The 288,358-nt window shown below is 42.6% G+C and overlaps 1 protein-coding gene and 1 long non-coding RNA gene across 6 annotated transcripts; one reads left to right on the top strand and one right to left on the bottom strand.

The window, feature by feature from the left end:
* Positions 1 to 65,902: 65,902 nt before the first annotated feature.
* On the top strand, positions 65,903 to 238,861 carry Arid5b (AT-rich interaction domain 5B). Of its 4 annotated transcripts, none has more exons than XM_005070801.4 (10): positions 65,903 to 65,998; positions 66,435 to 66,689; positions 95,110 to 95,335; positions 149,446 to 149,676; positions 195,947 to 196,059; positions 201,900 to 202,104; positions 204,047 to 204,099; positions 212,480 to 212,577; positions 228,745 to 228,943; positions 232,755 to 238,861. In XM_005070801.4, exons 1-10 carry the CDS (start codon positions 65,978 to 65,980, stop codon positions 234,921 to 234,923), a joined length of 3,570 nt encoding a protein of 1,189 aa, XP_005070858.1. In that variant the 5' UTR covers positions 65,903 to 65,977; the 3' UTR covers positions 234,924 to 238,861. The 4 variants fall into 4 exon arrangements, with proteins under 4 accessions (XP_005070858.1, XP_040588413.1, XP_040588414.1 ...); XM_040732479.1 differs by having other exon boundaries at positions 204,071 to 204,099; XM_040732480.1 differs by lacking the exons at positions 65,903 to 65,998; positions 66,435 to 66,689 and adding an exon at positions 67,521 to 67,776.
* On the bottom strand, positions 79,000 to 134,882 carry LOC121134353. 2 transcript variants are annotated; one of them, XR_005871445.1, is made up of 6 exons: positions 134,757 to 134,882; positions 133,636 to 134,186; positions 98,851 to 98,913; positions 85,074 to 85,259; positions 81,900 to 81,940; positions 79,000 to 79,569 (listed from the first exon to the last, which is right to left on the bottom strand). It is a non-coding gene; the product is annotated as an uncharacterized LOC121134353 (long non-coding RNA). The 2 variants fall into 2 exon arrangements; XR_005871446.1 differs by lacking the exons at positions 79,000 to 79,569; positions 81,900 to 81,940; positions 85,074 to 85,259 and adding an exon at positions 95,226 to 95,346 and having other exon boundaries at positions 134,757 to 134,867.
* Positions 238,862 to 288,358: the final 49,497 nt, after the last annotated feature.

The raw sequence follows: 288,358 nt of genomic DNA on the forward strand, positions 1-288,358 counted from the left end.
AATATCTGGTTGGTGATACTTAATAAGTAGCCAGAGTAGCAAAGTTCCAAACTTTTTTTTTTTTTTTTTTTTTTTTGCCTAAACAAGGCCAAAGGAATATTAAAGTTTCACTAGGGAAGAAATATGGCCGCTGCCAGGAACTGATTAGTCATAAAACCCGAGGCATCCCGGCGTCCATCATCGCCTTGCCTTTAATGACTGAACTAGAAGAAGAGACATCAGCTTTCAAAAGAAGGTTATAAAAACTCTGTGCACAGATGAGGCCTCCAAATATTTTGATAGAACCCGAAAATATATATACATATATAGAAAAATCATTGAGACAAATCACAAAACATATGTTGTTATGTTTTGCTCTAAAAACCATGAAGTTTACCCAGAACCCTATTATGGTAACTGCTCCGCTTTTCATGCATTCCTAAATTACCATGTAATCTAAAACCTTGTTTTCAGCTGCCCTATATTGGAAAGTCCCTTAAAAAATAAGCAGGGCCGATGGCAGGCTCACATTCACAAGGAAACCTGCCTGTGCTGCCGTAAATGAAAGTGGTATTTATCAGGAAGGCTCCTTTAAGACAACCACCACCTTAGTTACCCAGGGACTCTACATGTTCAGGAAATGCCCGAAAGCAGAAATTGTGTTTTAGGCTCTCTGCATTTTCAAACACATGGATAGTTGGTGTAAAAAATATATTCTTTTCCTGCAGGGACGTGGCTGTAATTAGTGTGTGCCAAAAGTCTCTCTCGCTGAGATTTCATTGTCTTATCTCCTTGCAGCATCTTAATGCGATTTTATTTTACTTTGTCAAAGTCCTATTAACATAAATGTGTTCTCCATAGCAAACAGAGTTCTTTTTTATGCAAAACAGGATTCAGCTGACTCTAATAAAACAGCTTGCAGTCTATTAGACTACAACAGTAATGTGCTTATTTTGTTTGTCAAATCAAGACCACGTCACAAGGCTCTAGACAGAGATTTGTCTTGTTTTCCAGAATAATTGCTAGGGTGGGGCTACGTTATGATCTGTAAATGAATAGTATCGCTTAGAACAAACACTTCATATATCTTTTATCTTCCCCTGCACACAGTTCTGAGTTTTCTTTGAAATCCTTGTTCTACTTTTCCACATAAGTCATCAGAATGTTTCCAAAGAATTTTAACTGCCAGATTAATTATATCTTACAAACAAAGATAGATTGCTTACATTCTTTATTCAGAATCCCTGCCAGTATGGAGCAACTGGCAACAAATTAATCTCTTTTGCAACCCTACAAAATGTTTTGCTATGAAAAGGCCTGGAAGGTAAATGGATCCTTTAAAAGAAAAGAGAGAGAGAGAGAGAGAGAGAGAGAGAGAGAGAGAGAGAGAGAGAGAGAGAGAGAGAGAGAGAGAGAGAGAGAAAAACCAGGTTGCTCATTCTGAAATGCAATCTGTAAGCAAAGAACAGAGGATTAAATGAATTTGACTGCCCCCAACCTTTTTCTTTCTTTCTTTCTTCCTTTCTTCCTTTCTTCCTTTCTTTCTTCCTTCCTTCCTTCCTTTCTTTCATTTTTCCTTGTGCTTTTCTTTTTAGCATCTAGGTTATAGCCCTCTGTTAATGTACTCAGTTAATTAAGTATTGCTGTGACCCGGTGGCAATTTCTGAAATCCAGGGAATTTTCCTTCTTTAAGGTCTGCCTCCCCCACAGGGCTGGGTGTGATCTGTTTGGGTCTATGTGTGTCAGCTATGCTTCCCTTAAAAGCTTCTAGAATGTTTTAATGAATTTATCAACCCAAAAATATTACAAACATTTCATTTCCTTTGCCACACATTCTCTCTCTCTCTCTCTCTCTCTCTCTCTCTCTCTCTCTCTCTCTCTCTCTCTCTCTCTCTGACACACACACACATACACACACACACACACACACACACACACACACACACAAAAGCCTGCCTTCATTGCAAATTCTTGCCAGTATGAATCACCCTAAGTAATATTTGCTTTAACTTTAGTGTGGTTCGACAAACAACCTTTATATGGCTGGACTTCAAAGGGAGGAGGAATGAAGGTTAGAAATGTGATAGGCATAATCTATTATTAGGCATGAAACATTAAACCCCTTTTAGCTATAACTCTAAAACCTGCATAATCTAGGTTTCTAACTGCCCTGCATATTTATTGTGCTTTCGCTTATACAGGCATTTATCTCCGAGTGTTTGCGAGAGAAATACTTTCCACTGTACCATGTGCCACGATATTTGGCTTAATTTTTCCTAATATTTAATTTAGAAGCAGGGGGAAATGGTAATATTATAACAGGATTCTCGTGTGTCCTGGCCAAAATACTTAGTGTTCCTCCTCGAGGAAAATTAATCTGTTACCAGTTCCCTGACCTGCAAGTCAGGTTTCAGTAAAATAGGCACCCAGGGAGGAGGGCAGAGGAAGGGGGTAAGCAGGGAGGCTGGGTAGCTAGGAGATAAGATCTCTTTCTTTGACTAAGTGGGGGTGGTATGGGGAGCTGAGAAGAACGTCTCAACCCAGCCATGCCATCCCATGACACAAAATAAGCTGAAAGCCTATCTCAGTGTTAGAAGGCATTTATTAGCTCCACCCATAATGACATTTGCTGCAGCAACAGTAATTGTTAAAAATATGTCCTGCAATTATTTCTTTAATGGTGGTGGCGTGGGGGGAGGGGAGGAGGGAGTGGCGCGGGGGGGGGGGGGCGCTTGTGGTCAACAGGGGGGAGGGGAGCCCCCCTGCAGTCAATAGAAACTCAGTCTCCTTTTTACTCTTTTTATTTCTCACCTTCACATACGTTTGTACTGCTTTAATAAACATATCTAATGTTATGAAGTAAGTCAGATAGCAGGAAAGCTTGTAGCACAAGAGAACACAGGCAGTGTCGGAGGATGTATGCATAGGCAGAAACAAAAACATCATCGGTAACATTTTGTTCTTGATTAAATTTGCGCTCCCTAATACAGTAGATTAAAAATAAGTCCAACTGTTAAACGCATTAGTGTTCAGCCACGGTCCTGGTGCCAGAAAAACAGATACTACTCCAGACTCAGCCTCTCTCTGCGAGACTTGAGGAGCCAGGGGAAATCTGACCCCCCCCTGGAAACCTGAGCCCCAAAGTCCATCCATGACCCTGCAGTTTGGAGATTCCTTATTTTCGTCTGGTGATGAAATCCCAGAACCGTCTTAATATTTTCTCACACTGGGTCAAAACTCAGCATCTCTCAGCAAGGCTGTAAGAAAATATGAGTTAGGAAAATGGAGAAAGAATTGCTAATGGCAACAATCAGGGCACTCAGACAGGAACATTAAGTTGTAGTCTATTGAACAGGTATTTGGAAACTTGCATCTTTTAGAAAGAGTCGTAAGCCATACCTTCCCCCCCCACCCACCCACCCAAGAATTTTAATGGGCAGCCAGATGGCTCCACAGATAAGAGTGCATACTGTTTCTACAGAGGGCCCAAGCTTGGTTCCCAGAACCTACACCAGGGCCCTCACAACCACCTGGAATTCTAGCTCCAGGGAATCTGATGCCCTCTTCGGGACACCACAGGCACCTGCACTCATGCACACACCTACACATACATACATAAAATTAAAAATGAAGAAGGCACATTCACACCATAAGGACATTTGCTCAACTATGTTCATGGCAACTTTACTCCTAATGGTCAGATCTCAGAAACAATCTAGATGCCCCTCAACTGAAGAATGGATAGAGAAAATGTGGTATATTTACACAATGACATACTACTTAGCAGTGAGAAACAATGACATCCTAAAATTCACAGGCAAATAGGCAGAACTAGAAAAACAATCAGGAGTGAGGTAACCCAAAACCAGAAAGACAAATACAATATGTACTCACTCATAAGTGGATACCAGGAATAAAGCAAAAGATACCCAGCCTACATTCTACAACCCCAGAGAAGTTAGAACCCTCTTCCAGAAACAGATGGAAGAAGATGCAAAAATCCACAACTAACCAATGGGCCAAGATCCTGGAGTACAATTGAAGTGAGGGAAGAGCAATAATATGAATAAAGGAGTCAAGACCGTGATGGAGAAACCCACAGAATCAGCTGACCCGAGCTAGTGAGAGATCACTGACTCACGTCTGACAAATAGGGGACCTGTATAAGACCAGACTAGACTCCCTTAATATAGATGACAATGGTGCGACAGGGACAATATATGAAGCCACTGACAGTGGGTCCAAGATCTAAAACTAATGTACAAACTGACTTAGTGGAGCCCATTCTATATGGAGAAATACCTTGCTCAGCCTAGACACAGAGGTGTGGGGGGTGAAGAGGTGCCTGCCTCTATAAGATGATGGGGCAGACTTAGTAGGCTTCCTAGGAGAGGCCCGTACCCTCTCCCAGGAGCAGATGGGAGGTGGGGGCGGGGAGGAAAGTGGGGGAAGTGGAAGGAGAGGAAGGAGGGGAACTGGGATTGGACTGTAAAAATAAATTAATAAAAATACTTTAAAAAATGAAATTAATCTCTTGCTTACAAAAATACCTATCTAGCTGAGACAAATATCAGAATGACTCCTCAGCTGTCCCAGCTGACACCCCAGAGATCATGGCCAACTGTTGTCTAATTTGGATGGTGCTCCATGAAGTTGGAAAGAGAACTTGGCCAAGGTCATGCTGGACTGCCCCAACCTTGCTGGACATAGAATGCAAACACTGACTTCCCCAGGCTTGTCTGTTGCTGTGGAAGCACATGACCCCTTGAATTTATTCAAAAACAAAAGAGAGAACCCAAGTTCAATTATATCAGGTGGCTTACAACTACCTGTAACTCCAGCTCCTCTGTGGGCACCTGTGCTATTGTGTGTGTGTATGTGTGTGTGAGAGAGAGAGAGGAATGAGAAGGAAAGGAATACACATTTTTTAAAAAATATTTTAAAAAGAAAACTAAACTAATATGTTGAAAACTAATACTTTTTTGACGTAATTATAAAATGCTTTTTGCCTAAACTTGAGTTATTCCCCTCTGGGTGTTTTCTTCTAGTATGTATCTATGTTGTAACAAAAATACCAACTCTCAGCCCTCATTCCCTTCTTCCCACAGATCGTCTCCTCCCCACCCCCATCCCACCACCCCCCTAGCATATTTTTCTGGTCTTTGGTCATTCTAGTTTAATAGATTACCTGTTGCTGACACTTCATTTCACACAGACATGGCATTTTCTGCTTTGACATGCTTTGTGGGAGCAAAGGGGGATGGGGTTGCAACATCTGTAAATATACAAAGTAATAACTCCCCAAAAGCAATGCAGATAGCTGCAGATATTGCCAGGAAAAAAAAAAGAAGAAGAAGAACAGTTAATTGAAACTATTTGGGGCATGTAGTATTGAACAATGAGACGGTTTCCGAGCAACACATATCTAAACGGGGCTTGCCAAAGACCTGCATACATTTAATTTGTTCTACAAATTTGGTTAACCCAATAAAGTGTAAACATCAAACATTGGTCGTAGAAAGCATTAAACATTAACCAACTGAAACCTTAAAGACTTAGGCAGAACATTAAAATTAGAGGCAAAGATGGGCTGGGCAACTCTGGGAAATTAGGTTAAGAATCCAAAAGGGAATGTTTGTGGCTGGGTTTTTAAAAAAAATACAGTAAAAACTATTTTGAGATTGGTAATCATTTGTCTCCATGGACAGGCTATTTTCCCCTTGGGATCATATTTTTAAAATCAAGCAAACATACCAAAGTCAATTTGATTTTCTGATTGTTCTCCAGGATGAAATGTATTACCACCCAAATGAACCCTGAAAAAGGGTATTTTGATTACTCTTCCCAGATCCATGAACCCTGGAATGGAACTCCGCCTTTATTCAGTGTGTGTGTGTGTGTGTGTGTGTGTGTGTGTGTGTGTGTGTGTGTTTATGAATGTTCCATGTTGCTTAGCCTAAAGCTCAAACCCTGTTAAGGTTCAGTAAACCTTTGTTGAACAACAGAATGAAAATGCATTCCAAAGAAATAAGGGTGACTCTCAGGCTCACCTACCTACATGTGTTCTCTACCTGAGGAAAACGGGCTTCTCAAGTAGAGCAATAGATGCTCAAGTCTGAAAGAGAAAAGAAAATAATATCATGTTCAAGTCATTATGTCCTACTGGCTCATGGCCCAGTGAGCCCCCATAAGTAAATCTCTACAAAGCAGAAACTCTGGAGAATCTTTAGTACATTTTCTCTTCCATATGTGCTAAAGTTGTCGGACAACAACCTCAGAGAGCTACACACTGAGCACACACATATGCATATGCACCCACATTCACACACACGTGCACACTGCACACACATATGCATATGCACACGCACACAAGTACACACATGCACACATGCATACACACTCATACTTGAAGCTCTAAGCACATACCACCAGGAGTCACATTTAAGAAGCACTTTACGCAGGGCAGTGGTGTCGCACGCCTTTAATCCCAGCACTCGGGAGGCAGAGATAGGCAGATCTCTGTGAGTTCGAGGCCAGGCTGGACCGACAGCCTCCAAAACAATACAGAGAAACCCTGTCTCGTAAAACCAAAAAAAAAAAAAAAAAAAAAGCACTTTACATTTTACACAGTCTTTTCATGTTCATTATCTTATTTTTGAACATAAAAACCAGTGTAGAGGTGTCCTCCAGCTCCACACATACACCCAAGTCTGTTTGTGTTTGGCTTATACACTGTGAAATGACCCAAAGACCTACAAAGGCTATCCACGGGAGCCCATAGAGAAACTGACTTAAACCAATGGTAGACAGAGAGGCCAGGAGAGAAAGTGATCATCAGAGGCGTGGCCAAGAGGGTCCTGCAGGCTTGTGTGCAGATTGCAGTGTCTATAAACCAAGAGCAGGGGCTGGAGAGGTTAAGAGCACTGACTGCTCTTCCAGAGGTCCTGAGTTCAATTCCCAGCAACCACATAGTGGCTCACAACCATCTACAATTCAATCTGGTGCTCTTTTCTGGCATGTAGGCAGAACACTGTATATGAAATAAATAAATAAATCTTTAAAAAAAACAAGAGCAGATTGTAAAGAAGGAGCTATGGACTCGCTGTGGTGGCATCTACAAGGGTGCTGGCTGGAGAGGATTGGCAAGCAGGGCCTTTTTACACACATCAGGGAAATAAAAGCCTAATTTGGAGGGGGGTGCTGATAATCAGAGTATCTCACCACTAACTACCTGCTGGGCAGAGTAGAGGGTATAAAGATAAATGCCCTTCTTTTATGTCTACTTCACTGAGAATGAATTTGAGGCTTAAAAAAAAAAAAAAAAAGGAATGTATTAGCCCAAGCTACAAAAACCAGAAGCCCAGGTTTATCTGATGCCCCAGTATTTTAAATCTATACCCAATATTCATTTCCTACCACACCACAACTCCTGTAGGCCACCCAAAGTATAACTATAATAGAGACTAGGGATGCAACTCGATAGATAGCGTTCTGACCTCCCAAGCATGAGGCCCTGGGTTCCAGTCTCATTATTTTATAAACAAGGCATACAGGTGCACACCTTTAACCCTAGCACTCAAGAGAGTAGGCAAGAAGGTCAAAAGTTCAGGCCTCATCAAGTTCAAGGCCAGCTTGGGATGCAGGAGACCCTGTCTCAAACACAAACCCATGCACACAATAAAAATAAAATCTAATGTATAAGATGTTTCAAACCTTAAGCATCTATAAGGAAAAATATTTTACAACCAACTATTGCCAGTCCATGGATTTACCACTGTAATCGTGAATATGCTATGTAAAAGAAGACAAAACCACGGTCATTAACTTTCCAAATCTCTCATCCTAAGGTATTTCTACATTTCCAGAAGAATTCAGCCAAGTCAACAAGAATAAATGTAAGTAATTAGTGTAACTTTTTTTTCTCAGCATAACCTTTCCCTTCATTACATCTCAATGAGCTTGTTTTAAATCAAGGGAACTAAGAATCAAGTCATAATTGCTAACTTACTATTCCCTTATTGAGCAGCCGAATGCCTCACCTAAGCTAAGTATGGCATTCACTCCCAGATCTTTCTAGTCTTTAGAAGATGCAAAGCACGAGCTCAGATGATAGCAAAAGCTTCTCAAGATCAAGATAAAGCACAGGGCTCCTGTGCTCACACAAGTTCTTGAATCTTTGTGACTACTCACTTCCGCTTACGCAAACCCTGTCACGTGGGACAGACTCACTCTTTTCGATATTGTAAGCAGCATTTTTTTAAAAAAAAAAATGCACTTCAGCAAACTTAGTTCCTAGGAATTCTTGAAAACATACTTAGATTTTAAAATAAAAGGCAGCTCTCCCAAATGAGCTTGGTTGTGATAGAATAGGATTTAAAAGTTGGATATATAATTGCACAAGGCATATGATTTCAATTTCTTAAGTATGTTTTTAAAAATTCCTCGAAAGTGTAAGTTGGTAAAATTTTATTTTGAGTAAATAGAACATTTTTACAGACAAATCCATTACTTCATGAGTTCATAGCCTCTGTAATAGTTAGCATGAGGAAAGTTTCAGAAAAGAGTACATCAGATGTCAAATGTGATCTCTATTATTTTTTGACTGTCTAAAAGCAGTAAGAGTTATGTGTATTATCTGGGGAAAATGAATATTCATGTTTTTTCATTCATCATGGATTAGGAATAGGGCGGCGTTTGCTCTGGCTATTGTCTAGCTAACATTCTCAGCAAGCTGTTGCTATGGCTGGTATTTTGTTCTATTTATAAATCAGGAAGTCGGGTTCAGAGAAATTAAGCGGCACTTCCAGGGTCATAGGACCAAAGAATATCCAAAGCAGGATTTCAGCCCTTTCTAACTCTAAATTGAGAATCTCATGCTGTATCCCAACCCATGATACAGATTATTTGGGTGGACATCCAGGCAGGTCTCTGTAACAAGTAACATTTGTTCTTTTTTTTTACAGGGTACTAGAAAAATAATAGCATTTCCCTTCCCTAAATAAAAACTCTAGTAGGTGACTCTGTGTTGGAGGAGTGAGGTTCAGGGTGGGGGGGAGTACTGGGATGATCTGTAAGGGGAGAAGGGTTGAGCTCCCTAGAGATGGGATGGGAGGCTGGGTCTCCAGAGAACTTTCCACAAGACCCTTAGCCCAGGAATTTTGATCAAAGCCTGCTCCAACTTAGCTCAAGATGACTATGGTTGCCTGGCAGTTGTCGCACCCCAGCAATGGGGAGGCAGAGGCAGGTGGATCTCTGTGAGTTCAAAGCCAGCCTGGTCTACAGAGCGAGTTCCAGGACAGCCTCCAAAGCTACAGAGAAACCCTGTCTTGAAAAACCAAAAAAACAAAACAAAACAACAACAACAACAACAAAAAACAAACAAACAGATGACTATGGTGGCTTTTCTTTGGCATGTGGGTGCCTAGATTTCTCAAAGCACAACTTGAAAGCCTCCGGTGTGAAGATTCAGACTCACAGAAGTGTGTTTTGCTTAGTCAGGGCAGGGTTCAGATTCAGCAGTAAAGAGTCTCCTCTAACACACACAGGTCCTGCTTCACCGAGGCCTCTGCCACACTGAACCCACTGGCAATACACTAGGGCAGGGCTTCTCAACCTGTGGGTCGCAACCCTTTCACAGGGGAGGCAGCATATCAGCTGTCCTGCATATCAGATAATCACAGTGCAATTCATAACAGGAGCAAAATTACAGTTATGGAGTAGCAACAGGAATAGTTTTATGGTTGCGCGCGCGGGGGGGGGGGTCATCACAACATGAGGAACTGTATTCACGAGTCGCAGCCGTGGGAAGGTCGAGAATCGATGCACTAAGGAATTCATCCACCCTGGCAGAAACAGAATGGGCCACAGAGTGGGATGAGTAGGGACTGAGGACTTAGCTCGGGGAATGGGGGTAGCGGGGAAGAGGTAAAGTGCTTGTCTTGCAAGTACGAAGACCTAGCTGAGTTCAAGTTTCAGAACCGACACTAAAAACGCTAGGTGTGATAGGCACGCATTTGTGTTCCCAACACGGAGGGGGCAGAGATGAGAGAGTGGCCGCCAGCCTAGCCTACTTGGCAAGCTGCAGGCCAGTGTCTCACAAATGGGGTGAGGGAATGGGGCCGTACCTGAAGAAGCTTAACCCCTAACCATTGCATTCATGAGCGCACACACAAACGGGGTGGGTACTCTGCCAGTCCGCTGGTGGTACTACCTTCCAAGGCAGCCACTGGAGGAACAGGGCTGCCCTTCCGAGTGGGAGTTGCTGACTGCCCAGCAGAAGGACCCCAGATTCCACAGAGCAGCTCCGGTTATGCCAGGCGCCCCTATTCCGACAGGAGCCATTTTTTTCCCCCTCCAGCTTTGGCCTCTGTCACGGGCTCCACTTCAATCATTAGTGATGAAAAGAAAATATGGGCAAGCGCCAAGAAATGTCTCTTTCCTTGAAAACATGCGGATGTCGTTGCTTGTGCTGGGCCACAAAGTGGCGAGGCCATTCCCCGAAGCCGGCTCTGCTTCCAAGCTCATTAAATTTTGGAATGAGGTTCGTCTTTTGTGTGCATGTGTGTTTCCAAGCTGTTCTGTGACGCATTGTCAGGAACGCAGGTACCAGGCCTCTGGAACTGCAGCTTTCAACAGCTGCTTTTACACTTCCCTTTCACACAATTAAACACCCTACGGTACTTAACAGAGCAATAACTAGCACACCAATAAAGCAATAAATAATTGTGCTCCGGCAAACTCTGGGGCCTAACCAGCAACTATAAGCAATAGTTTTGCTTTGGCAATGAGCTTAGTAAATAGGCAAGCAGAAGTTAGTCGAGGCCTGGAGACAATCTACTAGACTCCCAGGCTGTGACTGGGGGCCCTATCTCTGAGTGACTTAACACCCAGCCCAGAGAGCAACCACAGCAGTGGGAAGCCCCACCCCCAGCAACTAGTTTAAAATGCTAAAGGGGTGAAAGAGTCCAGCTGTGAGGCAGAGGGCTGCCTGCTGAGACATGGAGTAAGGACCTGCAGAAAGCTGGAAGCTGGATTCGGATAGGGCTGGACCTAGGGCTCCTCCCCCATGTGTGTGAGAAAGACATCCACAGATAGGATGGGAGAAGTCCGGCCTTTGAGTTTCTTACCAAACAGGATGCTCTATAAGGATGCTGATGCTAGACCTCCAGTCCTGTAGGCCAAGACCAGCCCTGGACTGAGGAAGTTATCTGGGGAAATGCTAAGAACCCTTGAATGCTCTACAGTGACCTCTCTCTGTCTCATAGCTTACCTGGATCCCACAAATCTGTCTGTGGAAGCAGAGTGCAGTAACCTGCATTGCTTGTGTGTGTGTGTGTGTGTGTGTGTGTGTGTGTGTGTGTGTGTGTATCGATAGCCCCCTATTCTTGCAAAGGACTCAGGTTCCGTTCCCAGCACCTACATGGCCATCAGTAAACCCAGTTCCAGGGAATCGTATGCCTTTTTCTGAACTCCACAGGCAATAGGCATGTACATGGTTCACACACACACACACACACACACACACACACACACACACACACGTTCAGTCAAAACATACATATAAAACGGAATTTAAATATCTAAGAAAAGGAAAATAGTGAAATCACACCCCCAGCTACCTCTCCCTTGGTTTCCACAGTAGTCAACTCGTGGTCAATCTTCTTGTATCTGTCTTTATCCTCAATATCCAGATTCTTTAGAGCAAATCCCAGACATCAAAACATCTTAACTGTGAATGTTGTCACTGTCTGCATGTATCTCTACATGTAGCAAAATTACAGTTATGAAGTAGCAACAAAATAATTTTATGCTTGGCGATACCACAACATGAGGAACTGTATTAAAGGGTCACAGCATTAGGAAGGTTGAGGACCACTGCCCTACAATATTGTCTCTAAGTATTAACTTGCTTAAAATGTTAACGTGAATTTTGTTATTTAATGTTATTAAATACAGTTTTAACATTTCCCCAGGCACCTTGCTTTTTTTTTTAATTGCCTGGATTCAAGTTAGGACCAAAATGAGTTCCATATATCAAAGTCACGTCTCTTAAACCTGCTTAAATCTAAACGCTTTCTCTTATCATGCCCCATGTTGTGTAGATTCTGCATTTTGCTGCCATCCCCGTGGTATCACTGAATGTGTTTGTGACCCATATGTTCCCTATAATATGGTAGGTAGAGTCAGAGGCTTGCTCAAAGATGGCTTTATTTATTCATTTTTATTGCTTAACCATAGTATTTTAAAAGGCTGGGGTGCTAGCTGGTCTTATGTCAACTTGGCATACAACTAGAATTATCCAAAAGGAGAGAAAATAATTGAGAAAATGTCTCCATAAGATCCAGCTGTAAGGCATTTCTTAATGAGTGACTGATGAGGGAGGACCCATCCCATTGCATATGGTTCCATCCCTGCGCTGATGGTCCTGAGTTCTATGAGAAGGCAGGTTGAGCAAGCCAGGAGGAGCAAGTCAATAAGCAATACCCCTCCATGGTCTCTGAATCAGCTCCTGCCCCCAGGTCCCTCCATTGATTGAGTTCCTGTCCTGACTTCCTTTGATAGTGAACAGTGATATGGAAGTGTAAGCCAAATAAACTTTTTCCTCCCCAACTTGTTTTTGGTCATGGTGTTTCATTGAAGAACTAGTAACTCTATCTAAGACAGCTGATAATGCTGTTCTCTTTGTGATTTTTTTATTTTGGTTTTTTGAGACAGGGTTTCTCTGTGGCTTTGGAGGCTGTCCTGGAACTCGCTTGGTAGTCCAGGCTGGTCTCGAACTCACAGAGATCCACCTGCCTCTGCCTCCTGAGTGCTGGGATTAAAGGCGTGCGCCACCAACGCCCGGCCTCTTTGTGATCTTAATAGCCTCGTGTGGTCCTTACCTGGATCATACACATTGCTATGAGTTCCTGAGATGGTTTGTAAGCCATTAGGAAGACCCCAGGATCATCCCATGAGATCCCCTTTCAATTGGTTGTATTCTAATTCTAATAACTCCACCAGCTGGAAAAATTATATGATGAAAATTCATCATCAGTGCTCTGGTTACCCTAAGGTACAAGAAAAGCAGGATAAATTACCTACTCCTTCATCGCTTTTCAAAATGAGTTGGTTGTCATCTTATTTGGAGTTTCTATTGCTGTGAGAAAACAATATAACCAAAAGCAACCTGGAAAAATGGGTTAAGTTTACAGCAGTAGTCCTTCACCAAGGGAAATCAGGGCAGGAATGCAAACCAGGAGCCTGGAGGTAGACAGTAGGTAGAGACCATGGAGGAACACTGCTAACCAGCTTGCCCCTCATGCTTTTGTTGGACTGCCTTCTTATACATCCCGGTAGACTAGTACAAGGGTAGTAGTAGCATACACAGTGAGCTGGGCCCTTTCATGTTGATCATTAATCAAGAAATTGCACCATGGGCTTGTTCACAGGCCAGTCTGGTGCAAGTTATTTATCAGTTGAGGCTTCCTCTTCCAAAATGACCTAGCTGGTGTCATATTGACTGGGCAGTACGGTCCTATAGCATCATGGAAAGATTTTTTTTAAAGAATTGTTTTGAACTCATGAATTTATACCCAACTTAATGCATTTTAATGTGTTGGAATTAATGTTCTTGATTCTCTCAGAATAGAAGGTAGATTAGATGATAGATAAATAAATATATGATAGATAGATCAGAATGAAGATAGATAGATAGATAGATAGATAGATAGATAGATAGATAGATGGACAGACGGATAGATGGATAGATGGATGGATATGTCTATGTAGACATCATCTTTGTCCAGTGGGACCTGGTTCAGTTGATGCCTGGTCCTCCTCATTATATGGTACTTGTCATTCTTGGTAACTCTCCCCAGTATGTGAAGCTGTTCTTATTTCCTTGGTCATTTACTACCCCAAATCTGATGTCAGGACATTTCTAAAGAGTTCTGGCTTATTTTGTGAGCAATTGTATTTAAGAATCACATTCTGCAGCTCCAATTTTATCTATGGCATTTGTCAAGCTTTGGCACAAGAGTCACACTGAATAAAAGGTTTGCATTCTAAAATACGCCTTTGAAAGTCACATATTTTAAGTTTGCTGACAAATACCTGAGAAAAAGAACTGCAAGTAAGAATGATTGCTTTGGCTTTGGTTTCAGGGCTTATGAGCCAGGGTTGACTAACTCCATTGTTTCTCAGTCTGTGATACGGAAGAACATCATGGCAGAGGGCGTGCCAGGGTGGAGCTGAGCTACAGATCCTGGGGAATAGGCATATACCTCCAAGGCATATCCCCTGGTGACCTACTTCCTTCAACAGGGCTCTGTCTTAATAGACAAGTGAGAATAAGAAAATACAAATACACAATGAACACACACATAAATACAAAACCTCTCTGTTAAGGAATTACAAATGAAAACACTGATGAGATAGGTACTAGTTTTCAGCCTTCAATATGGCAAATTTTTAAATTTAGAATTATACACCAGATGGTGCCAGGGGGAACAGAAATCAGGAACTCTCATGGCCTGATGTCAGGGATGTTAATTGTCCCAACTCTAAAGATTTCTAATGTGTTGAGACTTGGCTTTGTAATCTCACTTCTTCTGGAAATCCAGCACACAGAAATGAAAGAAAATTTTACACACACACACACACACACACACACACACTAAATTTGTGCTACATTGTTTTCAAATATGAAACAAGCAATAATTTAGATGTCCACTGGTAAAGCACTGGCTAAATAAGCTGTGATACACTCTGTGGAACATGATGCAGAATTTTAAATGTTGTAAACATCTTCCTCTTATGTAAAAATATATTTTGCATATCCATTTCTTCAGACTTAAATAATTATGAAATTCTCTTGTAAATGTGCATATTCATGATAGTAGAGACATGGTAGATGGCAATGATGATGATGCAGATGATAGCAATTTAAAAAGATTGTGAAAGTTAGATAGATGACTAATAAATTATAGATAAATGACAGACAAAGGGATGGGAGAGAGAGTATACAGGCAATAAAGAAGCAATAGGTATATTATAGAAGATAGGCAGACAGATAGAGATAGATAATAGGTAGATGGATAAATAGAGAGATAGATGGATAGATAATAGAAGTTAGATAGATGATAAATGTATGATAGGTAGATGATGAAATGTTATGTGATATAGACAGATGGAAATGTACACGATAGATAGAGATAGATGGATGGATAGATAGATAAATAGATAGATAAATAAATAGATAGACTTTAAATAACACAGCAAAAACCTTAGTAGACAGGATGCCACCATCACTTTTTACTTTAATGCTTATTGTTTTATAACTGCCCACAAAAACTGGTGACTATATGAATATTTTAACTCCTTTTCTCTGGAAAAAAAGTGGGGACAGAAAAGAAGCCCTGGAATGTTATCACAGGCTGAGACAATATCATTTACCAAAGAATCTGCCATGAATGAATCAAAGTCCGTCCTAAACCCATCACGAGCCTATGTGGGAGAGGACTGTACTCAGGAATAGTAGGTTGACCTCACCCATGCAATTGGTACCTAGTTTCCACACGCTCCAAGTCTATGAGGTCAGTGAGCATCCCCCAGGGTACCTCCTCCTTTGTACTGAAGTGCCTGTCTGTACCATTACTCATCTCTCTTCCGGTCTCCCGGAACCTTCTCCCAACAAAACTGATGTCTCTGGCAACTGGAGCCGCCCGCAGCAGAGAATGTGTTTCTGGGTGCCATTGCTAAGCTGTAACAGTACAAATCATTCCTGGCCTCCCATGACTCTTCCCAACTCACAGTCATTGATAATCCATGGTCTAGTCAAATGAACTCTTCACCAAAAGGCTGAGGCAACTGTTGAGAAGAATGTGAAATGCAATCAGAAGCACAGGCAGGCCAGTGAGCAGCATTAAACGTAAAGTCCTCCACTAATTGCATAGCAGCCTGATCTCTGAGACACCTCGCTAATCATCAGCCTTCCTTGACCACTCACAGGTCACACGGTTCATCAAACCCTAGAAACTCGGACCCAGGTTCCACATGGGAAGCCGCATCATTCAGGTCCACGAAAGCATTCCTGAATGTTGTCAATCCTCCCCAAATTCCATCATTTCCTCCTCACCATTCCCAAGACTGTCCCTCCTCGGGTATTTCCTTCACTGTGTGATTTGTGTCATCGTTGCTTTGCCAGGCATCTCTTTGAGTTCCAGCCCCGTGGCCAAACAGCTAGAAAGAATCAGTCACTTGTCTGATGTCAATCTATTTCCTGTCACCGTATCCCATAAACTGCTTCCATCTATCAAGGGAAGGCCATGAGTCCCCTGCTCTCAGTTCATGGTTCCTCCTGTGGTCTCTGTCCCTGAGCCTTCCTTCTAGAGTTCTGAAGCCCTGAGTCATTTAGGATCTGGAAGGAAATTACAGATCATAGACTAATCTGTATTTACTTACCACCCTTACTGTACACCTGAAAAATATCGTTAAGCTGAGAGTTGTGGCTTCTGCTTATAATCGCAGCACTGGTAAACTGAGGTGGGCCAATCAGCTGTATAGTACGTGTGATTGATGCTTATGACTTAGATGCATCCTGGAGTAGTGTGGTATTTAATCTTGAGTTTTCAACTTAATTGGATTTGAAAAGAGCAGAGAGATCAGCATCTGGGCATGTTCCAGAAGTATTAACTGAGTGAGAAGACCCTCTCTCAGAGTGGGAAGAACCTTCCACTGACAGCCCAAATATTGGAAGGAGGAAGGGAAAAGCTGTTGCCTTTTGCCTGCCTGATTTCACCCCTTGCTGGTAAGACTATCCACACTGATGCTGCTACCATCCTTCACCGAGAGCAGAACCCAGTTTCTCCAGTTTTCCAGCATGGATGGACCACCAGTGCCGTCCATAAATCCTCAAGGACTTCATTACCAGAGTCCACTGAGGCATCCAGTCTCACAGCCTGAGCAGCTACCAAGTCCTAAGCCTCTCCAGCATAAATAGCTGTTGTTGACCTACTCAGCCAGGCTAATTAATCTCCCTTGAATATGTATTCTTTCTATCTGTTCTGTTTCTCTAGAGAACTCAGTCTGATGTAAGAGGTAAGGGACAAAAACACAGAGATGGTCTAGGCATGTGTTTTACGCCACCATGTAAATTCAGCTCTGTCTCTAGTGGATGTTCAGTGTTGGTAGTGAAAGTGGTTGTGAGAGCTGACATTGCCAGTTCCATCAAGCCTCAGCACACCTCCAACTTGCTTTTTTTTTTTTTTTTTTTTTTGGTTTTTCGAGACAGGGTTTCTCTGTATTATTTTGGAGCCTGTCCTGGAACTCGATCGGTAGACCAGGCTTGGTTTCGAACTCACAGAGATCCACTCGCCTCTGCCTCCCGAGTGCTGGGACTAAAGGCAGGCGCCACCACTGCCCGGCTTTTTTTTTTTAAAGAAGCCGTTTCTGAATTCACCACCAAGCCAATACTTACTTCCCACCTACAAACGTTCTTTTGAGCTCTTCAGTCCTTTACAGTGATGTGGCTTGGAGTAAAGTTACAACTTCCTGAAATGACCCTTCCTACTGACAATCTTTAAACAGCAGATCCCTTTGTAACCCTGTCCCCGTTAATCGAGGTTGTCAACTGGAATGGACTTAGAATCACTTTATGAAACACATCTCTAGGAATGACTGTGTGAGTTCATCTCCAGAGACATTTAACTGGGGTGGGAAGATTTGCCTTGAACGCAGCTGGGTACCAGGCTGAATCAAAAGGAGGAAGTGAGCTGAGCAGTAGCGGTTCATCTCTCTCTGCTTGCTGAGTATAGATACAATGTGAGCAGTTGCCTCGTGGCTCCTTCTACTGTCCAGTGGGTTGTACTCCTTCTACTGTCCAGTGGGTTGTACGCAAACAAAACCTTCCTTACTGAGTTGCTTTGGTCAGTTGTTTGGTCACAGTAACAGGGAATGTAACTAGTATAATGCCCTTCTCAAACATCACCTTCTGCAGCTTTCCCTGTAACACCTTTTTGCTTTGTCTAGCATAAATTTGCTTACATTGATTGGTGTGTGTGTGTGTGTGTGTGTGTGTGTGTGTGTGTGTGTGTGTGTTTAACATTTTGGCCTCTTCTGCTTTGCTTCAAACTCCTTAGGCAAGAATCCACATCTCATTCTTTCTTTACACTCAAGGTATAGTGGTTGGCCTACAGACACTGAAAGAAAATGAGCCTGGGGATGTGGGCTAGTGGGTTCAATCCTGAGCATGCCATAAACCAATCTTGGTAGGTAGTGTGTGCCTGTAATCCCAGAACTTAAGAAATAGAGGCAGAAGTTTCAGGCGTTCGAGGTCATTCTCAACTACATAGCAAATTTGAGACCTTGTCTGAAAAAGAGGAATGAAAGAAGAAAGCAAATAAAGTATAAAGGAAAGGGAGGAAGGAAGCAGAAAGAGAGGTAGGTGAGGGAAAGAGAGGAGGGAAGGAGGGAGGGAGGAAAAAAAGTGTCAGAGTAGATACTTACATGCCTGAAAAAATTCTCCATTTTCCTTCATATTTTCTTTTCCTGTTGATCTTATTTATAATGTCTCTGTAGTTTCTACTTTTAAGTTTCACACACAGCCTGAACATGTTAGGATTAAAAGCATTTATAATTACCAGATACCATCAGAGTGAGATGTCACACATAATGAAATGTTCAAAATTTTCAGCAATATTTCCTAATTTTAATTAATTTTTGACGACCTTTTCAAAGAGCACCGTAGATGTCCCTACTTTCTTATACCGAGTAGAAGGTTATCACGTGCTGTTTTCTTGATGAGTTAGGCAATTTTGTGCACACCAATTATTGTGTTCTAATATCATATAATGAAGCCCCTGGGGAGGCAGTAAGACAAGCAGAGTTGTTGGCCTCAACACTCAGACTCCTGAAGTTTTCTGGTTTTGAGCATTTTGGTCTTGGGTTAGAGCGCTGTGCTTCCCCATTCCAAGTTTAATTGTCATTTTGTTACCATCATAAAATGAGGCCTGGCTCTCCTTGTTCATGTTAAGCTTTCAGTATATGGCTGTTGAATTTAAGGAACTGGTTAAAAGTCAGGGCTTTGTGATAGCTGCTCCGCTGCCGCTCTTCAAGTAAAAGGAGTGTTACCAACACGACTACAGCAAGCTTCAGAAGAACCAGCCACAGAACAAGGGAAATACTGGAGGAGCTTGGGTGTCCAGGCTTGTGAGGCAAGACGCTTCAGAAGCCCGGAAAAGGCAGCTGCTTTGTATGGCATTGCAATGAGCAAACCAGGCAGAACTAGACAGCCAACTCATAATTCGCTCACATTCCCTGCTACCTCTCATGCCCACTTCTTGACCACCCCTAAGCCTCAAATGGTGGAAGACATCACTAAGACGTCATGTCTACCACAAAAGGCCTCCACCCCAGTTCTTGTGAACTTCAGTCAGAAAGCCAGTGCTGATCAGCTGAAGAATGACATTAGCAAACACAAAATATCATCCCGGGCACAGGCTTCACTTTAGGAAGACAATCTTCAGCACTACACAGGACATTCAGCTAATGGTCAATCTACCAGGTTCTACCTGGACGCCCAAACCAATTTCTGTTTATTGGGTGATTGCTAGGCATTGACCAAGTATTTTGTTTTTATCCTGTTGAGGGTCTATCTATTAGTGTGCTTTCTGTTGCTGTGATAGCGACTTGGAGAGGGAAGGGTTTATTTGGCTTGCTGGTTACAGTCCATCATCCAGGAATATCATGTCAGAAACTCACACAGAGACTGTGGAGGAACACTGCATACTGGCTTGCTCCCTGATTCCTGTTCAGCTAAAATAGTCTTGACCCATCTTCATAGGGATGGCACCACCCACGGTGGACTGCACACCCTACACCAATTAACAAACAAATGCCCCACAGACATGCCCATAGGCCAATCTGATGGAAGCAATTTTTCAGCTCAGCGTCCCTCTTCCCAGGTGTGCCAGGTAGACCACCAAGATTAGCCATCACAGTTCAGAATCACCCAGTGACACAACAACATCATTTTCCCTACTTTGAAGAGGGGGGGAGCAATATCTAGAGGTGTTTTATAATTTCCAAACCTCAAGGAGCTAATAAATAGTAGCATTGAGAGTAAATCTTAGAGCCTGCCTGGCCCACGCTCCATAATCTCAATGCTGAACTCTCCTTTGCTGGGGTGGGGTGGGGGTTGCTTCCCAGCACTGAATATACTCTATCACAGATTGAGCACCCACTTGGCAGGGATGTTATAGAAAGGATTGAAGTATCAGATGGAGCTAAACCAAAAGACCATTTAAATCCCTGGCAATTCTGACAGCCTTGTATTTCCATGTGTTCTTTGAAAATAGAATTGCATAGATGAGGCAAATCTCATGACTCTCAAATGTCAGTAGACAAATTTGGAGGTTTCTGTGTGTTCGTAGTTTTGGGATAATACACACAAGGGTATTATTGGTGATGTTTGTCTGAGAGGAACCATTGTATTGAATTTGTTTACCAGAGAAATATGATGAGTTTAAAGAGGTAATTAGCTAGAAGCTGGAGAGAGCTAAGCGGTCTCGAGAGCTGGCAAGGTTGAGGTGGAAAGTGTCTACTGTCACATGGCTTCATGCTTGGCCTTGGGGATGGAGAAGTGGTGCCCGCACACCTGGCCCCACCCCCTGAAGCCCCACCCTGCTCAAGACAAATTGTTCTCTATCGGGATAGCTCAAAGGAGGAAGAAGGACTCAAATGATTCCTGAGCCTTTGAAAATGCCCAGGGTATATCTCCCATCTCATCTACATGGTCTCTCACCATCTACATGAATTCACAACCTTCATCTCCTGCAGGTCTCAGTTGTTTGGCCTGAACCCTATCTCCCACGGCCACATATCTGAGCTGTTTGCTCTCAGAAGGCCTTGGATGCCATACCTCATGGTCCAGGGCAACAGATGAATTTAACTCAACCATGTTCCTGTTGTGTTTCAGCAATAAAGAGAGTACTAGGCTGAATGCATTTTTTGTGGATTTTCCTGTTTTCTGTTAATCTGAGAAAAGAATGGGCAAGAATAATAGTTACTAAGAGAAATAATAGCTCTTGTCTACTAAGGACCAAAGATGGAGTAGGCACTATGTTAAGAACTTTTGCATTTGCAAGGTGGTACATGCCTTTAATCCCAGCACTCAGGAGACAGAGAGAGTGGGATCTCTAAGTTCAAGGCCAGTTCTGATCTACAAAAATGAGTTCCAGGCCAGCCAGAACTACACAGGGAAAAACTCTCTCTCAAAAAAAAAACACCACCAATAATAATAATAATAATAATAATAATATAACTTTCACATTAATTCATATTTCCTATCCTTTTCAAATATAAATAACCTTACATCATTTTCAATTACCCCTTTCCTTTTAAATACAATGATCCTGAGGGTCCTGAAAAGTGGCCTGAGACTTGGTGAAAGTTACATTTCTAGCACACACTGTAACTGAGTTTCAAAACGTTAAACCAAAGCTTACCATCTCCCAAGGCTAAGGTCTTTATCTGTGCATCACATGTGACCAATCAGAGAGCGTGCCTTCCTGCCCTGACATTCTTACCAGAATTTCCACAGTAACCATTAACAGGAAGAAGGCTGCAGACTCACAGCCATGGCTTTCTCCCTGTTTACTCCTCCACTTACCAGACAGCACATGAGCTCACTTTTCTCTCCCAGTCATGTCACAAATATTTACTGAGCGAATAGTAAATAGCAGACATTCTGGAAGATGAGCATTGGCAGGGCAGATGAGAGCCGGGCTCTTATGCCCTACAGAAGAAAGATAATAATAAGAAAGCAAATATTTAGGAATGCTTTTAGGGAGTGCTTTGAAAAAATTAGAATAAAATATGGATAAGGATTGGGGTTTCAAAGTGTACACAAGAGTTTGTTTTCATTTGTGTATGGTGAGACCTGCAAATCAGCAGGTGGCCGGCAATGACAAAAATGTTTATTGTTCACAGTGTCCAGGAAGAAAAGCTCGTGCACCATGATAGACCATGCAGTGGGGGGGGGTGAGACACACCATTGATCTTGGATACAGACAGTGAGGACAAAGCCTTTGTCGTGGTTTTTATGGGAAGAACCAGCTAGGCATAACAAACAAGTAAGTAGAAATCTGGTGAAATGGGAGCCATACAGTAAGGGTATGTACCAATGTTACAGTACCTAGTCCTGGGGTGGTCTAGTGAGGAAGAATGGTGTTTCCGTCTACAGGAGCCCTACTCCAGGGTGCAGGGGTGGGGATGGACCAGGCCACAGCTCATTGCCTGTCAAGGTTATGCTACTTCGAGAATACAATGAACCCTGGGAAGTACCTCTTGGTTTTGTAGGGTCCCAAGGTGTAAAAGCATCTGTAAGTGTAGAAAAATAATAGAATGATTAATATCATGGGGGTTAGGAAAGGGACAGTGACTCTGTAGAGTGAGGAAAAAAGGAAACTGGAATTTAGCCAAGACCTGTTGGAAGTGAGGTCTGGGTTAAAGTTGATGTTTATGCAGCAGCCAGAGGGCCAACATGGGCAGAGTGGAGGGATTCAGGAAGATGGGTGTGGAGAGCAGGTCCCCTGGAGATGATGCTAGAGAGTAAGGCTGTCTTCTGAACTACTACAGAACCTGGCTGTCTGGCTAAAGGTTAGCATGTTAATTATCCTAGAAAACACCAAAATCTACAGAAATAGAGACATTATTTAAAAAAAAAACTTCCATACTTTTATCAGCCAACAGTGCCAACTGTCAACTCAGATGACCTCATGTCACCTAAACCCAAGTCTCCAAGACCCCTAGTTCCCACCAGCTACACTGTCCCTTCTAGCTTTCCCCCTTTCCCATGTGTTCTGCTGCTCCAATGAAGCCTTTTAAAGCCATCCCATTTCTCCAACAAGCTCCTGTTAATTATTCAAAACTCCTATCAGGAGCCTGCAGCTTCTCCTAGCTGCCTCCCGACTCAGGCCTCTGAGCCTGTCATCAACCACCTCATGTTGTTGTTGAATTGCCACATACCACTGCCCCTAGGTAATGGTCAGAAAGCCCGTCACAAAGCTGGCTGACTTGAATCTCACCATCCCAAGCCTTTTACCCATCTGGCTTCTCATGGTTCCTGAAGAAATAGTGAGTGGACTCAAACTAATCTATTCCAAGCAAACAAGGCTCTTTGTGTGCCTAATCTCAGAACTCATTCTAATTTGACTCTGTTTCATTGGAGATTGACGCAGGTGGTTGCCAGATTATGATCATTTACTGAACATACAAGCTGGTGACTTCAAATACACAGCCTAATCTACCTTTCTACCTCCCGGCTGGAGCAGGCACAGTGCTTGTTTCCATCCAGCCTTCACTCTTTCTTCATCGCCTAAGCTTGGTGAAATTTTCTCTACAGAGCCATCTGCCCGCCCCTACCCCACCCCCCCAAAAAAACTGAGCAATATAGGAGGAGGGAGGCAGGAAGACACACCCAGGAATACAGTTGTCACAGGACAAACCTAAAGCCAGATAGCTTATTGAGTCCCTTGGACACAATCATTGCTTCAGGGAGTTTGGAACATGAGCCAACCAGAGACAAACAAACAAACAATTGAATAACTCAGAGCTGGGCTAGAAAGGCAGAAAATGTGCTGATGTAACCAAGGTAGCCATCTTGTTCCATGTGGTCATCACAGAAAACCAATGCAGAAGTAGAAGCCAGGGAGAGGCAGCAGTAGGAAGCCATGTTTACAATCTAGACTTGTCATTTACATGAGTGAATCAACATCCTTTTTTTTTGTTTTTGAGATCAGGGTACCTATAGCTTGCAAAGCAAAAGCCCTCCTCCACACGCCTATAAAGAAATTGCAACTGGAAATAATTATTACGAATTGAAGCTAAAAAGCATCACTTTAAATAAATTATAGCTAATAAAGAATGTGACTATGTTTTGAATTTGCAATTTTCTAAGTGTTCTTTTTTGGTCACAAAATTTTAAGACCTGTCACAATACAGAGAAAGGAAGACACACATATACACACTCATGCACACATGCATACACACATGTATTCACAAATATGTATGCATACACACACATATATGTGCACACATAATATACCATCTCTATACTTTAATATGAAGTTGTAAATGGTGGTCTTCCTCACATAGGGCATAAGTCCGTGGGTCTTTTGTGGTTTGTGGGAGCCAGCTTATGGATGGCTGATACCAAGGACTCTGATGAACTCTATGCAACCCAGGACACCGCCTTAGACCTGCATAACTATGATGAAGCTGAATTTACAAATCAGATGCTAAGAGACTAACAGAAGCAGAACACACAGCAACATACCATGATAAATATGGATGGTTTGTTTCTGGAATTTTCCATTTAATATTTTCAGATCACCGTTTGACTGAGGGTAGCTGAAACCATGGAAAACTGGAAGCACAGATGACAGGGATTTCAAATACAAGTACAAAGCAAAGTACTTTGTATTCATCATATTTTATTGAGTAGGAATATCCTTCTGATGAAGAGATGCTGTTGTGAGCCTTCTACAAAGTGAACAATATTAATTTTTAAATTGTATTTATTTTTATGTATGTATATGTGTGTGGGAGGGGGTGTCGAGTATAGGTGCCATTGGAGGCCAAAACAGGGCATGAGTTCCCCTGCAGCTGGACTTCCAGGTGGGTGTGAGATTGCAACATGGGTGCTGAAAACTGGAAACCTCTGGAAGAACTGTAAGTGTTTTAGACCAATGAGCAATCTCTCCAACCTCTCTATTTCTAAAGGAAATTAATGCTTTAATCTTAAATAAGACACTCATCAGCCCAGATTGCTTAAAAATAAGTTGTGCTTAAAATCCGAAGGAGAGAGATGCTGTGCAGAAACTCACAGTCGTATAGGAAAACTTGGTACATCTCCTACTGGAACAATTAATGCATTTACCAAGTATTTGTCTAAAAAAATTTATTCTGTGCCCTTACAAAACTCCAGGAAGTATTCTTAGTCCTTGGAATATGACATGAGGCTTAGACAAATTAGCCTGGTCTCTCAATAGTGTGACCTCTTGCAGTTTGGACACAAAATTGTCTTCCTTCATGCTGTGCTAGCAATTGGGAGCACAGAAGTAAATAAAACTGTCAATCCTGCCCTTACAGGTCTGGGCCAAGGACAATGTGGCTAATCTTTTTGACTGTTGAATTCCATTACCAGAAGAAAAAAAATGAGTACCCATCCCTAATAAATGTGGAATTCTTATTTATAATTTTTATACTGTCCCTATTTTCAAGTATGTATTATACAAAGCATACAGAAAAAATGAAGAAGAAATTTTTCAAAAAGCCATTGTGAGTACATGTGATTAAATGTCATCCAAACTTAGACACCTTATTTGCTCTCCACCTTATTTCTCAAGACAGAGTCTCTCACTGAACCCGGGTCACTAACTGGCTCCATTGACAGGTCAGTGAGTTCAGGGTATCCACCTGCCTCTAGTCCCTCCCTCTTCACCGTGGTTACAAATGTGTATAACCACACTTGCTTTCTATGCTGATGCTGGGTATCCAGTCTCAAGATAATACGTGGTGCAACAATCCCAAAGGCTATATTTAATATTAGATCTCTGAGTACTGTTGGCACAGCCATCTCGCAAGACCAGGGCTAGGCTTCCAAAGGACAGGCAGAGGCTTAACTTAGTCACATCAGACATCTTCAAAAAATGAAGATGTCCAGGAGCTGAAGAGATGGCTAAGCAACTAAGAGCATTGGTTGCTCTTCCAGGGGGCCCGGGTTCAGTTTCCAGCACCTACGCGGCAGCTCACAACTGTCTGTAACTCCAGTTCCAGAAGATCCTAGACCCTCTTGTGATCTTCCTGGGCACAAGCATCCAGGTTGGTACAAACAAATCACCCAAAACAGTAAGATACAATAATACAAAATCCAATAAAATGTAAAATCACAGCTTTAAACAACATAAATTTGCTCTCTGATGCAAGAGCAAAGTTGATGATGTCACAGCAAATGCCTACCCAATTTGTGGACACTTAAAACCACTTGAATTCAAGGCAACCAAGGTCAAGCCAACCATATAGCTGATTGAATTTTTGCTTTTCAACCATAGTCTCTCGCACTGAGTAGGCACACAGTATTCCTCACAAACTATCTTAACTTGAACACTAAAAATAGCTAGTTCATTGGCCAGTGCTGGAATGTAGTGAGAAGCAGAATTGCCTCCAACCCAGTTTCTCCAGAATCGCAGCACCTGGGCGAGGCTGGCTGCATACTCCAGTCAGGCCTTCGATTACACGACATCAACATTCCCGTCAGCTGTCTTCAAGACTAAATTGTGCAGCTCACAAAACACCAGAAATTGATGTTTCGTTAAACCAATCTCTACTTGTATTTCTGCAAATCCATTCCATCTACATTTATTGAGTGTCAACCATGAACAAGATACATTAAATAGGATTTTATTTTATTTTATTTGCCAAATGACCTGAGCCAATTCGTGTGTGTGTGTGTGTGTGTGTGTGTGTGTGTAAAAGACCCAGCTATATAAAACATCCTCAGTTAAAGCAAATTATCTTATAGCAAATGATTGCTAAGTAAAGTTTGTGTGCCCCTGTCCCAGCATGGTTGTGAGGACACATTAGCAATCCATAGCACGCCTCATTCCCTGCTACACTAACGAAAAATGATGGCTTGTCTCTCCAAAACTAAACCAATTATTCTTGGTTTTGTTGAGTGGAAATTTAGCTTGTATTTAGTGACAGAATAACTAAATAAGGCTTATTTGGAAACCAAGTGTCAGTGTAGACCCCGTGTCACTCAGCTGACAGGAAGTGCAACCCAGGTAGCTTATTTGATAAAACAGGGCTATTTTAGCTTTGAAAAACAACAACAACAACAAACAAACCAAATCTTCACTCTTGCGATTTCTTAGCAAGCCAACCACGTGTCCTCACCTCTATCTCTCTTTTCTTAGCTTCCATATTTAAACATCATACAGCATTTTCCATAACCAGCAGCATCCGCTCTAAGCTAGTACATACATAAACGCCTGCCTGATTGAATATCACCATCTCAAATTGCTACCTTAATCACATTTTTTCAGGCTGTGTGAACAAAATAATGTTTCTTTAATTACGCGAACTCTTTATTTTTTGATATTTTAATGACATTTTGGAAGACAGAGTGGCTGCTTCCCCTGGATCGGGTGGTATTAATCAGGTGTGACAGCTAGTTATTTGATACATTTCAAATCCCACTTGTATTTGCACACGAGTAAGCTAGGACTGGAATTCTCAGTCCCGGGTCTGTAATGTCGCTTGTGTTTCTTGCCCATAATGAGCAAAATAATTGAACCAAATTAGCACTATCTATAATTCAGTTCTGGCTTAGAGGCATCATTTTATTTAAAAAAAAACCAATGAAATAAAAAAGCAGCCTCCCCTAGGATTCACGTTAATAAATAAAAGTCTGAGGTCTAGATTCTAGACATTGGGTTTGCCCAAGATGTTATTTTCCCTGGGGCTACACCCTGTTGCTGGGCTGTAAATAAGGTGCATTCATTTCTTCATGGACCCCAGGTTTGGCAAGAGGAAACTTATCTGACGTCAGTGGAGACGTCTTCACCTGGGTCAGGGCAGCTGGGACTATTTAGTGCATGTTAGGTGCTGTTTGGGGATATGGGAGTGTCAGCAGCCGGTGTGATATGGGCACATACTTGTCCTAAGCTCTGTAATTGTTCATTTGTTGGTCCCTCTGGCATGCCAAGGAAAGACCCCAGAGAGCAGGCCTTTGTCACCTCTCTCCTCAGATGTTGCAGCATGTTCACCCACAGAGTAAAAAATCCCCACCCAGAAGTCACAGCACTGCCGAGTGGATTTTTGTTGTTGTTTGTTTGTTTGTGGAACTCAGAGTATAAGCGCCACCCCATTCTTTCATACTACAGACAAAGATGGCAAGGCCTAGAGACCCAACTGAAGTCACAAAGCAAACAGGCTCAAGCTCCCTTTTCCTTCCCTCACTGGCTTTCTGCCTCCCATGCTGGCCTTAGCTGAGTTCTACGCAGTCAGTAATAAGTGTGCTATAAAGCAGCATGTCCTAAATTTTGTGTGCTGCAACTTAACATGAGTTCAGAAACTCTCCATGAGTACAGTGCCAAGGGGATGCTGGCTTCCCAGTTTATGCAATATCCTCTGGGCAGAGAGGTTGGAGAGGCGTGTAATATATCCTGTGGCTCCGAATCTGCCTAACAGAATTCCATACCTGACTCTGTTAGTTTCTGGAAACACTACCAAACACATCTAGCCTGTGGCCCATGGGTGGTGTGCATCCCAAGACAACTGTTTACATGGCCCAAACACATTTGTAGATAGCAATGTCATGTTGTGATGTTAAAAGCCACAGTTCTCAACCTGTGGGTCGTGACTCCTTGGGGGGGGGTCACATATAGGTATCCTACATATCAGATGTTTACATTACCATTCATAACATTAACAAAAATGGAGTTATGAAGTAGCAACAAAATAATGTTATGACTGGGGATCACCACCACATGAGGAACTACATTAAAGGGTCACAGCATTAGAAAGGTTGAGAGCAACTGGCCAAAAGTTTAGACTGTGAGTCTAGGCTAAGACTAGCACTAGAGTCCATGGGTGAAGACAGCAGAGAGTAAGGAGACAGAACCAACAGCCTGGCCTATAGTAGTGGCTTTACTTCATTGTTACTTCCTGGGAGCAAAAGGCCATCACAAGCTTGTCAGAATTTTTGAATATTTGAAAGAAAGTCTTCGCATGCTAGGTTTTAATTTTGAGGTAAAAAAAAAACAAAAGACAGGCAAGTCATTGGATGAACGAAGAAATGGCTGGTGAATGAACAGATGATGGGTACAGAGATGATACAGATAAATAGACAGATGACATAGACAATAGATGATTGGATAAGTGTAAAGAGAAGCCTTTTTCTTTGAGAGAAACCTTCCCACCAGCCTGGTTCTAGAGCCGCATCAGTCCCAAATAAACACTCAGGAGGCTATATTAATTATGAAGCTGTTGGCCTTTGCTTGTTTCTTACTGGCTAGCTCTGACTTAAGTATTTATCCCATAATTGCTAATCTAAGCATTTCTCTTACCGGAGAAGATTCCGGGCTTCTTATCCCTATGGCGGTTACATCTTGACTCCCTGTGTTTCTACTACCCAGAGTCCTCCTGGACTCCTAGTCCCACCTATCTTGCTTCCCTATTGGCCAACAGTGTTTTATTGACAAAAGACTTCCCCAACAGATGAGTGATAGGTAACAGAAGATATATAGATGATAAATAGTAGATGGGTGGATGAAAGGCAGACAGATAGATAGACAGGCAGGCAGACAGACAGACAGGTGATAGTTAGATGATAGTTGTGGTGATATGTCTCATTCACTGAGGTTGGAAGTGGCTTGAAAGGTTTTAAGGTGCTGTGTAGGACACCCAAGGGCTGGCATCTCTACAGTTTGCTTTTCCCCAAACACATCCTCACTCTGTCTTCCCATGGACTGTTAAGTGTTACCATGATACTTTTTTTTTTACCATAAAAGGAAGAGGTTTCAAATCATTTAACAAACCACTCCTGTGCTTGGCCAGATAGATTTAGCTTAACCAGGAACAACCTGTTCTGATGTTTGATCAACATAGCAGTAAATGTCACCAAGTCCCTCTGATGGGGGAAGTCCTTCTGTGTATGTGCTTATCTTATTGGTTGTTGAATAGGGAAGCAAGATAGGTGGGACTAGGAGTTGAGAAGAATTCTGGGAAAGAGAGGCACAGGCAGTCACGATGTAGGACACAGAAGATATCCGGAACCTTTCTCTGGTAAGAGACATGGAAATACACAGATTACCAATTATGGGTTAAATATTTAAGTCAGAGCTAGCCAATAAGAAATCAAAGCAAACAGCCAACAGCTTTATAATTAATATAGCATCCTGTGTGTTATTTGGGAGCTGAAACTGTGATAGGGGCCAGACAGTACATGTTACATCTCCAAATCCCACCAGTCTCTAGTGTCACTATGGCCACCATGCCATGTTGCAACAAGAGAAAGAAAGCACCCATGCAAAGGGATTTTCCGCTATGGAAAGACCAGACTTGTGCCCTAGGCCTCAATGGGCCTACACCATCATTCCCACCATAGCTTCCACCTGTTGAATGGGACGTCAAGAAGATGAAAGCCCAGGCTATGGGCTCCAATTGGCCCAGTTTGAACCCAGTCTTGGTTCCATGAAGCCTGAGGATCTGACTCATGGTGTATGTGCCTTCCGCGGTGGCTGTGATAGTTGATACTGATGGTCAATTTGGCAGTGAATAGAACCACTTAGGAGACAAGGTGTTATGAAGCATTACTTTAAGGTGTGTTACACTTGTTTATGCCAAGGAACATTTGTTTAATGATGCAAAGATGTGTGGCATTTGTTTAACTCTGCGAAGCTGTGTTACTTTGACTGTCTAAAACCCCTGATTAGTCGAATAAAGAGCTGAATGGCCAATAGCTAGGTAGGAGAAAGGATAGGCAGGGCTGGCAGGCAGAGAGAATTAAAAACAAGGAGAAATCTTGGAAGAGAAGAGCAGGGAATGAGAAAAGGAGGAGAGGAGGATATCAGTGGCCAACTACCCACATACACTGCAAACCACAGAGTAAGAAGTAAAGAAGGTGTGCAGAAACAGAGAAAGATAAAAGCCCAGAGGCAAAAGGTAGATGGGAAATTTTAAAGTAAGAAAAGCTGGCTAGGGGCTGGAGGGATGGCTCAGTGGTTAAGAGCACTAGCTGCTCTTTCAGAGCTCTTGGGTTCAATTCCCCAGACCCACATGGCTACTCACACCTGTTTATAACTCCAGATCCAGGGGACACAATACCCTCATACAAACATACATGCAGGCAAAACATCAATGCACACAAAATACAAATAAATTATTAAAAAAAAAGAAAACTGGCTAGAAACAATCCAAGCTCAAGCCGGGCATTCATAAATAATAATAAGTCTCCGTGTGATTTATTTGGGAACTGGGTGGCAGGCCCCCAAAGAGTAAAAGAGCTTAAAGAAAGAGAGAGATAAAGAAAGAAAGAAGGAAGGAAGAAAGGAAGGAAAGAAAGAAAGACAATAGCCAGGCATTGATGGTGCATGCCTTTAATCCCAGCACTCGGGAGGCAGAGGCAGGAGGATCTCTGTGATTTCAAAGCCAGTCTGGTCTACAGAGTGAGCTCCAGGACAGGCTCCAAAGCTATACAGAGAAACCCTGTCTCAAAAAAACAAAAAAGAAAAGAAAAGAAAAAAGGAAGGAAGGGAGGGAGGAAGGAAGGAAGGAAGAAAGGAAGGAAGGACAAAACCCAACAACAAGAAGTCTATGTGTGTATCTGTGAAGGAATTTATAAATTGGGTTGATCGGGATGGGAAGACCCACCCTAAATGTGGATAGCACCATTCCAAGGGCTGGGGCTAATGCCGAGGGAATCTCACAGCATTCAGTGGTACCAGATGTCCTGGTGCCATCGAGGCCTCCTCCAACACCCTCCAGCACCACCGTTCTGCCATCCAGGTCACTTATGACAGACGGAAAGATTTGGACTTGGAGAGCTAGGATGACCTAGCTGGGTTCCTCTGTCTGGGTCACCTCAGTATGTCACTTAACTGAAAATAAGGATAATGGTCTCTATCGCCTACATTTTCTTTAGGGATTCGCAGGAACTATAGTATATGAGATGAGGTGTGCAAAGTGCCTGCCATGCATTAGGCACTCAGTAAATTTCAATTTCTGAAGCCATTTGTCGTTGTTTCATGTTTTTTCTTTTGAGACAAGATCTTATGTACTCCCAGAATGGCCTCAAATTTGATATGTAGCCAAGGATGGCCTCCACCTCCTCACAATGCTGGGATTATAGGCATGTACCACCATGCCTTGTTTATCCCATACTGGGATCAAATCCAGGACTTTGTATGTGCTGGGCAAACATTCTACAACTGACTTACATCTTTGGACACTTCTAAATCTTCGCTTTATGACTAAAGTAATTCTGGCAGCTTTTTCCTGTGGTGAAACATAAATAAATGGACAGTATTAAACCTACAAACATCCCTGCTCCAAACATTGGGGAAAGAAATGGTACTTTGTAAAGAAGACAAAAGCTGTACCACAGAATATGGTATAAGAGAAGGCACCCAGCAGCTAGAGCCAACAACTGAAATATTTAGGAATAAACACAGACCATTCCCTATCATTAATCGTATAGCAAATTTGGGGAAAGTGAGGTTTAAACATGTTAATTCACTTGCTCAAAATCATTTTTCTTTTCTTTAAAAATTTTTATTTTAATTCATGTGTATGAATGTTTTCCCTACTTGTATATCTGTCTACCACATGCATTCCACAGAGCCCAGAAGGGGGTTGTCACATACTCTGGAGTAGCAGAAGGCTGTGAACCATCCTGTGGGTGCTAGGAACTGAACCTGGATCCTCTGGAAGAGCCGTCCATGCTCTTAACCATTAAGCCATCTCTCCAGCTCCCGAAACAGCTTTCAACCAAGGCACAGGATTCTTACTTTCCTGTAATGTATGCTGCTACGAGTCATCCCCGTGGTGGTGGTTTCTTCGTTTGCAATGTTCAGCCCGTGAGAAGAATTCCTATTCTCTTTCTTTACCATCCCAGTCTTTACTGTAACTAGACAGGCTGCAGACCAATGGAAATGAAGCATACAGACAGAGGCTTGGGGTCAAACATGCTGTTCTGGGGAGATCACATTAAAGGGACGTCCTATTTGGGAACCTGCCCCTTTCTCCTTTCAAGCCAGCCTTCGGGGACAGTTGAGTAGTCTCCCTCTTGGATCTAAACTATTTTCAAGCGGCTCGGATTTCCAGGATGGGAAGCTCCTTTGACAGAGATCAAGTTCAGCTTTGATCATGAAGCCATTTCCCACTTCCCTGTGAATTTTGACCAAAGCAGGGAAACTGAGCCAGGACATACCCATCAACCCTGGGTGGATGCTGCAGATCAAGGAAAGAGACAGACAGCGGGGAACAGCAGGGTCCCTGGGCACCACAGGAACACTCCCTGTTAGCCCCAAAACCCAGGAGGAAGAGAGGCGCTTTAAATAGATATAGAACACCGTGTTTCCCCCTTTCTCCCTCTCCATGTGCTCCCAGATAAACACACGAGGTTCGGGGCTGATTAAAAGGGTTAGTTTCATTCCAAGCATAAAAAAATGGCTTAGAAGAATTGGGTTTGCTGTCTTCTCATTTTCCTGACCACAAATACTTTTTATTGTAAGCCTCAAAAAAAATCAAGGGTTATTTAATAAATTAACACTTCGGCCGAGTTGGGTCCCTGAGTCACCCTGTGCTCAGTTACTGGTCCCGTTTACTGAGTTTGGCAGTTAGTCTCACCTCAATTCTCCTCACTCAACAGGCTTTTTTTTCACTATGGCTGTGTTTTATGGTTTGACAATACTTCACCAATTGCTATATTGTAATATTTCTGCCCTGCTCCTACCCCCCACCCCAGTAATCCTTCATGAGGAAGAGAGACGAAGTCTGGAATGCAGTGAAGTCAGTGCCGAAGACTTTATGGCGTTTTACAAATTTCTCTTGGCCCCAGGAACGGCAAAATAATCGTACAAAGAAACCAAGCCCTTTGCCTGCAGGACAATACATGGATTTTTATTAAAAGAGGAATTTAAATGCCTCCTGAGCACAGACTGTTTTAACTAGAAAGACTTAGAAAATTAATTTCTGCCTATAATCTCTTATAGATAATACTATAAAAATAGTTCCTTTTTAAGTAGCATATTTCATGCAAATATCAAAAAGCCTTTTATCTGTGTTCAAGATTTCTTGTTCTATTTCTGTCCCCTGTTTCTTTCTCTTAGCTGAAGATCAGGCTTTTGAGCCCCACGCTTGTTGCTAAGGGGCAGAGCCCAGAGGCAGTAGGAGGGTTGGCCCCAGGCATTATACCAGCAGAGAAACTGAGGGGTAAGCCTAGGTTCCTACTATGTGCTGGGCACTGTGTTGATGCTAGGGTAGGATGCAGTAGATTCCCAAGGCAAACAGGGCAGAATTCCAGCCACACATACCAGGAAGTTGTATTTCGGAGTCAGAGCTTGAGCCGGGCATAGAGAGAGGAAGAAGAAGGAAAAGAGAACTCTTTCAAGAGATACTCTCCAAACTCCTCACCCATAGTCCCCTTTTCAAGATGTCTGAATAGCCTAATACACCCATGATATTATTTACTTAATACTTTCATTTGATAATGAAGTTACTTTGCTTTACTTTAGTCTCATTCTAAACAGTAATGTGGTTAAAAAAAATCAATGATGAATGTTCAAGCCTTATTTCTCTCCAAGCCGCATTCAAGAAGGCATAGAGCTATTAACATAAAGAAATGTTCATCTAGAGAGTCTGAAAAACTAATTCAGCTGTCCCACCAGGAAATCCCACTACACACTTAGGGAACCACTGGCTTAACACAGAAAAGATCGAAAGGGGAATGGGGCCATGGCTAGGAGAAGTGACACTATAGAGAGAAGTTTACAAGCTCAGTGTTTATTGTTGGGGAAGGAGCCATCCGGTGCATTTCTGTATCCAAGGAAGTTCTCCTAGGGATGCTTTTTGCTAACATACTGTTAGGTCTGAAATCGATTTGATTTGATATTTGCTGCACTAGGAATCCAACCCAAGACACTCTGCATGCTAGGTAACTGCCTTACCACTGAGCTACAACCCTGTCTCGGGTTGCTAGGTCTCAATAGATCTGTCCAAAGCCATTATAATCACTGGAACACCCATCCAAACACACACTTGGTCAATACTGTCCATTTGAGCTCTGACTGAGAAGAAAACTCCGTATTCAGTGTTACATTCAACTACCATCTAAATGGTAAATCTATTGCTGATTCCATTAGTCCACTTAGGATGCAATAACAAAACCATAGACTGAGTACCACAAAACAACAGAATTTATTTCATGCAGTGCTTGTAGTTTAGAGGTCTAAAGTCAAGATACCAGTAGACTTCCTAGGAAGGTGCACTTTCTACTGTAAGATGTTACATTCTTCTCGGGTACAAGATGTTAGGTTCTCACCACATCCTCACCTGGTATCTGTTGTTCCCTAATTCCACCAGAAAGTGCCACAGTCCTACCACCCATTCTCCTCCACAGGGCCCCATCTCCTGGCACCATCACCTTAGAGCACGGGATGAATTGGAAAGAAATACAAACACGGAGTTTGTAGAACCCACAAAAGAGTGGGAGCAGATAAAGGACACCAGGAAAAGTATGGAATGTACCATGGAAATGTCTATCCTGCCCAGCCACTGACTAGAAGCTAGACTTGGGGTGAGTTACCTAATTCTGACAGATCACAACTTCTGTGTCTATGAAAAATGAAGATGAAATGGGATGACACATTCTAAAATTTTTCTTCAGGCAAGGAAGGGACAGGGAGACAAGCTGTCTAGTGAGTATAAAAGCATACTCTCTACCATGTGATTTAAGTGTACATCTAATAGTAATCACGCATCAATCAGAAATGACAAAAGAGGCAGGCAGATCTATGTGAGTTCAAGGCCAGCCTGGTCTACAGAGTGAGTTCCAGCACAGTCCAAAGCTACAGACAAACCCTGTCTGGAAAAACAAAACAAAACAAAACAAACAAAAAAGAAATGACAAAATTAAAGGAACGAGAACTATAAAGTTAGCATCAAAAGATCCATGAGATAGCTTTTAAATGTTCTAGTATTTCAATATACCCTTGGGTGTGCATGTCCACTTATGTAATTATTCAGAAAGGTTATATTTATGAAAATATATTACGTTAAAGTATAAAATACTACATGAAAATCTGAGAACTTTGCTGGAGCTGCCTCAAGTATGGTTTAAGAATTTTATTTATTTATTTTGTTATTTGTCATTTATATGTATGTATGTGTCTGCCTGTGTGTATGCCACATGTGTGTAAGTGCCCTCAGAGGCTGGAAGAGAAAGCTGGATTCCCTAGGGTTAGAGTTACAAGCAATTGCGAGCCACTCAGTGTGGGTGCTGGGAACTGAACTCTGGTCCTCAGAAAGGAAAACAAGCTCTCTTAACCCTGAACCTTCAAGAACGTTATCATTTTGCAGCTACTGAGCGCAGAGTAAATCCCAGCAGGGTCATTTCCTAGCTGCATAGCTTAGCTCACTTAGAGCCTCTCTCTACGCCTCTCTATAATTTCCAGGAAAAAAAAATGAAGACTTAATAATAGTTTAACATGGATATGGACCTCAAAGGTTGGCTTAGTTGCTTTTGTTCAGCAAATTTGCAACAAGTAGTATTTATTGACTTTGGGATGGTCAGGAGATGGGGAATATGTCCGCCTTTCAGGAACGGATCTCTATCTGTTCACCGGAAGTGTGAGTACACGGTGACACTCAGCGGGTGCCTGTGGCTCCCCTTCCAAGTCAGACCCTGTAAACCACAAAGATACCCTCACCACTAGGCTGCCCCACCAAGGCCCGACCACCTCTGGGCAGCTTGTAATGAAGGCAGGAAGGATAGAAGTCTGCCTCCCACCTGGCATTTCTAAATAGAAGCTAATGGTCCAAGCAGTTTTTTTCTTACACAGAACAAATGTGCCTTAAATATCCCTGGGCCATGCATCTAGTCCTGCCACTTCCAATTTTCCCCTCACAGCTACATGGGAAAATTTTAAGCCCTCTTCAATTTGGCTTGCTTTTATTTGTATTCAGACTAAGATAGAGTGTGTGCCAGGGGACAACTTGACCATTAAAAAAATTCTATTTGACTACATATATTTTTTATCAATTTGGAAAAGCAATCAAAGAAGACATTTTCACTTAAAAGCTTGGAAATAAAGCTGATATCATCTGGTTGGAGGGAAGCTGGGAAAATCACTAGAGAGGGAGAAAAACCTTTTGTGTATCCAATTTCGCATGACTGTTGTCATGTACAGGATGTATATTCAAATGTGTTTGCATATTTCTAAATTGATCATACGTCAAAATTAGAGCCATATTGTTCCCCTTACATTGAAATTGTTTATATAGAAAATATTGTGCCAAATGGTCCCTGCCTCCTCCCCCTAGCTGTGGCTGATTGCAGATCGAGATAAAGGCACCCGTGTCTACAAACACAACAAAAAGTCTATATGCATGTCAGAAATCAAAAAAAAAAAAAGGTGTGATTTTAAGACAAACTCCTTTATCTGCACTCTGCCACCAGTGGAGAAAGAAAGAAAGGTTGCTGGGGTTTATGCAAATTCAGAGATAGCAAGAAGCACATACTTACACATTGGTAGACTGAAAATTAGGGGCTGGTGAGATAGCAGGAGAATTCAATTTGATGTGGTTCAAAACAGTCCATCGATGCTGTTTTATACCCATGTGACAGAGTGAATTAGAGTCATTTTACAAGAGACAGATACGGCCCACTAAGGGGATCCATTTCCTAGTTTACTATGGGAAACGGTAATTTAAAGCTGGCTGCTTGGTGCTTGGGTTATTTCTAGCAGAGTAGAGTCGATTTCAATAAATTCAGCTGAATTTTCCCTTCCCTACACTTGGTCATTTAAAAAAAATTTATTGTTCATTTGTTTCATGTTTTTGTTTTTCCTCTTCTTGCTCAAAACCTGGGTCCCACTATGAAGTGGTGTAAGCGATAATTTGACAATAACCCTGTAAATCCAGGCCATGTTGTTTGGACAACGTAATAGTAGATTTGGTGGAGCTTAAAGGAGTTTTAGAGATTACTGTATCCTGGGGACTTCAAACACCAAATATTTTGTTAATGAAATCATACATAGAACTCTAAGATGTGAATTAGGGTTGAACGGTGTTTTACTAGTAGCCACCAGTCAAAGATTGCAGAGCAAAGAAAAACAGATGAGAGCAGTTGTAAAAGCTGAAGAGTACAAGAAAGGCAGGCATGGAGAGGAGGGGAATGACTTCAGGCTGAGCCAATGTGGAAAATGTTTGTGACACTGATGTCTGCATACAGTTTAAATATTCTTTCCTTTCCCCCTTCTTCATCTAAGATCCCAATGAAAACCATGACGCTTAGCCAGCACTACCTAAAGCAGGAATTTTCACCTGTGGGTCGAGAGCCCTTTCGGATAGACCAACCCTTTCATAGGGGGTCACCTAAGACCATCAGAAACCATGTTATTTACGTTACGATTAGGAACTGTAGCAAAGTCACAGTTATGAAGTGGCAATGGAAATAATGTTATGGGTAGGGGTGGTGGTAAGGAACTGTATTAAGGGTTCCAAGCATTACGAAGGGTGAGAACCACTGTTCTGAAAAGAAGGCAGAAGGGAATTTGAAGTCAGGATTTGCTCAAGACATCAGCTTCATGAATGGGAAAGAGCCCATCTCTTCATCACTGGGAAGATCTCAATTCTCCAGTTCTCCCTGGCTTTAAAGGCCGCTGGGAAAACCTGAAGCCAGAGAGAGCTTTGTCCTTTTGCCATGTCATAAACACCTGTCACATGGCTGTTGTAAAGAAGCCTGGTGTCCTCTCCTACCCTAGATTTGGGGTCACTGCATGAGGGTAGAACAGGAAAGTGAGGTTCCTAGCTGCTACCCACTTCCTTTTTTCTCCCTCCCAGAGCTCATTTTAACTTGTGAAAGGGCCCCACAACCAAATAGCTACCTGAAGGCTCGTATACTTCTAAAACAAGTTTTGAGAGAAAAGTGACAAATCTTCATTTTCTCAACTGTAAAATGTTCATAAAGGTATGTGTTCCTTCTGCCACCTGGGGATTGCAGTCGAGGTACAGGTGAGATGGATTCCAGTGTGGAGAGGTGCCTGAGGTATTCTCCACACCATTATCTTCATGAGTAATTAGCCTATTAAAAATGAGCACCAAGAACTGTACCTCAAAATCGCAACATGGACAGGACAAATCCTTAGCCATCCTGGAGGTTAAGATTGCATTACTTCAGACTGAAAGTAGTACGGGTGTCTTTAAATTGAAGCCTTGGAAAATGAAGTCATGGGAATCCAGACATGGTAATTCAAAATTGATCTCTTAGAAGAGCACACTAAGCTAAAATATACATTGTATTAATTATGGAATATGGACTCCGATATCAATAAGATTTCTTGGGGACTGTGGAAATGTTTTTCTCGGAACTTTTAAAAAGAGATTTTCAGGATCAAAGAGACAACCCAGGGGTAAAGGTGTTTGCTGCCAAGCCTGATGAACTAATGAGCTGAGACACACGGATGAGTAGAAAGAAGCGTCTCCCATAAGCTGTCCTCTGACACACACACACACACACACACACACACACACACACACACACACACACGGGTTCTCACACAGCAGCACACAGGATAACATACGCAATAACACACGCACAGAAATACACTCACACAGATAATCACACACACACATGGAGTAACACACATGGTAACACACACACTCACAAACACTCATATGTACATTCACACACTCCCTCACGGATACCCACATTATAACACACACACACATAGAGTAACACACACTTGCCTCCCCCCACATAAATAAGCATAATCATTTCTTATAATTTCCAAAGAACCTTCTTCCTGTAAATAAGTGATAATAAAGCAATTCTGAATTATTCTAATCTCTTTGTTATGCAAGTCCCATAAGGGCCCTTCACGAAGATTTTGTTAACTGAGTTTTCTTAATTAAAAATGCACTTGCTTAAAATACTCTATAATTTAACTTTACATGGTGAAAAAAATTACCTTTCATTGAGAGCGCACAGATGTCAGGACACTGTTTTCAACATGCTCACACACATCATCTCCTTTATCTTGAGGACAAATCCATCATGCAGCACAGGGACAATTATTTCCCTTTGCCCCCAGGACAGCCAGCCTCCTTTAGTGACTCCTTCCTTCAGGGTCTTAAAACGATAAGGTGATAATGCAGAAATATAAACCAAGACGATTCAATTCTAAGCCCTTTCTATTAGCCATGTTGTTAATGTATCTCTTAATTGGACTATTTTGATTCAAAGCGTGTAAGGAAGAGTTTGGTAAAGTTGAACACCTGAACTATTAGCCTTTTACCAATTTCACCGTGATTAAAAAAAAAAAAAAGAACCTCCAACAAAAATCAAGTTCTTGAAGAAAGGGTTATTTTAGCTAACAGTTCCTGAGGGGATCTAGTCCTTCACATGAGGAAGGCTTGGCTACAATCATGGAAGCTGACTAATCCCATCTCAGCCACAATCACAAGAAGTAGATCCAGGCTATATAACCTCCAGACCCACCCCACCCTCAGTGATAAAATTCCTCCAAAGCCTCTACCTACTAAAGGTTCCATACGCTTCCATCAGTGCCGCGCACTGAGGATCGAGTATTCATATACATGGGCCTATGGGGACATTCCCATTCAAACCACCACAGAAGATGAAGCAGAAACGGAAACTGAGAAGCACCTGGTTTTCGGCCCTTTCTCCTAACCATGTTTCTAATTTAGACATTTTAACTTGGAGAGTGCACAAAAGGGGAGATTTTAATAAAAATGCATTCTCATTGTTTTGATTATGTGCTCATGGTGGCTGGGGGTGGAGGCAGGATGAGTGTGATGTCCATGGAGGCCTGTGCAGCTGGAGTTACAGGCTGCATGTGGGTGCTGGGATCTAAATGTGGGTCCTCTGCAAGAGCAGCAAGTGCTCCTAACCACTGAGCCATCCCTCCAGCACCCACAGATTGGTTTCATAAAGTTAAACACCTGACCTATACGCCACTTCTACCATTTCTCCAACTTAACAATGCCAGAATTCTCTTATTCCCCTTCCATGGATACAACATCAGCAACACTGGGTCTCTGCATCTTTCTATTTTTTATTTTTATTTGTATGCGCACATGCATGCATGTGTGTGTGTGTGTGCGTGTGTGTGTGTGTGTGTGTGTGTGTGTGTATAACACATGTGATGGGGGGACTGCTGATGAAATTGACATCACCCTTCACCTTACTATGTTTATACAGACACCCATCGTAGTGCCAGGCTTTTACATGGGTGCTGGGGACCCCAATCGGGAATTCATAGCAGCAGGCATTGAACCCACTGAACCATCTCCCCAAGCCCTCAATCTCTTTTACAGATCCCATCACACACCCAGTTACATCCGGTAGGCGGAGCCTCCCACTACAGGGCCGTCATCCTCTATCACATTCCTATTTAGTATTTCACTTGCTGAAGCAGCTCCATCTGGGGACGGAGCTAAATCTCCATCTCCGGGCACAGTTCAATGCTCACACTCCCAACCTCAAGCTAGGCTCAACGCCATAGGTTCTTTTCTGCAGCTAAGCATGTTAAAATGGAGGTCCATATTTGCTATCAGCTGACACGTCATAAGGATGGCAGCCGCCCTTGACAGACCCTTTATTGTAAGTCCATTCAGAGCAGCTGGGTGCGGTGTCACATCTTCTGCAGGGTGTCAACTGAATCTGACCTACGATGACTTCCAAGTCTTTTCACTGTCGGGTAGTTGATTAAGTTTAATAAAGGGCCCGTGTGCAGTCACTAAACCATCTAGTCAGTGGATGACAGGCCTGGGAAGATTAACCCATCTGCTGTCTTCCTTTTGGATCTCTACTGGATCTCCCAACAGCAGCTGGGGTGAGAGGGTAAGGGATAAGCAGCCCATGTTAGTCTCCCTTCGTCCATTCTAGAAAGGAAAGAGAAGCCGTTAAGAGAGGGCAGTGCTGTGTGTCACAATAATGCCAGCTCGAGAAGGAACTCTCCCCAAATTCAGGAATGCGAAACCCAATCCTCAGCCAATTTTCTCCCCAAAGAGAGACACGGTGGAACATAAGCTTCCAGCAAGAATTGGATTTTTTCCTTACAACGTCAACAATTATTTGACTATTAAAGAAAAAAGATATCTGGGCTGGAAGATAACAGAGGGCACATCTGATGGGGATTGGGAGGAAGGGGGCAGTGTCCAGGTAATAGAGAAATTGTTCAGGATAATTTGCATGTGAAAACATAAGACCTTATAGCTCTGCCAGCATCAACAGGGCAGAAGACAATCACTTGCAGAAATGAGACAGCCGACAACAGGGCGGACCAGCAGCTTAATTTAGGTGCACACTTGTTCTGGCTTTGGGGGTTGGTTTATTTTCTAATCAAGGCAGGAGCAGAAAATCTGTGAACTAATACGAATCCTCTTCCTTGTCTACGTCACACAGGTGACACTGAATGTTAGCTGAGGAGCGGGAGAGCCACCACTCAGCTCCAGGCACGACTGTTAACTTCCTGTTTCTTCCCAGTGTGGCCGGAAGTGATTGAAGAGCTATTTAGCCAGATACAGACAGCTTCAAGGGCTCACACCAGCTCACTGCTGTCCAAGTCTGACAGGGAAGGATTGGTTTTTCCCTATTCAGACTCAATCCCCAACACTAGGACCATGACTACATAGTAGGCCGTTCAGGACTTGTGACAGTAACGAGTGAAGAAACAGCTACCCATCTACCATGCATCCTCAAAGATAGATGAATAGCAAACAGGAAGGGAAGACAATTTGTTCCTAGCAAGTCAAGGACCTCCTACTAGGTCCTACATTTTAAATGTCCCACTTCCTCTCTGTAAATGCCAAAGTCCACAGTTGGATCTGGTATCTGGGGTCAAAAGTATCTCCAGGATCAGGGATCAGTTAAGACCACCCTCTCTCCAGATGCCCTCATTGTTTTAGTTCTGGACTCCTCACAGCCATCCTTCCTTAATATCAGCTACCTGACCAGGGAAATGGATGATGCTTAATTAACTTCTAAACTGGCCTTTCTCTTGCTCTGAAACTGCAGGAGCTGCTGACAAATGGTGTGGATTCGCTAATAGGCTTTTAATAAATGTGAGTGCTTGGTCAGACTGAGTTGTGATTCTGAAGTTTTATTTCCTAATATCATGGAAGCGTTAGTGCTCAGTTTCCTCAACAGTCAGTGAAGAAAGGATAAAAGTGGACTGTGTACTGCCAGCTGGCCTGGCTTTGAACTGAAGGACTTGGATGCCATTTCAGCAGTTGCTTCTCAGGGACGCCCAGATATAAGCATTGAGTGACTATAAACTGACAATTTTATCATTGCCATTCTTCTAGTCAATGGAGTGGATAATACAAGTTGTAAGATGGTACATTTTCCCCAGGGGATTCAATAAAGCTATTTTTACTTTGAATGGAAAATAAATACACCCTATAAATGTTGTTTATCTTTTCTGAGCACTGCTTGCTATTTCTCAAATTCTGTGAATCTGTGTTTTGTATGTCTTTCTCCACCCAGAATAAAAATAGTTCCAGACCAAAGGTATCCTACAAATACCATATGAGTGAGAAGAATAAAACTGAAATTGCCTACAAGCGCCATAAATGTTTCCAAATACAATTAAATCTGGGCTTCGTGGTAGCTCTATGAATTAGACAAAATGAACCTAAAGCTTGTAACAACAGGACCAAGAAACCAAGCTCAATGTAGTCTAACTTAACTCCCAAACTCTCCCTATCACACCTCCCTGCCTCCTTGAAAAGTCTGTTTCTTAAACTATGACACTGTGGTTAGAAGTAAGCACTGCGTTAAATATGCCTCCATCACTGTTGTGAATAAACAGGGCTACTCTTGTTCCTGGGTGAGCTTCTTTCAGGCATAGATAAGTATGTGTTCACTTATCATGTTTATCTTTAATGACTTTTTATCTGTGTGTGTGTGTGTTTGAGACAGGGTCTCAGGTCATCCAGGCTGGACTTAAAGCCACTGAAGTAGGTCCACAGTCAAGGATGAGCCTGAACTCCCAATCCTCCTGACTCCACTCAAGAGGTGCTGAGATTATAGGTTATTAAGTGCCGGGGATGGGACCCAGGGTCTTGTGCATGCTAGCTAGGCAAGCACTGGCTATACCAACTAAGCCACATCCCCAGTTCTTTCAATGTTTTCTTTGTTGAATTTGACAAAGAAGAAAGTGTAAGAAAATGTAACATGAGTGTGTGGACCACGGCTGTAATCTCAAAACTTGAGAGACTGAGACAAGAGGCTTGTCATGAGTGTAAGGCCAGTCTAGGCTCCAAACAACAATAACAATGACAATTTTAAAAGCACTTTGTTTCCATCGTACTTTTATGATTACATTCTTTCTATTGAACAGGAATTTTTTTCCGTGTTCAAACTCATTCAGAAATTGTGTGTGTGTGTGTGTGTACACGCACGTGCCATGGCACAAGTGTGCACATGCCTGTGTGTCCATGTAGAGGATAGTGGTCAATATCACTATCTCCCTCAATCTCTCTCTATCTTACTTTTTGAGACAGGGTCTGTCATGGAGCCAGGAGCTCACCAATTTGGTGAGAGCAGATGGGCAGCAAGCTCCAAGGACCCTCTTGTCTCTGCTTCCCCAGCAGTGGGGTTACTTGAGATCCAAACTTAGGTCCTTGTGAATGCTTGCACGCTAAATGCTCTACCGAATGAGCCATCTAGCCAGCCCCCATGAACAAGGTGAACATCAGCCACAAGACATGCCAACATCTGAAAGTGCAAGAACACCAGGCTGAATGAGGACGGACCTGATCAGAGTTCTCAACAGGGGCTTCCTTCATCCCCATGTTAAGATCCACCCCAGGCATAGCCATTTTGCAGAGAGAGGAAGCTGAATATGGAAAAGGCCCAGAAACAAGGGGAAGTCAAAGAAATGTGTTGACCACACAGACAAGTTCTTCTTTTTATGTCTTCTCCATGTGTTTTCCTCAATATACCCCCATCCTATTCCTGTCGCAAGAGTTCATCCCACCCACACCTCTATTTCCCCAGCACATAGCTCATGATTTTCACACTCATCTTAATTAGTCACTCACACATCTAGCTCTTCTCTTTAGCTCCAACGTTGCCCAATCAAGTAATAATAATAATACTAACTTCTCAGAAGCAAAAGAAATAAGCAAAAATCTCTTAAAGGAATACCATAATGAGCATAGAATAGAAAACCCCAAGTGTTTAGAAAGACAACTACAGCTTTGCTATATTTAAATGTTCCAGTGTTAGCAATAAATTCTTAATAGCTTGAAATCTAATTTTTTTCCTCTGTAGGTTTTTTCTTGACTACTTGGCAAACATTGGCTTTCTTCTTTTACTCTTTCTTTTCTGCCTCTCCTACCCCAGTGTACAACTGGCAATTTGGATAAATGAGTCCTTAATTGTGAACCGTTACAATAAAAATATCAGCCCTGTACTGGGAATAACCCCTCAAAGGAATAAAAGATGTGGATTGTTATGGACTATTTGCGAGCAGATGAGCTCTCCACCCTGCTAAGAAAGAGACTTAGAACAATCAGAAAACAGAGACAGAAAGTCTAGGAGGGTGGTTGGTCCGTTTAAAACCCTTAATAATTCAGAAGACACAACTGTGCTTAACTTTTATACTGACCACATATCACTCATTTCATAATTATTGCAAAATTGAAAATGTTTGATAAATGTACCACAATTTCTCCCCACCCACCCCCATGGCAGACATGACTAATCAATCATGGAACTCTAACATACTAAACATTTTTAGAAACACTGATGTTTTATTCTCATAAATGGAAGTACCATCAGTGTCTCCTAACATCTCCTTGTTTGTCTCCCCGAAGGACAAAAGAGACAGAATCTTATTGGCAAGGCCTAGAGAGATTACTCGGGTTAAGGGTACTTACTGGCTGCTCTTCCAAAGGTCCCTAGTTCAATTCCCAGCAACCACATGGTGACTCACAACCATCTATAATAGGATCTGATGCCCTCTTCTGACATGCAAAGCACTTATACAAAAATATAAATAAATACAATTTTTAAAAATTAAAAAATAATTGTATTGGTGAGCTTTGAAAGGGAAGCTACCCACGAGATTTTTGTGTCTTCCTTCTGGGAGAGGGCACACCATCTTATAGACCATGTGCTTCTAATTGTTCCCAATGCCTATGGGTTTTTCAGTGAATTTCCTCCCTGCCTTATAGGAAGAGCAGCAATAGGATGCTATCTGGAGACTCAGTGTGGTTCTCAGAATGGCAGAATTAAGAATGAGGAAGTCTGCCTATGTTGCAAACAGATCCACACTCTAACAATACAATTGCAATGTCTTTATCTCTGTTACTTCCTTTCTCAAATGGATTCAGATCTTGGAACAAAAAAGAGGAAGGTGTTTTGAAGTCCCTAAAAGCAATTCCCCATAGCAATTAATTAGGGTTTTTAGGAAACCATGAGCAATATAATATATTTCTAGCACTATAATATGACTGTTTATAGCTAAAAAGTTCTGTGTGGTCAATGTTGTTTAGGGTGATCTGATGACCAGACCCTGCTTAAGAAAAGACCTAAGACTACAAAGATCACAAGTTTTGCCTTAAAGTGCAGACATGATTTGTCATGGGCAACTTATCCAGTGAGTAAATCTCACATTCAAGTCTCCTTGTAGATACATATTCCTGGTAGAGATGTAAATTGATGCCATCTTTTGTGGGGCTAATTTGGCAGTACATAGCCATATTATAAATTGCTTACATGTTATTATTGAAATTCCACTTCGGTGGCTCTATCTCACAGACAATGTTCGCACAAAGATAAATGCCCAAGTTCACTGTACCTATTTCAATGATGGAAAAATTGGCACTCTCTAAACCCAGGCCATAGAAAGCTGGTGTATAAATAGCTGTGAGTATTACAACTTGGATCCTAGTGGTTTGTGTTTTGAATAAAAAGTATTTTATTATGTCTTAGTCGGAGAGATGGGGATAAAAGGAGAAGGAATATCTACCTAGGATTCTTCATTTCTTCCATTTCAAATGCTAAGTAAATCCATTGTAATTTTGTAACTAGTAACCAATAAAACGAACACTGCGGTCATGACATTAATTAGCAGTAAATTTTTCTTAGATGCTGCTCTAATATCATTTAGAGTGTTCCCATCACTGAGTCTGGAAACTGAACAGATAATACAAAGGGTGACAGCTAAACCTAGAACTGGTACCCAGGTAATAGTAGTCTGGAGAAAGACTTGTACCATCCCTGGGCATGTTCTATAAACCACTACATCCTAATACAATACAGCTTGACAGGGTGGAAGATGTCTATGACTGAGGAAATCAGTCTCCTTGAATATACATACATACGTGTGTGTGTGTGTGTGTGTGTGTGTGTGTGTGTGTGTGTGTGTGTATTTGGGGAGACCTCTGCATGAGGGCTAGAAGGGTCACATCTCCTAGAACTGGAGTTACAAATGGTTGTGAGCCGTAATGTGGGTACTGAGAACTGAACCCAGGTCCTCTATAAGAGCAGCCAGTGTTCTTAACTGCTGAGCCATCTCTCCAGCCTCCAGTGCCCTAAATTCTAAGGTGAGAGATGAACATCATTCAAGATTTCAACAATTCAGAGCATCCAGGCCCATCATGAACAGAGACTTTCTGCATTCAAGTTTTACTTCCAGGTCACTGGCCTCAAGAACCGTAAAGCTTCCTAGCAGGGCCTTCTGAAGTAGGCTGTTGGTATTCTAAAGGCCTAGTGAGCAGCAGCTTCCACTTTGTCTAACTCAGATTTATTTGACCATTTTTTCTTCCTGAGAAGCCTGTTCTACATATAAAATTTCAGACAGCGCCTTCGAAGGAAAAAAAAAAAAGGACACCTTTAGTTTTCTTTTTAAAAAAGTCATTCTATTCATTTCTTGTTATTGTTGTCGCACGTGTATGTGGTTTGTGAGGAACTGCGTGTGTAGCAGTCAGAGGACAACTCCGTGGTGTTGGTTCTGTCCTTCCACCTTTCCTGTAGTTTCTACGCACCGATCTCATTCCACAGATTGACCTCGGAGCTTCTGTGGCAAGTGATTTCCCCACTGAGCCATCTCACTGGCTCTCCAAGTTGCATGTTTCAGCAACATTAATGTCCTCCCAAGACTGCACATGAGCTGTCCTCCTTACCCTACAGCTCTCTCGGCTGTTTGGGCTTCTCCCCACTGGATGATGCGTCTGTGAAGAGGCAGAGTCATTGATTACAACGGAGTCTTAGGAAGGGCGACCTCCTCTCCCCACTCTGCCCCTGTCTCTGTCACTGCCTTCTCCTCTGCACAGAGGGCTGGGCCTGTGTCGGTTTTGTTACATTTTGTTTTTAATAACACCAAACAATGCCTTAGCTTTACCCGGTGCTTTTGACTATCGTAGACTCGCACCCGCCTATTGCTCTCATAGTACTTCTAAAAAAATGCCATCCGTCCCATCCACCTATGAGGAAACGGAGGCTCTTAGAAGTAATTGACATTATTTCTCATTTGAGAACTAGTCAAGACGCTAACCAAGTCTAACCATTTTTCGGCTTGCAGCAAGTTCTTGGCAGGGAACTTTTCGATCCATAGAAAGCCTGGTGGACTGAAGGTGCAGTATTTGTTTATGCTATAACAAATAAAGCTTGCCCAAAGATCAGAGTTCAGAGCTAAACCACTAGTTAGCCATAGAAAGTGGTGGCACACACCTTTAATCCCAGTACTGGGGAGACACAGGCAGATGGATCTCTGTGAGTTCAAGGCCACCCAGGGATACATAAGAGTGAATCTGTCTCAAAGAAACAGAGCCAAGCAGTGGTGGCTCACACATTTAATCCCAGCACTAGGAAGGTGGAGACAGGAGTGATATGGCTGGGCAGAGAAAGGAATTTAAGGCAGGGGAAGACAGGAGCTCAGGATTCAGTCTGAGGTTTCACAGAGACGGCATTCAGTCTGAGGATTTGTGGAGACCAGATCTCGCCCACTTTGGTCTGAGGATTCGGTAGAGGTAAAAGTTCTCTCTAGTGGCAGGTTCCTTTACTTCTCTCATCTTTCAGCATTTACCCTGATATCTGACTCCAGGCTTTTATTATTAAGACCACTTAGAATTGGAGCAATAGTGCAGTCTGGTAGCTGATACCTCCTTTGAGTCACTGGGCTTCCTGCTATTGGAATAAGCCAGTCCATACTCTTGGTGGCCATTGCTGTCCTATCCCTGTGGTTCTTTAGTAGATGTAGCTGTGAGCCATTGGAAAGCCCCAGCCAAGGAAAGAGAATACAAGCTTCCCCTGGACTTCTTGGTAGACCGAGAGCCCTGCTGGCTGGCAGCAACAGAGAATTCTTTATAAAAGATGAGGACTTGGAGCTGCTTTCCATGAACGAAGAGGAGGGGAGGGGAGAGTAGAGGCATTTATTTAATGGAACAGAAATGTCACAGTGGAAAGGCAATCACTAAGGTTTTCCCATACTTCCAAAACTCTGCTGACCAGCTTCTTAGAGACCCTCCGGGAGAGCATGTGCACAGCAGTGGGTATTCTCTGCTGGAAATGCTGCAGGCTAGGCAGAGACGCAAGAGTTAGGGTACTGCACAGGGGTCCTCTGTAGCCCGCTCACTGACCACTGACCCCCTGCTTGTCCTCAGGCTGGGTCACTTATCCACTGACCCATTCTTCTCACTTAATGCAATTGATGTCATTCTCATGCTAAGTGCTCTGCAAATTCAACTGAAAGGCTTGCCTTGCCATGCCTCCAGTTACCCTACTGCCCCTCTCAGGACCCTGTTATAAGAAGTTCTAGCCCTCTCTCAGCACTTTGGACTTTTGTGTCTGTGTTTCCCAGATTGTAAAGGATGGAGCAAAGCCACGTGCCAAAGTTGGAAAACCCCAAGATCGCAGAGATCAGTGATTATAGAGACAAATCTGGGAAAGGGATGGAGGAGAGGTGATCCAAACAAAATTCCCAAATTACCAAAATTCAATTGAATTAACTACTTTGAGGCACCTCCTCAGATAAATATCCCCTTGTATTCCATCCAATTAAAAACAAATCAAAACAGTAAAGTGCTTTTCTCTGGCAGAGAAGTTAACTGCCCTGGCAGACATGACAGTTATTTACCCATCCAGGTTTCTTGGGTATCCCATCTATATAAGGGATGATTTTATTTTTATTCAGATAAACTGATGCTCTGTGTTGGGGTAACCAGTAAATGTGCCTTCCCCCAGGAACCAGTGGCTTAACACCCCAGGGTCAACTTTATTCTTTTATCTCTAAATCCTACAAATTATTCACATCCACTTAGAAGCTGCCTCCTCAGTGAACCTGGGCAAGTTATTCAGTCTCTTTGTGCTTCGGTTTCTTCAAGGATAAAAAGCATGACTGAGGGAGGTTCATATCCAAAGGGCTGTAAGGATGAAAAGAAATAACTCAAAGCATTTAGCAGTTCTCCTTGCCCACGACGAGTGTTCTGTAAATGTTAGCTATTAATTTGGCTTTGAACTTTACTCCTGATAGACTCATTGCACACATGCAGAAAGTTTTCTAATGGTTGAGGCAGGGAGGCCCAAGCATTGTTTACATTCTTTATACATGCCATAAGCAATGGATTGTGGGAGGAGGGGGGCAGCTGAAGGCTACCGAAAAACACAGAACTTTGTAATCACGTTGCTTATACTGTCAAAATTTATATTTTGAGTTTTTAAAATTTCCCTTTTAAACTTGAAATTGTTGTAAACATCTGTCCATGTCAATAACTGTGTTTCTATAACATTCTTAATACCTGTGAACATTTCCTTGTTCAAGTGATACTGTGATCTATTTAGCCAATTCTTAATTATTCATATTAATTATTCATGTTAAATTTTCATGCTTTTTGATATTCTTTTCTTGCACTTCAAAGTGTTCTATAAATTTTGTACACCTTTTTTTGAGAACTCAACCAACTTTTTCCTAAGAATAACTTTATAGAAATGAAATTTTTGACTCTGATGGTCTACTGTATCAAAGAAACCCCTTGTAAGTCTGTGTAGCCAAGTTGGGCTTCAGAGGTACTGTGTAAATTGGCAGTCCCACCAGCTGAGCAAATTCCATTTTCTCACTTCCACCCCAACCCTGACTGCTATTGAAAATCTTTGCCACGTTGATAGGTTATTAATGTAATTTCATATTTTAATTTAAATTTTTTATCAGACAGAGGGATGGAAATTTTAATACATTCATTCATCAAGTGTGTGAATTTTTTTTTCTTTTATAACATCCAAGACGATGTCATCAAGGAGATGCTAAAGGGTGTTGTTAAGAACATAGACTGAGCGCCGGGCGTTGGTGGCACACGCCTTTAATCCCAGCACTCGGGAGGCAGAGGCAGGCGGATCACTGTGAGTTCGAGACCAGCCTGGTCTACCAAGTGAGTTCCAGGACAGCCTCCAAAGCCACAGGGAAACCCTGTCTCGAAAAACCAAAAAAAAAAAAAAAGAACATAGACTGAGGGGCTGAGGAGCTAGCTCGGTAGGTAAGAGCACTTGCTGCTCAAGTATAAGGACCTGAGTTCTAATCCCAGCACTTACTGAAAAAGACATGCTGTATGGAGCAGAGACAGAAACATGGCTGGAGTTTTCTGGTAGCAGCTAGCTCTAGGTTCAGTGAGAGACCCTATCTCAAGGGAATAAAGCAGATAGTGACACAGCCAGACATCTGATGCTGTCCTTTGGCCTCTGCACACATATGTGTATCCTTAGGCATACATATATGAAAACAACACACACACACACACACACACACACACGCGGCAATAACATAAACTCAAGACTAACCACCCATCCTCAATCTATACCATGCCCTATTGAAGTGGGGCCAATACCAGTATTCTTCACAGAGAGGTAGAGGAGAGCACTGGGAACAGTAAATTGCTGTTACTGTTTGTGTGTGCTTTCCTTGCTGAGCTTTTTCAGGCGGGTGTGCTACAGAGTACAAAGTGAAGACCATCCAGAAGTAGCAGCACACACAGCGCAGGAAGGGCTGTGAGCCAGCAGGATAGCGAGCCTCCCCATGTCTTCGTGTGTGTTGTAGATTTAAGGAAGACGGTGGCTCTGTCCTTGATAAAACCCATTTTAAGTTTTGGCAAGGTGACAACGTGACATGTTTTCTGTCTACACACGATGCTGTCCCACAGCCTACCTGTTGTTCCATCTTTTACCTAACAATATACATTGAGCAGGCATGATAAAAGGTCATTATTTTGCTCCCAGAATTCCATGGGCCTAGGCTTCTGGATTCTCAGATGCTCCTTTACTCCACAGCATTGGGAAGATCTTGAAGCCCAAGACTGGGCTCTCCTGCTAGTTACAATTTCGATGACAATGGCTAGAACAGTGGTTCTCAACCTTCCTAAAGCAGCTACCCTTTAATACAGTTGTGGTGACCCCCAACTATAAAATTATTTCACTGCTACAACATGACTATAATTTTGTTACTGTTAGGAATTGAAATGTAAATATATAATATTCAGGAAAGCTGATATGTGACACCTGTGGGGGTTGTGACCCACAGGTTGAGAACCACTAGGCTAGGACCATACACAGGAGTCATTCACAGGGCCTCAAAGGAAAGTTCAGAGCACAGGACTCAATCCCTGTTTCACTCCTGTCAAGATAAATCCAAGAAGTTTGCTAACTTCAGAGTGTACAGATCTACGTCCTCTTTTAGCAACATTCAAATAGAATCCCTGGGTTGAAGGAGACAGTTAATGATGGAGAAGCCATGATTACTTGAGCCTATTCTGTTCACACACACACTGTCAAAAAGGGCTTGAAAGGAGGAACCCATAGCATAAATTTGAAGACCATTTGTCTAATGGGATAAGCATCCTCTCACTCTCCTAGACAACCCCAAAGCTTTCTTCGGAGTCCCTCACCTCCAATAACTGCTGCAGCTCCACGAAGTGTCCCCATCTCAGTTCCCTCATATGTAGAATGAAAGACACTGTTCCGAAACACATTCCGGAATAAACTTAACACTTCTATATTGTATACCTATATATTGACACAATATTGTTGAGACAGGACAATAAATGATCACCACCTCCATAATCAATATGATTGGAAAGCAAAGTCAAAGCCCCAGCCAGGGCTGGAGAGGTAGACCAGCTGGTAAAGTGCCTGTCTTGCAAACATGAGGACCTGGATTCAATCCCCAAAATTCACATTTAAAAAAAAAGCAGGAGGTTACAGCATGTGATTGTAGTTCCAGTGCTAGGGAGGCAAAGGGGGTAGTCCCCAGCCAGCCCAGTTTATTTGGCAAATTCCAGGCCAATAAAAGGTCCTGTCTTGCCGGGCGGTGGTGGCGCACGCCTTTAATCCCAGCACTTGGGAGGCAGAGGCAGGCGGATCTCTGTGAGTTCGAGGCCAGGCTGGACCGATAGCCTCCAAAACAATACAGAGAAACCCTGTCTCGAAAAACAAAAAAGAAAAAAAAAGGTCCTGTCTTAAAAAAAATAGATGGTAAAGTAGACTTGTCTCTGACCTCTACTCATACATGCACAAATGCATGTGCATCTAAACACACACACACACACACACACACACACACACACACACACCAAGAGGGCACACTCAGCCAGGAACAAGATACAACTCAGGACATTTCACTCCCACACTTTGACAGGTCATATACACCAAAATGGAGGCTGCTTCAAAACTCAGAAGTGTGGACACTAATTCAGATAAAGTGTAGACAGAGAGTTAGATAAAGCATGAACACTAACTTAGGTAGAGTGTGGACACTGATTCGGGTAAAGCATGGACATTAACTTGGGTAAATTGTGGACTTAATTTAGGTACGAAGGATGTAAGAAGAAGCTTCTCTATTTTACAAATTGTAACTTTCTGGCATTTAAACTTTAAAATATCAAGATGGGCTTCACCCTTGCCTTTTCTGGCTTTAGTCCAGTCTCTACATGGCACCCAGTCTTCAGTGACTTGACCACAGATGGGTGACACCCCTGCAGGGGATCCAAGAGGAGCCTATTTGCAGCCCACATTAAGCCTTCCTAGTCTAGACGAACTGTTTCCAAAGCAGGGTGCATTATTATTCAACATTCCGAAACAAGTCAGATTGTGCACATATATAAACAAATACATTTGCTTTAGCCTTATAGATTTGTCTGTGATTAATAGCTTTGAGCATATTAATATATGTGATGTATGTGCAACAGATTAGTGCAATAGCAAATATTAACTTGTAAATGAATATCTATTTATCCGACATGCATTCTAAATCAAGGGTCTAGGAAGAGACATAGATGCTTCAAAGGCTTGACCCTAAATATTTCATTAGGGAAATAGCTATTTCTACAAAGTAGGCATTGCTTGAATTATGACGTTCTGTGCACTGACTTCTACATTATTATGCACCTTTCATTTGTGCTCTGTGTCTTGTCACCCGGAGTAGGTTACAGATGTCTTAAAGACAGCCCCTGCTTCTTGCTTTGTCCTCTTTCTCAGCAGGGCGCTAGGACCCATCAACCTCTGCCACTTGCTAGCTATTGAACTTTGATGAAGCCTCAGTCTTCCCTCAAGAATATCGAGGGGTGCCATGTTCACAGCATTGGCATGGATAAAATTCGAGACGGTTGTGCTGAGTGACTAAAAATACATTCGGGGCTCAGTGAACTGGAGTTACATTTATCACTCATTGCATTAAATTCCCCATAGTCTGTATATGGGATGCCAGGTTCCGTGTTAGGAAGCAAAAAGGATAGATGTGGCTCCTCCTTGACAAATGTAGAGGATAGCATCAACAGTGAGCAGATAATTAAACATGCAGTCAAGTGCCACATAGTAAAGGATCTGGGTGGGGTATGAAAAGGTTCTACCAGGATACAGCTAAAAGAGCGATCAATATTTAGTACTCCCTCCTATTTTGAAGTATGAGAAGTTTTCTGTAGGCAAAGAAGAGTCATAGGCAGAACAGTCCAGGCAAATACACACAATGCTGTGGTCTGGGAATCCACATATTTTCCAGAGGTTGTGGGGCCAAGATAACAATCACCGCAACACCGAGACACCATTTGCTTCTCTTAACTGTGTATCTGTCACAAAACTACAATGGGGTTTCCCAGCAACCTTGTGACCTGTGATGAACTGAAATAGTATTTTTTTCCATCACCGTTCATCATTTTTGAAATGACAACTATTCTCATTAAAAATATTCTCTCAATGAATTTATTACTTTCAAATAAGTTACTGAAGAAATAATTGTAGCTATTTCCACTTTAATTTCTAAGACTATATATATAGCTATGTCTATTTACATAGATGTTCACATTTAGATGCATTTAGACATCTCCACCATAAACAAAGATTCTGATATCCCCAGGAATTGTCAAAAGCGAAAATAGATCCCGAGACCGTCAATATAAAGACATAAAGTTGCATGGTGTGCTCAAGGTATAAATGAATAAATGAATGCCTGCAGTTAGCTGGCTCCATTCCTTTTGGAAGTAGACAGAACATAAATTATAAATACACACATTGCATATTTCATATACAATGAATCTGATTATCATATCCCCTCAGCTATGAACACCAGATAAAATATGTCTAAATTCTTAAAGAGTTAACCTGAATTTATTAGTGATTTCAAGAAAGGATGAGAGAGCAGATTTAGTTAATCCAGTGAAAGTCATCGCATATAAATTTGGGAACGAAAATATTCCCTAGGCTGAGGTCATGTGTTTAATTTTAGCAAGTAGGGTGAGTGTGTTTGGGGAGGTATTTATACCATGCAGTGGACTGAGCTAGGGATGGGTTTGACAGGGAAAACAACGGTAGGGCCTTTATTATTTTCCGTGCAAAAAAAAAATGAACTATTAATGTGATGTTCTGGTTGCGAATTTAAACTCTCCAAAAATCTGGAAATTCAAAGTCATGGTACCCATAGCAACCATAACTCTGCCCCCTTGCATGCCCAGTGAGGAGTATTTTGTATCGAGGTACATGCTGTGAAATCTATGCCTAAATGTGCTATATAGCAGAGTTACAGTTGCTGTGGGAACTGTAAGTTTGAATTGCCTGCCTTTTGTGTCATTAAACTTTCAGCTGAAGCATTGCATTAAAGGAGATTTTTTTTCTCCTCCACTGCCTTCCCTCATTTAAAAAAATTGATTGGAAATGTAAAAAAAATAAGATATAAATGGTATTAGATTCAAATGGCAGGGAGATGCATGGCTGTTTCCCAGATATATGGGCTGATATGGCCATTTCCATTTTGTAACTTGCAACAATTCATAAAATAATCCTCTATTTATATAGCAGCTTTCATTCTGAGGGGGCCCTTCACACACGTAGTAACTGAACCACATTGGGCAAGAAAACTCAATAAATATTTAACAATACCCAACAAAATTATACAGTGTGTTAGGACAAACACAGTGGAGGAAAGACACTGTCATCCACTGGGTGGAACAAACCCAAGTTCTCTGTTCCTACGTTGGTAGTGGTATAAGCAAGGTCCCTGGTATCAGTCAGCAAGCTGCATCTATTAGAACTATGGCTATTTAACCACCTCTGTCTATCAAGAAGATTTTCCTAGAGGTCACCTGGCTGAGTCTGCTCTTCCTAGCCTAGGAATCCTTGAACAGGGAGCAAAGACAAGGGGGGACAACCAGTCTCCATCATAGTTATGCGCCATGCCACAGTGGCACAGAAACAACCTTCAACATCACATAAGTAAACAAGCGGGTGCCTCCCAATCAAGCTTCTTTCTGGACACTAAAATTGGAATTTCATATCACTATCACGTGTCCCATACTATTATTCTCCAAATGAACCTTGAACCATTTAAAATTGTAAACTATATTTGTAGTCTGTGGACAGGTGATGGCATACAGAAAGATGATTGCACTGGGATCTGAAACAGCATGTCTTATTCAAGGTCATGTTTAGGAAGCGGTAGGCCTCTAAGCACTTAATAAAGCACATACTATATGCATGTCTAGATGTCTATGTGTGTGTGTGTGTCTATATCCAATTATATGGGAGATATAAGTTTGTTATACGCTGTTGTGATTTGAATGTAAAATGTCCCTCATGGGCTCAGGTGTTTGAATACTTGGTCCCCATCTGGGAAGGTTGTGAGATCTTTAGGAGAGGGATCCTCCCTAGAAGAAATGAGTCACCGTGGGTGGGCCTTGAAGTTTACCAGCCCAGCCCTGGTCTTTGCTTTCCGTCTGCAGAAGTAATGTGATCAGTAGTCTTATACCCCTGCCTCTTTGCCTTTGCAGTCATGATGAAGCACATCCCTTCAAATTGAAAGACAAGATGCTGCTGCTGCTGCTGCTGATGATGATGATGATGATGACAATGACGACGATGGGAAGGCCTTCATCCCTAAAATGTTTTTGTCAGACAACTTATTACATCAATGGGGAAACTATAGTCTCAAAATGAAAAAATGAATGCCAGTTGACATTTTCATTTCTCCCAAAGAGTAAAACAGAAGTTAAAAAGAAGAAAAACATACATAAGGATGCATCCCTGAATTTCATTCTTTCTTTAATAAAACAAGCAACTTCTTGCTGATATTAAATGATGAGCTTCAAATATTACCTCAGTGTTTGTGCTAGTCACAAAATAATTGGAAACTGATTTTAGCATACTTTTAAGTTTAAATTGTGGATTAGTCAAGGGTCTCAAGGGGAAGAGAACCAATAAAGTGTGTGTGTGTGTGTGTGTGTGTGTGTGTGTGTGTGTGCCTGCGCGCATGCGCGAGAAGTTTTATTATAAAGCACTGGTATGCACGATTGCTAATGGATGCTAAGAAGTCCTGAGAGCGGAAGTGGAAAAGCAGAAACCCCAGGAAAGCTGGTGTGTACTTCCAAAATCCAAAGATCTGTAGACCAGGGGAATCACTCTGAAGGCCAAGACCGAATTCCAAGCTCAAGTTGGGTGGGGGTGACCCCTTCCTTAAGCTGCTTGTGCCATTTTTACTATGTTGATACTACATATCCAAGAACATGGGAGATCTTTCCTTTTCTGGTGTCTTCTTCAACCTCTTTCTTTAAAGACACAAAGTTCTTGCAATACAGGCCTTTCACTTGTTTGGTTAGCATTACCCCAGGGTATTTTATGTTGTTTGTGGCTATTGTAAAGGGCAATTGTAAAGTTTCTCTGATTTCTTTCTCAGCCCTTTTATTGTCTGTATATAGTAGGGCTACTGATTTTCTTGAGTTGACCTGATATCCTGCCACTTTGCTGAAGCTATTTATCAGCAGTAGGAGTTCCCTGGTAGAATTTTTTGGGTCACTTATGTAAACTATCATATCATCTTCAAATAGTGAAAGTTTGGCCTCTTCCTTTCCAATTTGTATCCCCTTGATTTCTTTTTGTTGTCATATTGCTCTAGCTAGAAGCAGAGGCAGACACCCACAGATAAATACTGAACTGAACTCCTAGAATCCAGTGACAGAAAGGGAGAACTGATGAGCAAAGGGTTTAAGACAGGGCTGGTTTATCCCACAGAAACAGTAGACTTAATTAAGGGGAGAGCTCTTGGGCCCCAGATTGATGGCTGGAAAGCATGGGACTGATCCAGACCCCCTGAATGTGGGTGTCAGTGAGGAAGCCTAGGTAAAAAATGAGGCCTTGGGTAGTGTTTATCCCAGGCATACAAATGGACTTTGGCTGCCCATCCCACAATAAGGGATGCTCTCTCAACCTGGACTCTTGGGGGAAGGCCTAGGCTCTTCCCTGTATGAAATGACAGACTCTGGAGATCCTCCATAGAGGGCCTCACTCTCCCTGGGGATCGGTGTGGAGACTGGGTGGGGAACTGGGGGGGTTGGTAGGGGACAGGGGAGGAGGGGAGGGAGAGGGAGCTAGGATTGACTTGTGAAGCAAACTTGTTTCTAACTTAAATTTAAAAAGAGGAAAAAAAAAAGAATCCATATGGAAATTAATCCATGGATGGAATCAAGGACTAATCACTCCCCCCAAGTGCCATCAACCGGCAGCCAAGCATGCTTTTGAGCGATAGTTCAGAGTCAGACCATAGTTCTCCCTTACGTCTAACCTATCAATAAGCAGTAAGTCATATCCTGATTTATAACCTTTATTGAGTTCCATAGTATAAATGCTATCATTCTTTGGTGTTTCAAAGCCACCACTGTCATGCATTAGTAAGGATGTTGTAAAACAGCATTGGGAAGAGGAAAATATGAGATAGAGTTAACTTCAAGAGTACAGAAGACAGTAAAGTGCAGCAAAAAAAAAATCACAATGACCTTTGAGTATGTTTCATTATTTATTAATATAACTTAGTGAATTGTGAATTTATGTAAGCTGAGGCTTAATAAGGGATGTGTTTAATAGCCTGCTTACAAAATTCCCCCAAAATGTAATTATCCACTCTGAGTCCTGGTGGGATTTAGTTCCAGTACACCATTAAAGTGGTATCACATGGGTGAAGAGTTGGCTCAGTGGATGAAGGGCTTGGAACACAGACGTAAGTACTGGAGTTCAAAGCCCAGCACCTATGAAAATGCCAGACAGGCACGGCACTAATTCCAATACTCTGGAGGAAAAGGCAGGGTACTGGAGCAGGGGCTGATAAACTGTCAAAGTAGACTAGCCAGAACTGGAATTAACAAGTTTCAAGTTCATCAAGAGACCTTGACTCGTTAATAAAGAGGAAAGGGATGGAGGAAGACACCTATTGTGAGCTTGGGCTTCCATATATACATGCATCAGCGCGCGCGCGCACGCGCACATGCTCCTGCATGTATGTGCTCATATACATGGGGACATATACACATAAACATATATACAAGCCACAAACATATATACAAAATAATAAAATAATTTTTTTTAATTTAAAGAATGCCATTGTGTCATTCTCAGAAGACTCATCTGGTCCCAGTTTTCTTTGTGGAAGCCTACCCAGTTTAATTTTGATCAAAAGTCATTGACAGCAAGGATTGGAACAACCTCCAGGCTCTTCTTGGCCTCTTTCTGTCCTTAGTGATGAGCTCTGTAGATGGGAGTTTCTCTCCTGTCCATCCCACAGCTGTTTAGTCCCAAATAAACACACAGAGGCTTATATTAATTATAAACTGTTTGACCCATGGCTCAAGCTCCTTATTGACTAGCTTTCTCTTAGCCCATTTCTATTAATCTGTGTATCTCCACGTGGTCTTGGCCTCCCAGAGAATGCCCAGACCTCTTCCTACCTCACAACTACGTTCTTTTTCTTGCATTCATCTTCTTAGCTTCCTCCTAGTCTGATAGCCTTGCCTGTATATCCTGCCTGGCTACATCCTACCTGTCCATTGGCTGAGACAACTTTATTTAATAACCAATAAGAGAAACATATATTCACAGCCTACAGAAGGACATCCCCCATCAGAGCCCCATTTACATACCTCAGCTTCCAAAGAGAAGCCATAGAGTTGCCAGTCTGTGACCCTATAGATTGTGGGTGGGTACTGGCACTCCCATGGGTTTGGTTGACAACTCAACATGGGTGAACACTGTGCACAGATGATCAGTCCTGATAATTGGGCCACAATTATCTAAGAGACTTAGGCAAAGTCAGAATTAGGCTTTACTTATGGCACATAATTACAACAATGGACACAGAGTCACAGAAAACCGGTGAAGAATCATTCCTCGACTTTTAGTGTGGTGATTCATCTACCAAACTCACTCTGCTTCTACAGAAAAGGTTGCTTAATGCTTGTCAAATTAATTCAAGTTGCCAAATTCAAGGCATCATGAATTTTCCCTTGAAACAACACAGAGGAAACGTCTGCAGGTGATGTAGAGTCCCATCAACCAGTGGAACAAAGACGCTGTGTGTATTTAAACATATATAAACAAATACATGCACTGATAACCTCAGATGCCCGGCGTTTCTGTTTTCAGTGTAATCTAAGATAAATGTTCCAGGAATTAAAAAAAGAAAAAGAAAAAAATCTACCTTGGGAGACAGAGGCAGACAGATCTCCGGAGTTCCAGGACAGTGAAGCTAGGTGGGTCACAGATGAACCTGAAGAACCAGGAGCCTGTGGGTTACCACTAACCTTTCTGGCAGCAACTTGCTTTTGAGATGGAATGGTATGACATCTCAGAACAAAAGGATATTATGAGTAAGTTAAAAGTCACATATGTTATATGCATCCAGAGTTATATATGTCATATGCATCCAAAGTCATCATATATATTATATGCATCCAGAGTCATACATGTTATGTGCATCTGTGCAGAGCAGGCAATGTTTTAAAAAAGAAGTTTGGTGTTTCTTTGCTAAGTAAGTCATAAATGTCAGGGTCATTTAAAGGTGATGGGTGGTTAAAATTAAGAAGTGTTTGAGTGATTAAAGTAAGTTAGGACTCAAGTTTAACTTACAAAAAAACAAGCAAACAAAAAAGACAGACTCGGCATTCATACCGTGACTGGAAATGATTTGCACGTTTTTTTAACCCAGTTTCCCTGAAAATACGAGATTCATCTGAGCTAAGAAGGGACCTTGGGGCCTTCCATGTGCACAAAGAATAACATGTGATCTTTGCCCAAGTGTGCCTTTCTCCAAGTTTCGCGCGCCATTCCTGGGTCCCATTCGAAATCTATTCAGAACCGTCTCCCCAAGCTGGTTCAGGGCTGACATCCACCCCCACCCCAGTCCTGAAGACCCTTGGTGTAGCTAGGAATCCCAAATTTAAGGTGTAGCTCAACCTTTGACCACTAGAGGTCTCTGGGAAAGCATTGACCCGTATAACCCTGTTTATCATCCTAACCGTAGACTTGTTGCACAGCCGGGCGAGCCCGCTCTGCTGGAGGCCGCCTTCTGAAGATCGCCAACCAGCCTTGGCTCGTCGTGGCGCCAGCCTTGAAGGGGGATGGGCCAGGCGGTGGCTGACCATCACACGGGGCTGGCTTTTAAAGTCACGATTCAATCCACACAGTCAAGGGGTTACCTCTCGATCCCCACTTCTTGGCCAAGCAAGTAAGGGGAGAGCCCCAGGTGGGCAGCTGGAGCCCTTCTGACTGTCACCCTGCCCTGGACTAGCCAAGGTCCGAGGGTTCAGAGTCACCTGCTTTGCCCCACGTCCCATTCTTTTGTAGTGTTCCTACCACTTCCCTTTTTTGCCCAAACCTTGCCCTATGGAAGGACATTAGGATTCCATTCACCGCCCGCCTCTGTTTTCATCCGCGTAGGATTTTTCTAGAAAAAATAGTATCGTCTAGCCGTAAGAGAAAAGAAAGGGGGAAGGGAGGCGGGGAGGGGGGAGCCAGAAAGGAAATAGCCAGGTTGAGTTCCCAGTTTTTATCAAGCAATTCGCTCACCAATGAAAGCAAGCTGCAGTGGCAGATTCGAGCCACATGCGGTAGTGTGTAGCAATTAGTAGATAAAATGCTGACTAAAGGGCTAAAACATGAAGTATTATTGTAGCCAAGGTCAAAAATGCTTCAGTTGCCTTTTGCAATTTGGGGGAGGGGAGGCCCAGGGGTGAGTAGAGAGATTGGCAGTTTCGTAATGGACGCCTTCTTTCTTCAAACTGTACTTTTTTTTATGACCCTGTTTATTATAGCCCGAGCTGCCTAATTATGTCACTGCTGGGTTTTGCAGCTAACTTAATCCTCCTGATCCTTTATGGAACGATTCACACACACTGAATAATGTGTCTCTGTCCCCGGACCCCTTGAGGCCCAGGGAATGATTTTTTTTAAATTTTTTAAACCTTTTAAATATATCAGGTAACTTAGTTGAATTGGGAGCTCATAAAGCTGCAGAAATATAGATGTGTGGGTGGAGGGTACCATATTTCAGTACAAGGAAAAAAAAAAGCAGAAATAGTGGCTCATGTAAACATATACTGCTCCGCCCTTCTCTTAATGCCCAGTCAGTCCCCAGCTCCAAGCCTTTTTACAGATAAAATAAAGCAGTTGCTTTCATGATTATAACTGTCTTGAATGGATTGTCTTCTCACAACATTCAATCTGTTTATGAGTGTTTACCTTACATTAGCCCAGGGACCCTGCACAGCAGGAGTTTGCCTCTATTCCCCTGGGTGTCCGTGTCTCTAGTCTTACATCTGCTTTGTGATTGATGGAGCTTGAATCCACGTTATTACTCTCTCACAAGCAGAAATCAAACAGGCTATTAACTACATTACTTCAAAGAACTGTTTCAATACAATCTCCTTATCTTAATTGAAACTTTCTTTGTATGGATAGTTGCTCCACAGATAATTTACAGGTGTCTATCAAACATCACATTAAAGAGGTAAAGCAGAGATGGGGGGGCACTATGACTGTGATCTGTAATTTTAAAAGCCCTTCTTGGTATTGGATAGAGCATTGACTTAGTAGATTTATTATGTTCATGGGATTGGGGCTCATGGTGCTGGAGATAGGTAGAGAGATTCACTTTTGAGATTTAGCATGGATCTGATTATAAAAATGCAAATATTCAGTAATATTTGGAGCTGGGTTTGGGAAACCTTACCAGGGAGAAGAAGCAGTTGCAGCCTGGTGTACTGCTCACCTTCAAGAGACATAGAAGGGTTCTAATTAGGTGAAGTCATTTACAGACACTTAGAGACTTACGCAGTACCAAAGACTACCCAAGTTGCTCAAATGCTGTGGAAAGCTGTGTTTTTAAGAGAGGTTTAATACACAAGCCAGGGATGCCCTCAGGCACTGAGTCGAGGTTTCCTGCATAAATGCAGCCGCCTTGGTCAGGCAGGAAACTGACTCACAGTTGATCTCAAAGAAAATCTTGTCAAAATACAGCAACTCAAGTTTTTTAATATATCATCTCTTGAATTGGATGTATATATTTACACTAACAGGACAGAGGCTAACAGAACCCCCGAGGCATCTCATGAATATTTTTTAAATATGTAAAACGCCCTTCAGTCAAGTCCATTCATATGTTAAAAATGAACAAAATGGGCTATTCTAATCAAACGTCTGCAGTGTGCACCATAAAGTTAAAAAGAGAGGTCGAGAGGGTTGTAATTTCTCTCTCTAACCCATGTTTATGAGATGTTAAGATCAGATGAAATTTCAAGGAAGATAATTAAGGAGTGATGTGCAAGTCATAATTTGGCTAATGCAAAAGATGGGAGACTCTAAATTGGTACACTGTCCTCCCCCACGGTGCAGAGTTGGGATATTACTTTAAATTATTAAAATAGCTTTTCGACAGCTTCCAGAATACGGGCTTTTTGGCATGGGCTTTTATTACTTATTGTAATTGGAGGATCTGCCATTTTCTTTCGTTTATCTCTGTGTGTATAGAAACAAGATAGATCCTGCCTTTTTTATGACTTCTCCATGTTCTGAATCAAAAATGTGGTTTAGATAATGTTAAGTGCCCTAATTCTTACTGCAGCGGAGGCAGACGTTATGGAAAAAAAAAAAGCGTCAAAACACACAGGGTCCTTCCACCGCCAGATCACGGAAGACGAGGCGTTTGTGCTCTGCTGGGTGTATTAACTTCAGCCATGTGAATATAATTTTCATTAAAGTAATCCTGTCTCAACTCGATGCTGCGAGTAGAGGTGAAACGTTGCGAAAGCGTTAAAAATAGCTTGCTAGTAATTTCAACATCCTGTAATTTTATCGCGGATCGAGTTTCAACTGTCGTACTATACAAACCTTATCCCCCATATAGTACATGTTTACTTTTTTAGCCTGCCAGACCCACTCTGGAAAGATTGGTGCCAATATAATAAAATCGCTGGGGGGCGGGGGCGTGGGGGGTGCTGGAAAGAGTGGGAGGAGAGCCGGGAAGGGGTGGGGGAAGCGAGTACACCATTTTACATCAACGCTGCGAAAATGCAAGCAAGCCAGGCGGAGGACCGGCAGCTGGGTCGCAGCGAGCGAGGGCTTTGCAGTCTCTGCCTGCTCCTTGTTCTGTCGCTCTTAAGTTTCTCTGTTTGCATAATAGCCGTGCATGCAAACCGCTCAATGCTCCAGGGCTCCAGAACAATAAATATACACATTTAAAACCTTTATTGTCTTACGCTGCGTACACCCCCCTCCCGCCCTCGTTTTCAACAGCTTAATTTCTGATGATATTTAACTAGTTTGCAAATGGATTATTTTTCCAGTTTCAAACTATTACGGAAGAAGCTCCCCCTCCCGATTTTTTTTGGGGGGGCATGGGAAGGACTGGGGGTGGGGTAGGAGTCGGTATATTATTCCTGTAGCGCCGGGTTATATAAACACATTATCATTTGAGAGAGCCCTTGGCGTCCATCAGTATTGTAAACACGTACGAGTGTATATACTTCAAAATTAAAGAATGCACACGCAGAACCCGGAGCCCGAATTCATATTCCGAGCAGACTCGCGGCTCGCATGTATTGATTTATCATGCACGGTTTATTGTTCCTCTCCCTAAATGCAGTTGCTGTCCGTTCAATATTGTTGCAAAATCACGAGACGTGTGTGCACTGCTCACTTGTCTATCTGCTCTTCTTCTTCCTTTTTTTTCCTGCTGAATATTTTTTTTTTGCGAAGCGAACAAATGCATTAATATTTATATGTTTATATAATCGATAACCCACTTTTCCCTTCCGTGTAAATAGGCATCAGAAGATAATTTAACAGATTAGTTCTCTCAAACATGGCAGTGAGGAAGCGTAATTTAACTATCAAACAAATCTACATGTCTAATAACAGCAAATCTGCTAAGGAGCATTAGAAAGAGGAGCGGCGCCCCGGAATCTCTGCAGGAAATGTTCTTTATATTAGACATATACAAGCAGGTCCTGTCAGATACACAACGCAGCTCGAGAGCCTTGGTCAGCTTCAAAAATCTCAGCTGACATTACCCACAGAAATGAGCATCTGGAAGAAAAAGACACATTCATTACTTGGTTTTAGGGTGGATTTTAATTTTTTTTAAGTCTTTCTAACTGGTTTTTGCCTTGATCAATTTGTTTCCCGCCGAGGTCGGACATAGCCCTTCTCTCTATTTCGATTTTGATCAACCCATCTTTGGCAGCAAACCCACATCTTTTTGACAAGAGCTGAAAATTGAGTCGTCGGAGAAATATTAGGATATATTTTCAATCATTTTGGTGGTGAGGGGGAGGCAAGAGCTTAGTTTTATATTGAGGCATCACGCCAGCTGCAGGCAGAGAATGCTTTACCCTGCCAGGACCTGATGCAATCCATTCAAGCCAACAAGTTTGGAGAGAATGTTGAGTTCAATCAATTCAGAACGTCGAGATGGAGCCCAACTCACTCCAGGTATTTCGCTCTCCTCCGCTCCTGCGGTCCCGGCGCCCCCCGGCACCCCCCAGCCCCCCAGCTCACCCACCCCCACACACACACCCACACCCCCCACAAACTTTTCACCAAACTTTTACCCTCTACATCCCCCCAAAATCATTTTTATTGTTTTTAAAAAAATCCCTGCGCTGATCATACCTACATAATGCAATTTTATGGCCTCACATGGGGAGCCGGGGAGGGGTGGTGGTGGAGACCCGGAGGGCTTTTTTTTTTTTTAAGGGACGCAAAAAATTAATGGGGTTTGTAATATTTTTTCACCCAGCGTTCTATCTGTGGGCCGGTCGGTATTGAGAGTCTGGGTGTCTTGTGTGTGACTGTGCCTGGGAATAGATATTTGTGCTTGATGGCTATATTATTTACGTGGTGCTTTTTTTCTCTCCCCCCCCCGCAGTGGGTCGGCTCACCGTGTGGATTGCACGGACCTTATATTTTCTATAAGGCTTTTCAATTCCACCTTGAAGGCAAACCAAGAATCTTGTCCCTTGGCGACTTTTTCTTTGTAAGATGTACGCCAAAGGATCCGATTTGCATAGCGGAGCTCCAGCTGTTGTGGGAAGAAAGGACCAGCCGGCAACTTTTATCCAGCTCGAAACTTTATTTCCTTCCCGAAGACACTCCCCAGGGCAGAAATAGCGACCATGGCGAGGTGGTAAACCTATCTCTCTCTCTCTCTTCCTTCTTTATTATCCACCCCCCCCTCCAGTAATGCGTATTATAAGGCAAGCTTGAAAATACTGTATTCAGTTCTGCGGCGAGCCAGGATCCGCTCGTTTTTTAAAGGGGTAGCGCCACTAACTGGGGCTGGAGTATTTTACCATTGTCAGAGTTTGGCTGTCAGCTTTACAAAGACCGTCCAACTGCTGATTTTAGTCAAGATCAAATAACTTGTCGTGAAGGGTTTTGTTCCAGGGTGTGTGTGTGTGTGTGTTGGTTTTACCACCTCCGCTTGGAGATTAATATCCCATGCTTTAATATATACATATATATATATATTTTCTTTTTTGCCTTTTTAAAAATTCTTTACCTTCGTGCCTGGCTCCTAAGCTGTCTGGATTTCTTTTGGTGGGTTTTGATATTGTTCAGGGTTTTTTTTTTCTTCTTTTAAGTATTTGATATGTTTAAGAGGGCGGAAATTACGAAACGGAGGCAGAATGAGATCAAAAGCGATTGAGTTGGCAAAGGCGTGTTGACTGGAGTGATAAATGACAGGTACTGGGATAATACATTCAAATAACTTGCGCATCTGCCCGGGCGGATTTCAAAGCGGTCGTGTAACCGGCACAAACACGTTCGGCATTAAGAACTATCTCGCGCCCACTCCCCCCTCCTCCCGGAACCATTTGATGTTCTGGTTTCCAGTGACTCCACGCGAAGTGGACGTCTTCCAGTGGGGTGTGGGGCCGGGTGCAGGGGCCTCTGCGGTGCGGTGCGGGGCTGCGCGCGGGGTGGGCGCGGAGTGAACCCGGCGCCGCCACCGGGCCTCTGTCACTGCGGGTGTGACCGCAGCTGTACGGGCTCCCCGGGTCCGAGGGTCGAGCTCGGTGACGCGGTCTTTACCCCCTCCCACACACACCCCCGGGAACTATTTTGGGGAGTCTGCGCCCAGGGCGCGGCGGGAGGGAGGACCACGGCCCCCCCTGGCAAGGCTTTGTGTCTCCCGAGACAGAGGCAGGGTGATCAAACTGAGACTTTTGAGGGCAGCTAGCTCGACTTCAGGCTCGCGAGCTTTCGAGGTAGGTCTGTTGTTAAATGAATGGTTCGGTGCTGAACTCCTCCGGGGCCCTGGAGCTGCCAGCCCGGGCAGAAATTCCTGGAGCTGATGGAGTTGATTGCACTTTTGGCCTCGCTAGCTCACTCCCTCTCCCCCGGATCGAATTACCCCTCAGTGGTCCGCGGCCGGTTAATTAAGGGAGTTCGTCAGAACCTCGGCCCAGGAATCTGCCTTTTCGGAAATAAGCTCCGCCCTCCTCCCAGCACACACCCCTCCCCCGCCCTCCCCACAGCCCTGGGTGTAAGCATTTGGTTTCCCGGCTCCTCCTGCAGCCTGACTAAGGTGGTGTGTGGATGCAGAGTGGGACCCCTGCAGCCCACCAACAGGTTGAGCGCCTTCCCCCCCGGGCTCAGGCCCCTCCCCCGACCCAACTTTCCTGCGCAGCTGTCTTCCTTCTCCCTCCCCCTTCCTGATTTCTTATTATTTGCTTTTCAAATTTATTACTTCAACATGGCCTGTGATCTGGAGAAGGGAAGGATTAAATATCCAGAAAAAGAGCTGGTGCCTAACAGACTTCGGACTAAACCCAGGAGGAAATCATTCAGTGTTTTATGGGATATTTGTGGTCACTCTTTTTTTTTTTTTTAATTGAAATTGGAATATTTGTTTAAAAGACCCGGAGTTGACCCCACTAGGTCCTGTTTAATTTCTGTTGACCTAACTAAATGGCGAATTCTGGTTTAAGAATAAAAGCCACAGACGATCCCATCTGTCTGTCAGAACTGTTGACAATGAATAGATACGTTTTTAAACACACGATCTCTTTTTAATTGTTCCTTATGGGGAGTTGTAATGATCTAGGCATTTCGTATCTACTGTATGAGCCATACCTCAGAAAATTAATCTTGCCATTTAAAAGTAAACTCTAGGGGGTTTGTGGAGAGAGGGCGGCTCTATTTATAATCCTCAGCTGCTTATACATAGTCTAATATTATGCATGATTTGTTTTTTAATGCTAACACGGCTGGTAATTAGCTGTATGATTATACTTGTATATTTCATTAGGACTTTGGCTGATGTCATTGTGAGTTATTCAGCCATATTAAAACAATTTTCAATTGAGATAATGACACGCCTCAAAATTATGCAAATGGAAGCTGCATTGTGCAAAATAATTATGACAAATGGAAAGCAGGTAGAAAGTTTCCCAGTGCTGGATCGGCTTTCCACCCCGGTGATGTCATTTCCCCCCTGGCCTAAGTCAGACGTTAGCAGAACAGCAGCAGCCAGGCTCCTGGGGAGAAGAGTCAGAGACCAGCATTTACTGCAGGCGCCTAGAGGGGGCAACAGGGCCTCTCATTAAGAAATTTGCTTTGTTTTCGCCTACTCCATTAACTTGTTTATATACATTGAAATGGTTTTTATTATTGATTTTAAATAGTTTTGAAGGATGCCTTTGCCGTTGGTAACTGCAGGGGAATGTTTTCTTGGTGTTCAAGAACATTTAATCAGCCAGCAGAGTTTATTTTAAGTAACCAAATGGAGGTTAATAATTTCTTGACTGAGCTGACATCAGCAACTATCTCAAAAGGACAACTAGGACTCGGTCTTCTCTGTTGAAAAGAGTCATTCTGCCTTTTTTTTTCTTTCTGATTTCTTGAAATGTGAAGACGTCAGTTCTAAAAGCAGGAACATGATCATTGTGCAAGTTTAGAAATAGCGTCCCTGTGTGGTTCACTGTGATTTGCAGAAGATTTTTTTCTTTTTAATTCCACACGGATCTTTGCAATTGCTGCAGGATCCTGGATGATACAGGACTATGCTTACCCATTTTATAGATGGGGACAGGGACACACCAAGATCATGTGGTCTGTAAAATGTAGCCAGTGTCACCCAGTCCTTCCTAAACTTTAAGCTTGCCTCTTCCAGTAGAATCTATTTGTGAAACAAGAAAATACAGCATAGTAGATTCGAGAAGCATGTACCAATAAGAGCAGTACCTTGTTCATTTTAAAACAGAGACTACTCAGTCAGCTCTCTAAGGTCAGATCTTCAGGTTTAAAAATATTTTATTCTATGTGGTTTAGGTAATCCTAACCAATGCTATATAGCAATATGTTTTCATAGTTATTAATAATTAGCTATCGATTGGTTTCCAGGGTGATGGTAACAACACACATGTATATTACTGCCGTCAGACATTTCCAGTGCTGGTAGCTTGCAAGGAGGAAAGGCATTTGAAAAGGAGGTACTTTTGAGTTGGGAACAAGGATCAGTGGATAAAGCAGTTACTGGGCAAGTATGAGGACCTGAGTTCGAATGTCCAGACCCCATGTAAACTGGAAGCAATAATCCCGAGGTCTTCTGTGGTGAGAGAGGACACAGCAGTAAGCAACAAAACAGAGCCTGTCTCACATGAGGTAGAAGTTGGGGACTTACACATGAAGTTGTCTCTTGACCTCTGCAAGCATACTATGTCATACTAGTGCCCTGCACACATGAATGCATATACATCACACACACACACACACACACACACACACACACACACACACAAAGAAGAGGCACATTTCCATTCTGCAACTTTAACCCAAATAACCATAAGTATCCTGGCCTCAACTTCTCCCACAAAATGGGAATAACAGCAAGAACAACTGAATTATTTGGGGCATTAAGAGATATTATACAGGGAAATGCTTTGGATATTACAAAATACTTAAAATGAAAGGACATAGGATAAGAATATTGTAAACGTTCTGTAAACAATAACAAATCATATTAACTTAGGAGCTTATGTGGATTCTTGAACCTAATCATGATGCTGTCTTAAATCAGCATGAGAGTAAACAGTAGGGCCGTGTGCCAGGAGGTAGAGGCTTTGGTAATCACCCACAATTGCCACATATAGCCAGTAGCTTTTCAGAGGAGGACAGGGTAAAGTAGGTGGGTAATTGGTTCTGTTACTGGGCAATTTCTGATCATGTTCATTCTCAAATTGCCAACTACTTAATCTATTGGCAGTTGACTTTCAAAATGAATGCATGTGCAGACTTGGGTTTTACGTGAAGGTTTGTTGATGGCCTGGAACTAGGAATGGGGAAGGTTAAGCTAATGATGTCATTGAGTCAAGACCAAGCATGCCTGGGTGTTTTAGACTCTAGCTTGCATTCAGGATTTGTAACAGTATTTAGTTGTCACCATCTAGGATAAACCATAAGTGGTGATCCACTTAGAAATTGCTTCAAAGGCACATATTCTACTGAAAGCAGATTAGAATAGTTGCAGTTGAATCCAAGACTTTGAAGTGTAAACATTTTCAACAGTCTCACTTAGTGATATAATTTTGGGCAATTTCTCAAACATTCTGTACCTCAGTATCTTCATCTGTAAATGGGCATGCAGCATTTACTCCTAAGATTGGTTTAAGGGCTACATGAGCTACTACATGAAAAGTGCATGCAACCCAAGTTGATGCACAATAGATAGATCAATGGCTGGCTGTGATTATTATCATTAATATTGCTGTTGCTTTTCTCGTCGTAATTTGAGGCAAAACTGGGGCCTTTTCTCTGAAAGATAGCAACTCCTGCATCACTTTGCTAAAATCCCTGATGATTCTGGTTCTGTCCACTCAAGCTCTCTTTCCTCTCTGAGTTGGGTTTGGCTGTGTCATCAGAACAGAAAGCTTCTTAAGAATTTGTATTTTGCTACTGAAGAATGTTGCTAACTGGACCAACCACATTTTTCAAAAGATTACCTGATTTGATCATATCTTGGGTTAAGCAGATGCATTGTGGAATCTAGATGGTTCTGGCTTGGACTTGTCCTTGTTTTGTTATAGCCCTCAGCCTTAGTCTGTGTCTGTAAGCTGATTTTCAGAGAGTTCAGAGTTTTGTTGACTGTTGACTGATATTGCTGTCCTTGAATGATATTCTGCCTTAACTGAGCCTCATTTTCTTGATCTGTACAATAGAACTGGTGATCTATATTCTACTGAGGAAACCAGAGATGGTGATAAAAACCTAGCATAAGACCTACGAACACTTAGCCACTGATGCCTATGACTACTCGGTGTCTAGATCTGGACCCATGAGAACTCAGCCACTGACGGTTTTAGTTACTCTGGCAGCTATCTATTCTTAGTCATTCTTTAAAACTAGATGAAGGGACATCTCTGACCATGTACAGAACAAGGATAAGAACTAAAGCATTTCATGGAGGCCACTCACTGAACTGTGATAAGGGTCAGCCAGATAAAGCTTGAGAGTCAAATCTGGCCCACTGACATTTTGTAAATAAAGTTTTATTGGTATGTAGCCAAATTCATTCATTTATATAGTATTTGAAGATCTTTGGCTAGAACAACACAGCTAACACTTTTTTGATGGTTACCATATGATCAGCACAGTGGAAATATTTGTTGTTAAGCCTAATTTACAGAAAAAGTTCGCTGACCTCTGACCTATAAGGTTGGTGTGGAAGATGGAATATTTCTACTTTTCAGTGCTGGGGATTGAATGTGGCTCTTCACGCTTGTTAAACATGTGCTCTTCCTATTGGCTGTATCCCCAGACACTAGTCTTCTTTTTCCTACCTGACTTAGGACAAGACCTCATATGATAAGACATAATTAAATATTAGCATGATGTCATCATCATTTACATGCCTGGTAGTATTTTACTCTTGAGTCTAGGACATTAATTTTGTGAATAAATAAAATTTACCTTGAAGTATATTTTGTATGGCTAAGATCCAAGTTCCAGGCAATATAGTTATTATCTAGCTTGTGCTCATCAAAAAAACTACTTGTTGAGTGTTAACCACATAGGAGCAAAAGGGGTGAATGGAAAAAAAAAACTTCACAAGTTGGCCCTTTTTCTCCAGAAATTGATCAATCTTGATACGGAAGTGAGGCTAACATGTATAAAGATATACAGACAGGCACAATCAGAGGTGCCCTGCCACATGCGTAAATTTGAAAACGTATCATCCATGTTTACTAGTGTGTATTAAGCGCTTAGACATAGACAGAGAGGTGAAAGGGAATGACCCCCTTAGGGAGCTCATAGTTTTTCCCCACCCTGATTGTCAGATGCTAGTCAAAGAAATACCATTAGACTTTCCAGCTGTGGCCCTGAGTTGAAGTTGAGATGAGCTAAGGTCTCTATGTTTCACTACCTTTCTGGAAAACTGGAAAGTAGTCTGTGCCTTTGGATTCTCAATTTCCAGACACTCATTTACAGGGCACCTATTGTGTACTGGAGCTAGATACGCATTTACAGAAGGCCTACTGTGTAGTGGAGCTAGATACACATTTACAGAACACTCACTGTGTCCTGGAGCTGGATACCCATTTACAGAAAGCACCTACTGTGTAGTGGAGCTAGATACACATTTACAGAACACTCACTGTGTCCTGGAGCTGGATACCCATTTACAGAAAGCACCTACTGTGTACTGGAGCTAGATACCCATTTACAGAAAGCACCTACTGTGTACTGGAGCTAGATACACATTTACAGAAGACCCACTGTGTCCTGGAGCTGGATACCCATTTACAGAAAGCACCTACTGTGTACTGGAGCTAGATACACATTTACAGAAGACCCACTATGAGCCAGAGCCTGTTCTACTCTGGGACAGGAACCTTCCTCCAAGAGTCTGTGAGCCAATGGTGTTTCATATCCTGTGTGTGCTTGGCACATCTCAGGGCTCTTTCTCTCTGCAGGACAACATAATTACCAGAGTTCTCCTTTTCCTTGTAGTTTGCTGACTTCTCTTCCTCTGACACGCTCTGTTCACCTACGAATCCCCCTGTGGCAATTAGCACAATTCAGGCAATAAAATCACAATACTTTTGGGATGCTGAAAAGATGGTACAGTGGTTAAGATCATAACTCTTATCTTACAAATGAACCTCAATAGGTAGCTCATGGTCAACTGTGTCTCCAAATCCAGGAGATGTGAAACCCTCTTCTGGCCCCTGAACATTGCACTCATATTTGCAAATATATAAATACACCCGGACACACAATTTAAACTTAAAAACTATTTTTAAAATATCCTTTCTGGGGCTGGAGAAATGGCTCAGCGGTTCAGGGTGCTTGCTGTTCTTGCAGATGACCTGAGTTTGATTCCTGGCACACATACACATAAATAACTATTATCTAAGAACATCATTTAAAAAACAAATTCCTTTTTTGCTAGCAGCCTGCCTTCATCCAGCTTGGTCCATTGATGGGTCACTGACCGGTGGGCATACCTCAATACCCATCACATACTTTTCCCTTTCTACTAAAACTCATAGCCACATCATCCTTATGGATGCCAAGTAGGAAAATGGATGTTGTTAGCTGCACTCTCAGAAATAAATAAGCAAGTGTTTCATACTGAGGGCTCATCTCAGAACGGCCATGACCGACTCTCTGGGTACATCTCTGATCTTCACTAATCAGCTCATTGAAATTGGGGACTTTGCCGTGGCAAACTATGAAACCCAGACTTCTGGACAGAAGAGCCAAGCTTCACTAGAGTGCTGTTGGCAGTTGACGAAAGAGAGCATGGTTTTCAGGTGGATGACCTTAACGAAGCCATGCGTTTAATAGTGACTCTACACTGTAAGCAATTAATACCTCTCTTGACATTTAAACTGTCAGGCCTGTACTCAGGAAATGTTATTTTATGAAATACAAGAGTCCACACATGTAAATACTTGGTTATTAATTATTAATAAAGCATGCCATTGTTCATAGTGGCATCTGGTAACATACAACTCCAGCTCATTTATCAAAGTCTAGTTTTAACCAATATCCAGCATATAATTGCTTGAATCAAATGCATTTGCTTGTCATTTTTTATAGCAGGGCAGTTGGATATTTGCCATCATCTACTCAGAATAATATGGTAACTAATGATTACTTGTTGGCTTTGCTTTTAAGGATATTTAAAACAAATTTATCGATTGCTGGCTAAAAGATTCATTCCCCTCTAAGAGATTTGGTCATAGATCCTTTGTTTCTGGAAGAATCTGTCTCAAGTCCTTGTGCACAGTGGACTTTTTCAACATCTGCTGCAGTACTCACTGTGTTTGTGTAGATCAGAAACAAGGCCTTGGCCCCTAGAGTATGCCCATGCAAATCCCAGACCCTGAGCATTGTGTTGACCACACATTTCAAAATGTGTGGATCCAAGGAGATAGCTTAGTTAGCAAAGTATCTGCCATGTAGACATGAGGGCCTGAGTTCAGATACCCAGCAAAGGGCATGTCTATAATCTCAGTGCAGGAAGGTGGACACAGGTGGATCCCTGGAGTTCATTGGCCAGCTGCTCTAACAAACTGACGCACTCTGGGTTCAGTGGAAGACCCTGTCTCAAAAAGTAAGGTGGAGAGTGGCTGAGGAGGACGTCTGCATTCAGCATCTGACCTACACACTCATGTGTACGCGTGCACTCACTCTTACACACAGAAGTGCAAACGCCCGCATCAACGTGTATATGGGCCATATAAACTTACTGAAAAATATGCAGATAATCATTCATGGAAAGAGGGCTCTGAAGTCATGCCGATGGCATCTACATCACCACAGATGTGGGTTCACAGCACGAAAGATGGAGACTTGAGGTTGTCATTCAAACCAGGAGGGTAGCTTGACGACATAAATTTTCTATGAAATTTCTATAAATCTCTTTGTGGCTACATTCTCCTGCACTGGACCATCAAGTTCATAGCCCCTCTTAATCCTTGCACCCTAGTGAGAAACAAGCAAAAGAGAAAAAAAAAGCAAAAAAGCAAAAGCCAAAACAAAACAGAAAACAGCAGAGGCCACATGTTGCTAGCCAATCTATTGACCCCTCCCCCACCTTCCTTTCTCATGACTCCCAGCAAAGCCGGCCTGTGAAACACCAATTCTCCACTGTTCAGTTCCAAGCCTATGTGTGGCATAAACATTAAACTCTTGTCTTTGCGAATAATAGGCTTTGCTTTCTACACCCTCAAGCATGTTGAGCTACTGTGGAAGCTGGAAAATAAAAATGTTCTAATTGTGTCTTTTAAATAAGCATAGGAATGAATTAATTAGACCATATTTTGTCTTTAGTTGCTTAGTTACACAATAGCATCCCTGAGCACCGGCAAGATAAATTGGCTCTTTTCGTGCTGTATGTCCCTTAATCATAATTACTGTATTGCTTCGGAGAGTAAAGCATACATAGATTTTTTGCATTTTTTATTAATAGTCCAAAATATGCATATGATCTATAAAGTATATGCTGCTCAACCTGTTTTATATGCTTTTATGTGGGAAGAAGTTTTATTGTGGTGGTAGCATTTGCATTAGTTGCTCAAAGATGTAGTTCTGGGAAATACATAATTGAAATGTTTTTTGAATTGCTTTTTCTGGCCTTTTCAATCTTATTCAAAATAATATGCCTCTGGTCCCGGAGCAGTCACTCTCATTTGATTTAACATCTTGCTTTGCACGGTATGCATGCGCTGTTTTAACCCCTGCAGAGCACAGAGGAGGCATTGTCATTCCCTGGGTGTCATTGTGTCTGGGGGGGGCTCATGCTCTAAGGGTTTTAGGAGATGAAGGGATTTGATGGGCACCCTCATTCTCCAGCCATTGCTTCCATGACTGTTACCCTTGGCACACTTCTTCTTTTTCGGTGGTGTTAGGGTTCGAACAAGCCTGAGCCGGACAGCCTTGTGTGTTTGGCCTCTGGGGTCTGGTAGAACATAGCACTGTTAGTGGAATTTGGGTTTCTGTCCCCGCTAGACTTCCCCCAACCTCCTCCAAGGAAGGCAACTAGGAGGAGGCAGCTTAATATAGTTATTGAACAATGGGAGAGTCTGGCTTCAGACCCAATACATGCTTGGTAAATGTATGTGAAAACTGATCCCATTGTTCTGTTGTGTTTGTAAAGCGAGTAAATTATTTACAGATATTTGCTAATTAAAGCACATTTAACCAGGACAAAAGAACACAGACTTACTGGAGACAAAGAGCTGAGTGTAAGTATTTCAGTCACCCTAATGCTGTGTGTTCTTAAGAGAGAAATAAGTTTATATATATATATTAATTTTACATTTATTTCTTTATTTCGTGAGTGATGGCAAGTGGCTGTGCATGCTGTGGGCACATGTACAAGGCAGAGGACAGCTTTCAGGATTCAGTTCTCTCCTTCCACTATGTGGGTTCTAAGGCTTGAACTCACATTGGCAAGCTTCACAGCAAATGCCTTGACTCACTGAGTCATGTCGCTGGCTTGAGAAATGTGTTTTAAAACTGTGTTTGTATAGAATAGGGACATGAGCACAGGATACAGAATCTCAGTCAGAAGATGGATTAGGCCTGGTGTGTTTGTGGACAGCATGATGAGTATAAATATTAAGAGAGTAGAAGACCTTAATTTCCACCATTTGTCCTGAAGCTTAGAGGGACCTCAGTTAAAGCTCAACAAAACTTTCCAAAAGGTGACGGTTTGGGTGCCAGATGGAATTGGCATTTCTACCAACATTTGAAATGGAGGCATGGTCTCATCCATTCAGACATGTGAACATGTGCCTAACTGTGTGTTATGCTTTGCACTAAAACTATGAGCAGTGAGGACGGAGAATGACACACAGAAGGTTTTCTGTTCTCGTAGACCTCACCTCCTCATGTGAGGAAGAAGGCAAGAAACAATTTCATTGGTTTATCCAAATTCTCCATCAGTCTTAGTCTTGGCATGACATCCATGCTTCCTTCTAGAACACTTTCTGTTCTTCTTCCCTTCCCTTTCTCCCTTCCCTTCCCTTCTCCCCTTCTCTTTCCTACTCTTCCCTTTGTTCCTCTTCTCTTCTCCTCCACTTCTCTTCTTCCCATCCCCTCCTCTCCTCTTCTTTTGTGTACTCACAGACCAGAGAAATTCTCCAGCCTTCTCTATCCCCAAACCAACCATCAAGTCTCCCCTACAGTGTTACCACTGAAGTCAAAGTTGAAACATTTCCCAAAACTTAACTATTGTGTGGTAGTGCCTAGTATTCACCAATCTACCATGCATAGACTAGTTCGTTTAATTATCACTTGGATTTGTTGAGGTTTGGAGTGTTCTGATTCTTTTGTACGTGTAAAAATGGAGTAGTAAGTCTAAGTGCTGGAAAGTAACTTGCCCAAGTTCACATAAAGGTAAGACTTAGACCCAAGAATGAACCCCAGCCTCTCCCTGATTCTCTCAAGGATAGTGGGTAAACAATTTTATTAGTTCACCGTGAGTCCCCATAACTTTAGGATATACTAAGAACTCCAAATACTGGAGCCTTTACTAAGCACTGACCTGGTATTTATTTGAACCTCCAGAAATCTGTAGTTATGTTGGTAGCTGATTGATACCCATATGAGTCTATGGTAATGTCATATGCTGTATAATAGAATTTAAATGCTCCTTAGGCCCCCAGCTGGGGTCCAGAATCACAGGAGAGGAGTCTCAGCTTCCATACCTCCTGGGTGTCTTCTGAGTGTATCTAACTAGCACAGACTCAGCTTGGGAAGCCAGGCCCTCCAAGAGCATACAAGCTGCTTGAGAGTACATATATGGTTCATCAAACTATCCTAAATCAAGCCGTAACGCTGTGGCATGGTCAGAGTAATAAAGAGAAAATAGAGATTTCTGTGACATGGGTGACTGGCCACCTCAGAAAGGTCTGTCAAAGTATTACAGGAGAAATCACCTCTAAGCTGATGTCTAATGCCATTTCATGGTGAAAACTGAGATTTCTTGACAAGAGAAGGCAGGATCAGCATTCCTATAGGATGATGGGAAGGGACCTGACCTTGTGAGTCCAGTGACCCAGCTGTCAATACTACAGATGCCCTGTGGAGACGTCTATTCTTCATCCAGACCCCTATAAAACATCTTCCGGCTAACCACATTACTTGACTGTGGCAATGATGGGAAGCTAAGGCCCAGATACCAAAATCTATCCCATTGCCTATTTGTTTTGATTTTCTTTAAGTCAATAAAGTTTTATAGGTACATGCCATGGCCTGGTATTTACAAAGGTCTCTTTACAGTATTCACACTATAGTGGCTGAGTAGTTATGACAGAGACTTACCGAGACTAAAACATTTGGTGCCTGATCCTTTCCTGATAACCCTTGCCAAATCCTGATCTAAAATAACGTTATCAAAGTTAATCTTAAAACTCCCCGCTGACAGTTTTATGTGCAACCTTTTGTTTACATCTTACCACGGAAAGACTATGAAGAAGGTTTTCATGTCATCTCCATTTTGCAAAAGGATAATTTGAGCACTTGTACAAATGTTCCAGGTTTCTAACCTCATCCATCAAGAAAATGGCGGGACTGAATGGGAACTTGAATTTTCTTGATTCCAAGTGACTGATGATCTAGATAGAGAAACCTGGGTCTATTCTGGTTACAAGTAGAGAAACAGAGGCACCAGAGAAGGGAAGCACCAATGAGTCGAGGCTTCGCTGAGGCAGAAACTGCACACAAACAGCTTCTGTCTTTCCATCTTCCATCCAAAAGCCACTTCCTCCAAGATGACTCCTGTGGCTGTCTTGAGGAAAGGGACCTGCGGAGCACGCACATGTAGGTGCCCCCCAGGTCAGCTGGGAAATCAGACAGTGAGGGCAGATGGATGTGAGGGACAATACGATGTCTAGTAGGTTACTGGTGACCATATGACTCACTTGAGGTATGGCTCCAACCCAGGAATGGTCTCAATTTTGCCAAATCTTCCGTTTTTCACAAGAAGCAAGAAACCCAGTTTTTTTTTTTAATGATTTTCCATTGTATCCACTTTTTGACACACTCTGTGGGACAAACAAACACAACCTTTAGCCTTGATGTGACCCATGGACTGCCACCCTGAGTTTCCTCACTAAGAAATGGGTGAATGAAAATGGACTGGGAATATCAAATAAAATCCACAAGGGTGTCAGAACCAAACTAGGACCCGGACTTATCCTAGACCTTTGGCAGATGTTGGGTGTATACCCTGATCTTCCTAGTTCTTGATGGATCCTAGTTTCTCCTAGCTTTTTGAAGTCTGTCATGGCTTAGAGAACCTGCTAGCAGCCCCTTAATAAGTAATTTATTGGTTTAGTCACTGGACTATTGTTTGAGAAACAATAACTGAGAAAAACAATGACACAAGGGGTTAAGCTTCCTGGGTCTCTATCTAGCCCAAGAGACCATTACAAGTGAGGTTCAAAGGATTTGATCTGTGTTTGAGACTTCTGGACTCTGAAGGCAACAAGCTCAGATCATTCCTGTCCTGGCCAATGGACATATTAAGGGGCTTTAGTGGGCATAACAAAACACAATGAGACCAGAGGACGTTGGAGTCAAGGGACAAAACCTGTGTCCCAGAACTTCCCCCTCAGTGTGCCCAAGTTCACACCTGCAGCTTCCCACATGTCGTCCCCTACCCCTGTTTCACAGTGCGATCACCAGGAAACCTGGTGGCTAGTGAGTGTGTAGCGTGCGTTTATTTTAAATACGTCCACATTTCCTCCATTTAAAACAAGTCTCTGCCTATCCCTGCTTCTTAATTTGAAATTTTGTGTAGTTCCTTTCCTTCCTGTTGCTGCTCCTCTCCCTCTCCTTCCTCCCCCCTCCTCTGTTTCCTCTTTCTCTTCCTCTTTTTCCTCTTAGTCCCCCTCTTATTTCTCGGCCTTCCTCCTCCTTTCTTTCTTCCTCCTCTTTTTCATGGTTCTCCTCCTCTTCCCTTTCTTCTTGTCTTCACTCTTTCCTCCACCTCCTTTCTGGCGGTGGTGGGTCAAGGGTTGTACCCCACTCTAATCCTTTTGAAGATGGAAACAAAACCCACACGGTGTGGGGGGGGTGCATCCCAGCCAGACTGACTGGGTTGACCCTAGGAAAATCCACTAAACCAGTGGTTCTCAATCTTTTTTGGGGGGAGGGGGGACAAGCGACCTTTGCACAAGGGTCGCCTAGGACCATCAGACAACACAGATATTTATATTATGATTCATGACAATAAAGAAATTACAGTTATGAAGTTGCAATGAAAACAAATTCATCATTGGGAGGCTCACCACAACATGAAGAACTGGATTAAAGTTGCAGCATTGGGAAGGTTGAGAAGCACGGGTCTAAAGGGGAGACTGGCAGCTGGGATATTCAGTCCTTTTGCTTTGGGTTAATCCCATAGTGTGTATCAGGTTACTAGAATTCAGTTAGAAACACTGTAGTAGTTCTCCTTGTCAAATTATTCCAAAGCATATGGGTTATAAATACCAAAAAAAATTTAAAAAGCCATCTAATTTACTGTGTCTTAAGTGAAATTATCTGTCCTTCCTCTGTTCCCAGTGAACATTCACTGTGATAGCTAAGTTGTATTTTGTGTTCCTAAAAGTTGAATATGTCATCAGCAATAATGTATTGGGTTGTAAAATATCTATCCCGGACTCTAGGGGCAAGCAAAAAAGAAGGTTCTGGTAAAAGGGGCTGAATATGTTTTTGTAATGCAAATTTTATGAGTCACATAAATGGTAATATCTTTTAAAATTATCAGTGGGCTCTGTTTCCTGTTTCTTTACAGTGGAGGTTCTGTTTCTTCACGTTTGATGTTACTAAATCAGTAGTTTAATAGTCAGTCAAGCAATTATCCAAATCACTCCTAGTCTCAGGAACCTTAAAGGAATGCTCTGATTGGCAGAGGGAGAAAATATTCTGGCTATTCGAGAATATAAAGATGACTTGGTTGCCTTAAGTTTTTTCACTCTTTTTTCCTTTAAAAACAATCTTTTTTTATTGCTTGCCCACATGCTTGTTCATGTGTGTATCTCTCTCTCTCTCTCTCTCTCTCTCTCTCTCTCTCTCTCTCTCTCTCTCTCTCTCTCTCTCTGTGTGTGTGTGTGTGTGTGTATGTATGTATGTGTATGTATGTGTTTCTTTCTTCCTTCTTTAAAAATTTTATTTTTGGTACTTGCCTACATTTGTGCGCATGTATGTGTACACACACACACACACACACATGCCTGTCCCTCCCTTCTCTCTCTTTTAGTGGAAAAAAGAAAAATCAACTTTGTCTAGATTTTGGCCACAGATTTTGCAGGGTTGTGTACCCATGGCCTTACAGATCTCATGTGAAGCCAACACATTGCTAGGTGCTCACCTGGGCCAGCAGTCTTCAGAAGTTGAATTTTGATTGACAATCTAGAAAGAAGACAAAAGCCACACGCCATAGATGCCTTCTATGGTAGCTGAGAGCACAATACAATATTACTCTAGAAAAATAAAACATTTCTATTTTAAGCTGTAAGTCTTTGCCTTCCATTTAATTAAACCTAATCAATATTTATTAGTATTATGAGGGTATTATTGAGGGGGGTCAATGGTAAGAATGTTATCAATCCCTTTTTCTCTAGTTACTTCTTTCATTGGCAACATTAGATTCCTTTGCCCCTCCTATCTTGAAGTGTACATTGGAGTTATTAGGCAGTTCTTGGAAATGTCCACCGGTATACCCTGATCCCGGATGTAAGCAGAGGCATGGAGTGTTTTTCTGTTGGCTTATCATCTGCTTAGCAGAAAGCAAACTGGTTTCCAGGCATAGCTGAAACTGGAGTTTAGTACCTAAGTCCACAGATTCCATTCTGTTGTTTCATGATAGCATGCAGGGTGTCTCTGTCACAGACCTGGGTTTTGCTTATCTCTTTCTCAGGCAGTAAATGATTCCAGCTTCAGTGTCTTAGATAACACTTATTCTTCTCTGGCTCTGTGGGTCAGGGGCCTGGGAGGGGTTTACTTGGGCTCTATGTCCTTCAAAGCAGCAATCATGCTTTTCCATCCAGAAAACTCTGCCTAGAGGGAATCAACTTCCAGGTTTTGCACAGGAAGGCCCGACATCTCCAGGGCTGTTAACCTGCACTTCAAGTGGTCTCTTGCTGTGGCAATGGGCACCTGTGAATATCTAGTCACACATGGTAGCAGACTTTGTCAGCTTGCATTCCATAAGCTAGTTTCAGAAGGGGCATTCTATCCCTTTGTGCTTAATTCTGCTGATCAGAGTGAGAATGTACATGTAACCCACACTCAAATGGGTAGCAGCACAAGGGTGTGGATATAAGAGAATGGGGTCTTTGGGGACCTCTAGGTGACTGCCTATGGCCATCAGCATCAGAAGTGATCTTGGTAGTGGACAGCTGGGCTGCTGTGAATTGAATGGTGTTCTTGACCCGTCTTGTTCTTTCGTTTCCTCCTCTATTCTTATTAGGCAGTCTCCTTGGGCAGTTTTCCCCCTAACACCTCCTTCCTCTTGTAGGCATGTAATTATAGATCACACACACACACACACACACACACACACACACACACAAGGCAGCAGATTGCTTTCACCTTTGAGGATTTGTTAGTCTTACAGTGTGTCAACAAGCCATATTGAGTCTTAAAAAACAACCCACAAAAAACTTAATGTCTTGATCAACGAATTTGGGGAGTTTACCTGGAAAGGGCATTGTATCTGATGTGGTAAATCTACAGAGAAGGGGAATGCAGAGCCTGTAGCTGATGTATGCAAGCATCGTGGTACATAAGAGGAAATCTGTCTCTGTCCTGAATGGTCATTGGGGTGGGGCGTTAAATCAAGATGGTTCTGAAAGACAACTAAAAATCCAGATAAGAGGGATTGTTCCTTGGATTTGTGTTTCTAATGGGCAAGATCATTCAGGACAGATGAGTGAGTGAACTCTCTGGCCAGGGTCACCTCCAAGCCCTTCAACCTTGTTTTTCAAGTCAGAAGAACAGCGGGTCTGCTGTCCCCTAAATTCCATAGAAGTTACCAGTTCTGTGGGGAGATTGACCTGTTTTTCTTTTAAGGAATAATGCGAGTTGATTTCCAGCAACATGTTCCAGACGTACATATATAGGCACTAAATGTCTGAAGAGAAGGTGCCGTGAAATATATATATAAATACACACACACACACACACACACACGCACACACGCACACACGCACACACTACATTTACTTTCTTCCCCTGAGACAATGTTGTTTCGTTTTGAGACAAGGTCTCAGAAAGCCCAGGCTGGCTTTAAACTTACTGTATGACAAAAGGTGACCTTGACCTGATGATCCTCTAGCCTCTACTCCCTGAGTGCGGGGATTAAACCTGTGAGCCACCATGTCTGGTGGTTGAGGCACTGTTATAGAATCCAGGGCTGCATGCACACCAGGCAAGCATGCTACCAAATGAACTGAATGGCCAGCCTATATTCCTTTGAGGGTGTTTGCAATGTTGGTTCTACTGAACTGTATGTATGACTAAAGAGAGGGTCATGTGTTAAGCTAAAAACAAACAAACAAACAAAAACAACAAAACACAAACCCAGAAGCTGTTAATGTTTTTGAGTAATTCCACATAATAAAAGATCAGGACAAGGCAGTAGTTGAACTTTGGAGTCAGTGTGACTAGTTAGTTCCAACAGAAAATGCTTATAAAAGGCTGGTAAGACAGCTACACTGGCAAAGTTTTCCCCACATCGGCATGAAGACCTGAGTTCAATTCCCAGTACCCATCATAAACCTGCACCTATAATCTCAATGCTATGGGTGAGGAGGGAGAGAGAGACAGGAAAATCCCCAGTGGTCATAGGCCAGCCAAACCAGCTGAATCGTTGGGGACCAGGTTCAGTGAGAGACTGTATCTCAAAAACTAAGTAGAAAGCAATTGAGGAGGAGGCGGCCAGTGCCTCCTCACAGAGAGACAAACACACAGGAGAATGCTCTTAGAAGCTGCTCAGGTGAGTTCTCATACCGAAGGAGGCTCCTTTATCTTTTTGCTGTTTCTGTCTCAGTGGCCAGAGCTATATAATTGGGTGCCTGGCTAGATAGAGCAATCTGAAAACAGTTAAAACACAGATTGTGGCGTTAACAGCCCACTAATTTGGCCAAAGGAAACACAGCCAAGCCCAGTTCTCAACTCATATCTTCACATATCTAGGACTCTGGGATACAATTTCTCCATCTCCGTGAAAATTGTTCTTAATTTTAAGGAGGAAAGACAAAAGGGAAGAAAATGGAACTGGAAATTAATTGCAGGCTATTTCTGGGAGGTTTCTCTCTCTCTCTCTCTCTCTCTCTCTCTCTCTCTCTCTCTCTCTCTCTCTCTCTCTCTCTCTCTCTCTCTCTGTTTTTTTGTTTGTTGGTTTTTGTTTTTGTTTTTTTTTGCCGGGGGTGGGGGGTAGTCTCCTGAGGCAGGGAGCCTGAAGCCTAACAGGTTTTAGATTAGCAATATATTAAGATGTATTCAGGAACACACAATATTTAGTACTTCTTGAAATACTTACTTGATGGTCAAATGCTGGGGGCCTTACCATGCAGGACAGTCACATTACAGGTCACGTTACATTTAACACATGACACCTCCAGAGCCGTGTTCTGTGTGACAATGTCTTCTAATTGTGCTAGGACAGATTCTCATAGTCCATGGAGCTACAGGCTTCACTCAGTGACTCTTGAGAGTAATGGAAATGCTGGAAGAGGAGGGGCCCGTATTAGAAGACAGGAACTCTTTCGAGAAGCTTGGGACTCAAGATGAACCGTAGCATGTTTTAAGATCTGTCACTGACCCACCACAGAGTAGCTTCTCCATATTTTTAACTAGAGCTTGAATGGCAATGTCTGCCTCACTGTATGCAAATGAGAGTCCCTTTTGTGTTCAGGTTTTCCAAATCACACCCATCCCAGGGAATTGGCAGATGAGAGGAGTCAGCTGGATTTGATTCCCAGAACCCACATGGTAGAAGAGAATTGACTTCCACATGATGTCCTCTGACCTCCACATGTCAACACATACACACACACACACACACACACACACACACACACACACACACACACACACACAGTAAATAAAAAATAAATGTAATAAAAATTCTTTAAAAGGAATAGCAAGATGACTCGATAGGTAAATAAAGGCCCCTACCTTCAAGCCTGACAAGCAGGGTTCTAATCCAAAAATCACAAAATGGAAAGGCAAAATTAATTTCCACAAGGAGTACTTCTCTCTCTCTCTCTCTCCAACATTTTTAATAAAAATATTTTTAATTATGCCCGTGCTCCTTACATCTAACACAGCACTTGGCTCTTCAGGAAGGACAAGAGAGTTAAACAAGGGTACAAATGTGACTCTAGAAAATGTTTACAATCTGATCTTTCACTGGAGATGACAGAATCATGCAATTCATCACCAAATACTGACGCCAAAGGAAGGCTTGGCATTATGTTTCAGGTAATAATAGCAGTGATTCTCAGTGAGGACACCAACGTAGACAACTTAGAGTTGATAGCTTCTCATTTTTGCTTCATAAGGACATTAGGAAGTAACAGCTACCACCTGTTGCTATCCTCAGGTCAGAGAGGGTGATATTAATCCTGAGGAAAGATTAGAATTTTAGTGGAGAGTATGTTTGTGAGGTCCCTCCATGTCTGGGCTGGTCACTTCCTCTCTCCATCCGCCGATGTAGACTTCATCAACAGGTATTTCAGCCACAGTGCTGCCCTTCTAGGATTTGGGATGAGAAGTGTTTCAAGGCAAGCGTGTTTCCTTTTGTTATTCCTAGGTCTATCCAAGCACATGGTGGAAGTGTCTGACCTGACCCTGCTCACTAACCCTGCCCTTCTGTGACCCTTTGGTCTAGGATGGTGTCACTGCGTTGGTATCAGCCTAGCTCCTGTGTTAGCCATCTCTTGTGTTTCCTTCATGTCCCACCCCACAGACTCAAGTTTCTGTGGCTTCCTTTGTAGCCACTCACCCATTTGGGCTATCCTGATTGAAGTAGTCTCCTTCTCGCTGTGGTCCTGAGAGCTACGAGCGCAGTCATTGAAACCAGCAAGTATGGCATGATGAAGCTCTCCGTGACCCTCTTATTTCCCCCACCTTACCACAGGCCAACAAAAATCTTCCTTAACGCTATTCATTTACCTGGCACACGAACATTTGTGCTAGACCTGTGAGTGTCCTGTGAGCAAACCACCAACACCAGTGTTTGAGACTACAGTTGAGCAAACGGGAGGTGCCTCATATTATATACGTGTTGGAGGAGGGACTGCAGATCAGGAGGTACCAACAGAGCTAGGCTCTAATGTGGCATGCCCTCCCCTTTACTGATGGGCACCAGTACACAGCAGACGTGTGCCTGTCCAAGCAGGATACTTTGTAGGAGTTGACATGGTCATTTCCTTCATTCTTAGTTTCCATCTGGATGAAAATATACAATTCTTAAAAAATTTTTTTTCGTTTCTTGAGAATTTCATACAATGTATTTTTGAACATACTCATCGTCTCCCCAGCTCGAAAATTCACTTCTTGAGAATTTCATACAATGTATTTTGAACACATTCATCCCCTCCCCAGCTCTTCCCTCTCAACCACACTCCCTTCCCTTTCCAGACAACTTTGAGTTTTCTCCCCCACCCCCCATCAAGTCCAGTTTGTGTTGCTCAACTAGTTTCTGGAGAGGGGCCTGCTCTGGCATGTAGTCAACCTACCAAGGATCCCATTATTAGAGAAAATGGACTCTCCCTCTCCCCCTGCAGCTGTGAGATGCCAATCACTCCCTAGTTAGCGGCAGATTCCACGTTCACATCCCACTTCCATGCAGGGATTTTCTTTGGCTTGTGCTTGTGCAGATATTGCATATGGCCTTACAGTTGCTGTGGTTTCTTACGTGCCCCTGGCCTGCTGATCCAGAAACCAGCTTCCTTGATGTTATCTAGCACCTCTGGCCCATAATCTTTCCACTCTCTCTTCTTCTGTAATGAGCCCTGAGCCTTGGGGGCAAGAGTGTGATCCGTGTATTCCATTTAGGGCTAAGCACCCTACAGTCTCCCATTCTCTGCACCTTGACCCATTCTCGTGGAACCCAATGAGCCACACTTTCGGCCTCGCGGTTTGCTTAGTTATGACCACGTATTCCTGTGCTCTGTGCTCCCAAGTTCTGCCATGTTTTAAAGGCTGCAGAGCACATTTCGAAATCTGAGATGGTCATGGCAGACTGAGATGAGCATGTCCTGCTCTGGTTCCCTCCCCCTCCCCCACAAGCCCTCTGCTATGCCCTTGGGGCTTAGCTGACTGAAACTCTGCTCCACAAGTGGTCTGCTGTTTGCTGCCACATGGTAGGAGGACAGAGGTTCCCCCCTCCTGACACAGAATTTGTTAGCAAAGACATAGCTGTGTGTTTCAAAGATTCATTATGGTTGTTTAAACACATCAGAAGTTCAAAATCTCCCTCTCTCGCTAGCTAAGGTCTTTAGATGGATCCAGGCTGTGGCTGTCCTGAGAGGGCTAGGCCCCTACCATCTGTTTTTCAATTGTATAGTCTAAAGCCATGCTCACTCTCTCTGTGCACAAGAACTGGAAGGTTCGAATGTCACTACTATATACCACTGCTCACAAGTTGGCCACATGGATGCACCCAGCTGGAAGGGAAGCAGAAGATGGCATCTTTTATTCTGTGCCTTGAGGGCTCTCCCTGGGAAAGAATGGAAGCTCGTCTAGTGAGGAGTAGTTAGCCATAGCTAGGACTGGGGTGTTCAGTTCCTCTCATGCCAGGTGAGGTATTTTCTATCAAGCTAGCAGAAGCAGCTGTATAGTCAGCTTCAGTTGGTGCTGAGACACTGAAAGCTGGGACCTGGCTGAACTTTTGGAACTGGACTTTAGAATGTCATCACAAGCTTTAGAGATGAGCTTTGTGAAACTCCATGGAGAGTGATTTCCTCAAAGAATGAAACACACAAAAGGAAAATCTGGGCCTAGCCTGCATCTAAGAACGTTTCCTCCATTTTCTCCTTGGGCGTGGAATGAGGAAGCAAAAAACAAAAACCCAGGATACAGCTAAGCAGAGTGGAGGGACCCTGCGGGTACTGGGCAGCTGTCCGGGCAGCTGTTCTCCAGGGGTCTGCTCCAGATCAGTGCACTGATCACCTTTGTTCCAGACTCTCTTTTCAAAGATGTACATGCAGTTAACAGCCCTGGAACTCAAAGGCAGTGTCTGACTCCAGAACAAAGACCAGGTCCAGCGCCGAGCACGTGGGTAACCTAAGCTGGTCTCTTTCCAGCAATGCATGCCATGTGTAGGCAGCTCTATCCTTCTTTGTGCTCTCCTCAAGGAGGTGGAGCATAGAGAAACAGGCACAGATGTGTGATGGTGTGGTAGGTGATCTCATAGCCATGTAAGGGGATGGACCCCATTGAGGCCTTCCTAGCACGAAGAGGGTTTTAGTTCAAGGGTAAGTTAAGTCAAATACTACAAGGAGGTCAAGGGGAAAAAATAAGAAAATGCTCTACTTTGGTGGCAATAATACAGAAGTTCTTAACCTTTGTTTTGTTTTTGTTTTTTTTTCGAGACAGGGTTTCTCTGTGGCTTTGGAGGCTGTCCTGGAACTCGCTTGGTAGTCCAGGCTGGTCTCGAACTCACAGACATCTGCCTGCCTCCGCCTCCCGAGTGCTGGGATTAAAGGCGTGTGCCACCAACGCCCGGCCTTGTTTTGTTTTTTTAAGTTTTGCTTTGTTTTTCATTCAAGACCCTTTATTGTAAAAGAGTGGAGGACTCACAGAATATTTGTTTATGTGAGCTCTAGCTGTTGGTTTTTATTGCATTAAAAGTGAAACAGAAACTACTGAAGTATAAAATTCATTACGAAATAGTAGTGTGATACTTATAGGTGAAAACAATGGCTGTCATGTGGACTCTCATCACCTAACTCCAAATTAAGTTCAAACACATCACACAGCTGAATGTAAAAAGTACAAAATGTTTGGATGCAAATACCAATACTTTGTGACCTGAGATTAGGCAAAGTTGTCAGAGGTTTAAAACTCTCTCTCTCTCTCTCTCTCTCTCTCTCTCTCTCTCTCTCTCTCTCTCTCTCTCTCTCTCTCTCTCTCTCTCTCTCTCTCTCTCTCAATCCATAAGAGAAAAAAAGTGAGCCAGCAACACACACATGAATCTAAGACTTCTTCAGTGACAGGCTCTGCTACAGTGAAAAGACATTATTTTTTCCAAAGATTTTTATTACTCTATGTGTGTGTGTGTGTGTTTGTGTGTGCGTGTGCACGCTTTACAGTGTGTGGGAAGGTGTCCACAGAGGCCAGAAGAAGTATGGAGTCCCTGGAGTTGAATTTCCAAGTGTGTGTGAGGTGCCTGGTGGGGTGTGCTGTCAACAAGTGCTCCCTGTACCTGCTGAGCCATCTCCCTGCCCCTGATAAGATGGAGTTCAATCAATAAATCTGACAAATGACTTGAACCCAGAAGTTACAAAACCATTCAAAGCTCAAGAGTAAGAGAACAACCACATTTTTAAGACCATATAAAAGATTTAAATATATATTTAGCAAAAAAAAAAGTACAGATACCAAACTAGTACCTGGAAACTAGTATTTTGGCATCATTAGTCATGAGGGGAAAATGGAACTGGAAACCGATAAGATGTGAGAAACCACCAGACAGTTAATTAGCAGTGACAGTGTCGTGTCAAGTGATGGCATGGATAGGAGTCACTACTTGTGGAAATGCAAAATAGTAGAGCCATCCCAGAAACCAAACACATGGGCGCTTGCTCCAACACTGGATATACCCTGTAACCCTTCACCCAGGTGTTTAGAGAACTGAGAATGTTTGCTTACACAAAGACCTGGGCATGGGACAATATAGCAGTGCTGTTTGTAAATTATCCAAATTGGAACATCCCAGATGTCCTTCTGCCAGTGAAGGGTTGAAAAAACTTTGTGACTGTCCACCCAATAGACACTACTCACTCAAGATTCAAGATGTCTTTTCATGTAAGGACATGGGTGCCTCGCTGTGTGATAAGAACCATCATAGAAGGTATCATAGAGCACGGGTCAGTGTGCATGCGACTTAATTTAGTTGTTACCAGAAGGTGGTTAGACAAAGTGTCATGATCACGACTGAGGAGGGGCTTGCTAAGGTGGGTGAATTTCTTGTCTGTTGATTATCATGATGGTTGCTGTAAGAGTCTGAAGAAGTTTGTGAACATGTAACATTTTTGTGGCAGTCATGAATCATGAAATATAGTCTCAATGACTAAAGGTGTACATTGTCTTATGGACTTTGTTAATCTCTTTATGATCTAGCTTCACACTGTTGGGTCTCCTACCTGCTTCTTTGCCACTCTGCTGTGGCATCTGCCATCTGCTGCAGGTTCAGGGAAACCCAGTAATGCTCTTGAAGGAGAACGAGAGGGAGAAAAAGGTCAACAATCACCCATGTAATTGTAATTTTTGATTGGACCCCGTGGATCCCTAAGAGGCCAGGGATTTCTAAGGGTTTCTGTGCTGTCCTTTGAGAACCTCAGATATAATGCACAGCACCATATTTTAGTCATTTTTAAGTATCTCATCCTTTTCTTCCTACATCCACGTCCCCTGTGTTTGCTTCATGACTGTGTTCAAATTGGTCCTTTTTAAAAATTAAATTTATTTAAATAAGAAACATTCTGCATTTCACACAAGTAGAAAAAAGTATCAGTTTCCATTAATTAAAATAATCACAAAACAATTAAGCAAGGAACTATGTGATGTGATATATGGAACCCATTACTCCTTGCTTAATTATGTGCACACACACACACACACACACACACACACACACACACACACACACACGCACACACCTTGGCTTTGAAATTAACCCAGCGTTTAATCAACGCTTATGTGAGACACATTAAGACATCCATTACATCTTTTCCCCGTTCAACATTGTTTCAAACGTATTGTGTGTGTGTGTGTGTGTGTGAGAGAGAGAGTGAGAGAGAGTGTGTGTGTGTGTTTGTGCTTGTGTGTGTGTGTGTTCCTGTGAATCATCTAAATTCATCTATGTGTATCACAGTCTGGAAGACACATGGTAGAGATAATAGTAACACGTGGCTAACGCTGATAAAGTATTTGTGTCAACCCCATGAATTCTGGCAATAACTGTGGCAGGTAGCTGCTCTCCTCCTTTAAAAGAAAATATGTATCAAAATAATTGAAGCCCAGGAAGGTTCAAGAAATGGCCCAGTGTTTCCTAGCAACAAATTCCAGGTTTGGGATTTGAACCTAGGCCCCTTGGCTGCAGTCACCAGAGAGGAAACCTGGGTTACCACCCAGGCCCTGAATTGAGTCAGCAATAAGATGTGTCACTGACCTTCAGGGCTCTCATCAGGTACACAAAGGAGATGGACCACATCAAGATGTGTCCACTGAAATATCTGGTGTCTGGGTTAGGCAGAGCAGGTCAGGAGACCACAACAGGATGGAAGTCAGAGCATATAGGGGATTTCACATGTTGTAAAAAGAAAGCATGTGTTGTTCAGTTTCTGGTGGTTTCTGTTGTTGATTTTGGTTGGCTTGTTCCTTTTTTTCCATCTCCTTCCTTATTTTGTTTTAGAAGAAAAGATTGAAGTCTAGATTTTTTTCAGGTGTAAATTTTCCTACATTTAGAATACAAGGAGGGCCCAGTCGTGACATTGGGGGCTACTCTGTGACTTCTTACCCAGATCGTCTCTTCTGACTTAGAGAGTTCATGCCTAAATGAACTGGTTTTGTAGAGTGGCAGAAATAAAATCCCAATTACAGAAATAGTTAAAACACTGATGAAAGGGGGAAAGGATATAGCAAGTGTCTTAACACATCCTACATAAATATTGATTAAACGCTGGGTTAATTGAAAAGTCGGGGTCTGTTAATAGAATAATGGCGTGTATTTCTTTGTGATCCTTTTGTGTTGTATTAGAGTAAAGCAGGGATATTTATTCAGCACTAATGCTCAGTTTGCCGAGAGCTCATGTAATCACGGCATGTGCTCATTGGGATTCTTTTCGTAGACACAGAGAGTTGCCCAAGAACGGGCACTATGAGAAAGTTAGTCAGCACTGACTCAGAATATTGAGTATGAGCATGTGACAGATGCCATTGTGTGCACAGAGCAAGGTTTCCTGACACAGTTTCCATGTTCATGCGGACTGTTTTGTTTCAGAGGTTTGTGTGCTGTTTCCCGTCCTTATCAGATTTCCTTTAAAACCCTGGCATTTAACAATGGTGAAGAGATGGTGTCCCTATGAATCCATATAAAGCACACGGCTATGTTCACAATTAATGCCAACTTGGATTTTCGATTTTTTATGTTTGGGTGAATTCCTGCTCCCGCCCCGTGTGTGAGTGTGTGTGTGAGTGTGTGTGTGTGTGTGTGTGTGTGTGTGTGTGAGAGAGAGAGAGAGAGAGAGAGAGAGAGAGAGAGATGAGCTCAAATCTATAGAGAAGATCTTGAAAGACAAGTTTATTCATTAATGACATCATAAGGATTGTATTTTCTCTTGGTTAATAAACTATTTGTTCGGCGGGTGCTGAAAGTTAGCCAGGGCTAGTCATGTCATTTCTCGGAAAAGATCTGAAGCAACTGGTAATTGAAATGATAATCATTTGATCACACGGCTATTTGAGAATAACACTCATCTCCAAACTTGTCTATTCTAGGAAGCCTTATTTGGTCAAAACGTTGCCAAATTCCATCTGTGCTAATGCAGAGACTAATATACCATGCTACTTAATTGTTTTCCAGAATATTCTGAATGCTATGGCTGCTGTGCCCACCCCCTCCCCATCCCAGAAGTTGTTCCCATATGCTTTGAAACAATACCCAGCCTGGATTTTTTTTTAATTCTGACATTTCATAATCATCATGTAATAGCTCTAAAATTCAGGAAGAGCAGAGGTCTTCACGAAGCTGGTGTGGTGATTGTGGGTGAAGTCAGCCCCGAAAATGGCATTTTGTAACGTTTATAAAGTCTTGAGGTATTTTCTTCAGAAGAGGGTAAAACACAATTTCCACTTTGTCTGCCTTTACTGGAAGTTCATATTTGATCAAGATAAGAAAAGGGATCCCGTTACCCAGTCTTGTTTTCCATTCTTGAGAGAGCCCTTGTGACTGCTCTTTTTAATAGATGTCTTTTTCTCAGAAGCAGTCCTGAACCGGATAAGGAAAAGCAAAATTTACCTCTTACCTTAAAACATTTAGAAGAACAAAACTGAGTGCTGCCTACTGTGTAAACATCATCTTAATAGAACCCTTTTTGTTTGAGTTGGGGCAGTGCAGGGAGGGGGTAGGGTGTGGTGTGTGTAGAGTGTGTGTGTGTGTGTGTGTGTGTGTGTGTGTGGTGTATGGAGTGTGTGTATACGGCATGTAGAGTGTTAGGTGTGTGGGGTGTGTGTTTGTATGTGTGTTGGCAGGATAGGGAAGATGGAGTCATATTTAAAAGCAAAATTAGGCAAGTTCCATTGCGAATTCCTTTTTGTCTAATAGCTTAGAGACATCTTCCTGTTGTTGTTTTGTCAGAACTAGTTTAAAAATTTCTGTAAGCTTTAGGGGTTTTTCACAGCTAAGCTTTCTTGAGAAGTGTTCAGTCAGAGAAAGTCAGTTCAAGTTAAAATGTCAAATAAGTTCCTTTAGAAGCAGGGGAAGGAGCTTTTCCAGAAGATCTCTGGGCCGGGCACCTCTTTGTTCTACATATAGATACCTACTAAATATCCTGCTGGGTTAATTCTGAGGCAGAAAACTTGTTTCCTGGAAGCAATTACAGATGCTTAAAATTCAAATTTATGATCCTTGGGAGGAACTGAAGCTTCAACGACTTTTCTTAGATTCAAAGGCTTTCTCACCGCCCTCCTGCCCCTCCCCCCCGCATGTATTAAAAGAGAAAAAGTCCACTCATTTCTCAGCTTGCAAAGTTTTGCAGAAACTCGAGAATGTGTAAGTTGCTTTCAGTGGGAAGCATATAACATTTATGAAGTATTTCTTTGGGGATTACATCACAGTTTTATTTAATTTTTAGGACAAAAGTTAAATTCAATATTTGTGTATAAGCCAAGGGAAAATGTACCATAAACATAGGAATTTAGGGGTGAGTCAGAGTTCCAAGAATTCTAGATTTACTTAGGCCATTTATATGAAGACTAACCATTAGTCATCCAGCCTCGCTTTTTACATTTGCAATTAATTGCACCTAAAAATTAGCTTTTACTCAAGGAGTTAGGTAGATAGGCTCTGTGACTGGCATTTAAAATGCCTGTTACAATTACTGCCTTATTTTTGGAGACCTCCTAACTCACAGCAAACATGGATAAATGATTCTTTAAATAAAGAAGCCTGGAAAGCCAGTAAGCTGAAATTATTTCATGGTATTCTTCTTGTCCTAAAAGCCACACATTGTCTGCTTGTCCAAGGCTAGACTTAGACTGTCCCTGGCATCCCAGTGGGCTTTGCTGAGAATGGATCACTTTCCCAAACCCAGAGTAACATATTCTGTTCATCCCACCTCTTGTAGGATGAGGTCATCGCTGTCTCCGAAAAGGTGATCGTAAAGTTAGAAGACCTGGTCAAATGGGCGCATTCTGATTTCTCCAAGTGGAGGTGTGGGCTCCGAGCCACACCAGTGAAAACGGAGGCTTTTGGAAGAAATGGACAGAAGGAGGCTCTCCTCAGGTACAGGCAGTCAACTCTCAACAGTGGGCTCAACTTCAAAGACGTTCTCAAGGAGAAGGCTGATCTTGGTAAGTATGGCCTCGAAATTCAATGTGTAGGAATGTGCAATGAGCTATAAGCATGCTATAGATTATTCTGGAAACACTATGCATATATTTACACGAAATAACATAATTATATACGTGAGAACTATGTACTATGTAAGAATTATATAACATAATTCTATATTACTGGGCTGAAGAGATGGTTCAGTGTTAGCTAAGAACCATACTCCTCTTTTAGACTATGTCAGTTCATTTTCTAGCACCTGTTCTGGGCAGCTCACACCCCTCTGAAACTTCAGCTTCAGGGGGAACAGATGCCTCTAATCACACTCGCAAGCTCATACACATACACACTTAGAAATAACAAAAATGAATCTTTAAAAATATTATAGGTTGTGTGTAAATTACCTATTAGGGCTTAGAGAGATGTTGAGATAGGAAAATGCTTGCCTTATAAGCATGAGACCTGAGTTTGATCTCCAGGACCCCTATTACAAAGCCAGGCACAATAGTGCATGTGTGTAATCCCAGCACTGGAGAATCAGAGACAGGAAGGTCCCTAGGGCCACCCTACCTAAGCTCATAGATAAGTTCCAGGCCAAGGAATGACCCTGTCTCAAAAAGAAGAAGAAGAAGAAGAAGAAGAAGAAGAAGAAGAAGAAGAAGAAGAAGAAGAAGAAGAAGAAGAAGAAGAAGCCAAGATGGATGAGTTCTGAGGTGCACAAAATAGGATGTTGGCTTGTCTTCTGACCTCCACAGGAAGATACACGCACACACATAGTGAAACACAATGTGTACCTATAAACACACATACACACACACACATGTGCACGTGTGCACAAAGAATTGTATCTCATAAAACTGTACAGCACATAACATAGTATATAAATTTTTAGAAGTTATATATAGGTGTATTACCTATGTGTATAAAATTGCTTTACTCTAATGGGGCCCAAGACTACGAATTGGGAAATGCCTAGAATGAATATGGTCTGTTGCATTATAGGGTCTCCTTTATGTAAAGCCTCATATTGGGTGACACAGCATATGGCTTCAAAGTAACATTTTATGTGCCATCAAGATCTAAGACTTAATTAGGGCTAGTACTGAACTAATGAAGACTAAATATTTGCTGCAGGTGGGTAGTATGGCATCTAGGAATACCAAGTCAGAATTTCAGGTATGAAGCAACATGAGGCAAATTGGTGATTCACTAACGAGCTAGAAACTGCTGGGGTAGATGTTTAGTCTCTCTTCCTTGTCTTCCACAAAGGAGGGTTGGACTTCAGAGAGATTCTTTCTCCAGCTTTGGAGTGTTCTGGCCATATCTGAACATCAGCTCTGCCTCTGGGCTGTGTGGCCTTAGGTAAATATGTTAAGGTGGAACCTTCTGTCCTCCCATTTGAAAGACAGGGACATGAAAGGTCTCACATGATGAAGGAATTCTTCTGCCTCAGCAGCCACTCCTCCCGTGACTATGAGACTATGTCCACTCTTTGTTGTGACTTATTTGTACCCTCAGTGGCCTTCACTGCCCTGCTCTTCTAGTGTTACTCAAGACCAAAGCTACTGACCTCTGTTTTAGACTAGTTATTTCCTCTTTACATAAAGAGGAACTTCACTTTTAACATATTGAAGTCTTTTTCTTTCAGTCTAGCACAATGCTGATTTTCATGGCCCTGGTTTATGCCTTAATGTGACAACTTCCTTGTTTCTTTCTTTCTTTTTTTTTTTTTAACTTGGAACTTAACTTTTACAAGAAACCTTGATGATTTCTTTTAACTGACAGAGAAAGACTGACTAGCACCAGGGAACTGACTCTCTTTCATGTGACTCTGGTTTGTGGTAAGCTGTGCTGTTTGAGCAATATTCTTAAGACCATGCTGCAGTTTAATAGCAACTGTTCCCCAGCAGCTTTTTGATAGATGTCGGATGGTAACATTTTAGACACACAGCCAAATTGCCATGCACACAATTAGAGAAAATTTATTAAGCTAGCATTCTCTCTTCTAAGCCAAGGAATTTAAAAAATTGTCTTTACATATTAACTGCTAACAGCCACAGTCTTATCAACACAGCGTAACTACTTTTATGATGTGTAAGAATGTTGAATAATAATGAACCTACTGTGTTACCGTCTTAGTGTGATCTCAATTGCATCTCCATTGTCTTGTTTTTTTTCCCCTTAACATCAAACTCTTTCCTTGATTTTTTTAAATTTGAATTATAGAATATAGTGTTACTAATAAAACATTAAACAGGAAACCCATGGGGGACAAAAGGCTATGTAGATGGTTAAGCTTGATGTCACACATGTAAACAAGATTATTTATAGCAGAGTTGTTTTCTGTTTCAAAGAGATAGTTTATAGATGAGCACAAAAAGAAGCCCAATTTCTTAACTCTATTTGAAAAGAGTTTGAGAATCTTGGATCCTTAATAAAAAAATAAAAATAAAATAAAAAGAAAAAAGAAAAGGAAAAAACTGTCTATAATCCACCCTACCCCTGCCAGACCCCTCAATTGGTGCCAGCAGAAATGAGTTTGTCTAACTATTTAAAGCATTTGATGGGGGTTTGATCTTGAAAATGTAGACTTGTGGCTTTGGAATAGAATTGCATTTTAGATTTACTAGGAGAATGGTTAATGGTTGCCTTAGAATTATCTGGACTCCTAGAAGATTTGGGGTGTTTGTGTGTGTGTGTGTGAGAGAGAGAGAGAGAGAGAGAGAGAGAGAGAGAGAGAGAGAGAGAGAGAGAGAGAGAGAGAGAGAGAGAGAGAGAGAGAGAGAGAGAGAGATTTGGGACCCATTTCTGAGATTTTGCTTGGGAAAAGAACTTTCAACAGGAAGCTTGATTGACAGGCCTCTGGGGGATGAGAAAGACCACATACCTTTTATTTTTGTACGTGCAAAGTACCCCTTTAAGGACAGAATTTAGGGCCTTGAAATTCTACTGGGCTGGTATGAGCTGTGGGGAATTCGAGACAAATAGCTTTCGTAATTGGAATGCACACTGTGTTGTAATAACGTGCAAAGAGAAACACAAACTTTCCTTAATGTAATGAGTTTCCATTATCTCTGGGATCTGAAATTTGTGAGTCCACATTGTTGGGATTTCAACTGGGGACTTTTAGACCAGGTGTTGTTGGCCATGCACAGTCCTGTACCAGTGACTTTCTCCTCAGCCTCTTCTGTTCTCTGGCTGTTACGTGAAAAGATTTGCTGGCCTTTCTTTCTACCTCAGCGTTCTCTCTCTGTCTCTGTCTCTCTGTGTCTCTGTCTCTCTGTGTCTCTGCCTCTGTGTCTCTGTCTCTGTCTCTCTCTGTCTCTGTCTCTGTCTCTGTCTCTGTCTCTCCCTCTCTCTGCCACACCAAAACCACCTCTAATACCACATCTTTAGTTTGAAGCTCTCCCCTTGCCAGGCCCTTCCTTCTGTAGAGCCTTTCTCTTTGTTCTCATCAAAGAAAACTGAACTTTGAGATTGCTTAAGGACCCTACCCCCTGCTGGCCCGGAAGTGAGCAGAGAACGGAAAACTCACCTTTTTGTGGATAAAGTCAAGCTTTCAGCGTGCTGTTTTTCTTTAAAGCCCAGTTCCCCTAGCCTGTTCAAAACATCAATAATAACGAAAGAATTAGGTTGACCCTTACAGACAGATTTGTACAATGTAAAAACCAGTGAAATGAAAGAACCCCTCTAGCACTCGTTAGTAAGTTCCCTCCCATTCCAGTTTGTGTCATTTCCTGTCTCCCTGTGAACAGCAAAAGAACAAAATAAAACAACACAAATGTGTATCTGGCAACAAATTAATGCTGTACACAGAAAAACATTGCCCAGTGGTAGCTCCTGTAAAAATCACCTCTATTTTTTAAACCTTCCAGAATTTTCATTTAAGACTCTAAATGAGTGCTGGCAACAACTACAGATTCAGATAGTGAAAAAGCTAATCGTTAAAACCATAAACACTTCTGAGATATGTCTGAGATATGATGCAGCACATTTATCGTGCCCCCCCTCCCTGGAAAAGAAAGTTCCACATGAAACCAACAACACCAATTGAGGTTTTCCTGGGGTGGGGGTTACTCTTTCAGCCCATTTCATACTGAATTTCTTTTTTAAGTGAAGAAAAATAGCCATGTAAAAACAGAAGGGTTAAAGAATGTGTTATTCATAAGCATAACGAACACAAAAACCTGTTCTTCCAGAAGAATCAGACTGATTAAATCATTCACTACACAAGCCTCTAGTTATTTATTTTTGTCTTTAGAATTACAGTACTTAGCTTTGTAATAAAGTGGACCTGATACCCATATTTGGTATGGCAGTTAGGAGTAGTCAAATGAAGAATTATTTCATTTTACAAAAATTTTAGCAACTTAGGAGTATAAATACTATCAGTTAAATATAGCAAACTTGCATTTTTTATTCCTTGGGCTATAGTTTGAAAAAAATCAAATTATTTTATATAACACTGTTTCTCACAGAGTTCCTTTAAGTGAGGTATGAAAGCCGCGGTGTAAGCTTTATTGGCCTATAAATATGTCATTATAGTTGGACTACATTTATATGCTTTGGATTGTTGTTTAAGCCAAGAAAATATGTCTCTACAGGTTGATTTTTTATTGAAATCCTTTGAGGCATACAGCAAAATGTGTTTTAGGCCAAGGTTATTAAAACAGCACGTCCCCCCTCGTCCCCTCCCCCAGCTTTTTCAACAGACTCAGTGTCAATTACCATACCACTATCTGTCTGCGGATGGGCAGTTATGAATGGTCTCATCTCTAAGTACATCTTTAGAAGAAAAATATTAAAAAGAGAGGTGGTTGAACAAGAGAGAGAGACAGACAGAGAGAGAGAGAGAGAGACTCTCTGTGTGTGTGTGTGTGTGTGTGTGTTTAAGACCTGCCTGAATGTAATGTTAGCTAAGTGTCTGGTTCTACATCTTTTCAAACAGAGAGTGGGCACCTACCTTTCTCTACTAGCATTGGCTTCCTCTGCACTTTGCATAGTAGGTGGACCACAAGAAGGATGTTGCCTCTCCCCATAGATTTCTTGCTCACTGGAGAACACCTGAAGTCACCATATGCACATGCCTTTGAGTTCTTTGTTTATAAAATGAATGATAACATACAGCCTCCTTTATGATGTTGGGTTTTGGAGGCTACCAACTGAGGATAGTCTAGTTGGGATCTTCAGGAGCATTTGTGACATTTTTTTTTTTTTGGTTTTTCGAGACAGGGTTTCTCTTTGGCTTTGGGGGCTGTCCTGGAACTAGCTCTTGTAGACCAGGCTGGCCTCAAACTCACAGAGATCCGCCTGCCTCTGCCTTCCAAGTGCTGGGATTAAAGGCGTGCGCCACCAACGCCCGGCGCATTTGTGACATGTAAGTCTAGGTTATTTGCATTATACTAGCATAATCAGGTAGAAGTTGTGTGTGGTCAGGGACTGTGTGGTACCATGTTAGTGCCCTGGTTTGTTCCTGATGTCCCTAATCACAGTTTCTCTGGACTCAGAGCAGCGCTTCCCTCCGCAATGCTTCACCCAATAGAAGATTCACTAAAGTCTTCATATATATAAATATTTAATAGATAATCTTTATATATAAATATATGTAATACAATGTTCCTGCTTGTCTTTTAATCTAGTCACAAACCTATCCATGTAATTACTATATATGGTTAATAAATGTGTTATTCACATGTTTAAACTGATATTCACAGTAATATATAATTCATAATTGAGATATGTTGTACACATATGTTATCATTCATATTGTAAATTACACAATTTTTTTCTCCTGAAAATTCTATTAAAACAAGCTGAGCCATACATGGCCAATAATACAAGGAACCCCTCGAATTCTTAGTTAAAAGTTGACTAGAGTTGCTGCTTAGAAATTCCTAAGCCTGGTATTGCAAATGGTTATTTGTAGTCACTTCTGAGTGTGGAGTGTCATGTGGCTTTCCTGAAGTATCCAGGGCAAAGACTTGCTACTCTTTGCTGTAAAGAAAGAGCATGGAGATTTCTCATTAGAAACAGGTTACAAGCACGAGCTAATCAAATCACCAGGATTGGACACTTCTCATTAAGAAAACCCTCCCTTCCTCCCCGCCCCCATTCTTTCTTCTTCCATCTTTCCATATAGTAAGAGGTCTTCTGAAAATGCTTGCAGAATGTATTATAATCATAGGTGCTTAGCTGAACCAATTCCAACTGAAACTTGAGAAATTTCTTAGATGATATATGTTTGCAATATTCTATTTGTGAATAATTTGGAGAAGCTCCTACAGAACCACTCAAAAGGCTTTGGCCTGTGCACTATCCTTACTTTCAAACTAGAATGATCCTTCTGAGGGATGTTCTTCTGAGGTCCTCTGATAGTTCCTGTGTTCACTTGATTCTTTCAGAATCTTATCATAGTACTTCTGATCCCAGAGAAGCATGCTGTTCCAGTATCAGCATGGCTCCTCCAGAAGTTGCTTTTGACACTGTAAAGTGATAACCCAGAAATCCTTTAGGCTAAGGCAGGAAGGTCATGAGTTCAAACCCAGCCTGGACTTGGAGTCAATTCAAGGGCAGGCTGAGTTACGTACTGTATAAGGTGATTCTGTCTCCAGAAAGAAAAAGAAAGGGCTGGCAAGATGGCTCTGCAGGAAGTGGGGCTTGCTGCCAAGCCTGATAAACTGAGTTCAATGCCTGGATCATGGTGGAAGAAGAGAACCAACTCCCACAAATTGTCTTCTAGTCACACATTCAATAAGTAAGTATGTGTGTTTTTTAATGAGTATATTCAAACATCCATAAATCTATAACTAAGACATCCAGAGTGTCAGAATAGTATCTAAGAATCAGAACCCACAAGATAGCACCTCAAAAGGAAAAGAGATTACTTATTTTATTTGAAAGCAAAAAATTTGACTTGACTAGCTCATTAAATAATGGAAATTATCCTAAAATCATGATGGAATGGACCAGTAAAAAGCTTCCCAATAAGAAATATTCATCTATGTTTCCTGGACCCAGCTATTGCTCTTGGGAAGAAGTCTTTGCCAAGTTTCATAATGTCTGAGTTGATTGACAGGCATTGGTTGACACTGATTCCATACACACTGCCATCCCACAGAGAGCACATTCCTATCCAAGACCCTTTCATTTGAAATTCCCATAGATCTGAGAAGCATCCAAATGTTCTACGTTGATACATCCTCTGAAGATGGACAGTTAGTTAACTAGAGAGAAAGAACCTGGCTTTAGAACTCGAAAGGATGTGTTTAGTACAGATTTTTTTCTTTTGTTTTTTGTTTTGTTTTTATTTGTTTTGAGTTCTTTGTAAGATTGTCAGGGTAGAAGGGACCTTAGTGGACATTATTCCAGTTAAATTTTCTTCCCTGCTGCTCTGTGACAGTCTTTAGTTCTGTCTTTATTTAGCTAAACAACCTCAATGTTTTCAACTCTTTCCCCGGATGTGGTTTTCAAGCTCCCTCACCATCCTGGTTATTCATCTTAGGATATATCCTGAGTGTTTGTATTACAGTGGTTTATTCATTTATATTGTGAGGTACTGTTTTGCTAAGAACCCTACAGCTCAGAGTCAAAGTGGCTTTCAGGAGCATAGAGACCACTGTACAGTCATCCCATAGAGCCAGATTTCCAACAGCTGCCTATGCCCTGGCGCCTCTAGATATGACGTAACCCCAGTGAGGCTTAGACTCTTCCATGGTTCTTCACAGTCTTGGCTTTCTATACCCCTGGGAAAAGAAGGAATGTTATTTTGCCACCACCCCCTCCTCAAGTTTACTTTTCTGTTTTTGATTTGAGTCCCTCCTATGTAATACCAAGTTCGGGCTATTACTTAATGAACATCATTATTTATAAATCATGAATATGCCTTTTGTGAAACATTGCTAGTTAGGCTGTGACTTTCCATGGCCAGAATCCCTATGATGGCACACCACAGCATGTGAGGTGTAACCTGTACATACTGGGTTTTCTCTCAATAAGTATCCATATGTGAAGGCCAGCCTAATACCTGGTTTCCTTCATCTACTCTAACAAACCCAGTGAAGTCTAGTGAGACCTCTCCAACTTACCAAGTGTGGCAGTTTAGTTTACACTGCCCTCCTGAACTTCTGATGTGGTCGTCTTTGTGCTTAGTTTTTCCATCTTGTTGGTGTTTCAGGGTTTTTTCCCCCCACTGGTACCCTTTCATGCATTAAATTATTGATGGTCAGTTTTACAATAAGTTCATGATAAGGGAGGAAACCAGCTCATACTTTTGTTCTGGCTTCCTTGGTGAGATATGCTAATTTCACAACAACAGCGGTGAGATTGCCATCTGATGGGAAGATAATGGAAGATGAAAAATGATTCGTTGAAGTCCCATCTCGTGAATTCCTTTGCCTCTTCTACAAACTTTGAGTCTGTTGGGGAAATCTCTTGACCTCACAGAGGCTATTACAGTTCCAGGAGCATAGACAAACCTCCAAACTAGAAACACTGACTTCAAGTTGCCTTTTAGTTACTTTCTTGTCTTAGGGCAAAATGTAAGAGAAGAACGATTTGACTCATGTTTTCAGAGGGCTAGTTAGGTCCATCCTCAGTGTACCTCTTTGGCAAAGACATCACAGCCAAGCAGGAAGCAGAAGGCCGGAGAAGACTTAGTGGCTAAATACAGTAACCCCTGAGGAGTGGACCCTCGGTGATCTGCTTCCACTAGCTCATCTGCACCCCCAAGACTCCCCACAACCTCCTAACATAGTGCCACTTGTTGAGGACCACGATCCTCCGTGAGGCAGTTCGTACTCTATCCGTGATTGAAGTCAGTTGGCCCATCCTAGTCTGTTGAGCATCTCTTATAAAGATGCAGCTCTGATCTTTCTTCAGGGACATTTTTTTCGAGGTTTAATTCAGCATTGCCCTCTTTTAGTTCCGGTCGTTATGACTCTTTCTGTTGCCCTCCATCCTCTCAGGTCTAGCCCCAATATGATTACCCACAATAGATCACTATGACAGTCCCTGATACCTTAGAATGCAAAGCATGCATGTCCTACAGGTGAGCTGACATGAAGCCCATCCTTGAGCTCAGCATTCAGTCTTCATGTGCTTTAGGATTGACACCCATTCTTCTAAACAGCTCATTTATCTTGCAGAATGCCTTACATGTGAGGTTTTGTTGTGAAACATTGGATTCTCTAAATGTCAAAGATTCACTTCCCCACTCTCCTCTGACCTAATGCAATGTAAGGCTATAGTTCGTACGGGTCACTGTATTGGAAAGCTGAAATTTGGACTCTTAGCCCATTTTAATAAATATATTTATTTAGGACAGGCTAAAACAGAAGTGGATTTTCAAAGACTTTGCAAAGTGGTCTATGCATGGGCAAACAGAATTGTTTGTGTGAGCTTTCCTCCGTACCACACTCTGGGTGCTTTAATTTATACTGTGTTTCTGCAGAGTGCTAAATTCTCTCATCCCCCCCCCTCCAATCCCTGGGCTATAGTCTGGAATGCTCTCTCTCTCTCTCTCTCTCTCACTCTCTCTCTCTCTCTCTCTCTCTCTCTCTCTCTCTCTCTCTCTCCTGCCCTTCCTTCCTTCTTTCTTTTCTTTTTCTTTTTTTGGTGTTTTTGAGACAGGGTTTCTCTGTGTAGTTTTGGAACCTGGCCTGGAACTCCCTTTGTAGACCAAGCTAGCCTTGAACTCAGGTCCGCCTGCCTCTGCTTCTCCAGTTCTGGGATTAAAGGTGTGTGCCACCACCACCCTGCTAGTATGTTCTTTCTTTGGGTCTCCTCCTTTGCTTATATCTTTAATAATTTATCCTGTACATTTTTTTAATATCTCTGAGTCATTGTCAATGCCATCTATAGCCATCCCTTTCCTTGATAACTCCATGGCTACTGGATAAAATGCAGATATTGCAGGAAACCTCCAGCGAACTGTGTAACTCAGGTCTCTATCTGTTTCCTTTTTTTTTAAGAAATAATAATTTGAGTTTGTTGTTTCTGTGTTCACTTTGGGAAAATGTAAGTTAAACAGAGAAACAAGAAAGGAGGAATGTGACTGTTGGCTTTCTTCTCCCTTAGAGAGGTAAGTCCGCTCATCTTTCCAGGTGCTCTTCTTTGTGGACAGGCAAGGCTTAGGCACCCCCAACCAAAATAAAGTGGACTGTTCGGGAGTCTGCCCCCATGCCCGATTGTGTAGAGAATGATATGACTATGCCCCTGTGCTGTAATCCATTTTTATCTGGCCGGGGAATGTTTCGCTGCTGAGGTGCTCCATACTTTGACTAATTATTGTTGGACTTTTCAATGGTTTCTAGTTCTCACCAGCTCATCCATGACTGTTTATCCATTTGCAGAGGGGAAAGGTCGCTGTCTCCGAGTGCACCCAGACTGTTAAGTCAGCCTGTGCTTCTCCCTGCTTGTCTAACCCTGTCCCTGCCTCTGTAAACCTCTTCTGCCTGAACCTGACAACTCCCCAGTCTCCCAGCTTCTCCAGGGTGCTTTTGACCTTCTTCTGCCTTTGTCCCGTAGGGATGCCCCTATCAAGACCTGTGTGTGGGAGACTTCTCCTTGCTCTTGAAACTCTTGGCCATTGAATGCATGGGATTTCCCTCGCCTGATTGGCCTCTTATCACACTGTGTGTCTCTACCACCTCGCTGAGCGCCTATGTGTATGTGGATGCTTCTGGCTTATCTTCCAGGAACAATCTGAACCCTCTGTGTTGGACTCTGACTTCAAAGCTCTATCTAGTAGGCTGAGCAAACATTTGGCTTTTATAATCGGTCTTCTGAAATCTCTCCTTTCAGTCCACCTGAGCCTTCTCTGTCCATTCAAAGGTTGATTTGATTTTGTTACCGCACTTCCTGACACACCTTGTAGCGGAGGAGCTGTCTAGCTGGGTATTTAGTTGTGAACCTTTGGGGAAGGGAGGCTAATTAGTAATCAGGGATCTGGGAGAGCTTTTTGAGTGAGATTTTCAACAAGGCTGAGGCTATTTGAAGATTGGTAGAGGCATTAAAGGGAATGGGAGTGTGCCTGTATGTATGTGTGAATGTGTGTGAGTGAATGTGTGTGAGTGTGAATGTGTGAGTGTGTGTATGTGTTTTTGTGTGTGTGACTATGTGAACATGTATGTGTGAGAGTGTGGATATGTGTGAGTGTGTTTGTATGTATGAATGTGTATGTGTGTATAAGTGTGTGTGAGTGTCTGTGTATGTGGATATGTATGAATGTGTATGTATGTGTGAGTGTATTTGTGTATGTATGAATGTGTATGTGTGTATAAGTGTGTGTGAGTGTCTGTGTATGTGGATATGTATGAATGTGTATGTGTATTTGTGTATGTATGAATATGTGTGAGTGTGTGTGTGTGTATGGGGCAAACTTTCCATATTAATACTGGCACTTGCTAATGTTTCTTTTCCTCAAGGGAATACCAACTCTGCTACAGATTTGCAGCAGAGACAAAAACATTCAGGGAAGTGAACAAGTCCAGACTGGACTCGTTCTGTGTTATCTTTTTTTATTATCGGCTAGTTTGTAACCTGCCTTTGTATTTATTTATTTCCTTTTTAGGTGACAGGTTATTAAGGAGATGGCTTTAGCTCCACATTGAATGCTTCTTTTTCTAGGCAACTACCCCATTGTCATTCTCAGCTCCCTTAAAATGGTTACTTGCTAATCGTTGAGGAACATGGGCCCCACCTTCCAACAACCCAGTCTACTCCTTTGGCTCACAAAGACAGCATTCTATTAGGCCCTGTAGGAACAAAGCCCTGGGCCTGGCCTATTCTCTCCATAAGAAATAAAACATTGTTTTCATAGTCGTGCTGATAATAAGGGAGAGTTCAAAGCATGACGAAACATATACTTTTCTAGTGAAAAAAAAAAAACAGTCTGTGGTTACCTGGTTAATTATGCGTCACGTGATGGCTGTGTGTATAAACACGGCCTTTTCACATGTGCAGTCTCTGTGTGGCTTTCTTTTCATCCTGCCTCCTTCTGTTGCTTTTCAAATTGACAATGCTCATTTAGTGCCCATTGTTTTCTATCAATGTTTTCAATCAAAGATCTGGAGGAATGGGTAGACACACAGTAGCTTCTTTCCGAGAACTGTGCCGGGTCCCCTCCTCCTCCCCGGCCCCTCCCGTGGTAGACTTAAAAGACAGACTTGTGCTGCGTTCATTGTTCCCTACAATATATGGTCCTGACATTTTAAGTATGCCTTGATTGCTTATCTGTAAAACAAGGTCAACAATGCCTGTGTCACAGGACTGGGAAGGATCAGATCAGAGCACGTGTGGTGGACACCCGCACACAGTGGGTGTGCACTTAGCTACTGATAGCAGTTTCTTTTTGTGTCTCCTTCAGCCAAACAAACCTTCTAAACTGCTGTCTCCTCCCTTCTCCCAAGCCCAGCAGAAGGCTGAAAGTCAAAAGAATGTGAAGGTGTATTAATAGGTAACAGCAGTGACTGGTTTAATTCTTAACTCACAGACACCAAGTTATCTATTACAAGGCATGGGAATGGACTCAGAACTGTGTGAGCCAGGCCCCTCAATTCTCTGAGGGCTCCAGAAAGCCTTGAGAGTTCTTTTGAAGTGCTGTTTAATATGATTTTAATCTTCCGATTCTAAAATTCACCTAAGTAGGTGTTGTCCTGCAAACCACCTGCCTTGCCCTTTCTCTGACCTCTCTTTGATCATAAGTGAATCCTATTTGGTCAGAACTTTTGCTGCTGGGAACTCAGAATGTACTTTGAAGGGGTTGCCGCCAGTAGTCTTGTATCACTGGCCAAGGGACAGTCCCAGCTGGAAATCTTGCATCCTTGAGGTGTTTTAATGATTCCATAAGAAAGCAAATTATGAGCCAGGCGTTGGTGGCGCACGCCTTTAATCCCAGCACTTGGGAGGCAGAGGCAGGCGGATCTCTGTGAGTTCGAGGCCAGCCTGGTCTACCGAGCTAGTTCCAGGACAGCCTCCAAAACAATACAGAGAAACCCTGTCTCGAAAAAAACCAAAAAAAAAAAAAAAAAAAAAAAAAAAGAAAGCAAATTATGCCAACTTGGCCAGGGTTTGGGGTGTTGTTTGAATTGAAGGGCATGAGCAAGAATTCTCTTTGTATGTTAGAATAAACTTTATGGGCTGTAGTGTGAGGGGCCTCAATATGTTAAGAGCACCATACAATGGAGGCTTGTGTCTTGCCTAGGTGCAGTTCGTCATTGTATTCAGAATTCTCCGGAAGAGACTTTGCAGGGGGCCACCGTGGCAATATGTGATTCTGTACTTAACATGGGATGGGGGAAAGACAAGGGAAGGGTTGAGGGCTACCAGTGACGTGTTTGTTCTCTCAAATTGTGTGTAATAACTGGCATGGTTACCTCTCCTACTTCATTCATTACATGGTGTATTTTGCACCCTCGTCTGACTTCACGGCAGTGTAGAGGTCCGACAATATTCTTGGAAGGAATAGAATTGGATGTTAAGGTTAATACTGTCTTAGACATGTTTTAGGATAATGATGAATATTAGAGGATCATAAAGTCTCAGGGTTGAAGTGAACTGCAGCTTTCCTAGTCACAGGGTTCTAATTATGACCTGTTTCCAGTGTCTACTACATTTTGCATGTCATCAGAAGACGTCCCTACTCATTGGCATTTTATTGTTTTCAATGACTGGAGGTTTATAAAGAGCCCAGTTTTATCTTTGATCTATCATTTTATAAAAAATTCTTGCTTTTCATAAATGAAATTTGAATGTATGGATAAGCTGTGGTGTTCACTGGTTCATATTGTCCCTGTTTCTAGTCTTGCGATGAATTCACACAGAACCGATCAAATGTCCACCTGCCCTTGATAATGTTTCAAATGTAAAATAATTCAGCCTTTTTCACTGTGTGTTCTCTGTGTCCCCACTTTTACCTCTCTGGGACATACTCCATTTGCCCCCCCCCATTCTTCAGGACTTCCTGGTGGCCTTTATCTAAGGAGCTGTCTCTGTCACTTTGTTTTGTTTTTTAAAAGATTTATTTATTTATTTATTAATTATGTATACAGTATTTTGCCTGCAATCATATCTGCAGGCCAGAAAAGGACACCAGATCTCATTACAGATGGTTGTGAGCCACCATGTGGTTGCTGGGAATTGAACTCAGGTCCTCTGGGAAAGTAATCAGTGCTCTTAACCTCTGAGCCAGCTCCCCAGCCCTGTCTCTGTCATTCTTAAACCACAGCCGCTTTAGTCTCTATCTAATGAAGAAGGTAGAGATGGGGTAGTGACAAAAGATTGCACCGAGGAGGTTAAGCAGAAGAAAGATCTCGAATCAGGGCTACCCTGAGCTACACGGTGAAATGCTCCCAGAAAACTGAAAGAAAGCACAGCTCCAATGTGTCTTCCCCTTACTCTTACATTTTACCCAAAGTGTGGGAAAAAAAACCAGAGTGCCATGTATAAGAAAAAAGTAAAACAAGACAACCCTCTCACTCCTTCTCTACTTTGGTTTCTTGTGGGATAAGCACCCTGGTCATGAGCGGGGGTCACTTCTTCTGTGGCGTGGATGATCTTTGTTGGTTAGAGGCAGAATCTTGCATCTGAGCATTATTTTGAAGCTGTCTTTGTGAGTGTTGTACAGAGGCCTCTCACAGTCAGTGATCACTGTGGAACCACCAGCCCCAGGCACCTGGAATGTAGCCACTATAAGGCCACAGAAAACACAGAATCCCAGTGATTTTATTTAATTTACATCAAAGGTATTGATTTTCTTGGGAGGTGATTTTTTTTTGTAGCCCAGGCTGGCCTTGAACACACCCTGTAGCTAAAATGACCTTGAACCCCTGATCCTCCCTCCTAATTCCATCTTCCAGGAACTGGGATGATACTATCCACTGCTACACCTGGCTTCTTTTAATTTCAAATTAAAAGCTAGAGAATCCTATTTTTGTTGATATATATATATATATATATGTATATGTATATATATGTATATTATGTTACATATATGTTACATGTTATATATAACTTTATACCTCAGTGAGTTTACATATTATTCTACCTATTACAGATTGGATATGCCAACAATGAAAACTTCATATATTTCATGATGTTTAGCCCAGTCTTTTATTCTGAAGCAGAAACAGCATCTTATAAGGCTCGGGCATCACTTTCTTTTCTGGGGAAAAGAAGCTAATGGTGGGCTATAGCTGACAGATCTAATTTTAAGAGAGATTTTAGTCACACTAGCACTGTCAAAGAAGAACCTAAAATACATGTCATACCAAGTAAGCAAATTTATCAATGCTTAGAGCAGGAATAATCACGAGTCTCATCTTGGCCATAGCCTCATGTATGTGACTGCTTAATGACTAGGACTTCCATCTCGTGCGTCTTTTCTGTGGGTAGGATGTTGCTATAGATGGAGGGTGTCAAGGTCACTTCTGACATGGATTTTATTGAAAGGGCCGGGGCTTGGGTCAGACTTATCTTTCCAGATGGAAATGCTATGCTTCCTAGTAAATGTGACCCCTCTCTGTCTCTGTTAAATACATCATGGTGGGCTAGGGGTGGAGCTAAGAGGTAGAGGAATTGTATAGCACATCCAAGTTCACCCTGCTCTGCAGAATAAATAAAGCAAACAAGCAATTTGAGAAATATCATGGTGGTTCCTAGCAAGAACTGGCAGAGACAACACATACCATTCACTCCTTATTGAAATTCTCAGCTCAGTCTGAGAGTATACTGAGATGTTGAAGCAATAATAATTTAGCTTAAGGCTCTTTTGTGATTTATTAATTTGGATTTTGGAGATTTGGGTTGTTGCAAAACTATGAGATTTCTCATGCTGATGTGAACTCTGGCAACAAATGGCTATCCGGTCTGCCTCAAGGCAACAAGTCTTCCATCTTTTCATTGGGAATCTCTGGTTTATCATAGAACTATTTTCATATTGTATTCTTAGGGTATAGCCTACAAGCCAAGAAGAAAGTTGGCAATTTTAAATCACAAATGATAGAGCTCTTTTAATGAAATGTCAACTTTCTGCTTAGTTACACTATTCATGGTTGCAGATGGGGCCAGTGTGGTTAATCAAACCAGTTCATAGAAGACAATGTCTCCCCAAGGCAGTGTTAGCAGTGAAGTTCATAAAAGCATGGAATTCACCTTGGGCAGAACTCTCTGGATGGCTAAGACTTCTATCACATCAGAGAGGAGGAATGAGACAGAGTCTATAGTTTAGATACCAGAGTCAGAATTGAACAAATAACTGTCATCCTTACTCCACATCCCAAAACAAACACACACAGAGCAAGCAAGATAGCATAGGAGGTGAAGTTGGCCTGGTGACCTGAGTTCAATCCCCAGATGCCATTTAAGGGTAGAAGGAATAAATAAGCTTGATCTCCAGTCTTCACTGTCACATGCTGTCCTCATATCACAACATAATAATGACACACACACACACACACAACTGTGACTTAGTCTATAGTCAAAAGTGTCTGCATGTCTTTCTGGAAATAATCAGCTACATTTCTCCTAGAAAAGCCACTCAGGCATCTCGGCTAAGCCCATATTTATTTTTTAATTTCCAAGTGGCCCATGCAGATGTGGTGGAGAGTACAGCCAGCAAAGCCTGCCAGTCCTGATGAGTGTCTCCCTTAGAGAATGACTTAGGTGCCTTGAGGAGTTAGGGAATGTCAGGAAATATCCACCACCACAAACACCAGAAACTAGGGCACGTATACTCAGTTAAGAACTGCTGGGTTTATTTCCTCTAAAAGTACAAAACCATCACTCACTGAACAGCAAAACCAAGGACAACATGTGCCTACTCACAGTGGGTGGGATACCACGTCTCCACAGTAGGACTTCCATTTCTCACACACAGGTGGGAGGGAAGACATGGCTTGCCCATCTCATTTCTCCTTTGTTTCCAGTAGACATCAATTCGGGGACAGGCAGTAACATTTGCTCTGCTGTCTGGTGGTCTGGATGTGCCATGCCCATGCTATGTCCTCAGGTATTTCTCTTTAGGCCAGTGGTCAACCTGTGTGTGAGCGTGTGAGTGAGTGAGTGTGTGAATAAGTGTATGTATGAGTGAGTGTGCAGATTTGAATGACTCTTTCACAAGGGTCACCTTCAAGACCATCAGAAAACATAGATGTTTACAGTATGTTTCATAACAGTAGCAAAATTGCAGTTACGAAGTAGCAATGAAAATAATTTTATGGCTGGGTGTCAGCACAACATGAGGAATTGTATTAAAAGGTCACAGACAGTCTTAGGAAGGTTGAGAACCACTGGTCTAAACTGTTCAAAGAAGATTTACAGTCATGGTAAGCCATTCAAAACACCTTTTAGCAAAGTACCTTTTACCATGGACAGATATTTTCTATGGCTTAATTTTTATGTGTCAGATTTCACAAACCAAGGTCCACTTATATATTCTTTTGAAGTGCTTTTCCCTCCTCTGATGGACGTATGTTTATTATGGGATTCGATCTCACATTCGGTGCTCTAAATATTTATAAATCAGTGAGTTTTTCTCTTTTACATAGAGAGATCTGGATATTGTTTTTCCTCTGAATTTGGCCTGTTTCCTGTGAGCATGATTTCAAGCTTATGATGAGAAACCTTTTCTTTTTCTTTTTTTCCCTCATCGGGGCCCATCTGCTATTGACTCAATTAAAACACTTTCAAGGAAAAGAATGAGTACCAACTCTCCTCTTTAAAATGAATTCCAAAGCCTGTGAGTGAGCGTGTATGTGTGAGAGTGTGTTGTGAGTGAGTATAAATGTATGGGTGTGTGAGTTAATGTGTAAGTGTATGTATGAGTGAGTTTGTGGATGCATGAGTTGTGTGAGTATGTGTGTGGATGTATGAGTGTGTGTGTGTGTGAATGTGAGTGTGTGAATACGTGTGAGTATTTGAGTGAGTGTGTGTATATGAGTGAGTGTGTAGATGTATGAGTGTGTGAGTATGTGTATATGTGTGAGTATGAGTGAGTACGAGTGTGTGAATATGTGTGAGTGTGTGAATGTGTGTGTATGAGTGTGTGTGTGAGAGAGAGTTGTATGTGTGTGCTTCTGAACATGTATGGAGGTTAGAGGACAACCCTATAGAATCAGTTTTCTCCTTCCGTCTTTGCCTAGGTTCCAGGAATTGAACTCAGGTGACCATGTCTTGTGACAAGTGCCATTACTTGTTCAACTTTCTTGAACACCACCCAACCACCTTCCACCTCCTGCACCTTTTAAGTGAGCACATTGTCTGCTGTGAAAAGGTGCTACTGTTGTGTGCTACAGGAATGCATGGATGGCTGTATTTACATTTTGTACTTGGAGGCTACATAATGTAATAGTAACAGCTCAGAGAACTTGTGTGCTCAGACTCGAACCTATAGTCCTCATTTTTCTGCCTTCATGACCTTTTGCAAGATGCAATTTGGGTTTTGTCACCTATAAAACAAGTCTGCTTTTATGGGGTATCAGCATTTAATAACATACTGGGCTCCATTTGATTAGAAAGATGTCAGGGTCAGTAAAGAACTTAGTAAAGACTAACAAGAATTATCAAAAGCTGAGTTCTTAGATTAGGAAATCCTGGAGTCCCATCATTTATAAACCAGCCTCACAATGTTTTGTGATACTAATGCCTGGCAATTTTATTACTAATTCCCATTATGTAAACTGTTCTGTTTACTTAAATGACTATCTTAAGTGGGAAATTCCATATTACTACTGTAAATAAAAAATACAGATGTGTTTCTGTAAAATGATGGTAAAAATAAGCAAATATGTGTATCCCTGCTCCACATAAGACAGGCATGTATTGGTTGCATTTCTGTTGGTATGACAGCGTATTTGATCAAATGAAAGAAACTTAGAGGAGGAATGAGTTTATTTAGGCTTAGTTCCAATAGAGTCCATCAGTGTGGGGGAAGGTGTGCCGGCTACATCATGTGGCCAATATGGCAGCCAGGAAGCAGAGAGATCACATTTTATCCCTTATGACTTTTTGAAATAGTTCCACCTACTGGGAGCCAAGTGTTCAGACACAGGAGCCTGTGGGGCATCATTTCATAAGCAAATCAAAACCCTTGGGTACCACTAGTGTATAGTCTAGTCATTTTCTTGGAGACTTTTCTCATGCACAAAAGCCCAGCCTAGGTTATGGCTAGCAATGAAGGTTGCATGCAAGCCTGTCAATCACCGTCAAAGTTGGGAGGATAAATCTCTCCTGTACAGAATGGATCTATAAGCTCCAAAGCATATCTGCCCCCCAAGTGTGTAGCATGAAAACAACATTTAACACTTTGTGGGTTAGTGGTGGTGTACCTTAGGGACCAGATGGCTAGATGTTGTAGAAATGGTGAAATAGTTATTTACCTTCATAATACCTGCATTTTTATCTCGCCGCCCATACCCAGTTCTGACTTGGACTAAAAAAACTAAAATTCACAACTCTAGACTATTTACATCTTGGAGTGAATAAAAAAAAACAACAAAAACTAATCACTGTGATTCCCTGCTCTAGTTTTAGTGGGAACTGTTTCCACACAGAATCATATGTAGAACACTTGGTTGCCAGCTATTGGGTTATTTTGGAACATTCTGTAAACTTTACTAGGTAGTCTAGTGGGAGGAAATCTAATGTTACTAGGGCAAATCTTTGAAGCTTTTGCTAGGCTGCTGATCTACTGTTCTCTGTCTCTCATTCACCACAAAATGAAGACCTCCACCTGCATGGTCCCATCAGAGTGACACTCTGTCCATGAGCATAGGGTCAGGGCATCATGGACTGAAGCCTCTGAAACTGTGAGCCCAGATTACGGTTATCTCAGGTGTTTTGGTTGCTTCTTACGCAAGAGTAATTGCAGCTCTTGCATGCCCTGGTCCTGGGTATAAGTTGCTTCTACACAATATACTAGCCAAGAGTCACTTGCTGACCTTCAATTCTCAAAATTGGCAGGATTATAACAACTCACTTGCCTAATTGTGGGGTTTAACGTAAGCAATAGGAAATAAACATAGATTTAAACTTTAGCATCTCACAAAAAATACAAGTAAGGCTCACACTGGATCCTGTTGCATAAATGATAAAAATACAAGGCCCACTGGAAGCAACTTCAAGGCCCCTGCTACTCCCACTAATTACTTAAGCACAAAAGCATGCTTTGGGAGGCTTCCGGAGGACTTGATTGAGATCATTGGTAGTCTGAACATGACATGTGCTTTGAGAAATAGGTCTAGATGTATTTGCCAGACACTTGAACTCCAATAGTGTTCTGAACCCCATCTTCACTGACTGTACACCAGTCTGTTACCCAGTAAAAGAAAAATATACTCAGCCAAGCATATCACCATGGACTAAAAGCAAATACACACAGACATGTTAAAGAAGTCATTAGAAGAATGCACTTGAATACATTTTTTCCAGCCCATGATCAGGATGCTAAATCCATTGAATCATAGCTACCCATGTAAGTTGCCAAAAAGCATTTATGATCTTGGAGTGAATGACTGGTAATTATAACTTACAAGGTTGTACGTAAATGCATGGGGTGGACTGGGGGGATCTGGTGACACTACAAAAAAACCACAAGAGAAACTAGAATGGTTTGTAACGTTAGCAGAACTATGAGAGATACACACACAGTTGTAACACTAGCCTTGTTTTTGTTGTTTTCATGAGGGGAGGGTAGCAAATGACTGGCATTCTGCTAAAAATAGAAACCGCGCACCCCTTTTGCATTAGAGCCAAGGAGAGGATTTGGATGAGGCTCCCCCGTTTGTGTAATGCACGATCACCTCATGAGAGAGTAAGCATAATGAAAATCATCCCTTCCTGTCTCCCTCCTCATTCTTGGCGTTCTCTAAGAGTTCTCTGTAAGTGAAAGTAGACAGCATGGCAGAGCCTTGGGTCTGTCTGCTCCTTGTCCTTGGATTAGCTGGTCCGACTCCCATAGCCACATCTAAAAACTGAAACATTAAATATTCTAGCGAATTCATTACTGTCTCCACTTGTGACATCCTGGTCTGTTACGGAGAACATGGTGAAAGAAGCAACAGACCACCCTGGCCTACTAGCCTTGACCTGAGCCACAGCAAGAGTGGCCTGTCACTGAGGTGACAAGCTCACGACTGTGGCCAGAACTTAGGACATTATAGCCCTGCCTCGGGTGAAGATCCTGGACGACAGGCACCCTCCAGGCTAGTGTCACTGCCTATAGGCCAGCTTGGTAGAGCATTCCTTATTCGAATAAGGAGCAAGATAATTCCTTATAAAGCCTATGAGTTCTCCAGAATGTTCCACAGAAAATAATGCATGTTAAATGTTGGCTGGATTTCACAACTGCTTCCTGCCCCTTGACTTCATTCACTGTAGACTTCGGGAGATGTCAATCCTTGTTAAATTCCTTCTGCACACACTTACTATACGGTGTGCAGACTAATATGTGGTCAGTGCAGAGTACTGGAAGAGAAATGACCTAAGACCTGTACAACCATCCACAGCTTTGGTAGCATTCATATTGGTCAGATAAAGGAACATACAACACCAGAACTCCTGTGACTGGTGTAAAAATCACTACTAGGGTCTACACCAGGGTCATTTTACTTTTGCATATTTCTGTCTCCCTCACATCTTTTCAGATTTGCATCCTTCAAATCTGGGGTCAAAAGTAGATTCCGATTTGCAGAATGATCAACATGATGGAGGTAGGGTAGGGGGGTCAGGAAAGCCGTAGAATCAACATACAAATAAACAGAGGTCACAGGTGGGCACTTGTTACCATGGCTAGAAACACACCTAGGGAGCGCTGGTATGTGCCAGGAACTAACCCTTCAGTGCTTAGACCCATCATCTTCCAGAGAGGAAAAAGTGAGCCCTGCCCGGAGGAGCTGGAGCAGAGGCTATGTCTTGTTCTTTTCACTTGCTGAGATCCTACTGGTGTAGACCAGAGGAAGGGCAGTCCTCACTGCAGGCCTGGTATCTCTGGGTGACTACAGGAGGCCACGTCCATCTAGATTCTGTGTGTAGTTGACTGAAATCCCATCCCATAATGCTTAAGTGAATGGCGCTCTTCATGTGCATGGACTAAAAATAGTTTCATCTGCAGTGGGAACATAGTTTCACATTTATACGAGCATCTGGCCTACGGAATCCAGTACTCCATTCTTTAAATAGCTTCCCCCAGCTCTGGAATACTCAGCCCTGCAAAGCTCTTCCAGCCAAACACCTTGTTTACACAACCCTGTTGAAAGACAAGCAAACTCCTCTTTTCAAATGCAGAAGAATATTAGTTTGGGAACTGACCGTATTTCAGAGTTACCTTGTAGGTATGTGGTGAAGGGGGAATGTGGGCGGCTAAGAAGATTTAAAATGCATTCATTTAGTAAGGTATCTCTGAATTATCTACCGTATTGAGAATTTAGTATTTTCCTAAATCTGACTCCTACACACGTAGGTCAGGTGTGAGTTTGTAGTCTCTTCTAGACCGTCATATGTAAATGCAGTTAAAATGAAAGTTTTGGGAGCTGAAAAATTCATGGCACTACTAATACCCAAGAATAATAGAAACATAATCCTATGTCCACTTCGCCTTCTCCACCAGAGACGTTTGGGGGCCGGAAATCATTTGACAGCAAGCAATGAATGTACTTTTGTTAGTCTTCGGGGGCTACTAATGGTTAGTCTTCATGAAGAAAAATGTGAAAATAACATACTGAAAGGTAAACATTACAAATGGATGGCTAATGATTGGCTGTTACAGTCCAAACGGGCAGGTGTTTTTTTTTAATAGTTTTATGACCCTTGCCCAGCATTTACTGAAAGACATTATGTATTCACAGTTACATATTTCAAGTCTATCCTGCCTTTGAACATCCTTCTTCAAAGACAATAGGAAATTGTCTCCACATCATAGACATGTAGAAGGAGAAGAGTGGAGAGGAGAGGAAAAAGAAGAGGGAGAGAGAGGGACTGACTTTTCAGTGTATATGGGTTTTAATGTACTGAAAAATCAAAAGAGACTTTAAAATCTAGTTCATGAACCCGAAATCACGGGGTAGACTAATGATACACCAGCAGCCCCAAGCTCCCCACCTCACCATCCTGTTCGAGGTGATACAATTACTCTCCAGTTCATTCAGTACAAGACAGTCAAGTTTTGTCTCTCTGTGAGGTAAATGACTCTTATACATATAGGTCAATTGGGGGTTGGGGAGGATGAGGAACAGAGGAAAGAGGGAAGGAAGAAAGGAGAAGAAGAAAAAAGACTTGTTTCTGAATATATAACAAATAGAGTGCCTGGGGTCTCTAGCTTTACAGTTTACGTTCATTTAAAAAAGCAAACAAAAGCAGCATTTCCATCTTTTAGGAACATGTGAACGGGGGACCAGAATGGTGAGGAGTCAGTCCTTGTAGATTAACTCTTCTGTAAAGAAAAGAATGTCTGCAGATCGCAGGTCACTAAAATGTCAACATATGGCTGTATTTGAAAAGTAGAATCATTAAGCTGTGTTTTAGTCATCGATGTTAAAATTAGATCTGAGGCCACGCTCTCGAAGAGGTAGGCCAGGAGTTGTTTTTCACGGTCCACCAAAATAAATGATTCCACCGAACTGAAGCTATGCCTGTTCTCTGCTAAATGTTGAAATATCTTTATTTAGAGATCATTTTCATTTTCACCAGTGGAACATTTTTAGAAAAAAAATCTAATCTCGTTTTAAATCATCTTTACAAAGTGTTTTCCCCATTGTGAATATAATCGGTTTGTATTGCAGGAAGTGGAGACCTGGAGAAAAGAGGAATAAAAACCAGTCCTGGTCCCCCAAGCCATAGGCTAGGTGCTGTGAGCAGTTCAGTTCCAACTTACTGGTTTTCTTGATACAGAGGTGTATCCCGACTGTAAAGACGTATTAGAGATGTGTCACTGTCTTCCCAACCGTTTGGGGAGAATCAGGAAAACAAGGCCATTTAAGACACAGTGATTTCAGGTCACAGAAAAAAGCAGGGCAACTGAAACGTTATAGAATTGTTTTCCCCTTTTTCGTATTTGTGCGGTGGTGGTGGTATGTGCATACTTTTCCTGTATACGAATGCATATGTAGAGGGCATGAGTGCCCACGCATGTTGAGGCCTAAGGTTGATATTCAGAGTCATCCTCTTCCTTCTTATTCCTTGAGGCAGAGTCTCTCAATGAAGCCCAGAGCTGCCCTGTATGTCCACTGTCATGAGCCAGCTTGCTCTCAGTATCCCATGTATCTACCCTACTGGGATTCAGATTACAAGCAGGCTGCCATACCCAGCAGGCGTTTACTCGGGTTCTGGTGATCTGCACTTCAGTCCTCATACTTGGACAGCAAGCTGTCTAAGTGCTGAGCTGTATGTATTCCCAGCCCTGGAAAATCTATTTTTAAAAGCCAGGCCTGGCCTTTCTTTCTCAGAGCCATAATTCTCCCTGGAGTCCTAGCTCTCTGTCTTATACTCCCATACACTTAGAGCTACAAAGAACTGTAAAATTCAGTCTGGTTCCATTTTATACCTAGCACAAGCATCCCTCGTTGCTCTCCTAGGGATGCTTTTCCTACCTTTCACAATGATTTTTTTTCTTTTCACATACTCTGATTTTTTTTATTTTATTGATGTGTTTATTGACTTTTGAGACAGGACTTCACCCAGGTGGCTTCAACCTCACTATATAGTGAAGAATGACTTTTATCTTTGTTCCTCTATCTCCTGAGTGCTAAAATGCATAGGTTTATGTCTCCAGGCCTGGTTTATGCTGTGGTGGGGATTGAACCCATGCATGCTAGACAAATGCTCTTCCAACTGAGCTGCATCACCAGCCCTGTATTAGATCAAATACTGCAATATTTTCTCCACGTTTGTTGCTCTTAAGAGTTCTTGAGATCTTTCTAGAATCTTCTAATGTCTAGGTTAAACACCTCTGCCACTCTCAACTAAGACTATTCTGTACCCTCCATTTATACCCAGGTGCTTCAACTTTCAAAGACCTCTGTCAAAACACTACTTTCAGATTCTGTGTGCTATCTGATCCATGCGGCATGGTCAAAGCTATCTTGTCTTGTGTCCTGTATTCCATTTTCCAACCATGTTTCATACTTCTGCAGTAGCAGTAGTCTCTGTTGGTTCATGGAAGAGTTATAGTGAATAAAAGACATCAGTTTTTTTAAAAGACGAAGTGTAAAGCTGCATTTTCCTTTATTAGATTTGGTAGTATTAGCTTCTGGCCATTCTTTAGCCTTTTAAGAGCTTTTTGCCTTTAACTGCGTACATTTAGATTCTATCTACCAACTGTGTCATTTGCAAGTTTGAAAACAATCCTATGTCCTTACTTAGTCAAGTTGATTAACATAGCAACTACCAAACACAGTCCCCTCATGTCATTTCCATCCATTCCTATTAGAATTTCTTCCTAAGGTATATCTTCTTAGCTCTGTTGCAAATATTTTATAGGGAGCTTTACTTACTGGTAAATAAATATTTGCATTATGCAGCACGTACAGCTCAGAGCAAATTTTACTAAATCCGTTGGCATTAGTGAATCACCTCCACCTTACTCCCATCCATCACGTCACCACCACAGTACTCTGTATCAGAACAAAGAAAAACGAATTGTGCGAGATGGCAGCACGGACCCAGCTATCCTTGGTTCACAGTGCTGGAGATTGCTGAGTGCTTCAGAAGGTGCGGCTCTGGCAGAGGACCCCAGTTCAGGTCCCAGCACCATGTTGGACAGCTCACAATTACCTGTAACTACAGCTCCAGGGACTCCAACGCCCTTTTGTGGCCTCTGTGGACACCTGCATTCATGTGCGCATGCACAGCCACAGCCACAGCCACACACACACACACACACACACACACACACACACACACACACACACACACGCACATAATTTTAAAATAAAATATTCCTTTTTTAGAAAATAAAAAGGATATTCAGGTATATTTGTAAATGCAACTAATGTTGCACAACAGTAATAAATTTACCATGGAAAGGTGGTATACCCACACTTATGTATATGGGTATTTGTCTATACCTATATACTCAAACACACAAGCAGCAAATAGTGTTACTAAAGAATACTTACCTTCTATAAGTGGGAAACCCTACCACTTTATTTTCCATTCTATTCATATTTTAAAAAACTAAAGTCCCAGTTGCAGCTCCCTTCACTGGGTTTGTAGTCCTACCAATGGGCTTCAAACTTCAGTTTGAAAACACCAACCTAGAAGGCTTCATTTGTCCTTGTAGCCTCTTTCCAGGCAAGTGGACCCTTCTAAACTTAACTAAATGTCTAAGGGTCTGATTTTAACTAATTGTCACTCAGGTTCCCCCAACCCTGTAGTAATCCAGGCAGAACTGACTTGTGTTTTCTAAAGCCTTAAAGCCCTTCTGAGATGCCCTGCTTCCAAAGTACTGTAGCAAGGTTGCCTGTGCTCTTTGGGCAATTCAATTCAAAATAACATTTTTATTTAACTACCTACATCTAAAGCAGAAAGGCGGTTCATCTATAATATAATGTCCCTGATTTTCAAAAGCCACGGACTGGTCTGCTCTTCCCATGGGTGGTGTTTCAAAGGGATCCATTTTGTAGGTACTGCTTGAATGTAGATATTGCTCCTTAGCAGAAAGGAGCACTCATTTCCTACCTCCTTGCCCCGGAACTAATAGAAACTGCTTTCAACATCCCAAAGATAGAAGGGAGCTTCTATTTATAGGCTTTTTGTGGTTCCTTGAGTTTTATCCAAAGTAAAAAGAACAATAATAAATTGCCTTTGAGTTTCTGCCCATGGAATTGTTTATTTAGCATTTTCTGTAAAACAGGAGATCTTCCGTCTGCGTGAGAAAGACTGCATGCTGATTGCCTGGGAGACTCGAAATGATTTCTAATCTCGCCACTACTGTCTTGTGCTGTCTAAAATGAAATGTTTCGTTTTTTCAAAGAGGCCGTGAGGATTTTCCGGAGAGGGTGCCTTTGCTGCCCTGCAACACCCACAGCCCCTTTAAAAACAAAGTGCTTTGCTTTGTGTTTTCTAAGAGAACAATGGTATTGTTACTCACATTGGAAGACAGAATTTCCAGCAACTCCTAAAGTGCTTACATCTTAGCAGTTTCTTTGTTTCGTGAAGTTGTTTGTAAAAATTATCTTTGATTCACAAACTCCTAAGGGCCGCCATTTTTGTAGGACAGTCAAATGGAACAGTACCCATCTGCGTGTGGTGGAGAAAGACTTGAACCTAAAATATGTAAAATGTATTTTTCCCCCGGGCTTGGGATAAGAAATCGCCATAACACTTCTTTCTTTTGCTGAAATAAACAGGTCTTTTATTGGTAGCTGGGCCATCTATACCAAGGGCCTTGCAATTTGGAGGAGGTGATGGTGAGGAAGATGAAGCTGAGTTTATCCCTTTTCTTTTCCTGTGGGTTGGGCATTTTCAGATTCTTTAGGATCTCAAACACCAACATTGATGATCTCTAGATCTGACAAGGATTTGTTGCTGTTGTTATTTTGTGGTGATGGAGGTTGGGCCCAATGCTCCACCATTAAACGAACCTGTGAACTTAGGGGTGAGTGTGTGTGTGTGTGTGTGTGTGTGTATGTGTGGGGAGTATGTGTGTGTATTGTGTGTTTGTATGCGTGTGTGTGTGTGTGTGTGTGTGAGAGAGAGAGAGAGAGAGAGAGAGAGAGAGAGAGAGAGAGAGAGAGAGAGAGAGAGAGAGAGAGAGGGAGAGAGAGAGAGAGAGAGAACTGGTAAGCACTCCTTGAGGCAGAAGTGTATGGAGGCCAGAGGACAGCTTTCAGGAGAAATGTCTCTCTTGTTTCTGCTGCCCACTGTGTACTCCAGGCTAGCTGGCCAACAATTCTTCACATCCACCTCTCATCTCCAAGCAGGAGAACTGGGATCACAGACTTGCATAATTGCATCTGACTTTTTACAAAGCTTCTGGAGTTATCAAAGTTGCAGGGCTAACATTTTTACCTGCTGAGCCATCCTTCCAGACCCAAACTTACTTTTTAAATGACACTTGACCCAACCATTTCTCAATAAGTATCACTATTTCCTATTTTTTCTACAATCTGAATTTTTTCTTCATTTCATTTACTATATACCTGAATTTTGTGTATAAATCACTTTATGGTTCAGTGAAATTTATTTTCTCTCCAAAGATTGTGGTTTCCATGCTAGACCACCTCAGACTCTGAGACTGATAAGCCCCCAAAAAAGACATTTCTAAAAATTATTTTTAAATCATGAGAAAGAAACATATGGTGACTTGTCCCCACCAGAAAAGTGACTAATATCCAAACAGACCAAAATAGTTAGTCAGCCCCGTATGTATGTCCATATTCAAGTTTATAAAATGCATTTAATCAGCATGTTCTTCCTTATTCCATATTGAAATACTTGAGATCCTGATTTATAATGTGAAGCTCAGGCACCCTTTTACATGCCAATAGCTTTTATCTAGAATCAACCACTGATGAAAAAGCTCTTACTTAAATTATCTATGAGAACAAGGATGCAAAAAGAAGCAGGACTCATTTCCTCTGTGACTGTGCCTCCCTGCTATAGGCTTTGGACTTTGTCACCAGGTTTTTAAGCATAATCTACATGAGATGCGCCCAGGGTTGTGGAGGAGTGCTAAGGTGAATTCAAAGGCGCTAATCCATGAGAAATCCACTCAGGAAGAAGCTGCATGCAATGTAAAACACAGTGCAATGTTGACAAAGGAATTGTTCTTACAGATGAAGTGCATGTCTATAGAAGAATCATTGTGTCTGCTTCAGATGTAATTTCATGCCTGAAAATTTACACTGAAGAGAAAAATGGTCTGGACCCCATTAGCAAAGGCCCTGTTTTGCTGTCAGTTTAATTAAATGGAAACTGCTGGCGAGAGGCACGGAGGTTCATAGAAGCAGTGAGATTTTGTATGTTGGAACAGGACACTGTGAGATCTTCCAGTTTGAAAAGGATACAAAATGAAACCTGTGATTCACTTTTGTTTACAAATTTCCTCCCACTTTACAAGGAGCTTAGTGATAAGCTGGCTGTAATAATTTATATGTAGCATGGAGAACAATGGTGTGACCCCCCCAAGATAGGGAATGCTAATCTCAGTGAGGCTGGGTGGACTGATGCTGACATGATTTTCCCCTAAACAATGGGGGGAGGACCACTTTCTTCAGCAAAACTAATTGTTTCCTTTGTTTTATGGGTGGGGGGGCAGGGGAGGGTATATAGGACTGCTTTTAAAGTGTGTGTGTGTGTGTGTGTGTGTGTGTGTGTGTGTGTGTGTGTGTAACAAAAGAAAGAGGTAAAAAGAGGGGGGAAGGCTAGAGCAGAGACCCAGGGACAATGATTTATCTGTTAAGTGTGTTTGGCACCCTGCCTATTGGCTGGAATTTTAGAGAGAAACATATTTGGCTTTCTTTAATGGGCAAAAGCTCTGAACTTCATTTGTAAGGGAAAAAAGAGCATGTTTTCTTTTCTCTTTTTCAGTTCAACTTTATTGCATCTTGACATTCTAGCTTGTAATTGAATAGCAATTCTGGACCCTAGCATGGAAAGGAAGAAAACCGAGTCCCTCCTCCTCCTCCTCCTCTTTCTCCACCCCCCACCCCCTTCCTCTCCTCCCCCGCCCCCCACAACTCATATTGCAGAGAAAGGAGCCCATCCCCAGGGTTTATCTCGTTTTTTACAACTGCTTCCCCACTTTGAACTGGCATCAAAAAGTAATGAATGTTTGAGTTTGCTGAAACTCTGTACCTGCCCTTGTACCTTGGACTGTACTGAGCTTGTCGATGTGTTTGTGCCTATTCTAAACATTCAATCAATGTGGGTTATTTGAAGAAAAATGTCAATCTCAGTTTAAAAAAAATACTGGAGGCAATGAAAGTATTCTATGTAATATTGTCACAGTGTAGACACATAATTATTCTTGTGTAACATGCATGCAACTGTCTAACACGGAAAGAGAGCCTCCTGTATTGTAGAGATGGGCTGATGTCATTTTACCAGTGATAATACAACATGCCTAAAAGGCTTTGTACAAAAATACTATGGGGGGGGGCCTGCGGAGGATACTACAGTCCATAAACACAAATCATTATTTCCCTCTAACTTGGGGGCAGCATTGTCATTAGCGTTACAAGCTGAATAGAGCTGAATGAACTCTTTGGATTATAACTCCCTGACAAGGTGTTTTGAGTGAGATTTAATCAGCTACAATCCATACAAGCTGGGCCTATTACTGAAAAACATGGGAGCAAATATTTGAAGAGTGAGACACTGGGGAATCTGCAGGAGGGATGTTTTCTGCTCTTTTGTCCAGGTGTCTTTCTTCATTTGTTTTAATTTCGCTCATTTCATTGTAATACCGCTAATGGCCACTTACTATGTTAGGAGAAATACTGTGACAGAGAAAGAAAGCAGGTCGAGTTCCCAGTTACCATCATACTGAAGGAATCTAGCGCTGACACTGCCTGGGACTCAGTTGTACTCAACGACTTTTCTGCCACCGCCCCACATCCTACCATACACATCCGCGTGCAGCAACTTTGAATTTCTGACTCAATTGTCCTCACTGTGACATAATTTAGTTAACTATTCCCTCTGTTTGGTTCCCCACCCCCAGCTTCTGTTACATAAACTTCAGAGATATCTTTACACTTATTGTTTGTGTCCTCAGGAAAAGTGCCTAAAGAACTTGGGACTCATAAGGTCAAAGGTCATAGTAGAATTCTGGGGCATCTGCTAAGTGGCAGTTAAATATAGGGAATGTTTTCAGCAGACACTGTGCACTCCGAAATCATTCCTCCGTGACTAGCATTGCTAAAGCCATTGGAAAATATGTGACTTTGTCATCAAGTTTCCAAAGTAGCCCAATAGTGGAGAAGTCGGCCTTCTTGGGCTGATGGGTGCTGGGTGAGTCCAAGGGTAGCTAGGCTTTGGAACTGTCTGTAGAAGACTGATCCTGAAGAAAGACAGCCACACAGTTCCCAACCAGTCCCCTCTCTGCCTGTCAGAACCCCCACCACCACCCCTTAGAGAGCTTTAGTCAAGATGATGCCCTGCCCTTTAGGCTGTTCTAGCTCCACACTGAGTGTTCAGAGAGGAGACTCCTGCACTGTGTCTGAGCACTCACAGGATGTGAAACAGGACTGGCCAGTGGTAGGTTGGGACTTTGGTGGAAGGGTTAGCCAACGTTTCAACCAGTGAGCATTTTTCCTGGTGATGTCACCACAATGACGTCAGAGGCCCCACGGTGTTGCCTATGAAATACTCGGAACTGAAAAAACGCTCATTCTACTTTTGGCATTGCACTCCAGGTGAGGATAAAGTGGAGTTTCAATAAAATGGGGCCATTTTTCAGCTACAAGTTAAATTAATGCATTTACAACACACATACACACACTCCACATTCTAGCAGGAAACACAGGACACAGCAGACTTTAATTCTTTACTCTTCACTTTCTGCATGTACAGCTTTGTCCAAAAACTATAATTTATTGGCACACCCTTGTCATTCCAATGCTCGTGAGGCTGAGGCAGGAGGATCACAAATTCAATGCTAACCTTGGCAATAGAGTGAGGTCCAGTGCAGCCTGAACTACACAAGAAGACCCTGTGTCAAAAACAAAACAACACAAAAACAGAAGAGGAGGAGGAGGAGAGAAAATTTGAGTTAGCAGTCACTATGGAGCTGGACTTTTGGACCCAAATAACTTTGGTTGGTCTTTTGAAAATAAAATGAGAAATACAGGCAGCTAGTTTATTTTCATTTCTTTCCTTTTCCAGCTCGTGACAGTATTTCAAATAATTAGATTGATTTATGATAACAGATAGCTTGGAGATGTAGAATGCTTTTGTAGCACAAGGCCAGTTTATTATATCTGGCCTTATCCAATTATAAAATTGAGTTTAGTCAATGTAATGATGCCCTAACTAAAGTATTAATCATTGAGAGTCAACTTTCTCAACAGTTATACTGGGAGGCTGTTTGCAACCACACATGCACATACGGTTACTCAGCTTTCTTCCTTAACATGTAAGAACACAAGAAACTTTGGCTAAATTTAGCCTCCTGATTCGAATGCACATGCTTGCTGATAGCAGAGAGGGAGGGAGGATCTGATGGCGGGCGCGCCGCAGGATATGATAGACTAATTATGTCCCCCAAGAAAATGAATGTACAATGTTATTTGTACAAATAACATAAAGTGGTTATTTGGCCACACCACTGTTACGGAACAATAAAGATCATATTTAATTTTAAACACCATCCCCTGGGGTCTTCTGTTATGTTCTGGGTATTTTTGGATGCCCAGCCAAAGTTGGTTCGATGTATGGTTAACAGCAGCATCATAAAGGATAGAAGGGGAGGGGGGAGGAGAGGGAGGGGGCCGTGGCAGCTCCCTTTCCCCCTCCCCCATCACAAGGGCATCTGGGACAGGAATGCTGAAATAGTTGCTTTGGAATAAGGTTTGTATTTCTCTGTTCTTTTCATATTGTTCACATAACCGTTTATTTACAATAATTTGAGCAATCTCAGAGTTTCTCTTAAAGGCTTCTTTTTTTTTTTTTTTTTTTGGCCTGGATAAAAAAGTGCAGCTTTAAGATATTTCTCCTAAAATAAATCCGAGACGGTCTCATTTGTAGTCAGCACGGTTGATTGCTTGCAGACATACTGGAAATTTACATGCGCGTCCCTCCTGTATGGAGCACTGATCTGTTCATATCATTACGACTGGGGCTTGGCTGTTTGCCAAGAGGTCGAAATCCACCACTGTAAATCGTGAGTTGAAATAGCAGAAAGTAGATTTGTAACTTAAAAAGTGTAAACAGTTTGGAAAATGAAGTAATTTCAGAGTGTGATTGATTGCCTTCTGATTGTACTTTCAATGAGCCTGGGGTCTCCAGGGCAGATATGTGCTGTAACTGCTTATTATACATTTTCAGTTTTCGAGGCAATAATAGCATTGTTGGTAGACTTTTAAACAATGTATGCATCTCCTGGCGTGACCTTTTAGGAAATGAATAGTTTTATTGTATGTCCATTACTTTGCCCGAAACAACGTTTTTTGAGTTATTAATTTGACTTGTTCTATAAATAAAGAATTCAAAATGCAAAACAGCTGTGCAGCTCAGAGCACAGTGTGTCACACTTGAGCTCCACGACCACTGTTTTAGATGGAGGACCCATGGACAAATGGTTCTGTGGGTGATAAATTAGTAATGTTTCTGGAGCCCATGGTTACCAAAGATTAGCCTCTCGATGCGGCAGAGGCCAAGAGTTATTATCAAGGAGGACAACTGATTAGCTGTTTCCCTGGTACCGGAAGGGTAGAGCTGCCTTTGTGAAGCACTCAGTGCTGTGGATCTGTGGATGTCATTGAAGGAGGGATAAATAATAGTTGTGTGGATGGCAGATAGAAGGATGAATATATATATGTAGATAGATAGATGATAGAAAGATGACAGAGGAATAGGTGATAAGCAAAAAAAAAAAAAAAAAAACCCTGACATATGTTTGAGATAAATAGGCAGGTAGAAAAATAGAAGATAGATAGATAGATAGATAGATAGATAGGGAAAAATAATAGCTATAGTAGCTATGATGGGCCTCACAATAGCTCAGTTGGTAAGGTGTTTGCTAAGAAAGTATGAGGACTAAGTTCAGTCCCCAGCATCCCTGACAGATACAGTGATAACAGGCCTGTATGTCAGCGCTAAGAAAGCAGATAGAGGAGGTGCCAAGTGAATCTGTGAACTCAAGGCCCAGGAAGAGACTCTGACATAAGCCAGAAGACAGCAGACATCCACCTCTGGCCTCAATGTACACACCCACCCACAAAGCCTAAAGGCCAGGTACGTGCTCCAATGACTCACCTGCTGAGTCATCCCGGACAGGTCTTTGTGCCTTTGCTCCTCTTTCTCCCATCAATACAATGGGTATAAGAACTATAAGCTCAAAACATGGCTTTGAGATTCCACAAGCTGTGGGAGGATTTCAGAAGTAAAAAGTCCTCTGTGTTGAGTGAGTGTCCTCCTGCACATCCCAAGGCTACTGCGTGCTCACAGCATGGGCTTTGGTCACTGCCAATCTAATACTATGAATGGCTCATGGGTGTGTACTCTGAGAAATAGTCACTCACTTTCATAGCCAGAGGTTCTAGAAATAATTTTTATACTACCAGTAGTGTTGTAGTTTTTTGTTAAATAGAAATAATTTGTCCAATATAGCCCCCCTTTTTTGCATTTGTTATTTCTTCCTTGTTTAGCTCAATATTTTTGGAGGATCGCATTTTGTTCCCATATTTAGAGAGGAAAATTTGCAGTTCTTAGGCATTTATTGGAGTATTCACGACTATATCACCAGGGATATAGTTGCAAACGGAACAAAGTCATTGCTTTATGGCTATTCAGGTGACATTTTCCCATAGTACTTTCATGATTTATAGTTGTCATGTGTCTGGGCTTTCCAGTTTGATATACAGACTTGTGGCTGTCGTTCTCCAGAGGTGTGGTGGCTACTATAGGTCAGAAACTGATTTTTTTAATGTTTATATCCCTTTGTTTGAACTAATGTAACCTAACTAGCTGCACACAGCTAGCAGATAGGAAACTGTGGCAACCAGCGAAGTCAAAACACAGGGCCTTAAATACAGGTTGGTAGGTAGAGCACAATATCCTGCAGGTAGGCGGGAACAAAATGGAGAGGGCCTCTATTATGCTCAAGGAAGTACTATGTCAAAGTACCAAAAGTTAATGTTTGAAGAACTACAGTGAGGAAGAAATGGAGGGGTTGCCTTATCTAGATGTGCTGTCTAGATGAGGATTGGTAGAGAGGGAGGCAGTAGTGGTAAGGGAATATCATATTGAAATAATGTTTCAGCCTCATAGGGTGGCAAAGATGGCAGCTCTTTTAAGACAACCCTCTCCATCTGGCTGGAAGGAAGTCCTCACCAAACTAGAGTGTTTCTTTGGTGAATAGCAAGAGATTTGAATGCCTATGAGCCCTGTGGACCCGTGCAGTTTGAAGAGATCTTAAATTATGCAGCATGAAACAGTTTTATTTTGAGTTGTTCAAACTCCTTCATGTCTATGGCATAGAAACATCCAAAAGTGCTATGTGTGAAAGTGTGGCTGGAATGTGGCTAACCAAGACTTGAGCATGAGAGTCCTCCTGGGGCCAGCAGGGGTGGGGCGTGGCCCTGGGAAGGAGAGCTTCCTTGAATATCTGCAACTAAGATGGCATTCCAGCCACCACTGAGCAGCCTACACTCAAGAGGAAATAGCCTGTAGCCCCGCAGTAAAAAGTCTAACAATTGAGTGGGAATAGAGGGATATTAGACATCATGGAATTCTTTTTATTTATTTATTCATTTATTTATTGTAACCCTACATTCTTGGTAGGCAATGTAGATCATAGGTGGTTTTGGAAGCATGGATGGAAACGAATGAATGGTTTCATGCTATACTTTATATACAGGCTCAAGTCAACATCTCTGCACCCACCCCCCATACCTCCTTTCTGTCTGTAATTTTGGCTGGGGGTTTCCTCCTGACATTTGTTCTTGCACAGAGTCTCTCTTCTGAAGAGTACAAGTGCTGGCACCCAGGCCTTCCAAATGTGCCTTTCCAGCCCCAGGCCCATTGCAGACAAGAGTTGCCACCCTTTCATCTGGGAACCCTGGCAGGCACAGAGACTAAAGCCCACAGTAACCTTAAGGCTCCACAAAAATGCTTCCGTATCTTTTCAAATGAGGAGAAAATACCATGACCTTTAAGACAGTGGGGAAAAAATTCTGAATATGTACTGTTTTTATATTTGTTGGTTTTAGTCACTTTTTTTTTATTAACTCCCACAATGTAACGTGCCCTCTGGTTTGTTAAGGCAGAAAGTCAGATAATACTAGCTACGTTGGTGTCTGTTGGAGTTGATGGCCCCAATGACTGCAGCCCCACATTCATCTTCAGGGAATGCTCCTCACAGAGGCATTTGTCCTTCTTCTGGGCCTTCTAGAAGCCAACTTAACCTCCTCTTCTGATTAGAGACGTCACACTTCCTCCCATCCTTCATACCATTGTGGGGTCTCAAAACCAGGAGGCAGGAGACTGCCACTGAGTGTTATAGTCCATCATCATCTTCCCAGCCCTACGTCTTTGCCTGCTGTGAAGGATTCCTTCAGTATCCTGGATCTTGACCTTGACATTTTCTACTGTATCCAAGGTTCGGCCTTGAGAGTGGTGCGCTTACTTTTCATATGTGTACATGGAAGAGCCTGCATCTCATACGTGTTTTAGACCCTTGACCAAAAGAAGGGCTCCACTCAGGCCGCCGTGTGGCACCACCGAAGGCCACACATCTTAGGCACTTGACTACCTATTTGTTTTTCTGCCAAGACAGTTCTGACATCTAAGTTTGAAGGTTCCTTTCTATGGAAGAGAAGCAAAGGAAGGCAGAGGTGTCTCTGGCCTACCAGAAATCACAACGCATGCGGTAAACCTAAGAGCAGAGAAGGTGGGAGCTAGTACATCTCCACGAATCCTGCCCTCTCTCTCTCTCTCTCTCTCTCTCTCTCTCTCTCTCTCTCTCTCTCTCTCTCTGCTATTTGAATTTAGCTCATTAAAACTTCTTTCAAGTATGGCTGGTACTGTGGATGTATTTACCCCCCCCCCCACTCTTTCTTATTGCCCTCCCACTCTTAGGAATCTCCTTGTTCCCAGCGAGGCCCCTCCTACTTCCTGTCTTATTTGTGTGTTTGTGTGCTGTGTGTTCATGGTCATACTGGCTGTGTCATAGCAAGAAGACAGCATTTCATAGGACCCCCCCCCCACCCTCCAGCTCTTAGGATCTTCCCAACCCCTTTTGTTATGATGGTCCCTGAGTCGTGGAAGGGGTGATGCAGATGTGCTATTTAGGGATGGGCACTTAACAGTCATTCATTCTCAACATTTTACCAGCTATGAGTCACTGTATTAATTATTGCCCGCTGCAAAACAAAGCTTCGCTGGCCATGACGGACAGCAGAGCTTTACAAGGCAATCACCGAGAGCCCTCCATTTCTTCTTAAAATGATTTATTCTGGAGTTGATTTTCCCCAACCATAATGTAATTGTACTTCAATCAATAAGAAAAAAAGTCTGTGGAACAACAGGAAGGTTGGGGAGGAGAGAAGCCAGCAGATGTGAATCTATGTTTACTTATCTCTGAAACAATGTTCACATTAAACCAGCTGCAGATGAATTGTACTATAACAGCGTTGGAGAAATAGCTGATGATCTCATAAATTCATGGGAAGTCCTGCTTCCAGTGGCCTCTCTTAAAGTCACAGGTATTTTTGGTAGACTCAGTAAGTACTGGCTTTCACTTAACTGGCACCTAAGGAATTAATTGCAAAACCAGAATGGTAGCCTCCTGCATCCTCCAAGGTTCTGAACCAGAACCAGAAGGGGAACCAGGCTGATGACTCCCGACCTCTGTTTCCTAAGATCCTTGGATCCCAAATGCCGGCACTCTGCTGAGAAGTTCTGAAGACGTGGGTTAATTAATTCACTAGAACCAAGATAAATGATAAATGGGTATTTTATTGGGGAACAGCTTACACAGAACAATAAAGAACCGCCACACCGTTTTCTTTGCCCTTCTGATTAGATACACAACCCAAGAGCAAAAAGACAGAGAGAGAGAGAGAGAGAGAGAGAGAGAGAGAGAGAGAGATCAACTTCACACTTTCCTCTTTCTGCTTCTGTCTACACCTGAAGCCACGCCCAAGGGGGTGTGGCCACTAACATAAATACACCAGCAAGGCTAGATGCCAAAAGTTCCTCTTTCAGTAGGCATCTCCCATCCCAGCAAGCAGCTCCATTCTGAGGCGGCTTGTGTCTTTTCTCCTTGTATCAGGTTTTCCTGGTAAGAACTCTGAGGGGTAGCTACCTTTGGGGCCTGTGGGATCAGACAGTCCCAGGTTCCAGAGCTTGAACAAGCTGCATGACCTCTCTCAACCTCAGTTTTCTCATGGCTGAGTTGGGAGTAGCAAACATATCCCTCCCCTGGTTGCCACTCTGGTTAACCACACAAGCGAGGGCTTAGCACTTGCCTGGCTATATAGCCTATGTTCCACAAGAGGCACCATTTTCTGGCAGGACGGTGCTCAATAACTGAACATTCTGGCCAGGTGCCTGGGATTTGATTGTCATTGTGTGTATAGGTTTGGTGTCAAGCATTGCGATGGCTGCCATGTGAATAAACACCAGGAAGCACGGTTGGCATCTTGCAAACAAAACCAAGTCTTACCTGGGAAGGTGTGGGAGATCTTAGGAAGTGGTTCTGAGCTCGTTGCACTCGGCTGCTGTCAGAGATGAAACAGGTTTGTCAAGTTGAAGATCTCAACCCCTGCAGTGCACATCCTGCGAGCCAGGTCTCTTAACACCCGTCCTTTATCGGATGTTTGATGTATGAAGATGCATTAAGCAAAAGTGAGACACCTGCCTAGAGTACTGCTGAACTCCATTTTCCTTCTGTCAGATGTCCGCAGCGGTAGAGGCTTTGCCCTTCACTAACTGGAATTTCTGAAGGCTTTCACTACCTGTCTTTTTATCGTCTTATTTAGAACAAATGGTATTTTTACGCTGTTTTTCTTTTTGCGGGCTTAGAAAACTCATTTAAATCAATGTAATGAGACACTTTCGACAAAACGTAATCATTCTCACTTCCACGTGTGTTGGAGGACTGCCTGTCACGACTGGAGTGTTGGGGTTACATTCAGCCGATTTTCACACAAGCTCTCATCTTGCTGTGTGCTCTGCCGTGTTCCAGTGCTCCATATAGGTGGGCTGGTTTTGTGTCTGTTGAAGAAATAATAGGAATGCCATTTGAAAGGATTTCTGAGAGAGGCAGAAACCTTAGACCAAGTCCACCAATTCTGAAAAGAACACCCAGGGTCTGAGGTCAAGGGTGCTACTATTTTATTGTTCACAGAAAAGATGTATTTGTATGTTATTTCTGAATTTAAAGCAATGGTTTTAAAGAATTGGTGAGGGCCAGCTTGTTTCTTATAGGGGAAGACTATGTAACAGTCAAAGTTGCCCGTGACACAGTAACTCCAGAGTACCTACAAAAGAATATTCTAACCTGAGATATCATGTGGGGTACAGGTTAAGGAAAGGTCTCTTCCAGTAGCTTGTGACTGAGAGCACTATCCCAAACACAGTTACAGAAAGGTTTGAGGGTCCTTGGGTTGCCGCTTGGAGGACTAGCCTTTGTTTTCTTTAACATACATGGAAGGTGTGGTGGTTTGAATGTAATTGGCCCCCATAAGCTCATAGGGAGTGGTACTATTGGGGGTTGTGGCCTTGTTGAAGTAGGTGTGGCCTTGTAAAGGAAGTGTACCACTGTGGGGGTGGGCTTTGAGGTACCTTTTGCTTAAGCTTCACAAGAGCATTGCCTGTTGCCTTCTGATCAAGATGTAGCCATCACCATGTCTGCCTGCATGCCGCCAGGCTCACCACCACGATGGTAATGAACGGAACCTCTGAACTGTAAGCGAGCCACCCCAATGGAATGTTTTCCTTTATAAGAGTTACCGTGGTTAGGTCTCTTCACAGCACATAGAAACCCTAACTAAGACAAAGGGCTAAGGTTTTAAAGCGCACTTGCAGTAAGGAAGAACCAGCTAAGGTGATGTGTTGCTTATTCATTTGGAGACCCTCCCATTTTGTGTGGAAAGAGCAAAGATGACGCTGAATAATCGGATGTCTTGCAAGGTAGAAGTAGCTTCCTTCCTGGAGACGTAAGACCATTTGCCCAGGCTTCTCCCAACCCCACTTACATGGGTACCTCACTGAGTCCCTGGAACCCCTGCTCCTGAACGTCCTCAAAGTTTCAAAGTTTGTGACTGGAGCAAGAGAAGAATGCGTGAAGTGTCCCACTGGGCTTAGAATAAGGAAGGACCTGAAAGATTAACAGTTAATAGATGTGGAAAGAAGATGGTTAATTATAGGAAAGCTGGGAGCTCAGTACTCTTACTCCATCCCTTCCATTCTTTTCCCAGGTAGATTAAGGAACTTCAGTGTGGGGTGGGGGTGGGGGTGGGGCTGATTTTTTTTTCTGTAGGAGAAGGGAGGCACAGCTAGCATTTTATATGGTGTAATATTTGCTGATATTTTGGTGTATCCAGGCTGTTTTCAGAGACTGTTAAAATCATCTTGATTGTGAGGAGTTGCTAAATGGAGCTGTTAAATTGTGCTTTACGAATAGCGTTTAGCCTTGAAGTATCCGTGAGGTCTGGCATCGTAAATGATAACATCTATTATCTAGATGCTCTATATCCATGTCACACCTAAAGGGGGAATATTAGACTGGGTTTGAATTTCAGTAGAGGCAAAATATATTAGTAATATCCTTCATCGTTAAAGGAGACCTCTGCTGCTGGCAGCCACCGAGTGTGAAATCTCGCCTTGCTGAGGATGTAGCAAGCCAGAGGCCAGAAGTAAAAATGAGAAAGGAGGATTCAGATTGCTGGCGATGCAGCTGATATGTCCTAGTGTAATCCTGTGTGAGCCTGCTCATGTTATTAAGTGGTTTATTTTTGTACATGTGTTTGTATGTGTATTCACGCGTGCCTGCGTGCGCGTGTGTGCGCGCTCGCCTGTGTATGTGTGTGTGTGTGTGTACATGCACGATGCACATGGAGGTCAGAGGACAACTTCAGGTGACATTCTCGGTGATACCTTCACCTTTGAGGCAGAGTTTCTTGTGGGCCTGGAGCTCATCATTTAGGCAGGCTGGCTGGCCAATGAGTCGCCAGGGATCCTCCTGTCTCCGCCTCCCCAGAGCTGGGATTACAAACCGGTGCCGCCACGCCCTCCATTTTTTTAAATGAGTCCAAGGGATTAAACTGGGGTCTTCCTACTAGTAAGGCAATAGAGGTTAGCGAGTGAGCCACCACCAGCCCCACAGTGTGTTTTACCTTATAACTACTGCACTGACCACAGCTCCTGAACTTGCAAACTTGAAGATGAAACTCAAAGAAAAAGCAAAGCAAAACAAAGCATGACCAGCATGATGGCTTCAACAAGTGAAGGTCACTGCCTCCAAGCCTGACCCAAGTTCAACCCCACACGGCAGGAGAGGAGAGGGGTTTCCCACAAGTGCACCACGGAACATACCACCACCCCACCACCCCATCCCTCCCGCATGCACACACACCTGCAGCATGATGATAAATGTAATTAAGTTTTATTTCTGGAGCTGAAGTATAAGTACATCTAAATCCCTGAACTCTGGCTTGAGGCACCTGTGTGGCGTCCTGGTTCTCTGTAGCCCTTCTTGGAGTCACTTTGCTGTCTGTCCTCTTCCTCTTCCCTGCCAGTGTGTTTTAAGACTGACAGTACCCCAAGTGGGAACCGCCACACTTGCTGTGTTTGTCTATAGCCAGAGTCTGCAGAGTCTGGCCCTGCTGAATAGGAACCAAGCCAAGTTCATGGCCTGAAGGACTGAACCCTAAGTCATTGTGCTTAGATACCTATGGGATCTGTTTGATTTTCCTTCCATGGATCCTCCCCTTGATCGAGGCCTCTATGGCAGTATGATGGCTGATAAGTCTCTTCTTGCTGATGCCATTTTCTCCATCTGAAAAATGAGGCGCTTGATGATAACTCCCTATACTATATTCTAGAAAAGGAGCGACAGGTCCAGGGAGCCCCTCATCTTGTCTGTTTCCTTGGCGTTGGGAATGCAAGTGTGCACACCTTACCTGTTTTGGGTTCTGACTTTGGTTCTGGTTTTCACATGACTTCTGGGTCTCGATGTCAAGGCCTTATTCTTGTGACTTTTTTTTTTGTCAGCTGAGCTGTCTTCCTAGCCCTTTCCTTTAGGTTGCTCTTGTTTCCATGGTACTATAGATTCAGACACGCCCAAGTCCTAGTTTCCACCATTGAAACAACCTGTAATCTGGAGAGGACCGCCCACCATGAACAAATAAGTGCAGTCACGTGTCGACAGGGTCACTGCAGTATCTTTGGAATTAAACTGGCACCAGTGGTCCCAATAACACATTTCTGGAAGTAATAATAGAATCTAGAGTGAGCATACGCATAGCCAGCTGGTGAATATTTTAGATTTATGGGTCGTAAGATGTCTGTCACAACTCCTACTCCTCAACTTTGTAACTCCACAACTGTTTTGATGGGATGCGAAGTGTACGTAGACATGCTAAGCAAACGTGTGTGGCTGTGTTGCAATAAAACTTTATCCATAAAAACAAGCCTGGGACTGAATTTGACTCACAGCTTGCCTGCCATGCAGATGTAAGTCATCTCACTGAAATAACCGAGATATACCCGAAACAGTCATCCATGGGAATGTTGATGTTGACCTGCAGTCACCAGCTATTAGTTTACTGCCTCTTTATGAGTAAAGGGGAATAGGTTTGGTTATTGGATATGGGGAACCAAGAAGACATTAAAAATGAGTGTCTGAGGATGGGAGATGTTATAGGTAATGTAAGCGAATTAGAGACACTTCCCTGTCAGACTTCAACTTGCTTGGGACTAATACTGTACAGAGGAAAAAGTAAGGTAGAGCCTTTTATGTGTTACCAGCTCTCAGTGACGTTCTTCCTCAGAGTCCTGAGAGAAAACACATTACAGGTGCAATGTGTTTTAACATGGCCGCCTTGCCATAAGATTGAGTCATGGGTCCATTTTTCAGTAGATTTTTACAAGTATCTCCCTTAGATGATGAACTAAGTTTAGTACTGAATACTAGAAAGAAAGGATAGAAAGATACCCATTCTGACTGGCTGGTGTTCTTCCCAAATCATGACAGGAAATAGTAGGTGGTTTGTGGAAATGACACCAGGTACACTTGCAGCTTGTCACATAAGAGGGAAGGAATAGCATAGAGCTCTGGCAGATTTGATGGTGGAAACTTAATAAATAATTAAATAAAAGCCTGGCGTTGGTGGAGCACGCCTTTAATCCCAGTACTCAGGAGGCAGAGGCAGGCGGATCTCTGTGAGTTTGAGGCCAGCCTGGTCTACAAAGCGAGTTCCAGGACAACATTCAAAGCAATACAAAGATAGCCCATCTCAACTCCCCCCCAAAAAACAATAATACTTAAATAAAAATAAATAATATTGTCACATCATTTATAGCAGTGGCTTTTGCTCTTCTTAATGCTGTGATCCTTTAATACAGTCTCTCATGTTGTGGTGACCCCCACAACCATAAAATGTTTTTTTGTTGCAATTTCATAACTGTAGTTTTGCTACTATTATGAATTGTAATGTAAATATCTGGTATGTGACCCCTATGGGGGTCATGACCCACAGGTTGAGAACTATTGGTTTATAGAAAGCTAAAGTTAGCAGGAAGGGCCTATTAAAATATCAACAGTATTAATTTCTCTTGGCTTTTGGGGCACCTTGGGTATCAGACACCACTCTGGGCACTTTGCCTCCTCGTCCTAGTCTCTTCTCCCAGCTGTGTTTCTGAATCTTGTGATTTCTTCCACTCTAAAACCCAAAGGCATATTCGGGACTGTGCCTTGTTCCCAAGACAGCCCTGTTTTTCCTGGATTCCCCTCCAGGGTCAGGTTATTTCCTCAAATTTGTTCTCTGGGAGACTCTTAAGTTTTTCTGTCCAATATGTTAACCACTAGCCAGGTTGCATTATTATTAATCCCTTGAAACTTGCCCTGTCTAAATCAAAAGATGCTGCAAGTATAAGATACATACTGGGTTTCAGAAACTTGGTATGACAAGTGTAAGCTCTAGCACAAATCCTTATGACTTAATCTCCTGTTGAAGTATTAGTTCAGATATTTTTAACTAAATAAAATAAACATAAATTAATTTCATTTGTCTCGTCCTTATCTTTTTAATGTTAATTACATACTTAACTTACAGGATGACTAGTCCTATGCTAAAGGACTTTTTTTTTTAATGCTGCATATTCCTTTACCTACTTTCAAGTGGTCATAAAAAATATTGCTGTACATGGTGAAAACACTAAACACAATAAAAGATGAAATAAGATGGTGGTTAACTAAAATTAGAATAAGCATTATCTGTGATGTAATAAGATTTTAAGTTGTAAAATGTACATTTAATAAAGCATAAAGTTTCCCAAATAAATCCCGTACAATTTGTATCCCTTAATTTATCCAATCCATGTCAGAAACACTTCAGGGGTGCAGAGTGTTTGAGCTACATTTGCAAGTGATCAGGATCATTAACCTTTACCGGTCTGCCTTTTGTGATCGACAACATCCTAACACCAGCCCACAGTGCTCTAAGCACTGCCAAACCTTCTGCTTAGGAGAAACATGTACAGAATGGAAAACTCAGTAGTCTGTGGCTTGAGGGGCCTAGACGTCCGTCGACAGGAAGCTCTCAGAAGCAGCGCTGTGATTTGACTGTGTCCTCATCCTAGGAGGATGCTGGGTCACTAGGGAGGTGAAATGAAGCCCAGGATCTGCCCTAGTCCTCCGTGTGTTCCCCTCAGAAACCCTGGTACCTTCCGGTGAGGAATTCTCTAGCTCCAACACTGATTTCAGATGAGTCACGAGGACAAGAAAGACACCTTTGCCCTCCTTCCTTGTTGTATCACAGGAGCCTGTGATAAGATGAGAGAACACGGCTGTCTTCTCCTTTCCTTAGAGTACAAGCTCCCAAAAGTCAGTGCAGTGCAGGATATTTGGGCATGGCTTAGAAGTTTGAGGGTGAGATTCAAAACTCTCGCGTGGGGACCCCCACACAGGAGGGGGAACAAAGGGAGAGAGAGAGAGAGAGAGAGAGAGAGAGAGAGAGAGAGAGAGAGAGAGAGAGAGAGAGAGAGAGAGAGAGAGAGAGAAGAAATAACTGCCTAAATTCACCAGCCTTTCTCTGAACAGGTCTGCCAGCTACAGACAGCGTTCTTCCCAATCCTTTAGCTCTTCAGGAAGAGCTGTTGATCCAGAGCCTAGGGTGACCTGCCACGTGACTGTTTATACTCATATGCTTATCTCAAACTGTCCGTCAGTTAATTGAATTTGTTAAGGCTCCCAAAGGTCCGTAGTGAGGAATCAGGATACTGATTCTGAGTCCCCCACCCCCCCACTCACTCACCCCCCCACTCACTCACCCCCCCACCCCGGGAGGGGGGAGTTATATTCTAGTTACTAATTGGAGAGACACATCTTTTTCCTCACACGAAAGCAACTGAGAGTATGTCCGTTTGGAAAACACAACACTTCCCAGTTTATCATGTAAAATGCGCCTAATACAAAATCGGCGATTCTAGCCGTCCTAGCTAGAGATGTTAGACACCTCTGTGATAGTATGTAACGATTTCTGCTGTCTATCAACAGAGCCTGTTCATTCCTCCAAAGCTCTGAGCTATTAAGCAATGGCCCTTCATTCGTCCTGTCCCACCTCCAGCTCAGCCCAGGGCCTGGCAACCTCTGTTCTGCTCACTGTCCTGTGAATTAATGTGTATCTGCCCTTTGGGTTTATTTCACGTAGCATAAAATAATCAAGGGTCACCTGTGCTGAGCATTCGTCACGTCCTTCTTTTTATGGCTTGACAACATTCTATCCTCCATTTGCATCCCATGCTGTTTGTCTGTCCTTCTGTTGACAGACACATGGACTGGTCCCACTCTGTGGCTACTGGAAGTGTTGTTATCAGCATTGACTTCTAAATACCTGTTTTTGCTTTCAGCGAATAAGGGTGTGTATGTAGGCCTGGGATTACTGTCTGTGCAATAATCCTCTGTTTACCCTTTAAAGACATTTTCAGATTCTTTCCACCATGGCTACACTATTTGACATTCTTAGCACTAACACATGAGGGTCTCAGCTTCTCACAAGCTCACTAACACTTGTTATTTTTGGTGTTGCTTCCAGTAGCCATCCTAATGAGTGTGAAAGAATTACTCCCCGTGGTTTTTATCTTGTTCCCTGGAGACTTAATAATGATACTGACCATTTTTTTCTTTGTCTCATTTGTATGTATTCTGTGGTAAGACATCAACTAATTTCCTTCTGTGTTTCAAAATAAACGTTTTTTTTTAAATATTGATTTTCAGGACTTTTTTGTATATTCTGGCTATGAATCTCTTACACGTGTGTGTATGTATGTATATGTGTGTATGCATAAAATCTGTAGATGCTTCCTCCATTCCATATCCCTCTTTCCACCCTGTAATGGCAGTGTTTGAAGTGAACAAAAGGTTTAGATTTCACCTAACCTTCCATCTCTTTGAGTCGCTGTGCTGATGAAACTATGAGAAACCCAGTGTCATCCAAATGTTTCTGTCTGCATTCCTGTAATAACTTTAGAGAGCCAGCTCTTAAATTTCAGTGGTTGGCCCAGTTTAAGTTATCATGCGAATGTCAAAGTAGGGGGACCATGGCTTTCTTTGGCCGGAGTAGATGTAGTTTTCTAACTGTCGTTCTTGGAGTGGCTACCTTCCTCATTCGAGGTCCGCTTCCGGCCTCTGCAGGTACCGAAGACACAGGTGCAAATATACATACATAGAGGTATATAAATTAATGAAATTCTCTAAAGGGTAACCTATTTGAAGGGGAAGCAACCTGGAGGTGGGTCAGACCCCAAAGATCACACCTCACAGGGTCTCCCAGCCCAGTCCAACCATGTGATCTCCCAGTACATGTACTTATTGTATAATCCCTGTCTTGTATGACATTTAGATTTGGCTGAGATGAGACATATGTAAATGAGATGCAAAATTCTCCAGATGAAATTCAAAGAGGCTCCTGAATGTGGCTTGTTGTTCAGTGGCCTTTTGGGAGGACCAAGGAGGTGGAGCTGGCTAGCTCCCCAGTGGGTTCATTTGCTACTTTAAGTGATGTCTGCATTTGGTTTGAATTTAGCTTTGTGTTGTTTTCTTTCTTGAGAAATGAAGCAATGTCAAGGGTATAAACTGATATTCACACAGCAATACATAATTTTATGTTTGTGTGTCTGTTTAAGCTATGTCTTTTGACAGAGCTGGCTGAAACCCTTAGTTATGAAGTTAAAATGTTCTTTGTTCCATTTGTAACCATATACTGATGTATTTCTCCACGTGTTCTTTTGCTTCTCTCTCTGTCTCTCTCTGTGTCTGTCTCTCTCTCTCCCCCCCCTCTCTCTTTTTTAAGTTTTCCAGTCATGTTTTTGTTGCCTACCCTAGGAAGATCTGTTTTTCCATTTATCAAAACAAATGGCAAGCTAGGGACCATTTAAAGTCGTTTTCTTAGTTAATAAAGCCAATCTCCTTGTTCTGTTATGTTAAAAGTACATTATCTTTTTATTGCCATTTCTGTGGGGGCAGGTCTGTTTTCTGTCTTAGCTTCTCAAGCTGCCCCCACTCACTCACTGTGTAGACAATTACAAAATGGCTATGGGCGGGGCAGCTGACTTACAGTACCAGCCATTCTCAAAATAACCACAACAGTGCAATCCTGATGTGCCATTTACGTCACACTCTGTTTTCATGAAATAGTTTGTGGCCTTTTCATTTCTATTCCTGATAGAATCTTGCTCTCGCTCCTTTTAACCGGGCATTTAATTTGTTTTTGTTATTAATATTTTCCACTACATGTCTTGGCCTGCCTCCAGTAAAACAGCTTTGATGGGGGGGGGGGAGCAGGCATTAGAAAAAAAACCCAAAGATCTTCCTCCTCTTCCTCTCTCTCAGCCTTGGTTTCACTGCAAATGTGTCTGAACTACCAGAACTAACTCTGAGCCCTGGAGAGGGGTTTGGAAATACAATGGGACACACAGCCACAAAGAGGAGGGATTGATAAAGTTGATGAGCGACTTCGGAATTTTAAACAGTTCAACCAATTTGGGCTATTTAGTCACATACCCTGCCTGCATTTTTCCTTTTACAAATGTCTTTTCTGTATAATGTCTTGTAATTAGAACAGGAAGTCATTGAGTAACTGTAAGATGAATAAGAGCACTTAACACTGAAAGGAAAATTACCTTCCGAGAAATTATATTCTTTTTTTCCCCCCTGCATGTTACAATGTTGGTAATGATAGTAACAGCTGTAGCTACTCTTATCTGTAGATTTTTTTTTTGTGCTGGTGTTTTCTGAAAAAAAAATTTTTAAATCATTTTCAGTAATAATCAAAGATGAATGGACAGAAGATAGGAAATGCCTAATTATGACAAATATTCTGTGTCACAACAGAACAGCAATTAAATGGAAACGGTGTAATTGTCAATAGCATTAAGAGCTGGAAGCCTGCCAGGTACCTAAAGTTGAGGCTTGGCTTTCAGTTGGTTGCTAGGAGCAGGCAAAAAGTATAAAGGTTTGAGAAAGGAATGCCTGATGTAGGGAAGTGACAGGGCGGCCCGGATCCCTGGGCCAGCCCTTCCCATTGACACGATTTTACTTACATTGTTTCAAAAGTAGACAGTCCGTTTTATAACTCTAGCAAATTCATCAGTTGCTTGGGGAAGGGGAAGAGGAAAGGAAACTGTGGGTTGTCTGTTAGCGTGAGGGACATTGTGTTTCAAACGCAGCCTCCATGCAGATTTGAAGTCTTTTAAGTGAAAAATCTTTAAATGTTTGTTTCTGTTGGCATCCAGACACATTTGCCCTAATACGATTAAGAGAACGAAAGGGCGAAATACTTGGCAGAATTTTCAGCTGAGGTAATTAGGGACAGGAAAGAACATGCATATTTTTTCCACCAAGCTCTATAAAGTCCTGGTGTGAAGGGTTTTATGAAGTTTTTTTTTTCAGGTTTACTGATGTTAGAAGTAGACAATGGTGATTTTCAGTAAACATATAGTGTGATGTTTCCTAAACAGCCCCCCAACCTGCCAGGAGGATAAAATTATGTTTCTGCAATGCTGTGTAAGAGATAAAAGCAAATTTCTCCTCCAGAATGGACGTTTTCTTGCACATTTGGCCACCATTAACCATTTTAAAAGGAGAGAGAGAGAGAGAGAGAGAGAGAGAGAGAGAGAGAGAGAGAGAGAGAGAGAGAGAGAGAGCACATTATGGATATTTGAAAGTCAACACTCCCAGTAATTTATTGTGCTTGCCACTTCACGCATCTCTTTATACAAAGACAATTTGAGCAACTGGCAGAATGAATGCTTGCCCCACCCCCACTCCCCTCCCCCCTCCCCCACCCCCACCCCACTCCACCCCACCAACCCCACTGGATGAGAGCCGGTGTACAGTTACTGTTTGACAAGGCAGGGTGGAGTCTCAGATTATAATTACAGTTTCTCTGTGGAATTCTGTTTTGGACTTTGAAAAATATATAAATAAGTGAAAAAATTGACACTGAGAGAGGTTAACAAAACGTGTAATTATGATATAAGCACGGGATTAGAGCCATTTTGGTGGAGCATTACAAGCCGTGTACTTTAGGTATTAACTTTTAATAGGCAAAGCGCTCTTTATGGAAGTTGAAGCAAGGTTTAGTGATTTGGTCTCTTATTCCCTTTGAATATTTCACTTAAAAATAAGCATGCTCATGTTTTCAGTGGGGAGGGGGGACCTGAGAAGCAGGATGACATTTTAATAGAATATCGTAACTGTTGTTTACAATATCAGTCTTGATTACCAGCAAATTATCTTTTTAAATTTTTTTTTCTGATCATTTTCTTCTGACTGAAATAAAAACGTACATATAACTCAAGGAACTAGAATGTTCTAGAAAAATACTCTGTAGGGTTAGTTCCTTAGTTTCTTTTCTGATGTGGGTGTGGTTGAAAGAAAATCATTGTTCCGGGAACACTTTGTTTGTCTTTTGCTAAACAAATGTGCAATTTATCCATTCTTTGTTCATTCTTAGATTTATCTACTAGAGCTCTTGTGAAACACAAAGGGGAAGATTGCATACCATTTATTGGTGGCCTTGCTTCATGTATCAGAGTATTTATGGGTCTATGAAAGGAGAAAGGAGGAATGGGTTAGCTGTGGGATTTCAAGAAGAATTCTTGAAGGGACTGTTTGCCTTTATTTGTTTCTCTTTGTACTGTTGCAAAATAAAACATGCCAGCCATTGAACAGTCAAATATTCTTATGGCTGTGTCAGAGGAAGCTGATTTAATGTACAGGCTTAGGAAGCAGTTAAGAGATCAGAGACCTTAAGATCTGCAAGTCCTTGCAAAGTCTTCCTTCCGTGTTTTATATGTTCTTCATCTCTCCCCTTTCCCCTCTGCCTCCTCTCTCCTACGTGAAAGTCTCTATTAACTTCTGTAAGAGTCAGAGTTTTTCCTGGGCTTTCTCTGGTTTTATAAATATGAAAAGCAATCCCTCTGGGAATGTCTAATTACAAGGTTGGAAATTTGCCCACATCCAAACAATGACAAAATTCTGGTCCAAATGGGTGGTTCTGTCCATAAGCAACAGAGTTAGCAGAATTTTTGTTTTGGCTTTGCCAAGGGTTGCCACATTAGACCAGACCCCAGCTGTGCCTTTGGCCTCTTGGCGTAGAAAGAGTTTAATGAGAGAATTGGGGACAAGAGTATTAGGCTGGCAAATATAAGAAACTGGCTTCCTCCATCTCATGGGTAGAAAGCTGTTACATGAAAATCACATTGATAGTTTGAATGTTTACAGGCCCTCAAATCATACTCTTGGAATAATTAACCAAATGGTATTATTCCAGAGTGAAATGATTCTGGAACATAGGTAGATGAAGTTATCAGTTCCCTGTGAAAAGGAAGTCCCAGGTTTTACCTAACCAAAGCTTTCTATTCTCCCTAATACTACAAATAAGTTACTACTAATAACTTGATACATTTTGTCATAATGCAAAGTTAGTCAAAGAAGAAATTAAAGATTAAAAGGTTGGGTTACAGCCTCTTCCCATCACTTCCAATATCATGGAGATCCCTACCAAGTCACTTGGGTGGCAACTCCAGTTTTGTCACCCCTATATTGGAGGATATTCACAAATTATAACATTTTTAGGGTCTTTGTGAGGAACAAAAGTTTCATTACTTCAAGATTTTTCTAAATTGTAGTATTTTTTTTCTTTGGTACTGGAAATAGTATTAGAGCCCTGTCTGTCACTGAACATACCAACTGTGACTGGTCCTTTGTGGTTTTGGTGAAGGTCTTGTCTGTTACCCTGTTTTAATTTGGTGTCTTCTGTGATACCTACCCAACAATTACAAAAAAATAACAGAGGCAAGTGAACTTAATCCCAGATATTTTTTCAAGCAGTAGTAGATTAGAGAAGAGAAATAAAAATAAACACATGTGTCTGACTTTATAGGTATATATATATGTATATGTATTTATGTGTGTGTGTAATATGTGTGTATGTGTACATATAAATGTAGGATGACCATACATATTAATATATATGCATGTATGTTATGTATGTTGTATGTTGGTGCCATATAATGCTAATATAACATGTCATACACAATGTACTACATTATAATATGGTATGGTATGCATGTATAATATGCATTTTAAATACATAACATATATTATGCATAAGTCATAAATACATATGTAGCATGTAAATATAAATCTTTTAAGTAATACCTATAATACAACTCTGCTTTAAATAGATGTATTTTAAAACCCAAACTAAGTAACTCACTGTAAGTCTATGTGTTAAAAAAAATCAGACTTGCAATTACTTGCTTGGAAGTGTAGAGCTCAAGAACTAAGCCGAGTGCTTGTTAAAAATATAAATTCCTGTATTCCTATCTTAGAGAATCTGAGTCAGTCATTTTGCATGGAACCCTGAGTCCAACCGTTTTCAGGAACCCCATGAGATCGTGGATAGCATTCCCAGGACAACCCTGAGCAACCCTGTTCCCAGATGCAGTGGGCATACTTTGTGAAGTGGAAGTAAAATGAACAATTGCACTCTTCCAACAATTACAAGGAGTCGGAAACTGTGAGAAGGGCAGTAGGTGTTGGAAGCTGGGATGAGGTACAGACAGCAAAAGGAGACTGTGTTTAACATAGGAGCTTGCAGAGGGATGACTCTATCCCAAACAGAGAATCGGAAAGAGGGCAGCATCATGAAAAAGCCTTTAATCCCAACATTCAGGAGGTAGAGACAGGCAGATCTCCATGACTTCGGGGCCAGCCTGGTCTACAAAGTGAGTTCCAGGACATCTGGAACTATGTGGAAAAAAACTCTGTCTCAAAATACAAACAACAAAAAGTACTCAAAGAAATCGGGAGAATGAGGGGTAGGAGAGCTGTGAAGTGAACTCTAGACCCTAGAGGCATCTTCCAAGACACCAACTTTCTTGAATTCACATTTTTAACAAATCAGGTGTAGAGATGAAAATAGGATTTGGTACCAATGGCATATAGAGGCCACTCCTTGGAATAACACTTAGATATTGGGGCCTTCTGACTTATAATTTCTCAGGTTTTAACTTATCTGTAACAAATACATCTATAAATGAAGAGTTTGAACTTAGTGTGTTAGTCTGCTGTAGGAATCTCGCCTTGCTGTCGTGGCCCACTTGTCTGTGTCTCAGGACTAGTTTTCATTGGTAGACTCCTCTCAATGTAAACACACGGCCTTCTAAGTGTGCCAGCTGCTAAAGTGGCGGCCCACAAACCAGGCAGGAGTCTAAGAAGTGTAAACCATTTGAAGACATCATGCTAGAAGCAGCTGAGCATCTCCATTCATGGAGAAGGCTCCAGCCTGAAGAGCCAAGTGATGGTAATTAGAGCTACATCTGTGAGTCAGTCTCCGCTCTGCAAAGGTCACGTGCACACCTTGCCTTGGTCCTGGTTTTGTTCCATCATTACACTCTATCCCAATTCCTCTCCCACTGGTTACCAGATGGCCACAATAAGTCAATATCCTTAACAACTGTTTCACACAGTTCTCTGAAGTACAGTAAGGACTCCAAATAGTGGGTGTTTTCCCGTTGGACATGCAGATGACAAATCTGGGAACTGCTGACTGGCATGCTGGGGGTGTGGCTCACAGAATCCAAGTTCCTTTTGGTGTGGTTGCTGGTAACAGACTACCAAAGGGGGTATTGCCTTTTCTCAAGCTTAAGATGAGGGAAGGATTTGGCCATGTTGAATCTGGGGTTTGCAACCGTTCACAAAACATAACGGTTTAGCACTGGGCATCGTGATCATTTAAGAGGAAGAGTCACGATGTTTTTGAAATGTTCTGAGCAAAGATGGTCCTGTCCCTTGAGGATGTTAGGGGGGCCTTTCATTATGATTCTCTGGGGTGTGCCAGGTTACCAGGTGGATTTGAAACGCATTAAAAGATGGCAGTATGAATGTGGGGGCAAGTGAAGATGGTGGTATCAATCAAGTTGGGGCAAATCATGCTGTCATAACAAATGATCCCCTGGATTGTCATTATAAACAATGTGAGCATCATTTCTGCTGTGTTTGCCTCTATTTTGGATCAACCAGGGGTTTTCCTCCATGTTGTTTTAACTCCAAGACCCAGACTGGCAGAGAAGCTGTTGTCTGAGCATTCCAGAACAAAGACAGAGAGACACTGTGGTCCGTGGCACACTGGCTTTCAGGCAGCCACTGCTTCTGTCAAAACATGTCTGGAGCCTCCTGGACTCCCAAGGGTGGGAAGTACAGCATTCTTCCAGGCCCATAAAGAGAACACAGGATGTTTACTGAGCGCCAGAGCAGGTGGTAATACTCCTTAGATCTATGGACGATTTTCTAGGGTCCAACCACGAGTTCATATTCATGAAAACACACACTTACTCACTCACACACACACACACACACACACACACACACAATGTTTAATAAATCTAAACCAAGCAATAATTATAAAGAAACTCACCAAAGTTTCCCTATCACGGTGACACCAAGGGTTAAAAAAATTTATTGAAATCTCTGGAAGGAGTTGTTTGATTGCCCTTAAATAACTCCAGCATTACTTAATTACTTAATACAAAGTGGTTATACTCAGGGGTGGCCTCAGGCTTTGAAGGTGGGGAGCTGGGTTTGGAAGGGGGGAATATGGATGATTCTGGCATTGCCAGACCATGGTAAAGATGAGGGCATTGCTGAAGAAGACAAAAGTTGACCACGGAAATTAAGTCACAACTGTGAACTCTCTCTTGTTGGTGTCACGAGAGTAATGGACTTGTTTTCTTTTCTGTCTAGGGGAAGATGAGGAAGAAACCAATGTGATTGTTCTCAGCTACCCTCAGTACTGTCGGTACCGGTCCATGTTAAAACGGATCCAGGATAAGCCATCTTCCATCCTCACGGACCAGTTTGCATTGGCCCTGGGGGGCATCGCAATGGTCAGCAGAAACCCCCAGATCCTGTACTGTCGGGACACCTTTGATCACCCGACTCTCATAGAAAACGAGAGTATATGCGATGAGTTTGGTGAGTGTTTGTGTTTTCCTCTGCTTGAGACTTGTTCATGTGAGTAGATGTTTTCAGTTCATGGCATGAGCAGTGCTGGGAAGCAGGGCTTGCCCTCACCACGTAACTCCACTCAGTCCCCTTATAATTGCAGCACGAGGTGTCCTCACGTTCCTGGTAGCCACTGTTTACTACAGGCGAAAGATGATTATCATGTGCTCCTTGTTCAATATATAATTGGAAGGTGCTTGGTGAACCTTGAAGGTGGACTTTGAGATTGAACGCTTTCATGTTCTCCCTTAGAGGGCTTTGGTTATTTAACTACCGGTTTTTAAATTTTCTAATTTTATAAGGTGCTATAAGAATGTAAAAATTATAATATTCAATACTGTAAGGTAGATAGAAATGAAAGATTGACAGATGGACTGTTAGATACATACATACATACACACACACGCGCGCGCACGAGTGTGCGCGTGCACACACACACACACACACACACACACACACACACACACACACACACACTACAGGTGTACCCTGGCCTTTAAATTCTCATACATATGCTGAACCCCAGCCTAGCTGACTAATTACATGGCTTCTCAGCAGAGGGCCTGTCAGACAACATATCTCATCTTTGGAAACCTTGCAATGTGCACCGTCAGTGAAAGCAAGCTGAGACAGTGTCATCTTCCCTTCTACATCCATTTATTGGAGAAATTGCATCATATCCTTGGTTCTCCATTGACTGGGTGTTCCTATGCATACAGAGATATGGACACCCCCACTTGTCTTGGAATCACCTTCATAGATGGTATGATGGTGCCCTGTTCAATTCATCAGGAGGACCAAGGAGGAAAAGAGGTTGAGACCTGGCTTTGAAAGTACATATATAGACTGTACTGATGCCCTCCTGATCCTGTTGGCTTGCGTTGTCCCCAGGGATACCTCATTTGCAGAGTATTCAAATCCAGATTGTTCCAATCAGCTCTAAGATACCTCTATATGGTTCTGAGAGTCTACTGTGGCCTCTCTAGTTTGACAGTGTGTGCCTTTGGGAGCTCGTAAGCCACTACAAAGGACTTTGTAAGTAGATGTGTGAACCAAAGAGGATCTAAGATGAAGGGGTGGAATCTGATGGTCCAAGGAGGCAAAAAAGGGGAACAACAAGATCTAAGCTCATTGGTGTCCAAAGGCAGTAGCAACTATGTAAGAGCAGGTGTGTGCATGTCACATGGTCTGTGTGTGTGTGTGTGTGTGTGTGTGTGTGCGTGGATATGTGCACACCGGTTAGATTTTCCTTCTACACGGAAGTATATATTGTCATATTTTAATAGTTAAATAGCCTTTTCATTAAAGCAGACCAATGTATCCAATACAATTATTAAATACCCTTTCCTTTCAGATGAGCATTTATATATCTGTCTTCTTCATTATTTGAGAAAAAATTCACCAGCATTCCTTGCTCCCAAGTCCTGTGTCCTACTTAGCTGACCAAAGGGTATCTAAATTCCTAACACTGAATAAAGCTGAGATAATGTTTTTCCCTTACTTAAAAAGTACTCAAAGTTAGTCTTTAATAATGTAATAAAATGAAAGAAATGTTTTATCCTTTTTGGCTAATTTAAGAATTATTAGTCATTAAGTTTCAAAGTTGTTCTGTCTAGAGTTCCTGGCCAATAATGATCAGTGATTGCTGGCGCATTCCTAAATGAATTTTTATTGTTCCTGCAAACATGAAGCATCTCCATGTGAATGTGCTCCTGAACTTTCTTTTGGCATACCTCTTACTAAGTCCATCTTTCTTCTCTAGCCTCTGAAAGTAGAAAATTACTTTTGGAATAAGGGTTCTTGAAGAGGTTCTAGAAGGGGAGTTCAATGATGAGAACATCGCCACACTGCTAGCTTGAGTCTCAGAGGGTTTACTCCTTTGACAGTAGTTCATGCAAACACATAAGGCATGCAGCCTATCTTGACTCCATTTGAGCACTTTCACCCGTATGTGTCCCCCGCCTCCTTAGGTACACATCTAAATTTCCAGACAACTACTTTTTAATACCCCCCCACCAAACTGGTAATATGTGAGACTGACTTGAGTTGAGGTATTTGTTAAAAACCTGGTATCGGTTTCTCCAACCAAATAACAGTTGGTAGAACATAAATTTAATTAGTGACTGGCATTAAGCAAATGTTCCTAATACCGAGGACTGTCTGATGACTGAAACACTTCTGTCAGATAACCCAGAGTGCCAGGGGGACCACATATGAGTCTTCTATGCAGCATATATTCTGTGCCACACATTCAGTGACTTTAGTAACTGGTCAAATACAATGTAGGTAACAGTATGCCTAGGCTATAAAAATCAGACTTTATTAGCCATATCACCAGGTGAATGAGTTGTGGGGCTTATGGCAAAGAATTTACAGCACTGAACAACTACATCATTGATACAAGGAATTCCAAATAGCCACAAAATCCCTTCTTGTTTCTTCTCCAAAGGACAGTAACTGGTTTTCTATGACTGATGATATTTGCTATATTAACTGATACATTGCTTTCTCTTATTACATGATTGACAGAAGGGATACACAAAAAAGAAATAAAATCCAGTCCTTCTTTGTTTTGAGGATTAAGAATGTAAATAGGGAAGACAGGATTAACACACCTGGAAGCCTAATTGTGTTACAAGAAAATTAATGATGGCTGACACCTAAAGCAATGAGGGTAGAAATTCAAAAGTGGTTGGGGGAATAGGAGTGGATGCCTCAGGCAGTAGTCAGGGTAAGATGTCAAGGACAGCCTTGCAATAGCGTTAGAACTCAGTCTGCTTTTTTTTTTTCTGTGTATGTGGGTGCATGGGGGTGTACATGCATGCGGGCACATAGAGAAGCCAGCAGAAGACCTCGGATGTCATTTCTGAAACGCCTGCCACCTTTTTATTTGAGACAGGGGCTCTCATTGGTATGGAACATTCGCCAGTAGGTTAGGCAAGCTGGGAGGTAAGCTCCAGGAATTGTCCTGTCTCTACCTCCCCAGGACCAGGCTTACAAGCATACTCCGCTGTGTTGGGTGCATCTCAGGTAGGCTGCACGTCTACCAACTGAACCATCTTCCTAGCCCTTCCTTGATCTGGTTCTAAAAGATGGAGGTCTGTGTTTTAGAAAACTGTTAGAAAAAAATGTAGATTTTTGACAATTCAATCCCCAAGTCTCTATTGGCTGGGGTCTGCCATTGCTCTCTCTTAAGTCATTCTGTTCATAGTCAGCCTTACAATGGATTGTAAGAAGACATTAACGTGTGAGCAGGTAGCCAGACTGGGAAGAAGACAGCCAGTGGCTTTGAAACAGGAATGAGCTCTTTTGGACAGAGAGGAACCCATATTTTCTCTAGGATCCACCAACATAGCTACCTGCATAACCAAAATATGTCTCTAAAATGAATCTTCTCTTTGTGGTCCAGTCTTCTCCACTGCCAAGCTGCTTTGTCCCCTCCCTGCTATTCGAATGTTGTCCACTGACTAACAGCTTTAATTGAACAATAAAAGCAAGCCTTTTAAATCTACAACCAGTCCCTATAAATAAATCCTTTGTGGAATTTTATGAAGCCGCTTAATGAAAAGTTTGATTAGAAACTATTAAAGAAAAATAAAATAGATGAAATTTCATCATTTAATCCAACATTACAGTAGTGTCATTTTGATTTTTATTTACATTGAGATATTCAGAGTCGAGTAAATACATCCTGGTTTTAATGAACTATCCTCCTTACTTGGGAAGGTTATTTTAGGCTTGAAGGGTTTTGATAACATGCCATCTGCTTTCTTCACTGTGTTATGCAAGTCCCTTCCTTGCTTACGGTGCTGTGTAATGTCTAAACCTATGGCTTGAGCATAAATTGAATCATATTAATAGTGAGTGATTGAAGAGTTTCAGCCCCCACATCCTGCCCATATTCCTCTATCTTGTCAGTCATGCTGCTCTGCTGGCCGTGTGCTTTCTTAGCACAAGATAATTGACTATTTAAAAAAAGAACTAACACATTGGACTCCCCATTGAAGCATTATGGGAATTCATTGTATGGCACATGCAATTAGGAAATGAGATTTTTAATACCAACGATGGGCGCCTGACATGAATAGCATTTTGGTTTCTTCGTATAAAAATCTTGGCCACAAGTGTGGTTCCTGCTCCCACTGTCCGCTTTAGCAATCTCCCAACCCGGACATTTCCCCAACAGCTCCACTTCCTTCTCTTACCTAGTTATGTAATGATTTCTGTTTTGTAAGATGTACTCTGGCGTTTATATGATGTGTGGTAGAGAAGAAAACCACGCGGGCAAACATTTCGTCTGTTCTTTGCAGTTAGAGCCCTAAAAGGTCCGCCGCTTTGTAATGTGCAGTGTTTACAGTAATATCATGCCAATTGATTTCACATGTGTCAAGTGCTGACAAACTAAATTCAAACAGAGGCACACAGCGAACAACAGCGGGATGGAGACCGTCAAGATACCAGCTCCCATCAGAGAAGTGCAAAGGTAGCGCCATTTCCGTAAACACCAAGACTTATGAAGTAGGGGAGCATTAGATGTCTTTAGATGTGGCTCGGTGTGTGTGTGTTTGAGTTGCAGAGACATCAGAAGCAGAAGTCATGCTTTTTTTTTTTTGGCAGTTGGGGTGTTTGTGTGTTTGTTGACAAGAGAACAGGACAGAGTGAAGCATGACTTTGGTCAGCCACATACAAAGGAAAGAGATGAGATGGGCTGTCATCAGGTATTTGGTCCTTGCATAGACACCATGCACTCTGGCCCACAGGGAGAAGAACTTGGCTGTTTCTATGCTAAGACACACATTCCACTGGGGATAGGGTGTGGAAAAGGACTGCAAGATGCAGTCAAAAAGAGTGCTACACTCACATGCAAAGAGATCAAGTGCAAATCCAGGCTCAGCCTTCTGGTTCTCTAAGGCAAATGCCGTGAGGCCGCTTTCTTCCCCCATCTGTAAACGAGACAATCACGGTCGTTTTGTCAGGTTCAGAGTAAGCCAATCCCGTCACTTACACACACACACACACGCACGCGCACACACACGCTTGCACACACACCAGGAAAGAAGGGGTCATTGAGAACAGTATATAAATACCTTGGTATGAGATAAGAGTGTAGGAATGGGGATCAGTATAAGACTGTATTCTGTTCCACGGTGTGTGCCTCTGTTGGATTTGGTTTGTCAACACTTCGCATATGTGAAATCAACATGTTCCTATTGGAGTCTTTGGTCTTAGTGTGTATTCATAGGAAATCATGGTGTTCATTGAATCCTAAGGGAATCCCTGTCTGCACATCATAGTACGTTTTAAACTCTTCTGAGTCTGCACTGAACTTTGCCCCTTCCCGTTTCCTGTTAGTTGAAATGATGACATTATAGACAAAAGAAGTAAAAGCAAAGGGGAAAGCCAGAACAGGAGAAAGGATGAAATCTTGAGTTTTTATGAAAGGAAATTAAAAACATACGGAACCATTAATAAAGCATAAAGGAGAGCTGTTTGCTGCCTCTTCCCCTCGAAACATCACGTGCCTTCCTGGAAATGAAGGGAAGGCAGTTGTTGCGTCAAGGATCATGGAAATTTGTGAGTAAACTCTGCTTGTTTTTTTCCTTACCAAAATGGCTTTCATGGTCACAGAGGATTCTGATGATCAAATGTCTCTGCCCCTGGCGCCTGTCCACATTTGGGATTTCACTGTCTGTGGTGGTCACCAATCTCCCAAAGGAAAATGAAGCAGTTATTGGTCGTTTATTGAAAGTGAGTAGGAAAAGAGCTGGGCTTCATACATATCACTGTTTGTGCAGAAGACCTCGGCCTGCAGAAATCTCACTGTGCCCCCTGGGAGCTTCCTCGAGTCTGCTTATCCCTAGAGTAGAGTCTAAGTAAGTTGCCCTGGTACCCAATGCTGTCAGGCTAGAAACAAAGGAATGTTTGGGTTCTGATATAACAAAGTGAGCCAAACCCACAAAGTCTGTAGGTAGAGGTGTATGAGATGTGGTGCACTTACAGTTAACACGTGGCTTCTGCCTCTGGAGCTGGGAGTAGAAGACTGACTTCAGGGAAGATCCCCTTGGTCAGAGGCACTGGGAGCCTGGATCTCAGCTGGCTTAGGGATTTAGGGAAAGAAATTGCATGTTGCTACTCTAAATTAATTTAGAGACATGGTCTAAGGAATGTCGTGGATTAGTGCATTTTTTTTTTCTTTTGGGAGAACTTGAAAGAATATTTTAAAATAACTTGGGTGCCTTTTGTAGCTGAGAGGATTCACTGAGTTACTAACCACTGTTGGACTCTTGGGTGTGATACCTTCACCTTTACTCCAGAAGAAAGAGACCATGTCTGTGTTGACTAACCCTTGACCTAGCATTCCATCCAGAAAATAATTAATTCTCCATTACAAAACCAAGATCCATATATTCCCCTACTATAACCAGATTTTTTAAATAAAAAAATAACAGTTTAGGATGCAGTTAGGTTGGTAGAATACTTGACTAGCATTTCGGAAACTCTGGGTTTAGTTTCCGGTGCCAGCTAGTCTGGGAGTGGTGATGCATGCCTCTGATTCCAGCACTTGGAAGGCAGAGACCTGAGGATTAGGAGTTCAAGCTCATCCTTGGCTATGTAGTATTTTGAAGCCGGCTTGGGATACAGGATACCTTGTTAATTACACACTTACACACACACACACACACACACCATGAAACAGCCAGCCATTGAGAAAAGTGATAGACAATAGATAGTATCTTGGTGAAAAGTAAGGATGTTGGAATGACATTCAGTATCTTTGCTCTATTTAAAATTCTTCTTAAGGGGGCTGGTGAGATGGTTCAGTGGTTAAGAGTACTGGCTGCTTTTTGCAGAGGATCTGGGTTCAGCTCCCAGCACCCACACAGCAGCTTGTCTGTTCTAGGGGACTCAATGCCCTTTTCTGGCTTCCATGGCACTCATATGGTGCACCTACACAAATGCGGGCAAAACACACATACACATAAAATAAAAAAGGTAAATCTTTACTTTTTAAATTTTTATTTTACTTTTAATCACATGTACAGTTTGTGTCTGTGTGGGGGTACACGCATGTGCATGCAGGTGTTCTCAGGTCTCTCCCTGACATAGGAACTGAATGCAGGCCCTCTGAAACATGCTTGAAATCACTTCCCCACTCTACCCCAATAAATAAATCTTAAAACAACCAAACGGCAACAACAAAAAGCTTTCTGATACATGCTACTCTCTGATGCACTTCCTTGTATCCTGCCAGGGGAAATTGATTTTAAGTCCTTCTCTTGTAGCTGGACCATTTAGAGACACTCACATTATAGCTTCAGTGAGGGACATACAGCGGATCCCATCCATCCATTCAGGGTCTGCTCCGCACCTCTTGTCATCATTACTATTTCACCAAGCATGGTTCTGGTTCTGGCGAACGATCAAGACAGAATTTCCCTGGATCTCAAATTGCTCACCTTTTAGTGCATGCCTAGGAGAAGGACAAGACATAACATAGTTATGGACCACACCTCACAGGAGTACACCTCCATAGATTGCTGTGAAGATGGACAAGTATTACCAAACTCCCCATTATTATTAGAAGCTTTTACTTCTTATGTCACCCAACACAACCACAGCTACACACTAGAAGCCACAATGAAAACACCCACAAAATTGCTTTACATCTACTTGGGAAGATGAGGTATGAGTTGGTACTAAAAGTCGTTCAACATCTGCTGTAGCCAGAAATACTTGCTCGGCTGTCCCTTTGGAATGTGTTCCCCCAGGCATCGTGGATCTCCTCCTCCTGATCTTTCAGACCTCTGTCCTACTGTCTCCTTCCCTGAGAGACAGTATCTGGCCATCCCTCTTCCACAAGTCCAGCTAAGTCCCATCAGCCAACATGTTATTATCTTCCCACAACTCATCATTATCTGAAATTAACTCCTGTAATTGTTTATTTACGGGTCTACCGTCTGTCTTCCCACTCCCCCCACACGCTACTGTAAGCCATTGGTCATGTAAACAGCACGTTTTCTGCCTTGTTCACAGCTGTGTGCTCAGGGACCAGGAGAGTAGTTGCATACCATAGGCATATAATAAACCCTGGTGACATAAGGGAATGGATACGTATGCACTTTGGCCGCTGCTCTTCCCCATGCTGTGAATAAAGATATCAGTGTACAGCAAGTGACGTCGAACAGCCAGCGAGTGGGTTGGACCCCGGGATTTGAACCTAAATTGTTTGACTCCAAGCCTGTGGAGTGATCTTTCCCCTTCACTTGACGCCTCAGAAAGGGTGTGTCAGCTGGAAACAGACAGCTGACCGCCATCTTCCTAGATGAAGGATTTTCACTTGGGTCCATGAGCTTTGAGTGAAGAGACTGATGTATGTGGGAATTGTTAGAACAGGAATGATCTGGAAGCATTGAATGCAATGAAAAGCACTGGTTTGGAATCAAGAAGTCCTGATAACCAGCTGCCACCCTCTCCTCTCTGCGATTCCTCTTTCCCTGCTCAGCCCATGCTGTCCTCTGGTCTCACACGGTCACCCAATGTTTTCCTTCCCCCGTTGAGGCCATCACAACTCCTTCCTCACCTGACAAGAAGCTATGTGAAGGCCCTTGAAGATCTGGAGCGGTTTGAAGTTTAGAGACTGGAGGAGGCAGAGAATAGGAGCCCCATATTCTCCTGGACTGGAGACCCAGGCAGCCAGGCTAACAGGACTTGCTCCATACACCTCTCTGTCATTTTCTTCTTAGAACGCCTTGGCTTTCCCAACTTGGCAGCCTCCTTGAATGAAAAAATTATAGGCCTAATTTCACAAAGAAAAATGTGTGCAAACTTTCTGCCTCTATCACTTCTTTATTCCTGTAGCACACAAATCATTTCCCCTTCTTACAATTAAATTTAGCTTGCCATGATTTGGTAATGGGTTTTTCGAAGGAGGCAGAGTCGCCAAGCTCTTGGCACAGGGGCCAGTTGGGCTTGCCTATTCAGGGAATCTTCTCATCGGTGCCTGGCATGGGCCTCATTTCCCTCATTTAGGCTTTGTACCCCCTTTAGAAGGTGCATAGAAACACCCTCCCTAACAGCCTCTTCTCCTCTTCTCTGACGACCTTTGTTGCTGTCCAGTGGTCATTTTGGAGGACTGAGGAACAGGTGAGATGGTCAGAAAAAGACCAGGGCATTCTCGTGGTCCTGGGTGTTCATCCATTCGCTCTCTGAGCACTAACTGTGCTCAAAGCAGAACTCTGGACATTGTTGGGATATTAGTTAAGATATAGAGCAATGGCCTACTGCAAACACCACTTACTGATTCTCTTAGCAGACTGACGTTCTGCCGCTGAGTGTCCTCAGAAGGGTTGAGCAGTTCTCACAGGGTCATAGACCCAGTACACTACTGAAGCAGTTTTGTTGATCATTCCCACCCAGCACACAGACTCGGGGCCCGTGCAACCTTAAAATGCACGTTCCTGCACAGGCCTTCCAGCCCTCAACACACAAACAAACACAAGTGTGTACACATACAAAGACCTGCTGGCACACTTTGGTTATACAACAAGAGGAGCTAAGAGTCTCTTACTTTGAGTGCCAAAGGAGATGGCACGAGCAAGGCTTGGAAGTGGTAAATTTGGACCAGGTAGCAGCCCCTGCAGGACATTCTGCTGGGGAAATGGAAGAGATTGGGTCAGGGTTAGCAGATGCTTGAAAGAGGGTCCTGGTGCTGGTGAAGCCTCCCAGGGAGGTAGATCTCTAGCAAGATCTTGAAGGATTCGTGGAGGAAGCCATTGTGAGGGAAGAGCTGGAAAAGGCTCTAGACTTGTAGTGCAAAGAGTTTGTCTTCTCTGCTGCTTTTAGCTTTCAGTTGCTATTAAGAGCAGCTCCCACAAGCAAACTTGTCTCCCTGGATGTCACCTTCCCCCAAAGAAGCATGTGCTCCTCTGTCCTTCTCTCAGAGACCCCACTGTGGTTAAGGGCTCACAGAGCCTGACTTGCTTCTTATTAAATTGGATCCTTCCTAAGATCTCTAAGAAAGGGGAGAAGGGAGGAGGCTGGGTATACTGGCTCTTCAAAGGGCCAATTCCAGGCTGGAAAAATGACTTCAGAGTAATCATTTTTAACATTGTACTCTATGTCCCTGCCTTCTTACTCAACACTCACCCAGTCTTTTTTCTTTTCTTTTCTTGTTTAAAATTTTAATGTGTGCATGTGTGCTGATGGGCCTCTGTGTCTGTGCCTATGTGAGTGTGAGTGAGTGTGAGTATGGATGCTCATCCACACATGTGTGCACATGCATGTAGAAGCTAGAGGTGGGCCTCAGTTGTTGTTCCTCAGGAGCTACAAAGCTTATTTCTAGAGACAGGACCTCTTCCTGGGCCACAGGCCTCTCAGATTAAGTTAAATTGGTTATTGAACCTCATAGGCCTACCTGTCTCCAGCTCCCTAGTTCCAGGATTATAAATGCATGCCATTGTCCCTGGATTCATACTTGAGTGCTGAAGATCAAACATAGTGTTTTCCAATACCCTGTCTTTGTTGTCAAAAATAAGACACTACGAACTTGTGTGAAGGCCTACACACACCGATGCCCAAAGTGCCAAGGTCCAAGGACAACTTAAAGAATCCTTCCTCTCCTTGTACCATGTAGGTTCTGGAATCAAACTGAGTTTGGTAGCAAGTGCCATTACTCACTCCCAGAACCATCTCCTTGGAACCCACTATAAACCTTTGGCCTGTTATTAAAATTATTAGCCTTACATGTACTTTTCATTGGATTCTAAGGTCCTTCTTGGGATAAGAATCAAGCCATTATTTTGTGTGTTGTAACAATGTGTTTGTTGAAATGATGGAGAAACCACTATTGGAGTCCAAAAGGTTTCAGCCTGCCATCATACTTACCTTCTTTCTTAGATAAGTCAAATGTTTATTGCCCCCCCCTTCAACTTCTGCTCATGGTAGACTGAATTCTCAAGGGAAAGTGTTAGCTCAAAGACAACACCGTTTTTTCCCTCAGCATTTATTTACCTTTTCCAAACCCATAAGTATTTTTCAGAAGTTGATCAACATCTTTCACTGAGGATTGTTCATTTGCAAGGATGTTTAAAGACTCTGTAATTTGCTTATCTCCGGATTGTGCTCTTGTCTATTTTGACAGGGTGCTCCAGACTAGCCTTGAACTCTTAATTTTCTGGTCTCAGATTCAATGCAGGGATTATAGATGTAAGCCACCATATCAGACTTTAGCCTATTCTCTTGATGCCAAACTTCACACGACAAGGGCATGCCTTGGTCAACACAGTAACCATATCATATCCATATCATATAGAGCTAACCAGAATTCTCCACTCACCAAATAGCCCCCTTCTCTCATCTCCATTGCATAATAATTTAGTGATGGAAACAGAAGAGAGGGAAACAGCTCATATACTTTTCAAAATATTTTTCTCATTATGGAAAATTGTTTCTATTATGAAAAATGCTAGCATAATAACAATAATAACTGCCAGTCTTCAGTGAGATGCACCATATGCCAGGCCCTATGCTAAGCCCTTTCCACATGTCTGATGACCTAATCCTTAACAGTTTCACTCAAATGAAACTCCCATAAAGCATTTCAAAGGGGGAAAACACCAGCTAATAAAAGGTAGGTGGTGGTCAGGCTGAATTCCGGGTCATCTGATAGGCCTCAAAGCTCCTATACTCTTGCCTCTATGTCATCAATAATCTCATCGATATCTAGGTTCCACTCTCGAAAAGTCATCAATAGTCTTACATACGCTGTCATTTCTAGCTAGCCATTTTTTGGAAGCATTTTCAGTAACTTGAGAACATCCTGTATACAATTTTGCTGTCTTTAAATTTTCCTTATTAGAAATAAATAGTCCCTATATTAAACATTTTGTGAACACCGCTTTAAAACGGTTGTTCAATATTGCATAAAATGAGTCTATCAAAATTCACATGATCTTTCTACTTGAAGTTCAGATCCCTTTCTCTGTGACTTTGGTAGTATGATGTGTTATGTCCATTTAATACTGTCGTGAACATTTTTAAGCATAAAAGATGTCAACATTGAGATGGTTTCCTTGGGAGAAATTGTAAGGATTTCTATTGCCAGGATTATTTTTCCTGTAAGCAAAGGCATAGATACGAGCTACTCAGCCATGGACTTGGGTTTTGTATGGCCATAGCCTTGAACAAGAAAGTGATTGCAGGCAAAGGGATGATATCACCTATAGCAGTGACTCTCAGCCTTCCTAATGCTGCAACCCTTTAATACAGTTCCTCATGTTATGATGACCCCCAACACAAAATTATTTCCATTGCTACTTAAGAGCTGTAATTTTTCTATGCTTGTGAACAACAATATAAATATCTGTGCTTTCCAAAGGTCTAAGATGACCCCTGTGAAAGGGTCATTTGACCCCCCAAAAGGGTCACGACCCACAGGTTGAAAGCTGCTGTACTGGAGAACCCACTAGAGCTATGATCCCTGAGAGTCTGCCACTGATCTCTCAAATATGAATGAATAATGTCTTGGTACAGAAATGTTTTATTTGTCAAATGCTATATATTTACAATGAATTTGTTGTGAGCAAAGTGCTGTTTTGAAAAAAAGCATTATGGAAGGGCTAAGTCAAATGAACATATACATTTCCTTGCATACTTAATTTTTCATGATGAAGGCATAAATATTTACTCTTGTCAAGTTTAAAGAATATAATATAGTCTTCGTAGTCAGCGTGTCTATAATAGATCTTCTGGATTTCTTCCTATATGATTGAAATCCTTTATGTGTTGACCCATAGCTCCCATCCTCCCTACACCTATCCTTGGTAACCATCACTCTATCCTGTATTTATTCATGTATTTTCGCTCGATTCCACCAACAACTGGTAACACTCTATATCTAGCTTTCTGTGCTAGGCTTATTTCACTTAGCATAATATCTTCCAAGTTCAAACCATGTAGTTGTAAAGAAGATTTTCTCAGTTTTTAAAGCCAAGTAGTATTCCCATGCGTATGTGTACACATACCACACTTTTCATTATCATTCATCGGTTGGTTGACATTGACAGCTGTTGCTTCTGTAGTGTATCTAATGCAACAGTGGATCTGGGAATGTAGGTTTCTCTTCTACATAATGATTTCATTTTCTTTGGATATACCCAGTAATGGAATTGATGAACCACATGACAGTTCTATTTTTAACTTTTTGAGGAACCTCCCACATGTTTCCCATAACAACTGTACAAACTTACATCCCCTCTGTGACCAATATTTTAATCATACTCTCTGCCCACTTAACATTCAGACAGTGCTGTAGAAATGCCTAGAGCCGAAGTCCTTCATAAAGGGAACAGTAGGGAGGTGACAGAGTATTACCTCTTTTCTAATTGGCCTGCAGTGAGGTGTGGGGAGCGGGGAGCATGAGGAGGTGCAGTTTTGGTGAGGGCAAACATCGGGTGGAATGTGACAGGAGAAGCTGTAAGGGTTTCTACAGCTACAAGTTCAGCAGCTACAAGTTCCAGTCAGTGGTTTCACCTGAGTACACACGCGGAGCCATGAGCATGAAGAGCTATAAACTATGTTTGTCATTATGGAGAAACTAGGAAAAAAATCACAGTAGACCAGACATCACACTTCTCTGGGTTCTTAATGTGAACAGACCCAACAGGGAGCCTAATGAAATCCATTCACTGTTCTGGGTCTTCATGTCGAGAATGAAAATATTGGACATGTTTGTAGTGCTTTTGGGGGAACCTCAGGTCCCTTTGAGAGTCTGATAGAAGCTTTGAGTCGTCTCATAAAAAATGTTCATGCAAAATGTAATTATTATAATAATGACTTTGAGCAATGTTGTTAGTAAAAAATAGGACAGTGAGCAAACATAGACCATCCTGGATATACTTTTAAGAACTGAAGGAATGTATGAAACCTGAGCTGATAACCCCTGGATGAGTAGACCTTCCAGATATTCTCTGTCTTCACATGCATGCATGCTATTGGTGAAACAACCGATACTTCTAATAATTCTCCATAAAAATTCAATGTTATTAGGTAGGGTGGTTCATATAGAATGATAATGATATGAGCTCATACCTTTGATTAAGAGTTTAACACGTGTCAGGAACTGAGTTATACGCTTAATATACTTTGTGTGGTGTCTGCCTAAGGAACGGTGTATATTAAATTAGTTCGAAGTTTAGTGAAGTCAATCTTACCTAACCTTTATTGAGCACCTACTGTGGTTATTGCCCTCATTGATTCTCCCAGCAGCCTTAGAGAGAACCAAGCTGTTGAAGGAGGTCATCATCCAACATGCTAATTAACTGGGTACTGGGTTTCATGCTATGCTATTCTTTTTAGTATTCTGCTGACCATTCTAATTCATTAGTTAGTTCAAGAATCTGACTTATGCCCAGCTTATCTGGGAGCTTTGTGCAATAGTAGAAAGAAGTATTCTCTTATAGGGAAGCCAGGGCTGTTCTTCAAATATACCTGCATCCTTTTGCTTGTGACTTCAAACATGATCTTTCACCTCCCCTGGCCCAACATCAGCTTAGCACCCACTGGTCCAACATCAGCTAAGCACCCACTGGAGGTGAGATGTTAGATTGGAAAGCTGGTGGGATGACAGGATGTCTTTTTTCACTGAGATTCCCACCCTGTGTGCTGTGGGTCAGGATAGGGAAGGTAAACTCTCACTGATGGTTTGGTCCACTCTGCTGCAGCTTCATGGTGGGACATGACCACTTAAGCACTTGTGTCTTTTGTGAGATGATGGCAGACTTAGCGTGGCCCATACCACTGAAAGTATTTGGGGGAAAAATAAATAAATGCCAACAAAGTTCTATAGTTCACCAATCTTAACACCTCTTCCTGTAGAGGCATCATTGTTATATGCACCATCTGGCTGATACAATGCAAAGCACTGCCAAATAGAAGGATGAAATCTATTGGTTGCTGCATCGCTGACTCTGGAGGTAATGAAAAAAATGTGCATCTTGTCATTGAAATTCAGTATCTTGCAGAGTGATGTGTTAGAGGCATTTAAAGAAAAACACTGTAAATATAGATTATCTCAAAGTCAATTTTCCCTAGTCCATAAGTCTATTGACATTTCACCAAGCCTAGGACAGGCCATGTGACAGGACCCAGTGAATCAGAAACACACTGGTTTTTGGCATCTGTCTTCCCAGCGACTGTTACTAATAACATGTAGAAGAAATATTTTGGCATTTTCCTTGATACTATTTTCAACTCCTGTTAGTATAAATATTTAGGGTGTTTTAGTGCAGTGAATTGAATGCAGTAATATTGTTAGTTCTTTTATCTCAGGGCTGGACTATTTGAACAGTATGCCTGTTCTTGTAAGAGGCTACATACAAAAGGCTTTGTGGGAGTTTGAGATGGAAACGCTTCTCAGATGTTGCTCATGGTCAGATTCTCACCAGTCTACAAAGTATGCTAATTATACACAGGGCTCTGAGGGGAAAGAGTGAACTCAATATTACGGTAGAAACTTCCTCAAAACAAAAACAGGACTCCATGTCAAGGGTAGTGGCAATTAACACAAGTATCCCGTGCCTTCTGTGTGTGCACACACTGTTTAGTTTGTGTGCACACATTTCTAGAAATTCAGAAACTGCCCAGGGCGTGTACATTTGCAAAAGTAAGGCATGCTGTTAAGTACTTCGCCCCCCCCCCACCTCCTTTCAAAAATAGAAACTAAAGAGTTCTGAGTCAGGCTACAGATTATTTGGCTAGTTCAACTGAAGAATAAGTTATTAATGACGCCCAGATGTTGTTGTTAGTGATTGGTTGTTTTCAGTTGTGAAATAACATTGTGTGTGTGTGTGTGTGTGTGTGTGTGTGTGTGTTCAAAGTGATGTTTCTTGCCGAGCTCTACAGCATCTGAATAAAAAGTTCAGTGGCAGAGGCGTTTGCCTGTCCAATGGCATTGCCAATACGTGCTTGCTTCATTCTTTATTTTTAGTGCTAACTGCTTTTCCCATATGTCTAAAAATAAGTATTTGCAAGCTTTGCATTCTGCTGCTCATTGTAATACACAAAATATTTGTACATGGAGCAAAACGAGCTGATAATGTTCAAGATGAGCTATTTAAAGAAAGTAAGGTTTGTGTAGTAAGAGGAGATAAAATACATTTTTATTAGTATAAATGTCAGAGAAAGCCATTCATCTTATTTTGAAATAGTTTTAAAAGAGTGGCCAGATAGTTTGACCTCTGGAACAATTTAAATACATTTAACTGGGAGGAAAAAGATTCTGTGTCCAAAATAGTGTGTTCTGCTATGTATTTGATATTGTAAGTGGTCTTTGGGAAATGGAGTTAGTGTCTGGCTATCAGAGACAGAGGCCCCTCTGTGTGGATCACAGAAGCCCCCAACTTCTCGAAGGTCTCTCCTCCTGCCTTTGAGTTTATTCCAGCTCATTAACACCTCTGCCCCAAGGCTGGCAGAGAAAAGTAGAGGAAGAAAAAAAAGAAATCACTTCTGTTGCTCTTAATAGTCCTTGGAAAGGCCAGTTTATGAGTGAGACAGAAGCCAGTGGAGAGAAGAAACGCGAAGATTTTCTGCTTTCCCTTTTAGTTTTCCTTCCTTCCTTCATCACAGGTATTCAATATTTGACTTGAAGACATTTCCACGAACCTGATACCAGAAAGCTTTGCTAACATAATTGTGTATCACGTCTTCCCTTGACACTCCCAGAGACAGGGTGAGTGCCAGAGAGTTCAATAGTGACCTGTCTCCCTGAGTATGACTGCCTCCTGTGCTATTTTCTCCCCTAGACCTGCCCCTAACTAGGGTTTCACACAGCTGGTGACGAAATGAATCCAACTTGAAACCTAACTACCTATGTGACAACTTCATGGTACGATCCATGCCTTCCGGCCTTGAACTTGGTGATATTTGGCATTAATGAAATTGGTAGATTGGGTTGTTCTTGTGTGGGTGTCTTCAATTGTACCTACAATTCACCTGGAACAATCTGGGACCAAGGTGTTCTCTTATCAGGACAGGTGCTGGGCTGATACCACGTCTTGGATTCTATTAGAAGGCGACAATACAGTCATTCTTCAGTCTTCTGTCACCCTTGCAGACATGCATTCTTTAAGCACACTGGCTATACCACCCTCCAATTTCAGCTCCACTTTTAGACCAACCATGCAGCTCAGAGATTTGGGACTTTGTCATGGAAGCTCCACCATCAATCAGAATTCCAAATTGACATTGTTAAAGTCCCCGGAGGTGTTGAGGCTCTGGATTCAGCAATTATTGTGAATAAAAACCTTGCAGCTAGCTAGGGTGAATGCCAGAATTCCAACTACTAACACAATGGAAAGGGGAAGTGGTTTGTGTTAGATTATGGTCACACTCTTCTGATTAAACCCACTCAAAAAAAAAGACAACACTGTAATATTTTCCAATCACTGTTTATCATGAATTACGTCAGCCTTCATTTAAGTTGCTATTATTTCTCCTTAATGTTTCTCTGGTGCCTGCATAATTTACCACACTGGCAGCCTCGAGACTATGGAATAAGCTTTCACAATCTCTGTACAATAGTAAAGAACATGGCGTGGTTTCTTTTGGTTGTTGTTGTTGTTAATTATTATAAAACTCCTTTAACATTTTACAAAGTGACATAAAATATTGTTGAGGTATTTATGGCCCAAACTACTTTTACATGGCTCAATTCTGCCTCTGGCTAGTTCTTAACTAAAGCAATCATTTGTGGCTATCAGGCTGCCGGAGATATTATGTCAGAACTAGTTTAAGACTATTATTATGTATCACATGTCAGTACTTGAGGCTGCCTTTCAAAAAAAAAAGCGTAATTTTCATTTATGCTCTTTTAGGGATTGACAATTTATAAGCTAACTTGAGTTCCTTCCAAGGTGTACCTATCATCTGGGAGCCTGTCTCAAGCCTCCCGTCATCCACTTTTAGTCTCTTTCCTGTGGATTTAAGACCTCTCCAAAGCAAATGTTGGCAAAGGTTGAATTTGTTTCTAGGGAGCCACAGAATTAGCTGGGATTGGTTAATGGCCCATGGCTGGGCTAGTTCTGAGTCGCCCAGTGTGTGGTTTTTTTCAGGCAGAATTCCTAAGTGTTGGGACCAAAGGTAATGACCCCCTCAGTGGGGGGACAGTCCCAACTCATGGATGACCCTGCCTCACCTACTCAAAAAGGCTATCCCAGCTTTCTGTGAAGGATGGCCCATGGAGAAGGGCTGAGAGACATGAGTTTCCACAGATCTGCCCTTCCAAGCAAACTTTCAGTTAATGTTTTGCTCTGCCAGGCTCCAAATCCTGTGTATTTTCCCCCACCTTGCTTATTAAAGCCCGAAAGGAAGGGCGTGTCCAAGCATTTCACAAAGAATGAAAGTGCGTTAATGACTCATGTGAACAATTACCCATTTTCTTAACGTATAATTTCTTAATTACCGTCAACCAAAATAATTTGCATGATAATATCCTCAAGCCCCTCCCCCCTGGTGTTCCAAAGCCTTAGCTTTGAGTCAGTTTGATCAATAATCAGGGGAACTTAACTCTTTCCTTCTGAGTGGAATGACAGGATATTCTTCACAATAATCACCCCCGACACAATGGGCAGAAAAATCTTGCTCTCCAGTAAAACAAACAGTTCTGGAAAGGGCTTGGGGCATTTTCTTTAGCTTGAATTCAAGGAGGAAATTGTGACTTTTGTGAAACTTGCATAAATTTACATGTATCCTGTCAGGGTTTTAAAATTAGACAACATGCCTGAATGCCCTGGAAATGAGTCTGCCATCCAGATTTAGAGAGCTTTTAGCTTTTTTTAATTAAAGACATTTTCACAAGCCAACACCAGAGAAGCAGCGAATTAAGCATTACATAAGAACACAGCAAAGTTGGAGATTTAATGAGTGAATATTATGGATTTATGAAGGAGATAAAAGGTGTGAAAGGAGCAGTTATGGGGAATTTTCTGCATTTTTTTAAGTGTAAAAAAAAATCAGAGAATTCGAAAAGGCCAAGCTGCCATTTGCTGTAGCCCTCATTCTGGAACTGGTTCAAAGCTCAAAAGAACGGAATGTGGGGTTGTGATGCTCGCTAATGAGCACTCGTGGCAGTGAGCTGGGATCATGGGTTTGTCACAGATATATACACACATACATATATATATATACATATATATATTCACATGCACATATTTGTACATGTATATAAATCCATGTATATATATGTATATACATATATATATATATATGGGATTCAGAAGACAAGATTCATTACCACAGAACATTATGAGAAAACCCCAAACAATCATTGCAATAACCACATTTATGCACGGCTCCACACTCTATCCCACAAACCTCTTTTCGGGATGCCCCAATAGCTGCTGATCATGAAATACTGTTATTGAACATGTTAAACCATTTAAAGAAACTTAGACTAAATACTGTCAGCTCATGTTTGCTTTCCTAGCATGTTCCTCATTTATTGAGAAATTTGGAATGTTAAACATCTGGGGATAGCATGGTGCACACAGATCCATCTTTAAAATGTATATATTTCAGAACTTCTTTGGTGTGTTTATTTAGAAATCTGGGGAAACTGTAAACATGTTGGAGAATATATGTAACATTTGAATATGAAAGAGAAAGTTGGGCATAACTGAAAACGCAAATTTCATTTTCTGTAGGTATTACTCCGTCGGGAGGAATGGCTCCTGGAGTTAGAGAAATTCAGGTTATGATCAGGGCTATTAACTGAGAAATAGTCCCCCCCACCCGCTCATGCCTTGCACCAAATGTATGAGTCAGAAAAGCCCCATTCTGGCCCCTTCTGGGTATGAGATTAGATGTTTATATCTTTAGAAATAAAGAAATAACTGGTTCATTTCAGCAGTTTATGACATGGTTGGAGTTGTACATGCCAATTACATAGATAAACTAGAGCACAGCCTGGCCTACACACTACGGTGCTATTGGCCTCTGGTTCTAGCCAACAGTTAATCCACATATTTTAAAGATTTTATTATTATTATTTATATGTGCATGCACGTCTGTGTATTTTCCATGTCGATATGAATGTCTGTAAAAGCCAGAAGAGGGCATCAGATCTCCGGAGCTATCAGTTATGAGCTGCCTGGTGTGGGGGCTAGGACCTCTCCATCTCCTAGCCTGTATAATTTGTAGCACAACCTTTTACATCAACATAATCTTGGTATTGGAGATGGTGGGATATAGGAATCAGAAGGTCAAAGTCATGAATATGTCACAAATACCATCCACTGGGAAAGTAGAAATGAGGACAACCCGGGATGGTACAGCCCTTTTCAGTTCTAAATTTTATATTGCATGTCCATGTTGGTAGCACTCAGACCCAGGGCTACCTATAGCCTCACAGTCCACATTGATTACTACTTCATAACTGCAAACTTGCTACTGTTATGAATCATAATGTAAGTTCCTTTGGAGACAGATGTGGGGATATATTGTATAATGGCCACCTTCCTTGCTTCTCCGATCTTCAGCTTGAACCCCGATATCTGTCTCTGGGTTTTATTATTCGTGTTACAGACAGAGGCTTGTCAAAGGGGTCCCATTATATAGTGTGAGAACCACTGGGATAATGCTTATGAGCCAAGAATCAGACATTTGAAAGTAACAAGCTCTTACTAGAATGTCAGGCATTCAGACTGCCATGACTTTGCCCCTTATAAGTTTGGTGAGCCCTTCCCTCTATTGCTTCCAGCAACTCCTGTCCATAACATGTAATTTACATGCCCTGGAAAGAGAACCACTATCTTCACACATGCATACATGTGTGACATAGAGCCCTTTTCACTCTCCTAATACAAAAAAAATGATGTGTTTAGTCACACATGGTCAAGCTACTGCCACATCTTGAGTCGTATTCTTAGACCAGAAGAATAATGTACTGCCAAATTGAAAGTCATTCAGTTTAAATGGATTTGAAAGAGTACACAGGCCACGGACTTAAAGCAGATGGTCCAATCAGAAACAACAGACTCTTGGTCACATCCAGAATAAAAAAGTAAGAGGAAATAAAAGGCTAGCTATCTGCCACCCTGAAGAGAACAAGCGGGGACACGGACATCAATAAACTTCCGGAGGCCTTACCTATACAATTAAGGCTAATTCTTCTGGACCAAGTTAAGTTCCACCCCAGCCACAGATATTTAACAAACTCAGGCTGTTCCCTGCATGGTGCCTTAGATGCCTTAGAGGATGCAGCCAGCTGGGGAGACTAGGGTCCATCTCTGAGCCAGTTCCTGGAATAAATTTTGTGTGATAATGACACTATGCAACAGGCCAAAGATAATGCTGGTATCTGCAGTAGTTAGGGCAGCTTCCCAGGGGTCTTTGGCTTCAAGGATGACAGGGAAGACTAAGACGTGTTTGCTCACACTAAGTAGGTGCTTTTTGTTGTACATAGCTTTAACCCTGACAAGACTTTCTCAGGAAAGGGCCCTTCATCTTCACGGGCTATGGGATAACAAAGGTCCGGGTAAAATATTCTTCCCAACACTGAGATCAACACTTCGGTTCAGGGTTACGAAGTGTTGCAGGTAGCATCCACAATGGTGCTCTCCTCTCTGTTCACATTACCACAGCGGCATCTAACTGGCACACGTGATCCTCCTTGTTTCTCCAAGAGCCTCTGAATGCTAGGAGGGAAAACCAAGAGCCCGTAATGGTTGGACGTGCAAACTGTCTCTGGAACTTGTGGAATGAAATCTGATGGAAGATTCTAGAACACACCAATAATTACTTGAATCACTGGCGCCCTTCTAGCATTGTAATAGGATGCTGAGCTCCAGCCTTCAGGGGCCTTAAGAAGCCAGGTCTTCTTATCAGCACTGCTGTTGTGGACTCACCCTAGAAATAGAGGCCACCTGTTTCTGTAACTCACCTCAGGCTATGCTAGGATTTGCTCCCTTCCTTGTTTGTGCTGCTGTTTTTAAGTTGCCTAACTTTTTTGAGTTTTCTTATCTTTCACAAAAGAGTAACAACACCTGCTTCCCATGGCTGCGGCAGGGTTGGCCAGGATTTTATCATGTGTGGGAAACATTGCACTGAGCCTCCCTCTCGTCCTATGGTCTTTGAAACGAGATAGTAGCATTTATGGTCAAAATCAGAGAGACGAAGCTGGCGTTGTACCCTCTCCTACTTCCACCCTTTAGACTCTAAAGTTTAGAGTCTTAGACACAAGAGAGTTTTTAGCCTCTAAAAAAGATAAGTAGGATACCAATTTAAATGCCTACCTGATTGCACAATGTTCTACTTTTTAATCTTGTTTTCCTTAGCATTAAAATTAAGATAATAACGCTCATAGCATAGATTCCCCCATTCATTCATCCAAGTCCATATGCTTTTTTTCCTGTCCAAGTTACCACTCATCAATTCAACCAATGTGTAAGGAGAACTTAGTATATACTGGGTACCTCGGTAGCCCTTGATTCCACCTTACTAATTCTGTAGACATAGAACTCCAGTTTTCGTGAATTCTAGACAATGAGGGTGTGTAGAGTCAGCAAGTCATCCGTGTGTGTGTGTGTGTGTGTGTGTGTGTGTGTGTGTGTGTGGTGTGTAAGAGAGCGAGTGTGTGTGCTGTGCTTAGGAGGCAAAAGGTTGAAATGTAGAACACATCTGACTCCCCATCTGACTAAAGCTCCACCTGTTGTCTTTGTGGCAAGAGTCACGCATGCTCTGTGTCTGCTGTTTAATGGCCACACACCCCCACCCCGCTCCTTTTTTTTCTGAGACTTATTTCAGAAAGCAGGGTAGAAGGGACCTTTCTGTTGGGTTTATAATAGCAATTACAGGCTGATAAGGGCAGACCATTCATCAAGCACCCATACCTCCGGACTTTTATCTCTTTGGGTCAAATGTTTCCTGATTGATATTGACTCCCATATCTTAAGCAGCTCTGAACAGATAAGAGGCTAGAGACGAGATTCCTTTGAAGGAGATTTGACAAAATTATGTTTTCTGATTTTTCCCCCTTTTGAGAGGGAGATTAACTTCCCATTGTTCTTATTAAAGAGTACAAAAGCTACCAAACCATTGAATTGAAGAAAATCTAGAAGAGTTTCCATGGGTAGACATTGACTCTGTCCCCGTTGCATGCAAATGAACACCCACAGTGCATTTCATTCCTTGTTCTGAAATTGTTTGGACAGAACTTTTTAAAATATTGAGCATGGCCCTGTACCAAGACACTTAGGAATACACAGTGCCTAAAGAATGGGCAAGCACTTGGCGTACATAAAGATCCTGCTGGAAACTGCTGTTGGAACATTGTTTTAAAGAGTGGGAGGACAGGTTTGGGCACCTAAGATAACAGCTCTCCATTGAAATGACCATGAACACTGTGATGAGTCAAGTATGGACACAATTAGAAAGTGTACCACTTCATTCTGAACAGTAAACACCTTCCGGAAGTGTATACAAGTCAATTAAACAAGCAATACTGTGGCCGGTCACATAAAACTCTATTCAATAAAATATGTCATCTAACAGAGAGAACCGCACTCTTTTCTCTCAACTTTACAACTTGTGATTCATTCCTGCTGTGTATTCTCCTTCAGCCAATCTCATGGTAAAGGGACCATTTATCATCCTGGTTGAATTCAATGACATCGCTCTGGGCTGACTCACATGGCTATCTTTAAAAGGAGTTTGAAATGGGGGAGATTTGGGGTCATTTTTTAATGGCTTTTAGGGATGGCGGTTCAGATATGTCCACACACCTTTATTCATTATCAATTTCTCTACAAACTCAGTCATTTGGGCTCAAGTTATGGTCTTGCTGCTCAGCCCTATTTGTGTCTGTTGCCTAAAATGAGCTAGGCGACCTGTATTGCTGCGTCTCCCACAAGAGCAGCCGGATATTACAAAAGAGGAGTAATTAAAAGAACATACCAAAGACAGATGTCTCTGGAGCATGCCACTGCACGTTGCAAAGCCGAGAGCCACACCACAGCTCCTGTATTTACACAAAGCCTTGAAGTTGTCTCTGTCTAACGAAACAAGCTGTCTCATACAGGCTAACACCAGGCCAGTGAAGCCAAAGCACATGGAAAGCTTATTTGCATTTAAATAGCAAATTGGAAAAATATTCTAAGATATTTGATAAATATATTCCAAAATGATTTTCATTAAGTGGAAGGCCAAGATGGATATTTGCATACAGTGAAGGCCTTGTAAATTCTCTATCCTTGGAATGGGTCAAAAGGAAATTGCTGAATAACAACAAGCGGGCTATCCTAATAAGACCCCTCAGTAACCTCTTCTCACTACTTCAGAGGGGTTCAGACCCCAACTGGCTGAGTTGCTTCATGCTGAATACTTCTCCCCATTTCCCCACCAAGCCTATGGACCACCTAGCCAGGCAGAACTCCAAAGGCTTTCTCTCCCCCACAGACTGAGAACTGTGGTTCTTGGATTTTCTGTATTACCTGCGAACAAATATAGGTGAACAGGACAGTTTGTCTACCCATTTATACATATCCAATTGACATTTGTTGCTTAACAACTATGTCATTGTGTGGAAACCCACATAAGGAAATGGGGACGGTGTAATAAAGAACATAACGTAGTGTTTCCTCCAGGCACTCACATTCCAGGGTGGAGACTTTTAAATTACAATGATAATGATGAATAAATACTACCGTGGAGCAAAGTGAATCCTTCCTGTCAGATCTGGTAGACAGAGAATATAGTTTTAATGTTTTTTTATTATCCCCCTGAATATTTTACTGGAACCCACGTAACAGGGCCTGGCACATGTTACCAGTGACTAATATATTAATCCCACTCTCCCCTTCAGCTGTGTGGGATTGTCAGTTGAGTCAGGGTTTAAAAATGGGACTCGGGGAGATTTGCTCTAGATCTGTTGACTAATATCAATTAAGCCCCAGAACATCACACACAAATTGAAAGATGCCTTTTTCACTCTTCTTAAAGACCCAAAGATGCACCTAGCCAATAACCTGTTCCGTGTCCTTAATAAAGAACAGGCTAATTAAAAATTGTTTGCTGCCTGAAAGTGAATACATGAAGAACCATGTTTTAAAATTCAGCAACTTCCTTTGGCAGAAGCGGTCAAATGTGAGCTAGGGGGAATGAAAGGAATAACCGTGAGCTTTTTGTCATACAAGGTGACACATCCGAATGAAGGCTTGTGTCGCCCTGACAAGGCGGGGGTGGGGAGTGGGGGAATGGGGGGAGGTGGATGGAGACCCTGAGGAGAGTGGACAGCCGGGTTTAGTGTCCATAACACATAAACGGAAAGGACCAGAGTTATGTGCCTTATGTGTGTTATGTTTTAAATCTGAAATGCCCCTGGAGGTTCATGCTGGGACTGATTGCTTCCATCTGGTGGCGCTATTCTGGGAGAGCTGTGGGGGCGGGGCCTAGCTGGCAGAAGTAGGTCACAGGGGGTGGGTCTTTGAAGGTTACCCCTTGCTCTGGTTTTGCTCTCTGTTTCCTGATGAGTCCTAAGGCGAACACTCCTGTCGTGCAGTCCCGCCACCACGAACTGACCTGCTCCACGGTGACGATGGGCTGAGTCCTTCTGAAACTGAGAAAGAACCAGAATAACTTCCTCCCAAAGTAGCTAATGCACACTAAGTTTCTTCCCCTCTCTGTCTCTACTGAGCTGTTTACTGGTCACCACGCCACATCTTGGCCCAAGCCCGGCACTGCCATCTTGAAATCTCCTTCTGTAGGTCTGTGTGATGTGATGCTCTTCTCTGGGTTGGGAGACACAGAGGCACCTCCTTCAGGTTCTGTACAGCCTGGAAATTCAGGGCTTTCCGTGAAGTTCTGTGGTGTGTTGTGTCCTTCACTGAGGCAAAGCCTTTGCAGGCATGCTTCCTGAAAAAGAAACTCACCATATGAGCCCTCAGGCTGACTTCTCCCTCCCTCACGCAGACCCGAGTTGAAGCATCACTCTTCGTAGAGATCTTTCCCGATGTCTCCATGAGGTGGGTGCCCCGGCGGCGCTCCCAGAACCCTTACTTTTTCCTTTGTATCACTTACATCTTTCTCAGGAAACATTAGGAAACACCGTGTCCCCTGTGTGTAGCTCGATGATCCCAGGTAGCATCGAGTAAGCTGGGCTTAGTCTGTTGTAGTTTGGAATACTAGTTGACAGTGTTCACTGAGCAAGCTTATGTGGGGTGCACGCCAGTTGCCAGCCCACTCTACTCTAGATAAGGCCCAGCTTGCTTGCATACCAAGTCAAAAAGCACGGAGCCAGGGCTGGGCTTCTGGGGATGCACACCTTTAATCCAAGCACTTTCCAGGCAGAGGCAGGAGGATCTCTTTAAGTTTGAAGCAAACACCAGGCTAACTAGGGCTCCATAAGGAAACCCTGTCTGTCTCAAAAACAGGAAAGAATAAAGAGAAACATCAGAGAGCCGAGTCTAGTAGCCATGACTGTGTGTGGGGCAGGGGTGCCTTGGTCACCGACTATTGCCTGTGTGCTCCTAATGTCTCTGTGTCTCAGATTCCCCCTTTTGAACTTTGATAATGGCACTGCCCAGCTCAAGAGGGTACTACCTGAGGCCTTAATGGTGGCAAGGTGCCTAGGCATCAGACTCCCACAGAAGTTTACAGCATCTCCCCAGACTGATCTGCAAGCCTACTCATAGGACTGTCTGGCATCGCAGGAGGTCCACAGAGAGGGCTAGGGTCTGTCTGTCCAGAATATTCCAGAGCCATGATGGTCTCACCACCATTTTCATTCTCTTCCTCCCTCCCGCCCCCCTAACCCTTTGGCACATCACACAGGCTGTCCTCCATTCCAGGGAACCCATGGCCTCGCCTGCTTGTCTCTGTTGCTGTCCCAAGCAATGGTGAAGACTGAGGGTTTCAGCTGTTTGTGAATTTGCTTATGCATTTTCTCCCTGATAACTCACATCCTCTTTTGGTGTGTCGGGCTGAATTGTCCTCAGTGTTTTTCCAAATTGTTTTCTGAGGGAAGCCACAATCAAGACAAAAGTAGTCAAGAAATCACGTGAGTGCGTGTGTAAGGCCTGAGACCTGGGAGTCCAAAATGCAACAAGAATAATGGCTGGTGACTATCTGCTTGGCACTACTCAGAACCCTGAATCTCTTATTTATAAGGAAATGCATTGTCCATATGTGCCAGATAGAGGAAAGGGGTATGAGATTATTCTCACTGACCCTTCACCCATGCCTTCGTCCATGGCTCGCTACACGTAATATACTAAGAGTTGACCAAGATCTCCAAGCCACAGACTCTAGCTTTGTTTAACTTGAAATGTTTGGCTTTGATTTATAGATGTCTTTGTGGCCAGCCATGACGTTGGAATGTCAAAAAGAAAGTGGGTGGGGTAGGTAGGGAGTGAGGGGTGGGGGGGCATGCTATAAAATGAAATGTACGTTTACTGGTAAGAGACGAAGAACATTTGGCATCAGCGGAAAGGCTGACTCTTTGATGTGGAAAGCAGAAAAGTTCTTTTTGTTTCCATTTGGGTTAGAGAGAGAGATGATCGGTCTGTGATAAGTTCAGCGGGTCCTGAAGCTCAGTGTAATAATTGATGAACCACGAGTTGTCCTGCCCGGAGGATATGCCACTATGAAACACACATGTGCAGGCAAGTGTGGGAGAGAGGCGCCCGGCTGCAGGGAAAGCAGAACATATTGAATAAGAGGAGTTCCACCTGCTTTCTGTGTGAGGCTTTGTTATGTAACAAGGCTACTTACTTACATGTATGAATGGGGGTGCAGAGGAGGGACAAACAGAAAAAAAAACACAGTGGAGGACAAGAATCTTTTTTTTTTTGGTCATGTCTCTCATCCTGTGAGATACAGAAGCTCTCCGTCTGTAGCCACCCTATTCTGGACAGGGGGGCGAAGAAGTAAATGTCCTATCTTGAGTGCAGTGGGGCTGCTCAGTTTTAAACAATTTCTCCCTGTTTTGTTTTGTTTTAATGTTCACGCAATTAATGCCTCCCGAATGGATTCAACAATAGTTGCCTAGCAACCATCAAGCAGTCTATTTAGAAGGCAAAGGGTCTAAAATTGAATGAAGAGCGAATATGACTCAAGCTGTAGCAGAGATGAGCGGGTTTCTGATACCACATTCAAAGCAGACTCCCCCTGTTTTCCCCCAAGCAGCCAAGCGAGGGGCCATCTGGTCTGGCACCCGTAGAGACACACAAATGTCCTGTATATCTTGGACACTTGCAAAGAGGAAAATATACGCTACCAGAAGGATCTCTGTGTGTCATTTGACCGATTTTTTTCCTTCCTTCCAGCAATCTGCCTATGAAATCCCTAACGGTTATGTGTCTGTGTCGTTCATGCTGTTACCTTGATGGGATCTAGAAACACCTAGGAGACAAATGTGATGATAAGGCTGTGGGGGTGTTCCTAGGTTAGGTTAGTTGAGGTGTGATGACCCTCCCTAAATTCGCCTGCAACATTCCATGAGCTGGGGTCCTGGACTGTAGGAAAGGGAGAATTTGTCTCTCTTCTGTTTCCTGCCTGAGGATACAATGCAGGTTAGGTGGCTGCCTAACTCTCTTGTCACCCTTGATGGACTGTACCCTTCTACCGTGACCATATGTAAACTAATATACTTTCATCAGTTATTTGTTGTTTTTGTTATTGTTTTTTTGCTTTTGTTTTTGTTTTTTGGTTTTTGGTTTTTTTTTTTTTGGGTCACAGCAAGGGAAAAGTTACTAACAAAGGAGCTAGTAGTGTTCTAGAATGCCCTAAGATTGATTAGGCATCCTCTCTGGGAGCTAGGTTTAGGGATTTGCAGCCTTGAACTCACTTGGAAAAGAGCATATGTTAATCAAGGAGTCCTCGTTCCTGTGGGAAAGTGTCCACTCATGCGGGGGCTCTCATAGCCACATCTTGATCAGCAGCCATCAACTCAGGTGAGCACAGATACTGGACACAAGAGGAGCAGGAAGAGGAAGAGAGAGAAGGAAGCAGAGGGAGGAGTTGAAAGGAGGAGGAGGGGGAGAAGGGTGCCTGTCAACCAAGCCTGAAGACCTGAGTTTGAGAACCCACTCAGAGGAAGGAGAGAATTGATTCCCACAGATTATCATCTCATCTACCATGCCATGTGAGCCCACCCCCAATAACAGATGAATGTGATTTTTTTAATTCCTAAAGGAGTATGAGCCCAGAGTTAACACAATTGAGAGTCTTTAAAAAAAAAGGCCAGATGAATCTCATAGTTTTCAATTACCATTTGTGTGTGTGTGTGTGTGTGTTCTGCCCAGCATCATGGTCACAGATGTGAGCCTCAAGACACAGCTCTCACATGGCTGCTGGGGAACCTACTCAGGTTTTCAATTTTGTATGGCAAGCACTTTACCAACTGAACCATTCCCCCAGCCCCTCAACTGACATTCTGTGTTTAATTGTACAAAATGAATAATCCCATGAGACACACTTGGTCCATGAAGCCCCTTCTTGTCTAATGAGGTTGTCACTTCGCAGATATCAGAACTGAGGCCTGGCAAGCAGGGAATACCTGATTAAAATTAGTGAAAATACCAAGGCCTTAAAGTCAAGAACTACATTAACTACATTCTTTTATCACCAGCTGTAATAGCACAGTCAGCTGTAGGCCAACAATCTGATAGACAGTGATTCACTGAAAGCAAGGACTTAGAAACAGAGTTGAGCCTTGGATTGGTGAGCAGAAATAAAAGCCTCTTCTTCCTTCCTGCTGGGCTACTTGCCCTGACTTGTAAATAGGTTGATTTTGTTGTTCTCTCTTGCCACATACAAGCTAATGATCTGACTAATAGGAATTTTTGAGAAAAAGATCCCAGAGAACTTTAACCGTTAACCAAAGCTCAGCCTTCCTTAATGATCTGCCTCTACCAAGACAACCTGCAGCCAGTAGGTTATCTCCCTTCTCAGTCACTCTAGTCAAGCCTGTTAGATTTGTTGTTTGTTTACTGGGCTCCAGTCATGCACAGAGCCTTCTGCATGGTGATTCTAGCTGTAGAGGATCCCTCCCCTATGCAATCTAATTTAGGCAATGCTTACCTATGTGGTCATTCTCTTCTCTCACTGGACACAGTCTCACCTTTCATCAGCCCAGGCGTTAGAAGTCTTGTTTTGTAGGCAGCCTGATGGTCACAGTCTCTGGAAAGGCATGCTGATGTTTACATCAAATGCTACTGTGTCTTTTTCTTCCTGAACTCTGCTAGGTGTTAAACTCTACTGAGAGATCAGGGGGTCTCCAGGTCATCCATAACTCTCTCTCCAGCCAACTCTTGGCTTCTGAACTCCTCAACGTGATGTGTTGCTTCCAGCAGGTCTCTGCCAATCCCTGGAGCCTTGAGTCCATGGCACACTGTCCAGTCTTGCTTCATTCTTATTCTTTCTACATCATAATCTGTGAGTGAGGATAGTGCAATAAGCCCTCTCTTTTAGTAAATGGGTAAACTTACCCCAGGGAGAGTTGATGAGTTGTTCATGACTGTACAGCTGCCTGATCTACACGGTGAATGGAGAGCCACCTGCACTCAAAGCTGTCCCCTTCCTGCTTTCCTGTGAGACTTGATAGCCAATAGTAATCTTAAGAACTTCACCAGTGGGAGACACAAGTACAAAAAGATCACACACACACACACACACACACACACACACACACACACACACACAGTCCAGAAGCTGACTTCAAAGGGGATTTTAAAATAAAGTAGACAGTATGAGCTATATTTAATTTCAGGAAAGTATTCCTTGCTTGTGAACATAATCAGATGTACTGTAATCTCGTGTGTGTGTGTGTGTGTGTGTGTGTGTGTGTGTTTTCATAGAATGGGTGTAGCAGTTTCTTATTATAAAATTAAGATAGCGTGGAACACACCTGGGATGGATGCCAGCTGAAGCAGACAATGAATGGTTATATAAGGTTTGGGACTAGCATGTGGCAGAACACAGGCTCACTGTATTTTCCCCTCAATTGTCTGCTGTTTGCCAATGTTTCCTTTTCAATGTGATTGCCTCTCAATTTAATAGTGCTTGCCATCCCAGGCTTTAGAGAGACAGACCCAACTTAGTTCCAGTCCCTTGTATGCTAAAAATACTGATTGTATATATCCAACCACAGCCCAGCATGTTTAGCTAATGTGTTACTCGGGAGCCATGCGCTTATGTAATTAAGTGATGTATGTAATTTTGTGTTAACACATTTGCAATGTGTGTTTCTCTGGTGATTGCAACACTCTATTCCGTGTAAAGCATGACATTTTAATTCCCGCCAAACAGTTCTCTACCTTGATTCGACTTGTGTTTTGTGTGTGTGTGTGTGTGTGTGTGTGTGTGTGTGTGTGTGTGTGTGTGTGTGACAGGGGATTATTTTGCAATCAAGATAAAAGCATTATTTGGGAAATTTCTAGACTATCCAATTACTGGGAACTTTTGATTGCAGATTAGTCTCCTGTTTTATTGATCCTTGTTTTAAGAAATCTTTATTGGAATTTCAATTTCATCTCTACATTATCAATGCAAAAACATTTTTTTAATGCAGCTTTGTAGAGATGGAGGTCTTTAGAAGCTCTCGCAGTATGACATCTCCCCTATAAAAACATGTCCTTTTCTCTTAAGTGTCCTGGATTTTCCTAGGCTGCAGGCTCCCAAGACCAGTAGGCATCTCTGTGTGCACACTCTCCCCCTAAATACTGGTGATCATGACTGAGGGAAGGTGCCATAGGCACAGAGGTGAACCTCAAACCGTATGTAGCCCTGCCATTTCCCCTTTTTAGAGGTGTCTGTTTTCCCCAGTGCAGTCAGCAATCGGGGCAATTTAACAAGGGGCTGGACAGATGTTTGGGTGGCAAAAAAGCACTTATTGCCCTTGCAGAGAACCTGTGTTCAAATCCCAGCACCCGACTCCAGCTTCAAAGGGTCTGATGCCTTCTTCTGGCCCATGAGGGCATACACACACACACACACACACACACACACACACACACACACACACACACACACACACACAGGTACATACACACACACATAAATACAAAATTTAATCTTTTAGTAAAGGATTTGTTGAAAGTCATATTAAGTAGTAGGTATCGGTTTCGAAACACAACACCAAGTTATGCATTCCATAATCATTTATTAAGTACCTACTGTGAAGGTGCCTTCCTGATCAGGGCAGACACCATCTCTTTAAGTGTCCGAAGAGAAAGAAGATATGTGATGGGTAATAGAAGCCCGAGAGAGGTGGACAACGCCACCCCCACTCGGCTGGAGAAGAGCCAGAGAACTGTAGGGTAGCTTCATGGTCACTACTGTGTCCTGTTTTTAAATTGATCTCTGGATATCTAAACTCAGGTATTTGGTCAGCAAACACTTTACAAACTGGACCATCTCTCCAGCTCTTCAAGCTGTGGAAGTCCATCCCCCTGTAAAATGACCCAGAAGAACCCTGCAAGTCGCAGTGCCTGGAATCCACCAACTCCTCCCTGTGCTCTTTGGTTTCAATCCAGTTGATCTGCCAAGCACGGCTCCCCACATTTCGCGTCTTCTCCGGCGTCGGGCTCTGCATCTTAGAGCACTGGCCACAAGAACCCTCAAACCCCCAGAACCCTTGGAGCCTCAGAATGATCCTAGAATACAGGCAGCCTTGACAAAATCATCCAAACCTGCAGCTGTGTCGCAAGGGGTGACACCTAGAAACTCTGTATTGTGTCCAGGCCCCGCCCCCACCCCCACTTCCCGGAGCCTGCAGCAATGCTTCATAGTGCCAAAAGAATGTTTTCAAGTTGTTCTCCTGTTGATCCCAAAGAATGAGAGTCCTCACATAGTTCTGGTTCGAGACCTGGGCCAGGAGTCAACTTCTAAATGTGAGCATTAGCCTTGGTGAATGCTTATTGCTCTATTTCTCTCCGTTTCAAGCTGTTCGGCTTTCCCATCTGCAAAATCAGCAGAGGACACCTCCCTCCACAGATCCACAGATGCGTCCATCTTTCTGCCACACAGGGTTGTTTTTCTGCTGGGGGCAGAATATCGTATTTCCTACCATAATAGGAATTAAACAAAAGCCCTTTGAGAGCAAGTTCTGTGTGTAAACGCCTGCGCTTAAAAGTAGAAGTGCATCAGAGGCCAGCAAATACCACCCCTCCTCTATTATTATTTTTTAAAAGCCAAACAAGGCTGCTAGAGAATTTCAATTTGGAATTTTAAAAAAAGAGAGAGAAAGAGAGAGAGAGACATGAAAGAAAGGGCATTTTTCAGCTTGCACACACAGAAATAAGAGCGGTTGTGTTTTGTTGAAGAAGGCACAGCTGTTTAATTTTACAGTAAAATTACTTTAAGGACTTTGTTAATTTAAAGACAAAAAAAAAACCCTCAAAACAACTGTTGCTGCGGAACTGGACTCCAGGCCAAGTCAAGATGAATCTGTTCCTAAAATCATCTTGGAATTACAGAACATTAGGGTTCATGCTGGGCGGAGAAGTAGCTTTATTTGAAAAGACTGGAGGGCTGGTGCATTTGCTGGTAATGGGAGGAGAGAGGGTTCGATTCACGTGTTCTGGACTCTGGAGCTAACTTCTCTTTTAGCTGCTCAGTTTGTTTGAATATCAAGTTTGTTTGCTTTGGGGGGAGGGGGAGGGGAGGGAGACAGGCCTCTTCAGCAGGAAACTGTCCAAAATCATACAGCAGAAATTTGAAGTGAAATTTAAAAATCAAATAAAACACCAAGTTGTGTAACTGATTATTGAATTTGGAATTCGGATTTTAGAAATTGTTGTTGTTGTTGTTGTTTTAGAGGGCATGGAATAATACAGTCTATCCCTTTGTCTTATAAACTACAAGTTTCTCTATACTGCCTATTGTTAGAAACAAATGAACTGGCCCTTATTTTTTTAATGGTTTTTCTTCCATATTAGGGAGTTATTCAGACATCTTTCATTGGTCCCTGCAATTCCAAGCCAGTTGGAGTATCAGACTATTTTTGGCTATGAAGGAACCTTTAAAATACGGGCATGATTTTTTAGGGCTATAAAACTCATTAAAATCAATTGGCTACAAAATATAACTGCTATGGCCATAGATACAGTAACCTCATTATGCTCCAGGAATACATTGTTCTAACTTCCATACTACAAGCCCCACTACCCTCAACCCACAACACCTGAAACCACCAAGGAGGTCTAGTAAAAATAAATGATAATGCGTACAAAACAGCCTAAAGTTGTGGTTCACACCTGCTTCCCTCCAAGATCAATGCTCTACCTGTATTTGATTAAACTTTCTTGCTTCTGGGTTTTTGTGGTCATTCCTCTGCATCATACTGATTTACCACAAGAGGGCGATGGAGAGTTTGCTTAAGGCTAACAAAGCCAGAAATGGTTCTACTAACAAGCTAAGTGTTTTAACTTGCTGAGGATTTATTTCTCTGCCCTTCGATTGCCACACTTGAAGCCTCTGGGTTTCCCGAACGGCGAATAATCCAAATAAATTTTTTTCTGAGAGGAAATACAGACAGACTGAAGCAGACAAGGACTTTTGCCCAAATAAGGAGGCTTTTTTTTTTATGGTGACCCCATGTGTTAGATAACCATCTACTGACAGTTGGTCCTGAGTTTATAAGGCTGGATGCTGAAATATGCATACCATGTGTTGTAAAAGAGTTTGGGGCACAAAGACAAATACTTCTACAATTAGATATCACAAGCATACCAGAGGCATACGGACAGGGAGCCTCACAGGAGAAAGATTGAACCCACCGAAAAGTGTCATTAAAATGATTACCTTATAAGTATCCTACAGTAAAATATGCAATACCCATTGTATGTTTTGTTGATGCTGTACTGGTCTTGGTCATCAGCCCTCTGCATATTAACTGCCTTAGATGCTGTAGTAAAAGCTCCTGCTGTCTGAGAAAAGATAAATATTTCCTGGATTTATTTCCATTGCTACCATTACTGTTCTCGTGTGTTATAATCAGGGTCATTTTTGAACATAAAAGAAGAGATTCAGTCTAGGAGACCATGTAGCTTTTTATTGACTCCTTCTATTTAGAGATTGGTTTGTAGCTAGCTACTGTTCCTCACCAATACTGTCACAGGAACTGAGGGGACAGAGAGACTGGACTTTTACTTCAGATCTGGAGACTGGTTATGCGGAAGGAGAGGATTCTAGGCTAGCCTGGTGTTGGGAAACTAGTCGAGCAGTGTCTGATGACGTTTGCTGTTTTTATTTTTCATTAAGTATGTGTGTGCACACATGTGTACGATACATACTGCAGGCACACAGGCCCAGGTCAGAGAACAACTCTGTAGAATTGATTCTATCCACAGAGTCTTCCGTGGGTTCTGGGAATCAGACTTGAGTCACTGGGCTTGCGTAGCAAGGACCCCATCCTTAGCCACCCAGTTTTCTTTCTGGCCCCTCTGTGGTCCTCTTGATGCTAAGGATGTCTGGGGAGAGCGCTCATCTCCTCTATGGTTCCCAGAATTGAAAACTCTTTGTTTTGTCCAACTTCCCTGGGCTTATTGGCAATGCATCATGTGAAACTGTGGGACCTATGGCAGCTGAACCATGCCAAAAAGGTCATGTTCTTGCCTTGAGGGCTGACTATATCTGACCCCTCTACTTACTTTCAAACAAAATCTCTAAAAGGCAAACACAGTTGGACTGCAAACTTATTTAGCAATTTGTGGTCAGGAAACTTCTACTTAGGATTAGCCAAAATCACTCAAGTTCCATTTTCTCATATCGCGTCTGCACTGAATGATTAAAAAGGCTTACATTATACCCAACTTATGTTGTCAACACATGAAAACAGTTCATGAGGAGTTAGAGCCTCTCTCTTCCTCTCTCCCTCCTCAATCTGTTTTCACTTGATACCTTAGTTAAGGAACTTAATGTGCTAACATTCCCATCAGGACATTTAGTCGCCTTGAGACAATAATTACCAGTGTTGAACTTTGCAGAGAGTTCAGTATCAGCAAGTTTTGGGTACTAACGTCTGTCCATGACTGTCTCGTTACAGCGAAATGACTCTGCATTGCGAGTTTGCCAATTGTTCTAACTTCAGATGGTGATCTGGTTTGCTTGCCTTTTGAGTCATGTCCAAGGACACATCTGTGACCCTAGCATTGTATTGTTGTCCAAACCAGGATTGCACATACAGAAGATAACACAAGCCACCTTTAAAAAGGAAAACCGTGGAATTCATTTCAATGATATATCTTATTCCATCCATGATAGCTAAAATATTGTTATCATCTCAATATGTACTTGATTTAAAATGCTGGTTGTGAGATCATTTGCTTTCTGACCTACATGTTGAAAAACAATGTGTGTTTCATACAAAAGTACACCTAGTTGGGCGGTGGTGGCGCACGCGTTTAATCCCAGCACTCAGGAGGCAGAGGCAGGCGGATCTCTCTGAGTTCGAGACCAGCCTGGTCTACATATCTAGTCCCAGGACAGCCTCCAAAGTCACAGAGAACCCCTGTCTTGAAAAACCAAAAAAAAAAAAAAAAAAAGTACCCCTCCACTTGGGCTTGGCATTTCAAGGATTCCACAGACAACTGCGACTATGGTTGACTGTATCGGAAGCAGCAACTTTAAACAGTGAGAAGAATGTTTTCTCTTCCACTGATAAGGTGAAGCTTCAACTTTCTCAATGATGATGATGGTGATGAGATCCATGGTATGATTTCCACTAGTATCTGCCCTGCTGCGTGTCACAAACAGCCAAGCACTCAAGTCCAGTTATGATCACCTGCCCCTTGTTAATGTGTCCCTGGGGTTAGGGACCTTGTTGATGCCTCTGCACTATTTCCCAGGCTCATTTCTCTCCTCCTTCCAGACCTTCCATCTTGCCATTTCCCTTTTCTCCTACACAGTCAGTGAAAGCCTTGGTACCACAGAAGGGTTTTTAAGTAGCTTTGCAGGATGACGGTGCCTGCAACTCCTTAAAGGAAGGTCAAGGAGCGTGAACGTGTTTTTCAAAGCATCCTGCTGCCTCAAACAGAGACTGACCGAGGAAAACATCTCAGGATGGCAGAAAACAAAGAGTAGTAGTCATCTTGGGTCGGAGGCATTTTGCGCAGGTGTGTGTACTTGTTCTGCGTGTAGAAGCAGGTGTCTATGTGTACGTGCTGAGGATAGACAACAACTTCACTTGTCATCGTTGGGCATTGTCCACCCTTGGGGTGTTAGTTTTTTGAGGTTCGGGATCACCAGGTGGACTTGTCTCGGTTAGTCCAGGGACCTGCCTATCTCTGCCTCCCCAGTAGTTAACTAAATGTGCACATCACCGTGCAGGCTTGTGCACATGAATCTGTGGATGCTTATATGGGGGTTACAAGCCCCCATACTTGTGTGGCAAGTACTTTATCAACCGAGCCATTGCCCCCACCCCGCTTTTAAAAAATTATTACATTTTTACTTGTGGGGTCATGTGCCACCAAGCACTTGTGTAAATCAGAGGCTAACTTGCAGGGGTCAATTTTCTCTTTCCACCACATGGTTCCCAGGGATTGAACTCAGGTCATCAGTTTTGGTAGCTAGCACTTTAACCCAGCAGGACCCCAGACCCTTATTCTTTTAAAGGGTAAAACACTGTGTTAGATTACTCTTTCTGATGGCATAAAGAAACTGAAAATTGTCCCTTCAGTACAAACCCCTTTTGGATACCTTTTAAAAGAAATTGGGTCTGTATCATCTTGTTTTTGCTGCATGGATTTAAGAATTAAACTGTCTCTCCTAGGGTATTCATCCCTGCCTGTAATGATTTAAATACATGCATGCTAAGCCATGTAAAAACAAAGAAAACAAACAAACAAAACAACATAAAACCCATTTACTTATATCCAGTGGGAAACATTTTCTTTATCGAATTCAATTGGCAAATCAATTATCTTCGGTGTTGAAAATGGACAATCTCATTTCCAAACCTGGAGAGACAGCTGAACAAGAATGCTGTGTTTTCATGTGAGTCTAAATGTGCTCTCCTATTTACTATTCCTTGTGAAGCCATTTGATGCAAAATTGTAGCTTTCAGTCCAGTGCAGTTGTGTTCAATAGGAGCACCTCAGAGCATATCAATCATAGGCAGGAATGAACAAGTTTATTGGTTGTCACAAAAAGAAAAAAAAAGAAAGAAAGATATAGAGAGAAACAAAAAATATTTCTCTCTTTATGAGGTCCTGTCTTTATAACCTCCAGAAATTGTGGAAATTAAAATGTCCTTCAAAAGCATGTCCACAGTGGATGCTTAAACAGCCTTAAACAATAAACAGACAATAATATAAATTGCAATTCATTCTTGTTAATGGTAGCATGCTAAGAGAGGCTACATCTGTGTTTGATTACTGTTTCTGAAAGGATGGGAAAGAACTGATTTCCTAGGAAAAGTATAACATGGGGTTGAAATAGCACATTTTTCTAACTGTGGTGTGTGTGTGTGTGTGTGTGTGTGTGAGAGAGAGAGAGAGAGAGAGAGAGAGAGAGAGAGAGAGAGAGAGAGAGAGAGAGAGAGAGAGAGAGAGAGATTTTCCTCCACTGGGGGGCCCAGGCTGTCAAGAAGTGGCCCATTGGACACTTGACATCTGGAGGGAGGGACAGCCTGATTACATGTGAGCATGAAGACTTTGTCACTGCTCTCCTTCAGAAAACACTCTTGGCATTGCTGGGTCTGTGAGCTTGTTACAAGATTCCAAAGAAGAGGGTGGCATGCGAAGGACAAGGAGCTAGACCCTGTGTTTAACATGAAGACCTAAATCGTGCTGTCATGACCCTGGACCCAGCTATACCTACCTATGAGTGCCCTCTCTGCCATTGTGTTTCTCTAAAGAGTCTGGGACACTCTGAGGCAGAGGAGTCTTTCCATGAGTTCCTGAACCTTGGGGAAACTATGAGGAAAACCAGAGGCCTGGATCACATCCAGGCCATAGTGAGCTTACTACTCTGTTACCTGAGAGTTGAATTCAGTGTCCCCAAACAACTCTGAGACACTCCTACTGCCCCTGAGAGTGCCTGCAGAGTCCTCCACCAGGGCTAGATTCCTCTCAAGGACCGTGACTGGCCAACACAGACCAGAGGGAGGATGTGAGGCTATGCAAGGTTTGGTATGAATTGCAAACTCCTTTCCTACTTCCAGAACCTTCTCTCTAAAGGGTCTATCTTCTAACAGCCAGGAATCTATCCGAGCTCCACAGCCAGACAGACCTCAGAGCTCTTCTCTGATTTCCTCCAAAGGCAGTAAGAGGCTTGCTCAAACCCTTTCTTCTCCCTCAGTGTCCTGTGATCATCTTTCTCCAGAGTATGCTTGGGGATTGGAAAATCTGCACAATGATTTTAAATCATATCTAAATCATATATGACCATTTGTATGATCTGTCTCCCAGGGAAACAAGGCTAGATAGAAATCACTTATTTCTAATGATAAACCCTGACTACAGAAAAGGCTGGCTTGTTTTTAATACAGGAGTGCATGGAGTCACATGTTCTCGAACCAATTAGCAATACAGATGAGCTAGAAAGCCCTGTTCCATTTATGGGGTGGGGGAAGGGCCAAAGTGAAATAATCTGTGTTTTTAAGTGTTTCTGAGAAATGAAGACCTCCAGGGCAGAGAGAGAGGGTGTATCAGGAAATAGCTATGCAAATCGCATGCCTGTGAAATTACTAATACGTTGATCGGAGGCATTAACAATGCCCCGGCATTCAGGAGTATGAACCAAGAGTGAGTAAGACCGGGGCATGTTTTGGATGAGATTGCAAGAGTGTTTACTCACATGGTTTGTTGAGCAGTCAGTGAAGTCCACGGCTGTTTGGGACCTCAGCTGCCCAATCAGTCCAGGTAGAGGGAGCCGTGTCAGACATTCCACTCTCATTAGTGACGTGTAGTGCTCTGGGCGATCTTGACAAAGAACCAAAGTGGTCTGGCTCTCATAATCCCAGCTTCATTTTTATCTGTTTATTTTCTCATCCTCTTTCTAACAAAGCAACCGCTTATCCTTCGGGGAAGCCGAGAACATGGATCCTGTGGCCATGCTAAATTGTAGTGAGTGCCAGCAACAGCCAGATATAGCTTGAGCTATATCCTAGGAACTCACAGCCCAGTTCTCCATGAGACCAGTAACACCCAGTGTGACCACAAGACAATTCATCCAAGGCATGTGACCTGCAGATGTTCGCAGAGATATGATCTTGGTGGCATTTAAAAGTGGTAGCTTTTAAATCTGGCCCTAGAATCTGGGCCCTTATCTCTGGGTTTCTCCTTTCTAATGGGCTTATTGAGGGAAACAGTTTTAAAAGGAACTGCTGGTGAAATTAGCAAGTACTAGAGCCCTTGTAACACTGTACGACTGTATCTGGTGCTCACCCTCATCGATTAAGGTAAAAGTGTTCCTGTGAGGCCAAGTTGTACCTGTGAATGGTCCTGGGTGCTCATTGGCCACACATTACATTTGCTTCTCAAGTGTTTTCTGCTGGGTGTGGAGGGCTGTTTATAGAAAAGCAGAATAAAAATCAACTCCAAGAGCCTTAACTTTTATGTGGCAACCTTGTTTTGTCAATTCACAGAAAGCTTCAGCCATGTAAATAGGCATGGAGTACAAGCATGTCCTCCTCAGAATGACACTGGGTTTTGAAGTTAAAAAAAAAATCGCAGGGGATCATTTGTGAATTCTTATGTTAAAATGGTGGCTCAGTGGTAAAGCCACGATGAGGCTGAGAGCTTTTAGGCTGTTTTTGTTTTTCCCCCAAGTATTTAAAAACTGAAATTCTGTAAGAGATTATCTGCGAAATGCCTTGCTTTTATTACACCCATAAATTTCAGGAGTGGCTTTGATCAAGCACTCTGCCAGTCTTGGTTTCTACATCTTTGACTCATACATTAATAACTAAAAACATTCATCCTATTTTTGCTAGACTGAAAGAGGAAGTTTCTAAATAGTCAAAAGGGAAACATTGAAAATAGAACAAAATAGAACGCAGTAAATGATAACTAAATTAGGGTAGGCTTCTTTTTTTTTTTTTTTTTTCCCAGAAAGAGCAATACTCCATGCTGAAACTTGCCAGGGTATTTTAAGATTATTGTCTGTAAAGAAAAAGTCCCAGTACCTCACTGTCCTCAGAAGAAAGGCATTACAGAAATGCAGCATATTATCAGGATCAGGGAGTAAGCATAGAAGAATACCAGCCAGAACTCAAGGCTTCCACCATCGGGTTTTACTTTCTGGCTTGTATTTAAAATACACACAACTTGAAAAATTCAGGAGTTAAGAGTTAATGCTCTACTCGCCTCCTGTAGACACTGACCCCTGGTGGGGGGGGCACTCTTAGGAAAATGATGTTTGGTCCTTCCATTCCCTATTTTTAGGTCCTCCTAGCGAGTTAGACACCATGTGTCAGTAGATCTCACAAAGAACTTCTCTAATGAATATGGAGCTGTTTGGGCGGGGGGGGGGTGAGGAACCCCTCTGCAAAAGGGTTGTTGGCTTGCAGATGAAGCAAGCCAGCTTTTAGAACTGTTTGTCTTTGTAGGACTCCAAGAGCATAAATGGTATTTTTAAAAAAAGACGGATATGACAAGGCAGAGAGGGGAAAAAAGCAACATCTAAGCAGAAAGCTATTGACCTTGCCAGTGACTGACTACATATCCTTTGTTTTATTATTATTTTAAGCATCGGGCTGAGAAGAGGCCCTCACAACCTGAGCTGCCTGACCATGTAACTTGTCTGAAGCAACAGCGGAAGTGAAAACATACAAACACCCTCTTTTATTTACTTATTTATTTTTTGAGTAAACAGACCCTTTGAGAAACAAGTTGTACGCTATTGTCATAAAGATGGATAAGAAAAGGTTAGCAAAAGAAAACAGTGGCAAAAGCAGGGATTGCATGTCAGGGTGTCCTGAACATGGAAGTAACTTGCTTCTTAGGGGGTTAACTTCTGTAGAGGCAGCTGTAGCTGCTCATTGGCCCTGAGGAAGATGGACAGTTGGAGAGAAAAGGATTCTGGTTGTTTCCACCACAGAAATCGCTCACTCATCAGCCAGAAGCCCCCACTGTAAAGGGGTCATGGGTTGAATGGAGGTCTTGTTGCCTGCAGTCTAGTCAGAATCGAAGGGGCCCCTGCTCTCTATGGGTCGAGGGGAGGCTCACAGAAGCAGACAGTGTTTGACAGTGTTTGGGGTTGGCGAAAGCTTCTTGTGGACTGCCGTTGGGGTTTAATGTATGTACTCGTTGCGAGGCAGGGTGAAGGTATGGACATGCAGGTGCCTGACAGAAAGAGCTTAGGAAAGAAATTAGGACCCTGGGTAAAGGCAGTTGCCCGGGTAACCGTCTAGTTGCTGATAATCAGTTGTATGGTCTGAGACTGCTGACTTCACCTCTGTCTCAGTTTCCTGATCTGTAGAATGGAGAGGATAATAACACTGCTGACCTCCTGGGTCTGCTGTGAGCTTTAGAGGAGTTACTATTGGAGGGCAGAGCCATTACCAAGAAAGGATGAGGATCGCCAGTGTAGGGGTGTATGAGGGATTGTAAGTCCCTCAGAGGTCAGGAGAGGGCATCAGATCCCTTGGAGCTGGAGTTACAGAAAGTTGTAAGCTCCTGGATGTTGAGCGCTGAGGACTGAACTTACGTCCTCCGCAAGAGGAGTTTGCACTCTTGTAATTGTTGAGACATCTCTCCAGCATCGAAATGAAACCTTAAAAAATAAACAAACAACAAAGCCACTTACTGACCTCTGAGGACACAGGATTACGCTGGGTTAGCAGTTACATGTGCAAGTGAAAGCAGCTGTAACTTTGGACAGCTTTACAGTGTCACATGCCTTCTGCGGAACCGGTGAGGGTTTTACAGTGTCACTTAAAGCTTCAACCCGACGGATCGCTCTTCCTTCCCTGAAGCAGGGGCTTGCTCCAGGTGGAGACTCGGGATCTTGGTTTTGACACTAGCCTTCCAGAAGAGGGTAAGCATAGCATGCAGTCCGGCTAGGAAGGATGGGCGTGTTTGTGGTATGAGTGACTGAAATGCAAAGTTCCACTTCACCCTGACCACTACGCCATTCAGTGTTCATTTTTCATCCCTGGTCTAGAGAATGGCTGCTTTCTCTACCATAGAGTGGCATAGACGTGGCCTGGGAGCCAGAATGCTTGTTAGTTCCCAAGTGCCTCAATCACAAGGCTCTCCTTGGGGGGCTTATGAGTCCCAAAGGTCTTCTGTTGCATTATGGGGGACTGGTCACCAGTTCTCCATGCTCCACCGCCCCTGGCTCATTGATGGTTTGTGACTGACAGGTGGGGCAAGGCTATGGTCAAAGCAACAGTTTGACAGTAGTCAAGGGCTTAAAAGCTTGGGCTTGTCATTGTTCCAGTGTCCTCTCGAGACGCTAGCTTATATTGCCGGAGCATCGGATGTAAAGTGTAGAGGTTCCCAGGTGACACGTGCATCACGTGATCGGACTGACGGGTTCCCCTCATAAGGATGTGATGAGTGTGTGGGCATTTGTGTTTCCATTAGTCATTTGTTCATTGGACAAATTCGGGTTACACAATGCCACCTCCCCAGTGTTATGCAGATGAGAGGTGAATCAAATGGTCCTACCCTCAAAGATGGCTCAGTCAGGCATAGCAATAGCCCTGTCCAAAAACAAAAACAAAACAAACAAACAAACAAAAACATATAGCTCAAGTACTTCTATACAAAGAAAAAGAAGGATTTGTGTTTGCATGTTCAGCAATGCTGCATTGGCCAGCTCATAACTAGAACAGACCAGTGCTTGACCAATTAAGAACCAAGAGGCTCCAGAAACTGCTTCTCAATCCACAGTCCCCACTTTGGTTGTAAAGAGAGCCTTAACTGCATTTCACTGACAGTAAAATTCATATCACCAGCAGAAAAATAAATTAGTAGGAAGTAGCATGTATGTCCTCTTCATAAAACCTTACTTAGAGTCGTGAGATCAGGATGCCAGGTGCCCCTCTGCTCTATGTTTGTAGTTCCCAGAATATTCTGGGTCTCTGGGTTCTGAAAACAGCCTAAAAGCTGAAGGAAATCGACCCAGTTTAGGGATGGTCCTTACAGGTTCTTGGAACCTTCGCTTTGCTATTTAAGACACTGTGTTCGATGCAAGCTCTGTCTTTAGACACAGCCTTCGGGCTTTGAGAGCTTTTCTGGAAATAAATGCCTTTTAGGTTTTAAGTGCTTTTCAAAAATGCGAGGAGGGGAAAGATGACAGTGACAAGTCTGGGAACAGAGGCCATATTGTTCTGTTTCTGCTGACTGCTGCTGGGATCCCGCTGGACTCCTCTCTCAAGTCCTGTTTGCTTCTGTCTGCTCACTGCTGGGCTGTTATTTTGATAAGGGGACTCGAGAGGACATCCTACCCTAACAGTCATTAAAGCCTCAGCGCTTGGGTCATTGTGAAAAAGCTTCCGAGCTACACAAAGTCCTCTAAACAAAACAGTCCACACCCTGGCTCCAGGCTGTGGACCGTGGCAAGTTCTCGGAACTGGGCTCTGAGCTCCCACCAAGGAGCCAGAGGTCAGGAGCCACCAAACAGGCTGGGTGCAGTCAGCAAGCCCAGCCAGGGAGGAGGAGAGCAGAGCCTTGCCTGCCAGTCTGGCAGCTCCCCCTAAGTGCTCAGAGCTCAGAGCCCATCCCACACACCCGTGCTAGTCACTGCTGTGTGTTTACATGAGTAATGGAGCTGCCGGGGGAGGGGAGCAGTGAGCAGCGCTGAGTGAGCCTCCTCGCTAGGAAGCCGATACCCACATCAAGTCCAGACTTCCAGGGATGAGGCTGGGGAGCGGTCCACTGCCTGAGCTTTCCTAAGCACAGGCGTCGTTCAGGCAGATGTGTGGCGACTGGAATGGGTAATGTCTAGCTTTTCTCTTTGCTTGCCTTTGCGTGTGACTTTCTATTTGGTAATTCCAGGCAGGTTTTCTGGGGCGGACTTTGAGACCAGCGGTTGGAAGGAGAGTGCCATGAGAATTGTAGTTTGGGAAGGGGTCCGGAGCCTTTAGAAACTGCTTCTTAACCCACACTTCCCACTTTGATTGTAAAGAGAGAGTTGCCTTAACTGAGTTTCACTGACAGTAAAACTCTTATCTGCGGCAGGAAAACAAATTAGTAGGAAGTAGCATGTATGTAAATTGACTCCTCTAGAAAACGTCCTAAAGCCACGAGCTAAACATGTATGTGTGTGCATGTCTGTGTGTGTTCATGTGTGTATGTGAGATGAATAACAATTAAGAGGCTTCCTGTTGTTCAGATATGATAAGTAATAAAATGTGGGTGCTTTGGAAACTCCAGATAGGTTGTTTAGGGGAAAAGGCATTTGTCTTGAGTTGGTTAATGGGCAGCTCAGTGAGGTAGTTGGTTTTAGATTTTCGAGACTTGAGTGACTGATGAAGTTGAATGTGAGAGCTGGTGGGGGGCAGTTAGGGTACCCCATAAACAGCCTAAATCATCATCATCTGTAACTATGGCTTTAATAACACACACACACACACACACACACACACACACACACAATCAACCCCCTTAGGAGTCAGCCTAAACCCAGTGTAAGCTTTGGAATTAATTTTAAATGACCCTCCAGATCTTCATAAAAATATATTGAGGAGGAAAAGAGAACAGGCCGGCTCAGTGTCTTTACCAGATTTGCTGAGATTTGAGACACGCTGGCCACAATCTTATTAGAAAATCCATATAATGGTAGCTTGTTACTGTGAGCACCTCTCAGAAGACCTGTCTCTCTCATTGGTATGGTAATTTGAGAAAACGATGCCATATCTAAACTCTTCCCAAAGAGTGATGCTTTCAGGGGTTACTTTACTATGATGACATCACAGGCTGGCGTATCATTTTGGGTTTCAAAATGCAAAATACCACACAAACAGAAGGAGCGCTCTCCAAGTCTATCCAGGGGTACTTCTATTCTGACAGTGTGCACGGGGAGGGGGGGGACGGGGAGGGGGGTGGAGCACGGCCGTGGGTCTAGAAGGGGGGGGCATGTGTGTTTTCCTTGTCATCCTCATTTTTTTTTATATGAATTAGACCTGGGAATGTTGACAGCTTAGCATCTACCAAGGTCCCACCCCTCAGAGATAGCAGCATCCAATGAGAGTTGGTGGCTGACATGTGCAAGTCTCGGCTGTCTGAGCAGAGCACTACAGTAACCTTTTGTATCTTTTGCTGAGAATGTATGACAATTATTCTCCGTTTGTTTTCAGCGCCAAATCTTAAAGGCAGACCACGCAAAAAGAAAACATGTCCCCAGAGGAGAGATTCCTTCAGCGGCTCGAAGGACTCCAACAATAACTGTGACGGTAAAGCCATCAACAAGGTAGGGTCCCTGTCAGGTGGAACTCCTGATTGATGGCTTCTTTTGATTTTCCCCTTTGGCCTCTCCGGTAACCGGTGTCTCGGTGGCCGTGTTTCATTCACAATCTGCCTTTGGTGTTCGCAGTTTCTGGAGCTTTAGACCATGTCTGCACTGGACACTTCCCTGGTGGCTAGGGGTGGGGCGAACCTGGTAGGAGGCAGGATTCTGATTAGTCAACAGAATGACTTCCCACCTCCCGGTTTGGCTTGCTGGGTAAAGGACATGATTAAGCGCCCACGTCACTGAGGCTGAGATTTCATACTAGATGACACAATGACATAGTTTACTCTGCTCGTGTCAAAAATAGACCAGCTGAACCATCCTGTCTCTGAGTGTACACATCTAAATATGCTTCAGAGATTAACTGGGGATGAAATTAGAAGTGGCTAGAATTAATCTTTTTGGTCATGTTTTTTTTTTTCCCTCCCCAAAGTCACCTCCAATTCATATTAGAGTGAATTAGAGATGCACGGAAAACTTATTTATATGTATGCGCACTCTCATAGAGGTGAATCTGTGTTTTAAAGATCTCTCTGAATTCAGAAGGAAAGCCTCTGCCTTAGAGGCCTGTTGGCACATTTTGAATGAGCATTCTTTGGAATCTTTGAAGTGCCTGAAATATTCATTGAAGTGTCACTTCATACTTTTAGATGTATCTTTTTGACTTTTTTGAGCTTAGGTCACATGTCCACATGCTGGCTCTTGGGTGTCTGTGTTTCATGTTGTTTCTAGGCCAAAGACAGTTCGAACCCATCTAGATCAGAATCAAAGATCAGGTGGGAACTCAGCACAAGAACCGTGTGCTAAGGCGCAGAGTGAGGGGCATGTGGAATGCTGATGAAGATTCTCCCACAGAAGAGAATGGGTTGGGTTTCATATTGCCTGCCTCTGTGGGTTGGACTGTGTCCTCTCCCCCTTCCCAGTGTGTCCAAGTGAACTGTGGACTTTTACATTCCATAAATCTTATCTTCAAGTGTGACTCTTACCACAAAGTTCTGAGAGCTCTTTGGTTAGGATTTTGTCATGCTCCCAAGACTTCAAAGGATTTTTTTTCAAGTCCATCTAAAGAAGTATATGTTTTTCAGTTTTTTGGCTAAATACAAGCCTAGCACTCTCTGAAGTTGCCTAACCCCCTTACACCTTTAACCTCTGCAAGTGAATACTACGAAGGACATTTTCTTGTGATTTAGCAGCTCAACCCTGGAACGGCCTACCTAGGGCCTTGAACGATGGCAGCATAATCGATTCTTTCCCTGAAATGCAGCCTGGGAGTCCCGTAAGGTAACACAGATGGAACAAGTCCCTATAATGGTGACATTCAACAGAGAACGCAGTGTGCATGCTGTGTTTTCTTCCTGGATAGTCTAAGTCTGAGCCCGCCTGGATGACATGTTGATGATCTGTGTTATCTGGAACACAGATATGACTACTGGTATGTGGGAATTACAAAATTCATATGAGGACTAACAAAACAGAAGAAATAGATAACTACTGAACATATGGACTGTGCTAAATGTTCACCGATTTCCCTTCTTTGTGAGGGGTGACAGCCAAGCCTTGGTTCTCCTTCACCCCTCCTCCCACTGGTCCTGCCACTGAAAATGGTCACCATGGGACAGACCATGCTTCCAACGTTCATGTGCTGTGGTGGTCAGCTCCTGGGAACTGGTGGAGTATCCTAGCTTCTCTTGGAGCCTTGGATTACAGTCTTGCCTTGGATACTTCCAAAGCATCTAGAGAAACCCACTAACTGGGAAAGATTAATTTTAAAGAGTGGTGAGTGTATCTGTTGGCAACTGTCTGGAAAATCCTGCAAGAGTAGCAAACCATCCTTGAGACCATGAGAACTATTTAAAAAGGCATTTGGGTCTTAAAGTGGTCTTTTGCCATGGAATGTTGCAGTAAAGATGCTTAGTCTATGACCACCTGCTTATTTCTGGAACCTGAACCAATATTTTACATGATGGCGAGCTGCTTGGCTCTCAGACCGGTGTATATTTTCAAAAGTGCCTCAGACAGACCATATCTAACTGTGGCTAAGTGCCAGCCTCCTGCAGCTTCCCACAGCAGAACTTCCAGGATGGATGTACTGGTTTTCCTGTGGTCATGATGTCACCTTCAAAAGGTTCCACTCTCTTGGCTGTGAAGAGAGCAGCATTTTTGTCACACACTGTTTTCCCTGGGAGAGAGAATTATGTGACTATCTGAAGATGTGTATCATGAAGAGGAAATGCACCCAGCCCTGGGAGGACATTGTGACAAAGATCAGCTCTGATCCTGTCACTTGCTGGTGTCATTTATAACATAAGATCTATGACCAAGGCTTGATCAACTGTACTAGATGGATCTTCTTGGCTTAAATCTCTAGTGATAAAACCTCTAGTGATGTAAAGTAAATGTGTGTGTGTGTGTGTGTGTGTGTGTGTGTTAAGCACTTTCTAAAGACTAGACATGTAACAGGTGGAAGGAACATGGAAAGACAAACTATGCTATGCTGTGTGTCATTCCATTATAGCGCGTCCTTGGTCTTTCATGTTGGAAGTATGATGCATGCATTAGCTTCAGTGCCATTCATCTCAGTCGGTTCCCAGAACTATCCGCAGGGGTTACCACTCTAGCTTTACCTAGAAGCTGAGGGTAGCCTATTCCTTGCTGGTTCACCACAGCTGGCTATTCCTGCTGATGGAGAGAGCAGTGGTAACCCAGTTCTATAGAAGAATGTGGTTAGCATCAAAGAGGCAGTCAGCCTCATTGAGAACATTAAAGCTTCTATAATTAGCGTGCTGTCAATCACTCTGAAAACTCCAGAGCTCTTAGTGAGCTCAACAGGTGTGTAGCACTCAGGTCAGGACAATAACTGCCACACTTTAAAGGTCATACTTTCTCAAGGTCACCGCGAAGTCTGCCTGCCGTTTCCATTAACAACTGAATTCAGTCATTCGGTAGATTAAACTGCTGAGAGTGTTTTGAGTAAATGTGGGGAGAACATGTAGACAATAACTTTACTGAGGAGTCTTACCAGGAAACAAAAAGCTCACTCACACTGAGCTAGTATGAGATGCAGGCCACCACTCACCTGCTACCTTCTCGGTGAGCATCCTCCATCCCTTCAGCAGAACCCTTGGAATGCAGGATGGAGTTCAGCAGGTGGCAGCATGGCCTCACTTGGAGCCTTTGTCATGAACAGAGAGAGGGTGGGCCACTTCAGCCCTTCATTCCTACCCCAGGGAACTTTCCTTCCATTTCTGGTATTTCTACCCTACACATACAAGCAGGGGGTTAAGCGGCTATATATCTGTAAACCTCAGAGCCCCCTACCCAGGGCGCTCCTGTCCTTATAACAGAGATAACTGAGCTGTTATCACTGCAAGCTTAAGCTTCAGATTGCTTTACACACACAGCTCTTAGCTCTACTCCCCTGCATGAGAGATGGAGGCTTGGAGGCAGGCAGAACTGAGTTCTGAACTTGGGTATTTATACTTCAGTGGTCGCTCACCAGGATCTCCAGCCTCCGTGAGAAGGTTTTTCTCTCCTATAAAATGGGTCCAGACAGCTGCCCTTTGCAGTCCCTGTGTGCACTGACACAGCACATGGGAACACAGCAAGGTTGCATAGCTCACTGTCGGCATCTCATAGGTATAGGGTTCTTTCCCTCGATTGGCTGGGTGCACAATGGGAGAAAAGAAGCTCCTGCAACTTGAAAACCACCTAGTTTTGTTTCGTATGTGACTTGATAAACCACAGTTCTCGGCAGTAGATGCTGTGATGCCTGGAAATATAAGATGTGCTTTCTAGTTGAAAGCTTGTTTGGACTACCAGCTTTATTAAGTTTATCATATGTACTTAAACAGGTTACTTATTCTGTCTGTGCCTCAATGTCTACATTTTTTTATGATGATAATAACCTACTTCACTAGAACTGTGAACATAAAAGTTAGGGAGATAGGTAGCTTAGTTGTTTAAAATGCTTGATTTGCAAGCATGAAGACCTCAGGTTAATCCAGAGGACACACACACACACACACACACACACACACACACACACACACACACACACAAAGCAAAGCTGGGTGTGGTTGCATATGCTTATAACCCCAGTGCTGGAGAGGCAGAGAGAAGCCAGCAGGTCCCCGGGGTTGACTGGCACTCCTACTAGCTTAAGCTAGTTATCAAGATCAGATCCCAGTGAGAGAGTGAAATAATACATCACTCAGCTCTTCAAAGCACTTGGGCACCAATGTAAACAATAATAAGGCATTACAGACAAAAACAAGGACCAGTTTGTGATTTCAGAGGGAAGTGCATAAACGTAGACCCACAACTTGGCAATGAAAGTTGAGGATGGCGCAGAGTCACAAAATGTCAGTCTTCCTATCATGTCACAAAGTGTCTAAGCTTGAGAATATTGTCAGTAAAAATTCTACACGTAAGAAAGTAGAACATGCTTACATCCTCTTTCCACAGTCCCTTAAAAAAAATGAAAATTCTCTCTAGTGGCCCCAGTGAGTTGCCCAGGAAGTTTTATGTTTGTGAGATCAGTCTGAAGAAATTAAAGCAGTATGCTCACTTGAGAGAGGGGGGCAGTGAGGGAGCCCACTTAGGGAGGATGTGTTCCCCTTTAATACATAAACAGATCCCTTTCCATGTGCTTAGTGCTCAGAAGGATCTGTGGAGGCTGAGAAATCGGAAACAGAACAGTGTAGAATCTGTGGGACATTTTTTATTCCCAGCGTTCCCCTGCACTTGCCCTCTTCCTGCCCGATGACAGCTAAGAGATGCAAAGAATATTGGAATGTACACATTCCCCATGGGTGCATTTGAACTCTATGTCTGACCCTTTGTACTTCCCCCTCTTACAATTAAAATAACTCAGCAACTCAGTGTTATATTTAACAACCATCAAAGGCCGCTGTACAACATGGCCGGGAACACTAGGTTAGCCGAGCTCCAAAGCCTGCCCCTGGTGGGCAAGGAAGAACCATGGAGAATCTGCCTCCATTTATGTCTTAGTTGGGGGGGGTGTGGCTTTCCATTTGTTCTACTTGTGGTTTTAACTGCCCTCTACTCTTTTGTTTCTGGCAAGAGAACATCTCCTATCATATTCTCAGCTGAAGGAAAAACCACCAAGTCCTCATTGAAAAGTTTGCTTTTAGGTATACTGCACAAGGTTATACGCAGGCATCACCTTCTTGTGACACATGACAATGACCTTGCTGCTGTATCCCAGCATGGAAAGTTCTTCCAGGTGTCCAGAAAGAGAAAGAGGATAAGAAATAAATGTATCTCTTATTTTTTATATGATATATACAGCATCAGGCTGTTACTACAAAAGCAAGGTTTCATTAGTGACATTAACGGCGGCAACCCTCGGGAAGATAAAGTGTATCAAGAGGCAAATCGGTCAGCCCACAGGACATCAAACACTGTTTCTAGTTTGACATGAATGTACTATGATATACACAAAGGACACTGGCACAACCAGGTCAACTGTGGCCCTCTGGAGACCTGTTTCTCAATAAAGTTTTATTGACATTCAGCCCCACCATTCATTTATAGATCAAACCCATGCTAGACTTGAGTACTTGCCATCAAAGCCATAGGGCACAAAAGCCCACCCTGTTTACCAGATGGCCCTTTACAGAACTTCATGCCCATTGTTTAGAACAATTCTTACTCAAGGCTGTCTTTTGGTGCCCCTACCTTGCTGTTTCCCTCTCAGAGGAAAGTGTCTCTTAGATATGTCTTTGCAAGCCTTCCAAGGCTAGGGTTGATTTTATATACTGTTGTTATTCTTTTTCCAGGTGAAAGGCGAGGCCAGGTCAGCCTTGACCAAGCCGAAGAATAACCATAGCAACTGTAAAAAAGCCTCCAATGAAGAAAAGCCAAAGCTGTCCATTGGCGAAGAATGTAGGGCAGATGAACAGGCCTTCTTAGTGGCACTTTATAAATACATGAAAGAAAGAAAAACACCCATAGAGCGAATTCCCTACTTGGGTTTCAAACAGAGTAAGTACACTTGTTTTTGTTTCTGAAATATCAAAATTGCTCAGATTCTTTGAATTTGTAAGGGGTGCGGGGAGGAGGGGGATGAGTAGAAATTTTTTTCTTTTGGACTAGTGATTATGTTGAAACCCTAATCTAGGCAGGGTGTTTTCTGTTTATAGTAGATCCACAAATTGTCCAAGCCAAGAATTTTCTCCCTGCCTCTTTCCGCTGCATTGTTGCCTTGTGGGACAATTGCAGGGATATTTATAGGCTCGAGTCCGAGGATGATGACTGGAAATAGACGTGTTGAAAGCTTCTAGCTTTCTGTTTTGTCAATCTGCAGTGTCTGTAACTCCTTTCTTGTGAGATAATGATGATGATGTTGTAGCCTTATCAGGCCCAGATGTTGCCTGTTCGGAGACAGCTTCTAAAAGGAAGACGTTAAAAGTGGACAAAACAGCTACAAAGGAAAAAAGAAAACAGAAAAGAAAACACTCCCTTAGTCTTAAGCTTGCTTTTTTTCCCTTCTTCTTCTTCTTTTTTAATCTGAATTCACAGCAAACATGAAATCAGTCCACTTGAAGGGAAGTCCTAGTTTGGATCAACTTTGAGTTAGCTACACATTTAGGTGTTTTTTTTTTTTCACAAGTGAGGAAACCCATAGCTTGAGCAGAGTTCCATTGAAAAAGAGAATAAAATACAGTCCCTGCCCCCGAAGTTCACAGCCAAATGTATATTTTGCTCTGTCTGGATTTCCTGGTGCACAAAGCCTTGAGCCCCTCTGGCTTGAAATAGCATTTTCTCCAAATGCATCTTCCTAGATTAAAACCATGTGTCATTTTGATGAAGAGCGTCAAACCTGTATGTTTTACATAACAATTTACATAGCTAATAGCAATTGGCACTGATTGCACGAGAACACTGGCAGCCATTATAAACTTATATAACCACAGATGATTACAATGTTTGTCTGAAAACTGGCTGCTCTAAATAGAAGTAAAATCAATGTTCTGTGCAGAGATCTGTCCCATTATCAACAATTCAGATGAGCCCAAGGCCGAGGCAGGGCTCTTGATAGCCTTGAAATGGTGCAAGGTTCAGCATGGCTTCGCAAACATGTTGTGTCTGAGAGCCTTTTTATTGTTTAGTTCCCATCCTGCTCATTTCCTTTTTTCATATTCCAAAGTATCTGGTACAAAATGAACAACAAAAATATCTCAAAATTGATTGATCACAACTACCTGGCTGTGTAAACACTCGAACTCTACACACAGTATTTATTAAGAAAAAATATACATTTTTTTCTTAGCATCACACAGCACAGTTAGGGAGCTCAGTGGGCTTATGACTCCATCTCTTTGTGAATGACTAGCTTTCCTTACTGTATCACTCATGCCTTGGCATGTGACCTGCATGTTCTCCTCTCACGTGCCAGCCACGTGTTGGCAAAGTTACAGCTTGATCCTTTAATATAGCCTCGCTATCAAACAGTCTAAGAAGGTAATTGTGTATAAAACTGACTGTTTGTTGATCACAGAGAAATCTTATCTGAAGGAGGCTCTACCATCCCATCAAAGGGTTTCTTTCTGAGAACAGAGTGAGACTCACCCTGTTCTGAATTCCCACACGTTCCTCAAGGTCCTTCCAATGCGTTCTTTTCCTTTGCGGATGATAGTATAAACTAAATTAAGCTGTTTGTCCTTAAAGTTCAACTGTCTCTGTAGCCTTGTAACCATCTCTCAAGAAATATTTTGAAGCATCAAGCATAGTAGATCCTGTAATGTTGAATGCCCCTCAGGTGAAAGGTGAATTGTTTCCTAGAAGTTTAGGTCTCTGGGGTACAGGTGATTTGTTTTTTTCTTTCTCTTTCTCATTGAGAAAACAAAACAAAATGTTTGAATTGACATTTCTTGGAAATGTGTTAATGCAATGCTTATCTAAATACTTATTGTCCCTCTAACAGTTAACCTTTGGACTATGTTTCAAGCTGCTCAAAAACTGGGAGGATATGAAACAGTAAGTGTTCAAGAGACTTAAATGAAATAATTTCACACTCTGACTCCCCTCTCCCTCCCCCATCCTCTGTCTGTGGCCAAAATGGAGGAAACTCAAAAGCAAGCTGTCATTGGCTGCCTTTCCCAATGGCTCTTACACCTTGGGGGGGCTTATTGGGCCAGTTTTGGAAATGGTCCCAATTAGTTCCAGGTTTGGCAAAACTGTAAACTTGTCGTAAAAACTACAAGTGGAAAACATATGTAACTCTCCCCTGTCAGGGAAATTAGTTGGGTCTGTAATTTTTTTCCCATGTTGAGAAAGGGCTATTATTGTACAACAAGCCAAGATTGCATAAAAGAAATCTCCCTTGGCAACCTACCTGACATCTGTTCATGTCTAATATGGGAAATGTATTAAAGGCTTTCAGAAGTAATCAGGATTGGCCATTAAGGAATAGAATACAGCAGAGCCTCCTCTCATTCTAGGGCAAAGAAGCTTTATTAGACAAGGGTCACTGCTACATAAACAGGAAGTTATCAAATTTATTCAGAACAGGCTCTGACATTCTTTATCAGCTAATTCTAACTGACAGGAGTGGGTTATTTTTAGCCCACGGGAAAATTTGATGGCCATGGATTTTTACAGCGTGTATTTCTGAGCCAATAAAATGCTAGAGAGACAAACTGAGATTAAGATCTTGAAATACGAAAGAAAAAAAAAGGATCTGCGTTAATATAGCAGAGATGACATCTGTAATAAAATTAATTGACATAGGAAGATGGCGTCACTGGGAATGTTTTCTCTCCCACACAATGATCAGATTAAGTCGTATAGTTCCTTTGGCAATTGAGTGGGAAATTATTTCTTTTCTTCCCTTATGAAGTAGTCTGAGAGATTTCTGTACTGTAGTGAAATGACAGCAACAGACACAAAGACAAGGAAATGATATTATTCTGCCCCAAACTCCAAAACCAGTGGTTCTTGCCATATAATACATATTGTTTCTCAAACTAATAGAATGGTTTGATGTCAGAGTCTGAGCATAGGAAAACACAGGAAGTGCTATTTGGGTCAGATAATCTGGTATTTACCTTAGAGATATCTGCTAGGAATTTTGACTAAAAAGTATTTGATGTGAGTACAAGGACTTATAAACTGCTTTATGTATAGGAGTATATATGCCTATAAAGAAACCTAGATACTCGTTTCATAGATGCAAGTCTACTTGAAAAGTTGGTTTTATAAAAGTAGCCTGTGCAGAAATAAATATTCTTGGCTAAATCTGCTGATGGATTAGGAGATGAACTCCTTGCCATAGTTACAGCTCATGGTTCTGCAAAATCTTGAGCTAATTATAGCTCTCCTCTATGCGCAAAGATGAAAACTTAGTCCTGTAAGCAAAGGAGTCACCTTCTCAAGCTAGTCTTGTAAGCTGATCTTTCAACATGAAGAATATGAGGCTGCACTTTTATGAACTGTGACCGCGGTTGGTTACATGATATTTGCTCAGTGTTATGAAATGTCGTTTTCAAACTCTGGAGCTTGATGCCATGAGCAGATTTCACAGAATTAGTGTTCCTGGCTTTCGTGTCTCTTGTTCTTTACAAGACACTGAGTTGGTGTGGAACATAAAGAGGAAACTTCTGATAAATTTGGGGGCCTTTGCAGTACTGCTGAATGAATAGAGTTTATTCTTTTATTGAATGAATGAATGACCATAAGCAGCAAGTCACCTGACCACTGATTTACTGGCCACCATATGCATTTGAGACATATATTAGAACAGCATGTGAGGAAGGAAAAGTTCTAAGCTATCCATCCGGGTCTTTAAAGTACCTACTTTCAAGAGCTCCCATCATTAAATTGCAAGGAAAAATTAAAAAGTCAGTTGCCCTGTAGAAACAAAGAACTCTCCCCTGAAGAAACAAGGGAAGGAGCCTTCATGGCTCAGATATGCTGAGATGACCTGCAGATAGGTGTGTTGGATTCGAGATGTTCTGGGATAATCCGGAGATGCAGGTGTTGTTTTGGATCCAGCTACAAAATTATCATGGCTTTCCTCAGGGAGAACATTTCAGTAGAGAGGTAGAATAAACCTGTCCGGAGAGGTCAAGCAACTTCGAGTGAACCGGTGACTGGGGACAAGGGGCTGAGAAGAGGAGTCTTGATAGACGGAGGCAGGAAAAGGAGGTCAAGAGAGAAAGGATCTTGGACTGAGTCTGGGATGGCTTAGCAGGCTGTGGAAGTGAGCGAGCACAGAGGAAGCCACCCCATCTCGAGGGATTGAGTTACTCTTCTCTCTCGGGTACTGTGAAGAGCACCTTCTCCATGGGAAATCTGCACCAATGACCAGTGGATAAGGAGTGTGGACTCATTCTTCCATTTGCTCTTAACTGCCTTCAGCTCAGTCCGTATGTCCAAGTAGCATGTGCAGGAGATGCACACTCTGGAAGAAACAAGGAGGACTTAATCGGTATCTTCCCTCCATCTATTTATGAATAGAATTTTTTAAAATTTCCCCTCCTTCCTCTCTCCTTTCTTCCCCTCCTTTCTCCTCTCCCTCTCACTCCTCCCCTCTTTCCTCCCTCTCTTCTTAGCCCCCTGCTTCCAGCTTCCTATGGCCCTGTTGGCACCTAACTTTATTTCTACCATCCTACATCTAAGATTTTTGCCAGCCCCAGATACATAACATGTCCCACCCCACCCCTGCCCCTGGAGTATTTTGACTGATGAAACTTAGATGTTCAGGGACGATTTAGTTTTGTGGTCTAGAACATTCTAGAATATTAGCCTTCCCTCCGCTCAAGAACAGCACAGCATTTCTGATAAGTATTTTCTCTTCATTCTGGGGAAAAAAAGTTCCTGTAAATATGAATGCAGCTTAGAGCCATTTCCATTTTGAGTAAAGGAAATCTTAGCACCTTGAGAGATTCATTTTTCCCTGACTTGACCTTTGTATGGAAAAGGATCCTTCCTTGCTTTATTTCAATTTATGTCCTTAGTTACACAAAAAGGAAACTAAGGCACGGGGAGTTAAGAAGAGTCCTGTGAAGCCATCATGGTGGTCTTCAGAGTCGAGTCTAGCTGGCTGGTAGTACCCATCACATCCTTCAGATTCTGGCTTGCTGGAAATCCTACCATGGTATTCTTCCTATTCTTGTTTGCTGGCAATTCCCAGTACAGTTAGCTCTGCTTTTCTAGTAGTAGAAGTTAGAGTGAATTGCTGCCTCTTGTGCCTTCCAATCCTGGCAGTTTCTCAGATATCTAGAATATTTTCTTCATATTAGGAGTGATTTGGAGTGAAAAGAATCTGTCTCATGACCTTGCTTTTGTTGACATCATCTTTGAGCCCATACCAGGTGCAGTACTGTTCCCAATGGCATTTGGCTTCATCTATGGTCCTCTATCAAACTCAGATATCAAAGATTAGAAATTGGTCTTCAGGCTAGTTTCTTGTTTGTTTGTCTGAAGTTATGGCTCATGAAGGCAGGCAACTATTGTATCACTTAGCTACATCTCTAGCCCTGTCAAGTTATTACCCCATATACACATCCAAATACTGATGTTTCCTAGTAACAAACCAGTCACCACCTGAGATTATGTCTGCTTCTTGCGGGGGGGGGGGGGGGGGTAATGTAAGAATTCAGGAGAGAGGTTAAAAAAATCTAGATAATGTAAATACTCAGGACCGGGACACCTCAAGCATAAAGTCTGTAGATGTGTTACTGTGTGCCTGGCTAAAACCAGCTCTCTGGATCTCACGGGTTGTGAACAAGACCATCTTAATTGGCTTGTTTTCGTTTGTGGCTACAAACTATTCCAAGGCTTCTGGTTTGAATTTTGGATTATGGATTATTTCATTTCGGTTCTTCACAATCCTCCAATTGAAGTTTTTTTAAGTGGAGCAGGGGTTTCATTTTAAGTCTGTAGCGTCGACTGACTACTGCACAATTCTCTCAGCCTCTTCTGCCTTTACTGGAAATATATCGTGTCTCTCTAAGTTTAGATTTAGAGATCAGAATGTGTCTAACATATCTACTTCTCTAAAATACTGCATCCAGAGTGCTTTGATTGACTGCTAGCAATGGCTTGCTCTTCTCAGGCTTCTACCCACCATTCCCTTCCAGATATTAGACCATAGATCTCCCAGTAAGAGGCAGGAAAGGATAGAACTTGGTGCCTGAGCGAGGGTCCTTCCTGTGTGCCTAGGGAAACAGTTACCACCAGAGAAATATTTGAAATGTGAGGCAGTATATCAACTAGAGTTTGCTAAGATGATTTCACCAAGGTTGACCACCTGACAGAAAGCCCAGAACACTATTCAGAGACAGTGGTATTAATGCAGTGGGTGTTGAGGGAATGATACCCCAGAAGAGATGGTGGTACAGGCAGAGCAGTGCTCCCCACCCCCATCTTTTCCCAACATTTAGGCAGCACCATGACGTTGTCATCCAGGAGAAGTCACGTGTCTTCCTGCCGGATTATGCTTTGACATCAGATTCTGGCTCTGACATCAATCTAAGGCCATCCCCTGACTCTAAGCCCAGTACTCTGGACATACAAAGCCTTCGGCTTTATTTCAGAATTGTCCAAGCCAACAATGATGTCATGCCATTTTGAATGGCTTCAGTTCCTGGAGTACTACCAGGAATAAAAAAGTCATCCTCCTTGAATTTAGCCCGCCCTCAAGGTGTCCAGACAAAGCTCCGCTTCTCCGGAAGCCTAGGCAAGCACATGTACCCCTTGACTTTGTATTGACTTCACATGCTTAAGCCACCCAGGTCCAAAACAACTTCTGATTCTGTCTCCTTCATGAGACCCCCAGGTGTCAGCATGATTTCATCCTTGTGGCTTCAAAGGTAGAGAAATAAAAGGATGGAAGGCTCCAAATATTTGTGCTTTAACACGTGCCGATCCTAAAAGTGTGTGTGTGTGTGTATATGTGTGTGTATATATGTGTGTATGTGTGTATGTGTGTGTATGTGTGTGTATGTGTGTATATATATGTGTGTGTATGTGTGTGTGTGTGTGTGTGTGTGTGTGTGTGTGTGTGAAATACTTTAGGTGTTGTTCCTCAGGTGCCCTCCCAGTTTTTTCAATGAGAATATTTTAGGTTTACTCTTTCACAATCTAATGCATGTAAACAATATACTTGATGAATCCACCCCCCAGCTCCCTACTTCCTCTTCCTGCAGGCACCCCCAATCATGTCTCTCTTGGTGCTTCATGTTTTCTTCTATGTGTTTTATTTTGTTTCTTTTTTTGTTTGCTTTGTTTTGTTGGTAGTGGATTTTGTTTTGTAACTAGCTGAGTCCAATAACTGTCTACCTAAATGTTGACTCAGCTTGCTGGCAGCATCCTGTGTAGGTCTTGTGCAGAACCAGAGCTGCTGCAAGCTCATGAGTGAATGCAGTGGCATATCATGTCCAGATGACAGGCTGTCACTTGTCACTTTTTTTTTAAATTGTGTGTGTGTGTGTGTGTGTTTAGTCTTGTGGTTGTTGTTTTATTTTTGAGACATTGTCTCTCATTGGTCTTGATATGACCATGTAGGTTAGACTGGCTGGCCAGTGAGTCCCCCACCCCCAGATCCACCCATCTCTACCTCCCCAGTGCTGGAGTTAGAAGCATGAACTATCACCCATGGTTTTGTCCATGGAAGTTCTAGAGAAGGAACTTGGGCCCTCATGCTTATGAGCAAGTATTTTTCTGACTGAGCTGTCTCCATACTCCCTCCCCAGAGGGAGCAGAATAGTTTCATCAACACAACTGAGTAAGGGATAGGTTCCTTTCCACTCATTAACCATGATTTCTCAGACGAATGGCCACACGGAGAACTCATTTTGGTACATCTCTAAAATGGTACCTGGGTTCTAAAGGTTGTTTCAGAAACCTACACTTGGAAGCCATGAATGCCTGCTGAATAGAATGGGTGTGGTGGTGTCCTTTTCAATGGTCCTTCAGTTGGACCTATACTGAGAAAGAAGTGATTCTTAGTCATTTTCAGAGTGAGATTGTTACATGTATCCAGATTGCTTCTTGTACTGGGGTGCAGCCTGCTCAGTTGACTAACCTTTGTGCTTGTCTGGACTCAAGCTGCCCATTAAGTTAGGAACCTTGAGAGCCGTATCCAACCCTGATCTATCTGCCCTCTGCCCTCCTCTCCCTTTCTACCTCCATCACTCTCTCTACCCAATTCAGTCTTAAAATGGGATACAATGTAGGTAGATGGCCATGTCCCCAATCCCTAACATCTTAAATGGGTTCCTTGGAGTGACAGGGAAGCATAACCCAAGAAAAATAACTCAATAATGAGAATAGCATAATCCCTCTGTTCTACCTAGAGAGACAAAGGGTCAACACAGAAAGAGCCATTTAACTTCAGAATGAGAGAGTAAAAAATCAGAAGTCACCGTTAACCTCATCCTTAGATTCTTGCTGGCCCAAACCCAAAGGCTGAGGACTCAGGAAAAGCCTTCATCCCCAGCATGGGCATTTCTCAGATCATTCTGATGTGTGGTCCACTTTGATAACTGTACAAAGACGTTGACTCTTGGTAGGAGAAAATGACTCTGTGGATCTGGATTTACTACTACTGTGCTGTGTGTCTTTAGACAAATGGTATATCCATCCAGAATCTCAGTCCCTTTGCCTGGTATCAAAATCCCAACACCTGTCTCCTAAGATAACAGGAAGGTTCAATATAAGTGCAAACTGTTTCATATAAAATGTAAAATCTGGTGCAGATGACCAAAGTAGGGACATGGCATGGCAGGGACACATTTAGGCTGGTATTCTGGTCCTGTATGTACCCTATTCCCCTCCTCCATCCCATCTAAATGAGGGCCTTGGTACCAGGCACTTTTGAGGAAAGGGACTGTGCCTTTTGGGGGAGGGGGATTGACAGCCTAAGGATAGATCAGCCGAAGATTGTATCATTTGCAAACTGGATGGAGATTGCAATTACGCATACAGTAATTACTGTGTTTGGAGTGTCATGAGAGTAGTTTGACTCTAAACCAAGCTACACACATAAGGATTTCCCATTGTTGTCCCTGCTGGTATGTGTGATAGGTGGCCCTGTGTATTGAAATCAAGTGACTAAGATGACTTTATGAGAAATTGAATCATGTAAGACTTCATATTGTCTGAAGGCCTTACTTGGGCCTATAGTGTGGTTTAAGGAAAAAAGGGGGTTTCTTTTATTGAAAATGACAAAGGTGCCATTTTTCTATCATCCCTTCTTCATTAGTTTTGAACTGATAGTGCAGCATATACTGTAGACTGAAGATTTCCTCCCCTAGTGCCTGTTTCCCAAGTGAACTCCACCAACAGTGGTGTTTCTGGAAGGACTCCTCCTATTCTGTTTGTATTAAACACAACTGGCACCTTCCCAACGCCCTGTCCTCCACACATTCACTAACAGCATCTTCCCTAAACCCTGTTTTACTTTTGCACATAGATAAAGGTATTGCAAACTAACAGATGCAAGATCTGGCCTTGAGTGGGGGTGGGGGGAGGTGTCTCACACAGCTTACCTACCACACCTAAGCTTGTCTAGTGTTCCTGTCCTTAATAAAAATAAAAGGAGACCATGCTGTATGGGGCAGGATATGGCTTTCCGTGTTGTTTTTACTCACCCAACTCAACAATGTACACAGTGAGCATTTCACCTTTGGAATATGTTCATTTCCATGGGAATCTGTTAATATGTCATTTTCCGGCTCTATCTGAATAAAGACAGATGTGGTAGGTGCACCTCCAGATTCAGACTTTGTTTTACTGATGGGAGGAAGCAGAGATGACGGTGAATCCTTCTACCAATTTGAACACGTTTATTAAATAACCACTATATGATCATTTTATTGGTTTTTTTTTTGTTTTTTAAAGCAGGAAGCACATTGTATGGTTCAAAGAATCAGAGGATGCATAAATATGTTTGGCGAAAACATACTTTCTTTAAGTAGTGTGGCTGGCTTCAGACAGTGTCAACTGTGATTCGGTTAAGCTGGGGAACTAGTGGACAGTTCAGTTGAAATGTGACTTTATTTTGTATTGTGTCACATAGCATAAAGGAATAGGGTGCGTGTTTGGGACTTTGGGACAAACAGCTGTATGAGTAGCTGCAGGGAGTAGGTGAGGTGGGGGTGGATGGGGGTGTTGGTCTTAGATGAAGTTAGAAAGCAAATAGCACCAAAAGTTAGGTGCCATTTTTTAAAATTGTTAAATGAGAGATTTTTGTTTGAAAGTGATTGTCACCCCCTGAAACCCACTGGGGCCCCTGTTTCTGGTTGTGCGGAGCAGTCTGTTCTCTTTTGAGTATTGTATATATTTATGAGCCTGGTGCTGCCTGTGGCTCTCCCACGATGCTAGATTGAATCTCTCATTGCCATCTTTTCAGATAACAGCCCGCCGTCAATGGAAACATATTTATGATGAGTTAGGTGGTAATCCGGGGAGCACCAGTGCGGCCACCTGTACTCGCAGACACTACGAAAGGTAAGAGGCCATCTCCTGTAAAAAAAACCTCGCTTAATTAAAACTGCGCTAATTAGAAGACGACTCTGGACAAAAACAAGATAGAGGAAATCTAAAGGACCTTTGGGAAGACAGAAAGTGCCTCCTCCAACCCCCACCCCGGCATTTCCCTTTGTATAGCTTGTTCTCTGGTTACCCAGACTAAAATTAGCTGTGCCTTTACTTAGGTTTTGTCTTGTGGCCACCTGTCGGGTAGTGCCTTTCCCCCGGCAAGTGTGGATTGCTAGGGATGTTCTCAGGAATCTCATTTACCATGAGATCTTTGGACTTCTGGGAAACAAAGATGGGAAATGTTATCACGAGATTAATGTGTGAGAGACCACTGGAGAGTAGGCATTCCTCGGCACTGCCTCAGATGTCTGTGCGCTTTTCTTTTCCAGTATCTTGTTATGATTTTCTTTCACTTATAGATACACTTTCTTTCAGTCAAGGACATTTTGAGCTAAATTTTGCATGACTTGGTTTTCTAATAATCGCTGCCTGTTTCAGAAAAAGTACTGATGATATGACCAAAGGAGAATACAGCAGAGCCTGGGGGAAGCTCTGTGGCTAGGAGCTGTGTCCCATCTGTCCCATCTCGTCCACCCCCAAACACACGCTCTGCGATGAGGACAGTGTGCCTACACTGCTGAGAAATGGCAGCAACATTCATAAATGATTATTTGCCTCATCCTTCAAGCCCATATTAGTGTTTAGGTTGTGCCAGCTTCCTTAGGTACTGCCTATAGAAGTGGGAAGCGGTTATCTAGCGTGTATATACTTCTGTGTGTATGTGTGAAGAAATGTGCACACATGTGTGTAGTTAGTGTGAAAGCCAGAGGTCAACTCGGAATTCTTCCTCTGTTGCTCTGTCTTAGTTTCCTTTCCCACGACTGTGATAATAATACCCTGATGTGAGGACGTAAGTGAGAAAAAGCATATCTGCCTAATGAAACACCCTGTGTTCAAATCCAGAGCTGGAGTGTTCAACTAGAGAGGGGTGTGTGTGTGTGTGTGTGTGTTTATGTATGCATATACATCCATACACGTATATGTAGAGGCCAGATGGAGATTTTGCATGTGTTTTAATGGTATCTATTGCATACACTGAAGTCAAGATACAACAAGTTAGCTGAGCAAGGCAGTTAACATGCTGGTAAGAAGTTAAAGTGCTAATATTCAATTTGCTGATTTTTTAAAAGATTTATTCATTTATTACATATACACCAGGTTGAATTATAGATGGCTGTGAGCCACCATGTGGTTGCTGGGAATTGAACTCAAGACCTCTGGAAGAGCAGTCAGTGCTCTTAACCTCTGAGCCATCTCTCCAGCCCCAATTTGCTGATTTTTTTCCTCACAGTCCATTAACAAGCCACCTTGACCGTATGTCCATGACACCCACTGTGGGTCATATACAGCATTCTTCATAGCTCCCTTCACACAGTAGGTGTTCACCACGTTTCCTTGAAGTTCAGGGCTGTGTTTCTCTGCATCTCATTCCTCCAAAGTGGCCAGTTAACAAAAGTTAGAATGCTTGTTTTAGAATTATAGGAGTAAATTGTGTTGGGTTTAGTACCTCATGAAAATTTCCCCGCGGAGTATTCCCAAGAGATTGCCTTGGCCCTGTTATAATCCAAAAGGATTCTTAAACATCAATAATAGATGTTCAAATTACCACTCTCGGTAGCACTGTTTTTTATATAAATGTGACTGTGATTTCTCTCAGTACTTAACACCAAAGCCCACACATTCTTGTTACCCACTGTACTGGGCAGCTGGTCCCCAGTACAAAGCCTCCCCAGGCAAGGGCTCTGCCCGCAGTGCTGCAGGCTACCATAACCTACTTATCTTTGGTTTAGGAGCCTCTAATCAAATCATGGCATTAGAAACATTAAAATACACTTTTCTCTGCTTCAAAAGTTCCCAGCGCCTGAACCATTCATCTTAAAAGGACCCAATGACAAATAAAAGGAGTCACATAGCTGTAGCTAGCTTATCTTCTTGAAAAATGAGTGCATAATTAAGTGAATTTTACAAAGCATCACATGGTTGAAAGTGGATAAGAATTGGGAGGGAGAGAACGATTGAAGTGTGTGTGTGTGTGTGTGTGTGTGTGTGTGTATTTCATTTTTCTTTAATGATGCACATGGGAATTTTGCCTCTACATGTGTAGGGGAGCCTTGGTTGGAACCCCAGGAACAGAAGGTATAGACAGTTAAAAGTTACCACGTGGATGATGGGAACTGAACCCAGGTCCTCTGGAAGAACAAGTTGTGCTCTTAACTGCTAAGCTGTGTCTCCAGCGTGTGTGTGTGTGTGTGTGTGTGTGTGTGTGTGTGTGTTTTACTCAAGAGGTTTTGTCAGTAAGAGTAGCCACAGAGGTGAATGTAGTTCTGAAAGCAATGTACTTCATTTAATTCACCACTTCTAAGACTAGAAGATTCCCAAACGATGTAAACTGACAATTTGGAAAGCCTTAGCAACTACAACCCATTATGAAAGGTGTTTTACATTTCTTTTCATTCTGAATTTACGGAATCAGAATGAATCAGCCTAGACATTCTGTAAAGATTTGATCTCCCATTGTATTGCCTTTTTCAAGAGGCATCATAACATATTGGTCCAATAGAACTTCCTTGGTCAGTGTTTGAGTTAGGATGCAGCGAGTAGACTGAAAGTTACATTAAGTTTTCGGCACAGTTAACTCGCCGTAGGGAACAGCTTCAGCAGTGGGGGATGGCTTCAGTAGTATGTGATGGCTTCAAGTGCCCGTATGAAGCACTGAGGAAACCCTACAGGTTGCCTGAGATGGGATTAGAGAAAGGTCATGCTGGCTCCACCCACAAGTTTAGGAGAGTGCCTTTAAGAGTTGGGGTTAAAGGGGCCACCCAAACAGGGCTGTTACTCTTTGTCCTTAGGGAGGAGCTCTGGGGACCTCAAGACTGACTGCCCATGTTGAAGGGCTTCTGGGACTGTTGAAAGAACGTTAGTCTAGAATGAATGGTTATGGTGTTGTTGTCAGGGTGACAGCAATGCCCTACCCCAGCTTCAGGATCCTAGCTGGAAGACAATTAACAAAAGGGACATACCATTTAAGCTGCCATATTATATCACCAGCTAGCATAACACCCAAGGGGAATTGGAGTTGAAAGTCAATAGTCCCCATGGCACAAGGGAATCCTACCACAGAAAGTTTTGACCAGTGTCTGCCACATCAGCAAGAGTGTCCAGAGCTGTAGCCCAGGGTAGCTCCTGTTTCTGGTCTTCACTTTCTTCAGTAGTGGGTTTTTGCTATGTGTACTTGTGATCAGTTACAAAAAAATGTCATGGACATTAGTAATTAGTAATTAATAATACTTGAATATCTTGCTTTTAATGCAGACTATGCATACGTCAATCCCACTCTCTTTTAAACCACTCACGATTATGCTGCTTGTTTTTTGTCTACCTGACACAGCCAGTTTTCTGGGAGGAAGAGATCTCTTTTGAGGAACTGCCTTCATTGGATCTGTGGGCAGATCTGTGGGGTATCTTCCTTATTAATGACTGATATCGAGGGCAGGAGTTCCTGTATAAGAAAGGTAAAGGAGCAAGCCAGTAAGCAGCACTCCTCATGGCCTCCGCAGTTCCTGTTTCTGAGTTCCTGCCTTGCCTTCACTCAGGGATGGACTGTGATGTGAATGTGCAAGGCAAATAAATCCTTTCCTCCCCAAGTTGCTTTCAGTCATGATTTTATCATAGCATTAGAAAGGAAACCAGGCCGGGCGTTGGTGGCGCACGCCTTAAACCCAGCACTCGGGAGGCAGAGGCAGGCGGATCTCTGTGAGTTCGAGGCCAGCCTGGTCTACAAGAGCTAGTTCCAGGACAGCCTCCAAAGCCACAGAGAAACCCTGTCTCGAAAAACCAAAAAAAAAAAAAAAAAAAAAAAAAAAAAAGAAAGGAAACCAGGACAGTGCCCTTTAAGGAATGCCAAGGGCCATAGTATGGGGAAGAGGCTGGGCCCTACTGCTCTGAATGTCTGCTCTTTGACTGGTTCCCCAGAGAAGGACAGGGGACACTCAGATCACTCCAGGGGCTTGGACCAAAGAAGAGGCTGGCCTCTTGGTAACGCCATCCGATCATGTCCATGCATTCTTGTCAGTCATTCATGGCCATAGAGAAAAGCCACCATTTTCAAGAAAACTTGGGAAGCCCAGAGATGTCAGAAGTTTGTGGTGAATTTTTCTAAAGCCTTCCAGAGCTGAGTCAGAGCCACTGGGACCCTTCCTCCTTGGCAGCTGCCACTTCCTCTTATTTGTGTGTGTGTGTGTGTGTGTGTGTGTGAGAGAGAGAGAGAGAGAGAGAGAGAGAGAGAGAGAGAGAGAGAGAGAGAGAGAGAGAGAGAGAGAGAGAGAGAGAGAGAGAATGGACAACTTTTGGGATTTGAACACGGGCCATCGGGGTTGATAGAAAGTTATGCCTTAACCTGCTAAGCTGTCTCATTGGCCCCTACCTTATTCTGAGAGACATCCATCTGGCTCAGCAGGCTAGCCAGCCAATTCCAAGGATCTGACTGGCGTTCGTTCGTCCGTAGCGTTGGTAGTGCTGAGGTCATTAGTACTCTACTGCTCCTGGCTTTTATGTGAGTGCTGCATTTCAAGCTCAGGTCCCCACACTGGCTGAGGACCTATGGTTTCTTGCTCTGCAGCTGGCTCCCCATGGCTTCTCACTCTTTTCCTTCTAACACAGAGTTGTGGTTTCCCCACTCCCCTCCCCTGCCCCCCCATTTTGCTTTTCTAGAAAATGATAGAGGAACAAGTGATCTACATCACATTATCTACTGATGTATTTTTTATGCAGTGCGGTTCATGATTCCAGTAAGTGTTTTTGTTTTACTACAAGAAAAAAAAACTCACCCGTTCCTCATTAAATGTTACTTGTATATTATTAGTTGGGCACTTTGGGTTTATTAATGGGCGCAATAATAAAAGTGCGGGCTGTGGAAATGAATCAATGGTTGTTTTTATTTAAGGCATAGGCAGAGACTGTACAATGGCTGTGAATGCCCCGCCGTCGCTGAGGGCCCTACTCGTCCAAACTTGTCTCTGATTGGTTTAAATCACATAGGTCCAAGCACTTCATAAAAATGTCTTTGTCAGCCTGGTTTTGCTTCTAAACCTATTCATCTCTGTCAGTTTTTAATATTAGTACCAGGCTCCTGGCCATAGTCCATTAGTACTGTACTTAATTGCTCATGTTACAGATGATTACCAATATAAAAAGCCTTCGTGTTTTCCCATCGCGAGGCTGTTGCTATGTAGATGTCTCAGACTCAGCACAGCTTATGAAATGTGACTGCTTTCAACATTTCTTGCTGAGATTTATAGATTAAGTTACTGCAGATGATGACGCCAAGGAAACGTCTGTGTTCTCCTGGGCAAAGGTCTCTTCTGGGTATCACGTTTTCTTTCTTGTCCAACCCTGAAGATGCCCTGAATTGCTTTATTTTTATCAGTTAGGGAACGAAAACAAAAAATGGCCACTTCTGTGGACTTTTCGTAGTTCAATTTTTCTGCAATAGTCATTCATTTTAAAGGCTTTGTTTTCATATGGAAATTTTCTTCCTTTTTTTAAAAAAGTGTTTTTGAAGCACAAGAAGGAGGGATCTTTTCACAAAATACTAGATGGCTGGTTTTAATTTTCTTGAATAAATTACGCGGTCTGTTTGTGTGGAACACATGAAGTTGTTATTAGGGATTTTAAAAAGGAGCATCAAGGCTGAAGTACTTTGTGATGTGCTTTTCCGAGTATTTAGAAAATCAAAATCATAAACAAATGTATTTGTTTGTGAGGGAAACGAGCCATTATATTTCATCTTCTTGCATGCATAAATGCCCAGTTTCAAATTCTAACCTTCTGCTTTCCCGGAACGGCTCTTGGGGTCAAGACTGTCACTCCAAGTGGCTCAAACTGATTACTTTGGAGAGTGGCTAAGAGTGAGCCACACCCGACCCAGATGCAGGGGACAAAAACTGAGTAACAGATGGCCCAGAGGGGCTGCCTAGCTTATTGCAGGGTGATGGGAAGGATGTGGGGTGGGCGTGCTCTGAGTTAAGATAAGCGCAGTGCTTAAAATCAGACCCCAAATCTTTCAGGTTCTAAAACAAACAGTAATAATTATTATTATTATAAAATGTAGCTAATCATAACTGAGAATAAAGCCAGGGGAAAGAAAGTCAGGGTGAGTCCTAGCCCTGTTCATGTCTGTCCGTGTATCCTTGACACCCTTCAAGCATATAAATACACAGCTGAGAAAGTCACAGACAGGACCCCAGAATTTTATGGATATGAGGACCCTAAGCCCTTCCTCTGCCCAACACTGCTGCTATAGTGTGACCTATCTGTGAACTATTTGTTACCAGACTATAAAAGAGCTTCGAGAAGTGGGGAGGCTGAAGATAAGATTTGGGAACTTTGGATGGGAGCAGAGTAAGGGAAGGAAGGGAGGGAGGAAGGAAGGAAGGAAGGAAGGAAGGAAGGAAGGAAGGAAGGAAGAAAAAAAAAGAAAGGAAAAGTCAAGGCTAGTGCTGTGTTCGTCTTTTGAACTTCTGTTTTCCAAGCAATTCATTTTTAGAAGATTTTACTGAAGTAGCAGAAGGGAACAGTTTGGAAAATGAAAAGAGTAGTCCTTCCCTCGGGTCATTGGATAAGTGTTGTTTCCAACCATGGTACCAGATTCAGGTGGCTTTGGTCCACATATGCATTGGTGAAAGGGATTGCTAAGGAAATACGAGCTTCCCAAAGCCCAGGCTCTGACCCTTCCCTGGGTAGCCACCCCCAGTAACCACTACTGGTTGACTAAAGCCGCAGTGACTCCCGGTTTCATCTAACTTATCAAAAGGTCTGACTCGTGGGCCGGCGAAAGAGACTTAAACAATTAAGAGTTTAGAAATCAGGTATGCAATAGAACGACAAAGAGGCCACAAAGAGGGAAAAGAGTCTCTCTGCCCCCGCATCAGGAAGATCCTGTGGGATCAAGAATCCGAACTGGATCTTAAGGAGGGAGGGTTAGAACTTGGGTCTGCCATCAAATGTAGAACTACACTGTTGCTAGGGCATGAGGGAGTGATGTCACCTCCCCTGAAACTTCCCCGAACACCAGATTCTGCATCATGAACGCGATAAAACAAATTTAAAATTTATAAAAGGGCAGTCCGTTTTTAGGAAATGCCTGTAAACTGGGTAGAGAATGAGATTATGATCTCCAAGGCCTGCTTTCCCAGTCGTGTGACTCAGAGGTATGTAATAATCATTTGTCCTCGTATCATCCAGAGATCTAATCCAACAGGTAGATTACTCTGTTCCTCGCCCAGGGTGGAGTTATGAGTGGAGTCATTTTTTGCCTTCCAGCCGCCATCTTGTTCATGGGAGTCCAAGTGGGGGGTACTCTTTCAACTTCCTCTCTCTGCAACACCTCTCTCCTTGTCCCCTCCATACCAGAGGCCTAGCTGGTCCTTACTGACACCCAGTAGCCCCAAAGAGCCAAACACAAACTTGCTGCTGGTCTGCACAGCTGTTCTTGGCCTGCCTTGTATCTGCCCCGCCCCCACCCCAGACTTGCTCCCTGGACAGACCAGGATCAGATCAGCGTCTACCTCCCTTGCCTGGGTGACCTCTTATCATCTGGAAAGAATTTCTCCCCACAGGCCAGTCAGGTAATTTCATCCCCAGCAGCCTTGTGTCAGATTGCTCAGCACGTCTAAAATGTTCTGGTTAACTTCCCAATGCCTGGATATTTCCAGAAACTTGGGGGGGGGGGAATGAAAACAAGTCACTGGCCAGGCCCCAGAGCTTAAATAAATAAATAAATAAATAAATAAATAAATAAATAAATGAAATAATAAACCCTTTCCCCCCTCTCTCTTCTTCCCCTCTTCCTCTTCTTCAGCAAAAGCAACATCATCTGGAAGAAAAAAATCTCTATTTAAAAATTCTTGAATTTGCCTCTAGGTTCGCACTGTGTAATTAATAGAAGTTGGAGTTTACACTGTGAGGGTAACAGCCTCAGGCACACACTCTTCAAGCTCATCTGTCTGCTGTGCTGGAAGCCATGGCTAGTTCCTTTTCCGCCCCCCCTCCCCCAAAAGCTTGCCAAACAGCACGTTTTCCTTGTGCAAGTCTTTCATTGTCTCCCTTCTGTCCTTCCTCCCATCCTCTCCTTTATCCACCTGCCAGCCTTTGGCACGGAACAGTAGTGCTTAAGCAACTTTACAGTATTGATCATTTTCACCAGGCATGAATTTAAATTTGAGAAGACACTGTGTGCCTTAGCCCCCTTTCTTTTTGATAAATAACAAGAGTTTTCTACTTATGATTTTCTCCACTTATGATTTTTCTCTCCTCGGGGCTTTATCATTAAGATTAAGGAGCCGAATTCTCAAGCATGCGGTTGCACAAACATCTTTTCAATTATGAGAGTAACAGGCCCCTGCCTTCACAAAAGAACTATTGAGAAGCCAGAGAGCATGTTTCCAAAAGGGAAAGCCGGAGGGGAAGACAAGGCTCAGATGACAAAAAAAATGTAATTGTTTACCGTTAAAATGTATCTTCAGCTTGGCCACTGAAAATCCCTTGGAACATTGTGTTTTTGTACAAGTTGTTACAAAGTTTGCCCAAAGTTGGGAGTGCCATGCGAAACTGGTGAAGGTTTCAGAAGCCCTGGCAGCAGTGGTGGCTTCTAGCATGCCAGGACTTCGTGCAATAGTCGTCCGTGGACTTTTCCATGTGGACTGTGCCTGCCATCTTTAGTGGGATGTCTGTGACACTGAAAACACCAGTGACACTTATTGATTATTCATGAAATGATGGTCGGCTGTCCTTGAAATGGATTCATGCCACTCCAGTCAGAGTTAGTCATTGTTTCCCTATTGAGAAGAACAACTGATGTTATATTCGGTAGTGCTGCCTGGAGCTATGGAGGCCAGGGTGCTCTTTAAGGTCTATTCTCTGTCGCTAGCACGTGTTGTGATCCCAGGGGCATCAGAGGCAGCCTCCTGAAGCCCAGTCTAGCTTTCTTCAGTGTGGTCTTCATTGGGCAGGTACGGAAACAACACAGAAATCTCCGGAAGCAGAGAGCAAGCATCCTGAAGCCGAGCTCAGAAAAAGCCCCGTTAGAGAGACCATGGGAAACTATGGCCTCACACCTCTTAAGTCCTGGAGGTGAGATTTCATAGAGAAGCCATCCTTGAGCCTCCCTTACAATTTATAACAAATTGGGCCTCATTAACAAGATAAACCCCTCGTGAAGCAACAGGGCATGCCTATTGTGGCAGATGAGTGTGCCCTTCTCTCAGGCTGTAGATCTGCTTCTGATGAGACAGGTTGCCCCTCTGTTGAATGGTTATGTGGATTCCATAGGCCTGTCACCTCTGAGAAGAAGAGGAGGCTCACCCTGATTTATTAGACAACTTCGTAGGAGCCTAGACCGCCCTTAACTTGGGCAGGTGCAATCAGTCAGGTTGTCTTCTAAGGAGAACTTTCTCCGTCAGAGCAGATGGCCACCTAGATGCTGACACAGGAAGCTCTGCCCAGCAGATCTGTGTGGGGCTCAAACTCCAGGACTCAAAAGCTGTGTGTTACTGTCCTGTTGAGTGTTGTCCAACCCAATGAGAGTACAACACGACGTTGTCAACTACATATTCCTAGTTCTCCCGGGATGCATATTGTCCATGAAACACAGCTCAGATACCCTGATTCAGTTCTGCTCCTCAGTTTTTCTACCCATTTGCTATTATAATACCTAATCAATAATAACTTATGCTGGGTATGACTCAATGGTACAACTCTTATCTAGTGTGCACTAGGTCATGGTTCCGTATATAGCACCACACATGCACAGTATAATTGACCTTCCTCTTCCTACCTCCTCACCTTGCTCTGCCTGCCCCCAAGTCCTGGTGACCACACTTCAGAGCACCCATCGTCTTTAGCTGCCTCTTCCACAGTGGCTCACTTTGATGGGAGCCCAGCCATCATCCTGTTGGGTTTCAGAAGGACATAACTTTCTACCCCCTGCTCACTGAGGCTCAGGGCCACCCTGGGACTAGGGCGAGGGTGTCAGGAATAACAGGAGGCCTAAGAACAAAGCATTCTCAGTGTTCCCAGGAGAGACTGGAGAGCTCCGAAGGGTCCCGGCAGTCCTCTCATTCTGATCTTTCCCAGGAAAAAACCCTTGGTGACAGATGCCGGTGTTCCCTTCAGGAAAATAGTGGACTCTGGACCTTCTCCGATGTCTCAACGCAGACCGCATGTGTTGTTGTTTGTATGTACTTCTCTTTTGGGCAGGGCAGTACTACCTGCTCTTAGTAGCTCTTAGGCAAGCTCCCTCACAGACACCATGTTGTGCTCTCCTCCCAGCTCTCTACTCAGTAGAGTTCTGCCAGGGACTCGAACTTCACATCCTCTGCTCCAACTTAGTGCCTCCCTCTTGACGCTCAGTGCGTGCCGTTTGCCTCTTCTCCTACGGGTATGTGTCTCCCAGGTCAATGACTTCTGCTAGTTCAGTCCTCACCCCCACACACACCGAAGTAACACTGTAATATGAAAAGTATTGGCCAAGACCAGATCGCTCTCAAACGGAGCTTGGCCTAGCAAATAGCAAGAGTGATGTGACATTAAGGCCAATGTCTTCAAGCATTATCATCTCCATTGAAGAGACGATCTCCATGCTCTACTGCAGAGTCACAGAGCACATGTGTATATCTGGTTTCTGGTCTTGGGCTCTGATGCCTAAATGCTGTTCTGTCATTTTCACAGATGTAGGCTCAACATGGAAGGATGGGCAGCGTGTCACTGTTTCAGTCCTCATTGGTACCTTAGTGAGCATGCACACTCTATCTTCACAAAGGCGAAAGGCAATTCTACCAGTCCACATTTGATGAATGATTGCGTCCTACACTTCACAGTGAAGTTATATTTTCAATTTCTGGCTCAGGAGGGAAATGTCTGTCCAAGTCTCAGAATTTATCAAGCCTGGAATCAACTCTGAAATGTAATGAGTCCATTTGGGGTCAGGTCAGGCCTGAAGCTCCAGCAGAACCAACACGTTGTTTCTTTTATACTGCCACAAAGCAATCCTGTTTTCAACCTGGTATATACACCGCTTTCATTATCTCTGCCTCTAACCTGTTCTGCTCTGAATTTTATAGCAAAGATTCAAACTTGAACCTTTAAAAACCTGGTTGAATGCTGTGAGCATGCCTGTGAACTAGCTGAGGTAGGCTTGAGATTCAAACCCAACCCTAAAGACTCCTTACTCCCTTCCCTAGTTCTCTGAATTGGATCAGTTCCGGACATTATTATAATATCCTTTTTGGTGCTCTCAATAAATAGATGGATTCTCATTTCTCCTCCTAAGTACCATTTGCTAAATGTTTTGGCCCAAAAGTTCACTCCTTCCATACAAATACACATTGATTCAGGAGACATTAGTGGCTACTCATTAGGATGAGACACTACATCATTTTTTCCTCTTTTGACAGGGAAGGGAGGGGTGTTCATAAATACAAGGGTCTTTTCTTTTGTATGAAGTGTAAATGACCAGACATGGGCAATACATATTTCTCTAATATCAGATGGCTGCTTTGTTGTTGTTGAGAAAGAGAGGCAAGGTCCCGGAGGACTGCAGACTCTGTCAATATAAAATTATCTGCCTCAGTGTTTAAAACAAAATAATAAAAGGGAGACGAGTTGGCAAGTTGCCAGATTTCTTACATTACAGTAATAGATTTGCTGACCCCTGACTTCTGCTGTAGAGAAATATATTGAATATTTTATAATATCAGATGAGGCACATATAAAATCCTAGTGTACCGAGCGCCATTATTCAGCTTGAGATTTTAGCAAAGCCACGATATTTTCCAGCCGACAACTTCTTGTCTGATGATAATTTACTGGCTCAGACATTAATAAATCTAAGGCTATAATGCCATTGATTTGTTAATTTTAACTTGAGTTGATTTTTAAGTCTTCCTTTTTTTTTTAAAGGAAGAAGAATAAGGAGGGGGTTACAATCTGTCTTTTCACAGTGACTGAATTTAATAAGGAGCTCTGTGATAGCAAAAGGCTCCCCTACTGTTTCTTCTCTGAGGTGGAAAAATGTTATTCTTGTATTATTCCTGGGGAAAAAGAAAATCTCATGCTGCTCCAAATCTTATGCCTAGGAGAAGCTGTTATATATATATACATTTTTAAAATGTGTGGTGGCTTACGTAGTTCACATCCATTAATGGCATTGTAAATAAGCATTTTGCTAATCTGAAATATGAAATCTGGACAAGGAGAAAGGCACATTTATCTCCAGAGCTTTTGATCTCTAACTCAGATGGAGATGGGGGTGGGGTGTCTGTATGGATTTATTAATAAGTGTATTTCCTCCTCTTCCCAGTGCTTCCACCCATCCAAGACTCAGCCTACATTCTTTGAGTTGTAATACAATGAAAATATTTTTTCCGTGTAATGGATACATTTTTTTGGATGTGCTGGGGAGCGGGGGGGGGGGACACATGCTTGCTTTTTATCTGTACAGTTTCGAAGTCGATTAAATCTTTGTTGTCCTACAAATATTTGAGAACCCATCCTCCGAGAGCCATGGGCACGCCACATTACACTGCATTCTTCCGCAGAATACAAACCTGCACAGCTTCCTGTATTGGGCAATGTTAATCTCATAGTGGCTAACCTGTTTTTAATGATAACATGTGTGCGTTGAACACTGAAATGTTCTGAAACCTATCATAGCTTTTGGCCTCTTGTGCTGCAAAAGAAAAACTTCTAATAATCGGATGATAAGATCACATCCTGTGGGGTAATTGTGCTGCACCGTGACAGAAGAACTTAACAAAAACACTCAAGGAGATCACCACGAACGGAAGTCACTGTACGAAGCCGGGCTTGTTTATGTACTCTGTGGGGATGTGCCCCGTTCTTCAGAGCTCATATTTCTGCTTTCTGTTCAGCTGATGCCTCTGTTGTTTTATTTTAGGAGCTTTTTTTCTCCCTTTGAGCAACTATAATTATCTTTCAATGATTTAGAAGTGGAAAAAAACCCACATTCAGTTGACCTATACACACACACACACACACACACACACACACACACACACACACACACACACACATACACACACACACACACACCCTCTGGAAGCTTTGAACAAGCAGAGCTTGTGTTTGGATACGGTTTTACCCTTAGTCATGCCTCTTTCCAGATACAAGAAATACTTAATTCCTGATTTCCTGCCTTCTGGCTTCAGGCCTTTGACCAGCAAAGTGAAAATATATTGTGTGCTGTTGAAGGCTCGCCAGCTGTTAAGTTGAGTCAAAAATGAGAAAAGATGAGAGAGAGGAGAGACAGAAACTACGAAAATATTGCCCAACCTCATGAACTTGAAAAACTGGAAGACAAAATCATGCTCTTGCTGGATATGTACTAGAGATCTGGGTTAGCATGAGACTGTCAGTACCCAGAGTGAGGGTCTTCGTAGGGTGCCTAAGTGTGTCCCCCACCTTGTTCTCTGCCTTCCTTCCTTCTCCTCCTCACACTCAGTAAATGTCATTCTCAAGAAAGAGAGTCCCTCATGATGTCACCATCTCCATTAGACAAGGGAACTGGAGGAAGGGAGGTATCACAAATGGTAACCGTTGGAATACCAGGGCTTCTGTGCTCTTTGGTTCCCATGGCAACAAAACAAAAGCACAACAAACCTATCTGTCCGGACAATAAAATGTGTTTTCATTAAAATCAATTTAAAATATTTTTTCCAGTTTAAAATATTCAATGCGTTTTTTGCTCCTGGTTGAAAAATCCCTTACCTTCTGATAGTGGAGAAGGAAATAAGTCCCTGGCAGAAAAATGCAGAGGACAGAGGAACTGGAGGGAATAAGTCAGGGATTTTAAAGATGAGACAGAATAAATTCAAGTATGAACAAGACTGCCTTTTTCTCTCTTCTGCATAGTTATGCTTTTCCTTATATAAACACGCACTGTAATATTATGGTGGGAAGCAGGTATTTGGCAACCATATATTATTTTAGTAAAGTCTACATGAAGAGAGCAGTTTCCAGTTTTAGCAGCTGTAACATGTTTAAACTCGGGCTGTAATGGGATCTGAAGATAACTATCCCCCATGGGTTGTGTTGATCTTCGTGGCTGGCCCACTGCCAGACAGAGGCCTCGAAAGTATTATCCATGCCTCCTTGCACATACCTTGTCTGAGCATGCTCAGTGAATGGATTTGGATCCTAAAATACCATAAATTGGCATTTGACTTTTCCACAATTTGCTTTGCTGTTAAAGAATGACTAACAATGTCTCAAATATCCCCATGTCTTTACTGTGAAACCTGGAACACTGGTGTATGTATATTTAAGCAGCTAGTAAACAAATTGTACAATCAGAAACCAATTTTAAGATACTAAACAAATATTCCAAATCAAGGTCCCCCCCCCAGGTGTCTTAGTTTAAAAATAAAAGATTCCCAATATTTGAACGGGTTGTTTTTTTTGTCAGCCAAGTACATTTTCTTCATTGAGTCAACTTGTCGTATTTAAAACAAATGATGCTTGCTGTATTAAGGTTCATATTTTTAAGGCTGAGTCTTGTATTAATCCCGCAGTGAGTCATTAATCATACCAAATGCATTAGAAAAACTTTAATCACTGGAGTCGAAACTCGGATTGTAATGCAATCCGTGCCTTTTAATTACATCAGCTCTTTCCCTGTTCAGATGGAGAGCTGTGTTGCAAAGGGAGCAGATTAAAACCAGAGCCGTTTGATGTTTCTCTTTTTAGAGCAATTTTATGCACTTTGTTGGTAAAAGTTATGTAATTAAAACGCTCGGATTTTTCAGTCCTCTGATTTTTGTTGCTTTCATGGTTAGCTGGTTTCTTCCTTGCTGGGGCCCTTTCTGACTTGGTACCCCCCCACAAAAAAAAAACCAAACCAGACCTTCTCCTGATGATCTTCAGGGTGAGAGTATACAACGTCTGTCTTGGTCAAACTGAGCGTGCCTCCTCTTGTCCTTTTATCTCAAGTGCTGGTCTTCAATGAATGGGGCTGGAGGTGTCAAATAAGTGTTATACTTGTATTATATACATAAATACATGTATTTTCCAGTGGTGTATATTCATTGTACCTAGGGTTGGGCTTCATGATAGCAGTTTTTTTTTTCAAATTATCGTGTCAGATCTACATTTTGAGGTGAACACAAATGACATTCAACAGATGCTGTGACCATTGGGCTCTTTGTTTAATCTTGGGATAATGATGATGATGATGACAATAATACGAAGAGATGTGGTGGGGGTTAAATGGAATGATTTACATCTTGTACCTAGCCTGTCTTAGAATAGAAGCTTGATGAGGTCAGAGGCTATGAATGTTTCATTCATGGATATATTTCGGAACCTGGAGCAGTGCCTGGCATAGGGTTTGTTACTCAATATACATTTGGACAGTAGCTGCCATTATTGTCCTGATATCGTTGGCAATTAGCCAAATGGTGTGGGCCATTGTGACAATGTCAACCTTGACTATCTCCATCGGTGTCCTTGGTATGTCAGATCACAAAGTCAAAAGGAGAGAAGTCTTTCAGAGAACATTTAGGTGGCCAGATAACCAAGTTTTTTAATAAAGTAGGTTACATAGAGTTACTCTCTGGAAAGAGTCCATGTCATGGTGATGAGGCCACTCAACAATGATGAGGCCACTCAACAATATGCTTATGCACGGTTTTGCTTTGCTTGGCTTCAGCTACCTATGGCCAGCCATAGTAGGAAAACAATATGCATCTTGACTTGCTAGAGAGAGTTACATTTATTTAACTTTTATTGCAGTATGTTGTTATAATTGTTCTATTAGTTACAGCTGCTAATCTCTTACTCTGCCTAGTTTATAAATTCAATTTTATTAGGTATTCAAGCATAGGAAAAGTATAGGATAGAGAGAGAGGACTTGGTACTCATGAGTTTCAGCATCCATGAGGAGTCTTAGACTGTATCCCTATAGATGGAGGGCGGGGCTACTACAGGAAGAGAAAACAAGCTCCAGAGTGATGATGTCATTAGGACTGGTCAACTGATGTACTATTCTTTCTTCTTTCCTTTTAGGTTAATCCTACCATATGAAAGGTTTATCAAGGGAGAAGAAGATAAACCTTTGCCGCCAATCAAACCCCGGAAACAGGAAAACAATTCACAGGAAAATGAGACTAAAACAAAAGTATCAGGAACCAAACGCATCAAACACGAACTGCCCAAAAATAAGAAAGAAAAAGAGAATACACCAAAGCCTCAGGATACATCTGAGGTGAGTTGCTGTGTCTCCCAGAGATACCAGCCCTGGGAAACACACTCTGCCTCTGGGGCTTCCTGACCCCAGAATCTCCAACAGGGTCTCTGTGTCTCTCATGGCTGCTCTGAGAAGTCACAAACTCTAAGCCTCTGGGCTGGTAAGAGGGCTCAGTGAGTAAAAGCACTTGCCACCAAGCCTGGTGACGTGAGTTTGAGCCTCAGGACACATGTGGTGAAAGGAGAGCTCTGGATCTGTGTGGAAAGTTGTCCACATGTACATAGAACAAATTCTCAAATAGTAACTTTTAAAACCCTTTTTTTATGGAATGGAGAGACAGCTCACCTCTCAGGAACATTTGTTGCTGTTCCAGAGAATTTAAGTTCTGTTTTCAGCACCCATCTTAGAAGGCAGCACATAACTGCTTATAACTACAGTTCCATGGAATCCAATGCCCTCTTCTGACTTCTGAGGGCACCTGCACACACATGGCACATGTGTGCACACGCACACCCCCCCAATTAATAGTAATAATTAATTAATTAAAATAAATATTTTTAATGCTCCAAAGCTTTCTTTCCCTTGGGAGCTTAGAAACAATGATGCAATGTGTGGTAAAGAATGACATAGGCTGTGACTAGAATCTAGAAGAATCTAGAAAATTGAGAATAACATGAAGGAAACTGGGAGCAAAGGTTCAGAATTGGAGACCAAACTAAAACCTCCTGAAACTCAGGATTTCCCTGAATAAACATAGCTTCTTGAGGGTTTTCCAGCCATATTATTTAAGGAGTCAGTGTGACTTGGGGGAGGGGGGGAGCAGATATCAGGAAGGAAAGCTAATGAAATCCCTGAGTATCTCCTCAGGTTCCTCTCCCAAATTTTAGGGATATTTGCTTCTCATTCTTGACCTCTATTCAGTATCCTTGGGTTGAGACCAATTTAGCAAGATCTTTGGTCTGTGTTGTTCATGGAGAAATGTCGAAGTGATTCTACAGAAACCATTACTCTCTCAAATCAAAAACCTTAGTGCTAGAAACTCTTTAGCAGGAAGCATGACTGGTAGCATCCAGCTAACCAAGGAGGCTGAACTGGGCTCTGTTTCAACATGAATAATAAAAAAATTCTGCTGCCCATTAAAAAAAAAGCAGTTACATTCGGAGACAGCATGTTCTAGGATTCAACCCCTGAGGGAATTTGGGTACTGATATTAAACATTCTCTAAAAATCAGGCTTATAATGAACACATAAGACATAGCTTCATTAACTTCCAGTTTAAAACACATTCTCTCTCTCTCTCTCTCTCTCTCTCTCTCTCTCTCTCTCTCATTCTCTCTCTCTCTCTCTCTTTCTCTCTCTCTCTTTCTCTCTCTCTCTCACACACACACACACACCAACTCCCAGCTGATTCCTCCTTAAAAAGATAATTTTAATACTTTAACTCACTGGAGACAGATTCTAAAACTTCAGGTTTTGCACACACTAGTGAAGTGTCTTGTCATTGGGCCACATTCCTGAATGTCTGTTAGCTTTTTTTTAGAGACAGGGCCTTCATAAGTTGCTGAAGCTGTCCTTGAACTCATACTGTAGCCCAGGCAGCACTTGAACTCATAGTCGATCCTTATTGTCCCAGTCTGAGCCAGGCCTGAATTTATTAAGTTTTATAATTCCTTTAAGCTCTAGTAACTCCAGAAGGAAGAAAATGCAAGATGCTACAGACTTCTAAACATTTGCAAGTTTGTGACATAAACTGCCCAAAGCAAGGAAATTCCAAGTTAAGGGTTACATTCCATTCCTCCTTGATCCATCGGGCTTGGTGATTTATCACAGGGCTTTGGATTGGTCAGTTCTATTAGACACCAGATGCACAGCACAGTCAAAGGACCAGCGGATGCTTGGAGGATCATGGGGCCAGCTGACCTTTGAATGGTTCCATCAGAGTGGGGAAAGTTTGAAACAGTGACTTTGTGAACTGTGGGAAGGCTCCTTTTTCCACCCATGGAGCCCGTTAGCTTGGAAAGTGACCGTTCCCAAGAGGAAAGTGAGAAGCCCTGCTGCAAAGAGTCCACCAAACCTCTGACAGCTGAGGGGCTCCCTGTTCCCCAAAGGAAATGATTCTATTATTGCCAACACTTCCCTTTCCAGAAGTGGGCTCTGGGCATATGGAGCTTTTAATCTGTCCGATGAAGTCCTGATGTCTCAACCCCTTTGAAATGATCCGTTCAGTAAGAACCAGGTCCACCAGCTACCTGACTTGCAGGTTAAGCATGCCTGCAAGTCAGGTTCCGGGTTTGCATTGAATGCCATGTTGTAGTTTTTGATGCTTTCAATCCGAAGCACTAAACTCAAAAGAGGGAGGAGGGGTCTAATCAAATCCACTGTCCTTAGGGATTACAAAGTACACATTATCTCTGAACAGATCCAGGAAGTTCAGAAACAAACACTTATACTTTTGTTGGCCCAACTTTCCAATCCATTCCTAAACCAGGTTTGTAGACAGACACGCCAGACTCCGATGTAGCTGAAGGCCAAGGTCACAGAAACTTTGAAGAATTTTGAGCTTAATTTGCCCTTTGAAGTCACTCAGTTTTATGTCTTTTAATGTAATGTACAAGCTCAAGAGACAAATGATAATTATTAGTGTAGAACTGACAATGATATTTGCACTTAAAATACAGTTATCAGTGCAAGAAGAGTGGGGGTATGTTCTTGGGTATCACACATGCCTGGTAAGCAGGGTTATCTTCATGTAGATTTGAGGAAAAATATCCACAAAATGGATATGAGTCCTTGAAAGTACTTTTCCTAAATATCCTCCAACATTTTTAGTCATCCTTAAAGATATGATGCAGCTGGTGGTTTCTTCACCATAGGAAAAAATGTTCTGGTGATGTGATTGGGTCAAGAGATTGGGGAACAACTTAATTGAAATGTTTCGTGACTATCCCACCAAGGCATGTCAGACCAAATATGGAAAGTCTTGTCCATGGCTGTATCACAGGTGAAAAGTTAAATTCACCTTTAAGGCTAACGCTTCTATGACTCTGTAGTAAATGGGTTAAATTGTGCCTATAGCTACCACAAACAGGAAGTATCCACCCCCTTGAGGACAATTTATTTCAATAAATAGAAAAGCTGTACTAGGTAGGGGTGACACTGCCCGCCTGAATTATGTTCAAGAAGTGAGTTTTGTGTGTCATAGAAGGATTTAGAATTTTCCCTATCCCCGGGTGCACACACTCCATCTGCATACGTCTTTGGTATTTTTACAAGACCTACATATTGCGGAAGTCCAAGGCATGATTAACATGTAAGCATAGCTGGTTTCCGGTGGATCCCACTAAATTCCTTAGGAAGGGACAGTTCTCAAGGAAAGACCAGGAGTTAAGTTTATTGTTTGTTACTGACATGGGGTTGGTTCAATTGTTTGAGCGAGAGATGCTTTTTTTTTTTTAAAGTCTTTCAGAGAAGTGTCATAACATGTAACATGTAATTTAGAACCTATTTGGATAATTGACTGATTTGATAAGAAGACAACCATAGAATTAAACTATATATCAGAATGAAGGAGTGGCGTGATGTGCCGATCACGGCTGCATCGCTCTGTTTTGATAGGTGTCTCATAAGGGGCTGGAGCGAGTGTGCTTATTTCCCCGAATGTTTCTGTAATTTGGATGTCTTTGTTTAGAGCCATGATTGGGAGTAATAAAGCCTTGGGAAAACTGGGTGAGCTGATTGACAAGTCTGCTCTGTGTGATTCTTTGTTTCCTAACCAAGCATGTCAATGTACCTGGTTCTCCTCTAAGTGTCTCCTACAATGTTTGTCCAGGTCTCCTCCGATCAAGGGAAGGAAGAAGAGACATTAAGCCAGAAAAACATCACAGCAGAGCCTCTCCCTGCTCCAGAAGTAAAGAAGAAAACGGAAGGATACAAGGACCTTCCGGCGAGGGCCCCAGTGTCCAGAGCAGACCCAGAAAAGGACAGTGAAACTGACCAAGATTCCAACAGTGAGAAGGAGGCTGAGGAAGCAGGAGACAAGGGTCTGGCCCCTATACTCCCAAGCCCTCCTCTGCCTCCTGAAAGAGATTCGGCTTCTACCCCTGGGGCTGGCAAACAGCCCCTTGCCTCTCCCACTGCCCAGATGGACTCAAAGCAAGAAGCCAAACCTTGCTGCTTTATAGAGAGCCCTGAAAATGTCCTCCAAGACGCACCCTTCTCTAGCTTCCCTGCCACCCAGACACCACTGGCAAGCCAGAATGAGGCAGAGGAAGACAAGCTTCCTGCCATGGCTAATTACATTGCCAACTGCACTGTGAAGGTGGACCAGCTGGGCAGTGACGACATCCACACGGCCCTCAAACAGACCCCGAAGGTCCTTGTGGTCCAATCATTTGACATGTTCAAAGACAAAGACTTGACCGGGCCCATGAACGAGAACCACGGACTTAATTACACACCCCTGCTTTACTCCCGGGGCAACCCCGGTATCATGTCCCCGCTGGCCAAGAAAAAGCTTTTGTCTCAGGTGAGTGGGGCCAGCCTCTCCAGCAGCTATCCCTATGGCTCCCCACCGCCTTTGATCAGCAAAAAGAAACTGATTGCCAGGGATGAACTGTGCTCGGGTTTGGCCCAGGCCCATCACAGCCAAAGCTCTGATCACATGGCCATCAGCCGGCCATCCGTAATCCAACATGTCCAGAGTTTCAAAAGCAAGGCCTCCGAGGAGAGAAAGAGCATCAATGATATCTTCAAGCACGACAAACTGAGTCGACCTGATGCTCACCGCTGCGGTTTCTCCAAGCACCAGCTCAGCACCCTGGCCGACTCCTACATCCTAAAACAAGAGGTGCAGGAGGGCAAGGACAAGCTATTAGAGAAAAGAGCCGTCTCCCACGCCCACGTGCCCAGTTTCCTGGCCGACTTCTACTCATCCCCACATCTCCATAGCCTCTACCGCCACACAGAACACCATCTTCACAACGAACAGTCATCCAAGTATGCCTCTAGGGACATGTACCAGGAATCTGAAAACAGCGCTTTTCCTTCTCACAAACACCCAGAGAAGGTCCATGTGAATTATCTCGCCTCTCTTCATCTGCAAGATAAGAAGGGGGCTGCGGCGGAAGCCTCTAGAGATGATCAACCAACAGACCTGAGCCTTCCCAAGAACCCACAGAAACTAACCAGCAAAGTCCTGGGCCTGGCCCACTCAGCCTCAGGTTCCCAGGAGATCAAAGGCGCCTCCCAGTTCCAGGTCATCAGCAGTCAGAGTCGAGACTGTCACCCCAAAGCCTGCCGGGTATCGCCCATGACCATGTCGGCTCCTAAAAAATACCCCGAGTCACTTGCGAGATCGGGAAAACCTCACCATGTAAGACTGGAGAACTTCAGAAAAATGGAAGGCATGGTCCATCCCATCCTACACAGGAAGATGAGCCCTCAGAACATTGGAGCTGCTCGCCCCATAAAGCGCAGCCTGGAGGACTTAGATCTTGTGATTGCCGGGAAAAAAGCCAGGGCTGTGTCTCCCTTGGACCCAGCCAAGGAGGCGTCTGGGAAAGAAAAGGCCTCTGAACAGGAGAGCGAGGGCAGCAAAGGAGCCTACGGAGGTCATTCTGGGGCTGCATCGGAAGGCCAGAAGCTTCCTGTCTCCTCTCCCATCTTCCCAGGTTTGTATTCTGGTAGCCTGTGTAACTCAGGCCTCAACTCCAGGCTCCCGGCCGGGTACTCCCACTCTCTGCAGTACTTGAAGAACCAGACGGTGCTTTCTCCTCTCATGCAGCCCCTGGCTTTCCACTCGCTCGTGATGCAACGAGGAATTTTTACATCGCCGACGAATTCTCAGCAACTCTACAGACACTTGGCCACAGCGACCCCAGTAGGAAGCTCCTACGGGGACCTGTTGCACAACAGCATTTATCCTTTAGCTGCTATCAACCCTCAGGCTGCCTTCCCACCGTCTCAGCTGTCATCTGTGCACCCCAGCACAAAACTGTAAGCCTCGCTGTGCCCAGCATCCTCAAACGGCGGGGGTCCAAGCACCAACCCTGAGGGGCTGGCTTGCAGAGTTGGAAGTCAGTATTCCTTCTAATCTGGTGGTACAATTCGTCCCAGCCATAGAGGTCTGAAGGCCAGGTGAACATGACTACCTTTTTGGGGACAACCCTAGCCTGGCTGGCCAGTTGTGACCTCCCTTCCTACACAGGTGGCCTAGGGCCCCCAGGTCATTTCCTTTTCATGTTGGTCTTTGTGAAGGGTATCTGCGTCTATCCCAGAAGAACTCAGAGGAACCCTCTGAGGTTGGATGGTAGAAAAGCTATCTGGGCAAAAAAGTGGAGACAGGATTTTCAAAGGATAGGGTAAGAAAGACTGGCAAGTGATAGCCAGGGGACGCCCCTCTTTCTCATAAAACTCACCAAGTTCAATCAATGCAATGTATAGTAAAACTTAAAGAGACCTTTCATTCTTGACACTATTAAACAATCCAGAGAAGTAAACACTGTTAAACTGTATATATTCGCTTCTTAAAGCTACCCGTGATCACTGTTCGCTCACCTAATTTATATACAGATAGTTCTGTTTTCTCCTGGTTCTTTCTTGTTCCTGCCCTGGGGTATTTTTTTTTTTTTGGTTTGTTTATCTGTCTGTCTGTTTTTTAATTAAACAGTATCCCTTCTATTTGCAGGTCTTCTGTTTCTGTTTTGATTTTTTTGTTTTGTTTTGTTCTGTTTGCAAGGCTGACTGACTCTTCTAGTTGTTAATGTGTATTTTATCAATCCCCCGCCCCCAATCTTCTTTTGAGCAGCTTTGGGTGGTCAAGTTATTGTTTACAAATTGAAGCAACTGATTTCAGTGGAACAGACTGAAAAGAACCCGTGGAGATCACGAGCTAGTGGAAAGCCTGTGCCTTTGCGGGTCTGTGCCTGGAGGATTCCCTTCCTCATAAGGGGCATAGTTGAGAGACCTTAGACACTGCCTCTCCAGCCAAATGCTTTGCTTTGAAGTCTTGGATTATGTGAAAATATTAAGCATTGTACTCACCTTATCTAGGCTGTGAACCCGTCCTACATACCAGAGAAATCGTAAAACAAAAACCTTGTTGGCAAAATGCCACTGAATCACACAGTCCAGGGGACACGCTTGTGGGCTGTGCAGACATCTTAGGAGTTTCAGAACTTAAGACAAAAGCCAGGGTGACTCATGCTGGTGTTGGAACCGCACCTTTTCAGTGGTCTGGAGAAGGGGAAGGGATAGTGTGTGATTATCCAGCAGACGGGGGAGCTACTTAAGGTTTGACCACTGGGCGTCCCAGCCAGGCCTTGGCCCATTCAGTGACAGAGTTATTGTCACCATCAGCTGGCTTCTTGAGTTTCCTAGCAAGATTCTCTTCTAGGTGGCACCTTTGAAGAGTAATTGGATGCTCTGTTTCAAGAGAAAGCCATCCTCCTTGGGTTCCCAAGGGGTGGGTTTGATGAGGATGTGTACATGTAAGGTGGTTTATATCAAGCTTTTCATCACGTGGCCATATTATCCACTTTGGGAGTTTTTTGTTTTGTTTTGTTTTGTTTTTGACTGTCACTTTTGACACTTGATTCCATTTGCTCCCAAGTCACATCTGCTAAGTGTAACAAGATGATCCATAGAGCAGATTCTCTTGGCTGTCTCCACCCAACCCTGCCACACGCTGCTTTGAGAAGTTCCCAGCCCATTGCCCTCCTCTCCCCCAACACTACCAGTAGACTCTAGGACCATAGTTAACCAAGTCTTTTGATTTTTTTTTTACCTCTGACATATTTATGTCTATGAAACTTGATGACAGTTTTCAACATCTCTGAATAGGTAACTCAACTACAAAAATAATCAAAACTAGTGACCGTGAAATGGCGGTCCTTATGCAAAGCCATGCATGCCACTCATCTGTATTGAAATGTCCTCATGATATGAAGCCAAATAGTCCATGTAGTAACATGCTATCCAAAGGTGGAAAAAAAAAGAATGTAGCAACCCAGTGTTAAGAGTTCCATTCGCTTCAATTAATTATTTACCTTCCTGTGGAATAATATATATATATATATTATATTTAATAGGACCATAGATAGACTAGTATAACTTAGATCATAAATGTGTACATGCAGATTATTCTGCTGTTGCACAAGAAAGGGTGTGTGTGTGTGTGACGGGGGCGGATCTCAATTCCAGCCAGCATGATGCTGGCCAGGACACAGTATGAGAAAGTTGCACTAGATTGAATGGTCACAGAATCAGGAGAGGAGAAATGGGATTCTGCAGCAGGCATGGGCTGGATCCATATGTGATCCCTGTGAGTTTGTTTCTTGAAGAAAATGGGGATGTCTGTGTCGCTCCCCCCACCCCACCCCGACCCCACGAGCTCACCCATTTGCAAGATGAGGCGATTGTTTTCCTCAGTGTGGTGAGTTGAGATGTGTTCATCGTGTAGGAATTCGATCACACCATTTTCAAACAATGTCAGCATAGTCCAGCTATTGTTTTTCTCATCTCTTCTGAGAGGAGACTCACTGTTTCTGTTGAAGAAAGCTCAGACCCTCAGCAAAATATCAGGGCAAATGCAAAGAACAGAAGCGGCACATTATTTATTTTAAAACTCCAAACGGAGAACTTGGGAATCTTTCAAAAAGACCATTGAATTTTTCATTGGCTGAGAAGGATGTTTTAAAATGTCTTACATCAGGCTTTGTTTGCATTGTTTGAGTTCAAGGGGCCTTATTATTGAATGGCATCGCACGAGCCTTTCTTTGTGCAGTCAAACCATTGTTATTGGTAGTTCCGTAAAGAAAACTGTGGAATCCAATTGGCACCGGAGTCATAAATCCATTTACCAAGTGTGGCTTCTGAGAAATGTCACAACTCAAAGTGCACTAAGACCTTGAATTACTGGAGATTTGGAGATTCTAAATGATACTAAAAAATATATATATCCTCTCCATGCAACTTCTGGCCCAACTCTTGGGAAATTTGACTTAAAAATAAGATGTAAAATAAAATAAACCACCAGACAGCCCAACTAAGCTTTAGGTTTAAAGTATTTTTTTCCTAGTAAGTGACTCAAATGTGTAGTATTTGCCACAGGACTGATTTATTTCCTAGCTAGAAGCTCTGGATTTCACTTGTTCATCAGGGCATATGTTGAAGGGTTTGCCAAGACTCCATGTTGATGTCACAGCTTTGCGACCTGGTGCATGAATCCTCAAGTACTGTATTTCTCTGTGTTGGTGTGTCTGATGGAAATGTCAAGGTGGTCCCACAAATATATTTTATGTAGTGTGCCTTCAAAGAGAACCATTATTTCTCTTCACTTCTTGTCCCACTAAGTCACATTTGGTGGTGGTCAGCCGAGTCCCATGTGGTCTAGTTTGACTCATTGTCCCAAGCTGAGAGAGTAATGGGAATGATTTTGCTCCGGTGAGACCCACACCCCTGGAGAATTGACTCTGAGCACCTTGACTCCAGTGTTGGCTGTTGACGTATTTGATATTCTGCTTGTCTCCCCATGGCGGAAAGATCTCTGAAAAAAAATGAAAGAGCAGCATAATCTCTTGGCTGTTTATACTTTTTTAAACTTCCCTGTGTTGTAAATATTGTACACTTTGAGTGACTCCAGCTATGTAACCTCTATGCTCTGTAAGGTGATCATTTGTATATAACAACCTGGCCCAGTGATGTTATATAATTTCTCAATGGAGAGGTTATTGAGTAACCTTTGCGTTAGTTTAAACACTACCAGAAGAATGCTGAGCCAACTATAAACACTCAATTTTGTATGTTTTCCAAATTGTACTTATTACTGCTTTTGATACTGTATTCCGTGCCAATAGTTTCCCAATCACATAGCAGGCAAGAGATATTTTGTACTTTTTGATCCACTGTAATATTTAATAAAAAATGTTACTATCTGTTTCCTTTGGGGTGTCTGTCACTTATTTCTGGGGAGTTTGTGGCCTTAGCAGATTTCCAGTCTCTGATCTCTAAATTGGCAATGGTGATAATAATGAGTGTGTAAGCCTTCTGGAAGCTTCATGTACATACGGTTATGACTGATTTACTAATAAGAAAACTATAGGCTAGAGAGGTCCTCACTTGTCCGAGATGACCTGACTTACAAACGGCAGAGTTGACATTTGAAGTCGGGGCCCTGAAAACAGGGTGCATTTCCTATGCTGGCAAGTCACCTAAAGCTACTGTTTGTTGATTTAGTCAACAAATGTATCCTGGTACCTCTATGGCCAGGCTCACTGTTGGGCAGAAACAGGAATATAATAGAAAGTAAAAGAGAAGTACTGCCTTTGGAGCCTGCAAGTCTCACTGGAGAGAGTCAGTCAGTCATTCTCTTAACAGCAAAAGCCCAAGGTGGCTTCAGTCTGGGGGGGAAAGAGTTTGAAATGACTATTGTGAAAAGGAAATCCTCACTGAACCTTCTCGTAGGATAAGAATGAGTTAACTGAGTGAGAGGAAACTGGGAGGGAGTAATTCAAGCACCAGGGACCACATATGCAAAGGCCCCAAGGCAGGAATGAGCTTCTTACAGGAATTGAAGGGGGTCTGGGGATAATAGTTTACAAGGCATGATAACAACACAGAGGGAATGTGGTTAGGTGAGGTTTAAGTATGGCAGAGATCATCTAAATAGGACAGGCCAAGCCTCTGGTCATTATCCTGACCAAAAAAAGAAGTTTTAAGCAGGGAGGTCACAGGTTTGGGTTTGTTCCCACTGATGTCATTCTCAAAAGGACTACCCTATGAAGGTGGTTGAGCACAGCTGAACATACAGGTGGTGACCGTTTTGCCTGGGGTGGTAGACTGGATGGAGACATCTAAGAGAGCCTAGGGAGAAAGAGCACAAGGGTTGAAAAGGTAGGAGAACAGATTCTGAGGTCTGTATCTTTTGTATCCATTGGGTGGAGATGATCTTTCCCTTGTAGCCCGTGGGCTTGCCCTGGCCCTGTTCAGCTTATGTCAGCTGAAATGAGGCATTTACAAAGCACCACTATGGATTCCTTTCCTAAGGAGTCTCAGAGGTGAAGTAGGAGACAGGGTTGGGGTCAGGGAAGACTTTGGTGGCATGTTAGGCTTAAGACCACGTAACATCATCAGGATGGGCTTTGAGTAGACAGGAGAGAACAAGCAAACATGCCATCATAGCTCTGGAAGGGTGGGGAAAACATTTAGGTTAAAAAAACAAAACGACAACAAAAAAATAAACAAACCAAAAGAACAAAACCTTCGAACCCTTTTTCTTATTAGAATAAAATCTCCAATGGACTATGAGGCCAGCAAGAGCTGTGACAAACATGGCTATGGCCTCACCCTCGCTTTTCTAATGGAAAGAACCCCCCCCAGACCCATGGTTTTCTGACCCTCATTCTTATGCACGTGTATTTATTTCATCATGCCATGTGACTTGGTTGACTACATCAAAAGAACATCTTTCCCTTGGTGACACATTCGGCCTTTGTAGATCAGAGTCCCTGATTCATACATAGCAGGAAACTTCATGATAAGTTATCTATTTTTAACCAGGCTTGGTTGGCAAATATTGTCAGAAAGGGACAATACTTTTGGTAAAGATTCACTCGGCCACAAAAGCAATGAAAATGCCTAATGATGCATTCCAGGAAAGCGGCCAAAGGGAACAAATGTTTTACAGCTGATAGCGACCAGGAACTAAGTGATTATTTACAGTAAGTATAAGTGGCAGAGAGAGAAAGAGTTGGAAATGACCAGTGGTCAGGAGTAGGGTTAAAGAAAGGAGAGAGATCTACAAAATAAAAGTAAATTGCATTAATTTGTGGTTCATGGATTCAGAATTCCTGAATTTGAGGACCTCTGGGCAAGTTACCAGAAGTAACATTGTGAAGCATTTGTTGAAATAGTGGACTATTTTTAATCATGTTTTCCAGAACCATAGGCATTCAGCCAACTGCCTTGTGCATAGGTCAAAACCACAGGCATTCAGCCAGCCGCCTCATGTATAGGTCAATCAGGTCGGTTCTCAGAAACTCCACCGCATTTATTGTTGCTGACTTGCTGTAGGATGCAACTGTCCAGTACAACTTCCTGGGGTGGTAGAAATTTTCTGGAAGATTTTCCAGTATCATATCTCATGGCCAGTGTGGCTACTGAGCTCCTAAAATGTGCCAAAGGAACTAACTCATGAATTCTATCTACTTTTTGTTTTGTTTGTTTGTTTGTTTGTTTGTTTTTCGAGACAGGGTTTCTCTGTATTGTTTTGGAGGCTATCCTGGAACTAGCTCTGTAGACCAGGCTGGCATCGAACTCACAGAGATCTGCCTGCCTCTGCCTCCCAACTACTGGGATTAAAGGCGTGCGCCACCAACGCCCTGCGAATTCTATCTACTTTTAGACACTGAGTTTGAGTAGCCACATGTAGCTAGGTACCAAATAGAACAACACAAATCTAGAACATCTAGTTGACCAGTTTGTGTGTGCAGACATTCTATATCTACACATTGCTACTACTGTGAAGCTAATAATAATAATTACTAGTGATGCTCTATTTCATTCCCGATTTACACATCACGGGATTAAATTGTTGCTGAATGAGTAACCAATCACTGAGCAAACACCAAGGGATGCCTACAATTGCATCATCCTGCAATCCAGCCTACTCTTTTCAGTTAAATCTGTGGGAAGAATGAACTCACTTTTCAGAAAGCCTGTGACATGCTAAACACAGCCATATTCAAGTCATCCAACTTCATTCCATGGCAGTTTACCATTTACTTATGGGAGAGCAGTCAACATGAGATAGATTGCCAGGTGGTAAGGTGGGGTGGGGTGGGGTGGGGTGGAGTGGGCATCATGTATGGTTAAGTCTATGACAGCCATGTTCTCGTGTTTTGGTGTTTCCTTTGAGTCTGGATCTGGTACTTCACTGATGTAGAGATGATCAAAGAGATTAATTATACTGACTGAACATACCACCCATGCTGCTTGAAATGTTTTTAATTGGGGTAGAGGTAGATAGGGGTGGTCTTCATTCATCTAATTGTCATAATGATCCATGCCATAAATGTGATATTTATTTCTACAAAAATGAAAATAAACAAAATGGAAATGGTGACATTTACTTGTACTTTACAGCTGAGAAAAAGAGGCATTATTGCGATTTTGCTAACCTGCTAAGATTAATCATGCTGCCTTACGGTGGTGGCAGAACCACATCTGTTTTCATCCATCCCATCATCTGTGTGTACATCTCCTCCTCCATCCCTCATCTGTGTCTTCTCCTCCATCCCTCGAACTGTGTATACGTCCCCTTCATCCCTTCATCCCTGTCTATGTCTTCTTCATCCTCCTCTTTGACCCTAAAATTCCCCAAACCAAGCCCACCAAAATACTGAGTCCACACATCCTCAGGCGATCTGAAAATTAATTAGACAAAAAGAGGAAAAACAATAAAAGGAAACACTCTCAATAAACAGTGTTAGCAAAGAAAACACAGTCAACGAACTGTTTAATTTCTCAGAAACTTAAGCCTAAAGAGAGAGAAAAAAAAAAGACTGGGACAAAAAAAATCTGTTTTCTAGGAAAAGAAACTGACAAAAATTTCTCAAGAACTGTGAAGTCCATTTAATTAAAATTTAGTTGGCATGCTAGTGTTTCCTAACCCCAAAGCACCAAGTTCATATAGTTTTAGAACCATTTCAGAAAATTGATGAATAGAAATGAATATACAGTGCTTTTATGAGTTCTCTGTGATCTCATTGCCAGAAACTCAAAATGGATAGTAAAAGACAAAAAAAAAAAAAAATACAGACCGATCTCACTCATAAACCACAAGCAGAAACCTTAAGTAAGGTGCTAGCAAACTATAAAAGAATGTTTTCATATGTACATGCCTTCAGACAGATGTTTGCATGTGCACATAAATATAAGAAAATACACACTCAAAAATTACATATTCTAAGTGTATTAGAGTAATATTAAAGCATGCCCAAGAAGAGTTTATATTAGAAATAAAACAATGTAAAAGGTTAGAAATTTTACTAATGAAATAGTATGTTGAAAAATCTGGGATAAAATTAAGTTGAACCCACTCCTCAAGCAATTGACAGATGAACTCCAAGTGGATTAAAGATTTCATTATTTTTAAAAAAATGGACTAGTTAAAAGGATCTTGAAGAAAACAACAGAATCAATTCCTAACCCTCATAGGGAAAAAGTCATCCCAACCAGGACTCACAATTTAGACACTGTGCCAGCTTAGTGGGGCCTCTATTCAATATAGAGAGACAAATTCCAAGTGCTAATTGTATTTGGAAAATAAGTATTTTCATCTTCAGGAAAATGCTTCATTCCTTTCACAAAGGTCTTCTAGAAATCAAAAAGGGAAGCAGGCAAAGGTAACGACATGTAAAAATATGCAACATGCAGCTTGACAAATATGTCTAACTACATATACTTACCCCTCAGTAATCCCAGGGGATTGCTTTTAGGACCTCCTCCCACCCCCGGGATGCTCAAATAAACAGATAACCAAGAATGAAATAGAAATGCTCAGTATTTGTAAACCATCTGCACACACCCTCCTGTGTATTTGAAATCCTCGCTAAGCAACCTTTAAAATATATTCATGTGTGTGTGTGTGTGTGTGTGTGTGTGTGTGTGTGTGTGTCTGAGTCTGTGTGGGATATGTATATGTGCATGCCAGTGTACATAAAGACCAAAAGAGGGCATCCAAGTCCCCTGGAGCTGGGGTCATAGGTAGCCACCTGCCCTGGGTATTGGAAAGCAATCTCAGATCCTATGCAAACACAAGTGCTCTTAATCACTGAGCCATCTTGCTGGCCCATCTAGATTACTTGTAATATTGAAGATAATAAAAATGCTAGCTGGGCAGTGGTGGCACGCTCCTTTAATCCCAGCACTCAGGAGGCAGTGGCAGGCGGATCTCTGTTAGTCTACAATAGCTAGTTCCAGGACAGCCTCCAAAGTCACAGGGAAACCCTGTCTCAAAGCAAACAAACAAACAAACAAATAAATAAATAAATATGCTATATAAATAGCCGTTATGCTGTGTTACTTAGGGGGAAAGACCAAAGATACAAACAATAATCTTTTCATATCTGGTAGAGGCTCATTGATTCTCTTGGCAAATATTTTAGTCCCCTGTTTGTTAAACTCACACATGCAGAACTCAAAATGCCATCATAGCTGAACACAGAACATGGTGTTTTCTGTTCTGCTGAGTAACCCTCAGGACTATAGCCAGACAGCCACTGTGACCCAGATGTGGCTGTCAATCATCAGAGATTTGCTTTGGTATTTTTGATGCTCTTTAAGCAAGCGGAATCGCTAAGCATTTTTACCATGCTTGCATTGCTTTTATTTAATAGACAACTGTGAGTCCTGTGCAGTGTCGTTTGCCTATACCATGAAACAAACAAGGTGAAGGAGCTGGAGAGATGGTCACAGGTAGCTGCCAGCAACTCCAGCTCTAGGGGATTGGGCGCCCTCTGCTGGCCTCCCTGGGTGCCTGCACATGCGTGACAGACACATTAACACTGACACATTAATACAAATAAAGCAAGTCTTCTTAGAATGCTTAGAAATGAAGAAACAAATTTGGTATCTTCTAAAATAGTGTGATTACTCATCTGACAAATGCAAAAGGAATTTGCAGATTACTATGAGGAACAGGAGATCTCAACACACTTGCTAAATTTAAGATTAAAATACTGATGTCTGTAATACTTTTAGCTGCCAACCTCAGCTGGAGTGATATTTTAATTCTTTTCCCATTAAGAACAGCAATAAGACTTAAATGTATCTATGAATTAAATCTAAAAAAATGTTATTGAAAGTAATTTGGCAAAATGGAGTCCAGATGTGCTTCATGTGGCTGGAATCTGAGACAGAGCACATTTAGGTCCCACTGAGTCCTCACACTCCTGAGGAGTGTATACAGGCATCAGTTGCCATGTGGTTCTCCAGACACAGACAGAGAACGACACACGAGCCTCTCAAGGCACAGTGGAAAAGTTAGCAAGGGGAATAGCAGGTAATAGCTAGTGTTTAAAACCAATGGGAAGTGAAAATGAATGGGCTGTCAGAACATTCACAGGTATTGGTATTAATTAATAACATAGTGGCAAGTGTACATGCCGTGAAAGCACGGGGACCTGAGTTCAAGTCCCCAGCACCACGGCAAAAAGTCACAAGTGTCTCTCACCTGAGTACTGTGGAGAGATCACTAGAGTTTGCTGGCTGGCCTGACCACCCAAAATGGTGAGCTCAATAAGAGACTGTCTCAAAGAAATGATGTGGAGGGTGATAGAGAAAGACACCCCAAATCTCCATCTGACCTCTACATAATGCATGTATGGACAGGGATATGCACACATGAATACACACACACACACACACAAACCCACCCCAAACATTTTTGGGGGGGTTCGAGACAGGGTCAAGCACTTTTAAAAAAGAATGAAAACCAAAGTAGTAACATACATGCTGCTAAGCTGTTTGTGGATATGTTTAAAGAATATCTAAAAATTATAAATATCAACATAGGGTAGTCTAGTCAAAGAGGAAGGGAGGAGATCCTGGTTGAAGAGATTGTGTGTGTGTGTGTGTGTGTGTGTGTGTAATATCATTATATATAATACTTTAAAATTTTCATGTGTATGGGTGCTATTTGTGTTTTATCTGGTGCCTGCAGAGGTTAGAAGAGGGCATCAGATCACCAGAACTGGAATTACAGATGGTTGTGAGCCATCACCTGGATGCTGGGAATTGAATCTGGGTCTTCTGTAGGAGTGGTCAGTGCTCTTAACTTCTAAGCCATCTTTCCTGCCCCTTTAATTTACACTTTCAGATCTGAAGCAAAGTAGACAAGCATTATACTTACTGGATTTGGGTGAACAGAGCATGCTGATATATTATTACATTAGGACATATTTTCATATATTTGAAATGGCTCTCACTTGATAAAACAAAGCAACGGACATGCACCACTGCACACGGCTCGCTGGTTTACCTCCTCCAGTCCTCAGAGAGCTCTTCTGAATGCTGGGCTTGAAGAGCTCCCCCTGGCTCCCTTCAGTAATGTTGCATGACAGAGCTAACATGTAACTTGGTGCAGATGGCTCCGTGGCTCTGTTTGTATGACACACACCAAGTCGTGTTCGAGTGTGAGCCACTTGCTAAGACCTTCATTTGCTTTCGCTCATAATACTCACAGCAGCTTGAAGGAAGAAGGCCTGGATTGACAATGCCACCAATTCAAAAACTTAGGTGATACAGGCATGACATTACTACACGCACCGTGACCCAAGATCCCTGCAAAGTAAGTAGCAAAGGCAAGTTCGACCCTGGAGCATCATTCTGGAAGCTCTGCTTATCATCACAAGGTGGCCACTCCATAGCCAGACATAGTGAGATGCTCACCAACACTTCTCCTGTGTTATTGAACCAACTCATCTCTAGACGTTTCTATTCCTATCATCTAACTTCTTCACAAAGACTATACCTCCAAGCATCATCCAGATGGAAGTCACATTTCAACAGACATTTCACGGGGGTGGGGGGTGGGGAGGTTATGTAAGGGGGTGATCCAAATACCCAATCCATAGCAATAATGTACTTTCATCGAGAAGGTAAGTGACCGTTAATCCTTTCGGTTCAAGACAAACAGTTTACTCTGCTGGTTCACTGAAGCCTCCAAGGAAAAAGCCATGAAGGTCTCTTGTTACATTCATTTGCTCAGACCTTAAAAACAACATAATTTTTTATAATAAAAATAACAGGTATATTCTGGAATAGAAAAGTACTTTATTTTAAAGTTTAAGACAATATAAGAAGCAGCAAACAATATCAGATTTGGGGCAGGCAGGTTCAGATTGCAATCCAACTTATTATTTTTAATAGTTGAAAGCATGGACTCTAGCTAAAGATGGACAACCCAACTCAGAGTGAAAGACAGACAGACAGACAGACAGACAGACAGACAGACAGACAGAGGAGAACCCTGGCTGTAGGACTGAGGCAGCGCCCCTCTGCGTCTCTCAGAGAACAGGGTCTAGATATCCTGGATTCAGACGTCTAAGGGAGTGAGTACGACCAAACAGAACAGCCCATGAGATGCAGCTGCACAAAGCAAGGGGACCAGTGTCGAGTGGGGCTCAGGGAAGCCTCTTTGAAAGATGAAAGATGAGGTTGCCCAGCAGAGATCAGGGAAATGATGAAAAGGCAGAGAAGATGCACACAATTCCACAGACCAGATAGCGCGTGGTGTTCTAGGAACTGAGAGCACAGGGGGCGGCGGTCAGGAAGGGGAAGCAGTATGCTCAGGGGAAGTACAGACTTCTGGACTTCTGGGCAGACTTAGTGACTTGACAAATATCAACCTTATGGGATAATTTACATTCAGTGGAGCGAGCTAGGCCCAGGAAACACAAGAACTCCATGTGACAAACAGTAAGGAACCATCAGGGAACCCAGGAAGGAGACAAATTAGAAACACAAACACACACACACACACACATACACACACACGCACGCACGCACGCACGCACGCACACACACACACACGGCGAGCTGTGTAAAAGATTTCACTCAAAATACCAACCAAACCTAAGATGTAACTTGCAGAGTGCTCATCATAAACACTTTAATAAGTACGAACAAACCCCCAAATGATTTAAGTTGAAAGACGAACTGCAGCCTGATGGGAAAATGCCATTTCCCCATGAATTAATATTTAAATTGAATGAAATTCCAATAGAAATACTCATTTTTAACATTTCGGTATAAGATAAAATAATATTAAAGTTCATTTATAAAACCAATTATAAAGATTAATCTGAAACAGTCTTGAAAATGAAATGTAATATAAGGAATTACCCCAGCTTGACAGCTAAGGCCAATTTAAAGCTCCAATCACTAAAATAGCTTGGACCAGAAAATAGTAGACCAAGAAATAAGAATGTAGACTCCATTAAATGAAACCAGGTCCACCTGAGAATTAACATGTGAAAAGGAGACATTTTAAGGCAGGAGAAAAAGGAGATTCCCCAATTAATGATGCTGGATCAATAGCTCATTAGGAGAGGAAAAAAATTAAGTTGGCTATCTGCTTCACCCAATACCCTAACATTGATCCCAGTGGATCAAAAATTTAAATACAAAAAGCAGTGAAGGAATCAATGAAGTGCTGGTCTGTAGACACACACACACACACACACACACACACAAACACACACACACACACACAGGAAAAAGAAGAGGTTCTAAAAATCAGAAAAATTTGAAAAAGTGAATAGCTAATTTTATGTGCTCCTGGAGTAAGGAAGGGCTTTTAGGAAGGACTAGACACACAGAAGCCCCAGCGACAAAAATCAATATTCTATTCCATAAAAACTGCAATTGGAGTTGTCAGCAGGATGATGCCCTAAACCAAGAGAAAAGAAAACTGACGGTGATGGTCTGGGGAATCTTCATAATTCATGTGACTGGAAAGGGGCAGGTTGCCTTGCTTTTCAAAAAGTGCATGTAAATAAAACAGAGGGTTGATCGAAAGTCCGCCATGGAAGAAGCATACAGATATCCAATTGCTAAACAGTGGGGGGAAAATCAGTAATTATAAAAGCCAGTAAACAGCAAGCAGAGACTTAAAAAAAAAAAAACAACTCAGATTTCCAGATACTAAGTGGTGAGGTCCTTTGCTCAATCAATTATGAAGAACAGTTAGACCTGACTGAGGCTGAGGTGGCAGACCAGGTCATCGCTGGAAGGAAATCAGAGAAAGCTCATCTAATTGTAAAGGTACCATTTGAACATAACAGTTACTCTGCTGGGAATTTTCCCACATAAATACTACCGATGTTGATCAAGAGATGTGCACATGTGTATGCACGGAGGCCCTGTTGGTCCAAACAAAAGGGAAAGCGACCCACAGTAAGACACTAGTTGCACAGATCAGGGTGCTCCCTTATGAAGATAGTGTTGGAGGCTAGAGAGATGGCTCAGTGGTTGACAGCACTCATTGCTGCTCTTGCAGTCGGACTGATGCCTGGTTCCAAGCGTTCACAAGGTAAGGCCCACAACCATCTGAGACTCCAGTTCCAGGAGATCTGATGCTCTCCTCTGACCTCCCCACACATCAGGCACACTCATGATGCACAGCCATACATGCAGGCAAAGCATTCATAATCATAAAATTAATCTTTAAAACATAAGCATTACTATTCACCTGGGGAAAAGAATGAAGTGTCTTTGTGTGGAGCGAGGGGAAAAAAGAAATGGGTGACTGTGCTTATGGGTTCCTCTCTTTCTGGTCAGTTTTAGAGGAAGCAGTAGACTGATGCTCATGCTGGAATAGGCAGGAATGCCGTTTTTTGTATTTGATTTTACCCTTTGTTCTACTATTGGATATTTTCTGATTATTTTTATTTTATGTATATGTTTGCCCTGCATGGGCATATGGACACTGAGTGTGTGTGTGTGTGTGTGTGTGTGTGTGTGTGTGTGTGTGTGTGTGTGGTGCTCCTGTAGACCAGAAGAAGAAATTAGATTTTGCAGAACAGAAGCTACACATGGTTGTGAGCTTCCATATGGCTTCTGGGAACCAAACCCAGGTCTTGTACAAGATCAGTGAGTATTTTTAACTGCTCTCTCTCCATCCCCACTATTAGGCATCTCTAAGCACATAAATTAATCATTTGTTATAACAGGAAGATGGAGTGAGGGGTGCTGAAGAGATTGCTGAGTGAGTAAGGCACCTAGCATGCAAGCCTGAGGACTGGGGTTCAGATCCTCAGCACCTGTGTAAATGCTGGGTGGGCGTGGCCACCAGCCTATCATCTCAGCACTTGAGAAGTTGAGACAGGAAGGAGGTCCAGGTCACCAAATTGTCAAGACGCTGCCTCATTGTGTAAGGTAGAAGATGTTCAAGAAGACTCAGTGTGAACTCTGGCCTCTACAGATTCACACACACACACACACACACACACACACACACACACACACACACACCACATACAAATGCAAAAAACACATGAGAATAAATTGCTAGATAGTGGAGTGGTGGGCTTTTTTTCTTCCCACCTGCCTGTAGCTTTGAAAAGCTGAGGTGGGAGGCTGGAGAGATGGCTGGACGGAGAGAGTGCACTTGTAATTAGACCTTCCGTTTGGCCGCCAGCTCACAAACAACAACATGGAGACGTCTTATTAATTATGAAAGCTTGGCCTTAGCTTAGGCTTGTTCTGCTAGCTCATATAATTTAAATTAACCCATATATTTTATGAATCTATGTTTCATCATGTGGCTTTTACCTCTCTCCCATTTTGTGTGACTGACTCATTCTGTGTCTGGATAGCAAGCATCTCATGAACCCCTCCATTCTCCTGAACTCCTCCATTCTCCTGAACTCCTTGATTATCTACTCTTCCTCTCTCTGCCAGGGAGTCCTGTCTATCTCTCCTGCCTAGCAATTGGCTGTAAAGCTTTTTAATTACACTAATCAGTAATACATCTTCACATAGTGTAAAAATATCCCACAACAGTGTACTGCTTTTGTAGAGGACCCAAGTTTGGTTCCCAGTACACATACGTAACTCCAGCTTCTTCTGACCTCTGTAGGCACCTTCATTCTCTCTTTCTCCTTTCTCTCTCTCTCTCTCTCTCTCTCTCTCTCTCTCTCTCTCTCTCTCTCTCTCTCTCACACACACACACACACAGACAGCAGGCTTGTATATGTACATGCACATATACAAAAATATTTTAAAGAGATAGCAGAAATACACTGAATAAGAGAAATGAAACTGAAATAACCCTGAGAACATTTCAGGGTCCCTGGAGCAGATCTTTCTAGAGTAGGAGACTTCCCTTGGTCTCACAGATTTCCCCATTTGCCTCCTGTAAGGATGTTCTCTCTATTCCTACACCCAGGCCCATAATAATCATCACAGCATAACAGCTTCAGTACCAGGAAGGTTAAAACAAACAAAAGGAAATCGGACTTTAAAAAGAACATCGTTACAGTTTGTACATGCATTTCCTCTCCGCAGATAAAGCTGAGGGAGATGAAAAACCAGATACAGGCTCACCTCCTGTCTTCTTCCCCATCTGCTGATCTGGGCAGACTGAGATGGCACATATTATCCCATCCTTTCTCCACCCATGCAAACTCCAAGGCCCTAAACATCTTGGGCTTTGGGCTGGATGCCAGATCAGCTGGTATGTGTCTTGTGGTCCTGCCTGGATCTTCTCCCCTCCACTGCCTGCATCTCAGCCTCTTCTCCTTGGAGCTTCCTGCGAAGGTGATTCTGTCCAGTTGATCCATACTGGGCCATGCTCCTGTACCACTTCAGTGCGCTATGTGGGGTACAACACAGTCCCTATTACCTGGAAAAGCTGCCAGGTGCTTCCAGGAGCCTCAGACAACATTTAAGCAGCTGCAGGAAAAGGGACAACTGAAGAAAAAAAATCAACCAAGAATTTGAGAGGGAACAGATGCAAATGAACTAATCAGGACTATTATCAGACAGTAAGGCACATCCTACATGTATCCATCTCTGCGACTATAAGTGACTGTAGACAGTAATCTCCAACTATGCAACTCTGATAAATCTTTCACTGAGAATGCGGAAGACATGGGAGATGTGGGTCTTAATTGGAATATAACAAGATGAGGCCCAGTCCAATTTAGAGACAGATGTGAGAGCATTCCAATAAATGCCAACAGCTGAGGGTCACAGGCAACTCCTCTTGCCTCTTGATGCAGGCATAGAACCAGCCTTCCACAGAAAGCTCGGGCCGAATGGAATGATGGTCTAGGTGAGTCAAGAGGAATCTCCTAGGCAGAGACCGTAGAACTTCCAGAGGATTCCCAGCAAGAGAAAGGAAAGAACTGACCTCATTAATACTTTCCTTCCTCCCCCACCTTCCTTCTACAGAGCGAAGCTCTCAAAACTGTGCTGTAGAGAACAGATATAATTTGTCCTGACTCAAAGCATGTGGGTACTAGGGCCTTGTTTCTCAAGAGTCTCATCTATGGGACTTGAGAAGAAAATGCCTTCATGCTCCCTTTCCCCACAGAAGGATAAAAGCATCCGAGGGTAGGCACTGGATGTTGGATAGAATTCAGGAGCCCTTGGCTGTGTCCAAGGCTGACTCGGAGATGGTTTTCCATTGTCTTAGTTTATTTTCCTGATGCTGTGATAAAACACCCTGACCAAAGCCACTTAGTGGAGAAAGCTCATTTCCATCACTGGGGGAAGCCACAGCTATGGGGACCTGAGGGAGTGGACATTTGCTACAGCTCTGCTTGCTCTCCCCATTTAATACAGCACAGGACCTCATGCCCTGGGAATGGTACACCCGCAATGAAGATAGGTCTTCCCACATCAATCAACGTAATCAAGATAATTCTTCCCAGGCATTTTCAGAGACTAGCCTTAATGTAGACAATCCCCCACAGCTGTGCCCTGAGGACTACTTGCTAGGTGTCCAGCTAACAATATTAACTATTACACTAACTTCTCCACACTTCAGTTCGCTCATTTTTTTAAGAATAGGACTGTGCGGGGAGGAGCAGACCCTAGGAATGGAGAGACTTGGATTTGTCTGTCAGACACTAAAGAGTCTGTGGAGACACTTGCTGCACTAGGCCTGGGTTTAACCACTGGCAATATCATCATGACAGAAACAGAGGGCATCTGACTTCCTGGAGAGTCAGGCCACAGGTGAGAAAGGAAGTAGGTAAATTTAGAAAATGGGAGGGGACTTGGATAAGAAGCCGGCAGTAGATTCAAGACAAGAGTCCAACGTGAGAAAGCTAACCTAAAAGAGAGGTATGAGATGTCCTACACAGGGGCCTTCATTCTCAGTGGAAGAGAGGAGCCAGCTGCTCCTCCCCCATGAAGTACTCCTGACTAAGCTCTTGGCTAGGTTATCAGCCTCAACAAAGTTCCTAAAATTGCTTGGCTCCCAACCAAACTCCCAAACACACAATGCCATCATGATGGACCCACACTGGGTCGTCATGGCCCATGGAAACCATCAGGGTAGCAGATGTAGTGGGGAGGCATCTGAACAAGCCAGCCTAGAAAGGACAGACAGGACATTCTATGCTCAATTTCATCTACTTCTGATGCTTTTCAGTGTGTGTGTGTGTGTGTGTGTGTGTGTGTGTGTGTGTGTGTGTGTTGTAAGGGAGGGTATTCCTCAGAACAAAAATGACCTATCACTGGAATAACAATAACAGGAAACAGCAATTTTTGCTCAGTCCTTGGACATGATTTAAAGTGCACCATATGTAAACTCATTGAACTTCCACGATACCTCCTTGGCACACACTGACGTCATCCCTTTTTCCAGTTGGAAGAGTACAGACACAATTCTGAGAGTGTTTTGACCCAGTGTAGAGTGGCAGAGATGGAGACAGGCCATCTGAAAGCATGGTTACTTCTTTTAACCATTGTGCTGTGCAACCTTTCATGTTTGCTCTTAAGTTTAATTGTGGTCTCCAGGAGGCTCAAATTCAATGTTTTATAGATGAATACTGATGATAGAAAGTGACAAAAGTTCTTTCTGGAAGTGGATGTTGAGGGTGGCTTGGATAATGTCATCAAACTAAAGACTTAAAAATCATTAAAGTGTTCAATTTTATGTTACACATGTTGTAATACACACAAGTGACAGAATGAAGAGGTAAAAGATGTAAAATTAAAACAAATTGCACAAAGCAATTTTTATCACTAAACTTGCCTAGCTAATTTAAATTTAAAAAATCTATTTGTTATCATTATTGTAGTTGTTGCTTGAGATGGGGCTCTTGCTATGTTGCCAGGCTAGTCTTAAGTGAGCCTCCAGTCTCTCAGTCTCCTGAGAGGATGGGTCTTTTTGAAGAGGCACCATGACCACCAGCAACTCTTATGAAGGAAAACATTTAATTGGGGCTCACTTGCAGTTTCAGAGGTTTAGATCATGGTAAGACATGACATCGTGCCGGCAGACGTACCTAGTGCTGGAGAGGCTGCTGAGCGCTCTATATCAGTATCTGCAGGTAGCAAGAAGAGGGTAAAACACTGGACCTGGATTGAGCATCTGAAACCTCAATGCCCAGCCTCCCCCAGTGACAGGCTTCCTCCAACAAGGCCACACCTCCAATAATGCCACTACCTGTGAGCCTATGGAGGCCATTTTCATTCCAACCACCACAATGAGTACACTGTGACACCTATCTCATTGAACTTTTTAAGAAATTAAATAGAAGGATTTTCTCAGAGTCTAGAGTTCATGGACCAAGAATCTCTCCCTCTTGTTGCAAACTCTCCTCTCTTGGTCACTGGGTGGGTCTCTCTAGGCACAGCTCCTGGAGATTAAACTATCTTTTCACTTTGTGTCCCTCCTATCCAGAAGACCAAAAGTGTGCTACTTTAGCAATTTGCTGAACACTTTTCCAGCATTGTTTAGAAATGGCTCAAGGAAGACCTTTGCATCCTTCTCCTTACAACCATTACCGAAAGTTTCAAATCACAGATTCAGAGTCATTCTTGACACATCCATGCAATTGAAATACAAGCAAGTAGTATACTACACGAGTCACCACCATGCACTTAGCCGTCACCAGAGAGGGAGGTTTCTTGGAGTTTACAAGAAGCCAGCACTGCACTGAAACTCTAAGTAGCTTTGGTATCAAGAGCTGTGGGATGCTGAAAGAGAGGCAAGGGCTGACAGCTCACTGTGTTCAGTAAGTAAAGGATGCCCAAGTGTGCAGAGGAGCTCTGTAAAACTCTGAAACCTGTGCCCTTACCAAGTTGGCCTCTTTCCACCCTTTAGCAGAATCCCTGCCTGGACCTCAGCTTGATTGACCTCTGTAGTCCTTCGAAAGTTTCTGACTTCAAAGCATAAGAGTTCAATGTTGGCATTTCTGGCAGAAGACCACACAGCTAATCAGGAAATGCCTCCTTAGACATGCTTGGATTCGGACTTTCTGACCTAGCATACTATATGCTGAGGAGCCCTGTAGGAGGAGTAGAGGGATTCCAAAGCTGAGAAGGGAAAAGCGTGGGAGTCAGAATGCTAAAACAAGAAGTGGGAGGAGGGGGAGGGGAGGAGGAAGAGGACAACAACAACAACAACAGACAGAGATGGAGGACTGACTCCTGCTCAGTTTCAAAACTTACTATACGTTCTAGCATCAAGAGGACATGGCACTGACACAGGGCTTGTCACCAGAATCAACGGCACAGAACACGAGATTTCAGAAACCCCTGTGGTCAGCTGATCTTTAAAAGGACATCAGCACAGCTCAATGTGAGTGTGATGTCTAATTCTCACTGCCAACTTCACCAGATTTGGAATCACTGGGAGACACAGCTCTGGGTTTGTCTGTGAGGGTACTTCCACAGAGAAAGGAAGCCCCATTTCAGACGTAGGTGGCACCTTCCTGAGGACTGGGGTCTTCAGTAAAAAGAAAAAAAACTAAGAAAGTGAACTGAGCACCAATGTTCATCTCTTCTTTGTCTCTGGACTAAAGGTCCAATGTGAACAGACCCAAGCTTTCCCCGCCATGATGGACTGTGTACCCTAAAACTGTGAGCCAACATAAACCCTTATGTCTTTGAGCTGCCTTTGTCAGGTATTTGGTCATAGTAATGAGACAAGTAGCTAAAAAAAGGAGTCATAATTGTTGCCAGAGCAAAAGAATGAAATTGACCCCCTCCTCACCTCACATGTAAACATTAACCTACGATGATCAGTGATCTAAATGCTCAACTAAGTCTTACAAAAATCTCATAATATAATAGAAGGAACTATCAAGAAATTTAGAAGACAGTTGGAAGAATTAGAAAAAATACTGACAAATGAAAATATTATATATGCCGGCTTCCCGGCCTGTGCTCCAGTGCCTGCAGATCGCCTGGGACCTGCACAGAGCTCCCAATCCCGGCGGGAGCCAAGCACCCCAGACTCCGGATCTTCGCTCACACCAACAAGACCAGGAAAGGAGAGGAGGCTGGGAGTCCAGGGAAGCGGCGGTTCTTCCAGAAGCATCAGGTAAACAGGCCGGCTTCCCGGCCTGTGCTCCAGTGCCTGCAGATCGCCTGGGACCTGCACAGAGCTCCCAATCCCGGCGGGAGCCAAGCACCCCAGACTCTGGATCTTCGCTCACACCAACGAGACCAGGAAACCAGAGGACCCAGGGAGACCAGGGGAGTAGCTGTTCTGGATCAAGTACAACAGGACCCAGCATAGGGTCCAGGGGACCAGGTAAGAGGATAAGCGCCCCAGATTCCTGTTCTTCTTCTCCACCCACGGTACCAGCATTCGGACAAGGAATAGAAGAACCACCAGATTATTGGACTTGCTAGCACCCACCAAAAGGGAACTCTGGTCCCCAGACCAGTAAGGGGCTCTTTCTGCACCCACTAGAAGAAGAGATGGGAAAGAGACAATACAAAAACACACTCAGCAACAGAAAAACAAATATGACACCGCCAGATTCTAGAGACTCCACACCAGCAAGACCCCAACATTCCAATGCGGACGAAGCAGAAGAGAACGACCTTAAAAGCACTTTCATGAAAATGATAGAGGCCCTAAAAGAGGATATTGGAAAATCCCTCAAAGAAATGGAAGAAAAAACAAACCAAAAAATGCAAGAATTGGAAGAAAAAACAAACCAAAAAAGGCAGAAAATGGAAGAAGAAGTGAAGCAAAAAATGCAAGAAATGGAAGAAAAAACAAAGCAAAAAATGCAAGAATTGGAAGAAGAATCATACCAAAAAAGGCAGGAAATGGAAGAAGAAACAAAGCAAAAAATGCAAGAAATGGTAGAAAAAACAAAGCAAAAAATGAAGAAAATGGAAGAAGAAACAAACCAAAAAAGGCAGGAAATGGAAGAAGAAACAAAGCACAAAATGCGAGAAATGGAACAAAAAACAAACCAAAAAATGCAAGAAATGGAAGAAAGAACAAACCAAAAAATTCATAAAAGGCAACAAACGGACGAACAGATAAACAGAAAATTGCAAGAAGCAATGCAAACACTGCAAGGGTTGAAAACTGAAATAGAGTCATTAAAAAAAACACAATCTGAAGAAAGGCAGAAAATAGAAAAGCTGGACAAACAGACAGGCACTACCAATACAAGCATTACCAACAGAATAGAAGAGATGGAAGAGAGAATCTCAAGTGTTGAAGATACGCTAGGAGAAATGGATTTATCAACCAAAGAAAACCTTAAATCCAACAAATCCTTAACACAAAACATCCAGGAAATATGGAACACCATGAAAAGACCAAACCTAAGAATAATAGGTATAGAAGAAGGAGAAGAAATCCAGCTCAAAGGGGCAGAAGGCATATTCAACAAAATCATAGAAGAAAACTTTCCCAACCTTAAGAAAGACATGCCAATGAAGGTACAAGAAGCCTACAGAACACCAAATAGAGTGGACCACAAAAAAAATCCCCTCGCCACATAATAATCAAGACCCCAAACATACAGAATAAAGAAAGAATATTAAGAGCAGCTAAGGAAAAAGGTCAAGTAACATATAAAGGCAGACCTATCAGAATTACACCTGATTTCTCCATGGAAACGCTGAAAGCCAGAAGGTCCTGGATAGATATTCTACCTACACTAAGAGACCATGGATGCCAGCCCAGACTACTATACCCGGCAAAGCTCTCAATCACTATAGACGGAGAAAACAAGATATTCCATGACAAAACTAGATTCAAGCAATATGTGTCCACTAACCCAGCCCTACAGAAAATTTTGGAAGGAAAACTCCAACCCAAGGAAGCTAACTACAACCAGAAAAGCATAAGCATTAGAGAATCTCTCTCTACCAACAGCCAAAAGAACAAAGGGGTGAAATTCCACACATAATTCCACCAACAACAACCATCGCAAATCAAAGAAGGATGAGCAATCATTGGTCATTAATATCCCTCAATATTAATGGCCTTAACTCACCCATAAAAAGACACAGACTAGCATTTGGATTCGAAGACAGAACCCTTCCTTCTGCTGCATACAGGAAACACACCTCACCCTTAAAGACAGACATTACCTGAGAATTAAAGGTTGGGAAAACATTTTTCAATCGAATGGACCCAAGAAACAAGCCGGGGTAGCAATCCTAATATCTAACAAACTAGACTTTAAAATAAAATCAATCAAAAGAGATGAAGGAGGTCATTACATACTCATCACAGGTGAAACCCACCAAGAGGAAGTGTCTATTCTGAACATCTATGCCCCAAATACAAAGGCATCCACATTCGTTAAAAAAACATTATTAGAACTTAAATCTCATCTAAAGCCCCACACAATTATAGTGGGAGATTTCAACACACCACTCTCACCACTAGACAGGAATACCAAACAGAAACTCAACAAAAAAGCAAAAGGGCTAATAGAAGTAATGACCCAACTGGGATTAACAGATATCTATAGAACATTTCATCCACATAAAAAAGAATATACCTTCTTCTCACCACCACATGGAACCTTCTCGAAAATCGACCACATACTTGGCAACATATCAAACCTCAGCAGCTACAAAAAAATTGGAATAACTCCATGCATCTTATCAGACCACCATGCTTTAAAATTAGAATTCAACAACAACACAAATTGCAGAAAACCTACAAACTCATGGAAATTGAATAATGCTCAACTGCACCATCCCTGGGTCAAAGAGGAAATAAAAAAAGAAATTAAAGACTTCCTCGAATTCAATGAGAATGAAGACACAACATACCCAAACCTATGGGACACTTTGAAAGCAGTGCTACGGGGGAAATTCATAGCGCTAAATGCTCACATGAAGAAACAGGAGAACAGTTATACCAGAGAATTAACATCACAGCTGAAAGCTCTAGAACACAAAGAAGCACACAGGAGGAGTAGACGCCAGGAAATAATCAAATTGAGGGCTGAAATCAATAAAGTAGAAACCAGGAAAACAATACAAAGAATCAACGCAACGAAGAGTTGGTTCTTTGAGAAAATCAACAAGATAGACAAACCTTTGTCCAAACTTACCAAACAGCAGAGAGTGAACACGCAAATTAACAAAATTAGAAATGAAAAGGGGGACATAACAACAGACTCTGAGGAAATCCAGAGAATCATTAGGTCATACTTTGAAAACCTGTACTCCACAAAATTCGAAAATTTAAAGGAAATGGATGACTTCCTGGACAGCTATCAATTGCCAAAACTAAATCAAGAACAGATAAGCAATTTAAATAGACCTATAACCCCTATGGAAATAGAAGCTGTCATCAAAAGTCTCCCAACCAAAAAAGCCCAGGTCCAGATGACCTCAGTGCAGAATTCTACCAGAAATTCAAAGAACAGCTTATACCAATTCTTCTCAAAGTGTTCCACACAATAGAAGCAGAAGGGTCTTTGCCAAACTCTTTCTATGAGGCTTCAATAACCTTGATCCCCAAGCCACACAAAGATACAACTAAGAAAGAGAACTTCAGACCAATATCCCTCATGAACATTGATGCAAAAATACTCAATAAAATACTGGCAAATCGGATCCAAGAACACATCAAAACAATCATTCACCACGATCAAGTAGGTTTCATCTCAGGAATGCAGGGATGGTTCAACATACGAAAATCCATCAACGTAATCCACCATATAAACAAGCTGAAAAACAAAAATCACATGATCATCTCACTAGATGCTGAAAAAGCCTTTGACAAAATCCAACACCCCTTCATGATAAAGGTCTTGGAGAGATCTGGGATAACAGGGACATACTTAAACATAATAAAAGCTATATACAGTAAACCAACAGCCAACATCAAACTAAATGGACAGAAACTCAACGCAATTCCTCTAAAATCAGGAACAAAACAAGGCTGTCCACTCTCTCCATACCTTTTCAACATGGTACTTGAAGTTCTAGCTATTGCCATACGACAACAAAGGGGGATCAAGGGGATACAAATTGGGAAGGAAGAGGTCAAACTTTCACTGTTTGCAGACGATATGATAGTTTACATCAATGACCCAAAGAACTCTACCAGGGAACTCTTACAGCTGATTAACACCTTCAGCAAAGTGGCAGGCTACAAGATCAACTCAAGAAAATCAGTAGCCCTACTATATACAGATGATAAAAGGGCTGAAAGAGAAATCAGAGAAACATCACCCTTTACAATTGCCACAAACAACATAAAATACCTTGGGGTAACGCTAACCAAACAAGTGAAAGACCTGTATCGTAAGAACTTTGAATCTTTAAAGAAAGAAATTAAAGAAGCCCTCAGAAAATGGAAAGATCTCCCATGCTCTTGGATAGGTAGGATCAATGTAGTAAAAATGGCAATCCTGCCAAAAGCAATCTACAGATTCAATGCAATCCCCATTAAAATCCCAGCACAGTTCTTCACAGACCTTGAAAGAACAATAATCAATTTTGTATGGAAAAACAAAAGACCCAGGATAGCCAAAACAACCCTGTTCAACAAGGCAACGTCCGGAGGCATCACCATCCCTGACCTCAAGCTCTATTATAGAGCTATAGTCCTGAAAACAGCTTGGTATTGGCACAAAAATAGACAGGTAGACCAATGGAATCGAATTGAAAACCCGGGTATTAACCCACACACGTACGAACATCTGATCTTTGACAAAGAAGCTAAAAATATACAATGGAATAAAGAAAGCATCTTCAACAAATGGTGCTGGCATAATTGGAGACTGGCATGTAGAAGAATGCAGATCGATCCATGTCTATCACCATGCACAAAACTTAAGTCCAAATGGATCAAAGACCTCAACATAAATCCAGCCACACTGAACCTCTTAGAAGAGAAAGTGGGTGGTACCCTTGAACAATTGGTACAGGAGACAGCTTCCTGAACATAACACCAGTAGCACAGGCAGTAAGATCAACAATTAATAAATGGGACCTACTGAAACTGAGAAGCTTCTGTAAGGCAAAGGACACAGTCAGCAAGACAAAAAGGCAGCCCACAGAATGGGAAAAAATATTCACTAATCCCACATCTGACAGAGGGTTGATCTCCAAAATTTACAAAGAACTCAAGAAGCAAGTCTCCAAAACACCAAAGGACCCTATTAAAAAGTGGGCTGCAGAACTAAATAGAGAGTTTTCAATAGAGGAGTCTAAAATGGCTGAGAGGCACTTGAGAAAGTGCTCAACATCCTTAGCCATCCGGGAAATGCAAATCAAAACAACTCTCAGATACCATCTCACCCCTGTCAGAATGGCTAAAATCAAAAACACCAATGACAATTTATGCTGGAGAGGATGTGGTGAAAGGGGGACACTCCTCCATTGCTGGTGGGAGTGCCAACTGGTTCAGCCACTTTGGAAATCAGTGTGGAGATTCCTCAGAAAAATGGGAATAAACCTACCACAAGACCCAGCAACTCCACTCTTAGGCATATATCCAAAAGATGCCCATTCATACAACAAAGATGTCTGTTCCACTATGTTCATAGCAGCTTTATTTGTAATTGCCAGAACGTGGAAGCAACCTAGATGTCCCTCACCTGAAGAGTGGATAGAGAAAATGTGGTACATCTACACAATGGAGTACTATTCAGCAGAAAAAAATAATGGAATCATGAGATTCGCAGGCAAATGGATGACACTAGAAGAAACCATCCTGAGTGAGGTAACCCAGTCACAAAAAGAGAAACATGGCATGTACTCTCTCATATATGGATTTTAGACATAGATCTGGGGAGTGCCAGCCTACAATCCTATGGCCAGAGAGTCTGGGAAACAGAAACTTTATTTAGTGGCTGATCGAAGAAGAGGCAGACTCCCTTGGTTAAGTACTGAGCTGAACTCAAGAAAGCCAGTAACAGAGAGGGAGGACTGATGATCAAAGGGATTAAGACTGGGCTGGTTTAACCCCCAGAAACAGCTGATCAGACAAAGGTTAACTCTTGAATCCCAGGCATTAGCCTGGGAAGCCAGCATGGGACTGATCAAGACCCCCTGAATCTGGGTGTCAGTGAAGAGGCCTAGGGAATCTATTGAGCCTTGGGCAGCAGATCAGTACCCATCCCAAGTATACACACGGACTTTGGACTCCAATAGAACAATGTGAGGTGCACTCTCACCCTGAACTCTTGGGAAAGGGTCTAGGCCCTGCCCTATATGAAATGACACACTATGGACACCCCCATGGAGGGCCTCATCCTCCCTGGAGAAATGAGGGGATAACGGGGGGGGAGGGCACGGGAGGAAGGGAGGGAATGGGAGGGACCTGGAACTGACTTGTGAAGCAACCTTGATTCTTATCTAAATTTAAACTGGAAAATAAAATTAAAAAAAGGAAAATATTATATATGAGCATGCACTATGTATTATACACAAAGAAATCCCAAAACTTACAAATAAGTAGGCAAATCAAATTAAAATTGAACAAAGAGTCTATATAAATATTTACTCATAGGAGACATACATGTGAACAATACTCATTTGGGAAAGGCTTGACATCTCTGGTTATTAGGTAAATATAAATCAATACCATAGTCAGATACCATTTCACACCCATAAATATGGCTGTAGTTTTGTAAAAATGGCAAATGTGTTGGAAAGGATGTGGGGAAATGGGGAGTCACATGTGCTGCTGGCTCCAGGAATGTCTAGTGGCATGGCCACTTTGGAAACCAGCTCATCCATTCTTTAAAAAAAAGGTTACTAAGAGATTAACTATGCAATTCAACATACCCGCTGCTAAATCGATCTACTACAGAAATGAGGGTGTTTAAATAAAAATGTATTTGCAGATATTTACAACATTCATTATTCATAATAGCCAAAGGGTGTACACAATCCAGTGAGTATCATATGATGAATGGATAAATAAGGTGAGATCTGTGTATGCCCTGGAACATCATTTAGCTATAAAGCAGAATTAAGTACTGATATGCAATATAACATCTAGAAACGTTGCAAGCAAGTATCATGCTCAGTACAACAAGAGACCACATAACTGGAAATTTTAATATATGGAAAATATGAAGATTAAACAAAAACTAGACTAAGAGTTGCAACAGGCCAGGGACAGAGGAAAGTGTGGAGATACTGTGCTGATAGATACGATATTCTTGCAGTGCGGTAAAAGTATTCTGGAATTATGTGTTTGTGATGGTTTCACAACCCCATGAGTAAGAACCCTGAATAAGACATCTTAAAAAGATGAGTTTCTTCGAATATAAGTTGGATCTGAATAAGAGGTTAGTAAGAAACAATCCCTACTCATTATTAAATAAAGCAAAGGGGACTGAGATGGCTCAGAGCTTAAGAAATCTTTCTGATCTTCCGGAGGACCTGGGGACCCAGTTCCCACATTGGGCAGCTCAGAACCTGTAACTACGGTTTCAGAAAATCTAAAGGCTTCTTCTGGCCTTTTTGGACACTGTACTCAGTGTACATACTCAGCATACACACACATACATACACACACATACACACAACACACACATTCATGCATGCACACACATACAAAACACACATACACACACAGGCCCATCATTTTTTTAATGAGATAAAAATACATTTTAAAAATAAAATGAAAAAAGAGTAGTGTTTTTGTTTGTTTGTTTCTTTGCTTAAAGCCTATGTCTTATAGGACCAGAAATAAACATCCCATGAGTATTGAGTATTAGGAAATTAAAGGAAAGACTTTTTCCAGGGAACCCAATTGTCTTAGCATGCCCCCAAACACAGACCCTAGGATAACCACTGAAGTGCAAATGAGTTCTTTGGGAGGTGAAGGAAATATCAGCCAGGGAAGAGAAAAGTGAGTCAGAGGAGGAAAGGCATCCTACACCAAGCAAGCTTCATTGGGGGTACTGGAACTAGAGTCACCTGGGGTCCTGGGAAAAGGCTCTTCAGGGTGTCTCTTGCCCCCTCCCCCAGAACACAGTTCACAGCCCAGCTCCTTGCCCTATTTGTATTTATTCAGGGTTAGGTCCTCTGCACAGAGAAATAAGTCACTACCCAGAGGCCAACGCTAGTAGTTGGAAGCAGGGTGTGTGTGTGTGTGTGTGTGTGAGGGTGGTGGGTGTGTGGAGGTGGGGGTGGGGGCTGACTCCCACTGGGATGGAAAGTCCCAAAGAGGAAGCCCCTGGCAACAGGTGTCAGCTCATCGGAACCTCTGCAGGTGGCTAGAGGTCAAGCATTCTAAAATATGAAGAGATGGGCTTGAGTTTCAAAGTCATCATTTAGGATCAAGCTAGTCCACTGGGAGATTGATTTCTGTATACACAAAGTTGGGGAGGGATAGCGTAACTGTCCCCAAGTCATTCTAGGTAACTGTTCAACTGGAAGGGACAGCGGGAAGTCCTGGATTTGACCCCTTTGGTCTGAAGTGGGAGGAGCCTGAGAACTCTGGAGTCTGCTGCTGGTGTATGGTCTGAGAGGAGTCCCACGGATCATGCTTTCTAACCTGGGGTGTGTGCCAGGTCTGGGTAATCAATTTCAGAAATACACAGCAGGTACATTCACGTGATCTTCCTGGAGAATTTGTCCCCATATTATGCAGTGCCCTCTTTAGCTGTGATAAATTTCCTTGTTTCAAATCTCAATTTTTCTGAAGTGGTCGCAGCTACTACAGATTTCGGGGGATTATTATTAATAATGTATCTTTCTCCATTCCTTTGCTCTTTTTATATAAAAACATGTGTATGAGTGTTTGCCTGCATTGACTCCCCTGAAACTGGGATGATGGAGGGTTGCAAGCTGCCATGTGGTTCCTGGGACTGGACCCAGGTCATCCGCAAGATCATCAAGCGCTCTTCACCACTGAATCACCTCTCCAGCCCCTCTCTGGGTATTTTAATGAATACTTGTGTGTGTGTGTGTGTGTGTGTGTGTGTGTGTGTGTGTGTGTGTGTGTGTGTGTGTGTGCTTTAATTTGAAAGTGAGGTACTTGCTGACAACATATAGCTATTTGGGTCTCATTTCTTATTCACTCTGTGAATCTCTAGCTTTTTATTTTGCATTTAGACTAATGACATTTAAAGTGGCTATTGACATAGTTGGATTAATAGCTACCATATTTCTAACTGTTTTCTCTTACTGCCTTTATTCTACTGATTTATTTGTTTTGTTTTCCGTTCTCTTTTTCTACTGTCTCTGGTTTTAATTGAGCATTACATATTATTGCATTTCTCTCCAATCTTGGCTATTAATCATACTTAGAACTATGTTTAATAACTAGGCACACATCAGTCATCCCAGTTACTCGGAAGGCTGAAGCAGGAGGAATGCTTCAGTCTAGGAGTTGGGGGTCAACAATGTGCTCTCTCTCTCTCTCTCTCTCTCTCTCTGATTTCCCTTTTCATCTCCTGTTGTTTCTCAGTTGTTATTGTTGGTGGTGATGTGTATGGTGTGTGTGTGTGTGTGTGTGTGTGTGTGTGTGTGTGTGTAGTGACATGGAACCCAGGGCCTCAGGCATGCTAAGCAAGTGCTCTTCCACTGAACTCCGTTCACCCTTTGCTGTTTAATGTTTTCATTACTGCACTAGCTACTATATTCCCTGCTGCTGCTGCTTCTGCTGCAAAGCCACACCCCATAAGATCCAGGTCTCTCTACCCACTACTGCCTGGAGTCATCTCTAGGTGTGGAGGGAGGTACTATTGTCTCAGCATCCAGACACTTGGTATGAGCTCCACCCTCGGGCTCCTGGGAGTGACTGCTCCTCAGAGCGAGACAGACCCACTGCATAGGGTGGATAAGTTCATGGAACATCTGTAAACTCACATCCATCTTCAGGGGAATTCTCTTTCAAATGGGTCGCAGGCTTTGCTTTCTCTGCTCATCACATCTTAAGAGTGGATGAGGCCGGGTGGTGGTGGCGCACGCCTTTAATCCCAGCACTCGGGAGGCAGAGGCAGGCGGATCTCTGTGAGTTCGAGGCCGGGCTGGACCGATAGCCTCCAAAACAATACGGAGAAACCCTGTCTCGTAAAAACCAAAAAAAAAAAAAAAAAAGAGTGGATGAGGACAAGATTAGACCCACTGGGTTGGAGAGTCTGCTTCTGTGTTTCAAGGGACGTAGAGAGAGGTAACATTGAGGAGGTACCAGTGGGTCTTTAGGGGACCAACCCAAGGATACAGCCACTGTGTTTGCATTTGGACAGAGCTGGAAGTCACTTCTGATTTACATCAATAAAGATCATCACCAAGGTCCCCTGCCTCAGGCTGGACATCTTCATCTCTTTGTTTGGATCCATGGTGAACTTGTTCTACTTTCCCCACACCCTTACCCATCTTCCTCAGGGGCACTTCTTAACCAAGCACTTTCTCATGGCCCTCATCTCACTCCTGGGGACTCAACTCAGACACCATCCAGACAGGTGAAGGTGGTGAATTGCCTTCTGGGTCTACACTTTATGGACAAGTCTGAATTTCAAAATGACTTGGTTTCTTCAAACAGAACAGCGAATACGATTTAAATGGCAGATGGTCATTCACATAGAAATATACAAAAACATACATATATTTCTATGTATATGAGCATATTTACATACTCCTACATACTAATGCTATATACTACGCACACACACACACACACACACACGCACTGCATATGCATATGTACACATGCGTACGCACGCACATATGCTACCCAGCAAAACTAATGCTATTGGTTGTTTCCAATGTATTTATTTAATATTTTTCTTGTGACTATTCTTCAGAGGCCTGAACATGGTAAGAGCCTGCCGTTGCCAGGGAATTAATTTATTTGATTGCTCACTCCATTCCAGACTTGAGTCATACTTCCTGCCTCTTCTCTTCACAACATCTTTTTGCCTCTTAATGGCTTCACTGAGGCAAACATGGTACCTGTGTCTGGCCCTCCCCACTGTCCTGTCAAATCCTGTTCTTAGGAAATGATTAAATTGGTGAGTAGCTGAAATGTTCAACTTTTAATTTTCTTCCCTTGGCAGCAGAGAGAAAGCCCTCCAAGGTATTTCAGGAACTAGAACATGGGGTGAGGGATCTCTTGGAGCACATGATCCTTTAAATGCTTTGGCATCAGTCTCCGATAATTGGAAGTTACGCGAAGGCTTTTCCCTTACTTTCACAGCCTGCAGAGCAGTCACAGTGGAAAGAGCAGAGACCCCCACCTCCTCTTACATTCCTGTCCTCACCTGCTTCAACTGAGAGCTAACCACAGAGAACATCATGATATTGCAGTCAAGTTCACTAGATTACAAACCCTGTTCAAATTCTGGCTTTAGGACTGCTACCTGAATGACCTTAAAAAAATCACCTAACTTCTTGGTGACTCCATTTTCCTGGATGTAGAGAGCGGTACCAAAACATAAGAACAGGAATGTGTAGAGCAGCTGTGCCAGGTGTTTGAGAAGGGTGGGTCCAATCTACTCCCAGTAGGATCAGTCAATGATGCTGACTTGCTTGAATCACTGCTGGGCTTCCCTGGCTCAGGAAATGGAACCCCCAACCAACAAGCCCCTAAAGATCACATCATGAAACTTTTACATTAAAAGACCCTTTCTTGGCGCTGGTTGAAGCTGCCCATCTTGCCAAAATGAAGAGGCCTAGAGAGTTAACCAGTGTGTTCAAAGCCCAGTGGTTGACACCCCACTAACCACCACTCTTTTGGAGTCTATGTTTACATGTTCTGGCTAATGTTTCATCACCTACCCTCCAGTATTTCTTCCCAAGTGTCTCCACGTGGAGTCATCTTGGTACTACTCCAGAGGACAGGGCAGTGAGTCAGTCAAGATTTCTATAGACCCATGCTGGTGTTTGGTCACTGGCCATGGGTTCTAGATACTTCGTTGCCCAAAGAAAGCCACTCTGGATGTACATGTGTTCTTTTTTTTAATTTTTAGTTTTAAATTTAAATTTAAATTAGAAACAAGGTTGCTTCACATGTCAATCCCAGGTCCCTCTCCCTTCCTCTCCCCTCCTCCCATGCCCTCCCACCAACCCCCCCCCAATGCCCCCTCATTTCCCCAGGGAGGGTGAGGCCCTCCATAGTCTGTCATTTTATCCAGGGCAGGGCCTGGACCCTCCCCCAAGAGTCCAGGGTAAGAGTGCATCTCTCATTGTTGGATGGGTACATGTGTTCTTGAAGAAATGTGAATTCATTAGAGTTTCTCAGAAACAAGGACAATTCTGTCACCTTCCTGGCTGTTAGTAGGTGGCTTTCTCGGCCCCAGGGTTCTCTATAGGCAGAGACCCATCTGCACCCAGAATCTCTGCCCCAAATCCAGAGATCCAGAGTAAGATGTCCTGACCCTGGGGACTCAGGAATCCTAGAAAACCTCCATCTTGCCAATGTGCCTGATTCTGTTCTACAGCATCACTGAGTAGGGACAGTCCATTACTGTGCCTCAGAAACAGAGCTCATGCAAGGAGGCTAGTCAGTGATGGGGTAGGTCTCACAGCTCCCAGGAGAGCTGTTCTCATGGTGGCAATGGAGTTGAGTCTCACCAAGATGGCCAGGAGAGTCATGATAAGCATGCTAGGGACCTGGTCATCCCCGAGCACACCATGATGGCTGGTACTCCTCTGCAATGACACCTCTGGTCCCCAAAATCTGGGATAACTTTGGGAAGATATATGAGAACCCTAAGGTTGGCAGGGAGGTGGGAGACAACACATCACAATCTCATTGGAAGCCGGGCCAGAGCATAAGGACAGAAAAATTCTCCAATGACCAGAGGAGTTACACTAGCCCTTAGGATAACTAGATTTAGCAAAACAAAACAAAACACAGAACACCAGAAAAATTCCAAATTTCGGATAACAATGTCTACTTTTTAGTGTTTGTTCTTATGTGATACTATGGATGTACTTATTTTTAAAATTGTTATTTATCTGAAATTCAAATTTAACTGGGCATCATGTACTTATCTGGCACTCTTCCACCCTCCCCACCCTCAAACAGGAAAGTGACATTTTAAAATATCATTCTAAAAAAACATGCATTTAGCATAAAAATGTGGAGAAGTAAGCAAAATAAAATAAAACGTAGTGATAACTTTGCTACCCTGCACCAGAATTAACAAGTGGTAACCTATTCTGAGCCTTGCTAATCAGTATATTCATTCTCTCTCTCTCTCTCTCTCTCTCTCTCTCTCTCTCTCTCTCTCTCTCTCTCTCTCTCTGTGTGTGTGTGTGTGTGTGAGTATGTGTGTTTTAATAAGTATCATGTGCTCATAAAAAAGTCGTAGTGTCGTACACATATGGACTTCATATTATATTTTCACCTGCAACATCATATATTTAAGAAAATATGTTCTGGGGCTGAATCGATGATTCAGTGGTTAAAGAGAACTCACTGCTCTTACAGAGGACCTGGATTCGGTTCCCAGCACCTACATGACAGGTCCCAACAGGCCCTAACTCAAGTTACCCTCTTCTGACTTCCATGGTTATTAAGCATTCAGTGGTACATTTAGATGTGTGCAGACAAAACACTTGCACACATAAATTTTTAAAAAAAATATTATATGTATATAAGAAAATGTGTACTATCAAATGTTTGTAATGCTATCTTTTATTTTTATATGTAATTCTTAATGTTTTATATGTTGTTTTGTTCTTAAGAAGTTCCTATGTTTCTGACATAGGGTCTTACTATATAACCCCTTTGGGATGAATTCCTGAACTTGCAGTGTTGACCAGGATGGCTTCAAACTCACATTGGTCCACCAGTCTCTGCCTCCCAAGTACTGGGATTAAAGATGTATTGCCACTATGGCCAGCCTTAAAGTCTCAAAGCCTTTATCATTACACTGTTCATGGATGTCAACACTCAGTCATCTTCTATGCACTCATATAGAGGCATGAGAGGACCTGTTCTTCCCTGACACTTAGCTATTGGATATTTGATGTGATGGATACCCAGTGCCACTTCCCACCCATCCAGGGGTCCATGAAAGGCTGTGGTTTAAGCAAATGAGGCAAACACTGATCTTTTTCAGGCCTGGGAGCCCCTGCACCCAAACATAATGCCTGCTTCTCCATCACAGGCTCCAGCTGTAGGAAACACAGCTGCCTGGACTTGCAACAAGGAGCTAATTAAATCCCTTCCCTTTAAATTTCATGAACATTCAGCACATTTGGATCCAAGCTCCACTTGGCAGGGGTGGGGGCGGGGGCGGATCCTCTGGACGCAGAGATGAATAACATGGAGAAACTGTAAACAAATTACATTAGGTTTTGCTGCAGTGGAGGTAGCAATAGATAATAGTAGGTAAACAGAGGAGTAAATGAGAAACATGAAAGTTTCCTGAAGGACACCTGACACCATGTCAACATTACCAAGGTCACACTGTACAGTGAAATTCTAGCGTCAAGGAGATGAGGTTTCAAAGAGTAGTGATGTAGTCACGAGACTTTTTGGATGACTTTTGTATCTGAATGATAGATTCTTTACCTAACCCGCACCAGATACTTCATTCCCTCTTAAAAATATCCAACTAGTCTGCACACTTTCAAGTCATCCCTGCCCCCCACCCCCCCCCCCAGCCACCAAAGAAGTCCTTACCAGTCCATGCTGATTCAGTTCTAAAATAGTGGTTTCAATTTGTGCACTTAAACACTTGGTGCCCAGTTGGTGGCACTGTTTGGGGAGGCTGTGACACCTTTACAGAGAGTCTTAAACCTTCGTGACGCTGCAACCTTTTAATATAGTTCCTCATGTTGTAGTGGCCTCCCCCCACTATAAAATTATTTCATTGCTACCATAACTGTTATTTTGCTACTGTTATGAATCATAATGTACATATCTGTGTTTTCTGATGGTCTTAGGTGGCCCCTGGAAAAGGGTCATTTGACTCAATGGGGTTGGGACCCACAGGTTGAGAACCATTACTGCCTTTAATCGATGAGGCCTTGCTGGAGGAGGCGAGTCACTGGGGACAGTCCTTGACAGTCACAGAGCCTAGCCCCACGTCCCTTCTGGTCTCTGCTTCCTGACTACAGATGCAATGAGATTAGCTAGGTCTCTGCTCTTGACTTCCCTGCTTCCGTTCCATCCCCATTTCAATGGACTATATTTCTGGGATTGTAAAGATTCCCTTATATTGCCTCTTGAAACATGTTTGATCACAATGAACTCCAATTCCAATTAATCTCCACAGCACAGAAATAAAAAAAAAAGCACCTGAGACTGGACCTTCGACATCTGGCCCTTGACACCCCACCCCTCTATGATGCTTGTGGGGCTCCACACACTATACTTGGCAACAACCTTGGCTCTGTGCAATCAGATCTGTACCAGTCGCCCACAGGACAGGTGCAAAGCAAAGGAATTGGGGCCATTGGATTCACAGTGCAAAGCTGAGGCCGGGAGTGATTGTGATTTCAGCTGGATGGCCAACATCCAATGGGATGGCAAAAAGTGGTAAAATTTGAGCTGAAAAAAGACCTAAAACTGGATTTTTTTCCTGTAGTGTGGGAACGGAAATGTCCAGGTAGGGGCTAGTGAGGTTCACTGGGTAAAAGTGCTTATTTCCAGGCCTGCCGACCTAGGACCCACATGGTAGGGAGCAGGAGAGGATAGACTCCTGCAAGTTGTCTTGTGATTCCTCAACATAAACACATACAAATAAATAAGTGTAACTCTAAAATGTTTAAACAGTATTTCCAGACCTGGCACAAGAGAGAGAAGATAGAAAGTAAGGCCAAGAGGACCAGGGAGGTAGGGATAAGGGTACCAGAAGTTTCAGTTCGCTGTAGACCCATACAAGGGATTTTAGAGTTTATGCCTAGTGTAATTTAACAACTAGATGATCAGCGGAGGATCACTGTCCCTCTATCTGTCTGTTCTCCACGCCCTTGTTTTGCCTGGCATTTGTGGGAAGCTCCACCCATTACTGAAAGTATGGAAAGAAAAGCATGGATGGCCTCTATGCCATACAGCCACTGGCCCTGTATTATTGTGATTCTGGCTTCTACATTTCCAGATGTGTAGTGTTCCTGATGGCATCTGCATCTTGGAAGCCCACAGGTTGCAGCAGCAGCCCCAGAACTTTTGACTGCCCAGGGGCACCTTCTGTGTTGGGTTTGTCTAAAGGACCTCAGCACCAACCCATTCCCTCACAGAGAATCAGAGCCAGCACCTAGACACTGTTGGGATAGATGATCTGCTTTTTAGTAATTTATGCTCCAGCTGGCTCCAAAATGTTTTGACACTGTTGTGTGCATAACTACACACCTTATTTAGTAAATAAAATCAATGAAGTTCAGTTAAGACAGTGGAAAAATACGATAACCCGGGTTCAAGGCAGTGCTTAAAAATACTCAGTGAGGGGGCTGGACTGATGGCTCAGTGGTTAAGAGCACTTGCTGCTCTTACTGAGGTCTCAGGTTTGGCTCCTAGAACCCACATGATGGGTCACAACCATCCATAATACCAGTTCAGAGGGATCTGATGCATTCTTCTGACCTCTGTGGTGCCCAGGTACACATGCTGGTATACATACAACCATACAGGCAAGATACTCACCTGCATGAAATAAAACAAACAAATAAAAAACAAGACCCACCCCCAATGAATAGTCTTCAGTTAAGGTGAAACACATAGTTTCCTAACATGCAATGAGAAAGGAATAAAGTCACTTGCTAGATTCCCAGAACAAAACCCCAAATAATAAGAAGCCAGCGGCTCAGGGAAAGTCTAGCTCTTTCTAATACTGCATCAAAGACTTTGTCATTAATAGTCCCCACAGAGGGACTTTCTGTGAGATAGTAAATGACAACATCCCTAAAATAAATACAGTCCCGGCTTACCAGTGGCTGTTTCTTGAAACACCCCTCATGGGACCATTTTATCTAGGCCTGTCTGAGCGTAGTTCCTTCAAGGTGATGGGAATAAGACGCAGGAGGTTGAGTGTGCATCCTGCCCAGAAACTTACTAATGATGGTGGTTCTCGACTGCGAAGGGGCTGAGGTGGATCCTGGGCAAGATGGAGTTGACAGGTGATGTCTGAGCATCATGGAAGTGGCATCTGCTTCACCATCGGAAAGGGGCAATTTGGAAAGGAGGCGTGGCCCTCTCTTGGTATGACACCTTGCTCAAAGCAACTTCAAGTCCTCCTGGGGCTGGATGAGGGGGACTCTCAGAGGAGGGCTTGTGGAGGGAGAGTCTTTATGAAGTGCTAGAGTAAACACTTCGTATTTTAAGCCTGGGAAAAAAGCATCTCCTGGTAGGCAGCCTTACCAAGTGTGTGCAGGCTGTGGTGGAATCTTCCCAGGCTTGTTTGCGGCTCCCTTTGAGCTGCCCCATTTCCTGGCTCTACGATGGCCCTGTTAAAATCCTACTCCTAATGGTTGGTTCACATACAAGGTGACAGACAAGGCAATCATTTTCTTTGGCTGCCTGTGTGAGTCCCAGTTTACAGCCCCTCCCGAGGTCAGCGTGGATGAGATTGTGCCGACTCCAAATGACTCTCTCATGAAGAACAAAGCTTGGAAAAGAAAACCGTGGTGAATTCAATACAAAAAAAAAAGCCTAACATCTCTTTTTCATCATCATTATTTTATTGAACAATTTTTAGTGTTATTTCAATGCCCCAGATTTTCTACCTAGATCTGTGTGTGCAGACATAGCTGGTCCTACACTCTAATGATGTCCAGCTTGTTAGGTGAAAGATCTGTCCCTTGATAGGTCCACTGCCTCAATAGGTGCTGATCTCGTTTGCCGATAGGAAAATGGAGCCTCATTGAAGATAGCTGACTTCCCTTTAAAGCCGCAGGAAATTGCTTCTGAAGCCTAACTTCTTAATTTCTACTCAACAGCATCAACACATTTGTCCTGAGAATGCTCACAAGGGAACAGAAGGCTGAAGAGAATGTTAAGCAAGGAACAGACCCAGAGCAAGTAAGAATTGTGCAAACCATGGGCTATAAATTCTGATGGAGTATGTGCGGCAAAAGAGAACTCTATAAATTTCCAGACAATCAGGCCAAGTAAAGAAATCATTTGTGTGACAAAGGAATGTGATGGGGTTGAGTTGCTGGGTGACAGGATCAGATCTGAACTGATCCAACCTGACAGGAAAACTAACCACATGGCCCACTCCGGGTGGCTACTTTCCTCCTGCTACGTAGAGTTTCATGCAATTTCCAGGTTTCAGAATATACTTTGACCTGGTATCATGCATGCCTTTGTTTTAGGAGAAGGGGAAGAAGGTGTGTGAGGGGAGAGGCAGTAAGATACGGAGCCAGAGGTGCCAATTCTAAAGACTGTCCTTTAGAGAAATGCCTGGTAAAGGCCTGCCTGCTGAGAAGACAGCCATAGTGACAATGCCTGGTGCCACAAAGGGGTCTAGAAGTATTTAGAGTAGTTCTCTACTTATATATCCATCTGTTATATACCTGTCTGTCTGTCTGTCTGTCTATCTATCTATCTATCTATATATATATATATCCATCTGTTATCTATCTATCTGCCCCATCTCTCTACTTCTCCCTTTCTCTGTCTCTGTCTCTCTCTGTCTCTGTGTCTCTGTCTCTGTGTCTCTGTCTCTGTGTCTCTGTCTCTCTCTCTCTCTCTCTCGTGTGTGTGTGTGTGTGTGTGTGTGTGTGTGTGTGTGTGTGTGTGTGTGTGTATAGAGCAGAGGACAGCATCATGGAGTCAGTTCTCTATGTCCACCTTTAAATGAGTTCCGGTGATTGAACTCAAGGGGTCAGACTTCCGCTGCAAGAGCTACTTCACACTGAGCCAACTTCCTGGTCCTATAGCCATGTTCTTAACAACAGGGGAAAAATGCAAATCTATGGGGGGACTCTAGGCAAATGGGACAGTGGAAATAAACGTAAATTGGTCTGTGTCCCAAATGTAGAAAAAGCAACCAAGGCACTCTCCGAGGATTCCAGCTTCCAGTTTGGAAAAGAAGTTTGCCTTCTAATAACCAAGCTTTTTCAGAATGGGAAGGGGCTGTTCCCCTGACATCTGCATGCATGCAAACTCAGATCCCCAGGTTGTTTCAAATCATAAGTTTTCCAACTATGACTACCTCCGATCTATGTGACCGTTCCTCCGTACTTACATGAGCAGTCACATCGATTTGTGACGCTAATGAAGTAAATAGCCAAGAATCCGCGTTCATGAGCTATTACCTCCATATTGATTGTAGCCTTAATTGACAATTACTTGAATGGGCTGGGCTACACTGAGCTTTTATTAATTTTCCATTGTGATGCTCATTACTAAACTTCATTACAATTGTGTAACAATGCAAACTCCCCACTGTGGCTAACTGAAGTGGAAAATTCCACTGGCCGCGTCCCCAAATCTATTTATTCTGGAAAATAAATAATTTGGTGTTATTAAATTTGATATCAGGATTCTAGACCTCGTCTCTGTGGGAAGAGAATCGTGACTTCGGCTGTGAAAAATAAATAGAGTTTGCTAAATTGTTTTTCCTTTGCTGTTGTTTCAGAGGACGTGTGGTACCCAGAGACTTGATTTTCTACCTCGCTGCCTAAGGAAACAGTGTGCTCCATGCTACTGCCAAATTGAGTTCATCTCCCCCTTCCTCATTCTTAAAACATTATTTATTTATTTAGTCAGTCAGTTGGGTTAACTTCAATCAGGGGAGAGAGATGGACAGATAGACTCTTCGCCTTTAGAACTTCCATCAGGGAAACCCTGTCAACAGATCACTTGTCTGTCCTTGTTCCCCCCAGCAAACACAGCCTTTGCTGTTAAACCACTCTTAAAGAAACAAACAGTCAAACTCTGAGACCCCGCTGGAAGTGGAAGTTGACACTTTGTCACAGTAGACTTTTAGGAAAAGAAAAAAGAAATTGCTACCCATAGAACTCCCAGAGACACACATGTACATCACTTTTGTCTCGGGTCCGGCCAGCATCATGGTCTGACCTCCCTTTGTCATCTGGAATGGCCCTGATGGTCTGTGATTATTTTGGAGATGTAAATGAGCAAGGGGGACTAAATCACAGCCATGCCTGGAAAATATAATTATGGGGGGCACTCTCTCTGACCTATGGTTGGGACCGGCTAAGCTTGGGGATATGATTATGTATCCTGATTCTGTACTCGCCGATGAAATGCACAGAGACCCCTCGTTTTACACATGTATGTACTTTTAATGAAATTCCAACTTTATTTTAATTACTATTCATAAAAAGGCTGAAAGTATATTTGAGGTGTCTTGATAAATTTTTTTCCAAAAGGAAAGTTTTCTATGTATCTATAGTTTTATTGGACACAGGAAATGGAATTCTAGTTTCTGTTTTTATTTATATAAACAGGAAGCTCCACTAGAGCAATTCTTAAAAGACTTAAAATCAAGTGCATTTTATCAGAATAAAATGCTGTGGATAAGAGAAAATAAGCTATGAGATCACACACAAAAAAAACAAGTAAAATTGTGGAGTGTCAAAAACAAATTTGTTTCTGTGTATCTACTTTTAAATGACTGATGGTAGCATGAAATTGCTTTTGGTTTAAACTTTGTTAGTGCAATGCAAAGTTTTGGGATTGGGGGGATTTAATTTTATTTTTATCTAATGTGTATGGGTGTTTGCCTGAATGTATATGTTGTCACATCTCAAGCCAGCAGAAGACTTCAGATCTCCTGGGAATGGAACCTGGGTCCTCTGGAAGAACAGTCAGTTCTCTTATGATGGGGGAAGTCCTTCTGTGTATATGTTTGTCTGATTGGTGTAAATAAAGCACTGTTGGCCAATAGGGAAGCAGGATAGGTGGGACTAGGAGTCTAGAGGATTCTGGGAAATGTAGTGAAGATAGTCATCACCATGTGATCTCCTGGGAGGAAAGGATGTGTCAGGAGGGCGTCCTCGGAAAGATAAGTCCTTATAAAAATATATATTAGTAATTATGGGTCAATAATTAAGTCAGAGCTAGCCAATGAGAAACCAAGCAAATGGCCAACAGCTTCATAATTTATAATATAGTGTCCCGTGTGTTATTTGGGGGCTAAAGCAGCAACGGGACCCAGGCGGCTGGTGGGAAGAATGCATGTTACACGCTTAACTGCTGAACCTAAGTGTCACTGTTTCCTGTGCAGTGTGCTGCCTGGTGGCAGCTGTGGATAGTTCCACCCTCTAAGGTGAGGTCTTGGAAGTGTTGACTCCCCCAGATCTCTAAGCACAAGTCTGAAATAGAGAAATGAGCAGTTTTCTTCCAATTCCTCCCATAGCTTTCAAGACAAGGACCAGAGATGAATAATAGGGTGAGAGAAACTGATTCAAGTGCCCCCAAAGTACTTGAGAGCTCCTTGCTCGGGCCTTCCCCACCTGCTTATAGCCCAGACTAAGCTCCTTCCCCACCTACTCCACAAACAACACAAGCAGTGGCCACACGAACATCATTAGCCCTCTTTAACACTCAAGCCCACTCTCCCTGGTGGCTACCTGTTTCCATCAGACACATTTTCCCTGCTCTTAGTTGCAAGTTTAGGGAAAACAAAGCATGCTTTGGATTCAGGTGTGAAGGTCAGCTGGAGGATCAACATCACAGGGCCCCTGGCTGGCCCTCAGTGACCCATTTCTGTTTCAAGTTAATTTACTAGAAGGCATAGTACAGGTCAAGTTCACTGTTGCTAGAATGGCCGCCACCATCTGGATGTTCATTTAATGGGCTTGACCCAACTCATCAGTGATGGGGGAAGTCTTTCTGTGTATATGTTGTCCTATTGGTTGATCAATAAAGCACTGTTGGCTAATAGGGAAGCGAGATAGGTGGGACTAAGAGTTGAGGAGGATTCTGGGAAATATAGTTAAGAGTAGAGAGTCACCATGTAATCCTAAGAAGAGAGCATGAGGCTGCATTCTCAGTAAGATAAGATCTTATAAAAATATATATTAGTAATTATGGATTGATAATTAAGTCAGAGCTAGCTGATAAGAAACCATAGCAAACGGCCAACAGTTTCATAATTAATATAGCATCCTGTGTGTTCATTCGGGACTGACGCGGCTCTGGGACCAGGCTGGTGGGAAGAATCTCATTACACATCAGTGTCCAGATATGAGGCAACCAATATAAGGGGTTTGTCCTTTTCAGGATATCCACTGCTGTGATAAGCACCATGATCAAAACAGCTTGGTGAGGAAAGGGTTTATTTCACCTCTCAGGTTGCCAGTCCATTATGAAAAGCAGTCAGGTAGGAATTCAAGCAGGAACCTAGAGGCAGGAACTCAAGCAGAGGCCATGGATGGAATACTGCTTACTGGTTGCTCCCTATTGTTGTCATTTCTGAGTCCCAAGGCCACCCACCAAGTCATCAGCATTCAGGTAAAATGCTCAGTAATCCCATGGCCTTATGCACATACGCAGCTTGGAATGTAGTCCTTGCGTTTGCATGGCGTGGTTACTTAAGAGCAGATACACCCAACCCACCTACTCTCCCTCTTTCCCTCCCTCCCCATCTCCCTTCCCCCACTTCTCCCTCTCTCTTATTTCTTGCAGACAAGCCTGTGCATACCCCCTGTTAACTCTTCAGTGGATTTTGTTGCATATCTTGGTGGTCTGTTCTCAAGCACTGTAAATAACACTCATGGCTTCTTCACTTTGCTTTCTCCTACATCCATGACCATCTGTCTAGTAATGGCACTGCCTACCATGGGCTGAGCCCTTCCCCATCAATCATCAATCAAGGAGGTTCCCCCATAGGCTTGCCTACAGGCAATCTGATAAGGACATTTTCTGAGTTGAGGTTCCTTCTTCTCAGATAACTCTAGCTTATATCAAGATGACAAAAGAAAAAACAAAAACCAATCAAAAACCTTACTAGCACAGTTCGTCAAAGACCTGCTTTCTTGGATTTTGTCTGTTTCTTGAGGGAGCATCTTAGCCTTTCATTCAGACTGACCTAAGAACTCAATGTGCAGTCCAGGTTAGCCTCAAATCCAGCAGCTGCCTCAAAGTTGACAAGGTAGAGGTCCAAAATGTGCTCCACTAAATACTCGCAAAATGATTTTTTGTTGTTGTTGGCATGTTCATTCGTTCACTTATTCATTCATTCGTTCCTCTTGAGATGATTTTTTTGTGGTTTGTTTTGAAATGAGCTAGGAACTATTTTCGGTTTAGAGCTAGCTGGAGAATCAATCTTGACTCAGTTGCTAGGATACTATGTCTTTGGAGCAGAAGTAAAGAATCAATTTCCCTGTGCTTTAAAGAACATGTATTTAAGTAAATTACTTCCCTAGAAATATTGATTCATTTCAAAGAGCATTAAATAATACGGAAACAAGAGGACTTTTCTGCGAAAGCTGCATCTCCACAGAGAAGCGGGGGGTACACTTAAATAAAATATATTTACAAGGATAATCTCGACCTTGTTCAAGAGAGAAAATAAACTTTAATGTAGTGACAGGACTGTTCATGTAGTGAGCTCTCACGGGCTGCTGCATAAATAATGATTGCCAAATTGTGTGAGTGTTTTTATGTGAGAACCAGCTTTGTGAATTTTCCAAAGAATCCGGTACTGGAATTACATCCAAGGCTGAATTCGTTCTAGCAAATGAAATATTCTTAAGACATGAAGACATAGTCTAATGGAGACATCACAACTAGACACATATTGTCTTCCAAGATGTGTTTTAAAAATGCATTAAGCTTCTTCATGGGCTCTGTGTGCTGGGGTGGGTCCCGAAGGCCAGAAACTGGCTTCGCAGACATCCTTGGACATCAGCAAGCCCTGCTCTAGGGAGGAAAGCCAGCCAGCCTGCAAAATGTTTCTGCAGGAACTTTTGGCTGCCTTAAGCGCCTAGAGCAAATGTTTGTTTGCTTCAGTACGCAGAATCAAATCCTTTTGTGTGAAAACACTTGCTCGAGAAACAAATGTTTGTTTTCGTAATCGACATTTGGACTGTTGGAACATTACCACTTCAGATATTGGTTGGAGAAATATACATTTAATACGGGAAACCATATTAGGATCAAGCACCAATCAGAACACAAATCCAGGCGGCAAGGGAATGAGGTTGAAACTGGACCCTGTTAGAACTAACCAGGGAAGTCCTGCCTTGTTTTACATGTTTCTGCTTGTTTCCCAGCAACAGTATAAACGAAGAGTGATTTACTTCCTTCTGGAAGCGTAGAACTTATGAATTATCAAGGCTAGCAGCAAGAGCATATTTATCTAGTATTAATATTTAAATGCCATTTTCCTATTGAATGTACCACATGCTCTGTATTAATCTGTTAGATCAGACTTGGTACAAATTCGTGTTTTCTAACTGGAGGGTTTCTTGTCTCAGTTCACTGTTGATTATCCGTGCTCAGTGTTGGGAGGACAGATGCTCCCCAAACAGCAGGAGATGCAGAAATAAACCCTGGCTTCTGAGTGCACTACATTTTTTTTTCAGCAGAAAGAAACTAATTACATTTTAAGGGAGAGAGATATTTGCAAGCGTGGCAAGAAAGTCATTTATATATTAAATATATTATATTTGGCCATAGTTAATCCATAAATAGAAAGCACAATTACACTGAGTCTGAGAATGAAGATGAGAACAAAACATCTTGTAAATTAAAACATTTTTTTCAAGTACAGTTTGAACAATATTTTTAGTTTGATGAAAACCAGGCGGACATGCAAATGTATTGGCTTTTATGGCATCGCAGTGGAGCTTTCGTTTATATGAAAAGAAATTGCACCATCCCGGTTCATCAGAACATTTATGAGCTGAAATCTGGAATCAGATTACTATATACTTTAAAATACAATAAAATTATAGTTCAAATTTCCTTGCGGCAAGACTTAGCCCTATTTGATCTTCAGCTGATGTGTATATTATATTATACACTGAAATAGAAAAGTAAGCCAGTATCAGTTTGGAAATGCCAAATGGAAGAATTATTCATTAGACCTTCAAGAAACAGGCTCTGTATCCAAAAATCCACCCATTACTAACTCTTTCCATTTGTAGGTTTCATGAGCAAGATAAGTGATATAATGCATGTATATTTGCAGTACTTTGAGCTCCCAGAACCCAATAATTCAAAGTATTACAGTAAATTCCCATTTCTTCTGAATCCAAACTACCAGAGAGCAGAAATAATGGGAATTATTTTTTGGGTGCAATTTTATAAAATGGTAATGTCTCTAGAGCATTACAACATTCTAAATTCTTTTGAACGGTCACAGAAAGATTAAATTTTGCTCGGCATAATTTTGTGCCAGGAATGTTTGATAGCATTCTAATTCTTTGAAGATAGTAATTAATCTGTGGGTAGCCTGTGGTAAATTCTTTTTTTCAGTTTCAATATAGATACAGTATCCTGCATTTCCAGGAAACATGGGTTTTGTATTTTAATTTAATCCGACCCTAAGGTCGGTATAGCATAGCACAAACTGTATAAAGTTTGATAGTGGGTCACATGGGTCCCACTTCATTAGCTATAGAAGATTCTGAGTGATTGCAGGTGATGGAAGCCCACTCAAGCAGGTGAAGGGACCGGTGTTGCCGATAATACTGGGCCCTCTCTTAGTACTCACATCTGTGCTGGGCACATACCGGAGTCAAGGACCTGAGGTCTCCTTGGGTGTATGTTTTCTCTCTGACTCTCAGGGCTCCCCCTGCATCCCTGCTTTCTTCTGTTCTCATCTACAAACCAACCTTCACTCCTTGCTCTTGCTGATAAGGGCAGTGATGGGACCCTTCTCATAATACACATGGAATGGCAGCAACCTTCTTTGGGTCCTACTTGAATTGAAAGAGGAAAATAGGTAAGCCTCAAGGGTGTCAAAATCTACTTCCCAAACTCCATCAATCCTTCTGCCCCTCAACACACCCATCTAAGAAGAGGAAAAGGACTATGGCTTAGGAAAATAACAGCCACCGTGGACAGAAAGGCTGATGTAACCTGGGAGGCAGATTCAGTGTGTCTGGGAGATGAGGACCAACAGCTCCCTAACACATTGCTCTCAGGATCCCTTGGAGACCTCAAGTAGCGTCTGTTTATTTGGTACAGCTGTCAAAATTTACTATATTATAAACCGAAACAGAGAGATCTAAAATTATTATTTTTTTAGTTCATTAAGCAGTAACAATTCCCCTTGGGGCTGGAGAGATGGCTCACAGTTAGAAGCTCACACTGTTCTTGCCAAGGATCAGAATTAAGTCCCCAGCACCCACACCAGGCAGCTCACAACCTCCTGTGACTCCAGAAGGAATAAGACGCCCTCCTCTGGACTCCATGGGTACTGCACGCATGTGCACATAACCCCCACACAAACACACACTTAAAAATAAACTATGCTATGTCAACACTGATAATATTTTTAAAATTAAAATGAAATCCCAAATGACAAATTAGAGATATGAGAGAAGAGTAGCATCGTTTTGTGTCTGTCTTTTTACAAATCTCTTGGCTTGATGAAAAATCAACAACCGCCGGGGTTTTCCGTGTCTGCCTTTGCAGTTAATCTGTCGTGGCAAACTGGCTTGGCTGGAGCACGTGTAGAACAGAGGCCTTACCCAGCTCCGTGTTTAGGAAAGGAAAGAGCTCTTTAGCAGTCTCGTCTGTAAAGTGGCTATTGCTTTTGGACACACTCCAAAAGCTGACAAGGGATGGTTGTTGCAGCACAGCCGTGTCCATGAACCGTTGGTATTGTCACCATAGTATCCAGGACACTCTCTTGAACTTTCACAGCATGTGGATTTTTATAACTTCTTGCACTGGAAGTTTGGAATATATGACTGGTTGACACGGGTTTTGCAAATATCGGTAACATTTCATCATGCCATACAAAGAACCACGTTTTTCAATATCATTGTTACTCATTGGAAGAGTTTCAGACACCAGGAAGTCTCTCATGGAAGGTGAAGAGAGGGGTTTTTTCCAAGGTTCTCATTTCCCCGGGGGAAGACTCGTGTTCTCCCTCACACTTGCAACAAATACCCACAGCTCTGTGTCTTGCAGTGAAAGGTTGGCCCAGTTCATTTATTGAGAAATGCCCATGCTAAGCATACAGGTTGTTTGTTCAAGTAAAAACAAAAGCACGAGGCTGGTTGAACTCACCGCTCAAACAGCCACATAGCCACTTGTCTGTAGCACAGTCGTCATGCTTTGCTTTCCACAGGATTTATACGCCTCCTCTTTCACTGCACAGAACATTATAGAACATTATAATAGTCGAGGGCCAATGCTTAATATAATTGGTAATTGCTACCTGCTCCCTCAGGACATCAAATGAGTCAAAATCTCTCCCTTCTCCCTCCTCCTCCCTCTCCTATTCCCTCTCTCCCTCTCCTAGTCTTCCCCCCCTCTTCCTCCTTTCTATTTCCTCTCCTCTCTCTCCCCCTCCTCTTTTCCCTCCTCCATCGCCTTCTCTTTTCTTTAGACACCATATATTAAGGAATATAGTGACAGTAGAGTGGCCTGGTACCCACCAAACCAATCATCCCCACAAGGATATATGCCAACACAGTGATGAAGCAGGGTATCTCTTTAGTGTCGCTGTTATAATCATTTTGCCTTCCTATATTGTCAAAGGATCATACCCACTATCACCACCACCAAGAGCTGAGGGGGCACCTTGATAGCCATTTGTATGCCAGCCTAGTGAACACACATTCACACCGATTGAAATCAGCCCCAATTTAAATCTGATTGTTTAGCCTGACAGCTTCTTGACAGAAAGAAAACAAAACATTATATTAAATGAAAAATAGCGGATTTTTAAAATTATGAATAAATTACATTTTGCTAATAATATTTGTGGAGGAATTTAAAACTCAGAGAACCTGAAAGATGGTAGAGTTAAATATAGCATCTAGGGGGAAGAATATTTAGAACAATAAATTCTGCGCTTCCTTATTGGCCAAGGAATTTGCAGTAAATGAGAGCCACTCTATGAGCCTATGAAGTATGGCAACTCTCCAAATCGCAGTGGATTAAAAATGCAAGGAAATCCTCAATTCTGAAGCTACTGCAAACAAGTTTTCAAGTGAAAACAAAAGCAATAAAAGCAGTAACAAGAACTTAAAAGTCTCAAACAAGGTCGTTACAACATATAGTATTGTCTTCAGATCACCAGTGTGAACCTCAGACTCCCTCCCTGACTTTAGTAGGAGCTTCATCCTGGGCTAGCTATTATGAGCAGATATCACTGTGTCCCTTTAACTTCAGTTTTCACAGGTGTGCGGCGGGAGTGGTACTTCATACTTCATATGGCATTGTATCAAATGCTACCCAACTGTAGCCCATGAGCTAATGTCGTGAAAACGTCGAGAGGAACCAGGAACAAGGGACACACTTGTCCTTTCTCTATTGTATAGGAGGCTTGCAATGTAGCAGACACACTTTACTCTTTGTCTATTAAAAGGACTTTTATTATGTGCCTAGGCGAACAAGCAAAGCACAAAGTTACCGCTTAAAAATGATAAAGGTGATTAATCAAATAATTTTATAATCTTGGCTAATTCAAAAGAATGCAGGGTAGAGGGAATCAAAAGGAAACTGAGAGGGATGCGATAAATTTAACCGTAGGCCACACTGACTTCCACATGAACATAAATGGTCTGAAAAAACCACATCTGGCAGCTCGTACCTGCAGCCTTAATACTTGGGAGAGAGGGCTGCAACAAATTTGAGGTTAGCCTGGTCTATGACAGCGACTTACAGTCTAGCAAGAGCGCCACAACAAAGAAGATTCCCAAACCAAAAGTCAAGCAAAAAAGTGAAACAGTTCAATTAAAAAGACGACTCTGGGGCTGGAGAGAGGGCTCAGAGATTAAGAATCTTTGCTGCTCTTGCAGAGGAGCTAAGTTTTGGTTCCCAGCACTCAGTAGGAAGACTTACAACAGTCTGTCACTTCTGCTACGGGGGAGCTGACACCCTCTCCTGGCCTCTGTGGGCACCCACATATGTGCACATGCATACACGGATATGCACACCTACAGATGAATAAAAGTAAAGTAGATCTGTGAAAAGCAGACTTCAGACTATATGAAAGAGCATGAGCTTGTTGTAGAACACTGAAGGAACGTTGATTTAAATGTAAAGAATAAATGCAGTTCATAGGAAGAAAGAAGCAAGATGCACCATGCTATTGATAATCAAAAGAAAGTGGACTGGCCTGAAACTCAAGGCAAAGAATAGGACCGGGGAAATGGAAGATCATTTCAGAACAAGAAAAAGATCAATTCATCCAGATTCCAAAGATACCTAAATGTTTGACTTTTAAAATATAGGACACAAAAACTGATAGAATTGCAAGGGAAAGATAAACAAATCCCCAGGGTTGGTCCAGGATTTTAACACTCCCCCACCCTAGGAACTGACTGAACATGCAGATAAAATGTGGTAAGCTTATAGGAGATTACTAACTGAATCTTACTGACAATTAGAGAACATTTTTTCTCCCCCTGAGAACAGCAGAATAGACTCCTTTTCAAGTGAACTTGGGATGTGTGTAACAAGAAAGATTACACTCCAAGCCACAAACCAAATGTCAGTATGTGCAAAGGATTCAGGTCAGATAAAGCACACTCTCTGCTGTAATATTAAATAAGAACCAGGAAGGGCAACATCTCCAAACATTTAAAAACTAATCACCGTCTCAAAGGAGTCACAACCAGAGATGGCGACAAAGGAGATTGGCAAACACCCCGAACTGAACGAAAATGGGGCACAGTGTTTACAACTGGATGGGATACTCCAGAGAGCTATGTTAGGACCCTGTGCTCTAGACTATTGTGGTAGGTGGGAATAGTCCCAAATCTTGGCTGAGGAGAAGGCTCAGAGGGTAGAAGGCTTCACTGCAGCAAGTGGAATGACCTGAATCTAAATTTCAGAACCCAAATGTCAAAGCTGGACACATGGTGTAATTCCAGCACTCCTATGGTGGGATGGCAGGTGGAGATCCTGGGCCAGTTAGTCAGATCTCCCTGAAGGCATTTTTTTTAATATTATGGGATAAACAATAACTATGGTTGTAATTGGTTACCCTTCTAGCTCTTCTCAGGGGTTCAGTATGCCCAATACTCTTAGATGCTTGCTGGCCTTTCTCTTCCTTGGAGAGTTAAGTGGGCAGCCTTCCCTCGGACAGGGGTTCTTGAAGGACACATGAAATAAATGTTCTGGAGTCTGGGACAGGAAGAGATGACCTCACTCCTAGAGTCTACTTTCAACAAGCTTAAACCTTAGCACATAACAGTTTACCAACCAGGTCCATTACAAAGGGGGTAGAAAGAATGCAAGAGCCAGGAGCTGGGGAGAAGGCCATCTTCTGAGTCAGACACAACCATCGTAATCACGGACTCACAACAGCCAGGGCTGCCTGCACCGAGTCTGCATGAGACTGGCCCCTCCACAGTCAGTCACGTACTGGGAAAGGGTATATCGGACCCATGACAGATTCTGAGAGGAGGAGAGTTGGTGTCTTCAGTTGTGGGTTTACTGTTGAGTCCACCAGGCCTAAAGGACACTTCTAAAGCCATGGTCACACAGATGACCGTGGTTTAATTCAGTGGATCATAAAATAAATAAAAAAGTCATAAACGTGGCAAAGGGATTTGTAGGGAGGTAGGAGTCAACAGGCAAGGGAAAGGAGGGGAGAGTTGAGAGAAGCATAATCGGGAAACATACATGCATGAAAGTGTCAAAGAACTAATCGGCAAAAAAATCAAAACAAACCCATAATAATTATTGTACTTAATTCATCTCAGGGCAAATATAAAACCCCAGACTATAAAATCTTTAGAAGAAAATATCTAAATTGTGGGTTAGACACAATCTTCTTTAATATGACACCCAAAACCATGTTCTGTGAAATTTGAGTTAAAATGAAAAAGAGGTGATGGGGATGTCCTTCTGTATATATGTTTCTCTTATTGGTTGATGAATAAAACAATGTTTGGCTAATAGCCAGGCAGGAAGGATAGGTGGAGCTATGAGAGGAAGGAATGAGGAGAGAGAGGGAGGTTGCAGAGAGACCAAGGAGGAGTAACAGGTTCAGACCATTCTCTGGTAAGATAAAACTACGTGGAAATACTTAGATTGATACAAATGGGTTAATAATTAAGAGAGAATTAGCCAGTAAGAAGCCCTAGCTATGGACCAACAGTTTTAAAATTGGGATATATGTTTATTTTGGGCAAATTGGCTACGGGACCAGGCAGAACAGAAACCTACATCTTCAAAGAGGATCTTAATTTCATCAACGCTGAGAATAACATTCAGAGAAAAGAGAGCCGCCATCTTGGAGAAAAGCTATTGTAAACCACAAATCTGACAGAAGATTTGAATCCAGAGATTGAAGAGACTGAAAATGTACCAAGCAAACACACATGCACAGACATAAGGAGGTCAGCAGGTCACGTGGTAAGGTCATCATGATGACCTCAGCTTTCATTTTGAATTGAGTCCAGCATGCAGTAGAAATAACATAGACAGTATCTAGCATGGAATGTGTTCACAGGAACTCTCTGGGTACCGCCCTGAGTGTAGGAGAGCAAGCGAAGCAGAAGCAAGGGGACCCACTGGGTCTACAGGAATAACTCAAGCAAGAGACACCCATGGCTTGAATGAAGGTAAAAGAAATGGAGATGTAGCATATGACTGGGCTCTGCATAGATACACCCATCAAGGTTTGCTGACAAGGAGTGCATAGAAATTCAGGAGAGGAATTTTTTTTTGATATGAGCAATTGGAAGGTGCCCGAACATGCAACTTCATGTTTGATCGGCACACACGTTTTTTGTTGTTGTTTTGCTATTTGAGACAGGGTTTCTCTATGTAACAGTCCTGGCTGTCCTGGAACTCACTTAGTAGACCAGGCTGGCCTTGAACTCACTGAGATCCACCTGCCTCTGCCATCCAGTGCTGGGATTAAAATTAGGTGCCACCACCCTGCAGTTCTACTTTTATTAAAGTAGGTGTTCACTGCTGTTCTTAACTTCACTTCCCTGGAGGCTCTATGAAATGTGGAGTGTGTGAACAGACTCTTATTCACTTGACTTGTGTTGAAAACAATACTGAGTTCTCAGTGCCTGCCCAGCACACAGGAAGTTTGGGGTGAGTCTTGAAATAATTTGATCGAATAACCTATGTTCCCGTGAAGACGTATGTTCCTGAGGGTGAATACTACAAGAGTGCTGGAATAGTAAAAGGTGCACTAACAAAGACCTGTTTCTGTCTTCTCACCAGGAGGCATTTTGATATGTCACTCTTAGTTAAGCATGCAGTGGAATGAGTATGTCTTCCCAAACAGCCTTAATTTTAGCATTCCTGCCCAAGCCTCTTGTCAAATAAGATTGCTGCTGCCTTTGATTTGTATCAAGATTTATTTGACTTTAGTCTTCAAAGCATTCAATTCAAAGTTCACTCTATCAGTGGGTGGATTAGTTGAGTAACTGAAATATCAGTGTTGAATGCCATAATGGTTCCTTATAATCTCTCTCCCTCTCTAT

This window comes from Mesocricetus auratus, unplaced genomic scaffold, assembly GCF_017639785.1.
Source record: "Mesocricetus auratus isolate SY011 unplaced genomic scaffold, BCM_Maur_2.0 Super-Scaffold_100027, whole genome shotgun sequence".
NCBI classification, from domain to species: domain Eukaryota; kingdom Metazoa; phylum Chordata; class Mammalia; order Rodentia; family Cricetidae; genus Mesocricetus; species Mesocricetus auratus.

What these genes read in the sequence shown, in the direction of transcription:
- Arid5b (XM_005070801.4), top strand. Translation starts at nt 65,978, where the DNA reads ATGGAGCCCAACTCACTCCAG. An exon ending in GAGTATATGCGATGAGTTTG is followed by an intron (nt 149,677 to 195,946) that starts GTGAGTGTTTGT and finishes GTTTGTTTTCAG; the next exon opens with CGCCAAATCTTAAAGGCAGA. An exon ending in CTACTTGGGTTTCAAACAGA is followed by an intron (nt 202,105 to 204,046) that starts GTAAGTACACTT and finishes TCCCTCTAACAG; the next exon opens with TTAACCTTTGGACTATGTTT.